Source organism: Equus quagga, chromosome 13 (assembly GCF_021613505.1).
Source record: "Equus quagga isolate Etosha38 chromosome 13, UCLA_HA_Equagga_1.0, whole genome shotgun sequence".
Lineage (NCBI taxonomy): Eukaryota > Metazoa > Chordata > Mammalia > Perissodactyla > Equidae > Equus > Equus quagga.
In genome coordinates this window covers 86,821,848-87,109,630 of record NC_060279.1, presented here as the reverse complement: position 1 = coordinate 87,109,630, position 287,783 = coordinate 86,821,848, and the positions used below count along the sequence as shown (strand labels likewise).

Here is a 287,783-nt window from a genome sequence, read left to right as displayed (position 1 = left end):
AACATAAATAAAAAAAAAAAAAAAAAACCCATCTTCAAGGATTACAGAATCTTGAGGCAGTTATATAGGAAAAAGGGGCCGTAACGAGGGGGTTTGGAAATGTTCGTGATGGACTCCAGGATCTCTTGTTCTTTTCTTCTGTCAACGATGATGAATATCCTACAAGTAGTCTTTCTTCCTGGAGGCCTTCTTATTCTCTGGGAAAATTCATTAAAATTGTTAAGAACAAAACTGTTAGGTTACCTCAGCAAGTGTATGTGCAGAGGATCAGGGCCAGAAAATCATGATAGCCTGCAGCAATTTACAACGATCATATGCTAGATGATTTCAACTAAGAAAGGGTTATTCAGTGTAACAAGATGGCCTCACTTATGTTCACTTACAAGATGGCCGTACTTATGTTCACTTATATAACCTCATGGATTATTTGCTGATTGCAAAAGGAAAAACACATCTTTTTAACTGATAGAATTGCCAGTCACCACTCTAAGCAAGGGAGCAAATTTAGCTTAACCAATTAAAGTACAAATTGATATGTACATCCTAACATGATATAATATGAAATAAACAGCATCATATATGAGGAATACAGGTCAAAGTGTTTAATCTGAATATAATCAGGGCACAAAACTAACTTCAAATGCATGATAAATCCTAGGATAAATGAACAAGTTAAAAACACCGAAAGGAAACAATCAGATAAATCCAAAATGGGGAATATTTTGCAAAACCAAGGCCAGGTCTTTTCAAAAAACTGAATGTCATTTAAAAATAAGTGGGAAGGCTGCACTAGGTGAAAAGCTATCAGTCACGTTCAGTAGGTAAATTTATTAGACCTAGGATTTTTTTAAAAGATCTAAAAGTAGGTTGAGAAATTGTTGATATGGATGCTGAGGTTAAAATATAGAAAGACATTAAATAATATTAGAGAACTGTTTCATTTCTTAGGTGTGGTAATGATATTATGATTATGTAGGGGATGTATGATAATATATTTATAAGTAAAATGTCATAATAACTTTAAATTAATTTCAAATGATTCCAGAAAGATAAATATGTAGATAACTAAATGGAAAATAGGCAGATAGCGAAGTGGTGACAATTGCTGAATCTATTTTGTAGGTACAAAGGTCATTATTATTTAGACTTTCAACCTTTTTATTCTTAAAAGTCAGAATGTAGGATTGGAAAAATAATTTTAGTCATTTCTTCTTTGACCCATGGGACATTTAGAATTTATTTCCTACTTTCCAAAATTATAGGGGTTTCTAGCTAATTTTTGTCATTGAGTTGTAAGTGTATGTGAGCTTACAGAACATGATAGTACATTACTTTCATCCTTTGAAATTTGTTGAGATTTGGTTTATAGCCCAGAACATGATAAATATGGTAAACTTTGAAAGATAAGTGCTTGAAAAGTCTGTGAATTTTGTGGATGTTGTATACAATATGTCCATTATATTGATTTTTTGTTAACTATGTTGTTCGAAACATACACTTTTATAAACATTTTGTTGGCGTATTTTTGGGACACTTCTACCTGGTCTAACAGGCTAATCTAGCAAGGACACTGCATAGGCTTTAGGTAAGTACAATGAAATCCAGGCTGTGCTGTGAAGCAGCCGTGCGGGCCAGCTTCAGCGTGTGCCAAATGACCTTGCAACCCCACATCTCATGACTGAAGATGCCAGCCGGACAGATGCACAACAGGAAAAGAGAAAGGGGTACCTCGCTCTCACATTTCCCAGCCGCATGTCTTAGAGATGGAGGGAATAATTAACGACGCTGGTCCCTGCCTCCCTCCACACACAGACAACGTCAGCCTCTGAATTTGTCTGATGTATAACCAAGAAATTCTTATGTTGCCTTCAATGTATAATGTAGAGAAAAGCGCACATGTACTCTATCCCTTTTTTGACATATATGAAATCTAGTCATAAAGATTTTTCTTTTCCTCTTCCCTGCATGTGCACCGTTTTGTGAAAGTGGTGTAAGCTGTGTGCTTAAACTCACACGCCTCAGAGCAGTTCCATCAGAGCGCTCTGCTGAACTCTTTTCCCGGGGTTCAAACTCCTCACACTCATCATCGAATGAACTCCTTCACTAATATCACTTAGACTCTTTATTTCAGTTGACAGTTTTTAGCAGCTTATTCTGTAATATATTGGTAGAAAGGGATTAAAATCTCCCTCTGTGATTGTAAATTTGTCTATCTCTTTTTATAATACTTCCATTTTTACATCAGGTAATTTGAGTTGTGACTTGAGCATTCCTTCCCATTATTAGTGACTCTCTTCCTTAAAGATTATTTTTTCTAATAATAATTTAGCTGCACTAGTTTAGTATGGTCATGTTTAGTATTTGCATGAGATATTTTTTCATACAAAAAAATCCATTCCCTATCCTATGTTTTATGTGTTTATCTCATAAACAAAATAAGATGGTACTTTCGTTTTATTTATCAAGTCTGACAAACTTTATCTATAAGCTGGAGCATTTAGTTCATGTACATTTAACTTATTAACTGATAAATTTGTGTTTGAACCTACCTCTTTCTACTTGGGGTAATTATTCAATGTTTATTATACTCTGCTTATTAGCCTTCCTTTGGGCTTATGGTAATTTTTTTAAATCGTTCTATTTTTTGCTCTTTACTTTTGCCCTTGACTAGTTTGGAACATATATATCCTGCTTCTATTCCCTTAATGATTACTTTAAACTTGCATTTTTAACCATAACATGTATTCTTAGCAACACTCAAAATTATTCAATAACTTTATACTTCTTCAGAAAAATAGAAATGCTTTAGAACTTTATTCAAGGATACTTCTTGTGGTTTATATGCTATTGTTGTCATGTAGTTCAATTACATGCAATTTTTAAAACAACACAATATGATTATATTTGCTTTGTGTATGTCAATCTTCACTCAGGTTTACATACGCATTTACTACAATGATAGAGTAAATTAATGTGAAAATAGAGTAAATTAATTGAATTAATTAATTGCTGTGTTGCCCTACCAAATTACATATCCTTTCCCACAGGCATGGCCATGTGACTTTTTCCAGACAATGAATTGTGAGGGGAAGTGGGATATATCACTCCCAGTCTTTAAGAGCCTCCAAATGGCTCACCTTGTTCTCTTTTCCTTTTGCACTAAGATAAGAAAGTTTCAAATGAACACTGCTCCTTCAGTTTGGGCTGTGAAGAAGACAAGAAGCAGGCATCGGCAAACCAGTAGTAATTGTGTGGCATGGGCTAAAAATACTACATTCTTGTAAACCACTGCAATTGTTAGGTCATTGATACCAGAGCATGGCTGAGCCTATACTGACTGATACAGAAATTGGTACCTAGAAGTGAGGTGCCACTATAACAGAAGGTGCACTGGTTTTGAAGACAGGAAGAAGGAGGTGAGCTGTTACTAGAAGCTGAAAAGATGGAGCCCATCTCATCCAGTGATAGAACATTTTGTAAAACTGTCACCTTCAACAACTTGGGTGGCAAATTATTCTAAATCACCTTGTGGGCTTTGAGCAAACAGGATGGAAAACAAATATTAGTTCTTTGCCTTGATTGCTATTTTCTGTGGTTGACATGGAATTTCTAAAAAATATATGAGTTCAGAAAAGAATTAGCCAGTTAGAAAGAATGGAAAGAAACATACCAGAAATTCCAGGATTTTCAGAGTGAGCAGATAGAACATTAGGTTACATCTATATCTGGTAAAAGATAAAACTAAGAAAATCTTTAAGTGCAAGAAAATCCAGTTAAAATTCCCTTGGCAATTTGAGATTAAGGTCCCTCATGAACATAAATGTAAAATTCATGAACAAATTATGAGCAATCAAATCCATCAATTTGCACGAAAAGAATCAACTTCATGGTCAAGTACCCAAGAATACAAGGATGGTTTAGCACCTGAAAATAAATGTATGTGACATTTGGTGCCAGACATGCTTGAGTAAGCCCACTATGGTTTATCACCCCCACTGATTACAACTAAAAACTTTGAAATAACAAAAAAGCAACTACCTGAAGGCTCTGAAAATGCATAATTGCAAGGAGATTAGAGAATAAATGTGGAGTTGAAAAACAAAAAAAAGTACAACAGTGAGTTTCCTCATTTTTTTCCTTCATCTCCAACCTTTGACCTGAGGGCAGGTCAAATTGGGGAACTGTGCAGGTGGAGTAAAAAGCAAAGATACTAGGAGAAACCAGTCTTAATGGCCAGAGAACAAAGAAGAGCAATCCCCATAAGCCAGAAAGTGTGTGGTGGGGATCTGTATTTTTTTTCTAGCTTGGTTTCGCCTTAAGGCTAGCTCTAGTCTCAAAACTGCACAGAACAGGAGGCAATGGCATGGACACCTAAAGCTCTGAGAGAAAATCTATCTCTATGGGAACTGGCTCAGTGGCATAGAGGGTAAGTTCATATGCTCTGCTTCAGTGGCCAGGGTCCACAGGTTCAGACTCCAGTCATGGATCTACACACCACTCATTAAGCCATGCTGTGGTGGCATCCTACATACCAAAAAAAAAATACAGGAATATTGGCACAGTTGTTAGTTCAGTGACAATCTTCCTAAAGTAAAAAGAGAAAGATTGGCAACAGATGTTGGCTCAGGACCAACCTTCCTCACTGCCCCCCCCCCCAAAAAAAATCCATCTCTATGGGTAGAAAAATTTGGAAAAGCATTCCCATTTTTGCAAAGAGCATGGAAGAAATCCCATTACTTTTTAAAATCTTTTCTCTAACTACTTTGCTCTTGGGTGGGTCTAGTGCAAAACTGCTTGACACCATGGGGGACTAAAACAGCGAGAGACCTCCATCTTTCTAGCCAGAGTACTGGGTAAAAGGCAGTCCCAGGGAACCAGAGTTTTTGGGGAAAAATCCTGGAAAGAAGAAAGTTGAATCTCCTAATTCTATGTATAAACTGAAATGAATGCCAGACTTCAAGATCACCTCCTGCTGCACATGTGTGAAAAACACATAAAACAGCATAGTAAATTAAAAGTTTTTACTATGATGTAAACCAGTACCTAAGGCCTAGATGAACACTAAGTCGTTCATATGAGGGACACACCCAAAGAGCAAAACAAGGACTTTGAAAACTGCTCTAACACTGGGCCCACTATTCACAGAAGGGTTTATGATCTGAATATAACCAGGTTGATTGCATTCTAAAACAAAAAAATATTAATATTCTCCAGAGGATCGTAAGAGGTCAGACTCTTACAACCTAATAACTAAAATGTCCGGGGTACAACACAAAAGCACTCAACATAAAAAGAACCAGGAAAATCTGGCCAAATTTAAAGGGAAGAGACAATCATCAGATGACAAACCTGTGATGACTGAGACATTGGGGCCATCAGGGGAAAGCCTTTAAAGCAGCTGTAAAAACAACACTTCATGAGGTACACGTGAACGCTCTTGAAATGAACAGAAAGACAAAAGTTCTCAAGTTCTCATTGGAGAAATAAAAGCAACAGAAAAGAACCAAATGAAAATTTTACAATTGAAAAAAAGTATCTGGAATAAAAAATGTATTACAGCTACTAGATTGCAGAATGAAAATACCAGAGGAAAGATGAAGTGAAGTTGAAGATATAGCAACCGAAAATTATTTTTTACTCTGACTATAATTATTAAAAAGAGGAAAGACAATATTTGTGTGCTTTGATGTAGCAAAAATAAATACATGCATACATACCTATGTGGATAGGTGAGGAGAGGAATATTATCCATACAATAGAAGCAGTGCATAGGCTCCTCCCTAATCAAATCTTCCCCTCCCCTCAATGCCTAAACAGTAATAACAGCCCTCATAAACTTTATCTTCTTACTGATTGTTTTTATTTTTGTCTTTATGTGGAAAAATATAGCTTTTTAAAATTTAAAAAATTTTTTTATTGTGGTAACATTGATTTATAATACTGCATAAATTTCAGGTGTACATCATTATATTTCGTTTTCTGTGTAGATTATGTCACATTCACTACCCAAAGACTAATTACAATCCATCACCACACACATGCGCCCAGACACTCCTTTCACCCTCTTCCCTCCCTCCTTCCTCTCTGGAAATCATCCATCCAATCTCTGTCTCTATGTGTTTGTTGTTGTTTTTATCTACTATTTATGAGTGAGATCATAGGGTATTTGACTTTCTCCCTCTGACTTATTTCACTTAGCATAATACCCTCAAGGTCCATTCATGTTGTCACAAATGGCCAGATTTCATAATTCTTATGGCTGAGTAGTTTCCCATTGTGTATATATGCCACATCTTCTTTATCCATTCGTACCTTGATGGGCACCTAGGTTGCTTGCATTTCTTGGCTATTGTGTATAATGCTGCAATGAACACAGGGGTGCATATATCTTTACACATTTGTGTTTTCATGTTCTTTGGATGAATACCCAACAGTGGAATAGCTGGATCATATGGTAGTTCTATTCTTAATTTTTTGAGGAATCTCCATACTGTTTTCCATAGTGGCTGCACAAGTTTGCACTCCCACCAACAGTGTATGAGAGTTCCCTTTTCTCCACATCCTCTCCAATACTTGCTATTTCTTGTCTTGTTAATTATACCCATTCTGAGGGGCCTGAGGTGGCATCTCATTGTAGTTTTGATTTGCATTTCCGTGATAATTAGTGATGTTGAACATCTTTTCATGTGCTTGTTGGCCATCTGTATATCTTCTTTGGAGAAAGGTCTGTTCACATATTTTGCCCATTTTTAAATTGGGTTGTTAGTTTTTCTGTTGTTGAGATGTATGAGTTATTTATATATTTTGGATATTAACTCTTTGTCAGATATATGGTTTGCAAATATCTTCTCCCAATTGTTAGGTTGTCCTTTTGTTTTGCTGATGGTTTCCTTTGATGTGCAGAAGCTTTTTAGTTTAATGCAGTCTCATTTGTTCATTTTTTCTTTTGTTTCACTTGCCCGGTCAGACATGGTACTTGAAATTATACTGCTAAGAGCAGTGTCAAAGAGGGTACTGCCTATGTTTTCTTCTGGAAGTTTCATGGTTTCAGGTCTTACATTCAACTCTTTAATTCTTTTTGAGCTTTTTTTTTCTTTCTAAAGATTGGCACCTAAGCTAACATCTGTTGCCAATCTTGTTTTCCTTTTTTTCCCCCTTTTCTCCCCAAAGCCCTCCAGTACATAGTTGTGTATTCTAGTCGTGAGTGCCTCTGGTTGTGCTTTGTGGGAAACTGCCTCAGCGTGGCCTGAGGAGTGATGCCATGTCTGTGCCTGGGATCTGAACCAGTGAAACCCCAGGCTGCCAAAGCAGAGTGCGTGAACTTAACCATTCAGCCACGGGGCCAGGCCCCATTTTGAGCTAATTTTTGTGTATTGTGTAAGATAATGGTATACTTTCATTATTTTGCGTGTGGCTGTCAAGTTTTCCCAATACCACTTATTGAAGAGAATTTCCGTTCACCGTTGTATGTTCTTGGCTCCCTTGTCGAAAATTAGCTTCCATAGATGTGTGGGTTCATTTCTGGGCTCTTGATTCTGCTCCATTGATCTTGTGTCTGTTTTTGTGCCAGTGCCATGCTGTTTTGATTACTATACCTTTGTAGCACATTTTAGAATCAAGGAATGTGACAGCTCCAGCTTTGTTCTTTTTTCTCAGGATTCCTTTAGCTATTCAGGGTCATTTGTTGTTCCATATAATTTTTAGGATTCTTTGTTCTATTTCTGTGAAAAATGTCATTGAAACTTTGATAGAGGTAGATTGCTTTAGGATGTATGGACAGTTGAACTATGTTAATTCTTCCAATCCAAGATCAAAGAATATCTTTCCATTTCTTTGTGTCTTCAGTTTCTCTCAATGATGTTTTATAGTTTTCAGTGTACAGGTCTTTCACCTCTTTGGTTAAATTTCTTCCTATGTATTTTACTTTTTTCTTGCAGTTATAATGGATTGTATTCATAATTTCTCTTTCTGCTACTTTGTTGTTAATGTATAGAACTGAAACTTATTTTGGTGTGTTGACTTTGAATCCTGCAATTTTACTGTGTTCATTTATTATTTCTAAAAGTTTTTTGGTGGATTCTTTAGGGTTTTCTATATATAAAATCATGTGAAAATAGTGAGTTTCACTTCTTCTTTTCCAATATGGATCCATTTTATTTATTTTTCTTGCCTGATTGCTCTGGCTAGGACTTGTAATACTATGTTAAATAAGAGTGGTGAAAGTGGGCATTCTTGTCTGGTTCCTGTTCTTAAAGGGATAGCTTTCAGTTTTTCTCCATTAAGAATGATATTAGCTGTGGGTTTGTCATATATGGCCTTTATTATGTTGAGGTATTTTCCTTCTATACCCATTTTATTTAGAGTTTTTATCATAAATGGATGCTGTATCTTGTCAAATGCTTTCTCTGCATCTATTGAGATGATCATGTGACTTTTATTCATTTTATTAGTATAGTGCATCGAATTGATTGATTTGTGGATGTCAAACCATTCCTGCATCTTGGAATAAATCCCACTTTATCATGGTGTATGATCTTTTTAATGTATTGTTGTATTTGATTTGCTAGTATTTTGTTGAGGATTTTTGCATGTTCATCAGTGATATTGGCCTGTAATCTTCTTTTTTTGTGTTGTCCTTGTCTGTTTTCGGTATCAGGGTAATGCTGGCTTCATAGAATGAGTTAGGAAGCTTCCCCTCCTCTTCCACTTTTTGGAAGAGTTTGAGAAAGATAGGTATTAAGTCTTCTTTGAATGTTTGTTAGAATTCACCAAGGAAGCCATCTGGTCCTGGACTTTTATTTTAGGGGAGGTTTTTGATTACTGTTTTGATCTCCTTACTGGTGATTGGTCTGTTCAAATTATCTATTCCTTCTGTATTCAGCTTTGGAAGGTCGTATCATTTTAAGAATTTATCCATTTCTTCTAGATTATCCAATTTGTTGGCATAACAACAAATTTTCATAGTATTGTCTTACAATCTTTTGTATTTCTGAGATGTTCATTGTAATTTCTCCTCTTTCATTTCTGATTTTGTTTATTTGAGCCTTCTCTCTCTTGGTGAGTCTAGCTAAAGTTTTGTCAATTTTCTTTATCTTTTCAAAGAACCAGCTCTTTGTTACATTTAATTTTTTCTATTTTTTGACTCTATTTCACTTATTTACGCTCTTTTATTATTTCCTTCCTTCTACTGATTTTGAGCTTTTTTTGTTCTTTTTTCAGTTCCTTTAGGTACACTGTTAGATTGCGTATTTGAGATTTTTCTTGTTTGCTGAGGTAGGCCTGTATTGCTATAAATTTCCCTTTTAGTGCTGCTTTTGCTGCATCCCATAAGTTTTGGCATGTCATATTTTCATTTTGATTTGTCTCCAGGTATTTTTTGATTTCTGCTTTGATTTCTTCTTGACCCAATCGTTGTTCAGTAGCATTTTGTTTAATCTCCACATATTTGTGACTTTTCCAATTTTTTTCCTGTAGTTGATTTATAGTTTCATAACTTTGTGGTTAGAAAAGATGCTTGGTATCATTTCAATATTCTTAAATTTATTGAGCCATGTTTTGTGGCTTAATATGTGACCTATCCCAGAGAATGCTCCATGTGCATTTGAAAATAATGTGTATTCTACGGTTTGGGGATGTAATGTTCTCTATATATCTACTAATTTCATCTAGTCTAATGTGTCACTTAAGGCCAATGTTTCCTTATTGATCTTCTGTTTGGATGATCTATCCATTGGTGTAAGTGGAATGTTAAAGTCCCCTACTATTATTGTGTTGCTAATTCTCCTTTTATGTCTGTTAATAATTGCTTTCTATATTCAGGTGCTTCTATGTTGGGTGCATAGATACTTACAAGTGTTATATCCTCCTGTTGGACTGTTCCCTTTATCATTATGTTGCGCCTTTCTTTGTTTCTTGTTAAAGTTTTTGTTTTAAAGTCTATTTTATCTAAGTATTGCTATCCCAGCTTTCTTTTCATTACCATTTGCATGGAGTATCTTTTTCCATTCCTTCACTTTCAGTTTTTGAGTGTCTTTAGGTCTGAAGCATGTCTCTTGTATGTGGCTCATATATATAGGTCTTGTTTTTTTATCCAATCAGCCACCCTATGCCTTTTGATTGGATGATTTGGTCCATTGATATTTAAAGTACCTATTGATAAGAATATAATTATTCCCATTTTGTTACTTTTTTTCTGTGTGTTTTGGTAGTTCTTCTCTTTTCCTTTCTTCTTCTCTTGCTCTCTTCCCTTGTGGTTTGATCACTTTCTTCAGTATTATGTTTGGGTCACTTTCTCTTAATTCTTTGTGTATTTATTATAGGTTTCAGGTTTGTGATTACCATGAAATTCATATATAATGTATATATATAGCAGTCTATATTAAGTTGATGGTCTCTTTAGTTTGACCTCTTGCTAAAACCTCTACTCTTTTACTCCCCTCCTCCAACACTTTATGTTTTTGATATCATATCTAGCCTCATTGAATGTGTGTGTGTATCCACTACTGCCTTATCATGGAAAAACATAATTTTAGTATTTTTATCTTTTGACCTTTATATTAGGTTCATAGGTGGTTGATCTGCTACCTTTACTGTATATTTGCCTTTACCAGCAATTTTATCCCTTTTTTTTTTTTTTTGATGATTTTCTTATTCCTATTTGTGGTCTTCTTTTCCACTTAAATAAGTCCCTTTAACATTTCTTGTAAGCCTGATTTCTTGATGATAAACTCCTTTTGTTTTTGCTTGTCTAGGAAACTCTTTATCTCTCCTTCCATTGTGAATGATAACCTTCCCAGGTAGAGTATTCTTGGCTGTAGGTTTTTTCCTTTCAGCACTTTAAATATATTGTGTCGCTCCCTTCTAGCCTGTAATGTTTCTGCTGAGCAGTGAGCTGATAGCCTAAGGGGTTTCCTTTGTGTGTCACTTGTTGCCTTTCTCTTGTGGCTTTTAGGATTCTCTCTTTAATTCTTGGCATTTTAATTATAATGTGCCTTAGTGTGGGCCTCTTTGGGTTTATCTTGTTTGGTGCTCTCTGTGATTCCTGTACCTGGATGTCTGTTTCCTTCCTTAGGTTAGGAAAGTTGTCAGCTATTACTTCTTCAAATAGATTTCCTGTCCCTTTGTCTCTCTCTTCTCCTTCTAGGACACCTATAATATGGATGTTAGTGTGCTTGATGTTGTCTCAAAGGTCCCTTAGACTGTCCTACTTCTTTTAAATTCTTTTTTCTTTTATCTGTTCAGCTTGGGTGGTTTCCTCTAGTCTTTCCTCCAGCTCCCTGATCCATTCTTCTGTATTATCTACTCTGCTATTGAGTCCCTCCACTGAATTTTTCATTTTCAGTATTGTATTCTTCATTTCTGATTGGTTCATTACTATATTTTCCAGTTCTTTGCTCAAGGTCTCACTGAGTTCATCCATTCTTTTCCCAAGATTAGTGAGCATCCTTATAACTATTAGTTTGTACTCTTTGTCAGGTAGATTATTTATCTCTGTTTTGTTTAGTTCTTTTTCTGGGGTTTTGTCCTGTTCCCTTACTTGGAACGTATTCCTTTGCCTCCTCATTTTGCCTCTCTCTGTGCTTATATCTATGTATTAAGTAGGTCAGGTATGTCTCCCAATCTTGGAGTGGTGGCTTTATGTAAGAGAGGCCTCACAAGGTCCAGCAGTGTTCTTCCCTCTCATCACCAATTCCAAGTGTTCCAGGGGTGTCCCCTGTGTGAGCTATGTAGGTCCTTCTATTGTGGCAGGGTTGCTCTTGCTGCATGTGCCCAGGGAGGCTAGGCTGTCCTTCTAGTTTGCAAGTCGTAATGCTCAGCTGTGAGTGGCTTCTATGGTCCCTTCAGTGACTTTATCAGGTGTGGGGAGCCACAGCACAGTTGGCTGAAGGTCTAATCACACATTCCTGTTGCAGTTTTTCTGTTAAGTAAGTAGGCCCCCAGTGTGGCTGGTTATAAGCTCAGGGGCTTACAATTTTTTTAGGCCTCTGGACTGAAAGCCTCTTGTCAGCTCTCTCAGGATTGCAGCTAAGTAGGGCCAGCCCCAGGAATGAGAGCACCCAACTGTTTCAGTCTTTGGAAGGTGGGGCCAGTCTCCCATGTGCCTGTTTGAGAAGCATGAGTCTGTTGTAGCTGACAAGCCCCAACACCCACAGGGCTACACACCATGTCAACACACTCCTGCCCTGTGCACATGCCTCAACCCACTGAAGTGGACCCAGTCACCACACTGTAGTGGCCCCACATACTCCACCAATGCAGGCCCACCCCTCATGCATGTCCTACCTTGCAGAGGCACCCCTAACTGCCAAGCTGCAGAGGTTCCAGGCACCCTGCCTATGTGGGCCCACAAGTTGCCTGAGGGCTTCCTGTTGGGTGGGGCCAGTCCCTAGGGTGGGCTGCCTGCACTGGCTGAGCTGGATTAAATAGGTGCTCTAGTGGGTGGGGCAGACCCCTGCACTAACAGGCCAGTGGAAGAACTCCAATGGCATCTCCCAGCATCTGTGTTAGCTCATCTGTACTAGATCACAATAACGGCTGCTGGCAATGTCTCAGCCCTTGGGGAGTTCTCACCTCTCACTGAGATGCACTCAGAGCTTATCAAGTGAGTCTCTTTTCACCAAAGCACTGTGAACGTTTCTTTCTGGTGATTTTAGGTTGCTTTCCAAAATGGGTGAATTTGTGCATGGACCCTTTAAGAGCAGGCTTTTCTCCCCCTTATGTCTGATAGCTTTTCTCGGGGTATGCCCCATGGTAGTTAATAGCCAGTATAGCCAGATATTATGACACATGTCTCAATTGTGCTGAAGCCAAAAGCTGCTTATTGTGGTAATGCTGCCCTGGTCAGTTCCCCCACTCCACCAGGTAAGGCTTTGTACCTTAAGATTGCTCCAAGCCAGCCATGAAGTGCCTTGGCTAGAAGGTGGCTTTTTTCTCTCCAGAAAGGAATTTCTGCCTTTTCCACCCCAGTCAGCACTGTCCCTTATTGTGTGGGTTCTTTTTATCCAGTTTTCAGTTCTCTCTCAGGGGTAACTGTTCCGAGGATGGTTGTAAATTTGTTGTGTCCATGGAAGGAGGTGAGTTCAGAGTCTGCCTAGGCTGTCATCTTGACACAGTCTCCAGTTATTTTGTAAACTTCTCAAATTTAAATATCAGTTAGGGTTCAGCAGGAAGGAGAAATCACATCAGTAATTTGAAGAGTTCTTAACAATTAAAAGGTATTTAATTATTAAAAGGACTTCAAACAATACAGAAATAGCAACGCAAGAAGTAGTCACTACCTCCAGAGCTTGGGGAGACTAAGAAAGGGAGTAATTAAGAACTGGGAACAGGGATCTTCCAATCCTAGTCAGAGATTCACTCTTCATTGGAGAAATGCAGCTGCCACAGGTACGTGCAGTTTGCCAATCGGAAAGTAAGTTGGAGAGACAGCAGCCTACAAGTGGTAGAGAGGCTCACTGAAGGGTGCCAGCAGGGCACATCTGGTCCCCAGAAAGTGGCCCGCTGATGGTGGGGAAGCTCTCTGGAGGGTACAGGAGAGATGAAGGTCATTGGCAAGGGACATTAAGGTGAAGGTCACTGTAATTCCAGCATGCCAGTCTGCCGAAAGCCACACTTGCAGAAAAAAGCACACTGGAACCAGAAAGAGAAGCCCCTTGTCATGGCCACATAATGTCCCTCCTGCACCCTCTATTAATAACCCTAAGACTGCATCAGCCAACAGAGGAGAAATGGTCACAAGTTCCAGCCCCAGCATCACTAAGTGGGGTTAAGAAGGGAAGGTTTGGCCTGAGTCAACTCATTCATACAGGCAATAACTAGTAAATATATACTAGGTGTATTCTTATGCAACTAGCTTGTGCACCTGGTTTGTGACATTCATCCGTTTGATGTAGAGGACCCTAAGCTACTTATTTTCTGTTTTTAGTATTCTTTTGTATGAAGGTATTTGTTTCATGAGCTTGCACAATGTAATTTGCATGCCTTCACCTCCTTTGTGAATATGCTGAAACATTTTCTCTATCTTTTGACATTTATAACTAGACTTATTAAATAAACTTCCACCATGTCCACTATACTGGGAAGAACATTTTCCTGTGCCCTCACCTTCTCTCCAAAGGAGAAGGGGTAAAGTATCACATCTGTGAGTTATCAAAATAGTGTCAGTATATATAGCCTATCCTCACTTTCCTTTTCTGTGTGTTAGCCTCTTGGTAGGACATTTCCTCTCATATCTGCCATCACAGAGGTAAAGATGATTGGTATGAGATGCAGGGTGTGCCTCACAGAGGCATATATGCAGACTATTTCCTCAGTCTCCACTGTGGAGGCATGAAGAGTGTGAATACCTGCCTTCATAAATGTGTCTGATGTGAAACTGGGACTATCTCTGTAGCTATCTAGGTGTTATGGAGGAATCATGTCCCTCCCTCCAAAAGGTATGTTGACGTCCTAAGCTCCAGTGCTTCAGAACGTGACTGTATTTGGAAATAGAGTAGCTACAGATGTAATTAGTTAAGATGAAGTCACACTGGAGTAGGGTGGGCCCCTAATCCAATATGACTGATGTTTATAAGACGGCCATGTGAAGACACTGAGGCACACAGGGAGAATGCCATGATGACGAAGGCAGAGATTGGAGTTATGCAGCTGCAAGGTAAGAAATGTAAAAAATTGCCAGCAAATCACCAGAAGCTAGAAGAGGCAAGGAAGGATTCCCTAATCAATTCTGGGGGGTGCATGGCTCCAATGACAACTTAATTTTAGACTTCTAGCCTCTAGAATTGAGACAATAACAAATTCTGTTGTTTAAAGCTGAGCAGTTTATAGTATTTGTGGCAGCTCTAGGAAACAAATAAACTAGATTTTATGGGGAAAAGTAGTGGGAAACACATCTGGTCATAGGTCTAAGCCACATCCCCCATTTGAGCAATACCACTAACAAAGATGGCATTTTAATCTTTATTTCTTTAAAAATAGTAGCTACTTTCAGTTTTCCAGAACTCACTTGGGATTTCAGAATTCAGAAGAGTTGTAACTACTCATCACTCTTAAATCTCAATATTTTTAATGGGTATTTTTTTCTGAGTGGCAACCAGAAGATAATTTGTTTTAAAAAATTTATTCATTTCAAAGAGCTGAGAAGAACTATCAGATCTATTTACATATACCAGTAAATAGTAAAAACAAAACAAAAACAAAAAGGTAAATGGTGTTATATTACAGTCTTCTTTAATCTTAAGCCTAGTTACTTCCTCTGCAGTTTATATGATATACAAAAATTAACAATGTTGGCATTTTTTGGTGACTACTACACAGACAAACTGGAACTAGAACTTTGTGGTACACAACTTCCATTATCTTGTGAAATTTGAAAATCATTATACGTGTTCTACAAAAATACTCAGACACAAAGAAAATACATACATCTGGGACCTTCCTTACTTTACTGCTTTGACTATATAATATATTCAAACATGAAACAAAGTGTTTTTTGGCATGCTAAAGTTATCTGCACTTCATAATTGACTACTTTGTGTTACAATTTCTATAAATACGTGGTAATGTGAAAGGATCAGAATTTTTATTATAAAGTTGTTTATATGTAAACAACCTTTCCCACCATCATTACACTATACCAATTCTCCTTAGTAAATATCATCTGAAGCACAGTAAGTGTGGGCTTCATGCCACAGACATCCCTTATCACAAGTCTGAGTCATCTGCATTCTTTGGTATGAAAACTCACTTGTTTGGAAGGTATTCCAGGATTCACAACATTTATGAGATTTTTCCTCAGTGAAAACTATTTTGTGATGACCTAAAACATTTGTGCGTTCAAATGGTTTCATTTGTGTGTGACATATAATAGGATTTTGCTTCTCAAGAAAAGATTTCAACTTTCCACCTCATTCATATTGCCTTTCTCTAATGAAATATGACACTATATATTTTCCCATATTCAATGCATTTAAAAGATTTCTCTCCTGGATAACTTTTCAAAAACTTACAAAGGCCAAAATTAATGGAAAAGTATCCTAACTTTCACTGCATTCAAAGGGTCTCTCTTGTGTGAATTCTTTTGTATTCAGTGAGATGTGGCATCTCACTAAAGTCTTTCCAGCACTCACTGTGTTCCTGAGATTTCTTTGCTCTATGAATTTCCTCATGTGAAGTAAGAAAGAACTTGACAGAGAAAGTTTTCCCACACTGACTGCATTCATAAGGTTTCTGTCCTGCATGACTTCTCTGATGGACATTGAGGTATGATTTCTCAAAAAAGGCTTTCCCACATTGAGTGCACTGATACGGTTTCTCTCCTGTGTGACGTCTCTGATGTCTAATGAGCTGTGACTTCTGGTTGAAGATTTGACCACATGGAATGCATCCATAGGGTTTCTCTCCAGTATGGCATCGTTGATGGATAATAAGATGGCTTTTTTGCCGGAAAGTTTTTCCACATTCATTGCATCCATGGGGTTTCTCTCCTGTATGAATCAACTGATGTCTACTGAGCATTGCCATACTGCTAAAAGCTTTCTGGCATTCAAGACACGCAAAGGGTTTCTCTCCTGTATGTGTCCTCTGATGTACAATGAGCATTGCCTTTCGTATGAAAGCTTTTCCACATTCACTGCATTCATAGGGTTTCTCTCCTGTATGAGTTCTCTGATGGACAATGAGATGTGACTTGTCTATAAAAGCCTTTCCACATTCACTGCATTCATAAGGCTTCTCTCCTGTATGAATTCTCTGATGTGTTATGAGAGATGACCTCTTATTAAAGGCTTTCCTACATTCCTTGCATTCATAAGGTTTCTCTCCTGTATGAGTTCTTCGATGAACAATAAGCTGTGAGTTGTCTATGAAAGCTTTTCCACATTCACTGCATTCATATGGCTTCTCTCCCGTATGAATTCTCTCGTGTGTTACAAAGTGTGACTTTTTATTAAAAGCTTTCCCACATTCCTTGCATTCATACGGTTTTCTTCCAGTATGATTTCTCTGATGTACAATGAGCTGTGATGTGTGGACAAAAGCTTTTCCACATTCACTACATTCATAAGGTTTCTCTCCTATATGAATTCTCCGATGTGTCATGAGGTGCGAGTTTTTATTGAAGGCTTTCCCACATTCCCTGCATTCATAAGATTTTTCTCCTGTATGAATTCGCTGGTGAACAACAAGCTGAGATTTACTACAGAAGGCCTTTTCACAGTCTCCACATCCATAGGGTTTATCTCCCGTATGAATTCTTCGATGGATAATCAGGTTTGACTTCTGCATAAAACCTTTCCCACAATCACTACACTCAAAAGGTTTCTCTCCTGTGTGTGTTCTGTAATGTAATCTGAGCTTCGTCTTCTCCCTGTAAGCTTTCCCACATTCTTTGCATTCATAGGGTTTCTCTCCTGTATGAGTCCTATGGTGTAGAATGAGATGATACTTTGTTCTGAAAGATTTCTGACACTCAGTACATCCATACGGTTTCTCTCCTGTATGAGTTCTCTGGTGCAGAGTGAGATGACATTTGGTACTGAAAGCTTTCTGACATTCATCACATCTGTACGGCTTTTCTCCTGTGTGAGTTCTCTGGTGTATTATGAGTTTTGACCTATACCTGAAGGATTTTGGACATTCACTACATTCATAAGGTTTCCCTTCTATGTGAATTCTGCGACATCTCTTAAGATTTGTCACCATGCTGAAAGCCTTTGCACATAAATTATGTTCATAGTACTGGGCTCGAGTATGGGAGGCTTCACGTAGAGTATAGAAAAATAATTTCCTATGACCATTTAACTCATCACAATTCATTTCTGAATAGTTTTTACTCTGAAAATTTGCATTTTGTTTCAAACTTATTCCTCTTGAGATACATTTATGGGGTCTTTCTACACATGGAACAAAGTTTTGGCTGAGAGAAAATATTTTTCCCAATGCATTATTTTCATGATCTCTCTCCACAGGTTCATCCTTCTCAGGATCTTCCTGATACCAATCATAAACTTGCCACATTACTTCTAGAAAAGAAAAAATCAATCTTATCATTATCATAAAATGGAGAGGGATGGAATCTCAAGTCAATATCTCAACAGAATGAAGAAAGTGACTGAGCAGGTGCACAACGTTAAGTCTGAGCCATCCAATAACAGAAATAGAGGGGCCGGCCCTGTGGCTGAGTGGTTAAGTTTGCACGCTCCACTTCAGTGGCCCACGGTGTCACCAGTTCGGATCCCAGGTGTGGACCTAGCACTGCTCATCAAGCCATGCTGAGGCAGCGTCCCACATAGCATAATTAGAAGGACCTACATCTAGAATATACAACTATGTACTGGGGTCTTTGGGGAGAAGGAAAAAAAAGAGAAAGACTGGCAACAGATGTTAGCTCAGGGCCAATCTTTTTTTTTTTTTTTTTAAAGAAATAATAAGTAATAAACTGAAGGACATGGGTGTCATCAAACTTTGGAAGAAATCTTCAAATATCTGAAAGAATAGAAAAGGTATGGAGAAGAAGTGGAGGAGGCCAGTTGTGTCTAACAAGCTGCAATAGAAGAACAACTACGCAAAACAGGAAAGACCAAATGAAAGAAGCAAAGACGTGACCCAGGGTAGATAACAGGAGGTACTCGTCTCCTAGGTAGCTGGCAAAAGAGAATCACATACAGAAGAGCGGTAAGAAGCAGACATCATCCATACTGAAGACCTCTTTTCACTCACTCTAAGTCACGTCTAAAGGTTCAGAGACTATGAGAAGAAAAATTAAAATAACCTTAACGGGGTCTCAAGCCACCAGTGACCAACTGTTACTTTGCTTGTACTAACTCTCATTGCATTGGTTTCGCTCACCTGGAATACACTGACTTGGGAACTCCCCCTCTCCCCTTCCTTGTTCTTCTCCTTTCTCCAAGTCGACCACTGCTTCTGGCTTGGCAGCTTGAGAACCTGTCAAGGAGGAATCACAGAGAACCTGAGCAGCATTAAGGCCTATAAGGAAAAGTTCTGCTCCAGGAAAGGTATAGCCTGAATCTCAGCTAAATAGGAACTTTTCATTTGGAAAATGAAAGTTAGTACATTCACTGTCTGTTCATAAAGAAAATAAGTCCTATGACCTATACAAGTCCAAATCCAAAATCATTTAGGATATTGGGGTACCCATAAATTGTAGCAATGGAAAAAAGACAGGCAATTAATGGGTTTACAGTGAGATACTTAAGAAAGCTATCTTTACCCAATGACATTAGGTTGCTATAATTTTCCAGCATCACATCCCGGTAGAGGTTCTTCTGAACAGTGTCTAGTAGCTGCCATTCTTCCCAGGAGAAATCCACAGCCACATCACTGAATGACAATAAGCCCTGTAACAACATAATCCTTTTTAATCTGAAGTTAATATAATGGAATAAAATATAAAAGATCTACAGGATGTTATTCTGCTTATTTTTGCTATGAGAATTTATAAACAAATATTTCTTTGTATCTAGTTTTGATTTATACTTGGCAGGCTAAATTCACTAAAATTATCCTTTTTCTGTCCATTCTTCATTCACTTCTCCACTTATTCATTCACTTGATGTAAAACATCACTAAAACCTTACCTAAAAACCCTCTGCAACCCGCCTTAGGAGCATTTAATGTTACCTACTATACATTTTGCAATAAAAAAGGAAATAAAGCATAGTCCCGCCTTCAAATAGCTTCTGATCTATTTGGGTTCAAGGAACTGTGAATAGTTCAGTGACACAGGAGAAGAGGCTGAACAGAAAAGATGCCCAGGCGGCAGGCAGGAACAAGTCTTGGAGGAAGTGTTCACATTTCCTACAGATTCCTAGTGGTCACTGCAGTGTTTTCCACATACAAAAGTATGTTATGCTCAGAACTGCCTTCTAGAAATGGATGGTGCTACATATTAAATCACGATACTCATGAAAGCAAATGCAGAGCTCTTACTACATGCTACAGATCATTCTAAACATTTTATACACATTAACACAATGATCTGCACAATAACCCTCATGCAAGCACTATTATCTTTTTTTACAGATAAGAAGAGATTTTAAACATCTTCTAGGCTTTTACATCCCCCACACTTCCTAGGAAGATGACTGTTCAAGGGTTCATACTCTGGACGAGAAAGAAGAGAAAGATTCATGAAAATCATTTCTCCACACTTAGTGTTCAGGAAATATTTACTGATCTCAAGGAATTCATGTGCTTCCTCTTTATCTACAAAGCAAATCTTGCAACGTGTTTGTATTCTTTTGTGATGGTTTCCAGTATTACCATAGAAATGTTAACGACTCCGTTCTGGATCCCATTGCTTATGTGGCAACATTCTAATTATTAGTACCTTGCAGGATCCAAGGAAATGTAGATGGAGCTCCCTTCCTGATTGGCTACTCTGTCTCCCAGTCTAAGCACATCCCTCCCAGCTGCAATGTATCTACACGTGTTGTTCTGTCTGACTGTATACATTTTTATAAACATCCAGAAATCTACTGGAAAACAAATTGGCAATAAACAGCTCACCTGGGACTTGGTCATTTTCAGTAGCTTTCAGGAAATGGCTAGCACTTTTAGTATCTGTCCTGAAATTCCAATATGGTGTCTCATCAAGACTATCCTCAGCAAGGATGAATTTCTAGATTTGCCATCTACTTTTTTTCCTTTATAGGAGCGGCCTCATTCTAGGAAGCCAGCATCTATGGATTCAAAGAAAGATTTGTTTGGCATAGAAATAATAATAAGAGCAAATTCCTATACATGCAAGGAACTGTTTTAAGCACGTTCTTTTCTCCTTTAGTCCTCACAGCAACCCTATGAGGTATAGATGATAATTATTCCATTTTAGAGAAAACCAAGAAGGAAAGGTCAAGCACCTAGCTAAAACCCATGCAGCTAGTAACTAGTGGACTAAGGATTAAAACATGAACATCAGAATCAATAAGTCTCTGATTTCAGGGAGAATTAAATTATCCTTTCATCTTAACCAACTAAAAACAAATGAAAAAATATCTAGAACAACTATTTTCAGACAAAGAAGTCACAGAAGAAGGGAAACAAATAAGGTGAGACCCTTGTGTGCTGCAGCTTACTGCCTGGAAAGATTTTCCAGGCTTCAGCACAGTGAGAAAGAACCCAAAAAGAGTCTAGCAGTCTTGCTGAGTTAATGATACAGAAGTCAAAGTTTGAGGAAAAGAAGATGGCTAGAATTTGCCAGGCAGTACATTAGAAGAGAGAGAGAGAGATGAGAAAACTCACTCTATAGATGTGCAGAGGCTTCCTTTGAGTCTCTGGCTAAGGACTGATGAACTGTGAGGAAATTACCAAGGCTGTGGAAAGAGCCACTGGAAAGGAGCAGGTGGAACAATTCCTAGAGCTCACACAACATCAGGGATAGCTAGTGTTCCTACTAGCCAGGGTGGACAGGACTAACACACAGGAACTTCAAATAGAGTCCTCAGTCAGAAGCATATTGTCTCAGTAAGGGTGACAGAGTCATCCTAGACAAAAGACTATTTTGGACCCACCTAACAAAACTCAAAAGCAAGCCTCTACGGAATCTAACTGTTTCAAAGTACCATGACTACATCCCAGAGCAAACCTCAAAAGCAGTTAAAGGAATAAAAGAAATCCTGCAAACAACAATGTAAAACTGACAATATCTGACATCCAATCAAAAATGACCAGACATGGAAAGAAGCAGGAAAATATGATCCATAGCCAGGGGGAAAATCAAGCTAGAGAGAAAAAAATAGCGAAAGGGACAGAGTTGGTAGACCAGTACATTAATATATATATTTTTTTCATTCCATATATTCAACACATTAGAGAAAAGCATGAGCGTGTTGATAAAAAAAATAATAAAATGTTTAATAAATGCTACTGAAACAATAAGCTATTCAGGTTTGCCTCATACCAAACTTAACTCAAAATGGATTAGGGATGTAAGAGTCAAAATTATAAAATGTCTAGAAGAAAGCATAGAAAAATTTTAACTGACCTTGGATTAGGCAAAGATTTCTTAAATAGGACACAAAAAGCATGATAAAAGAAAAAATTGGTAAACATATGAAAAATTTTTGATATTCAAAAGACTGTTAAAAAACAAAGAAGAATCAAGCCATAGGGTGGGACAAAATATTAACAAAGAATATACCAGACTAAAAGATTTCTATCCAAAAAATATAAAAACCTTTTCCAACTTAATAAAAGAAGAGCCAATCCAATAAAAAAAGAAACAAAAGATTTAAACAGGCACTTTGCCAAAAGAAATAGACATGGCAAATAAGCATATGAAAAGTTCCTTTAAGTTGCACAATGAAAGCAAATTAAAACCAAGATAAAATACTGCTACACACCTTGTAGAACGGCTATAATTAAAAAGACTGATAATACTAAGCCCTGACAATGATATGAAGTAAAAGGGATATGCTCTCATGCATTGCTGGTGAAATTACAAAATGGTACAGCCACTTTGACTTGCACATGAATGTACAGTCAGCTTTATTCATTAATACCCAAAACCTACTCCCCAAAATCCGAAATATCTATCAACTGGGGAATAGATCAACATTGTGATATACCCGTAGCAATGAATATTACTCAGCAGCAGAAAGAAACGAATTAATGATACATGCAAAATCATCTTTGAATCTCAAAGGCATTATCCTAAGTGAAAGAAGACAGACACCAAAGACAACGTTCTGAATAATTCAATTTGTATGAAGTATTAGAATACACGAACTATAGAAAGCACATAAGTGATTGTGAGGGAAGGGGGATGGAGGGATGGTCTCAAATGTAAGGGGACACAAGCAAACTTTTTGGGTTGATGAAAAGGTTCTATATATTGATTCAAGTGATGGTTATACATTAGTATACCTTTGTGAAACTCATTGAATTGTACATGAAGGAAGAATTGGTGAACGTTACGGTATATAATTTTACCTCAATGAAGCTAACCTTTTGCCTATGAAAAACAAAAATATAGGCTGTCTGCCTCTGAAGACAAAGTCTGTGTCCTTAAACTCTGCAATGAAGTCTCAACTGGAATCTCAAATCCACGTCTCTCTTTTTGAGACTTCATCTTCACACACAACCAGAGCTGGATCTCCCATATCCTCCAACCAGTGCTGATGGTTAACAAATTAATTCTGATTACGAAAAATTAATTTAACACTGTGACTAATATAGAGATGAAAAGGACACCCTAGAAATACATTAACACAGCTTAAATGCTCTCAATATCACATCGCAAACTCATTGAGAACTCTGAAGTAAAATGAAACTCCGTCTTAGGCAGAGTATATGAGAACTGAAGAAAATAGATCTGGATCTCAAGGACAATAGGAGAAAGAAATTTATAGGAATCTCATCTCATTCACAAACTTAGCTATAAAACCCCTAAGTAAAATATTAGGAAACTATATCCACTGATATATTGGCAAAATATTGGAGACTACTGAATATGGGAAGAACTGTATTATGCACAAGTTGACTTTATTCCAGGAATGTAAGGATAGTTTAATAAGAACCATTTCTTTATCTCAGTAGATGAAGAAAAGACATTTAATAAAATATCATAGCCACTCACATTTTTTGAAAAAAATTTTAGTAAACTAGAAATAGATAAGAACTTTGTTAACTTGATAAAGAGTATCTACAAAAAACTCCACAGGATTTCTTTAAACTTAGGCACATGACAAGGATAACCACTTTACTCAAAAATGTACCATAGATGAAACCCTGACCAGTAAAAGATGAGAAAAATAAATTCAAGGCATGAAGATTGGAAACAAAGAAACAAAACTGTCATTATGTAACTACTTTAAGACCAATACAAACATTAATTTCAATTTCATATTCAAACAACAATAAAATTTACAGGAAAAAAAGCCACTGTTTACAATACCAACAAAACCTATAAGATATCTGGGGGGAAAAATATACAAGATTACAGTTTTATTACAGCAGAAGGATACATATCAGTCAAATGGAGAGACACAATAGGGTGAGGTTTGGGAGGGTCCCAAACCAGAAGTTTCCACTCTCCTTTCCCTTTGGAGTCAGGACACTCATCCAGTCTATCTACGTGTGACAATATACAGGGTACTGCCAACCACAGCAGCTCACCTGAGCTTCACTGTCTCTAGTTTTTATTAGAGTTTCATTAAATAAGCATGAGTGATCAAATCATTGGCCAGGTGACTCAAACACCAGCACCCTACCCTCCTGGAGGTTGGACTGATATCACCTGGCTCAAAGCCCCAACCTTCTAATTACATGGTTGATCTTTGTGGCACAAACAGCCCCCATTCTGAGTCACCTCACCAGCATTAACTATCTACAGAACCCCCAGCAGTCATCTTGTTAGCACAAACTATCAGGTTACACCACGAATAACACAGACACTCATCACCCAGGAGACTCAACAATTTGGAGGCTACCTCCCAGGCACCGGGGACAAAGGCCAGCCAAACGGTTTATTACTCAATAACTGCCAAAAGACTAGCATTCCAAACATGTGCTACTTTGTTGGCTGGGATATAATTATCTGGGTCTCCCAAAAGGAGTAAGGAAATGACAAACTTCTCAGGTTTAAAATTGGCCAATGAACATATAAAAAGATGATCAACTATGTTAGTAAGGAGAAAAGTGCATATGGAGACCTCAATAAGATGCCTTTTAAACCCACAAGATGGTCAAAAAGCAAGAAGGAAAATACTTAGTGTTGGAAAGCCTATGGATCAAGAGACACTCATACATTTCCGGTGATAGACTTGGGTGGTTCAAAAGCAATTTGGCTTTTTCCTTCTAGGTAAAAATTCATCTACCTTATGTCACAAAAATTCCACTACTAGGTCTACATTCTAGACTAGACAACTTTAGCAAGAATTTAACAATTCATGGATCCCGGTGGTTGGCATACAGGTGATCATTTTGCTCTTCTTTCGACTTTTCCCTATGTTTAAAATTCTTCAGTATAAAACGCTGGGAAATATAACACCTCAATGCCTAGTACAGCACCCAAATGTCGGTCCACCTGAGGCTTCCTTACGTTCCAACCCCACAAACCTCTCCCACGGGTACCCATACTGCTCCCACCCCGCACTTCGCTCTCGCCCCCATTCAGAGCTCCCCAGACATCTATTTTCACAGGCATCACAACACGGGCAATTCGCATGCTCAAACTCCACCCACAGGAAGCCCAGAGGACTAGCCCCCAATCCCGATCCTCACCGACCACCCCCAGGAGGGCCCCTCGGCCCGTGCCTCTCCCAGTGCCTCTCTCCACCGCCTAGGGCGCCTTCCGGAGCCGACCTGTCACCACCAATAGGAATGGTCTCTCGTTTCTCCCTCAACCCACTCGCCTAACACTGATGCCGGCCCAAGTCGCCCCCAACACCCGCAGCAACTACGAAGCCGTCTTAACAACCACCTCAACCACTACCCACCACAAACCACATCCCAAATCACGAATTCCCACGGAGCAGGACGCTTAACGCCGCTAACAGAAATCTAACGTAACCTCAAACGCAAACCCTGTGCCCTTACGCCCGGAGAAGTCAAGCGTAGCTATGCCACTTCCGCTTCCGCTCACCTGGCTGGGGATCCCGTGTCCCCGGCTACTACGTAGAGATAGTAGCAGTTTGGAGGTGAGCGATCTATGTACGGACACGGATTCTGGTGCCCCGAGAAATTATCGCTGGGCAATATGGCCGCGCCAATTTCGTTACGTTGTGCTGGGGGCGGCCATTTTGGACCGTGCGCCGCCATCTTGGATTGCGCACCGTACGGAGAGCGAGATGGCCTCTCTAGCCGACCGATTCGGCCGATGAGGACGAAAATGTGCACATTCAACAGATCGTTTCCTTTCTTTCCAAGGTTTCTCATCTCCAGTTCTTCCACCTCGGCAGCGGCGGTCAGCACCATCGCGCATGCTTAGTAGCGTTTCAGCCCTCGCGCCTGCAATCGGCCCACCTGTCCCCAGAGCTAAACCAATCACAGGCCAGGCCTGAGCAGAAAATGGCCGCGCCCAGTCTGTCCCATAGCTCTTTGGAAGCCGCATGAAAGACGCGGCCATATCAGAAAGGTTTGAGGTTTGGGTCCGTACAGTAAAGAACAGGCTTCCGGGACAGAGAATTGGGGAGCGTTTATCGTAAGGATGGCGGTAATATGTTGGAGAAAATGGGCAGTAGGACCTTAGAGGTGGATCCGGAGGAACAGAGGTGGTACGAGGAGAGCGCTCTGGATGTGCGCTTGGTGATGAGACACCGTGAGGGGCTAAGGACCGCGGCAGAAACGGTTGTGGAGGAGACACTGGCAACCACAGTCCACGCCAAAAGAATATTATTTGTATCTGGTGTCACAAGATAAGCAGATGCATTAAAGAAGGACCTTGTGCATCTTGAATAGTCACAACCCACCCAGTCATTTGTTTTTGTGAATACCGTGTACAGGGGTCAACTTTCTTTTTTCCCCTTATAGATAATTACCCCAGCAGCATTATTTATAGTCAATCTCTTCCCCACTGCTTGGTAGTGACATCTCTATCATAAATCACGTGTCCATGTCTGGATGGCTCTGCTTTAGGATGTTGTTCTGTTCCACGGGTCTGTTTATCCCTGAGTCAACACTACTCTGTTTTAACTATGGGAGCTTTCGAAGTCATAAGATCTGATAAAGCAAAGCCTTCTGCCATATTCCTTTTCTACAAGAGTGTCTTTGTTCTTTTGGCTCTATTTTCAAATAAAATTTTAATTCAACTTGTCAGCTTTCACCAAAAAAAAAAAAAGTGGCTGGAATTCGTACTGGAACTGCATTCAATCTATAAATCATCTGAGTGAGTAATGACATCATTACAATATGAAGTCTTAAAATCCATGAACACCATGTATCACTCCATTTATTTAGGTCTCCTTTTATGTCTCTGAAAAAAGTTTATGTTTCCTGTAGAAGTCTTGTAGATTTTAATTAGATTCATTTCGTGATACTTGAAATTTTTAATGCTCTTACAAATGGTATTTTATGATTTCATTGTTTAACTCTTGGTTTATGGCGTAGAAAAAAAATAATTGACTTGTGTATTGATATACCAAGCAAACTTGATAACCTGTCTTATTAATTCTAATGGTTTTTGTGTAGATTATTGTATTGTAAATTTTTAAAACTTCATATTTTCCTGATGGCTCAGCATCCCCATAAACAGGCTCTACATATACCCACCAGGCAACCAGGTGCACCAGTGTAATAAGGTTGGCCCCTGCCACAAGTTCCTCTTCCTACCTCCCCCTTATTGTGACCTGGTGTCATTCAAACACACCAATGAATTCTCCTTGAGTCTTTTCTTGTGTACTCCACTCTGACTCCTAAGTAAGGGCACTTGCTCATGAGGGCTTACTCTCACCCCACCTACTTGGCTGAGTCTGATCTCTTGGCATTCTATCCCATGTGACCTCCTCTGGGATGCAGTGGCTGTCTCTCAGGACCTGTGATTATAATAAACTTTTTTTTCCTTCACCTCTCTTGTGTCCCTTCTTGTGGCCACACCTGGCTGACCATCACCTAAAAGAACACAAAACAATTATTCTAGATATTTACATAAAAAGTCGTATCATCCTTAAATAGTGAATTTTCCCCATCCTTTTCAATTTTTAAACCTCTTTCTATCTATTGCACTGGGTGAGACCTCCAGTCCAGTGTTGAAAGGAAGTGATGATGTGACATTCTTGTCTTCTTCCCGATTTCAAAGTTTCTCCTTTAAGTATGATATTTACCAAAGATTTTTGTTAATTCCCTTTATCAAATTAACTCATGCCTATATGATTAAGCCTCCATGAAAAATCCATAAGCTACAGAGAGCTTCTGGGTTGGTGAACACATCCGTATGCCAGGAGGTGCACTCCAGCTCCACACGGACAGAAGCTTCTGCATTCAGGATTTTTGGGGACCTCACCCTTAGGCCAGACCTAAGCTGATGATGACACATTCATTTAGCCTCATTGCTCTTTTGAGAAAGCAGAGAAGTCTGGCTATTTTAGAGGAGTTTTGAGGTCCATACAGCAAAGAATATATTCCCTGGGCAAGGAAAAAGTGACCCAGCGGACCAGACTCCAAGGATACCTCTGACGAAGGGGGAATACAGAGAATTGAAATTGGCCCGGGGAAAGTGCTCCAGGGCTGTCTCTGTGTAGGGTTCTTCACCACAGAAGGGGAGTGGATGGGTGTATACTAGAAAGGGATAAATAGGGCTTCTGGGATGTTCCATTGCTTGATCTGAGTGGTATTACGTAGTTGTTCACACATAGGTGTGGCCACTTTATGTTAAAATACTATACATGCATGTGTGTGTGTGTGATTGTGTTTAACATACTTTTCTGCATGGTATAGTTTACAATATGAATGTTTTAATAATTGCACATACTCTGTCTTTACACAACTGACAATCATGCAGAATGAATGACTTTTTAGTTACAGGCGCCTATTGCCTTTTGCTCCTCTCCTACTCCCTACCCCTTACTCCCTTTCTCTTTTTCGCCAGTACTGTTTGGGTCTTCCCTGGTCAGTTCAGCAGTTAGTGCTTTTATGAATACTTCATGGAACCCAGTAACTTAAACATCCCAAAAGAGGATTGTGCTGAACCAGGCCTAAGTGCCTGGTCCAGGAGCGAAGAAACTCACATGAAAAGGGCACTATCCCAGATCTACCATTTTCCCTCCTCCTTTTTTATCTGCTGGGTCTTGAGTATGAGCTCAATTGTTTTAGTCTTTTTCCAGAGGCATTAGAGGACTTCAGCCTTCAATTTGACCAACCTAAATGACTGTGGTTGTCCAACCCCAAGATCTGGTAACCATGTGGAAGCTTATGTAGTAGGACCTGATTGAAGAACATGCTCATATGATTTTTAAATAAAATGAAGGCTCTGTTGCTGCCTTATGTGCTATCTTTGGCTTTGCGGGCTTCCTGGATTCAGGAAGTTTCACTGTAGCTTTCTTGCATTCTTGCCTGAAACTTTCATTAAAGTCAGGTTTCTCTTTTTTAGCTTGCCGGCGTTCTTCGGTATCTGGGCCTCATTCTTTTCCAAATACTATACTCTCAAAGAATTGGCATCATCAAGATGTTGTGGCTTATAGGAGAATGTCTTTTATTATTAGGAGATTCAAACTGAGGTATTTGGGGGTGAAGGATCATGATGTCTGAAATTTAATTTCAAATAGTTCAGTCAAAAGAAGTAAATTGGATAGAAGATAGAAGGAGATGGATGGCTACATGATAGGTAGAAGATATATACATAGATAAAGCAAATGTGGCAAAATTTAACATTTATTGAATGTATGTGGATGTATATAAGGGTGTCCACTGTACTATTCTTTGAGTTTTTATATATATCTGAAATTTTTTACAATAAAAAACTTAAGAAAAGCTACTAGTGACTGATTCTGAATAATATGTAACTGATTCTTAGGTTGCTTGTTTGCTGTATGGCAGGAAGTTGGAGAATAAAGTAGAGGTTCTCTTCATCATATCTCAGATCACTGGCAGAAATCTTCTTAGCTCTCATCTAACAGGAACCCATTGTGTACCCATCTCTGGGAGGAACCAGGGTTTCTGTTTAGTTTCCTGGGATTGAAGCTTTTGGGAAGGTAATGAGTTGATGCTGTTTGGAGTTTGTTGAGCTTCTTGGATGTGTAGATTAATTACTCATCAAATTTGGAAGTTTTGGGTCATTATTTCTTCCAATATTCTTTCTGCCTCTATTCTCTCTCCTCTCCTTCGAGGACTTCCTGTATGCATTTGTCAGTATGCTTGAGGGCATATCATAGATCTCTGAGGCTCTGTTCACTTTTTCTTATCCACTTTTTACTGCTTCACTTTTTCCTGTTTCTCACATGAAATAATCTTTATTGACCTATCTTCATGTTTGTTTATTCTGTCTTCTGCCAGCTCAAATCTGCTGTTGATCCACTCTAGTAAGTTCTTTTTTACCATTTCTGTCTCTTTGTTGATATCTTCTACTTGGTGAAACATTATCATCATACCTTCCTTTAGTTCTTTAGAGATGGTTTCTTTTAGTTCCTCGAACATACTTGTAATAGCTGATTTAATGTCTTGTAGTAAGTCTGACATATGAGACTCCCCAGGGGCAGTTTCTAGGGACTGCTTTTCTCCCTGCGTATGGGCTATACTTTTCTGATTCTTTGTATCACAAATTTTTGCAGAAGCTACACATTTTAGATAATATAATGTTGCTACCTTGGGTATCAGATTCCCCCTTCCCTCAGGGTTTGTTGTTGTTGCTATTGTTGTTGCAGTTTGTTTCTTTAGTGACATTCCTGGGCTAATTCTGTAAAGTCTTGTTTTCCCTGTAATGTGCAGTCACTGAAGTCTCTTCCTGGTTAGCTAATGATTGATGAGAGATTTCCTTAGTTGCCTTGAGTCAGTAGGTCTTTCACCCTTTGCCAAGGGTCCTTTGTATGTGTTGTGGCACTACATCCACACTCAGGCAGCTTACGAGTGTGCTTTAGCCTTCTCTTCCTGCTGCCGAGTTTCAAGGTCAGTCAGTGGTGAATTATTGGTGCTCTTCAGGTCTTTCTGGGCACATACATATCCCTGTGTAAGTATGTGGCCTTGTAGATCCTCAAGAATATGTCAGAGTGTTTAATAGCTCCTTGTGAACATCTTATTCTTCAGATATTCTTTCAAAAAATTTTGGCTAGGCTATTGTTTACCTCAATTCATATTGCAGCCTTAAGCTACTACAGTGTTAAACAATTGAAACTGATCGTTTTTGACAAATGGTTTTCATGGCTACTGTAAGTGTGAGACTGCTGTTTTTCCAAGGCTAGTGCAGAGCTGGGGAGAGGGGGATGGGAGTAAACAAAGTTAAAACTCCACAAACCCCACTATTTTTACTGAGGTTCAAAAGATTTTCTTAATTTAAGGCTCATTAGATTATTATAGGCCCCTGGTTAAATTCTGGAGTTGTAAAACAGTTGAGTTTAATAATTTTGCTAGTATTTATGTTGCTTTTATGGAAGAGTGGATTTACAGATACCCCCACACTGCTATTTGGGAAGTCCTGCCTCATCACCTCATTTACTTTTGCACAATAATCTAATAGGATACAATTTATTAATTTTATAGGTAAATACCCTAAGTCTTATAATGATTAAACTGCTTTCCATGGGTTATAATTGTCCTTGGCACACAGAGCCACCACTGCTTATCAATATAAAATACTATATCCAATTTAATGATTGCCCCTAATAAACCATTAAAAATTCTATGTCCCAAAATTATTTCTGTCCAATTTCACTTCCATGCTTCCAACAATTTTTTCAAAGAGAAAAACAGTCACAAAGCATCAAGAGAATACTGACACTTATGCAGTATTGTACATATTTGTTTGTCTGCCTTCTGACTGAGCTGAAAGCCTCTAATTGCTAAGTCAATATCATACAAATCTTTTCATCATCAGTTTCTTGGGTGTATGTCTGCCATGTTCTAGACATATATCCTTGCTTCTCTGAAGAAAAGAGAAACTGTTGTGAATGGGCCACTAGTAATTTGGGATTTTCCCCCCATTTAAGAGCAGAATCTTGGTGCTTGGGGGGATCTCGAAGCAACAGTATCAGGGGGCTGAGGGTGGGATAACATGCTGCCAGAAAGGTGGTAGTGTGCTGCAGCCAAAGGTGAGATTTGAAAAAAACAGTATGATAAATTGTAAGGATAGAATTGGTGAAGTAAAACAAAGCGAAGGTGCTTGCTAGAAGCAGGATGGTTTGAATGGCTTTCGCCTCAGGGGAGAATCTATGGGAGTTTCTGAGCTGTGAATATGCCTCACTCTCTGGTGGTGTCTACGCAGGAGAAGTACCATGTGAACACTGGCCCCAATCAGGAGTCCCATGAACACAACATCTGGGAAAGTCATTAGAATTGTGTATTTTGCAGCACTAGAGATTTCAGGATTTTTAGAAGAACACAGTCCGTAATCCCGTATCTTGGTAGAATTGGGAATGTGCTGAAGAGCCTCTAAATGTCTAGGAACAAAGATGTTTATCAGCAGGTTGGAGATCCAGCATAGAAAGCAGGAAGAACTAACGTTCTTCCAAGCTCTGTCTTTGAGCCCCACCCACCCACCAGTTCTGCGGCTGATGGTGAGTGCCTGAAAAGTGCTCAAGAGGCAAGTGGCGCAGAGAGAAGGGCCTCGGGCCATTCTGTGGATATAATAGACAAGTTTACACTCAGTGTTGCCCAGGATGTGTGTCACTCCCCAGATAAATATCATCTGGGGGATCCCCTTGAAGAGAAGAACCAAGAAGTTGGCCACAGCCATGTTGGTGAGAATCAAGTGTGTGGGCCTCAGCGCGTGGCCAGTGCATGATGCTGAAGCATAGGTTGACAGAAGAAAGGTATTCCCCAGGACCCCGATCCCAGTCTGGACCAGGAAAAGTAGCCTCAGGATCAAGTCACCAAAAGTCATTCTCATGGGATCATGGGAAGAAGCAGTTCAGGAAAGAGCCTGAGGGTCACAATATTAGAACTCACTGTGACAGCACTAGTCACAGATTTGCTCCAACATCCCAGTTCAGATAGGGACTCTTGGGCCCTCAGTAACTCCCCTTTCTGAGGACAGTACTTACATTTCTGGCAGGGGGGGAATCCATACCAGTGAGTTCATAACTGTCACTCAGAGTAGCCATCCTGGCATGTTTCTCTTTAGGCTCATACAGCCATGTAACAGATGGTTCATTATTTAGTCTATTTCCCAAATCCTTTGGTGTACATGTCCAGGACATAATCTCCAAGGTAAAGCTTTATCTTTCATTTCAAAAAGTTTTCTTAAACATCTACTATATGCCAGAACAGGTTGTCAGTCCTCAGATTTACAAAGATTAAATGGCCTGCATCATTGTTCCTAAGGACTCCGAGCCTAGTGTGGGAGACACATATATAAAGTATGATATGAATAAAATATAAATCATGCCATGCATTAGTATATAAATGGTACTGTGGAAACATGCATCAAGGATCCCAAAACTTAGTGATTCTGTGAAAATATACAGAAATTTTTATTTTTATTAATTTAGTAAATTGCTCTCGCAAATCAAATTAATATGTGTATACCACAAAAAATAAACTAACACATAGAGGAAAAAACTTCATCTGTGTCCCCTCTCTCATTTCTAGTCTTACTCCTCCTTCCTGAGATAGCCATATATCTCAGGTGTGCATTCTTCCACAATTTTCTTCCTACTCTTACAAAGTGTGTATATGTGTGTTTTAGCAATCAGTAATAAATACAGGATTGTTTTAGCAACAAGCAATAAATATAGAATTAAATGTGCTCCTTATGTTTAGAAATATAAAGCATTCTTCCTCATAAAACAGGGGCCAAATAAAAAAAATCACACAGCAAACATGGCATTAAGAAAATAATATACTATGGCCCTATGAGACATATACCAGGAATTCAAGGATGGGAATTTTATTAATAAAATTCACCATATGTATCTCGATACTGTAAAATTCACTTGATATATCTAAAAGGAAAATGACTATCACTACTGATGCTAAAAAAAAGCCTTTGACAAAAATCAACATGAGTTTTTTACAAACCACTCAAGCATACAGGAGTTTATGGATACTTCCTTAGCATGACTATGTATTTTCATACTAGCGCTTTACTTAAGGGGAAATATTGCAGGAACAAGCCAGAAGGACCACTATTTCAATTAAAATATTGTCCTCTAAGTATGAGTCTATGTAATTATACAAGAGAAAATAAATAAACGTGAAATTTGAAAAGAAGTAAAATTATATTTGCAGATGATATGATGATATAGCAAAAAACCCCTAGAGAATCCATTTTAACTCAACTAATAAAAAATTTACAAAGGTAGGAAGCTATAAAATTAATATACAAAATCATATACATAACTAAATTCAGAATATCTAATGGAAGAGAAAATCCTATTTACAAAACCAACCAGAAGTTAGAAGTTTTAGGAATGAACTTAAGAAAAAGATAGAGAAGTGTGATGAGGAAAAATTGTAAATACTTCAGTAGGATATCAAAGTAGACCTGGTCAAGTGGAAGGACATTCCTTGCTCTTGGTAGGCTATCCAAACATTATAAAGACATAGTTTTCCAAAAGATAATTGAAAAATTCAATGGACCAAGTAAAAATAACAACAAGCTTTTTTCTGGAACCAGAGGAGTTGACTCTAAAAATTACATGGAAAGTAACATGCAAGATTAGGTAGGAAAAGCATACAAGTGCTATGAACGGGCCGGCCCAGTGGTGCAGCGGTTAAGTGCGCACATTCTGCTTCAGCGGCCTGGGGTTCCCCTGTTCAGATCCCAGGCGCGGACGAGGCATCACTTGGAAAGCCATGCTGTGGTAGGCGTCCCACATATAAAGTAGAGGAAGATGGGCACGGATGTTAGCTCGGGGCTAATCTTCCTCAAAAAAAAAAAAAGCAGCCGTGCAGGCCATCTTCAGCCTGTGTCAAATGACCTTGCAACCCCCACACCTCATGACTGAAGATGCCAGCTGGACAGATCCACAACAGAAAGAGATAAAGGAGTACCTCACTCTCACATTTTCCAGCTGCGTTTCTTAGAGAGTGAGGGGCTAATTAACTACCCTAGTCCTTGCCTCCCTCCGCACACAGATAACGTCAGCATCTCTGAACATGTTTGATGCATAACGAAGGAAATCTTGTTTATGTTACCTTCAATGTATAATCTAGAGAAAAACCCACATGTACTCTATCCCCCTTTTTTTTTGACATATATGAAATCTAGTTGTAAGTTTTTTCTCTTTTCCTCTTCCCCGCATGTGCACTGTTTTGTGAAAGAGATATAAGCTGTACTTAAAGTCACACGCCTCGGAGCAGTTCCATCAGAGCCCTCTGCTGAACTGTTTTCCTGGGGTTTGAACTTCCTACGCTGATTATTGAATGAACTCCTTCACTCATATCACCCAGGCTCTTTATTCCAGTGGACATATCTAAAGAATGAGTTCACTAAAGAGGGAACAACAGCAGGTAGATCCTGAATGGGGGTTGACAACTGGAAGAAGTGTGGATTTTCCGGTTTTTTTAATGACTGTTTCTGAGGTCAAGCTGTAGTTGGCACCATGCAAAATGCCCAAAGCCCAGATAGATCCCCACAGTCCTATTGGTCTAAAGAACCAAAGCACAAAGTTCAGGATAACCACAGAGACGGCAAAGTAAGAGGAAATCTGGGGGAAAAAAGAGCCACAAAGATGGTACCACAAATTTTAGATATAACCTCTATCCAAGTGTCTGACTGAGCCCTGAATATGCATGTATGATGCAGATGCCAAGCAGTCCACTGAAACCTAAAATAACAACTGAGATTTCAGAATATGGAGTTTGAATTTAGGCAAATTAACTGCTGAAGGAAAAATAATCTATACTCTTTGGGAAAACATAACAAAATCCAGTCTCTGGATGTATCAGGATACGATCCAAAATTACTAAACATACAAAGAAAGAAGAAAATGTAATCCAGGGGCCGGCCGAGTGGCATAGCAGTTAAGTTCACACGCTCTGCTTCAGCAGCCCAGGGTTCGCTGGTTTGGAAGCCGGGTGCAGACCTATGCACCGCTTATCAAGCCATGCTGTGGCAGGCTTCCCACGTATAAAACGGAGGAAGATGGGCACAGATGTTAGCTCAGTGCTAATCTTCCTCAATAAAAAAGGAAAAGAAAATGTAATCCATATTCAAGAAAAAAAGTTATCAATGGGGAGACTAAACCCACGATAACCCAGATGTTAGAAGTAGCAACGATTTTGAAGCAGATTTTATAACTATGGTCAAGATGACAAAGAAAAATATGTGAAGAGAAATAGTAACTATATAAGGAACCAAATGAAAATTGTAGAAGTGAGTAATACAACATGCAAAATATAAAGATCACCGAATATGAGAGAAGAGTCACTTGACTTGAAAATAGATCAATAGAAATTAACCATTTGAAAGAGAGAGAAAAGACTAGGAGGAGGGAATAGAGTGGTAGGTACCTGTGAGGAAATATTTTTAAAGTATAAACAACACAAATAAATGGATTCTCCCACAGATAAAAAATTATAAAAACCAGATAAAATATTTTAAAACCACTATCTAGAGGAACCAGAAAGCACCCCGAAACACGCAGACACTGGAGGAACGTTTCCACTTGATAACCTTGCAAGGATACATGGCCTGAAACTATGGCACCAGATCCAGGATTGACGGCAGTGGAACCTATGCCGACGGCAGTGGGAAACAGCAGCCCTTACCATCTCACGGTGCCAGAGAACAGAATTCAGGGATAGGAAAAAAGCCGGTGATTTAAAGGGAAAATTCTGAAAGTGGGAGAATCAGAGCGGGAATAAACATCCAAATCTAAATATGAGTTCCTCCCCAATCTCTGACTAACACGAAAACGACCCAGGTGCCAAGGGGATCCCCGAGGGCCTGAGGAACCTCTCTGCACGTTCTAAATTATCTCTAAATAAAAAGTTTTTTAAAAATGCTTAAAGTTCAATGATATTGAAAATCCTACATTTCTAAGCCTTAGAGTTTCCATTAGAGCTATCTGTAGAGGTAAATTTATATCCTAAATGTTGGTATAAGAAAAAACTAAGACTGAACATAAAATACCAAACATTTAGTAAAACAAATAGTAGCTCCCCCACAGAAAAAAACAGCAGAAAGAAAAATGTCACTTTAAATGACGACATCTGTGACATAGGATAGGCACATCTGGCAGGTCTCTTGTAAGTATGGTTTTCTTCTCAAATTGTTTCTCATTTTTCCACATTTTCTCCTCTAAATGAATTATAGGATCAGTTTAAGTTTTGGGTGAAATTTCTCTAAATTCACAGGTTAATACAAGAAGAATATCTTTAGAATGTGAGATAGACCTCCTAATCATTTCCTTTTCTTTACCGCTCTTCAGGAAACGATTTTTACTTACTTTCAGCTTGCACATTTCTTTTCAACTTATTCCATTTTTTCTCCATGTCGATTTGTCTCTGGTTTTCTAATTTTTCTTCCTTGTATATAAGAAAGTTAACGATTTATCTCTCCAACTGAACAATCATATTAGTATTCACATGCTTTCCACTGATTCTCTTGGATCACCCAGCAATGCTGTTACATTATCAGTAAATGATGACGGTTTTGGGTCTTTTCTCCCATTGGTACCTGACTGTATCCTTGCTTTCTCCAATGCCTTCTCCAAGGCAGGCAGACTGATACATTTCAAACCTGGATTGTAGCACAGCACGTCACGTCACGTCACGTCACATCACATCCACACTCCTGGATAAGCTTTCACTGGCTTCCCTTTGTATTTAGGATAAAAGACAAAATCCTGCCATCGTCCCAGCTTCATCACCTCTCCTTACCCAGTACGCTCCAACGACACAGTGTCCGTTCGATGACTTGAGTTTTCAAGCTCGCTCCTACTTCAAAGCCATCTCACACTCTCTTCTTTTTGTCTGCAAAATTTTCCATTATCCATATGCCAGCATCACTCTTAGCCATCATTTTGGTCTCAGCTAAGGTCACTCTATCTGAGAGGCCATCTCTAATCCTTCATTCTAAATTAGGTACCACTGGTTATTTTCTCTTGGAGCAAATATCTGTTAGCTTTCGTTCAGGTTTCTTGCTGCCATTTATATAGGATTTTGTAGTTAATTTGTGTTTCACCCCCTTGAGCTTAAATTCAGCATCAGCAGGAGGCATATTTGTTGTGTTATCTCTACCTACCCAGCACCCAGCAGACTACCTGGTCCACAGAACGTGGTCAGCAAATATTTTTGAAATGATATGAATTGGTTGAATTTCATCTGCACCTTTCTCAATATTCGACCATGTGATTGTCAATCACATTTCTGGAGTCATCACAGTTATGCTTGGCCCCATAGGAGGCAAGATGTATGACTGTGAATTTCTGATCTACCTGCCAATCAGTTTGATTACCACCAATATCTATGCATTTTGTGATCTATTTATGCCTTCCTTCTAATGTTTCTCTTTCAGTAAAAATTGTAGCAAGACCCACTTGCTTGCCCTCATGAAGAGACTTTTCTGTAGAGTAACAGTGTTGGCTCCATAAAGAGCTGTGAGACCTAAAGACAGTATTACTGCGTTCCCACAGAAAACCCTCTCACGCAGACCTTAGTCAACATGACCACCTTCCTTTTCTCCAACAATGAGGGTACTGCCAGAGTCAGAGACTCTAGAACCAGAAAGAGAATAACACAACTGGTCACAGATCGAACCGGGGCTGGGTGAATCAGTGTTTCCTTCTGGAAAGGTGACACCTGGCTCTGATCCATCAAATCGCAGCTCTGCTCCAGGCTCACAAAGAAACGTGCACTATAACCTGTGCTTTGGGAGGCCAGAAAAATAAAGATACAAACAGTGAAAAAGTAGAGAGTATTGACTCTGTGCCAGGCACTGCTCTCGGGGCTTTAAATATATTGATTCATTTAATCCCCAGATAACCCAAAAAACTAAATACAGTAATTATTATTCTCATTTGGCAGATGATAACAATGAAACAGAGAGTTCAGGCGTCCTGCCCAAAGCTACACAGCTAGTTAGTGATATATGTGGCAGTTGACCCCCACAGTCCACATCCTAGGGATCCTGTCTTATCCACTTTGTTTTGCTATAGATTGAAAATTTCTGCAACAAAACCCAAGACGTCTGCTGGGTTTGCTTTTTCCCCCGAGGGGGTTGGTGCTTCATGGGTTTCTCTGTATGAAAAAAAATTTTTACACTGACAGCAGAGATGAGAGAAAAAACACTTGAGTATTGCAAGTGCCATAAAGGCAAGCATCAGTTAGAAATAAACACAAAAATTAAAATAAAATGGAATTGTGAAGGACAAGACAAATACTGGTAAGTCAGGCACAATCAGACTTGCTACTTGGAGCCAGAGGCAGCAATGTTTGAGAGAGCTCCCTGCTTCAAGAGTGCTGGAAATAATCCCTGTATCTTAAAAGGGACTGACTTAAAGATGATAAAAGACCAAGAAGCAAGGACTTGGAAGGATACTCACATAAGGGGGAAACATAATAAGAGATATGAGAGGTAAAAGTGATTAGAAACATAGAAATACACACAAAGAAAGAGTGAGATCAGAACAGAGCTACCAATTCTGTATTTCTAACCCATTTCTCAAGAAGTGGCTCACAGTCCATTCAGAGAAAATACCAGTAGATAAAATGTATTGATGATTCTCCACTGTTGGCCTTTAGGACTGGATACAGGAACTTCATGTAAGTTAATACTGAATGTTCAGTGTCAGAGAATATTCTTATCCTATTTTACAAGGATAGCAAATGAGGGACAGAAAATTTTTTAACTTTCCCAAGGTCACTCAATTCTAGTAAATGGAAGGCCAGTTCTGATCTGACCAGAAGTATGTATTGTCTCATTATTCATAAATATCTTGGAGAGGACAAATTCATTGGTATACTGGTAAATATGGGTGTGGTCTAGGTATAGTCTGTCTCTGTGCTACTCTCTCTGTGCTTCTCTCTCTCTCACACACACACATACACACACACATACAGAAGAGTCATTCAAATCCATTCCACAAAACCTCCCAAACAACACAAGGTAGAATTGGGAAATCAACAAAGAGAGTCGCACAGAGACGGGGTGAAATTTGATAACAGCTGCTGCTAGCTGCATGTCTATCTTGCTGCAAAGTATGGAATCCTCTAGAATCCTGCAGAAGAGACTGACATGAGTACTATTTGCTAGAGCCTTGATAGAAGCTGGCACTGTCACCCTCTTTAATATTCAGCCACTCTATTTAGTATTCAGAGTGATGCTGTGTTCCTACTCCTGGCTCATAGGTTGGGAAGCTGAGACACACTGTCAGGAGCTCCCAATCCCCCAGCTTGTAGGAGGCAGAGTAAGGAATTGAAAAAAAGCTGTTCCTGGCTCCCAAGGCTGGACTCTTACTCTGTGCTGCTTTTAAATGGTGCCTTTCAGTGGTGAAGAAAAGCAAACAATATGACAACCCCACTAGGACCCATGCCCATCCATTTCTCCAGTTCCATTCAAATTCTGAAATCTGTCTGCGAGGGCAACGCTGGAGCAGTGTAATTCTGAGTGCACATGTGTGTGCAGCGAATAGGGACCACAACTAAAGAATCTGAACATTGACCCTGAACTCTCGACACCAAAATTTATCAACTGCCTTGAGTCCGGTTCTTAGCAATTTAAGCCAATGGAAAACCTCAACCTCATTCTTAAAGAGAAAGAGGAGAGAGAAGAGCAACCCTTTCCCCTCAGGCTGGCCTCAGCCTCGGCAATGTTGAGCCCCCTTCAGGCTGAGTACCCATGGCAGTCCCCTGCCTACTGTGAGGTCTCCACTGTTACACTCTCCTGTCACCATCAGCCCAGAAATGAGTCCAGAGCTTTGGCAAAGCTGTCCTGAGACCCAAGGGACCACCTCTGTCCTGTCCAGTTCTTCACCTTTCCTCTCTTTTTAGACACTCTCTCCCAAACCTTATTTGAGTCTGAGCCATAATGCAATACTCACCAGGGTTGATCTCTGTTCCTGGATTTGGCAGCAGAACTGTGGCCATCAGTAAATATGTGGCATGTAGAGCCAAAGCAGTTGTGTCTTGAGATTCTCCGAGTTCATCTCCCCCCCCCGAGCTGCAATTACCTTGTCACCTGCAAGGCACTGACCCTTTCTACAAAGGGACTGTGATGCATCTGCAGAGAAGCTGTAAATCTTAGTCCCAAGACAAGTCAGCATCAGTAGTATCTGGGGATTATTAGGACATGAACTAATTAACAGCAAGTGCAGCTGAGAGCAAAACTTTCCTGAGCCCAGAGCAGTGAACTCTGCGTTTCTAAGGGAGTGTGGAATGCACAGGGCATTCTCAGTGCTGTGCTGGGATAGTCCCACCAGGGTCTGCAAAGTGGATACTCATCTCCAAGTCCTGTTCCCACTCAGGGTCACAGTGATGAGAGCTGTCATGTTCGTGCTAGACTCTGAGCCCTGGTGTTTTGTTGTTGAGGACACGACCTCTGCTTGGGGTGCTGGGTCATCTAAATATCGGGAAAGCTCAGACACAACACTACACTCAGATTCTTGCAGGACTCCTTGGGCATTCCCACCAGTCCCACTCACCTCAGGCCATTCTTAAATTTGTCTTCTGCAACAGTCCTGGGGCAGCATGGTCAACAAAAGTGACTCCATTTGCCATTTCTGAAGGTGCTTCTACCCTAATTCTTGAGTCCCTACTATGAATAATGACGCATTCGTATAGTTCCACTTCCTCTTTCTTTCCTTCCACTGCCCAGGGTTAACCATAGATTTATCTTGATGTTTCTTTTTATACTTTATGTATCCTTATTCTTCTATTTTTTGATAAGTCAATTTAGATATTTACCTCCCTCCCTAGACTAAAATGATGAGATCAATATAACCTTTTTTCCCCATTTCTCTCCCAATTTTTTCAGTTTTATCATTTCTGGAGTGTCACTGTTTTTAGCACTTACATTAGGCTCTGTAACTAAAATTACCACAATCTACTAAAGGCTTATATCTATGGTTAAGTGGATTCATTGCCTACTCTCAGTTCTTTGGCCATTGTTCATCAGTTTATCTTTCACGGGTAAAATTCCTGTTTCAGTAATTCCTTCAAGAAGTTCGGAGAATTATAGTCCCTCAGTTCTTGCATGTTCAGTAATTTTTGTCTGCCTCTTGGTACTTAAAAGACTTATTTATTGGAGGTGAATGGTTATTTTTGTGATTCTGAGCCTTCACACTTAATAACCAATCTACCTTTTCCTTTATTTTGGCCATCTCAAAGATATTTCAATAAAGTGTTTTAAATCTTTCAAATTCTCTTATAATTTTTATTGTGAACAGAGCACTTTTCAAAAATATTCTGATTATTGCTGGTGCCTGACACTCAACTGAAGTTGCATATTGACCAAGTTTCTGGAAATCCTACTGGACTCTCTTACTATTCTACACGGTTGTCTGTGGATTCTCCTGTCTTTCCACATGGCAATCACATCATCTGCAAATAATGACAATTTAGTTTCTTCATTTCCAATTTTTCAACCTTTTACTTTTTATTATTGCCATACTATGCTGGTTAAGACCTCCAGCAGAGTGTTTAGCAGAAACAGGGACAACATACACTTGTCCCTCATTGCCAAGCAACTAGGAAACATCCTTTAAAGTTACATCATTAAGTATGATGTTAGCTGTAAAGTTTTGGTAGCTAATACCTTTTTAAACTTTATTTTTTATTGAGGTAACATTGGTTTATAACATTATATAAATTTTAGGTATACATCATTGCATTTTGATTTCTGTGTAGACTACATCATGTTCACCACCCAGACACTAATTATCATCCATCACCATACACACGTGCCCAGTCATTGCTTTGGCCCTCCTCCCTCCCCAATTCCCCTCTAGTAACCACCAATCTAACCTCTGTATCCATGTGTTTGTTTGTTGTTGTTGGCTTCTATTTATGAGTGAGATCATATGGTATTTGACTTTCTCCCTCTGACTTATTTTGCTTAGCATACTACCCTCAAGGTCCACCCATGTTGTCACAAATGGCCAGATTTCATCTTTTTTATGGCTGAGTAGTATTCCATTGTGTATACATACCTCATCTGCTTTATCCATTCCTTCTTTGATAGGCACTTAGGTTGTTTCCAAGTCTTGGATATTGCGAATGGTAGCTAATATCTATTAAAGTAAAGAAGATGTATTTACACCTGTTTTGCTAAGCAGCTATTTTTTTCATAAATAATGTTGATTTTTTTTAAAAGATTGGCACCTGAGCTAACAACTGTTGCCAATCTTCTTCTTGTTCTTTTTTTTATTCTTCTCCCCAAATCCCCCCAATACATAGTTGTAGATTCTAGTTGTGAGTGCCTCTGGTTGTGCTATGTAGGACGCTGCCTCAGCATGGCCTGATGAGCAGTGCCATGTCCGTGCCCAGGATCCAAACCAGTGAAACCCTGGAGCTGCCAAAGTGGAGTGTGAACTTAACCACTTGACCACAGGGCCGGCCCCAATAATGTTGATTTTTATCTGCATTTTGAGTGCCAGGGTTCCTGCAACATTATTCTTTTTAAATCTATTTTTACTGATGTAAAAATTCACAAAATATAAAATTAACCATTTCAAAGTAAACAATTCAGTGACATTCACTACATTCGCAATGTTATGCAACCACCAACTCTATCCAGTTCCAGAACATTCTCACCATTCTAAAAGAAAACTCCATGTCCATTAATCAGTTGGTTTCTACTCCCTCTTCCCCCCAGGCCCTGATCACCACTATGTTGCTTTACATCTCTAGAGATTTACCTATTCTACACATTTATTATAAAAAGAAATATAGTATGTGGTCTTTTGTGTCTTGCTTCTTTCACTTAGCATGATGTTTTTGAGGCTTACTCATGTTATAACATATATCAATACTTCACTTGTATATACTTCCCTTATATATACGTGTGTGTGTGTATGTATGTGTATATACACATACCACATTTTGTTTATCCATTCATCCCGATGGGCGTTTGGATTGTTTTGACCTTTTGGTGATTGTGAATAGTGCTGCTATAAACACTAATGTATAAGTATTTAAGTACCTGTTTTCAATTTTGTTGGGTATATACCCAAGAGTGGAATTCCTCGGTCATAAGGTAATTCGATGTTCAACTCTTTAGAGGGATTGCCAAATAGTTTTCCACGGCAACTGAACCATTTCACATTTCAGCAATGCTCAAGAGCTCAAATTTCTACAATGTTATTCTTAATATTAGTAAAATACCAAGCATTTTAGGAAATGCTAAGGAGAGAAGAAATGTTTGTAGGGCCCAAGGACATGTTGTCATCATAAATTCAAAGTTCCTCCATGACACAACACTTGAAATAGACACACGAAAACTCACCACATGTAACCTCGAGTCTTTTTCCCCCTTCAGTCTCACGTGTTGCCTGTTTTCTACTTATTTCATGTAAATCTTTTATCTGTATATTTAAGAAATAAGGCTCTAGAAAAAAGTAGGCTTCAAATAGTGCTGGATCATCACAGCTGGCAGAAATATTACAAAAGACAGTAAAAATAAGGAGAGCAAACATAGATGGTATAATTCTTTAGACTTCTTATTAATGAGTCAAATTACATATTACGAGACATTTTTATTTAAAAGGAAATAGAAGATTTCTATTTATATTAGGTTATATTACTCAATATTTTATAACTATGCTGAGAACTTATTAAACCCTAAAAATTATGTTCCTTCGTGTAATTCCAGAAACATAATAAAGTTAAATACATAAAGTCCATGTTACGTAGTAGAGGCCACAACATAACCCCTACAAACCTTTGTCACTATTCAATAACTGATCCTTGTCATGTTCTGATTTTTTCATATATTCAAATGGCATTGTATTTGCAGTGAAAATGTCTAATATTTGTAGCAGAATATTCTCTGGAATCCTTTCTAAAACAATTATGTTAAACCCTCATAAAATTATTTCATTCTATATATAGCTTCCAAGTCTACTTAATTACCCAAATCTAAAATGCCATCAAACAGAGAAAAGCCCTGACAATTAAATTATGACATTCGATCAACTGTAACATGAATCTTAATTTAAGATATGGTCAGATACGAAGAAACAAATCCATGAAATACAAAAATAAAAATAAAATATAATTTATCACTGATACTCTTGCCACACTCATTGCATTCATAAAATCTCTGCATGCAGCAAATTCTGTTACTATTTTTAAGAACTTATGATGCTTAATGATATCCAGTCCTTCGCAGAAAGCATTTTCAGTGACTATAATCACAGTATTTCTGTAATGTATGAGTTTGCTGGTGTAGAATAGAGATATGATTCCTTAAAGATTGCATACCTTCAATGAATCTAGAAATTATTGCCTTGTCTGAGAATACGGTCTCTCTGCTATTTGAGTTGGTGGGCAATGAAGGAGCTCTGAACTGTAAATAAAGCATTTTAGACAATCACTCTAATTCATGGTATTTCTTTCTCGCTGTGCAACAAGTTTTGTGGCCAAAGGCAGACTTTAACTGTATCCATTTGATTCTCTCCTGAATTAAGAACATATATTAATATGTCACTTTCAAAGGCTGTCCACATTCCCTGTTTCTAAGGGGTCTATTATGAGTTTACAGATGATTAGTGAGCTCTGACCTCTACATAAAGGCTTTGTGACGTTTACTACATTAATAGGGTGTCCCTCCTAAATGAATTTGCTGATGTAAGGGAGATATGCATTAATTGGCAAGACTTTACCACATTCACTGCATCTATCTCTCTCATACAAGATGTTCAAAGAGTTTTGACTTTCTAGATGCTCTCATTATCACAACATTCCTGAAATTTTTTTTTGTACAATGAGATATGATTTTTCTGGGCTTTCTTGCCTTTGCTGCAACAATGGGGTCCCTCTGCTGAATGAATGCCCCAACATATAACAAATATGATTTGAAAAAGAATGATTTTCCACTTGCACTGCATCCACAGTGCCTCCTAAATGCACTGCCTCTGACTTTCAAATGAAGTCTTTTGACAATCACTGCATTTATAATGTTTCTCTTGCGGGGAGATCCCTATGGTATAATGAGGGGATGTCTTCACGTGGAAGGCTTACAACTTTCATTGCATCTGGAAGGTTTCTTTCCTGTGGGAGTTCCAGAAGGGTGCACTATAATCATAGCATTTCTATTCTGTATGAGTTCTCTGAGTAGATATGACTAGTAAAAAAAGCTTTCTCAATTCCCACAGTCATTGCATAGCAGAGCTTCTTCTATGCTGAGTTTGCTGATGATTTATAAGAGCTGACTTCCAAAAGAAGGCTTTTTGACATTCATTGCATCCATAGGGCCTCTCTTCTGTGTCAGTTCTCCGGCGACCAATGAGAGTTGACAAAGTAGCAAATGCTTTCTTACAATCGTAGCATTCATACGGTTTCTCTCCTGTATGAACTCTTTGATGTACACTGAGATAGGATTTGGCTGTGAAAGCTTTATCACATACACTACATTTGAAAGGCTTCTCACCCATATGTGTTCTCTGATGTATAATGAGAGTTGACTTACAGGACAAAACCTTCCCACATTCACTGCACTCATGAGATTTCACTCTTGTGTGACAACTTTGCAGATGGTTAGTGAGACCTGACTTCCAGATGAAAGCTTGTTGGCATTCATTGCATCCATAAGGTCTCTCTCCCACGTGAGTTCGCTGATGAATCATGAGATGTGCCTTGGTGGAGAAGTCTTTCTCACAATCCCAGCATTCATAGGGTTTCTCTCCTGAGTGAATTCTCTGATGCACAATGAGATGTGCCTTTGATGTGAAGGCTTTATCACATACACTGCATTTGAAGGGTTCCTCACCTGTATGGGTTCTCTGATCGATGGTGAGAGTTGACTTATAGGACAAAACCTTCCCACATTCACTGCATTCATGAGATTTCCCTACTGCATGATGAGTTTTCTTATGATTAGTGAGATCTGACTTCTGGATAAAAGCTTGTGGACATTCACTGCATCCATATGGTCTCTCTCCTGTGTGAATTCACTGATGAATCATGAGCTGAGCCTTTTTTGAGAAGGCTCTCTCACAATGTGAGCATTCATAAGGCTTCTCTCCCATGTGAATTCTCTGATGTACCATGAGATGTGTCCTAACCATGAAGGCTTTGTCACATACACTGCATCTGAAAGGTCTCTCTCTTGAATGAGTTCTCTGATGTAAAATGAGTTTTGACTTCCAGGGGAAAGCTTTTGCACATTTACTGCATCCATAGCATTCTCCTTCCCTATGATGAGTTTTCTGATGATAGATGAGTGCTGACTTTGTCAGGAAGGCTTTTTGACACTGATTCCATCCATGTGGTCCCTCTCCTGTGTGAACTCGCTGATGAACCATGAGCTGAGCCTTTTTTGAGAAGGCTCTCTCACAATCTGAGCATCCGCATGGTTTCTCTCCTGTGTGAGTTCTCTGATGTACAGTGAGATGCGTCCTAACCATGAAAGCTGTCTCACATACACTGCATCTGAAAGGTCTCTCTCCTGAATGAGTTCTCTGATGTAAAATGAGTTTTGATTTCCAAGGAAAACCTTTCCCACATTTACTGCATCCACAGGATGTCCCTTCTTTATGATGAGTTTTCTGATGACAGATGAGTGCTGACTTTGTAATGAAGACCTTTTGACACTGATTGCATTCAAATGGTCTCTCTCCTGTGCAAGTTTGTGGATGAGTAATTAGCTTTAACTTACTGGGAAAGGCTCTCCTACAATCACAGTATTCATGGGATTTCTTTCCTGCATGAGTTCTCTGAGGCATGGTCATGAGTGGTTTATAAGCCTTCACTGTACATTCCTTGCATCCATATGGTTTCCTGCCTAAAGGAGTTGAGTCATAGTTAGTGAGCTCTGATTCTGGATGAAAGCCAGTGTACCCACAACAGAATGAGCAAGATAACAAGGAGAGGCCCAAAAAAAGTTCTTGTTTTTTCATTTACTATAAAAAACATTAGTGAGACAACCAGTAACGTTTGAGTAAGCTCTGTAGATTAGATAATAATTCTGTATGAACAGCAATATTCTGATTTTGATAACTGTATTCTGGCTATTTTAAAAAATGACATTTCTAGGAAATACACATATTTGTAGTTAGGGATAAAGAGTTCAGAAAAACAATATAACCTGTGTGTGTGTGTGTGTGTGTGTGTGTGTGTGCAATGACAGACAGACAATGACAAAGCAAATTTGGTAAAATATTACCACTTAGGGAAATTTGTAAAAAGAATGTGCAACAAATTTGTGTATAATTTTGAGATTGCTCATTAAGTCTAAACTATTTAGAAATAAACACTTTCAAAGGAAGAAAAACAAAAAATAAAAGAAGACATTTATGTAAAGGTATGCAGGAGCATTACGCATGGTGGCCTGACTGCAGAATGGATAAATTGTAGTATATTCACATAGTGGCATCCCAAGCAATACTCCAGAACTCTTGGTCTAGTTGCTGGTTACACAGAATGTTGATTGTAAAAATTAACTGAGCTCTACACTTATATTTGTATACTTTTCTCTGTGTGTTGTACTTCAAAAAAATTTACATAAAGAAGTAAAGAAAATTTTAGGCAGGAGTCAGGAAATGCTCACATGCAGGAGGATCCTGGAAGGAATCTGGATATTATGCTAATAGTAACTGGATGGAATTCAGGATGTAACAGTGGATGACAGATGACATGTCCTGATTTTTACTTTAAAAATGTCATCCTGTAAAGAAGATGTGGTACATATATACAACGGAATACTACTCAGCTGCAAAACAGAACAAAATCATTCCATTTGCAATAACATGGATGGACCTTGAGAGAATTATGTTAAGTGAAATAAGCCAGCGAGAGAAAGATAATCTGTGTATGACTCCACTCATATGAGGAATTTAAAATTATAGAATAAGAACAGTTTAGTGGATACCAGGGGAAAGGTGGGGTGGATACTCTGGGCACAAAGGGTGAAGTGGTGCACCTACAACATACTGACAAACATTAATGTACAATTGAAATTTCACAAGATTGTAACCTATCAATAACTCAATAAAAAAAAAATGTCATCCTGTGTGTATGTGCATCAGTTATCACACGGACAAAGATTTAAATATTGTGACATAAATACTATCTTTAGGCTTACGGACTGTGGTTGTGAAAACTGGTAAAGATCTGCATGTCATACAGCAGTTTTCAGATTATACTTTAGATCTTTCCCTCCATCCTCCAACTCAGAAGACTGTTCTTTCTATATGATGGTTTCATTATCTTCCACACCTGTTTTCTTCTACCCAGGTAACGACTGAAACCTGAGGTCTTTAAAAATCCATATGTTTTGAAGTTTATTTTTATGTTCATGAATTTTGAGGTAAGGGGTTGGAAACAGTGACTTCCATTATGTGCTTTTTATAAATATATAAAAACAGTAAAATAAAACAAAAAATTCCAGCTGTTATGTGGAGAATAGAGAGAAACAAGAGGAAGAAGTGAGAGTACTTTCATGAAAATTATAAAAATTTTGGCAAGAGATAATGGACATTGAGGCTTGGGCGAAAACAATAGTTACAGAGAGGAGTGGAGGACCTCAGGATATCATAAGGAGAAAGTAAAGACTAGACTTGCTCATGGGTTGGATTTGTGGTGTGAACGAAAAGAGGAACCAAGAGTGATATGAGGTTTGAGGGAGCTATTAGATCTCCAAGTGTAGAAATGAAATATGTGGGGATAAGGGAAGGTCTGGCCTGTAGACAGAAGTTTGGGAGTTGCCAGTACATTAATTGTATTGTTAAGGCCATGAAATTGAATGAAATCACACAAGAAACAAATGACAGAAATAGGCAAGGATGATGCTTTATGGTCTCCAACTCTAAAGACTTTACAAGATGCCCAGAGAATGGAGAAAATCCATCTAGGAGGCACAAACAATAACTACCAAGGAAAATGCCAACTTAAGTCTTAAATATCATGGGGAAGTGGGTTAGAATGAAGGATCCTCAGCTTCTCACCTAAAGATAAGCATAGTTATCGTCTCTTACTGATTCTTTATTCTCTAACTAATTCTTGATGTAACAATGACCTTCTTAAAGCTCTAATATCATATTTAGAGAACATCACTGTGGTCAACATTCCCACCTTCTGGCTTGTTTTGATACATTCTCACATGGTCCACAGAAGTCCACCTGAAATATAGAAACTGGACAGTGGGTCAAATATCCTTACCCCAGGATAAAAGGTGCTGCTGTATTAACTGGAAGAATTGCTGCATTATTTGATCAGGTAAAAGGGTTGAAAACAAGAGATGTGGGGAAAACAGGAAGTGATACAGCCAAAGAGGAAGTAGAAGAAAAGGAGGAAGTCCGGATGCTGCTGCGAAGAAAACAACATTCTACCGAACACTGAATCAATCCAAAAGAAAGAAAAAGAGGTGTATCCTCATTGAAACACCAAGCAAAAGAGATCCTCACCAATATTTAGGTATTTGTAATGATTTTCAAAGTTTTAGCCTTGTTAAACAAATTTGGAAGTGGTCACCCCTACATGGTCAACTATTTTACTTTCAAGGTCTCCCATCTCAATGGCTCACAGTTACTCACTCACCTGAACATTGACATTGCATTTCATCTTCTATTAACCATATCTCTTCTCCATGCTCAAAATTAAGGGTATCTGGTTTGGTAGCTTGATAGCCTGTTTACAGGAAATGACAAAGACTTGGACACTTATAATTAGACTTGGTGAAGGATGTCAGGAAGGGCACAAAATGTTTCAGGAACTGACAAGCTTTCACCTTGGCAGATTCACCTTGTGCTCTCACTATCGAAGGTGAAAGCACATTAAGTTCTATCTGGGAACAGAAGAGGGACTAAGAATCTATTGCCTATCAACTCAAGTCCAGTATCTTGAAGCTCTTTGAAAGCCAGGACAAATGAAAAAGGAAACACTATTGGCCGTGCACACTCTGAACGACACACGGCAATCATTTTTAACTAGCTGTAATTCTCCAACATCACATCCTGGTACAGGTTCTTCTGAGCTGAACCTAGTAGCTGCCACTCCTCCCAGGTGAAGTCCATAGATAGATCCTCAGATGAGATTAATCCCTACAATAACACATTTTCTTCAATTTGTGGTGATCATTACTAATGTGAAAAAGACTTAAAAGTTTATGCTCTGGTTGTTTTCACCATAAGCTACAAACGTTATATCTCTGTGTAATAGTTTTCATTATTCATTATGGAAAGAGGTAAAATCTATCTTACAAGTGAACACTTAATTCTCAATGAATCCAATAAATTAGAAGTTTTTGAAAGGCATATTCATTAAATCCTACAGGTAAAATATCCCTAAAATATTAATTTCTCAAAAACATTTTAAACATCTATTTAAAAGGTAGAGAACTAAGTGCTAATGTATAAACACAGCAAACATCTTCACAGAGCTTTTATCTTGAGCATGTTTCAACAGAAAGAACAAACTATAGAATCAGACATGAAATGACTACACATGCAGGAATTATCAGCACAGAATATTAATAAGAACGTTTAACATATTGAAAAATAAGATATCTAAAACATAGGGAAGGAATAAGATATTATTAAAATGACCATTTAGATGTATATGAACCAGCAGAAAGTTTAGAAACAAAGTACAGTCAATTCTCATTATTCACAGATTTCTTGTTTGTGAATTCACCTACCTGCTAAAATTTCTTTGTAACCCCAAAATCAATAATCATAGCACTTTCATGATCATTTTCAGTCATGCACAGAATAATTTAAGGAGCAAATAGTTTGAGTTGTCCAATGTGTATGTTCCCAGCTGAGTTTGAACAAAATGACATTCTGCATTCTCGTTTGAGTTCTCCTAGACTGTGTTCTTTTTGTGGTTTACTTAGTGCCACGTATTTTTTCACATTTTTATGCTTTTTGTTGGTGATTTTGCTACTTAAAATGGTCTCGAAGCACAGTGCTCAAGTGTTGCCTAGTGTTCTTAAGCGCAAGAAGGCAGTGATGTTGCTTATATGGTATCTGACAAATATTAATGCACAATTGAAACTTCACAATGTTATAAACTATTATGACCACAATTTTAAAAAAAGGAGTAGTGAGATCAGGAATGATCCAAGAGAATGCCCATACTAGGAAGAGCTAATCTGGTGAGCAAACAAAATGCTCCAGATGAGGTGGGCAGGTATGGGCTATGACTGAATTGCAATCTAAAGTGGTTAAGAGCACAGACTTTAGGGTCAAACCTTTGTGGATTTGAATCTGAAGTCTGCCACCTTACTGTGTGACCTTGGGTAAATCACATAACTTCTGTAAGCCTCACTTTCCTCATTTTAAAATAAAGATAATAATCCTACTCTAATTAAAAAAAAAAAAGGCAGTGATGTGCCTTACAGAAAAAACATATGTATTAGACAAGCTTTGTTCAGGCATGAGTTACAGTGCTGTTGGCCATGAGTTCAATGTTAATAAATCAATGGTATATATTAAATAAGGTGTCTTTAAACAGAAACACACATAAAACTATGTTATGCATTGATTGACGAAAATATTGTAACCAGGGGATCCCAGGAACCTAGCCCGTACTTCTCCTAGGAGCAATGGTTCAATACTTTCTAATTCAGTGTTCATAGTGACTTTATGGAATGTAAGTACTGTGAATAACAAGAATGGATTGTATACAGTAACTAAAATTAGAGACCCAATTGACAAATTAATAGCTGTATAGATACAGCTGAAGAATTCACATACTGGAATTGAGATCTTCAAAAATCCCAAAGAATGCAAAGAGATAGACTATATGAAGCAGCGGGTAAGAAATACAGAAGTGAGTTATAAAATTTATATGGATGGGGGCCACCCCATGGCCGAGTGGTTAAGTTCATGCACTCCGCTTTGGTAGACCAGGGTTTTGCCTGGTTCGGATGCTGGGCATGGACATGGCAGCACTCATCAAGCCATGCTGAGGCGGCATCCCACATAGCAGAACCAGAGGGACCTACAACTAGAATATACAACTATGTACTGGGGGACTGTGAGGAGAAGAAGAAGAAGGAAAAAAAAAGAAAATTGGCAACAGATGTTAGCTCAGGTGCCAATCTTCAAAAAAAATTTTTTTTAATTTATATAGATGTACAAAAGACTTGGAACAGCCAAGACAACCTTGAAGAAGAAAAAAACTGGAAGATATAACCCTACCAGAGTTTAAAGACTTATTACGTAAAAACCCACTTTAAGTAAGACAGTGTTGTATTATTAGTACAAGGATGGTACATACAACAATGGAACAAAATACACAGATCCCAGAAAAGGACTCAGTATACATAACCACCTATTTTACAAGATGCCAATATAATTCAGTGGGGAAAAAGGATGGCGTTTTCAACAAACTGTACTAGTTCAATTGGATAACCAGGGGGAAAAGAGGGAGCTTTCACCAGCTGCCTCACATTCAGAAAAGTAAATTCAAAATGAATCATAGGCCTAAATATAAACAGTAAAATATTAAACTTTCTAGGAGAAAACTTACAAGACTACTTGATTATCAAGGGATATGCAAAGACTTCATAAACAAGATGCAAAAAGCACTAACTAGAAAGGAAAATAGTGACAAACTGGGTTAGTATTGGGCATGACAGATCTTTACAAATTCTCACAACCATGTCCACTTTAAAAACATCATTCTGTGTGTGCTTGTCAGCTATCATACTGATAAGTCTTATGTAACATAAACACAGTCTACCAGTGGTTATAGGTAAAGCTACCACTTTAATTGCTTGAATTAGAACTAGATAAAGGTGTAAAATCAGTGATCAATTCTCACTTTATGAAGCTGGGGGGGAAAACAGTAAATTGAACCTAAAGTAGAGGAAAAAGACTAAAAATGCTATAAGTAAATCAATAGTGAACTGAAAAACAAAAGAGAAAACTGAAAAGATTACTAAAATTGGTAATCCATAGCAAGACTGATTAAGAAAAAGAGACGACAAATTAAAACGAAGTGATGAAAAATTAATCAACACTACAAATCCTAGTCATTAAAAAGGACAATATATCTACTCTTTTTTTTTTTTTTTTTTTGAGGAAGATTAGCCCTGAGCTAACATCTGCCGCCAATCCTCCTCTTTTTTGCAAAGGAAGACTGGCCCTGAGCTAGCATCCATGCCCATCTTCCTCTGCTTTATATGTGGGATGCCTGCCATAGCACGGCTTGCCAAGTGGAGCCATGTCCGTACCCAGGATTCGAACCAGTGAACCCCAGGCAGCTGAAGCACAATGTGCGAACTTAACCACTACGCCACCAGGCCGGCCCCCCGCACCTTTATTTTGATTTATTTATTCTTTTAATTTTTTTTAATTGAGGTAACACTGGTTTATAACATTATGTAAATTTCCAGTGTACATAATTATATTTTGATTTCGGTATAGAATCACACCTTTAAAGTGATGAAAGAAAAGCACTGCCAACCCAGAACCCAGAATATCACCAGGGGAAATATTATTTAAAAATAAGTGTGAAATAAAGACATTCTTAAATAAATAAAATCTGAGAGAATTCACTGCCAAAAGACCTGCACAGAAGAAATGTTAAAGCATGTTTCAGCCTAAAGGAAAATGACACTAATGGAAAACTCAGGTCAACAGAAAGAAATGAACAACACTAGAGATGATAAATAATGGGATATTTATAAGACTATGTTTTTATTCTTCTCATTTTCCTTAAGAGACAAATTGTTCAGAACAGAGCTTGGTAAGCCCAGCCTACTGCCTATTTTTGTAAATTAAGTTTTATTGGGAGATAGCCACGGCCATTTGTTTACATGTCTGTGGATGCTTTCACTATAGAACTGAGCACTGAACAGTTGTGATGGAGACTGTAATTGGCTTGCAAAGCTGAATATATTTACTATCTGGCCCTTTATTGCTTTAGAACAAAATAAATAACACTGTAAAGTGAGCTTATAACAATAAAAACTAAAATGTAGGACAACAATAGCTCAAAGTACAGGGAGTGAACCTAAATGGAATTATACTGCCATAAGGTTATTAAATTTTTTGAAGTGCGAAATGGAATGTGTCAATTAGAAGTGTGAAGGGGGAGGGGCTGGCCCCGTGGCCGAGTGGTTAAGTCCGTGCACTCCGCTGCAGGCGGCCCAGTGTTTCGTTGGTTCGAATCCTGGGCACGGACATGGCACTGCTCATCAAACCACACTGAGGCAGCATCCCACATGCTACAACTAGAAGGACCCACAACGAAGAATATACAACTATGTACTGGGGGGCTTTGGGGAGAAAAAGGAAAAAATAAAAAAAAAATCTTTAAAAAAAAAAAAGTGTGAAGGGGGAAAGGTAAGGTGTCACGTGTGAAATGAGTAGTATAAAATGGCACAATATCAATTTAAAGTCAACCTTGATAAATTAAAGATGCCATATGGTTAGCCCTATAGCAACCACCAAAACAATAATAAAATCAATAATAATAATAAAAACAAGGGACATTATTCTACCCAGTACAGTCTGACCTTGTGGCACCAAAATTCACGACCACTCCATGTGCAAAACACACTCTTTCATTCTGATTGAGAATGAGACAAAGATGTTCACTCTCATACTAGAGGAGCTCACCAGTGCAATAAAACAAAAATAATAGGGTTAAAGATAAGAAAAGAAGTAATATTGTTATTTGCAGACAACATAATCATGTATAAAGAAAACCCTAGAAAGCCTACAGAAAACTACTCTTTATAAAATTAAAATGATACCAGTTACTATAGCAAAAAAACTCCTAAAATATTGAAGAATAAATCTAATAAAAAACGTGCAAGATTGCTACAACGCAAACTACAATTCATTGCTGAAAAAAGAATATCCAAATAAAAGGAAAGTTATACCATGTTCATAGATTGAAAGACTGTACACTGTTTAACTGTTCTACCTAAACAGCTTTATTGCAATCACTATCAAAATTACAGAAGGCACTTTTAAAACAAGATGATTCTCACATTTATATGGACAAGCAAAGGATACACAAAAGCCAAAACAATATTGAAATAGAAAGAAGTTGTTGCAACACTTGATTATCTGATTTCAAGGCTTACTTGAAAACTAGAAGAAGCAAGACAAGTGCAGTACTGATGTAAGGAGAGACACACAGGTAAATGGAAGAGATAAGTGTGTCCAAAACTAAATCCACACTAATATACTCAATTGATCTTTAGATCAAAATGACAAGTGAGTCCACCAGGTAAAATCTTTTTTATGTTGCTGGAACAACAACATATCCATATAGGAAAACAGAAACTGTGATCCCTATCTCACTCCATATACTTAAGTGACAGGAAAAGAATTATTTCCTCTGAGAAGCTGGTCTGATTTCTCCTTATGAACAATACCCATCATATAACTTCTAGTGTTTCTCATGCTATTATTTACATTATAAATCTAAAGATGACCCCTTAAGATTCCTGCTCCTTGAATGTTCAATCAAATATTAATTTAGGTACTGCTGTGAAGGGAGTTTGGAGATGTAATTAAGATTACTAGTCACCTGACTGTAAGAGAGGGAGATTAACCTGAATTATTTGGGTGGGCCCAATGTAATCACATAAGCAGTTAAAAGCACAAGAGGAAGGCAGAAAACTCAATCAGAGTGATGTGTCAGAAAGAGAAGTTGGAGAGATCTGAAGCATGAGGGGAAATCAATCAGTTGCTGGAGGGGTACCACCTGGAAAGCATCAGAAGGCATGTAGGCAGTCTCTAGGAATAAAGATCGACTCTCCCTGACATCCAGTGAAGAAACAGGGATCTCAGGCTCACAGTCGCAAGGAAAGGATTCTACCAACAACCTGCTTAAGCTTGGAAACAGATACTCCCAGAGCCTTCCACTAAGAGCCCCACTGGCCCACATCTTGACTTCAGTCTAATGAAAAGTAGAGCAGAGACACCAGCCGAGCCAACCCAGACTTCTGACTTAAAGAACTGTGAAATAATAAATTTGCCTTGTTTAAAACTGCTAAAAGCTGTTTGGGCACCAACAGAAAACCAACACATTACTGATACCGGAAACATTAGAAACAATTTGTAATTCAGCTTAATTACACCATACATTGCTACATATTTATTCACCAGCATTCCTTTATATGGACCTGATGGCCTACATTTTCCCATTCAAATGATTTTAAAGTTTATTTTCCCTCAAATTCTGAACTTAGGAAAGTGTACATTTCCATTTAATACTTATTTTTATAATCCTTTGCAAATTCACAAGGATGAAAGGCAAAACGGAGAAACAAACAGAAACCCCCCAGGGCCTTGGTCATTTTCTTCTGTTCTTAGTTAACGGCCAGTGATTTTAGGGTCTGGTCTGGTCTGTTGTCCTTTCTGGTTCTGAACATGACAAGAGATCTCTGATCAAGGGTAAAGGAGACATTTCAGAGAGGGGCCTAGCTTTTAGAATTTGTGCAATTACTCTTCTCTTGTGATGGAGGATGAATTCTTAAAAGCATAAGGCTGGGGTTGGAAAAAGGAGCCCTCAGAGATCAGACTAATCAGCCTACACACCACCTAGGAATTTCTAGTCCTCACTGCCACCGCTAAACATAGATAGAGAAAGCCAGTGGGAATCTGGAGTAACTGCTCCCCTGGACAAGATCAGCACCAGGCAACTTGTGGTGGTGTGCCTGACTCTGGACTTCTCTGAGGTCTGGCAGGTTCTAGTATCTAGAGACCCAAGTTCTAGACTGGAAATCAAGACAAAGTGGGTAGAATCTGTAAATCTTTACAGCAGTGTGGTAGGTTCTAAAGTGTGTAAATCAGATTTCTTTCTGCCTAAATCATCTTCCCATTCACAACGATACTGTTTAAAAGTTGCTCACTTATTCCTCAAGGCACTACATGGCAGACTGTTCTGTAAGCTTTCTGTTCATGGTAACAGGGCTGGGAAGAAGAGGCCAGGACTGGACACCCCATAGGACACACAGGACACACTCAAATTCCCGTCCCAGGCCCCCAACACAGATCCATCTGGCCCCCTAGAGCAGGAGGAATGAGAGCAAACACATCCCATGCAATGAAGGAGTTCCCTGGAGCCATTTTCCATCTGGGCCACACAGCAGGACAGACCCACCAAGATCCAACCAGGTCCCAGCCGAGCCACTGGATGGGCTTGGAACTGAACCACACAAGGCCAATTCCTTCTCATGCTGCTTACAGAAGCCCCAGTAGCGTTTGATTGGGGTTCTAGCACGTACCCTCTTCGACCACCGCTTGCACTCAGGTAGAATTCACTCACGTGGAGAAAAATGGCCGAAGGCAAATGAACTGCGTATCCCAGAAATCCCCGCGGTAGCCACACAGCGAAGACGCACCAGCCCCTAACCAGGAAGATAATGTACCCAAAACTGTCCCTCCCAGAAACTTCAGTGGCCCAGCACAGGTGCCTGTTCCCAGAAAAAGCACAGAGGAACTAGCCACAGGCTGAACTATATTCCTCAAATTCAGTCGGGCTTGGTTCTCCTCATAGGACCTGGTCCTCACTGATAGCGATTGCTTCCTTCTGGCCCCTTCCTGGGAAGCTGAACATCCTGGGAATAGGGGCTCTAGCACCTAGAGTGGGCCTTATTTGCCCTTTTGCTCTTGTGGAGGGAACCCCCCGGTAAATTATAAGTTTTATAATCCACCTGGCGCAACCTTCCTGAGCATATAGAATATCTATAACAGCTGTTTTTAACATCATTTTCTGCCACTTCTCTAACCTGTGCCACTTCTGGGTCTCTATCGATTTTCTTCACGTTTGTAGCTCCTATTTTCCTGCTTCTTTGCATACCTGGTAGGTTTTGATTAGATGCCAGATGTTGTGAATTTTACATTACTGGCTGATGGATTGCTTTCTAATCCTTTACTATTGGGCTTTGTTCTAGGAAACAAATTACTTGGAAACAGTTTGGTCCTTTAGGGGCTTGCATTTATACTTTGTTAGAAGGGTTCAGAGCAGCCTTTAGTCTAGATCCAAAGAGCCACCCACTGAGGCAAGACTCTTCTGAACTTCCACTGTGATTCTCCAAATGTTAGGAGGCACTCCCATTCCAGCTGGTGGAAATAAATTATTCCCAACTTTGGGCAACCTCCAAGGATGGTTCTGCCTGTTCATTTCCAGTGATTCTTTCTCCAGCCTAGGGAGCTTCCTCACATATATGTGCTGATGACAACTTAAAAACTTGTGGGGGAACTCTCTAGAACTCTGTAACTCTCACTCTCTGGGTGCAGATCTCGCCTCTCCTGTAATCTGCGCCACGAATCTGAGCCACCTTGAATTCTCCAAACTCTAAACTCTGTCTCAATTCAGGCAGACTGCTGGGATCTCTTTAGGTTCCTCCTCCCTACACTGCAGAATGGAAACTCCCTCCAAGCAGTAAGCTGGGGCAATCGTAAGGCTCACTTCATTTGTTGCCTTTCTCCCAGAGATAGCTGTCCTGAGCTCCCATCATCCAATATCTTGAAAAGTCCATTCACGTATTCCATTCTTTTTAGTTATTTAAGATGGGAGGGTATACAAATCAAACATTTATTGTTAAGGAAAAGGAGGTTATTGGGATTGGATGTGAAAAACACGGGTCAGTATTTAGGTGCTTCATGGTATATGCAGATATGTTAATTTACACAATTTTAGAATAGATACAAAGATGTTTGGCAGCATTTCCCGCAGCATAAATCTCATGTTCCTTTAGGACATTTAAGAGTTATTTTCCAGTGCTGATAATTTGATTTATACATTTCAAGAGCATTCCATGGTATTCATATCTAACAATCACAGCATAAGATTCAGACTATAGAAAAAAATGTTAGTTAGATCATAATTACCATGAATACTTCTCTGGGAACAAACTTTTTCAAATTTATTTAATGGCGAGGTAGGAACTTATTGCAGTGTAAATTCTCTGAAATCTAATGTTTTTTGGTAGGCAGAATAATGGCCTCCTAAAGATGTCCATGTCCTATTCCCAGAACCTGTAAATATGTTACATTACATGGTAAAGGCGAATTAAGGTAAGAAGATGGAATTTAGTATTTTAGGACCATATAAGTTGTTTCTAGAGTTTTACAGGTTCACAGCCAGGAAATGTGCCTCTGGAATTGTCCACAGGATGGATAGTACCCAGAGCCTCATCAATACTCGATTTAGACGATGAGATTTGGCACTTTAGAGCTGATAAATTTTAGGTGAGATTTTGGACTTTGAGTTAGTGCTGTGATGGGTTGAAACGTTTGGAGATGTTAGGATAGGGTAAATGCATATTGTATGCGGGATGGACATGAATCATTGGGTACCAAAGCGTGGTCTGTAGTAGGCAGAATAATGGCCTCCCAAAGATGTCCACATCCTAATCTCCAGGACCTCTGAATATGTTAGATTATAAGGCAAAGGGGACTCAAAGTAGCAGAGTTAAAGATGCTAATTAGCTGACTTTAAGTGGGGAAATTATCGTGGATTATCTGGCTGAGCCCAATAGAATCACAAGGGTCCTTAAACACGGACAAGGGAGGCAGAAGAATCAGTGTTACAGTGATGAAAGAGTTGACCAGCCATTGCTGGCTTTGAGGGTGGAAGGGGGTCATGAGCCACAGAATTTGGGCAGCTTCTAGAAGCCGGAAAAGCAAAGAAACAGATTCTCCCCTAGAGCCTCCAAAATGAAATGCGGCCCTGCCCACACCTTGCTCTTAGCCCAGGAAGATGCATTTTGACTTCAGGCCTCCAGCACTGTAAGATAATAAATTGGTGTTGTTTTGAGACCCAAAATTTGTGGCAATTTGTTAGAGCAGCCATAAGAAACTAATACAGCTGTACAAATTCAATGTATTTGCATGCTTTCATTACATAATGCAATTCCTGGTGTCCAGAAGGTTTCATTTATTAAAGAAGTTTTTCCAAGATTCCCAAGGTGTAAAATTGTGACTCATGAGTTAGTTTGGTGTTAGAATTTCCATCTTTTATTGCTTTCAGGGGTTTCTCTTCTCTATGAGTTCTTCTACATTTTACTAAAAATGTTTTCCACATTCAGTGTCTCTAGAGTTGTCTCTCTTTGCTTCTCTGGCATGTGATGCGGTACAATTTATCATTGAAAACCATCACATTCTTTCCAAAGGTTTTAGTCCTGTGGGAATTCTTTGATACCAACTGTGATATCACCTCCGGGAAAAGGCTTCCCCACAGTAGCTGCATTTCTGCGCAATATGCTTTCACCAATATTTAATAAGTCTAACTTCTCACGGAAGTGTTCTCCACAACCACTGCATCCACAGCATTTCTGTCCTAAGTGAGCTCTGACATTTAACTCGTGGAGGATTCTTGCTAAAGGCTTTTCCACATTTCTGGTTTCAGGGGATTTTTTTTCCTACACAATATCCGTAACATATAAGACATAATTTATTACTGAAGGTGTTGTCACATTCACTGCATTTGCAAGGCTTATTCCCTGTGCAAATTCCTGATTATCTACTGAGGGCTGACTTCTTGGAAATGGCTGTTCCACAATCACTACATTTCTACCCCCTAGGAGCTCACTGAGGTTTAATAAGGTCTGAGTCCCTGAAGAAGACATTTCTACAGGCACTGTGTTCATAGCATTTTGCTCCTGTGCGAGTTCATTCATGTATAAAGATCTACGACTGCCTGAACTAGCTTTCTCCATCTTCAGTGGATTTATAGCTTTCTCTCTTGTATGAGTTTTCTTATGTTTAATGAGAACTGACATGTGGGCAAAGGCTTTGCCACATTCACTGCATGCATATGGTCTCTCTCCTGTATGAGTTCGCTGATGCTGAATGAGCTTTGACTTGCTTCTGAAAGCTTTTTCGCACTCACTGCATTCATAAGGTTTCTCTCCCGTATGAATTCTCTGATGCTTGGTCAGGTCTGACTTAAAAAAGAAGGTTCTTCCACATTCACTGCATTCGTAAGGCTTCTCTCCTGTGTGAAGTCTCTGATGTGCAATGAGGTACGCCTTCTGGGAAAAGGCTTTCCCACACACACTGCATCCGTAAAGTTTCTCTCCAGTATGAGATCGCTGATGTCTGTTGAGCCGGCACTTCCGGCTGAAGGCTTTCCCACATTCACTGCATCCATAGGGTTTCTCTCCTGTGTGAGTTCTCTGATGTACCATAAGCTGTGACTTTCTGGAAAAGGCTTTTCCACATTCATTACACTCGTGGGGTTTCTCTCCTGTATGAGTCCTCTGATGTTCGGTGAGCTGAATCTTCCTCATGAATGTTTTCCCACATTCGTCACATCCATGGGGTTTCTCTCCTCTTTCAGTTCTCTGATGTCTAACGAGCTGTGCCTTCCTGGAGAAGGCCTTCCCACACTCACTGCATTCATGTGGTTTCTCTCCTGGATAAGTTTTCTGATGGTCACTGAGCTGTGATTTAGTGCTACTGGGTTTAACACATCCATGGTATTTAATTCCAGTGAGAGTTTTATCATGCTGGATGTAGAGAGACGATTTCCCATATCCATTAAATTCGTCAGAATCCTTTCCTGCATATCTTCTATGCTGGATTACAAAACCTAAATGTGATTTCAAACTTTTACAATGTGAGCCAAACTTATTGTGCCTTTGTGTTAAAGGAACAAGACTTTTGCATACATCAAAATTATTTGCAAGTGCATAACTCTGCTGACATCTTTGCAAAGTTTTAATCTCGTTTTGGTTTTCTGGGTGCCACTGCGTATGGTCAATCTCCCATATTTCTTCTAGGAAAAAGAACAATGAAAACATCCATGATAATTTTAGGAGGAAAAAAGGTAAAAAAAAATGCCATGGTTTGAGCTAGCTCTTATAAGATCCCAGTCTAAAAGAAATGTACCCTATGGAAATGTATCCTATGCCCTGTGAAAAAAGAGAATATTATAAAACAGTAAAAGAAAAGACAGCTACTTTAGAAATAATGATGTATAATCTACAATGAATAAATATAACTTGGACTTAATTCCAAATAGGACCTTGCAAAATTGGCAGAAGAGCAGAAACAGAACCACACTGGGATTGGAATAGAACAAAGAAGATGGAGAGGATGGATCCATTCATCCAATAAACATTGAATGGGCTGGTGTTTGTGAATAAATCAGAATGTCAGAATTAGAATATACTACTCATAAAGTGACTAATATATTCTGTCTCCAAGGAGCTGTCATTCTAGTAACAAGAGAGAAAGAGAGAGCGCGAAAGACTGAGAATCAACAGGTAAGCAAAGAAGTAAGAAAATTACAGGATGCAAAAAATGGTGTATGACATGGTGGTAGAGTAGTGGTAGGCCAATCTTAGGTAAGGTAGTCATCTCCAAAAGAAAAGCTGAGCTGGCATCATAGGATAAGAATGAGCAATGTTATGCAAATAACTAGATGAAGAACCTTCCAAGAAGAGGGAATGGCCAGTGCAAAAACCTAGAGGCAGAAAAGACTTAGGCATGATCAAGAAATATAAGAGAGTGGTGTACCTGGACCATCCTAAGACTGAGTGAAATAGAAATAGGTAAGTTTGGAAAGGCAGGTAGAATTGAGAACATATAGATCATGTAGAAAGACTTTGTTAGAAATTTGGATTTTATGTTAAGAGCAATGGCAATAAGCCACCGAGCACTGTTTTTCAAAATTTTTATTGAGATTATAATAGTTTACAACCTTGTGAAATTTCAGTTGTACATTATTGTTTGTCAGTCGTGTTGCAGGTGCACCCCTTCACCCTTTGTGCTCACCCCCCAGCCCCCTTTCCCCTGGAAGCCACTCATCTGTTCTCTTTGTCCACGTGTTTAACTCCCACATGTGAGTGGAGTTATACAGAGATTGTCTTTCTCTATCTAAGCCACTGAGCATTTTTTGGCAGGAATACACCACTTTCTGAATTGATATTTCTAAAAGTTCACATGACTGTTGTATGGAGAATGAACTGGAGAGATGAAATTGTTGAGAGAATACACAGGAGGCTATTCTCAGAGTTCAGGCAAGACCTAACAGAAGCCTCAGCATGAATGAGTACCATGGAGATGGAGAAATGTACAACAACAAAGGACACAGTATAGAGGTGGAAAAGACAAGATCCACTGTCAGAACTAATGTTGGAGGTAGAAAAGGAAAGAATCAAGGATAGCTCCTCGATATGTGGTTTAAGCAACTATGTAGGTGCTGTGTCATTTAATAAGATAAGGAAGGTCTGGGAGACAGGTTTGACATTTGGGGGGAATCAAATGCTCCATTTTGAGACACACATCATGTCTGAGAAGACTAATTCAAGAGAGAATATGAAGTACTCAGTTAGATCTATGAGGTGGAGAGGAGTCTAGACTTAAGATAACAATTTTAAGTCATGAGTATATAATCGTTACTTAAATATTTTGACTGCCTGGGACTAGGTAAGATAATTTAGGAAGAAGAGATAGAGAAAGAGGAAGGCCCAAGACAATAGCTTCATGCACTCCAAGTTTCAGAACTTTGGGAGAGGGATATGCAGAGAATATGATGAGCCCATCCACAGATAAACCATATCTATGCAGATCAAACAAATAAGCACCATGGGTTTGAGTAACAAATGGTTGGAATTGGGAAATCAGAATGTAGGATCCACAGCATCTCATTCCAAGATCACTGGTAAAATATTCAATAATCACCTTGTTACTAAATCTTTTCCTTCTCATTCCAACTGCATACCAAAATTAAACTTTCCCACATCACTAATCACCTACTTAGACTAATACCGTATATAGTCAATACTCCAACTTTCTATGTAGGTATGATACAACCTCACCTGGTCCAATATATCCAGACAGGTATACGTCCATATGGAATTTAAAAATAGGTCCCTGGGCCATCTGCCCATATCCCAGAGAAGAGTTACAGTTGTACTCGTAGGTGGAAATATCACTTTCTCCAATCAGTTTAATCATATGGTAACTGTGTATAGCACTGTTCAATAAAACTTTCTGTAATGATGGAAATGTTCTATATCTGTGTTGGCTATTGGGCACTTGAATGTAGCTAGAGTGACTGCAGAACTGAATTTGTAATTTTACTTAATGTTGATTAACTTCAAATTTAAGTAGCCACAAATGGCCAGTGGCCAGCACACTGGACAGCACAGGTATAGACCATCATACTCTATATTTGCCATTATAGTCTCCTTGATACAGTCATCTCCAAATTTACTTCTTTCAACTAATGCCACAATCTTCCTTAACCTCTGTTCCTACATCATCTCTGGAACCCATCAATTAAGACATTCTGAAGAATCATTCTCCATTCAGGAATAAAACATTCATCTGCCTTATCTTCCATTTATCCTAGAACTCCAAGCTATACCTTCCTATTGTTACAATGCTACTATCCAGCTATCAAGCAAGACTCTCTAGAACTAGCAAAAAAAGGTAAAACAAAACCAAATTCACACTTTCTAAGCCAATAATAAACATAAAATCCAGAGTAATCAGCCATTTCCTTTCACATAATCTCCTACAGGCCAATCTGTTCACACTGACCCACATCGCCTTCCTCATTTCCATCTGCAAAGTCTTCTTTTTATATTGTTACTGATGCACAAGGTCTTTCATCATCATTTTTATTCAAAATCCAGATACCTTTAATGCAGAAATTATTTTATCATGCTTCCCCAAAAAAGCACTTATTTGTCTCTGTAACACTATCAAAGCTCAATTTTCTATAATTTTGGAAAACAGTCCCTGTCTGGCCTTCATAACCAAATGCTAAAAATTTTAGACTTTTATGCACTTATGCCAACCCTTTCCAACTGGGACTTCTAAACTTGGAAGGTATTTCTGTCCTCCATTACATAGGAATCTCTCTCAGAGCATATTAGAGTGGTGGTTCTTCAACTACAGGGATCAAAGCAGAAGTGCCTGGCAAGCCTTTCAAACTTCACATGCTCAGGTCATTCCCTGGATCTAGTAAATCAGAAGCCGAATTTCAAGAGACAAAGCCTGCAGCTTGAACAAGCTCCCACATGGTTTACACACATCTCTGATTAAAAAACAAAATTCAGGGCCAGCCTTGGTGGCCGAGTGGTTAAATTTGGCGTGCTCTGCTTTGGTGACTTGGGTCTGGCTCCTGGGTGCAGACCTAGACCACTTCTCTGTCAGTGGCCACGCTATGGCGGCGACATACATACGAAATAGAAGAAGGCTGGCAACAGATGTTAGCACAGGGTAAGTCTTCCTCAGCAAAAGAAAAAGAAACGAAAACAAAATTAAAGCCAAAATGAAACAAAACTAAACCTGCCTTTAAGAAAGATATAAGGAGTGGACTCAAGTGACGGTGTCAGTGAAGGATTATGTAGTCTACACTAAGTAAGGAAGAATCAGATACAGAAGCCTCACACCAATCAATAGAACAATACAAAAAAAATAGATGATCATCATCAGGGAAATGCAAATCAAAACTACACTAAGATATCACCTTACACCTGTTAGAATGACAAAAATATCTAAAACTAATAGCAACAAATGTTGGAGAGGTTGCGGAGAAAAAGGAACCCTCATACACTGCTGGTAGGAATGCAAACTGGTGCAGCCACTATGGAAAACAGTATGGAGATTCCTCAAAAAACTAAAAATAGAACTACCATATGATCCAGCCATTCCACTACTGGGTATTTATCCAAAGAGGTTGAAGTCAGCAATCCCAAAAGTCCTATGCACTCCAATGTTTATTGCAGCACTGTTTACAATAGCCAAGACGTGGAAGCAACCTAAGTGTCCAGCAACAGACGAATGGATAAAGAAGATGTGGTACATATATACAATGGAATACTACTCAGCTGTAAAACAGAACAAAATCATTCCATTTTCAATAACATGGATGGACCTTGAGAGAATTATGTTAAGTGAAATAAGCCAGCGAGAGAAGGACAATCTGTGTATGACTCCACTCATATGAGGAACTTAAAATTATGGACTAAGAACAGTTTTAGTGGATACCAGGGGAAAGGTGGTGTGGGGGGTGGGCACAGAGAGTGAAGTGGTGCACCTACAACATGACTGACAAACATTAATGTACAACTGAAATTTCACAAGATTGTAACCTATCAATAACAATAAAAAAAAATAGATGATCATGACTGAGTTAGTGTGGTGTAGACAGGAAGTCAGGAAAAAGGGTGTTCCAAGTGTGCACTGGAACTTCATGGAAAGAAAAAGAGCTCAGAGTGAAAGAACGCAGTACCGGGATGGAAAAATGCACACAGTCAAATGCAGAGATGCCAGTCTTCAAATTATCTGACATTATCTCTGACATTCAACAAAACCTATCACTTTCTCCTCCTGGGAATAAGTATGTCACTTGTTTCTGGGACATCTTCTGACTCTCCTCCTCTCATAGCTCTGATATTTCTCATTCTATTTGGCTGGGTCTTTTCAATGTCTAAATATATGTAGATCTCTTGTTTTTCCAACCAACTCTCACTCTTCATGTTTTCTCATCAAGTTCCACTGCTTTCCCTACCCACAGAGGAATGCAGCCTAATATCAAAAGGGACTAAGAAAAACACTAAAGAGGTTGGCCAGTGGCGTAGTGGTTAAGTTCGCGCACTCTGCTTAGGTGGCCTGGGGTTCGCAGGTTCAGATCCCAGGCGCAAACCTAACAGCACTTACCAAGCCACACTGTGGTGGCATCCCACATAAAACAGAGGCAGATTGGCACAGATGTTAGCTCAGGGACAATCTTCCTCAAGCAAAAAGAGAAAGATTGGCAACAGACGTTAGCTCAGGGACAATCTTCCTCACAAAAAAATAAAAACAAAAAAAAAAGGACGAAGAGAAACAGTGAAACCAGCTAAAGTATGTAGCAATTGGGGCAGTGCGAGTTGAAATTATCACAGCCTACTTTGAGGTGGGAATTGAGAGTATGGAATTTCCAAATGGCCTTTTCAAACCAATGACAGTTAATAGGAACAGCAGAGACCTTCAGAAATAATACAGCAGACCAAATAGGGAAGACTCAAGGCAACTCAAAGGTGGCCAGGTGCCACGGCACAGAGCAGAACAGCGGAACATAAATAAAATGCACAGGAGGAAAAGGATCCATCAGGAGGAAAAACAGTCTCAGGTTCTGACACTGAGGCTGAAGGAGAAAGGATTTCACAGGATAATTATCCTGGGTCCAGGCAAAATACAGAATTAAAAGGCAGATTAGACCATAGCTAGGTAAATGTCAACTCAGGAGTATCTGTCAGAGTACAGAGCTTAAATCTTCGGTATATATGATACACTCTAGGGTGGTGAAGACATCACTGAGAGAAAGGAGGAACCGGCTTCACATATAGGAAGTAGGACATCATGGACAGCTGCCTTGGTGGCTTGCAACATGCAGGGGCTTGGAGTACAGATTAGGTCAATTTGGGGCTCTCCGGCAGGGAACAGAGAGCTTAGGCCTTGAGAATGAATTAAAATTGTAATATGAGAATCAAGCAGAAGATTTAAAAAGACAGAACCTGGCAGCTGGGAAAGCAGTGGGTGAAGAAGTAGAGAGAGGTGCCCTGAGAGACAAGGTGTGTGTGGTTTTCAGATGAACCAAGGTGAGGCGGATTGTCAGGGAGGGCCATCAGCCCTTTTAAAAGGGGCAGAGACATTGGGGAAGTAGACAGCAGTGCTAAGTGCAAAGCGATCTGTATGGGTAGTGAGAGGAATTTTATCGCAAGTAAGGTGGAGAAGAGGAAGTGAGACTGCTGCAGACAAAGAAAAGGAGAAGACAGGTGCATACCAGGAAGACTAGAACCAGGTTAAGAGATCAAGGTCCTAGGTGAGAAAGACTGTCATCAGATCTAGAAACCTAAAAAAAGGAAGTCATCATCCTTAAACAGCAGGGAAAGAAGAACAACCGTGATAAACAACAGAGACGCAGAGAGGCGTTAGGTCAGGGTTGCCAAGTAGTGTAAGAAAAGCTCTCCGAACATTTCAACAGCGTCACCCCTTCACTGACCCGCCGGAATTTTAGAGTCATCTCTCCCCATTTTCTTGGTTTTCACTCACTCACCTGGACAGGTTTGACTATGGGCTGCTCCCTCTGCTATCCATGGTGGTTCTCCTTGCTCCAAACGGAAGAGAGAATCTGGCTTCATAGCTTGATATCCTGTAAACAGGAAGTCATTGAACACTTAGCACCAAGTATTTAAGATTGGGGGATCTATGAAAACTGGAAAAAGTTATATTTCAGGGACCACATCATTTGTGCTTCAGTAAAGTAAAAGCTTTTTACTGGGGAAGGGAGAGCATACACTCTACGATCAAAGAGGAGAATAAAAGTCTACCACCTACAATGCTTTAGCCCAAACCATGAAATACTTCAGGAATCCTACAGGTTGCACTGAATGAGAAAGAAAAGGCAGCTGATGGTGATGCTGTCCCTACCTACTGACAGTAGGTTGTTGTAGTTCTCCAACATCACGTCCCTGTACAGGTCCTTCTGAGACGGATCCAGTAACTGCCACTCCTCCCAGGTGAAGCCCACAGCCACATCCTCGAATGATAACGCTCCCTGTAATAACAAATTCCAGTGCAATCTGAGGTGGAATAGATGATGTGGAAAGAGGGGCGGTAACATGTTCAGCTCATATTCCCCATGATAAACGATGCACACTGTGACCATTTCACATACCATAGGACCATGTGTCTCAGTGCACTTGGGTTGCTATAACAAGATACCACAGACAAAGCAGCTAATATAAACAAAAATTTATTTCTCATAGTTGCAGAGGCTGGGAAGTCCAAGATCAAGGTGACAGCATGGCCACACTCTGGTCACGGCCACTTTCTGGCTCATACAAGTTTCATAGTGCCTTCTCACTGTGTCCTCACCTGGTGGAAGGGTGAGGGATCTCTGTGGATTCTCTTTTATAAGAGTACTAGTCCCATTCATGAAAGCCTCACCCTCACGACCCACATACCTCCCAAACGCCGCACACCTCCTAAAACCATCATCTTTGGGGGTTAAGATTTCAACATATGAATTTTGGGGGCATGCAAACATTCAGATCACAGCACTGCAGAATTCTACTAATTAATTTTCCCAGCTTAAAAAAGTACTAAAATAATATTTGCATAGACATCAAACAATGTGCAGTAAGAATGTTCATTATTTCTTTGTTTACAATAGTGAAAACCTATCAATAATCTAAATGTCCATCGAAAGCAGACAGGGTTAGATGTGATAAAATACCTCGTAAACATTTAAATCAATCAGGAAGATGAAAAAATACTGATAGCAATGATCTTCAAGGCATTCTCTTAAGTGAAAAAAACCAAGTTCCCAAAGAGTGTATATAATATGATCCCAAACATCCTAACATACACAATTACACATGTATAAGTAACACATGTATGGATATAGAAATGTACATAAATATAGACATATTCCACCACACATCAACTATAGAAAGGGACTGGATGGAGACCCACATTATTAACATTTGTTATCCTTCGGGTGGGGACTGGGCAGGAAAAAGGTGTGAGGGGATATTCTCTTTTGGTGCAAATACTTCTGTTTGCTTGAATCTCTTGCATGCAAATGTAGCCAGGTATCATTTGCATAATTAAAAATATGAAGACCAAAACAAGAATAATTGGCTCTGACTTCATTTTTTGAACCTGAGGTTAAGAAGGTATAAAGGGAGCATTGTCCACGTCTGTAATCCAAGCTGTTCTCCAAGAATGGAACCTGCAGCTGTCTCTTGCCAAATCAGTAACACAAATCTGGTTGAGAGAACTCTCCTTCCTGGAGGACCACTCAAAGATCACACAACCCACTTAGTCTATGGACAATCCAGACTTCACTCCTGGGTAAAGTCGGACCACCCGAAGGCTCTGTTGTTGAGGTGTGCTGCTTCTGAAGAATTTTGTCCACTGGAGTTCTGCTCTGGCATCTCCTCCTTAGCCTACTCGGAGGAACACAAGAAGAAAGAGCCAAAGGAAACACCATATGCCTTTATGACACGACTGTTACTGAGGACACTGTCTACCAAAAAAATCTCTCTGAAGAGCTAAGGAAAGAAATTTCTTAAGACCGAAGAACAATGAAATGTTTACTTCCTCTGAAGAACTGGTTTGCCTTCTCCTCACACACACTGCAAATCATGTAACTTTTCACATTTTTCTTGTTATTACGGCTGCCGAGAAAAGCAGACATAAGTTCAAAGCTAAGGCAACCCACAGGGTCTTACACAGTAACTTACCTAAGTTCCAACGTTAAGAATTTTGTACAAACCCTATGACCTACACATCTTGCTTCCTAATTTGCCCTGATTTTAAGATTATAGCCTAAACTTATTTTCTGACAGGTCCTGATTTTTATCAACATATACTGTCTCATTTCATCAGACTTTTAGAAGCTTCCACATGTCCATTGCGAAATCAAGGATAAAACAGGTAAAACAAACCTCACCTGGGCCTTGGTCATTCCTCCTGTTCTTAAGAAAGGACCAGCAACTCTAGGGCGTGCTCTGTCTTCTGTCTACTCTGGGCCTGCCTGGAAATTGTGGTTGAATATCTCAGGTCAGGCTGCTGCCAGAAATGACGATCTCCCAAGCCTGGAACCTCCTTCTGCTTCTATTACTGAAAACGTCTCATTCCTGTAGATTAGAACCTGTGGATTGAGGAGCAAATTCAATTACAAGAGGACATGTGCCTGGGGCCTCAGCTCTCTCTTACCATGTGGACTCATTCTAACAGAAGGCCCCAATATTTCATCCATCTCTTTAACACCCTGGAAGTTTTTACATCCTGGGGCCGTGCTCCACAGGAAGATATGGAATGGTCAAGAGGAATGTCTTTTTTTTCCAAAGGTGGAATGGAGTGGATGTGGAAGAGGAGATGGGAAACAAAAACCAGTTCATGGTCCTGTCCACCGCCAAGTTCTCACACAGATCAAGTTTAGGGAAGACAACATATAGAAGTAGTGGTTCTGGAAAGTGGCTTAAACCTGTGTCCACATACTCCTAAATTTTTTGTTTATTGCACCGAGGCAATTATCCCAGTTTGAAGACTAATGTACTTAACAAATCATAAGCAGTGTCTTATGTATTCCTTAACATTACTCTGTAAGGTACTCATTATTATCACCATTTTTTTTTTTTGAGGAAGATTAGCCCTGAGCTAACATCTACCGTGCAACCCTCTTCCTTTTGCTGAAGAAGACTGGAACTGAGCTAATATCCACGCTCATCTTCCTCTACTTTATATTTGGGATGCCTGACACAGCATGGCTTGACAAGCAGTGCATAGGTCTGCACCCAGGATCTGAACTGGTGAACCCCAGGCTGCCAAAGCAGAATGTGCGAACTTAACCACTGCACCACCGGGCCAGCCCGTATTATCTCCATTTTTAACACAAGTAAGCTAAGGTTTGGTGAGGCGAAGTGTGTTGCCCAGGCTAACAACCTTCCTAAGTAGCAATGTGGGAATTAGAATCCATATATGCCTTTCTCCATTATAATATCTCTCTCTTCCAACAGCCTCACAATACAAATTTGTTCTCTTTCTCATGCACTTTAAGAACTTCACTTCCTGGTGCATCATCCTGTGAGGTGGCCATATAGTCACATTTGCCAAAATACGGCCCTTGGAATTGGCTCTTGTAATGTTCACTGTGCACACCCAGCCAGCTCCTTCCACACAAGCAGGAATGCACAGGCAGCCCCACCCTTGCCTCAGAAGCAGCAGATCAGAGATCAGTCTCCCCAAGAGCCAAGCTCTGGAGCCATGCTAGAAACTCACTCTAAGGAGACCAACAGCATGAGGTCAACTTGAATTTAGTTTTCACTTCTTGAGGCAGCAAATTATTATTCTCAGCCTCTTTCTCTAGCTCTCCTGAATCTTCCACACCTAGAGACCTCATTTCTGACTCATTCTCTGACCGACTGGTAAACATAGCAGTGAGCAAGCATACCACCACCATCTCTAATTCTGACACTGCTTTGTCCCAGTCTTGGCCCATGAGTCTAGACTCCTTGCAGGGCCAGCCCAAAAAGGATGGCACACAACTCATATGTAGAGCTCCTTACGGGCAGGAGGGAGGTAGGAAAAGGTGTTTATACAGGAATGGTTAGAACTGAGATCTCTAGGGTTGGAGGCTCAAGGACCCAACCATTCCCCAGAAGCTCCTTGGCAGACTTTCCCTCACACCTAACAGATCAGAGCTGCACCAAATGCTCATGCCTGGAATACAGCAATGAAACAGAGAATGGCAATGGAACCCCCCTGAGTTGTAAGACTAATCTGCATTTCCTACTGAACTGAAGTTAAGGTCAAGTTGCTAGATGGATGGCTACCTAAATAAAATAGGGATTTTCTTAAAAAGTGGGGCATGGACGTCAGGTTGGCAGCCTAAGTAGCTAATAAAATAAATTAATAGGTTAGAGGAGAAAAGCCTAAATTGATATTAAAAAACAGTTCATAAAACTCAGTATTGCTTTTGTTACAAACCCATAATAGCCTAGCAATGGAGCGGCTACTTCCTTAGACTTGTGGTACAATAGGAAATAGATATTTGGTCTTTGTCCCAGGTTCCTGGACACGGCTCCTAAAACCCTTGGCATCTCCAGAGTGATGAGTATCTTTTAGATGCCAATGAGGTTACTGGTGGCTGGGGACCCCTAGATAGCTTCAGGATGGGGGCTGGTCCCCAGAAAGACCAAGGCATGATTAGAGGGCTCGAACTTTCAGCCCCACCCTTAGGCTTATGGGGAGGACAGAGGGGCTGGAGATAGAGTTTAATCACCAGTGGACAATGATTTAATCAATCATGCCTACGTAATGGACCCTCCATAAAAACTCCTAACCGTGGGGTTTGGAGAGCTTCTGAGTTGGTGAACACTTTGAGGTACTGGGCAAGTGGTACACCTCAACTCCACGGAGACAGAAGCTCCTGTGCTCAGGACCCTTCTAGATCTTGCCCTATGCAGCTCTTCATCTGGCTGTTCATTTGTATCCTTTAAATAAACTGGTGACAGTAAGTAAAGTATCTTCCTGAGTCCTATGAGCCATTCTAGCAAGTTACTGAACCTGAGAAGGGAGGCAGGGAAACCTCTGATTTATAGCCAACTGGTCAGAAGTACAGGTGGCAACCTGGGACTTGCAAGTGGCATCTGAAGTGGGAGCAGTCCTGTGCGACTGAGCTCTTATCCTGTGGGGTCTCTGCAGGCTCCTGGTAGTTAGTGTCAGAACTGAGCTGAATTTTAGGACACCCAATTGGTGTCCAGGGAGTTGGAGAATTTGTTGGCATGGGGTAAAACTCCCATATATTTGGTATCAGGAGTGTTAAAAAAAAAAAAAAAAAAAGCTCACTGATTAACAATAACAAAACTAAACCCTATATATCTCGGTAGAAGGATATATAAAGTATAATACAATTTTTATAAACTTTTAAAACGTACATAAAATATTATATAGTGTTTGTAGATACATACATATTTAAAAGTCCAAAAAGGATTATAAGGTAAACTTTCAAGTTAGTGATTACATATGGGGGAGGAGGAAGGAACGGGGTAGAGAAGTGGCGCTGACACTTGAGTTGTGTACGTAACACTTTCTTTCCAAAAGAAAAGAAAAAAAGGGAAAAAATCTAAAGCAAAGCATAAATCAAACACCGTATATGCTCAGTTGAGAGCCAGTGACTCTCTGTAAGCATTCCCACGCAGAATGGGAAGGGTGCAAGAATTACCATTCTCATTTGTCACTGGTTGGTCCATGCTTCCAAATGCAATTAGAGAAAAGAATCAAACAGCAATTACCAATCTCAGAGAAAAGGAGGCAAACTATCGTCTGCACAATATTACTGTAGATGCATAAAACCCAAGTAACAGAAATGGACAATCGTAAAAAATAAGTTTAGTCAGTGCTTGAAACTGACATGAAAACGACACATGAAATATGATAACATTCCTTTACTGTCAGTATTATATGGTAGAACATTACTGGGTATATTCTCAATTATGTACTGAATATTTTCAAAATAGGCATCGCTTCTGACTCAGCTTTCTGTTTTGGGGAATTTATGCAAAGAAAATAGCAGCAAAGTGAGCAGAGACTTATGTAAAGTACACTAAACATATGTTTAGGTCCACTAACAGAAGATTAGTTGAATGAATAATTACAATCCATCTAATGGAATACTACATAGTAATTTAATATTTTAACATACTTACTGAAATTAAAAATGTCCATAATATACAACTCAATGAACAAAGCACATTTCTATTCATTGTGTGTAGTATGATCCTGTATTTCTGCAAAAGTAAAGCAATACATCGATATCTCTCTGTGTGTGTGTACACACATTTACAAAAGAAAACTTAATAATGTTAATAATTATTATGGCTGGTCCAAGAGACTAGAAAAGTGAATTTTACCTTTTTTTCAATAAGCACAAGATTCTTTTAAATTAAAATTAAACATTTTTAAATTTAAAAATTTTAAGTACAAAAATATTCCCACTTGAAATAAAATTAAAGATGTTGGCAAGTCATTAGAAATCAATAACCATATGTGCTTTGGGAAGGAATGGGAGGAGGGAGGAAGGGAATAAGTCATTTGTCCCACCGGATGTACTGCCTTCTGGATTTGGCTGATTGCTTCATCATGGTATATTTAATTTATTCTTCCTCACCTCCTCCACTCTCAATTTTTCCTGTAAACTGGGTAGCTGAATTTAGAGATTTGAGCATGTCCACATTTAACTATTTAGGCAAGAATCCTTCATTAATGTTGCTGTACACTTCTTATCGTAATATGTTAAGAGGCGTGAGGACAAAAGAAAGACTAGAAGAGGAACTGTCACAGCATAAAAGAGACCTAAGAGATGTAAGAAGCAAATAGAATGCAGGCACGTTATCTGGATCACGATTCAAACAATCCAATGTTCAAAGACAACTTTGAGACGATCAGAAAAAAAACTTGAACATGGACTGGGGATTGGATGAAATAAAAGAATTATTATTAACTTTGATACATTTGAAAATGAGCTGCTGCTTACAAAGTTTTAAACGACCTTACCAGTTAGAGATGCATACTAGAATATTTACAAGTTTAAGGACATGAAATCTTGAATTTGCTGTGAAACTCTCCAAGGGAAAAACAAAAGCGGAGGAGGCACAGATGAACAAGATCAGCCGTGAGTTGATAATCACTGAAGCCGAGTGACGGGCAGATATTATCCTATCCTCTCTACTCTGAATTTCCATGAAAAAAAGTTAAGAACAAAAAAGTCATCAGGGCCTGATGAGTTTCACCTAATCTTCACAGTACAGATGATTCCAAGGTTATGCAAACTCTTGTAGGTCACAGAAAAAGAGGAAAAGTTTCTCTACTAATGTACGAAGCCAGTATTTCAAAATACTAATCAATAGTTTAGAAAAAAGAGAACTAGAGAGATACTTATAAACACTTATTCACTGATTTTCATCCGTCCTTCTTTTCTAACATATGTATTCAAGGCTATAAATTCCCTCCACTGGCCACTTTAGTTGAATTCAACAAGGGTTGATATGAAGGATTATTATTAAAATGTAATTCAAAACATTTCCACTGTAATTTTCCTTGATTCATGGATCCATGGGTTATTTAGACGTGTACAGCATACTTGTCAAACAAATGGGCACTTTCTAGTCATCATATTGGTATTACTTTATAGCTAATTCCACTGTAGTTAGAGAAAACAGTCTGTATGATTTCAATCCTTTGAAATTTGTTTACACTTGCTTTAGGGTCCACCATATGGTAACTGTTTATAAATGTTCTATGTGCATTTGGGGAAACCGTTGGGCAGAATGTTTTATATTGCTCAAGTTTGTTAATCATGTTATTCTAATCTTTTGGGGGTTGGCACTATGGTGGGTTGGTGACCTGTTTTTGTAAATAATCTATTGGAACACAGCCACACCCATCTGTTTGCATATTCTCTATGGATGCTTTCACATTACAATGGCAGAGCTGAGTAGGTGTAGACAAATATTCGATCTGCAGAGCCTAAAATATTTACTATCTGTCCCTTTACAGAAAAAGTTTACTAATCCCATTAATCTATAGCCTTCTAGCTTTTTGTCTCTGTGTTCTGTTACCGAGAGAGGCATGTTAAGAATCTCCCATTATGACTGGGCAGTTGTCATTTCTCCTTGTATCTAGGATACCCTACACTTCAGGAATTCTACCAGGTTTATAGCCCACAGAAGTCCAATGAACCAAAATGCATGGGAAAAAATTTTCATATTAACATCATTCATAATAGTCACAAGCCAGTAACAAGCCAAATGTCTATCACTAGCAGAACGGATAGATAAATTGGGGTATAATCATACAATGTAACACTACACAGCAATGAGGAGAAATGAACTACTGCTATATGCAACAACTCAGATGAATTTCACAACAAAATATTGAGCCAAAGAAGCCAGGGACAAAAGAACATGTACTATATGATCCCATTTATATAAAGTTAACGATCAGACAAATTCAATATGATGGTTTTAGATAACAATTACCTCCGGAGAGGAAGGAAGAGATTAAGATGAGATGGCGCCTTCTGGGGTGCTGTAATATTCTATGTTTTCATTTTTAGTATTATACTTGAAAAAACTTCTAAAGAAAAGTACAGACCAGTTTCACTTATAAATGTAGAAGCAAAAATTTTTTTAATTTTTTATTATGAAAAATTTCAAGCAAAAGAAGAAGGAACAGTTTAATTAAAACCCATGTACAAAAAAAGAAAAGAATAGGATAAACTCCACATATCCACCATGTGACTTCAATAATTATCAACGCAAACCTAACTTTGTTTTATCTACACCACTGCTCTCTCCTCTTCCATCACTGGATTATTTTGAAGCAAATCCAAGACATCTTTTTATTTCTAGATGCAAAAATATAAAATATTAGCAAATAGAATCCAGTCCCATATTAAAAGAACAGATCATTACGGATAAACACGGTTTCTTCCAGGAATAGGAGATATTGGGAAATCTAGTAACATAAATCAAAGAAAATTTTAAAGAGGAAGAAATTATAAATGAAAATAATTTTAAAGATAAAAAGCCTTTGAGGGGATCTAATGTACAGCATAGTGATGACGGGTAATAATACTGTATTATAAACTTGAAAGTTGCAAAGAGAGTACATATTAAAGGTTCTCATCGCAAAAAAGAAATGGTAATTATATGATGCAACACAGGTGTTAGCTAAAGTTATGGCGGCAAACATTTCGCAATATATACATGTACCAAATCGTCAGATTATACACTTTAAACTTACAGGATGTCACATGTCAATTATACCTCAATAAAACTGGGGGGAAAAGTCTTTAGAGGAATAAAAACTTGATAAGTCACAGCTACCAGTTATTCAGACTCTACTATGTGCCAGGTACCCCACCTTGTACTTAAAAAACATTTACCCATTTAATCTTCATATTGCCTCTATGAAGTAGGAATTATGAGAATTAAGACAGCTTTTTTCACAAATGAAGAAGGTGACTCAGGCATTAACCTACCCAAATCATGGGCAGAAGTAGGTTCTTCTTAGTCCTCAGTCCATACACTCACCACCTGGCCAAAGTTATTTGCAGGCGACGAAAGTGCTCAACTAGAAAACATAAAGGAATCAATTTAGAAGCTGTTAGTAATAATCTGAGTAGAAGGACATGATATAATAAGTATATCTTTTTAATTTCTGCTCTTGTGCGTTACCTAAAATTGGAAGAAATAAGAGAGCAGGGTCTTACGGAAAAAAAAAGCCCACCATTGACAATTATAATAATTATTTAGGAATAAGCATAAACCAGATATGTCCAAGACACATATGGAAAAACACCATATCTGGTCAAAGAAACAAAAAACGGGTTAAAGGAAATCTATCAGACGTTCCTGCGAGTATTGTACCTGGGTCTTCATCAGTCCCCCCCAAATTAAAGCTCCCACTCGATAGAACACAACTGCAGGAGTTTAAAAAAAAAAAAAGAAAAGAAAGAAGAAAACTTCCTAAGAGTGTGCAGTATGGAAATGGTTAGGCTGGGATGTTAGACTAAGAATGTATAAAATTATACCAATACCTACACACCTGATCCCCACATTAAAAGCGAAATATACTAAATTTTAACAAGAGTCCTCTTTCGGAAGAGTATTTAGGAGGATGGGGATGTCATTACTTGGGTTGGGATGAACCTGAAAACAGATTTTCAGCAGAAATATACAGCAAACGTGGACGCAAGAGAACGAGGCACCCCATCTCTAAAATTAAGCGTTCCATAAGCAATAAACACGGATTCCCCAAACGCTGTCCAGAAACGGACCCGACTCCCCCTCCACCCAACCACGGACACCCCAAACGCTACTCTCCAACAAAGACCTCCCCGTCCTCGTCCCAACTCGGAACCCCACGGGCTCCCCCTCCGCGGGGAACCCCAACACCGAACCCCCAGCGACGATTGCCACCCGCTTCCCCCAACACCGACCCCTACGCGCTCCGGAACAAAAAGAAAACCTAACGCGCTCTCCCCTGGCCCCGAAACACGCTCAGAACCCGACACCGACCTGACCGGTGACGTCCGTGTTCACCGCTGGAGACAAGCCGCGGAGCCACTTCTCTGAACGCTTTGCCTCAGTGTCTGCGGCCCCGCGGCCCCCCCCCCCCGGCCGACAGGCCCCCCCCCCCCCGGAGCTGAAAGGACGGCGGTCGACGAGGGCCATCCAGCGTCGTTCCAGACACCTAGAGTCTGGCTCTCGGACGCCTCTCTGTGACGTAAAATATCCGCGCCTGACTCGAGGATATTTACTGGGAGCAGCCATTTTCCCACTTACTGCAGTACAGCGAGCGAAGGCTCTTTATTCCGCCTTTCGTGGGAAGGCACAAGATGAGAAGGTATTGAAAACGATCCTTTTCATCCCATTTCCAGGCGGCTTCAACCGCTGGGCCCCGACTTTGCAACATCCGCCAGGGGCGGTACACAAACCGCTCACCTTCCTAGAAGCTCATGCCTGCCCAGATCTCTCTGCGGGATGGGGAAGAAAGGGTCGCGTACATTAAGGCACTTTGATCCTAAGGCTAAAGAGAGGCTAAGTGGGCGCGGCCATGTTAGAGTAAGTTCAACCGGGAGGGAATCTGAGCCGAACGCGAGCAACAGTTGGAGGGGAACCGGCTCATATCCCGGGGATGCTGGCTGAAAGGGAGCTTTATGGAGGAAGCCGCATTTGAGGCCAGTCTAGGGTTAAGAGAACGGCTGAAGAAGGCATTGCTCAGAGAGTGGGTAAAACGGCAGGATTATAAAGCCCTTGTTATGATTGGTGTGGAGGAAAGTGGGAAACACGGTTGACCAGCGGCCGGCAAAAGGGGCGGTGACAACGCAGAGGCGTGGCTCTTCCTTCCACGAGGGAGGAGCCAAAGGCGGGGCAAGGTTTTCCTTCCACAAAAATGGGAACTTCCTTGAATGAAAAGCTCTGAGAAAGGGAGGTGATTCTCTTCAATATTGCAGCCCAACAGATTGAAGTGACAAGTTCCCGACGCAAGACCCACTACTCATAATTATACAGCCAGGCTCAGAGCGCCTTCAAACCAAGGGGATTGAGCATTCATTCATTTATCCAGCAGATGTTTATAAAATGCCAACTGTGTGTCAGACACTGTTCTGCATGCTGGGGATACAAACGCTATAAACACAGACAAAAATACCCTTCTTTATGGAGTTTTACATTCTACTGGAGATATCACATGAAGTTATGGTTTGACTTCCTCATTACAGCAAGTGTTATGATTGCCATCTACAATGTGACCTACAATGCAACCTGGTTGTGTTGACCTACAATACGACCTGGAAGGCAGAGCATTGAACCAAAGATGATTATTCTCAAGTCTTAAGATCTAATGGAATTTGCTTTGCTGGGTTTTGGATTTGTTTGGGACCTATCACCCCTTTCTTCCTTCCACTTTCTCTCCTTTAGAATGCGAATGTCTGCCCTATTCCTGTCCCACCACTGTATTTTGGAAGCATGTGAATTTTCTGGTTTTAAAGGTTCACAGCTGGAGAGGAATTTTGCCTCAGGGTAAATTGTACCTCAAGTCTCACCCATGTCTGATTTAGATGAGACTTTGGACTCTAGACTTTAGAGTTGATGTTGGAATGAGTTAAGATTTTGGGGACTGTTGGAGTGGAATGCATGTATTTTGTATGCAAGGACATGAATTTGGGAGGGTGCTAGGGGTGGGATGTTATAGACAATGTTTGAGTCATGTCATATTCATATGTTGAAGCCCTAACACCCAGTGTGGTTATATTTGGGGATGAGGCCCCTAAGAAAGTAATTAAGGTTAAATGAGGTCATAAGAGTGGGGGCTCTGATCCAATAAGTTTAGTTATCTTGTAAGAAGAGACACCAGAGAACTCTCAGTGCAAACTGAGGAAAGGCCATGTGAGAACGTAAGAAAGCAGCTGTCTGCAAGCCAGGAGGAGGATCCTCACTAGAAACCAAATCTGCTGGAACGTTGATCTTGGACTTCTAGCTTCTAGAATTGTGAGAAAATAAATTTCTGTTGTTTAAGCCATCCACTCTGTGATATTTTGTTTTGGCAGCCAGAGCAGTCTTAATACAGTGGTGAATTACATTGTTTAGAAAATTAGACAAATTTTAACCTACTTTGCATTCTTTGGATAAAACCAATGTAGTCACGAAGTGTTTACCTTTTTTCTATATTGCCTATGTGTTCAATAGAAACCTGGGAAACACTTGCAGGATCATGGTGGAAAGAATATAACTTTGGATCAGGCAAATTTAATAATATGGGGTTACCATATTGTTACCATTACCTTAATGGATTTTGGCTTTAATGTGAGCTCAATTAGAATGCTTCTAACAGTTTACATGGTTGGTTGACTGAAACCTGACTTATAGATGGCCTATACTAAAGTTTAAATGCCAGAAATTCCTTCATATTCTGTAGAGTATCCAAAGGCATATGGAGTTGGCAATGCTGATGTGGCTTTATCATGTAAAACCAGCTTACCCATCCCCTAATTATGTATCCCAGGAGCATCCAGAAGTCAGTCTCTTCAATGAAGCTTATCTGGCTACAGAAATACTATCATAGAAATCTGTTACTATACATGAAAAGGTACAATAACACTTGAACTTATAGGGATAAGTTTATGGTGCATGCTGTAAACTCATGGAAGCACTTAAATAAGAAAGTTACAGCTAAAAGCCAACAAAGGAGAAATAATCTAAAACATACTCGGTTACTCCAAAAGAAGGTAGAAAAAGAAGAAAAGGGGAGTAAATAGATGGGATAAATGGCACAGTGCACATTATTAATTTAAACCTAGATACATTAATTCTCACATTAAATATAAATGATCTAAACACCCCAATAAAAAGAAAGATTGTCAACTAGATTAAAAAAAAGCAAGAGTCCCAGCTATATGCTGCCTACTAGAAACCCACTTTAAATATTAAGTCACAAATAGGTTAAATGTAAACCATGTTAATAGAGATATGAAAGATAAAAAGAAAGTCCTGTCAAATTTATAGGGATAAAAACTACAATTTCCGGAGTGATGGCAGATTAGATATTGCAGAAGAAAAGATCAGTGAACTTGAAGATATAACATTAAAAACTATCCAAAATTAAACACAGGGGGGAAAAAGACCTTAAAAGTATGAACAGTATTATAACCTACTTGTGTATGCAAAAGAAAAGATCAGTGAACTTGATGACAAGGCAAAAGAAACTATCCGAACTCCAGAACAAAGGAAATAAAAGCTTAAAAAAGGCTTTTATTACAAAAAGAAAATCTTTGAGTACTTGGCCAATGGGTAAGAGGTATCATTGTGAGGAATGCCAAGTGGAAACCTCTCAATTTGCCCTCCACTCTCTGATCAATACAGTGAATGAAAAACAATATTATGGGAGAGTTTATATGATAGAAAGAAGTAAAACGTATTGCATATCTTATAAACTCCACAGTACATTGTTATTATTAACATGTTAATCATTCTTCTACCTTTTTGATCTAATGGAATACAGCTGTAACTGTTTATCCAGTTATAGTGATGTCATTTGCTCAATCTAGCACTTACGTCAGTTTTGATTGGCTTTTCTCCTCAACATTGGTCTCACTTTCCTTCTTTTATGCATGCCTGGCAATCTTCTAGATATCTGGTATACAGGGGTTAACAGAAGTTCCCTACCCTCATGAAGCTTAAAATCTAACTTAGCCTATTTACACTCAAGACCTTATACTTGAGCATGAACTCAGAAATTTGCTATTTGTTGTAAGATGCTTTGTATTGAATCTGATTCAGTAAGGTTTATACATGACCCAAGGTCTTTATATACTCCATGTTAAAATCTTTAAGAAAACAATTGAGATAGTCTCTCCAAATGATTCTAATGGTTTTTACATTTTGCATTGATTTTTAAAAATCACCTTGTTTACAATGCCATTAAGATACCACATCTGACAGGCCTCCACCCTTAGTTTCTCCCTGAGAAACCTGACCTCATGCCCTTCCTCGAATCCGTTTTCCAGCAGTAGACTCGGTCTGAACCTCATCTTCCATCAGTTTTATGCCAGCCTCTACTGACATTACCCCTGACTACAGTTCTCTAATTACACAGATCAGTTTCTGAAAATATTTGCCAGGTTGGTCAAAGGCCTGTAGTATTCCAGCCCAAAACTAGGTTCAGCCCAATCTTCCAGAGCTCCTTTGCCTACTCCTGATCCTGTTCAGTGCCTTCAGCTCTGTGGAGTATAAGATAGCAAGGCAAGGTTAATTCTCCTATGAGGATCTACTTTTCTCTACCTCATATGACAACAGAATATGTAAGACTGAGTTCCTTCGACTTGAGAGGAAATGGGAATACATGTCAGGAAGAATGTGGGAGTGGTTCCATCAATGAGGCAAAGGGTAGGGTTTACACAGGGAACTACCTCCACAGGGCACAGTGCAGTGATTAGTTATCCAGGAGTTTAGGACTTCATTTTCCCAGGATTCTGAGAAGAATAATTTGAATAAACAGGGAAGGGGGAGAGCTAGGATGGGAAGCAAGTAGAGTCATTTTTTTTTTTTTAAGAAGAAGATGATTAGCCCTAAGCTAACTACTGCCAGTCCTCTTTTTGCTGAGGAAGCCTGGCCGAGTTAACATCCATGCCCATCTTCCTCTACTTTATATGTGGGATGCCTACCACAGCATGGTGTGCCAAGTAGTGCCATATCTGCACGCGGGATCTGAACCGGCGAACCCCAGGCTGCCGAGAAGCAGAACGTGTGCACTTCACCGCTGCGCCACCGGGCCAGCCCCTAGAGTCATCTTAATTTGTGTTCAAATTGCCTATCTTAACTTTTTCTTTTCATGGTTTCAAAAAAATTACCCAGTGGAATGTATTTTATTTAATTTATAGGTTTGAATAACTAATTGTCCTTGGGCTTTAAGTTCATTTTACAAATCTGATTTGTCTACCTTTTCAAATCTAGGAAACTTTTTAAATCACGCTATGGTAACATTGTATTATGCCTGGTCTTATTTATAAATTGAAGTTAAACTCATCCAAGGATGTTAAGTTACATTTATGAATTTAATATATTCATTTCTTTTTTGAAGGACTTCAGTTGTCTGAAATAATTAAATAAATTTAGAGCCAAAGAAATGCAACAGCTAGCCATCTTCTGATATTGGGTGGGCACTGAAGATAATTAAAAAAGAAAAGAAAGAAAAAGAATCTACAAATGGGAGAAGTGAAAATAATGTGAAAACCTTAACCAGTGATGTGGGTCAGAGACTATCTCCCTTAAATTATGGAATCATTAACGTAATAACTAGGAATATGGCCCAAGGTATCCTATCCCAAAATGTACATCAGGACACAAATGTCTTATGTGATGTATCATGCACGTGGAAATGGTACATAAAGTTCTCAAACATTCCTCATTTCCACAGGCCTTCTTTGCTTCACAAGAAGTTTAATATTTTGTTAAAGGTATTGCACGATTAGTGTGTTCACAGTGTTTTATTTCTATAGGATTTCATCTGCTAATGGATGAGGCAGAATGTACGTACCACTGGAAACCCTGCCACATTCACTGCCTTCCAACCTTCTCTCTCCATTATGTACTGGCACATATTGAGGCCAAAGACTTTCACACTGTCATTATATTTCTACACACTAGGAGCTTGTTGATTATTTATAGTGATCACTAATGATGGATAGGGTCTATCTTCAAAAAAAAATGGCTTTCCTAGCCTCTGCATTCATAGGCTTTCTGTTTATACAAAACCATACACTCAGCTAGACATTATTGCACAAGGCTTTTCCAAATTGAATGTATCAGTTTTTTCCTATGTGTTTTTTGTGACATAAAATAAGACATAATTGACCACTGAAGGTACAACCACATTCACTGCATTCATAAGGTTTCTCTCCTGTGCAAATCCTCTGTCATTTCCTGAGGGTACACATCTGGCCAAAGGCTGTCCCACTATGACTACATGTCTATTTGCTAGGAGCCTACTGATGTTCAATGATGTCTGAGGGGTCACAGAAGGCATCTGCACAGTCACTGTATTAACAGGGTTTTTCCCCTGCACGAGTTCACTAGTATTTAATAAGCTGTGACCCTTTGTGGAAGGATATTCCACCTTCACTAAATCTACATGTTTCTCTCTTGTGTGTACCCTCTTATGTTTAACAAGGCACGACATATGGGAGAAAGCTTTCCCACACTCATTGCATCCATAGGGTCTCTCTCCTGTATGGGTTCTTTGATGTACAATGAGCATTGTCTTTGTAGTGAAGGCTTTCCCACAGTCACTGCATTCATAGGGTTTCTCTCCTGTGTGAATTCTCTGATGTTTAATGAGTCCTGATTTCTGTGAACAAGATTTTCCACATTCAGTACATACAAAGGGAGTCTTTCCTGTATGAAATCGCTGATGTGCTATGAGGCATGCCTTCTGACTGAAGGCCTTACCACATTCAGAGCATCCATAGGGCTTCTCTCCAGTATGAGTTCGTTGATGTATAAGGAGATTGCCCTTCTGGATGAAACCTTTTCCACATTCACTGCATATATAAGGTTTCTCTCCTGTATGAGTTTTCTGATGTAGAATGAGCTGTGATTTTCTGGAGAAACATTTCCCACATTCAGTGCATCCATGCGGTTTTTCCCCTCTTTCGTTTCTCTGATGTATAATGAGCTCTGCCTTCCTGCAAAAGGCTTTGCCACATTCAGTGCATTCATAAGGTTTCTCTCCTGTATGAGTTCTCTGGTGTTCAGTTAACTTGAACTTTCTGGAGAATGCCTTCCCACATATACTGCATACATGGGGTTTATTTCCTGTATGAGTCTTCTGATGTTCAGTGAGCTGAAACCTCCTCAGGAAGGCTTTCCCACACTCACCGCACTCATGGGGTTTCTCTCCTTCATGAGTGCGCTGATGTTCAGTGAGCTTAAACTTCTTGAAGAAAGTTTTTCTACATATATTACATCCATGGGGTTTCTTTCCTGTATGAATTCTCTTATGTTCAGTGAGCCGAGATTTCTTGAGAAAGGCTTTCCCACATTCAGTACATTCATGGGCTTTCTCTATTTTGTGTGTTGGCTGATGTGTAAGGAATTGTGACTTAGTACTGATGGGTTTTCTACTTTCATGGAATTTAATTTCAGTATGAGTTTGCTCATGATTAGAATGGAGAAGGGATTTCCCATCTCCATTAAACTCAGCAGGCTCCTTTATGTCACAGCTTCTACTCTGGTTGATTAAATCTAAGTATGATTTCAAAGTTTTTCCATGTAAACCAAACATATCATTATTTGGCTTTAAAGGAAAACTACTTTTGCTCTGATGAACAATATTTCCAAATGCATTCTGTTCATAACACTGTTCCATCCTCTTTGGCATTTTTTGGTTTTGCCAGTGTTGCTGCAGATGACCATCAACTTTCTCAATTTCTAGGAAAGAACAGAACAATGAATTCTTCCATGAGCATCACACAGAATAAAACTGCTTCAAAAATACCTTGGGGTGGGCTGGCTCTTTAGTGGAAAACCTATGGTATCAACACAAAAGAAATTCCAAGTATAAATGTCTTATCTCTTTATGTTAAACTTTTTATTGTAGTTAAATATGCATAAGATAAAATTTACTGTATTAGCCATCTTTAAGCATGCAGTTCTGTGGCCTCAAGTACATTCACACTGTTGTGCAACTATCCCCACCATCCATCTCTAGAACATTTTCATCTTCCCCAACTGAAAAACTCTGTACCTATTAAACACTAACTCCATATCTCTTGGAAATGGTTAAAAACACAATAATATGGGGCTGGCCCCGTGGCTGAGTGGTTAAGTTCACCTGCTCCGCTGCAGGTGGCCCAGTGTTTCGTTGGTTCGAATCCTGGGCGTGGACATGGCACTGCTCATCAAACCACGCTGAGGCAGCGTCCCACATAGCACAACTAGAAGGACCCACAATGAAGAATATACAACTATGTACCAGGGGCTTTGGGGAGAAAAAGGAAAAAATAAAATCTGTAAAACAACAACAACAACAAAAGAAAAACCACAATAATATAAAACACCAAATAAACCAAAAGATGACAGCCATCAGTGTAAAATAGGGTAAATTCACAATGAATAAATATATATTTGTCTGTTTTATAAACAGGGTCCTGGAGACAATAAAATACAAGGAAGTCTGTGTTAACATCAGATCACAGAGATTCAAAATGGTGTGGGACACATCCATTCATTAAACACATCCTTCTTTTTGTTTTTGAGGAAGATTAGCCCTGAGCTAACAGCTGCCACCAATCTTCCTCTTTTTGCTGAGGAAGACTGGCCCTAAGCTAACATCTGTGCCCATCTTCCTCTTTATATATGGGACGTCTGCCACAGCATGGCTTGACAAACAGTGCATAGGTCTGCACCCAGGATCCGAACCAGCAAACAGCAAACCCCGGGCTGCTGAAGTGGAATGTGTAAACACATCTTCTTAAATGGCTACCATATACCAGGCATGGCACTGGTGCTAGAGAAACACAAAAATATTCTTTATTTTCACTGAAGTCATATTCTAGGGGTGGAAAGGGAAACAGAATAAACAAGTGAGAAAAAGAATAAAGGAGGCAGTTGCAAATGTGACCGTGGTTTGAAGAAGCAAAGGAAACAAAGAGAAGTGGAAGAAATCAGGATTTATTTGGAAAGAAACATAAACAAGATTCACTAATGGATTTGATGTGGGGAGAGGTAACAAGTGGAATCGAAGGGTACTCCTCAGTATTTGGCTTGAGCCAATGGGTAGGTGGGTAGGGCCTTTTAACAAGATGAGGAATATTGCTGAAGTTCAGGATGTGAAGGAAAACAAGTGTATTTTGAAGCATATCAACTTTGAGAGAATTATTAGCTATCCAGGTACAGACATGGAAATCCAAGTCAGATATACAAAACTTGAGAAAGGTCTTGACTGGACATAGAAATGTGGAAATCATCAGTATGTAAGTATTATTTAAGGTCAGCAGAATATTGAATGAGGTCACACTCTGAGAACGTGAAGACTGAATGAGGACGAAGGGAGAAGACCAAGGCTTTAGTCATTTCAACATACACAGCTTTGGGATTCGTAGAGCCCAATGAAGAGACCTCAACATTAACCACAAGGTAGAGAAATAAGCAGATGCAGGTGTTAGAATAAATATCCCAAAGAAGCCAGCCAGAACGCTGGATGCACAGCACCTGATTTCAAGATAATTCTAACAGACTCTTGGGTGCTCCTCCTGTTGCTAAAATACGCCATTCTTCTTCATTATGGAGACTATCATCAAACTAACTTCCCCAAAGCACCAGTGACACAGTTTTGCAGTCAACAGCTTGTATCTAGCTATAACACATTCCTGTGTTCCCACAGGGAGAGGGACATGATGATCCTTATGAACTCTGACAACATGCTGGTGGGGCACACGGTCTTCTCTAGCAGACCTGCTGCTGCGCCAGCTGTGGGAGCCCTCACCTTCTTCATCATGCTGAGCTTTTATAGACGTCAGATTGGAATCATTCCCATCTCACTAATCTCTCATCTTCCTCTTGCCACTAACAGCATCTTCTTCCTCAAGTCTTCAGTTATGTCTCTGCTGGCAGCCATCAAGGGGTCCTAAAGGACCACCTTCCTCCTGAATCCAGGACTCATGGCAGCTTTCCCTTTTGTTTTTCTTAGAACATCTGGCTAAACTTTACTATTACTACAATGCTGTCACCAAGGTGAAAGGTCAGCCTACCTAGAGCTAGAAAAATACAAAACCTAACCTTCATCATGCCCGCTGTATTACTAACACACACAATTCACAACAGTAAGCCTGGTGACAGAAGTTTACATTACCATAAGGTGACCAGTTTATCTGAGTTTCCACTCCACTACTTCCCAGATAGATATCTTCTAACATGGATCTCTGTGCGGCTAGTTTCATGCCAATCTTTCGACAGTCCCCACATGGCCTTGCACATTTCCAATTTCATGCCTTCTTACTGTGTTTCCTCCTCATTATCTTAATTCAAAACCTAGCTATATCTCTGAGATAAGATACTTTCTGATACTGTCATTCTCCATTCTCTCTATACCACTTTAGGCTACTCGTCTCTTAAATATCTAAAGTAGTCCCTATATTTATTATTCACTTCTATTTTGTACAGCCTTGAACTGTAGCAACAACGTTTCACATATTCAAAAGCTTCATTTGTAAATACTACATGAAGATTTGTCTGACCTTTGCTTGTCAAATCTTTACTCCAGAAATATACTTCTTTGTTTCCCACTAAATTCACTCTCTCCTACTATGTATTAGTGCTGCAGTTTGTCAGCTGGGGTCACAACAGTACCCTTAGAGAGCTTTGCATAAAGACATACACGGGCCATCAACCCAATTTTAACAAAACCAGATTTTCTGAGAAAGAGGTCTTGGTCCAGGTATTATAAAAACCCCTTCAATAAAGAGCAGGCATTTAAGAAATGCTTGATAGATAGATGGAAAAGAATAGTCTTTCTCCAGCCTGGCTAATCAGTTACTCGAGGAAGAAATAAGTGAACAAACAAGATGTATTTCATTCTTGCACAAGAAGAATGAAAAAGAGGCCCTTGATTCGAGAGTGGTGAAGAAGCCTCAGGCAGCACCAAACCACACTGAGACAGTATCTTTAGGAGTGGCTTGTGTGATGGGGCACAAAGTACAATGAGAATTCAGAGAAGATATTGTTATATTTTGGTGTTGTACAAACCATTTCATGAAAAGAGAATTCAAAGTGAGAAACCTATATTGTCTGAAAGGGAAGAACAAATAAAAATCACATACTCATGTCTTAGTTTTTATCTTACTTGATGAATCAGCAACTCTATTTTTTTTTTTTTTTTGAGGAAGATTAGCTCTGAGCTAACTACTGCCAGTCCTCCTCTTTTTGCTGAGGAAGCCTGGCCCTGAGCTAACATTCGTGCCCATCTTCCTCTACTTTATATGTGGGATGCCTACCACAGCATGGCGTGCCAAGTGGTGCCATGTCCGCACCTGGGATCCGAACCAGCGAACCCTGGGCCGCCAAGAAGCGGAACATGTGAACTTAACCACTGCGCCACCAGGCCGGCCCCTGAATCAGCAACTCTAGACCATGTTGATGGCTCTACCTTTCATGAAACACTTGCCTACCACCTGCTCTCCCCCAACCATGTTTACTACACTCATCTGTCAAATCTCTAATTGTCCAAGGCGCTCGTTTTCTTCACCTGGACTCACTCTCTAGATCTTCTCTGGTCCAAGTTTCTATCTCCAGACCTACCTCTTCTGAAGTCTCTGGATGCATCCAACCACAGCACAGACCTCCACCTGGATTTTAACAAGGACCTCTAACTTACCATCTCCGTTTTGAACTCCTGACTTCCCAACCTAAGCCTCCTCCTCCACACATCTTCTCCATCACAGTAAATGGCAATTCTGCTCTTCTCATTACTCGTGCCAAAAATCCTTAACATCATCCTCCATTTGTTTTTTTTCTCTCACGCTCCATGTGTTGAGTTGAATTGTGTCTCCCCAGAGAGATATGTTTAAATCCTAACCCTTAGTGCCTGTGAATGTGACCTTATGTGGAAACAGAGTCTCTGCAGATGTAATCATGTTAAGATGAGGTCATAATAGATTAGGGTTGGGCTCTAACCCAATGACTTAGAAGGAGAGGGAGATTTGGCTGCAGTCACACAGAGACATGCAGGGAGAAGGCCATGTAATGACAGAGGCTAAGATTGGAATGATGTGTCTACAATCTAAGGAAAGTCAAAGATTTCTGGGAACCACTGTAAGTGAAGAAGGGGCAAGAAAGGATTCTTTCCTAGACCATTGAGAGGGAGCATGACCCTACCAACACCTTGATTTCCAAATTCTAGTATCTAAAACTGTGACAGAATAAATTTCTGTGGTTTTTAAGTGACCCAGTGTGGGTAATTTGTCACAGCAGCTCTAGGAAACTAACATACCCAATACCTACTTCAATGGCAAATTCAATTGGCCTTCTTAGATACATCCAGAATCTTCCCATACTCGTCCCTGAAGCCTAGCTGAAGTTGCCAACAACCAAGTCTCCCACCTGGCTTTCTGTTTCAACATCTGCCTATTCCAGTCTGTTTTCTACCCATAGCCAAAGTGATACTTCTAAAGCATAAATTATATCATGTCACCGCTATATTCTAAACCTTCTCAAGTTTTCTCAATTCATTAGGAGTAAAGTCAAGTCCTTGAAATAGATTACAATGTCCAACATGACCAACCCCCAAACCCCACTGAACTCATCTCTAGTCATTTTTCTTCTTGCTCACTCCATTCTATCCACATGGGCTTCCCTGATGATCCTCAAACACACTCCTGCCTCTGCTGTGAATTTTCCATTCTCTCCACTCTTCACCTAGGGAACCTACTCATGTCATTCATCTCTCTGCTCAAAAGAACCTTCTTCTGGAGGTGATCCTATTCCTAAAAGAGACCCCATGACCCACTGTTCCACTATGCCCATGGATTGACATTCACAGCCCTTTTCACCACCAGACACAGTGTCTACGCACTTTTTCCCATTTTTTCTTATTGCGATAAAATACACATAGCACAAAATTTACCATCTTAATCATTTTTGAGTGTACAGTTCAGTAATGTTAAGTACATTCACAATGTTGTCTAACCATCACCACTATCCACTAACCTTCATCACTCTTTTCATCTTGTAAAACTGAAACTCTATACCTATATACTTATTTTTGTTATATTTGTGTCTCCTCCTTTTCAAGAGTGAGGCCCTAGGTCTTTGATAGAAGAGAAATTTCTGTGTCATAGTAATATAATCAATGGGGATATAATATCATCAGACTATGAGGAGGAAAAGGAAAGCTTTAGGGAGAAGAACCCAGCAACAAAATCTAAGTTGAACTAACGGAAAGATTATAGTTAACAAATATACAAAGGAATTACAGTAAAGTAGGCATGAGGCTTCAGGCTAGGAATTAAGAATGAGAAATTTTATAAAGGTCTTTCCTAATCAAGCAAAGAACAGGAAGAGCAGGGACCTGAAATATGGGAAGCCCAGAAGGTAGAGAAGGTTCCAGGGAAGGCCGGGATGGGCAGGATTTAAGACGTAGAGAAGTAGGAGAGAATCTCAATTTTAAAAAGGGTGATGGAAAGAGATTTTCTTGGAAGGAAGAAGGTTCTAGTTCATAGTCAGTTGGCATGGAGACACGTAAAATATACGGCAGTATTGTACAGATTAGCCATGTTAAGAGAGATGTCATCTTGGGAGTCTCCACAGAGAGGAAGAGCTTACATATTTGAATAATGTACAGCTTTAAGGCCTATGAAAAAGAGCAGAGGTTGACAAACAGAACCTTTGAAGAAGCTCAGAGTGGGGAAAAAGAAAAGTTAAGGAAGCAGATAAATGCACACTAAGAGACCAAGTTACCATGGGGATAAAGCATCCAAGGTAAAATGGATGTTATGAAGGGAAATAAATATTTCCCAATGGGGCAGGAAGGTGTATCAGCCAAAAGACCGGATGAATTTAAAGTTTTCTCTCAGAACAGAGACATGGAAGGAGGAATTTCATAGCAAGAGAGGTGAAAAGAACACAAAATCATACTCTCGACAAGTGATGGAGAATGGGAAGATTTGAAAGTCCAAGCAAGAATAATTCCAGGGGACAAAAAGATGACATCTAAGAAGTAATAAATAGGGCTGATCTCGTGGTGTAGTGGTTAAGTTTGGTGCACTCCACTTCAGCGGCCCAGGGTTCATGGGTTCGGATCCCAGGCATGGACTTATACCACTCATCAGCCATGCTGTGGCAGCAACTCGCACACGAAATAGAGCAAGATTGGCACAGATGTTAGCTCAGGGCGAATCTTCCTCACCAAAATGAAAAAAAAAAAAAAACAAAGAAGAAACAAATACAGATTAGTTCTAAGAAGAGATAAAGGGGTGGGGCCGGCCCAGTGGCATAGCAGTTAAGTCCGCATGCTCCGCTTCAGCAGCCTGAGGTTCAGATTCAGGTTGCAGACCTATGCACCACTCATCAAGCCATGCTGTAGCAGGCGTTCCCACACATAAAACAAATAGAGGAAGATGGGCACAGATGTTAGCTCAGGGTTAATCTTCCTCAGAAAAAAAAAAGGAGGAAGATTGGCAGTGGATATTTACTCAGGGCTAATCTTCCTTAAGAAAAAAAAGAAGAAAAAAAAAAAAGAAGAGCTAAAGGGGCATATTTACCTCTAAATTCCCACACAGAAAAAAGAGCTCTCGTATGGGGAGAGGGATCCATGGAGGCTGTTTCTGAATCCTCAGACACTGTCACCACTGTGATGCCATCTCTCAACAATGAGGATGTGATTTCCACAGCCTTCCCCCTCCTGCTGGTGCTCTCTCACTTACCTGGATGAGGTTGACTGTGAATTTCATCTTCTAAAGTCCATGGTGGTTCTATTTGTTCCAATTTGGAGAGTGCATCTGCTTTGCTGACTTGATACCCTGTTCATGGGAAATGACAGAAGACATAGTTAGGCTCATCAAATGGCACAAGGAATCTGTGACAATAGGAGAATGGTACATTTTAGGGACTGCACAATATGCATGTTTGCAAATTAAAGGCTTGTCTCTAAGGTGAGGAGAGACTATATCTTCTCATCTGGGGCCAGGGAGGAGACTGAGAAGCTACCATTCAGAGCACCAGACACAAGGTTTTCAGAAGCTGAGAATGGAAAGGCCAATGACTGGGGACCCTCTGAGCGACACAGGGGAGCGGTCCTCACCCACGGACACCAGGTTGCTATAGTTCTCCAACATCACATCCCGGTACAGGTTCCTCTGAGCAGGGGCCAGGAGCTGCCACTCCTCCCAGGTGAACTCCACAGCCACATCCTCCAGGGTCAGAGATTCCTGTAATAACACGGTCCTGTTTAATGTGAGTGTTTCTCTAGTTACTGAAATGGAAGCTGTGAGATAAGAGAAAAACATATGTATTGGTCTCTGCCTCTGGTTCCTGACCTAGAACTCCTAAAACCTGTGTAATTTCCTAAATGATAAGAGCATTAGGAGCATCTTTTGTTCTAATAGTTGGTCTTTGATCCTGGTTCCTAACACAGGACTCCTGAAACCCTTGTAAATTCCTAAGTAATAAGTATGGGGTTCAGAGGGCTTTTGGGCTGCTGAACATGCGGAGGTGCTGGGAGAGTGGCTTGCCCAGAGAGGGCGTGGAAGCTCCAAGCCCCTCCCCACATAGCTTGCCCTCTGCATCTCTTCCATCTGGATGGTCACTGCATCCTTTATCATACCCTTTTATAATAATCTGGTAAATTTAAGTGTTTCCCTGAATTCTGTCGGCCACTCTAGCCAATTAATTGAACCTGAGGAGGGAGTCATGGGAACTTCTGATTTGTAGCCAAGTCAGACAGAAGTTGTGGGTTACCTGGGGTCCCACTCTTTTCTATTGGCATCTGAAATAGGGGCAGCCTCACGGGACTGAGCCCTTAATCTGTGGGATCTGACGCTCACTCCAGGAAGATAGTGTTAGAACCGAGTTAAATTGTAAGACACCCAGCTGGTGGCAGAGAATTGCCTGTTGTGGGGAAAACCCCGCCACGTCTGGCGTCAGAAGTGCTGTGAGTGTGGTAGCAGGGTGAGAATAAAGGAGACAGACAGAGGAAGGACGGGGTCTTACCCTATTCAAAAGGAATGTGGAAGAAGTTGTTCTGCTCATTCTCACCATGTAGGCGACATTTGTATTCCTATTTTTTTTAATACATTGTGAAAGAAGCAAAGTCATATTAAAATATTCAGTCATCCATTCATTCAACAAATCACAAATTTCTGTAACATGCAGCCATTAAATCCTCCTGCTCCCCTAAGATCATTTGCAATTTATGTGTTTCAGCACCTACTTGTCAATCAATGAATGATATGCTAGTGACATCAGAACGACATACTATGATTCCACTCGTAAAAAATGGCATAAGAGATGTAAGCATTTATGTACATAGATTTACACATATGTACGCCCTCATGCGCACGCATACACACGGACACATCTAAATACATATATAAAGCATTTGCTAATGATGAGCTCGAGAATCAGGAAAAAAATATATGGAGGGGGAAATTCGTGTGATAACTACGGGTACTAGATACTTTGCAATTTGCGTCTTTTCACTAAATATGTGGTGTCTTTTCCAATGCTAATTTTCCAATAATCTGATTCTCAGACAGCAACTGGGTGTCCTACAACCCAATCCTATTCTGATGCTAACGACTCAGAGTTAGCATAAGGCTCCACAGGTTTAAAAGGGCTCAGTCCCACAAGACTGCCTTCACTTCAGACACCAGGAGGAAACACCAGGTCCCCAGGGAACCCACAACTTCTGTCCAACTTGGCTACAAATTCCGGGGTTCCCACAACCTCCTCCCTCAGGCTTGAGAATTTGCTAGGACAACTCAGAGAACTCAGGAAAATGTTATACTTACTATTGCAGGTTATTATGAAGGATATAAATGAACGGCCACATGAAGAAATACATAGGGTGAGTTCGAAAGGGGGTCCTGAGTGCAGGAGCCTCTGTCCCGGTGGAGGTGGGCAGCACCACTCCCCAGCAGGTGGATGTGTTTGCCCCCTTGGAAGCTCTCTGAACCAAGTCGGGGTTTTTATGGAGGTTCCATTACACAGACATGATTGGTTACATCATTGACTACTAAGGAGAGAACTCAGTCTCCATCCCCACTCCCAACCCAGACCTCGGAGGGTGGAGCTAAAATTCCAACCCTCCAATCAACACTTGGTCTTCCTGGGGACCAGGGTCCCATCCTGAAGTTATCCAGGGGCCCACCCTGAGTCACCTCATTAGCATAAACTCAGATAAGACTCAAAGGGGCTTGTCATGAACAACAAAAGACACTCCTACCACTCAGGAAATTGCCAGGGTTTTAGGAGCTCTGCGTCAGGAACCGGAGACAAAGACGAAATATACATATTTTGCATTACGACACGATGAGTCATTTGTGTAATTAAAATAAAGGCAATAAAGAGGTGGGAGGTGATAACTAGATTCTGAACACAGGGAAGGGCTCTGCATTTTCTGAGAGAAGGTGAAGTTCTAAAGCAAACCCTGTGCATCTCAACAACCCAAGCCATCACCAGACAGCAGAACTTATAACTCCCTATGGCCAAATCCGCACTCAAGCCTGTTCACAGAGGACCGCTGAAAGCCCTGCAAACCTTCCATTTTCCTGGGCACTTTAGGTTTTATTCAAGGATAAACCCCGACAGCAACGCGGCTAAGTACATAAGTACTTAAGTCACCAGGCTGTGGTCTCCTGAACTGTGTTCACTGAATTCTACTTAGTCTATTCCTACAGGGACTCAGAATAATCGTGTAAGAAACTGCATACACAACCTGCTTGTACATCTTTTACAGGAATGCTGCCAAGAACACATAGTCCACCATGTCACCATCAAAGAAATCTCCCAAGACTTAAGTGCCATAAAGAGTAATACCTCCTGAGGAACTGATCTTATTTCTCCTCAGAGTCAGCACATATCCTGTAACTTACCATGATCCCCTGGTTGTGACAGCTGTCAGAAATACCAGCTACAAGTTGACAGTTGACATAAGCACCCAGGTCCTGCAGAATCATATATTATATTCCAACATTGGTCATGTAGTACGAACCCTAGGAACAATATATTCCTGATTCCATTTTGTCCGGATTTTAAAGGTCCAGTCTATGTGTATTTCTCCCCAGAGCCCATTTTCCCCCAAATTTATCCTTTTCATTTAATTGAAATGATTCTTTCAGGCCTCCATAAATCCACAAGGGAATCAAGTTAAGAATAAAACAAACCAATAGTCACCTGGGCCTTCATCATTTTCTTCTGTTTTGGGAAATGCCCAGTAACTGGGGCGTTCTGTGTTCAGTCTCTTCTGGATCTGCCCTAAATTTCTATTCAGAAATCTCAGTCTCAAGTCAAAGATGTCTCATGAAATGACCACATGCAACTCCAGGAAGCTCCTCTTCATCCTCTCCTTCATCTCTCTTTCTCTTGGGAAGCCAGGACCTACGGGGTGAAGAGCAAGTTCATTTCGGGTGATACATTTCCTCTGGGCCCAGATGCTGTCCCTGTTGCTGTGCACTCACCTTACATCAAGGCCAATATTTCTAACTGTCTTTATTTAGTGCCTCTGATATTGTGATTTATAAGAAATATGTATATTCACTTATTCAGATGCCCAAAATATATTTCTCCAATATATTTGGTTTTAATCCACAGTTCCTGGCTCACAGCTCCCAAAACCTTGGAATTTCCTAAGTGTTACGAATGGATATGTGGATTTTGGGGCCCAGGACAGTGGCAGGTGAAAGCGTTTTGGTTCCTCAACATGGAACCTCTCCAAAAAAAGGGGCCCGACTAGCTGTCCCTTTGCATTTTTATGGAGGCTTCATTACATAGCCATGATTGACTAAGCCATTAGCCATTGGTGATTGATTCAACCTCCAGCCCCCTCCTCCCCTCCCTGGAAGTTTCGGGGTGGGACTGAAAGTTCCGACCCTCTAATCACATGGTTGGCTATACTGGCAACCAACCCCCATCCTGAGGTGCTTTCCAAAAGTCACCTCATTAACGTAATAAAGGACAGCTTTATCCCTCTCATCACTTAGGAAATTCCAAGGGTTTTAGGAGCTCTGTGTCAGAAACAGGGACAAAGACCAAATATTTATTTCTCATTACAAATCACAATATGACCAGAACTCACCCAAGTCATCTAGTAAGAGCAAGAATCCAGATTAAAAAACCAGATTCAGGGGCCGGCCCTGTGGTGTAGCGGTTAAGTTTGGCATGCTCTGCTTTGGCGGCCTGGGTTCGCAGGTTTGGATCCCAGGCGCAGACCTGCATCACTTGTCAGCCATGCTGTGGCGGCAACCCACATACAAAATAGAGGAAGACTGGCACAGATGTTAGCTCAGGCTAATCTTCCTCAAGCAAAAAAAGAGGAAGATTGGCAAACAGATGTAAGCTTAGGGAGAATCTTCCTCAGCAAAAAAAAAAAAAACAAAAAAACCCCAGATTCATTTCATCCCAGAATCCACACACTTGTCACTGGGCCAATATTATTTGGAGATGCTCAGATCATTCACTTAGAAAATATAAAGGAATCAATTAAAAAGCTACTGTAGAACTCTAGTTGAAAGGAATGAGACAGGAATCAGCCTAATGAGATAGTGTTGTCTGCAAGATAAGGCCCCTAACCAATCAGCAAGCTAAGAGAATTGATAGAGACCACCAAGATCCACATTCCATAGCCTCCAGACTTTCCCAGGCTTATGCATGTGCCCTAGCACCCAGGAGTTGACTGAAGGTGACCCTAGCCCCATTACCATAGTAAAAATCACACCAGGGGTGGAGAGCTAGCATGCTAATGATAGATGCAACACATGTGGTGGCATGTCAAATAACAGGGCAAGTGCAAGAAAAACCGCACCTCTACATGCCACGACAAGGCACTCCTCTCCAGCCTTTGCCTAATAAAAAGCCCCACAATACTGCTCCCTAAAGAGTCAGTCACCTGCCCTTTTCCCTTCTGCACCGGCTACCTTGTGCCTCCCTTGTGCACAAGCTAATAGACTTTTACTTTTCTACTCCCATTTGTTATCTCTCTTGATTTCTATTCTGGGGGACAACAGGAACGCTGAAGTATTTCGGGGAAATCATGATGTCTGCAATTTACTTGGGAATGCACTAAAAGTTCTTTCAAAAAGAAGGAAAATAAGATGAATTAATGAATGGAGGGATGGATAGATAACTGATAGAACAAGTACAGTAAAACGTTAGTGGTACAATCTAGGTGGTAGGTATATGTTCACTGTAAAATTCATTCAGCTTTGCTGTGTGTTTGGAATTTTTCATAACTAAACGTTGACTTGGAAAAAGCTATTAGTAATAAAAAAAAGTTCAGTAAAGTGACCAAAACAAAATAAATATTTAATAATATTTTTAAATTGCTTCACTGTGTTAAAGAAAATTAGAAGAATGTGAGATTAAAAAGTTAGAAAAAAAGACCCTGTTTACAATTGCAACAGGCAAAAAACCAGGAAGGAGATAAGCATCAGTGAAACACACCCTTGGATAAATCGTCAAATCCTAATACAACCCCAAAAGCAATAACTAAATATTTTAAATATTCCAGTGCAATCCAAATAGCATGTATTTAATCAGATTCTAGTCACAATGTCACTGGTTGTCTCTCCCGTTTATCTATTAATGTCATCATTTAAAAAATTCTTAATAAGAGAATTTGCATGATGGAAATGTTCAGAATATGAAATTAGCTTAAAAAAAATGACACCAATGTGTCCACAGTTTATCTGAATTACGACAATTCAGCAGAGAAAATACAAGCCCAAAATTGAAATATACGAACACTTGAATAAGAGCTATCTTTGGGAAATAAAATTTAGGGGTCTAGAAATGTCATTTTAACTGATGGTAGAAAGAATCTGAAGGGAAGTATCCAACTAAACTTGAAGGAGGAAGGAAAGAAAGCTCATCTTTAATAGAAAGTTTACCAGTTGAGATTTGCTTAATCATGACCTCCCTAAACTTCACATCTGGAGGACGAAAGGAGACAGTGATTTAGGGGCCTAAGGAGATTTGCAAATAGTCCATGGAGAGGGAACCGTACTTTAAGGTCCGAGGGGGAATGTAACGTTCATCAGGTGTGTCTAACCCCTGGCTCCTCCATCCCTGAGCCTCTTAACTATATCCAGACACCGCTTTCGTTGACAAACACCAACTCCCCTCCAGTTCTCAATCGCTGAGCCCCACCCACAGAGGGACCTGCAAAGACCCCAAACTCTGATCTCAGGGATCTCAGTCCTTGCTCGATAGACCTGTAATGCCTGACCACCCGAGCTCCCCCATGCCTGACAGCAAAGACATCCCAACTTCAGACCACGGTCCCGGAGCAGCAGCTCTTCCCACGGACCCTGCGGGCCTCCGACAAGGACGGCCACAGATCCCCCCTCCCTCCTTAACCTAATCCACAAGAGACTCACACACTGACCTGCTTTTCCCTTGATCCCACTGCAACCTCCTAGCGGCTACACTTAACTTTTACGGATTCTTTCATTCCAGCACCGTCAACCCAGCACCCGCCCCGACCTACGGCGGCCGAAGAGGGAGCGAGAGGTTTTTACGCAGCGCGGCAATTGGACTTCCGGCTCCTCCTTCGAGGGTAATATGTCCGCGCCCTCTGCGCCACGCCTCCCTGGGGGCAGCCATCTTTGAATATTTGCGGTACGGAACGGAAATGGCTGTTTTTGCGCCGCTCACCAGGATGGCTAGATACAGTGAAAAGGCAATGAACCGTTACCTCACTCCACCCTTCAACCCGTGGGCGGCGAGGCTGGAAGGGTTGCAAACAACGCTGCGCAAACTGCGTAGATTTTCAGAGGCTCGAGCTTACTTACACAATATGGCTACGTCCAGCTCAGCGGACAAGAAATTATGAGAAATGGCTCAACGAGCCCGGCCATCTTAGAGGAATTTCAGGTGTCGGTACAGCAAGAAATACGCCCCCGAGAAGGGGAGAAGGAGAATAGATCATTAAGCTTGGAAATGAAAGGGTCGATGACAAGTCCTTGCATCTCAGCTGGTGAGGTCAGACTTAGAAGGTGTGAGTGAGGGTGAAAACATAAATTCATAGCCCAGGTCGCCTTTGGGTCAGGCCTGTTTGGAAAACACCAAATGTTGAAATTTGAAATTGGGGTCTATGAAATAATTGGATACAAAAGCTACTAGGACGCTGTCGTAGCGTCAGCAGTGTGGCGTCAATGAGTTTTGAAGAACTCACACACAGCCATTCTTTCCGGGACAGTATCTTCACGGCCTTGTGCTTGCAACTAAGATTACTGGACGAAGATTCTGGAGCATCTATGTGCTGTTTTGTCACTTTCTTATGTCCTACCCAACTCTGCTCCCATCTTACCCTCTCTCTGTCCCTTAGTCCAAGTTCTCTCCAGCTGTAGCAGTAGTAAGCTATGGCAGAGAGAAATCAAATATTGCATACAAACTTGTAAGATAATATAAATCGATCAACTATAAGGACAGAAGTGTCCAAAAGCTATTAAAACTATCCCATCCAACAGGAGTTGCTATAATTTTTTTTTAAAGATAAAAGAAATAAAATCTGAGAATTGGCCCATCCACAAATCGGGCTGCTTCCCATTAAGAATGATGTTTAATATCTTTTCATGTTAATTGGCTATTCAGAGTCGCCTCTTCTGTGAATCTTTTCCCATAGATTTTTACTCTGTTGTCATTTTCTTATTGATTCATAAGAATTTTCCATGTAGTCTAAGTTTTCATCCTTTTTGAGTTGTGTTGCAAATGTATTCTCCCAGTCTGTTTTTGACGTCTAGTATATGAAATTATCTAATTTTAATGTAGCTGAAATTTAAAGCTCTCTCCTTTTGTGAACAGATTTTTGGGACCCCTCTTCCTGGTCTAACAGGTAAATCTAGCAAGCGAACTGCATCAGCTTTAAGGTAATATAATAAAAATCCAGGCTGTGCTGTGAAGCAGCCGTGCAGGCAATCTTCAGCCTGTGTCAAAATGACTTTGCAACCCCACACCTCATGACTGAAGACACCAGCTGGAGAAATCAACAACAGGAAAAGATAAAGGGTGCCTCCCTCCTACATCTGCAGCTGCATTTCTTAGAGATTGAGGGAATAATTAATGACCCTGGTCCTTGCCTCCCTCCACACATAGATAACATTAGCATCCCTGAACTTGTTTGATGTATAACCAAGAAATTCTTGTTCATGTTATCTTTAATGTGTAATCTAAAGAAAAACCAGATATATCCTATCCCTTTTGATGTATATGATTCTTAGATGCATAAGCAATAAGCCTTTCTGCATGTACACTGCTAAGAAAAAAGGGTATATAAACTGTGCTTCGATCTGTAGACCTCAGAGCAGTTCCATCAGAGTACTCTGTTGAACTGTTTCCTGGGACTAAAATTCCTCACTTTGATTATTGAATAAACTCCTTCACTAATATTTACCTGGACTCTTTATTTCAGTTGACACGATTATAGTCTGTGCTTTGTAAATCTCTTTAAAGAAATCCTTCCCCACATTAAGATCATAAAGACATTCTCTTGTATTTTCTTCTAAAACTTTTAGAGTTTTCCTCTTCATATTTAGGGTCCCAGGGGTCAGCAACTGCACCCCATGGGTGAAATGCAGCCCACAGCCTGTTTGGCTTTGCCCTTAAGATTGGCTTTTAAATTTTTAAAAGGTTAAATAAATAGAGATCATATGTGGCCTGCAAAGCCTAAAATACTTACTATCTGGCTCTGCAAATAAGTGCTGATTTTTAATCTAATACAGAGAGTGCTGATTTGTGTAGGGTGTCAGGTAGACACCTAATTTTATTTACTTTTTCCATAGGATAACTAATTATCTTGGACCCTTTTAAAAATAACTCCACTGAAGAGTTTGGCTAGCCTTGGTTCCTAAGAAAAAGGTAACCTCTAAACCCTTAGAATTTTATGAGTAATAAGTGTGTCTTTGTTATTCATGGAACGGCCCTCAAACTGAAAGATAGTTTCTGCTAAGAAGATGACTCAGGATAGGAGCTGGCCAGCCAGAAAGACCAACCATGTGATTAGAAGGTTGCATATGATATCCATACACATATCAGTCTAACCTCCAGGGAGTGGAGGAGGCTGGAGATTGAGTTCAACCCCAAATCAATCATGTGTATGTAATAAAAAACAAATAAAAACTCAGTATAAGACGCTCAGGTGAAATTCCCTGGTTGGCAATACTCTTTTGAGTATTGTCATACCTCAATGCTGGGAGGGTCATGCATCCCTGAGGATGACAGAAGATTCAGGTACAGAACCTTCCCAGAGTTTTCTATGTGTCTCTTCTTTTGGTTCATTCTAATTTGTATCCTTATGCTATAATAAAACTGTAATTATATGACTAGGACTTCCAGCGAGTTCTGTGAGTTTTTCTCACCTGAGGAAGAGGTCTATCAGACCTGACAGTGGACATGGGAACTCCTAAATTTGTAGCCAGTTGGTCAGAAGTGAGGGTGGCCGTGGTAACCCCTGAACTTGCAGCTGGTGCCTGAATTGAGGACTGTGCCCTTAACCTCAAATTTGGCTAACTCCATATAATAACCCTTTTTTCACTGACTTGTAATGTCATCTCAGTTAGATATCTGATTTCCATATGTGTAGATCAGCTTCTGAGTTCTCTTTTACAATTTGGAATATGTATCTATCCATGTACCTAATACCACAATATATTAATTACTATAGATTTATAGTAAATCTTGTTTATTATCAAGTAGAGCAAAATCTCTATTGTATTTCTCTGTTAAAATTGCTTGAGATGTTCTTGACTATCTGTCCCTTATGAGAATTTTAGGACTGGCCTAGCCAGGATTACAAAAAACCCTGTTGAGATGTTTTTTGGTTACACGGCAATAGATAATTAATGCAAAGTTCTTGCATACCATACTAAGGAGGTTAGACCTTTGTGTTAAAGCCCATAGAGAGTTGCAGATCAATTTATGAGCAGCATTTCCAGACTGAGATGCACCTGTTACATTAGGTTATGTTATAATAAAACCAACACCAAAATATCTCTGGCTTAAAACAACAAAGATTTACTTATCACTCATGTTGCATGTCTGGGAGTTCTGCTCTGCATCATCCTTGCCATCACTCAGGACCCAGGTGGAAGGAGTAATCTCTACCTGTAATATTACTGGTTACTAGGAGAGACGGAATCAGAACATAGAAGACTACGCTCTGGCTTCTATGGCTTCTATTTAGAAGTCACAATCTCTTTCCCTCTCATTTCATTGACCAAAGCAAATCATATGGTGAGATGTAACTTCAAATGGATAGAGAAATACAATCCTTCCAAGTACCCAGAAGGAGAAAGATCTGGAATATTTATGAACAGCCCTAATGACTATCACAGCACTTTACAAAGACTGAACTATTCCAAGTGTGGAAATGGAAATGGCAGCAGGAATGAGATACAATTGTGCGTATGGCTGCAGGTTATAGAATGTTTATTAGTATTTAAATCAGAGGGTCTGGCAGGTGTTGGAAACACATCTGTAGTTACTGACAAAACCAGGGACATCATGGTTAAATTGCTGGATTAAAGGACAAGTCACTGATTTTAACACAATATTTTGTAACATCTTCTGAACCCACATATGTTGGGGTAGCCTCACACTGGTGAGCCAACCTGGATATCTGGCTCAAGGGATAAAGGGTTACTCAGCAAAGTCAAATGTGTACCTTTGCCTTCTGTCTTCTACCAGTGTTTTTACAGCTTTCTAGAGGACTGTGGGTTCCTTGTTTTTATTTTTCATTATAAAAACTCGAGTCATATAAAAAATGGAATTCTTAATTCCTGTGTCCCCACCACCTAGCATCAATATCATGCCTTCCATTCATCAAGATTATTTTTGCAATTGAGGGATTTTGAGATAAACCACTAATCTTTGGGTTTATGTAATCTGATGCTGAGTGTAGGACAAGTCTTGAAGGCAAAATGCCAAAAGCACCTGAATCCACTCGATGATAATAAAGGGCCACAAGGAGACCACCACCAGATAAATCCTCTGCAGATACATCTTCAAGATGCCAGTTCTCCTGAAAACCCACTGCCACTTTCAGGGTTGTTGCCTGTTATGATAGGATGGGGAGGTAAACTTGGAGGGGCCTGTACCATGTAATGAGAAGAAATGATGAGAAACGTTTAAAGATTTATTCTTTTTGACATGGCCTTGAGATGTTTTCCCACCAGCTCCCACTCTGCTGATAACCAGCACAAGCTGAAAAAAAGATTAAGATTCTGTAACTCAAAATAGTCTTTCTCACTGTTATATTTTCCTTGCACCCCAGACAGGCTGTAAGGAGAGAACTGATGGGGTCAGCAATAAGATCATTAGCTACCAGTCTCACATCACAGTGAAACAGGATTCAGTTATAAATGACAGAATGCCAATCAGTTTGCCAAGCAAGAGGGAGTTTATTTAATTCCCAACTGCACAGGATCAAGATTAGGTTTAGAATTAAAATGCAACCTGGAGAAAGTAGGCTTTACTAACTCTTGGTTGTTATCCTATAGCAGTTACTTCCTTGAAAACAAGGTTTAAGGGTGAGTGTCAGAGACTGAGAGAATGAGCAAGAATGAGAAAAGATGAGTCAGGTATTTACCACCTTTCCAGAGGAAACGTTCTTCCTACTGAGACCCACTTCAGTATTTTGAACATGTCAAGAAGCAGGGAAGTGCTTATCTCACCATAGGTACAGTGACTTTCTTGTTGGAAAGTGGTTGGGGTGGGAGCTGGTGAGGGACAAGGTGTGCGAAGACTCCCGATTCACTAAAATGATTTTGCTGCTTACAGGCAAGAATCTTCGTCTTCAACAGAACAGTGCCCTAGTCAACTTTCTGGGCTTCACACTCAAGACAATGGAGAGCTCTCAGTCACTCCTGAACAAATCCTTTGGAAATGCACACAGTAGGACAGTAGTATTTGTTTTGCTAACCAATATGTCACATTGTACTTGAGATTTCATTATCACCCGTCACATTCTGAAGATTCTCAAATCTTCCCCATGAGCAAGACTGTCAGTTCCTGGGTTTGGAATAGAAAGTCTGTCAGTGCCCCTGGGATTAATGTTAGCCCTTCTTATTTATGTTTTTTTTCCCTTCATGCTATTTTGTATTGCCTAAGATGCATACAGCAGCATGTCTACATTGCTTATTGAAAATACGGAGACGGATGACTCACATGTTTTTACAAAGGCTAGTTTTGGCTATGTAACCAGCGAGTATAAAAGACCTCTCAGCAAACTTGTGCCTCGGTTCCCCCTGAAACTGAGAACTTCATATATATTTTGGTGGCTTGTGATTTGGAGATGAATAGTGTTCTATGTGACTGAAGAAGGTCCCTGGACTCTGCCTGCGTGTTGCAGAACATTTTGATGTTTACCTGTGTTTTATTTTCTTGTTTTTTGCCTCTCATGCTATATTGTAGCTTTTGACTTTCTTAGAGTCTATGTAAGTGTAACTTGCTGAGTCTTGGGAGTCCAGTCAACCACCTTAAACTGGTGACTGCTGTAGTTGCAGTTCCCCCATCTTAATGTAAAGCGTTGTACTCAAAAAGGAAATACAGTTTTGTAAAACTGAAATCAAGCTCATTGTATCTTAGGGCTTAATCCTCACTTAAGAAAAGAATTTATGAGACTTTCCAGCTACACGGTAGAAAGGGATTAATAAAAATATCTCTAAAGTTTGGCATAAGCTCTTTCAAAGGGAAGCACATCTTGTGCAGTATGAGAGAAACAGAAGCCTATTTTATTTGACCATAGGAACAAGCCACATTGCCCAATCAAGCAATACCAGGACTAAAGCTAATATTGAATTTCCATCTTCTGATATCAGGGACTATCAAACTGTTTAGAAGTCAAAGGGGTATAATACCCGTGAAGAGTTACCATCTTCAAACCCTAAATATCTGGCTGGTTTAGAAGAAACAAAATTCTGTATAAAGACGATGACTTCTACTGTATTTCATCCAATCTAAGGTACCTTTGGTTGTACGATGCACCACTATTTTAGGTACCACGTTCTCCATGTAAATACATCAGGCCCTCAACTTTATGCGGCATTTTAACAGCATTGTTAATATGCGGGGAAAATTTCCTCTTAGAATCGATGAAAAAAAGGAAGGCTCAAAATCTTCCAGGCCCATTTACTAATACCAGCAAATAGTGGAGTAACGGTGGTGGTGGGGATGCTATTCAGTATTTTATTAAGATTTCCTACTAAAATAATGAATCACGTAGTTCAACTACAACTTACGTAGCATTGTAATGATAGAAACACTCAATGCAGATATTCTAAGGAAAAGGTTTATGGACATTTAAGCACATGGACCAGGGAGTCACAATTGTTATATTAACACATGCAATTCCCAAATATGAACAATCTTTATAATAAAAATAGGTACAAAACACATCTCTTCACATCGTTCTGATATAATTTTTTCTGTTTTCTGACAAGCGTATTTATTTACATATTTAATACTTTCTATAATGCTTATTATGTCACAATTGCAGAAAATGATTTCCCTCATAAAATGATGCCCATGAAAGCATGATTCCCCAGTTCTTTAAAGCATGGAATTATTTCCTCAGTGGCAATTCTCTGATACTGATGTAGCTGAATATCATGCCAACAACATCCCCACAATCACTACATACAGAGATGTTCCTTCCTATTTATTTCCTCTGGGCTACATTTGATTGATACTTATTGGGAATGGTACTTCCTCCTGCCTGGCATTCTAGCCAGTACCATTCTCTAACAAGTAATGAGCTGTGAGTTTGAAAAGAAAGTGTGTCCACATCTGCTGCATTCTCAAGGTTTCGCTCCTATGTAAACTCTGGTGTAATGAGCTATTTACTCTCAACAACTTTTGAATATTTCCTCCATTCATGATTTCTCTCCTCTATGAGTTTTCTGATGTAAAATGAGGCTGAATTTGTGGGAGAAAGTTTTCCAACACTGACCGCATCCATAAGGTTTCTCACCTGTGTGAGTTCTTTGATGTATAATAAGATGTGACTTCTGGGCAAAAGATTTCTGACATTCGCTGCATTCATGGGGTTTCTCTCCTGTGTGTGTTTTCTGATGTAAAATGAGGCTAAATTTGATAGGAAAAGTTTTCCCACATTCACTGCATCCATAGGGTTTCTCTCCTGTATGGATTCTCTGATGAATAATGAGGCTAAACTTGTGAGAGAAAGTTTTCCCACATTCGAGGCATTCATAAGGTTTCTCTCCCGAGTGAATTCTCTGATGAATAAGGAGATATGACTTCCGGCTGAAGGCTTTGTGGCATTCACTGCATTCATAAGGTTTCTCTCCGGTGTGAGACCTCTGATGAATAGTGAGGTGTGACTTTTGGGTGAAAGCTTTCTGACACTGACTGCATTCATAGGGTTTCTCACCTGTATGTGTTCTTTGGTGTAGGATGAGACTAAACTTGATGGAGAACATTTTTCCACATTCACCGCATGCATAGGGTTTCTCTCCTGTATGAGTTCTCCAGTGAGTATTGAGGAGTGACTTTACACTAAAGCCTTTCCCACATTCACTGCAATTATAAGGTTTCTCTCCTGTGTGAGTTCTCTGATGTCTGATGAGTTCAGATCTCTGGATAAAGGCTTTCCCACATTCATTGCATCCATAGGGTTTTTCTCCTGTATGAGTTTTTTGGTGTAAAATGAGGCTAAACTTAAGGGGGAAGGTTTTCCCACATTCATCGCAACCATAGGGTTTCTCTCCTGTGTGAGATCTCTGATGAATAATGAGCTGTGACTTGTTGCTGAAGCTTTTCTGACATTCGCCACATCTGTAGGGTTTCTCTCCCATATGAGTTCTTTGATGTAAAGTGAGTTGTGACTTATCGCTGAAGCCTTTCTGACATACGTGACATGCAAACCATTTCTCTCCTGTGTGAGTTCTCTGATGCTTATTAAGGCATGACTTATCAGTAAAGGCTTTCCCACATTTATTACATACATAAGGTTTCTCTCCTGTATGGGTTCTCTGGTGTAAAATTAGATGGGACTTCCGGCTAAAGGCTTTCTGACATCTACTGCAACCGCAGGGCTTCTCTCCTGTGTGTGTTCTCTGATGCTGAATGTGGTCCGACTTCTGGGAAAAGGCTTTCCTGCAGAAACTGCAGTTATAGTGTTTCTCTCCTGTCTGAGTTTTCCAATGTTTGAAAAGCTGTGACTTACGGTGGAAAGCCTTTACACATTCATTATATTCACTGTATTTTTCTCTGGTATAAACTTTCTCATGCTTAGTATAAAGACATAAATTGTCACATCCATTAAATTCAACATCATTTCTTTCATAGCTTTTATTCTGAATAATGTACTCTAGATTAAGTTTCAAATGTTTCCCAAGTATGTCAAAGGTAGGAGATCTTTGTGCTAAAGGCACATCTAGGTTTAAGCTTGGAGAAGATGTTTTTCCAAATGCATTATTTTTGTGGTGACTCTCCAGAGTTTCAAGGTTGCCTTGGCTTTTTTGGTGCCAGTCTGTCTGATTATCAGCTTTCCAGGTGTTGTCTAGAAAGGAGACCAATGAATCCAAAATGACCATGTAACAGAAGGAGTAGAATCTCATAGCAAAGGCCAAGGAGAGAAGAGGAAATAAGACTGTGGGTATACAACGAAAGTCTGAGACATTTGTAAGTAGAAGAAGGAAAAAAAAAATGGGCTACGAGAAGTATGGGAGACATACAAAATGAGGAGAAGAGAGAATTTATGAATGCCTGAGTATATAAGCAAAGAGAGCTATAACCATGGTCCAGGGAGATGGAAAGAAGAAGACAGGTAAACTGAGGATGCAGGGAGAAAGATTAACTAAAAGAGCAAGTTCCAAGAACTAGGGAGGGATTTGACCAGAATACATAAAAGAAGGAAATGTATTCTTTCAAAAAGCAAGCAAAAGAGCACTAATAAATAGAGAGATCAAAAAGTGGAATCAGTATTAATGGATGTGGGAGCTCACGTAAGCTGTTCTGAGTCACATTCAGAGCTTAAAAACTTCAAGAAGATTACTCCAAACGACCTTTCAGAGGTGCCTCCCTATTTCTGATCGACTTAGATTTTCCCTCCATTTATCCCACAGGGCTGGTCTTTCACTCACCTGGATGAGTCTGACTCTGGATTTCTTCCTCTATTCTCCATGGTGTTCCTTGCTCCAGCTGGTAGACTGCATCTGCTTTGGTAACTTGATACCCTACCCAAGGAAAATTATAGAGGACCCATAGACCCAAAAACTTGGGCTACAAGGTCTCTGAGAAATGGGGAAGATTACACTTAAGGGGCTGAACACTGCATCTTGGCCAAGTAAAGGGCTTTTACTTTGGAAGTTAGAGAAAAACACTCTGTCAGAGGCCAGAGACACACTAAAATCTATGATGTATGGAACACAAGTCTAAAAAGTATGGCTCTTGTAAGGTTCCACTCTTTCATCACCGAGAAAGGAAAGGCAATCGACTGCCTATGTTATCCAGGAAAAGCTCTGCTTACCCACTGATACTAGGTTACTATAAGTTTCCAACATCACATCTTGATACAAGTTCTTCTGAACGGGGTCCAGGAGCTGCCACTCCTCCCAGGTGAAAACCACAGCCACATCCTTGAACGACAGTGAGCCCTGTAATAGAACATTCCTATTCATTCTAAAGGGATTATCACTGGTTAATATTATGAAGATAGATAAGAATTTCTTATGATAATTTTTCACATGGTAAGTATGTGACTGCTTTCCATATAACTAGTTTTGCATTATACTTTGTAGGAAAAACCAATTTTTTATTTAAAATATCCTCTCTCTGTTCTTCCAATCGTTCACTGACTCACATGTTCATTCATTCACAAAAGAGAAATAGAATAGAGCGTGCTTAAATCCTTTAATCTAGAAACTATTTACAACCCATGTGTATGCAACTATATGTCAGGCACTGTATTAGGCACTCCTTTATAACTAAGACTCACTCCTACCTTGAAGGAGCATACTAGCTTGCCAAGAGAGAAATGTAAGTGTATGAGAGTACAATACATTTATATGGTGCAAGTAAGAAATATAAACCACGGGCCATGGTTAAGTTCGCATGCTCCACTTCGGCAGCTCAGGGTTCACCAGTTCGGATCCCAGGTGCGGACCTATGCACTGCTTTTCAAGCCATGCTCTGACAGGCATCCCACATATAAAATAGAGGGCGGTTGGCATAGATGTTAGCTCAGGGCCAATCTTCCTCAGCAAAAAGAGGAGGATTGGTGGTGGACGTTAGCTCAAGGTTAATCTTCCTCCAAAAAAAAGAAAAAGAAAAAGAAAGATATATGAACCATGCAGGCACCAACGGGGAGGAGAAAAATCATGAGGGTTAAACTTCACAAAGGTGAATCTGGAACCAATTCTCACGAAATCAACTGTATGCTTTACAATGAGCTGCAGAGAAGAGAAGTGGCATGGCACTCCAGAAAGAAGTAACCCAAACGACAGCACAGTGAAACCAGGAGCCTTCAGAACACTGCAAATACATTTCTTCCTAAGTTGTTGTGAGATTAAATGACTGAATGTGGAGCAAACAGAGCACACTGTAGGAACTCCAAAAAATTTTCACTTACTCCTATTTGTTATTTATATGCTGATATGGAGAGAATTCCAAGGTATGGGATTAAGAGCACATAATAAATTACAGAAAAGTACATAAACTGCAAGCTCAATTATGACAATGTGGGTATTTAGGTTCTGTGCAATAAAGGGTTAATCCAGAAGCCGTGGGTTGCCCATGCCCTGTACATTCCAAAGAAAGACCTGTTGCCAAGAGGACTAGCCCTTGACTTGCTGCTGGGAGAGAACCTCTGAACCCCTGGAATATCCAGCCTGATAAATGTGTTTTCATATTCCGGAGGCCCTGGGCTATGCTGTATCAGTTCGACTTCTGGGGGCCTGGAGACTGAGTGGCTAAGGTCAGTCCTGTATGCTGAATGCCTATGTTGACAGACTCCCAATAAAACTCCTGGACACTAAGGCTCAGGAGAGCTTCTCTGGTTGGCAACATTTTGCACCTGTTGTCACACATCATTGCTGGGAGAAGGAAGTGCTGTTCATGCTACTCCACTGGGCAAGGACAACTGGAAGCTGATGCCTGGTGTCTCCTGGACTCTATGTATCCTTGCCTTCGTTGATTTTAATCTGTATCTTTTCACTGTAATAATCCATAACTGTGAGCATAACAGCTTTTTTGAGGCCTGTGAGTTGAGTCTTATAGACTGATTGAAACTCACAATGGGCCCGGGACCCCCAACTCAAATTCATACAAATTCACATATGTAAATGCTGACAAGGGAAGTCAGAAGATAACACATAAAAGGTTTTAGGTTATTTACCTTGAGGGTGGTGAAAAAGGATGATGGGGGACTTTCAGGTTTTGCTTTATAAACTTTTGTACTATTTGAAATTGTGACATTGAGAATATTTTAAGCTTCGCTAATGCAATCGGAAATTTTTTAAATAGAAGAAATAGTAAGTATTGACTGTGAACTGAGAGTTGATGCTGCATTTTGGGATGTGAAGAGACTATGAAGGGAATATTCTAAGACTTCACTAGTAAATGTAACTTGGAAATGTTTGCTAGTCAATATAAAGTGGAATTTCTCAACCTCAGCACGACAGACATTTTGGGCTGGATAATTCTTTGTGGTGGAGGCCTGTGACATACACTGTAGGATGTTTAGCAGCATTCCTGGCCTTTGTTCAATAGATCCCATTAGCATCCCTCCCCAGTTGTGACAATCAAAAATGTCTCCAGAAATTGTCAAATATCCCCTGGGGGACAAAATCATCCCCAATTGAAAACCACTGATTTAAATAAAAAAATGAATTTTGAGTGCTGTTTCTGGAAGACCCTTTGATGGGCTGTTTGAAGACGTCACCACGGAATCCATCCATTCTTCTTGATAATCTAGGTTTTATCCCTGGATAAAGTCAGACCACCAGGAAGCTGTGATTTGGGCTGTACTGTTTTGAAACCCTGAAGCACTGAGTGTGGCTTTGGTATGACACCACTGGTTTATCTGAGAACTGCTGAGAAATAACCAAAGGAAATTTACCACTTTATCAGTGGTTTGCTATTGAGGGCACTGAGCACTACATAATCTAAATAATAATGACACATCACAGAAATTTCTTCCTACTTAAGTGACATGAACAATTTACTTTTCTAGAGGAGCTTTCTCCTTAAGGAAAGGCAAATCACTGATTTTTTATTATGGCCATGTGGTAGATTATATTTCCCAAAGACAGCAACAATAGCATCTCACATTCCAAAACACCTGAAAACCTTCTGCCACTCCCCCACGAAGAGGTGCAGCCTATTCCCCTCCCTGTGAATCTAGCTGGTCTTAGTGACTTGCTCATAAGCAACAAAATGCTGTAAAAGTGGCAGTGCACAACTTCCGAGGCTAAGGCAGAAGAGGCCGTGCACCTTCAGTGTGGTTCTCTCAGAATCCAGCCTCGTGCTGTGAGAAGCCCATGCTACACGGAAGGCCATGCCTAAGTACTCCGGTCAATAGCCTCAGTTTAGCCTAGATTTTGAGTCATGTCATCCTGAATAGCAGACACGGGAATGAGGAAGCCTCCAGAAGATTCCAGTCCCCAACCTTTTGTGTCTTCCCAGCTGACATTCCAGACATCATGGTGTGGAGGCAAGCCGGCAGTAAAGGATTAACACAGCGAGTCTGGGTTGTCCACATCTCGCACGTGACAAATAAAGGTTGGGCTCTGTCTGTGGGAAGCAACCTCTAAGCCCTTGAAATATCTGTTTACTGGGAGCCTTGGGCCGCACCAGATAGTCTACGCTATCAGTGTGATTTATGGTGGGGGCCTTGGGCCACACTGTAGCAGCTTGGCTTCTGACAGGGCTGGAGACTAAGACCAGCCATTCATGTAGTCAGCTATGCCTGTGTGACTGACCATAAATAAAAACCCTGGACACTAAGGCTTGAGTGAGCTTCCCTGACTGGCAATACTCAATGTGTGTTGTTACACCTCATTGCTTGGAAAATTAAACACTGTCCACATGACTCTACTGAGAGAGAACAACTGGAAGCTTTCGCCTGGTATTTCCTAGACCTGGCCTTATGCACCTTTCTCTGCTGCTGATTTTAATCTGAATTATTTTGCTGTAATAAACTATAATCAAGAGTATAACAGTGTTGCTGCGTACTGTGAGTTCTTTCTAGCAAATCGTTGATCTTGGGAACCCAAGAACATTCAAGCCATCACCGTGGGGCCCTGACTCACTTCCTGACCCACTGAATCCATGAGGATGACGAAAATAAATGTACACCACTAGGTTTTGGGGTGGCTTGTTATGCAGCAATAGCTAATTGGAACAAGGAATACTAGAGACAAGTTTGCAGGTCAATTTTATTAACTATTTAGAACCTCATGGGCTATAATCTATGTTCTAACTTTAAACAATTATATAAACATAAGATTTTCATAGTCTCATTGCAACGTGGCTGTGAAGTTGATCTTTTGCCTCAGTATTTTTCCTGAATTGTGACATCTATCCTTTCATGCTGTATCTAGTATAGAGTAGTCTTCATAAATATTAGATAAATATATTCTTTCAATATGTTGTATTATTAAACTTCCTCAAATCCACTGGAAAGACAAATGGAAAATAAATATATAAAGAAACAACTCACTTGGGACTTGAACATTTTCTGGAGCCCTTTGACACAGCCAGCAACTCTAATATCTGCTCTGTTGTTGATTCTGGGCTCTTCTCTGAAGCTCTAACTGGTCTCTGGTCAAGCATGTAGTGCTGATCTTGGTACCTTCACTTCTTTCCCTCATAGGAACTACATAATCCCGGGAAGCCAGGACCTGGCGATTACAGAAATTCACTGCTATAATAAACTGCAACTATGAGTAAAAAAGGTTTTTCAGAGTTGTGTGAGTCCTTATTTGTAGGTATGTACGTATTTTAGATACACACACATTTATGAATATCTAAAATTTAACTGTATTTTCTTCAGCTGGTAGGTTAATAGGGTAGTCTAAAGAAAAAAAAGTAATACACATTACCCAATGGTTTATTTTACAACAAACACATAATTATTTTATAATAAAGAAACACAAACAAAGCTATCTTCATTAAATTATGTAATTTTACCAAAACTGTACTCAAAACTAAACCGACATTTAGAGAAAGACTGTTATAAAGACATAGGGTGAAAACAAAGTCAAATGAGAACATTTTAAAAGCCTAAAAAATCCAGAGAAACAGGTACAAACACCAGAATAACGCTTGCTAACCTGTCTTGGGTACCTATTATGTGCTAGGTACTTTAATTGTCTGAGTAGTTGGTAGTGATTTTTTTTTAAATGAATGGGAAAAAAATCTCAGAGAGGTTGAAAAACTTGCCCAAGTTCACACAGTAAGTGGCAGAATATAGATAAAAACCTATGTCAGCCCAAATCCAAATTCTATATTCTTTTCTCTGAGCTAAACTTACCTGCAGGTGTTCTGACCGCTTATCTGGAAAACCTACAAGAATGAACTGAAACACATTAGTAAAATAAGAGTTCAGTGAGGAAAAGAAAGAGAAAATATTTTTTTAAATTAGCTGCTTTTATATCTACCAGAAAATAAAAAATAATAAAAGTACAAGGGAAAGAGAAGCTATTTGCAGCAAACATAGATATAGTCTAAGGAATAAACTTAACAAGTAATGTCCAGATCCATATGAATAGTTCAATACGTCAAGTCTATGCAAATTATTGCAAAGATTTGAAGTAACTTCAGTCAACATTGCAAGAAGATCCACAACATAGGATACCATGCAGCTATCAACAAGACTTTGTACCAAAAGTCAGTAATACTGGAACAATTTTATCACACAAGGCTATGTTTCTTTTAAGAAGCAAATTACAAACTACATATGCAGTGTTATCACAGCCTTGTAATAAAATGAGTCATAGAAAAGTATGGAAAAGGAAATATACCAAAATTTTAACACTGTGTATCTCTGGCTATCAGGATTTTGGATGTAGGAATGTCCTCTCACGTATGTGGAGGACCAAGAAGGGAAGATCCCAGAGAAATATGCAGCAAATTTGGAGGCCAGAGGGCCAGACACCACATCTTTTCATAATAAGCATTTTACTTTAGATTTGTTTAGACCTTGATCATTTCAAAGCATTGTTCATTGTTGTGGAGACAGTGAGAGGTGGGTTTGGGTTAAGTTAGAAAGCAAGTTTTGAAGAAGGCACTAATACAACCTATGAGAAGTCAATGAGCTTTAAAACCCTCCAAAACGCAGAGACCTCTCAAGCTCCAACTCCCATAAATCTCTTGCGTGTCAATGCCTAACGGCATCATACCCAAAATATGGACCACACAGCTACTTCAGTTCATAGTTGATGAGTTCTGTCAGATTGTCACTGGTCTGTCCAGACCCAGACCCAAACACTCAGACCCCCATGACTCTCAATGACCATTGGAGACCCTCAAACACAAGAAACAAAGTTGCCCCAAGCAGCTGTCAACATGCACAAGGCCACTCCATTTACTGACCACCCCCAATGATGACCCAGTCACTGACCTCCTCCCCTAAGTCTGTCCCAAACATGGACCTAAGCCAAAAACATCAAAAACACTGAACTACCTACCAAGGATATCTCATCCACTGACGTCCCTTCACGGACACTCCCATTAGTAAGCACTCCCAAGGACGTCCCAATCACTGACCCGGTCAACTGATCTTCTTCCAGGGATGCTCCAGTCGCTGACATCCCCCTCCAAGGCCGTCTTAACAACTGATCTTCCCCCAGAAAACTTTTCAGGCACTGACACATCCTCAAGGACACCCCAATTCCTGACATTCTTGAAAGACACCCCAATCACCGACCTATCCCCCAAGTGCATCCCAATCACAGAACCACCCCCTACGTCACGCCAATCACTGCTTTGCCTCCAAGACTGCCCCAGACACTCACCCCCTCCACAGAGGCTAACCCCGAGCCTCTCCAATCTTCCTCCAGGCCACTCGAATCCCCGACCATCCCGTTCCCTCAATCACGGAATGCATCCCCCGCCCCACAGCGGCTGGCTCCTCTCAAGGACTCCCCACAGCTCTCCCCATCACAAACCACAAATCTCCACAAACCCAGCTCAACCTGACTCCGCTCCCAAAACAAGAAAATGAGACCCCTCAAGAGAGTCTTTGCGCACCAGCTGGGTGGGTAGAAAAAGCCACGGTCCACCAATTCGGCTTCAGACTCAAGAAACCCTGCTGTTCCACCTCACTGGTCAAGTTTAACCTCTGTGGCACCCGAGTCTGCAGGCTGCCAACCACCACCCCGGGACGTCCTTCCACGGACAAACATTCCGTTCAGCTTTCAGGTCTTTCAGACAAAGACATTATGAGAGAGTATGGCGGCGCCCTGTTAGCGGATTTACATGGGGCCCGCCATCTTGAAAGACCGTCCGTACAACCACTTTCCTGCCCACGAAAACGTTACTTGTCCACGTTACGTCAATCACCAGCATCGCCAAGGGCGATGTGCGTGCTCGAGCCTGTCTATGGGGGACCAGGGGTCCATCCCCTTCAGCAAGGCTCACCAAGCCCAACAATGTCCGCCTCCCCTCTTTGCCGCTGGTACGTGAGCAGCAGCCCAGCACTACAGTGGGCGCGGCCATCTTGAAAAAGGTGCGAATATCCGTACAGGAAAGGAAGTCGTCCTTTAGAGGGCTGGAAGCAGGTGGAGAGAACTCTGGGAATGCTTCTGGAGGACAGAATAGGGTTTGGATAAGCCAAGGTGGTACAAGGAAGGCAGCTTGACTCACTGTGGACAAAGAGTAAACAAATTGAGTTGAAGGAAAAGATCTTCTCCAACCAGGATTGGTGGTGGGTGCTAGATGACATGTCCTGGTGAACGGTGAAGAGAAAGGGCTCCTGGAAGGATAGAGCCAAGAGAGAGGCCGGGGCTATGCTTTTAACCAAGGTGAGGGGTGGTGAAATGGGGAAGAATAGAAGCCCAGAAATAGTTGGTAGAAATTTTTGTGCAGGCTTTATCTCAACTCAAATGTTTTCACATATAATTTCTAGTGAAGAAGTGATTAGAACTGGAATTGTCGAGTCAAAGAGAATGAAAATTTTTAATTGGGTAGATAATTCTACATGGTTGTCCGAAAATGTTCTATTAATGAATGCTTTACTGGCTGCTACCCTTCCTTTCTCAAGAACTCCAACTTGAAACTAATAGCTGTTGACTGAAATAGAGTCCAGGTAGATATTAGTGGGGTTTATTCAGAAATCAAAGTGAGGAGTTTGAACCTGGGCAAACATATGTTGTTGCATACATCTGTATTCCGTTGTATGATATACCACAGTTTGCTTACCCGTTCATATATTGATGGACACCTGGATTGCTTTTTGTTTGGGGCTATTACGAATAAAGGTGCTATGAATATTCTTGTGTAAGTCTTTGTGAGGACATATCATTTCAGTCTTCTTGAGTAAATATCTAGGAGTGGAATTCCTGCCTCATAGGATTCTCAGTTTCATTTTGCAATTCTCTTAAGTTTAGGAGTTAGTTTTGTAAAGCTTTTTACCCTTTCAAAGCTTTGCATATTGTAAGTAACTTGGATATACTGATAATGGATTTTTCATTTGGGGACATTTTCTATAGGTTTATCATGAAGGAAGCTTGAAAACAACTCTCCTACAAACACACTCCTCCACGCCCAAGCATTTCCTTTCCCCCATTCTTCCAATATAGTTATTTGTTAATTTTGGTTGGATCAGATTTAGTGTTTACGTTATGATGACTCTGTAAATACTATTTATAGCTCAGCCATGTAGTATATGTAATCTAAACTGGGACCCCTCTCCCTGGTCTATCAGGCGAATCTAGCAAGCAAGCTGCATGGGCTTAAAGTGAGTACATAAATCCATGCTGTATTGTGAAGCAGCCATGCAGGCCATTCTAAGCCTGTTAGAATGACCTTGAAACCCCACATCCCATGATAAAGACATCAGCTGGAGACATCCACAACAGGAAAACATAAAGGGTACCTCGATTTCACGTTTCCCAGCTGCATTTCTTAGAGATTGCAGGAAAAAGTAACCACCCTGGCCCTTGCCTCCTTCCACACATAGATAACAATAATACTCCAAGCCCTGTTTGATGCATAACTGAAAAGCTCATTTATGGTGTCTTTGAAGTATGTGAATATTAGATGTGTAAGCCCTTTTCTGCACATACACTGCTTTGTTAAAAAAAAGTATACAAACTACAGTCATATCTATGGACCTTGGAGCAGTTCCTCAGAATACCCTGTTGGACTGTTTCCTGAGATTCGAATTCCTCACTTTGACTATCAAATAGACTCCTTTAATTAACCTTTCCCAAGACTCTTTATTTCAGTCGACAAATACTATGTTCACTTTTCCTCTCTTGCACAACTTTTTACTCTCCCTAGAGTTGACTTACTTATTCCTTCCAGAAACTCTGGCCTTCAGTTCTGACAAAGCCCCGCCCTTGATACTGGCTCCACCCCTGGCACTAGGGAAGCCGGGGACTACAGGTGGAAAAACTCCCGCCTCTCATCGGATTCCCTCTCCCCATTGGCTCCGGACCGCTCTCCTCACCTTTAATGGTTGGTAACCATGTCCTGCCCGCAACGTTAAGCTAGCTTTCTGTGAATCACAGTTCTTCACTTCCTTTGATGGCGTTATCAGTATCTCCCTATAGTGAGTGCTTCTCCAGACTCTTTTCCATCCTTATAATAATATTCCTCCTGCCCTCCGCTTTCAGCCAGAAGCGTTCCTGAGGAATTTGCCTTTTGGCCTATACGATTGCTCTTTTTCCTGTGCTAAAAAGACATTTTGTACGGACACTAACTTCTAAGACGGCTGCGCCCCCTGTGTCGTGCCCAAATCTTTCTTTGTGCAACGTGGATTACTTCTCTCCACAGCTCTTGTGGTGGACGCAGCCCACCGCATGTTTGTCTTGTGTAACCTCGAGCCTCTGAAAATCAACGCAGTTTGCGGCGCAGGGTGTAAAGTGCCGAGAAATGGGGTTGTTTCAGTGGCTTTTCATCGTTCCGAGCCTTCCCTGTGTACTCTGGCCGGCAGGGCCGCTTCGCCTTCTGTACGTCAAATATTGAAAGATGGCCGCTCCCTGGATCCGCGGCTACTTGGGCGCGGACATATTACTTCCCAGGGTAAAGCCGGAAATCCAAGTGTCCGTGCTCCGTACAAACGTCTCAGACCCTCGTCGGCCGCCGTAGGCGGGCGCGGAGGGTGGGCGAGGCTCGCAGCAGAATAAAGATTCACGGAAGGGCAGCTTCTAGGAGGTCGCGTTTGGGGTCACGAGGAAATCGGGGGTGTGTGTGGCTGTCTCGGTGGAGGAGGATGAGAGGGTCGAGGTGTCTGTGGGTGTCTGAATGGAGTGGAGTCCGTGGGCGGAGAAGAAGCAGGTGGGAGTCGGTGACTGGGGTGTCTGGTTGGGGTGCTTTTGGCGTCAGTCCTGAAGGATTCTGGTGGTCAGTGATTAAAGGCCTGTGGAGATCAACGATTTTAAGTCCGGGGTCAGAGTTTGGTCTCTTTAGTGCTCGGTGATCGAGGACTGGGGTGGGGAGTAGTTTTGTCAGTAAAAGCTGTGTGTGGTCCGGATTCGGGATTTAAGGTGCGGTTCAGTGACTGAGGAGCGGGGGTTCATGGTCAGTGCATCCGGGTGTCTGGTCCAGGTTTCGGGATTATACCAAGGGAGTGTGACTGCTGCTTGGGGGGGTCCAGGTGTGTCAGTCACTGAGAGGGCTGAAGCTGGTTGGTGCTGGTTTGAGGTTCCAACGTTCGTTTCCCCCTCGGTCCTTCAGGTCCTTCACCGCCTAGATGGCAAATCGCCGTTGGCTTCCCACGTCTCTTCCTCTCGGCCCTGTAAATATGAAAGCTTCGTTGGAGATCGAGGATTAAGCACGTCTAAAGTGGTAAGGTTTCTGCTAAAGATGAGGGTTTTGTCTTTCCTGCAAGTTGACTGTGTGTATGCGTACACACACACTCGTGTACATATTTGAGCATCATTCTAACGCAAGTAAAATAACATCTGTTACCCCTTTTCTGTTCCCCAGTGTAACGTTTGTTAAAGTTTTTCATGTATTTTCCTTTTAGTTTTCATTGTTCTATGCTTGATTTTCATAATTGCATTAAACTGCTGAAATATTGGTAAAATTCGCCTCGTCGTTTAATTTCATATCATAAAAATTGGTATAATAAAATTTTTTCTTTAAAAAATTTTTTAAAAAATTTCAGTAAAAGGCAAACCCGTGCCGTTATGACTGAAATCACTCAATGTGTGCATTCATTTAGATACAATTTAAATGCTCAAAGATTCAGTTATCACTACTGGGAACAGGTTATGATTCTGCATTTACCCAAGGGTGTGGTTCCTTCTTTCTCATCTCCACCTTGATTTTTAATTTTTTTGCCATTATGAATGGTGTCTTTTTATTTTTGACCTTTTTGTTCTCTTCTTTCAGTTTACCATTACATAGAAGAGCAATTACTTAAAAATATTTTTGTTTCTGCTCATCTCATTGAACTCTTATTATTATGAGCTTCCCAGTTCCCATGATTTTATTCTGAAAATTTTCAACGTATAGCAAAATTTGAAGAATTTTACATTTGAATACTTGTATGCCTATCACCTAGATTTTACTGTCATGATTTTATTGTTTCCTTATCACATTACCTATCCATACTTCGCTCCTCGAGTCGTCATTAATCCATCTTTTTACATTTTTGTGTATTTCAGCATAAGTTGCAAACATTTATACATTTCCCCTAAATACTTCAGTAAGCGTGTAATTAGAGGTCTACTCATAGCCTTTTTTTTTTTCTAATAATAGCTTTATTATTCACTTTTGGTACAATTCATCTGTTTAAAGTGTACAATTCTGCGGTTTTTAGTATATTCACGGTTATGTGCAACCGTCACCAGAGTCAATTTTAGAAGATTTTCGTCACTTTGAAAGGAAACCCTCTAGTTACCACCCCTTATCCTTCCATTCTCCCCACCTCCAAGCAACCACATATCTCCTTTCTGTCTCTATGGATTTGCCTATTCTGCATGTTTCGTATAACATGTGGTCTTTTGTGACCGGCTTCTTGTTTTGGAGGTTTCTCCTTGTGGTAGCATGTATGCGTACTTCATTTCCTTTTTATTCCTGAATAATTTTCCATTATGTGGCGATAACACATTGTGCTTTCCTTTCATAAGCTGATGGATCTTTGGCTTGATTCCACGTTTGGGCTGATATAAATAATGCTGCCACAAACTTTTGTGTGGACATGTTTTTACTTCTCTTGGATATAAACCTAGAGTGGAACTGCCGTGTCATATGGTAAATATGTTTAACTGTTGGAGGATCTGCCAGACTGTTTTCCAAAGTGGCTGCACCATTTTACCTTCCCACCAGCAGTGTGTGAGGGTTCCACTTCCTCCAAATGGTCACCAAGACTTGTTATTTTCATGTTTTTATTATGCCATCCTAGTGGGTACGAAGTGATATCTCAGTTGTGGTTTTGATTTGTATTTCTCTGAAGACCAGTGATGTTGAGCATCTTTTTATGTGCTTATGCTATACATAACTTTGAGGTATGTGTCTTTTCACTAAATATATATTGTTAGCATTTTTAATAGCTGCATAGTATTTCACTGGTTGTGTCTACTTTTACTCACTCAATTAATTCTCTATTAATAGAGGTAAATAATACTTTCATATCAACTTTGCATGTATGTGCCGTTGTTTCCTTTGCAAAAATTCCTACAAGTGGATTTTTGCATTCTAATAATAACTCCTGAAAGTAGTCAATACAAAGTGTTAAACTATTTCCCAAAAATATTCCATCATGTAACGCTGCTATAAGTGTGTGTTTTGGAATGCTATCAATTTTTAGATATAAATTCTGTAATCAGCCATCTAAAAAGTCATTTTTGATAGATGTCCACTGAAATCACTGAAACTCTTGACTTTTGCTTAATCATATTGGTTTGCTTCCTGTTCTCTAGTATTGATTAATCTTACTTTATTCTTTGTCAAATTAACTGGATAGCATTTCCAGAATAGTTATAGATAATGGTGGCAATCCTGCTCATCCAAGCCATGCTCTTGCTTTTAGACAAAGTACTTATTGTTTCACTGGTCATTTGTAGGATGTGTTTGATTTTTTTTTTTTAATTAAGGTGAAATCCACAAACGTAAAATTATCCATTTTAAAGTCTGCTTTTAGTAAATTCACAGTGGTGTGCAACCACCAATTCTCTCTAGTTCCAGAACATTGTTATCACCCCAAAAGGAAATCCTGTTCCCATTAAGCAGTCGCTCTGCATTTCCCCCTTCCCCAGACCTTGGCAACTGCCAATCTGCTTTCCGTCTCTATGGATTTACCTATTCTGGATATTGCATATACACGGAATCGTACAATATGTGACCTTTGCGTCTGGCTTGTTTCACTCACTCAGTACAGTGTTTCCATGGTGTGTGTTATGTCCTGGGGTACTTCTTCACTGCTTAGCTAGGCCATTTACAACCCTGCCTTAGCCTTCATTTCCTGCTTGCACTGAGCATAGAGATCAGCCAGAGGGAAAGCTTAGGGTCTTCTCATGTCTTTTCTGAACAGGTTTCTTGCCCTGTGAATGTACGTGGCTTTATAAATTCCCCACTATACACTGGTGCTTTTGAATGGCCTAATTTCCCAAAGAAACTCTCTTCCTAGCTTTTCCTCCCAACCTTTCAGCTATGCCTCCGCTGTAATCTTTTGCTCCAGGCAGCTGCAGGTTGTCTGTCTGCCTTGCGGTGTTTTTGAGAAATGCCCGCTGCTTATCCTCCCTGAGTGAGTTCCAAATTAGGAAAAACAGGGATGGGCACGTTGCATCCGTCCTTCAGGTAGGCCCCAGACAGGTTAGAACAGACAAACACGATTCTTTTCGAATAAGGTCTGCTCTGCTCCTTCCAGGACCAAGATCCAGGGTCCCGCTCTGGCAATGCCGGCTGCCGTCTCCAAGACCGTCACCAAACTGGGGAGGGAGTGAAGGAAGGGCAAATAAAAATGGCACAGAGCTTTCCTACCATTTTTAAGATGCCTTTTTCTTGATTCAGCGTTCTCTCTGTTGCTGTGAACCTCTGACTGTTTGTCAGGGTTCTGACAGTTTTTACTTGATACTTTGATGTTTCAGTGGAGGGATGAGCCCTTGGAACTTCCTACTCTGCCATTTTCACTCAGTGAGATTTTCCTCCGTGATGTACGTGATTTTTTTTGTTATTGGCACTTTTTTGAAGAAATAAGTTGATGCAAATGCATCTTGTTATATCCTGTAGTCCATGCCCCTCTTCCTTGCCCAAAACTAACTGCTTTCTTGAACTTATTTTATATAATGCATGGTTGTATACTTTTACTAAATGTATATATATCCACAAATCATAGTTTTTCCTTTTTTTTTTTAAAGATGGGCACCTGAGCTAACATCTGTTGCCAATCTTCTTTTTTTTCCCTCTCTTCTTCTTCTCCCCAAACCCCCCAGTACATAGCTGTATTTTCTAGTTGTAGGTCCTTCTGATCGTGCTGTCAGGGACACCGTCTCAGCATGGCTTGATGAGCAGTGCCATGTCCGCGCCCAGGGTCCAAACTGGTGAAACTCTGGGCCGCCCACGCAGAGTGTGCGAACTTAACCACTCGGCCACGGGGCCGGCCCCCATAGTTTTGTTCTGTATGTTTACATTTTTTTCTATTGGTTTTCCTTTGTTTGTTTCTTTCACAGAATGATTAGTGAAGATGGTCTGTTAGGTAATGCTTTGCTTCGTAAATTTGACACTGAGGTGTGTCTACACATTAGGTGTATACAGACTTCTGAATAGGTACATGAGCACACCTGGTTCTAAAGGAATAGATGTCCAGATCCTCACCTTTTGTATATTTTCTTTCCAAAAACCACTCTGTATGAGAATTCCCTTGCTGTGGGGGCATCGTATCGTGCTTGTTCTCCTTTCCCATCTCCCCTCTCACAGTCACCCCACTTCCACTTCACACAAGGAAGACATGCTACCCACACAGTCAGAATCTTTCGTTTTATTCCTCCAGAGTGTAATAGTCTCTGGGGCTCCAAATAAAGGGACAGTGGCAGTGATGACATCTGGGCGCAGAGGAAATTTATACTCAAAGTGAATTTACTTTTCAGCCCAAAGGTCTTGGCTCCAGGAGCAAGATACATCAAGTGAAGTGAGGAGGAGGTTTCAGGACCTGGCTGTCATCATTTGTGGGGACATCGTTGACCAGAGACTAAGCTTTCTAACCGGAAATTTAGGGCAGTTCAAGAAGAGACTAAAGACACAGCATCCCGGTTACTGGCCATTATTTCCCAATAACAGAAGAAAATGATCAAGGATCAGGTGACTTTTGATTTGCTTTATTCTTTCCTTCATTCTATGATTGATTTCTGGAAGACTTTAAAAGTCAGTTGAGTTAAATGGAAGAGTGTAAGTTGGTAAAGTAGGATTTGTGCAGAAATAAATTTAGACTCTAACTTCGACATCAAGGCAAAGTAGGATCAGGGATAGTTCATAGGATCTACACTAAATGACTAATGTTCTAATGTTATGTGTGACAAGAGCATCGTACGGGTTACATTAGCTGTCAGCTTATATCTCATATCTCTGACAGCCATCACAAGCTGAGAATCATGATTACAGGATATGCACTGACCCTGAGGAGAAAGCAGACCAGTTCCTCAGAGGGTGTCACATATATTCCATGGCACTTATGTCTCAGGGCTTTTTTTTTTAATGGTTCTTCGTAGAGGTAATATGGTAGACAGTGTCCTTAATCTCAGCCTTCTCATAAATGCAAAAGCTGGGTTCCTCAGAGACCACCTTTGAGAACAGACCAAGAGAATTCAGTAGGCACAGTTCTTCACGGGACCATAATAAGGTGACCCGTGGACCTGGCCTTGCAGCAGTCAGGTTAATCTGAGAATAAAACCTAGATGACCTAAGAAAATGAAGAATTATATGACTTTCAAAGGTCCTGTATGAACAGATGGCTGAACTGGTGTTTGAGTTCAGATTTGGCAGTGGGGCATTAAAAGTACTGTTACCTGATCAAATTCTGGGGATCCCAGAGGGTTTGCTTTAGAACTTCTCCCAATCTAAGATAGTACGCGCTCCTTCCCTGTGTTCAGAGCTAGTCCCTCCTGCCTCATCTTTTATTGCCTTTTTAAAATTTAATCATACAAATGTGCCTGTGTACATTTTTAAAACTCCAGTGATACAAAGTACATAGAGCAAAAAAGTAAGATTCCTCCTTATGCACTTCTTTCCTAGTCCCCTCGTGTGGCTGAACAAATGGGCAGTAGTTGTGTACGTCCTGTCGCTGCACCTGTGTGTCCATCTGTGTCTGTATAGATATATACAGATGCGTCTATCTCAGCCCTTAGATCTTCGGATAGTGCCTTCATAAACTTTCGTAAACTTTCATGAATTGGGAGATGTTAGACCTCACTCTGTCCTTTATATTTATTATTCTGTCTTTTCTATATCCTGTTATTTTGTCCTTGTGTTGCATTTTGAGTAATTTCAGATTTACCTTCCAGTTCATTATCTCCTCAGTGTATCTAATATGCTGTGTACCTGCCTGGTAGTGTAAATATAAATTATATGTATATATCTGTTTTTTGAAGGATGCTGTTTATTTTCTTGGCCTGCTTAATGTTCTTCAGTAGTCTGGTTCTTTGAATAAGTTTTGGAAAGAAGCTTTTATTCCTCCTGACATATAAAACATACTTATTTAATATATAGTATCTTATAATTGTATCTTTTGGAGTTTCTTCATGGTTGATTCTGATAATGGTTATGAAGATTCATGGTGAATATAGGAATGTGTTTATTCATCCTGATATCTTAGAATAAATTTAATGCCTAGCAAATATTTGCTTGCTTCAAAAATATATATATATGTAGCAAATGCTTCAAATATATATATTGCGAATGTTTCTAGTTTAGCAAGAGGATTTAATGACTACTTATTACAGAAATTTCTGATTTGTTGAATGATGGTTGACTGCACAATTACAGAATATTTTTCTAGACATAGGTTTGAACATGGATAAATTTGGCTTCTTTAACAGTGTAGCTTAAAAAATTCAAAACACCTGAGTATATAGATGCAGCCTATATGGTGAAAATGAGCAGGATAACTTCCTTCACGTTCCTTCTATTTCAATAACTAGAGAAACACTCACGTTAAACAGGACCGTGTAATTACAGGAATTGCTGACACTGGAGGACGTGGCTGTGGAGTTCACCTGGGAGGAGTGGCAGCTCCTGGCCCCTGCTCAGAGGAACCTGTACCGGGATGTGATGTTGGAGAACTATAGCAACCTGGTGTCCGTGGGTGAGGACCGCTCCCCTGTGTCGCTCAGAGGGTTCCTAGTCAGTGGTGTTTCCATTCTCAGCTTCTGGAAACTTCTGGAGTGTATGGGGTGCTCTGAAGTGGTAGATTTTCAGTTCCCTCTCTGGTTCCAGATTAGAGAGTATAATGTGCCCTTTCCTGAGAGAAAAGCCTTTACTTTGCCAACCTGCAAATTGCATAGTTCCCAAAAGATAACACTGTTCTGCGTTGGCAGGCCACAGCCCAATTCAAAGAGCCTGCCTCTTCTGTCATTTCCCATGAACAGGGTATCAAGCCAGCAAGCCAGATGCACTCTCCAGATTGGAACAAGGAGAACTGTGGACAACAGAAGATGGCATCCACAGACGAACTTGTCCAGGTGAGAGAGAACCAACAAGGAGGGCAGCCAAGGAAGTCATATTCTAGTCATTCAGAGTTGTCACAGCTGTGAGGGTGTCTGAGGACATATAAACATAGCCTCCACGAATCTCCCATGGAAGAGCTTTTTCTTTTAGGCGTTTAGAGGAACATACCTCTTTTTGGATTCGATCCCTATTTATTTTGTCTATGTCTTGATTGTTTTCCCCCTGTAGGTTTCTTCTTAGAATTCTCAAATCTTGCCATGCTTCTTCCCCCGTCTTCACTGTATCAACACCTGTTCCTTCTACTTTTCTTGCTATGAAATTCCCGCTTCCGTGCCTCTCTCCAAAGAGAGATGTTTGATTTTAGCACTGTCTTCTGGCTGCTGCACCTTCCTGCGCCTTTGGACAATGTTGATTTCCCTTCCTAACATCTACCCGCATCTTTGATTGGGGCTTAGGATTTCAACGTATAAATTTGGGGTGGTGCATAAACATTTGGTCTGTAGTACCTTCTGTTACTTACATCATATATCCTGACTGTGTAGTAAACCTCGGTCCTCCTCCTGTGTGTCTCCTTTACTCTCACCTCACTACCACACTCACAACACTTGTCACACCAGATGCTTTGGGGGTTTTCCCCACAATAAGCAATTCTTTGCGACACCAGCTGGGTGTCCTACAGTTTCACTCAGTTCTGACACTGTCTGCCTGTAGATAGCGTCAGACTCACAGGTTAAGGGTTCAGTACTGCAAGACTGCCGGTGCCTCCACTTCAAACGCCAGTCAAAAGTCCAGGTGGTCACCTGTGCTTCTGACTGACCAGCTCTAGACAGAGGTTCCCATGACCCCCTCCTTGGATTTGATTCGTTTGCTGGAGTGGTTCACAGAACGCAGAGAAACATTTTACTTACTTGGTTACTGGGGTATTATAAAAGCATATTATAACTCAGGAACAGCCAGATGGAAGAGATGCATAGGGGGAGGTATGAGGGAAGGGGTTTGGAGCGTCGATGCTCTCTGAGCATGCCGCTCTCCACGAATCTCCACGTGCTCATCAACCCAGAAGCTTTCTGAGCCCTGTACTTTGGGATTTTATGGAGGCTGCACCATATAGGCACAATGGATCATTAACTTCTTTCCAGCCCCTGACCCCTCTCCAGAGAAGGGGGGTTGGCTGAAAAGTCCAGGCTTCTCATCATGACTTGGTCTTTCTGGTGACTGGCCCCATCCAGGAGTCATCCAGAGTCGCCTCATTAGAACAAAAGACACTCCTGTCACCTAGGAAATTCCAAGGGATTTAGGGGCAGGCAAAGTGTGATTTTTCCTGGACATTTCCCTCCATCCTCAGTTTGTATTACTTAAAGTCTTTGCTATTCCTGTTGATTTCTTAAAATTTCTCGTTCGCTATTCTCCACCGAAATCACAGCACTAAACCTCATGTCTGCTATGCTTTAACTTGCTCTTGTAGTTTATTCTGGTCATTATTTTAGTTATTCTTACACGATACTGGTGGGCTGGATATATTACCTTGAATCTTTCCTTTTCCTTATGATAGTCTGAGGACATTGAGGCCCAATTAATCATGTTACTAGTCATTCAAGATGGAAATCTCTCTTCTGTCAACGACCTCTGTGATATGGTATCATCTTGCTCATACAGAGTTCGCTTTCCTTTTTGTAAACTCAAAGTCAACTATATTTAGTTGTGTTCCCATTGTGCTCCCTACATGAGAATCTTTCCTTGGTTCATTGCTTTAAATACTTTCTGATTACCTTAAATGTTTTTTGATAGCCTATTACACACTGGCACTGACAGCTGTGAACAACAACAACAAAATTCTTCTTAGAGATTACATGTTAAAAGGAGGAGACACACAATCCATCACAGCAAATATATAAATATGATGTCTTGTGAAAGTGTCAGGAAGATTAATAAAACTGCAAAATGGAATATTGTGTGAGGGGGCCCAGGAGCGGCTCTTAGCAGCTAGGAATGTAGCGTAGGCACTGTAATCTTAGGTCCTCTAGGAATGGGAATGCCTCTCTGGTGAGATGCCTTTAAGCAGCTATATGAGGGATATGAGGAGGTGCTTTGGGTGAATTGCATTCCAAAGTAGACAAAATAGCAAGTTCAAAGGCCCATGGCAGAAATATGTTTGAGGAACCTCAAGGAAGCCTGTGTGAATACAGCGGAGGGAGCAAGAGGGACAGTGGATGGGAGATAAGGTCAGTGTGGTAGGTGGACAGGTCATGTAGGACCTTTCAAGGGCATTTAAAGGACTTGATTTTTTTTTTTTGGAGCAAGATTAGCCCTGAGGTAACATCTACTGCCAATCGTCCTCTTTTTGCTGAGGAAGACGGGCCATGAGCTAACACCCGTGCCCATCTTCCTCTAGTTTTTACATGTGGGACACCTGCCACAGCATGGCTTGACAAGTGGTGCGTAGGTCCACACTTGGGATCCAAACTGGCGAACCCTGGACCGCCGAAGCGGAAGGTGTGAACTTAACTGCTGTGCCACCAGACTGGCTCCTAGGACTTGACTTTTTAAAATAATGAGATGAGAAAACACTAGGTAGTTTTCAGTAGAGGAGTGACATGAAATAATTTATATTTAAAACAATCACTTTGGCTACTTTGTAGAAAGGAGACAGTAATGATCAGAGGTTGAAGCCTGAAATCCAGTTGGGAGCTTCTTGCTGGAGTACAGACAGAATGCTTGTCTTTGACCTGGGTAGAAGGGGTGAGGGCTGGTTAGCTTCTGAATGTGTATATAAAGGAGGACAGAAAGAGTTTTCTATTGAAGTAGGTAACAGGTGTGAATGAAAAATACAAATGAAGGATGATGGTAAGGTTTTTGGCATGAGTCCCAGGAGGAGTGGCGTTGCCATTTCCTGAGGTGGAGAAGGAGATGTTGGGTTGAGAAATCAAGTTCTGTTTTGGACATTGTAATTTAGGTGGGTTTGTTCACATCCGAGTGGAGCGTTCTGCTGCATTTGGATATACCCCAGGAGTTCAGGGAGAGTTTAGGACTAGAGATAGAAATATGGACTAAGTGAGATCTCCTATGATATGAGTACAGATTGAGAAGAGCCTTGGATGACTAGCAATCAGAAAGACAAGAATTGCTTAAATGCATGGTTTCCTAACGCTTGAATCTAGACCTCTGCTTTTGAGAGTGTGTTCTTGATAGATTTGGGGTCACAGCCTGGGCTGGACTATATATAATGCTGTAAGCAGGCTCTCTTGAGCCTCGTTCATGAACCACAAGCTTAATATGTGCTAGAAGAGATTGAATTTAGTGAGAAATAAAGCAATACAGCCTAGGATAAGATTTTAGTAGCAAATAGAGGACAAATCTGCATATAAGATGTAGAAGTTTAGCTTTCAAATGAGGCATCTTTTGCTATAGTTCAGGGCTATGGGAAGTTAATTGTCCAAATGAACAGTAAAGTTGGGGAATACTTTAGAAATTTAGGGGAAACAGAGCTTACAGTGACATAGAATGGGAGGATGATAGAGAGGAGGCACATCTAGGATTTGAATAAAGATGATGAAGGGCAAAGAATGAAGGTGTGAAGTTGGAAATATGCAAGGCCATGTGGGGACTGTTGGAAAAAAGATTGGCCTGAAGCCAGCCACGTGAAGGCCAATGTTAGGAGGTATTTGTTGAAGAACTAGTGGAGTGTGAATGTGGATAAATGGGATGATCTTTGGCAACGTGCATTTTATTTCCAGGCTTTTGTGGACCTTGTCAGTAAGTGAGGTAGAATGATGGGGTTGTAAGTTGGACTTGTTTATCCTTGGATATGTAGTCTTTCCTTCTCACTGAATAGCAGCAGTGTCACAATAGTAAAGTACATTCTGGAGTTCTAAGAAAAATGAAAAGCAAAACTACCAAGCATCCTGGTCCAGGATCAGAAGTGTGATCTTTTAGGACCCTTTAAATGATGGAAAGCAAGATATCTATGTAGAATTTTGAAAGAAGATGCTGTTAGTGGCAAGATGTGGGTTTGGGAATCATTACATTGAAATGGGAACGATTTAAATATCACATGTGTACAGGTACAAAATGTGACTGAAAAAGGTGACAGTTCCCTAGTGTGATATTGTCATAAAAGAAATACATATTCAGTCTTTGGCCCTGGTTCCTGGCACAGAGCTCCTAAAACACTTGTACAGTCATGTACCGCATAATGACGTTTTGGTCCACAACAGACCAGATACGCATATAGAATGGTGGTCCCATTAGATTAGTTCCGTATAACCTAGGTGTGTAGTAGGATATACCATCTAGGTTTGTGTAAGTGCACTCTATCATGTTCACACAACGATACAATCACCTAAGGATACATTTCTCAGGAAGTACCCCTGTTGTTAAGCGAGGCATGACTGTAGTTTTCTTAGTATAGAAATGTTTATTTCCCTTGTCAGTATAGACAGTGTTTGGTACTCCTCACTGGGCTTTTTTAATACCCAAACTCTTAATGCTACAGTAACTATAAACTTGGTCCCATGCCTTCATCTTGTTTCAGTTTTCACGTTTTTTCAAACATGATCTCATCCAGTCCTCTGTCTTTGTATACTAATGATTTCCACATTCTTATCTCCAGTTAAGACCTTTCTCAAGATTTGTACATCCAATTGAGTTCTTCATGTCTGTGTTGGATATCTAAAACTCATCTGAAGGTTGATATGCTTTGAAATACATACTTGATTTCCCCAAATTCCAAACCTCGGTAATATTTCCCATCGCATTAAAAGGCACAACCCACCTATCCAGTGGCCATGGTCAAATAATTAGGAATAATACTTGATTCCTCATGTTTGTTAACTGCCCCATGTTGAAACCATGAGTGAGCCGTGTCTTTTCTCTCTCCAGATTATATCATGATTTCCTGCACCTTGTTCTCCATTGCTCCCTCAAACCACTTTTCACAATTGGTATCTGCCTCCTTGATCCCTGCTTTCTTGTTCAGTTTTCCCTAACTAGAAAGTATGCTCAGTGAAAATAAGGAATATGTTTCTATATCCTCATCATCAGCACAGTACATCAGCACAGTACATAGTCATAATTTAATAAGGATTTGTGGATATATGAATGTGTCCCACGTAATTTTGAAACAAATATCCCTCTTTCTTCTGTGGTCTAGGGCTAATAGTAACTTGGTTTTATTTTGTTATCTCCATGCTTTATAAGGTGACATTTAGAAAGCAGCCAAATTTATATTTACTCATTTTTTTTTTTTTTTATTAATGTTATGATGGATTACAAGCTTGTGAAATTTCAGTTGTACATTTTTGTTAGTCATGTTGTGGGTACACCACTTCCCCCTCCGTACCCTCCCCCCACCCCCCCTTTTCCCTGGTAACCACCTATCAGATCTCCTTCTCAATATACTAATTTCCACCTATGAGTGGAGTCATATAGAGTTCGTCTTTCTCTGACTGACTTATTTCGCTTAACATAATGCCCTCGAGGTCCATCCACATTGTTGTGAATGGGCCAATTTCGTCTTTTTTTTTTTTTTTTTTATGGCTGAGTAGTATTCCATTGTGTATATATACCACATCTTCTTTATCCAATCATCAGTTTCTGGGCATGTAGGCTGGTTCCACATCTTGGCTATTGTAAATAATGCTGCGATGAACATAGGGGTGCAACGGACTCTTGAGATATCTGATATCAGGTTCTTAGGATAGATACCCAGTAATGGGATGGCTGGGTCATAGGGTATTTCTATTTTTAACTTTTTGAGAAATCTCCATACTGTTTTCCATAGTGGCTGTACCAGTTTGCATTCCCACCAACAGTGTATGAGGGTTCCTCTTTCTCCACAACCTCTCCAACATTTGTCGTTCTTGGTTTTGGATGTTTTTGCCAATCTAACGGGGGTAAGGTGATATCTTAGTGTAGTTTTGATTTGCATTTCCCTGATGATTAGCGATGATGAACATCTTTTCATGTGTCTATTGGCCATATTCATATCTTCTTTTGAGAAATGTCTGTTCATGTCCTCTGCCCATTTTTTGATCGGGTTGTTTGTTTTTTTGTTGTTAAGCAGTGTGAGTTCTTTGTATATTATGGAGATTAACCCTTTGTCGGATAAGTGGCTTGTAAATATTTTTTCCCAATTAGTGAGCTGGTTTTTTTTCTGTTTTCCCTTGCCTTGAAGAAGCTCTTTAGTCTGATGAAGTCCCATTTGTTTATTCTTTCTATTGTTTCATTTTGAATGAGCTAACCCTGTGTATACACTGACTGTTTTTACCTTTTATTTTCTTTGTTTGTATTATTTTTTGTTTCTAGCATTCTTTGTTTAGATTATAGTGTTTTACTCTTGTCCAGGTGATAACAAACATATTTATTTGGAGTTTCTTTAAACTGAGGTCATAGTGTTGTCAATAAAGTCAGTCTACCCAAAGCTGTTTGTGAAATAATTTTATTCTATACCAAGCTCAAAGGAAGATTCATTCTTCTCTTCTTTCCTAGAAATCAAGAAAGATGCTGGTCATCAACTGGGGCACTTGCAAAATCAAAGATGTCTAAAGAGGATGGAACAATACCATAAACATAATGCATTTGGAAACGTTCATCGGAGTAAAAGTAATTTTCCTTTACGGCAGAAAGATACATCTGACTTACATGGGAAAACTTTGAAATCAAATTTAAGTTTAGTCAACAGGAACAGAAGCTATGAAGTAAAGAACCTTGTTGAAGTTAATAGAAATGCAAAATCCTTCCTCCACACAAAGCATGAGCACTTTCATACTGAAATTAAATTTTCTGAATGTGTAAATTCTACAAACACAAATTTACAATTCATTAAGCATCAAAGAACTCAAAAGACAGATAAACCCCATGTATGCACTGAATGTGGGAAAGCCTTCATCAAGAAGTCTCGCCTCATTGATCATCAGAGAGTCCATACAGGAGAGAAACCTCATGGATGTCCTATATGTGGGAAAGCCTTCTCCAGAAAGTCCAGGCTCACTGAGCATCAGAAGACTCATGTAGGAGAGAAGCGGTATGAATGCACTGAATGTGACAAAGCCTTCCCCAAGAAATCGCGGCTGCTTATTCATCAGAAAATTCATACAGGAGAGAAACCCTATGTATGCAACGACTGTGGAAAAGGCTTCATCAAGAAGTCTCGGCTCATTAATCATCAGAGAGTTCACACAGGAGAGAAGCCTCATGCATGCAGTCTGTGTGACAAGGCATTCTCCAGAAAGTCCAGGCTTACTGAGCATCAGAGAACTCATACAGGAGAAAAACCGTATGAATGCACTGAATGTGACAAAACATTCCGCTGGAAATCACAGCTCAATGCACATCAGAAAACTCATACGGGAGAGAAATCATATATATGCAGTGAGTGTGGAAAAGGCTTCATTCAGAAGGGCAATCTCATTGTACATCAGCGAACTCACACTGGAGAGAAACCTTATATATGCAGTGAATGTGGGAAAGGTTTCATTCAGAAGGGCAATCTCCTTATACATCAACGAACTCACACTGGAGAGAAGCCCTATGTATGCACTGAATGTGGGAAAGGCTTCAGCCAGAAGACATGCCTCATCTCACATCAGAGATTCCACACAGGAAAGACTCCCTTTGTATGTACTGAATGTGGAAAATCCTGTTCACACAAGTCTGGTCTCATTAACCATCAGAGAATTCATACAGGAGAGAAACCCTATACATGCAGTGACTGTGGGAAGGCTTTTAGAGATAAGTCATGCCTCAATAGACATCGGAGAACTCATACAGGAGAGAGACCATATGGGTGTTCTGACTGTGGGAAAGCCTTCTCCCACTTGTCATGCCTTGTTTATCATAAGGGAATGCTTCATGCAAGAGAGAAACGTGTAGGTTCAGTCAAGTTGGAGAATCCTTTCTCAAAGACTCACAGCTCTTCACATGCAAATGAACTCTTACAGGAGAAAAACCCTGTTAATATGGTGACCATGCAAATACCTGCTGTGGCAGCTCAGACTTCCTTCCACATCAGTGGGCTTCTAGCAGATAGGAAGGTAGCCATTGTGGGACAGCCGGGTGCCAGATGTCCACCCTCAGCAGATAATAGAATTTGCACAGAGAAACCTTATGAATGCAGTGAATGTGGTAGTGCCTTCCGTGATCAGTTACGTCATATTTTATGTCACAAGAAACATACAGGAATAAACTGTGGTACAGTCATGGTGGAGAAAACCCTTGAATAAAACCTTCTAGCTTATTATATGGCTGATAAGTGTATACTGTGAGACATAGTATGAATACAGAGACTGGGAAAGCCTTTTGGGGAAAGATAAACCCTACCACTGCTTCTTAGGTCACGTACCATCAGTGAGCTCATATCTGGTAGAACTGTAATGACTGTGGAAAAGTCCTTCCCCAGAAATAAGACTTCAGTAGGTGTCAGAGAGTTCACACAGGATAGAAACTCTTGGACCTTTGAAGACAGTGAATTTGGCAGTGCTGCCCTTGGTACATTCTGCCTCATCAGTTGGCAGAGAAAATCATATAGAAATAAAACTGAACACACCACCTGTGGAACTTCTTCAGCAAAATGTCAGAAAAAAATGCATAAAGGAAATAAGCCCTGTGAAAATGAATACTATTTTAGAGATTTCTGTCAATTCTAACATAATTATACATCTGATAATATACATAGTGTACATTTTAGGACAATATACCTTGAATCAAACTCCTAGTTGATATGTCAGTGACTCAATTCAAACGAGGTTGTGTATGTTACACATCATCAACTAAGGTTGTAACACAATGCATCCCCCTCCCTTTTTGAAGGGCGAGTGTCTTTTTCCACTCAGGGTCATTATATGGTTTTGCATTTCTTCATTTCTAAGTTTATTCAGTTTATTTCAGACTACTGAAATAGTAGTGATTAACTTTATAAATATCACCCCGGAACAAAGCTCAAAACTCTTGAGTAACCTATTAGCCAAGCTCTTACCATAGAAGACAGTTCCCATCCTGTGCACACACCACTCAGGAAAACTTTAACAACTATTTCCTTTACCTAGTACTGTCTAGGACCTATAGATGATGACAGTAATGAACTAAACAAAAAGTCCTTGCTACCTTTGAGCTAGCAATTTTTTTAAAACTACATTTCATGCATATAGCAATGTTACCCTCCAGCAAATGTGATCAAAGGCTGTGTACACGTACATTAGTTGAAAGGGACATACAGTATAAGGAACAAAGTGTCCTGATAATTTCTCGTTCAAGGGGCATATTGTTATTATTTGGAGGGGGAGGGGAAGGGATTCACTTAATTTTACGTACATAAAATGGGACATGGATACTTTTAAAAAATGTTCGTGTCTTGGCTCTCTACCTAGATTAAAACTTCTTTGATAGTTTATAGATAATTGTATATTCCCCAGCACATTGGAAAGTAGAAACGAATTATACATAGATTTGAAAGATGAATGAATGACCTAATTGAGTAATCAAAATTATTTTTGCCACTGAAGGAAAGAAGCTACTGGAAGGAAAGTCTAAGGATCAGTGTTATTCCAAGAAACAATTTTTTAAAATCCTGAATAGAAGCTACTGTCAGAATGTAAAAGGGGCAGATCAGAGAAGGAATAGGACCCATAGAATACATCCAATTAGTGAAGAAAATAGCTTCAAAAATGGAGGGTAGCCTGTGAAATAGGTGAAGGTGAGATCCCTTTGGATGTCTTGGAGAAGAACCCTTGCATTCATCCACAGGTCTGTCACCTAATTTTAGAGTTGCCACCATTTCAAAGATCTTGGCTCCTCTGTGACATGAATCGAGATGTGATTTAGCCTTGTCATTCATTCTCACTCTCTTGGGAATGGGGCCCTTGTCGTCTCTTCTATACTCAGGGTTCTTTCCCTTGATCCAATAAAGATTATTCCGCTTAAAAACAGTGAGTCCTGCTTATAAGGAAAAATAAAGTAGAAATTTGCCATGAAGTAGCTGTCTCATAATTGAATTCCAAACTGGGTTTTTGAGTAATTCACAAGAAGTATTTTTTTGAGCATCTGTGCTGTGCCAGGCACTGTTGTAGACACGGGATACACCAGTGAACAAAACACGCAAAGTAATGGCCTCTAACGGCATGGATTCAAGATAGATGCTCTTCAGCAGAGAATCAGAAAGGAGTTCTTCCACTCGGACTTCAGATCCTCTCCACTTTGTCTTACGAATCTGCACGTCTTATCACGGCAGTCATTGCGTCTTTCTCACTGAAACTGTCAGGGTCCCCAATTGGAGTGCCAAGGCCTGCCCTAATCCCTGAGGACCAGGCGCTGAACTCACCTTTCAGAGGTTGATATCCCAGGTAAATAAAAAATGTTAATGGGGTTGACAGTTCCAGATCGCCCTCTTTAAGCAGGCTATATCAACTTAATATCCTCTATGGCTTCACTCCTCCTTCTTAACAACTATAGCTAACATTTATTACATATGCTGTTTGCCAAATGTCAACTGCATTATTTAGTTATTTAATGCTCTCAAGTGCTCCATTTCCATCTCCATGTATTTTAGGGAAACATTTGAAGCCTTACGCCTTTCTCCTTAGTACAGGTAACCACATACTGTGTGCGGTTGTATGTGGCCAACAACTGAGAGTACCGAGATCAGGGATGCTGCCTTATATGGCTAGTGATGGGGAACTGGAGTTGAGGGTGGTTGTGTTCATTTTCTAGGGCTGTCATTACAAAGTACCACAGACTGGGTGACTTAACAGACATTATCTTTCTCACAATTCTGGAGGCTAGAAGTCTGAGATCAAAGTGTCAGCATGGTTAGTTTCTTCTGAGGTCTCTCTCCTTGGCTTGTAGATGGCCTTCCTCCTGTGTCTTCACATAGTCTTCCCTCTGTGTCTATCGGTGTCCAAATTTCCTCCTTTTATAAGGGTACCAGTTACATTACCTCTTTAAAGCTCTTATCTCCAAATACAGTCATGTTCTGAGGTACTGAAGGTTATGACTTGAACATATGGATTTGGGGGAACACAATTCAGCCCATAACAGTAGTATTTGTCAACAAATGCCATTCAAGTTTGGAATTTATATTGGGCTACCTGATGGAACTGGCAGGTTGTAAACAGTGTATTTCCCAGGTTTGACAATTGACAGGGTCCTATGGTCAGTATCTGGGGAGGCTCATGTGTGTCTGTAGTTGAGAGGCTAATGCTTTGGAGGCCCAGTCCTGTTCAGTGTTACTTTCCCTTCAGTCCTTCAAATAAGTCTAAATCCCTCTTCAAGGACTAGTTATGTATCTGTGTGGTATATATATATTTTTCTCTTTTTTTCTGGAAAAGCAGTTGGGCCCTTTGGGGACAACGTTAAGACATAGCCACTATAGGTAAGAGGAGAGATTCCATTGTATTCAAAGTGCTTTAGGCTGAAAAATGAAGTGGAAGCTCTTCAAGGGTTCCTCAGTGGAGGACCATGGATGCTTGTGGGGAAAGGAGAGTTGACTTTTGAAAGAATTATACCCTGGATGCCTCTAAGTTGCATTCACTGATTCTTCCCTTGACTACCATTGCATTGGGGCTGTGCACCTTTTCCTCTGATGGTGTTACAGAGTCAAATGAGGTTCAGTGGTCTCAACCAAATTGTCCTGATATTTGAGATACAGGATAGGGGCCGGCCCGGTGGCACAGTGGTTAAGTGCGCACGTTCTGCTTCGGCGGCCTGGGGTTCACCGGTTCGGATCCCAGGTGCGGACATGGCGCTGCTTGGCAAGCCATGCTGTGGTAGGCGTCCCACATATAAAGTAAAGGGAGATGGGCACAGATGTTAGCTCAGGGCCAGTCTTCCTCAGCCAAACGAGGAGGATTGGCAGCAGTTAGCTCCGGGCTAATCTTCCTCAAAAAACAAAAATCTGGAGATACAGGATGGGAGGTGAGGGGCCCTGTGAGTTTAGGGGGTGCAGGAAAGTCACAGAGAGCTCATCAGAGAATGATTTGTGGCCATGTATGGTGGAAGATGAGATCAAGATGATCCAAGAAGTGGGCGATTTATCCCGGGAGCCTTTCACCCAAGCTCGAGTCTGGACTGTAGAAAGCCATATGAGTGTTGACCTCGGATCTGCTGCTTTGGGGGCAGACATGGAGCCTGCAGTTTGTGTGTTTCTATGTTTATGGGAGAAAGTGGTTTCATGTGCCGCTGAATGTTGTAAGAGATGATTTCAGAGGCTCAGGTCTTGCGTCTCTGACTATATGGCCATCCTCCAAGGGGGCTCTGGGTAGTAAACTCCTTGAAGATAGCAACAGAGCTAAGTTTTATGATGAGGGGATGTGGTAAGGGAATACAGCTGTTGTTAAGGTCATGTGCTTGGAGACGGGCAGAGCTGGGTTCAAATTGTAGCTCTAACACACAGAGTGTTCTTGAGCAAGATATTTAATCCCAAAGCCTTATCATGACATAGTGAAAAATATATATTTGGTCTCTGCTCCTGGTTCCTGACACAGAGCTCCTAAAGCCTTTGTAATCTCCTGAGTGATAGGAGCTTCTTTTGTTCTAATAAGGTGACTCTGGGTGGGCTCCTGGATAGCAGCTGGTCACCAGAAAAACCAAGCCATGATTAGAAGCTTGGAACTTTCAACCCCATCCCCTATACTCTGGGGAAGGGAGAGGGTTTAGAGATTGAGTCAATAATTGATTATTTATTTAAATATATATATGTAATCATTTGAATCTTTTATCTTATATATAATATATATGAAATACATATAGTCATTTGACTCCTTTATCTTTAAAATGTATCCATGAATCCAGGAAAAGTAACATATATATACACCAAATGAGGACTTTCCCTTTTGTGTTGGGGGTCCCCAAGACCATCCTCAGGTTTGATAATTTGCTGGGAGGACTCACAGTACTCAGAAAGCTTGTTATACTCAGTGTTACATTTATTATAGAAAGGATAGTGATTAAAATCAGCAAAGGAAAAAGGAAAAGCCACACCCACAGTGTGGTTTACTCTGGGGGCCTTGGGCCGGGCTAGATATCAACAATGTGTCTAGAGTGGGGCCTTTAGACCATACCCACAGTATGATTTAGGGTGGGAGCTATGGATCACTTGGTGTCAGTGGACCTCTGGAGGGGCTGGAGACTGAAGTCAGATACCTGGGTGTCCTACCAGACTGACACGATTGAGCCCCAGGAAAGGCTCTGGACGTCAGTACTCAGGTGAGCTTCTCTGGTTGGCAGCACTCCCTACCTACTGTCACAGGTTTATACCCAGAAAGTAACTGCACTGCAGGAGGACAACTGGAAGCTCCACCTTTGGAACTTTCCTGGACTCTGCCCTTTGCGCCTCTTCTCTTGGTTGATGTTAATCTTGATCCTTTAACTGTAATGAACTCTAACTGTGAGCTTTTGGTGGGTTGTGAGTCCCTCTAGCGAATTATCATGGCTTTATGGAACATTCTCCCTATCTGCAGTAGCTCTGTGCTGCATTTTGGGTAATTTCTAGTTCACTAATGATCCCTTCAAAGCCTCTAATATGCTTTTAACGTATGCACGCATCCGTGTGTGTGCTCGCACGCCACGTGTATCTCTTTTTTCAGAAATACTTTTTTTCTCAAATCTGCCTGTCTCTTTATCGTTTTCTGTTCTTTAGACATTTTAAAAGACTTTGTTCCTTACAACATTTTAAACACACTATTAAACATGTCATATCTTATAATTTTTGCATCTGTTGTCTTTACATGGTTAATTCGGATCCACCAAATCTGGGAAGGCCCTTGATGAATGTAGTAGTATGTTTTATTAAGCTTGATATCACCCAAATGTGTATCATGTTTGGCAAATAAGTGCTCATATATATATATATGTGACTCTTGGTTAGCAAGAGGATTTAATGGCTACACATTATAGAAATGTCTACCTTGTTGAATAAATGGAATACTGAATATATAATTGCAGAATATTCCAATAGTATTTTCCTTCTACTACAAAGTTTAAAAAAAAAAAAAACGCTTGTATTGATGTAGTCTATATGGTAAAAATAAGCAGTTCCTTCTTTATCCTTTACGTTCCATCTGTATCAATAAAAGGGAAATACTTCATGTTAAATAGGACCACATTATTAGAGGAATCGCTGATGTTGGAGGATGTGGCTGTGGAGTTCACCTGGGAGGAGTGGCAGCTCCTGGCCCCTGCTCAGAAGGACCTGTACCAGGATGTGATGTTGGAGTACTATAGCAACCTGGTGTCCGTGGGTGAGGACAGCTCTCCGCTGTCACTCAGAGGGTGCCCCATCAGTGGCCTTTCCTCTCAGCTGCTTAGTGCTTCAGAGTCTCTGCAGTGCTTTCAAGTGGTAGATTCCCAGACCCTTCTCTGGCTCCAGGCAACAGTGCATATATGTAGTTCCCTCTCCTGAGGGAAAAACCACCACTTTGCAGAGGTGAAACTGTATAGTCCCTAAAATGGAACAATCTCCCATCTTGACGTCCCAGCCCAATTCAGGGTCTGACTCTTCTGTCATTTCCCATGAACAGGGTATCAAGCCAGCAAACCAGATGCACTCTCCAAGTTGGAGCAGGGGGAAGAACCATGGACAATGGAAGACGAAATCCACAGTCAAACCTGTCCAGGTGAGTGGGTGAGAACCAGCAAGGGAGGAAGCCGAGAAAATCATGTTGTAATCAGTCAGAGAAGGTGCCACGGCTGTGAGAGAGTCTGAGGCTATCTATACAGCTGCTCCCTGTAGCTTCTTCCCATATGAGAGCTTTGTCTTTGTAGGAGTTTACGGGAAAATACACCCCTTTTTCTTTTTCTGAGATCTGATCCCTGTTTATGTACATTTTGATTTTTTTTTTCTTCTTTGCCTAGTTCTCTATTGTGAGATAATAGAAAATATATATCTTGGTCTCTGCCCCCAGTTCCTGGCACAGAGCTCCTGAAAACCTTGTAATTTCCTGGGTGATAGGACTGTCTTTTGTTCTAATGAGGCAACTCTGGGTGGGCTCCTGCCTGGCTCCTGGATAGGGACTGGTTCCTGGAAAGACCAAGCTGTGATTAGAAGCTTGGAATTTTCAGCCCCACCCCCCATTCGCTTGAGAAGGGCTGAAAATGGAGTTAATGATGGATCATGCCCACATGATGAAGCCTCCATAAAATCAAAAGCTTGGGGTTCAGGGAGCTCCCAGGTTGGTGAGCATATTCACACTGGGAGGGGGACACACCTTAACTTCCCTGGGACAGAACCTTCTGTGCTCAGGACCTCCCAGACCTCTCCCTATGTATCTCCTCATCTGGTTGTTCATCTGTATCCTTTATTACATAATAAACTGATGAACGTTAAGTGTTTCACTGAATTCTGTGAGCTGCTCTAGCAAATTAATAGAACCCAAGGTGGGGGTCTTTGGAACTTCTACTCTATAGTGGTTGGTCAGAAGCCCAGGTAATAACCTGGGCTTATGACTGGCATCTGAAATGTTTGTGTGTGTGTGTGTGTGTGGCTGTCTATGTAGGGGGGCAGTCTTGTAGGAATGAATCCTTAACCTGTGGGATCTGATGCTATCTCTAAGTAGATAGAATCAGAACTGAGTTGAATTGCAGGACACCCAGCTGGTGTGTGGAGAATTGCTTGTTGTGGGGAAAAACCTCCACACATTTGGTGACCAGAGGTGTCAGAAGTAAAATGTTCTGTGTGAATAGTAAAGGAGACTCACAGGAAAGAAACACATAGGAAGGAAAAAACTGTAGGTTTTTCCTTTAATCTTCTTCCTAGGTTTCTCAGATCTCCTCCTTTTTTGTCCATTGCCACAGTGTCTCTGTCTATTTCTTCCACCTCCCTTGCTATGAAATTCCACCTTCCAGGCCTCACTCCAAACAGAGATCTTTGAATTCATAGTCCTCTATCTAGAGAGAGAGACTGCCAAAAGATTGGCCTGAAGACAGCCATGTGAAGGCTAATAATAGATAGTATTTGTGGGGGAAGTAGTGGAATGGAAATATGGGTAAATGGAGTAATTGAGGCAGTATTAACTTCATTGTCGGGCTGACTGCTTGGAATTTACATATTAGTAACTGACAGGGCATGGTGGATGGGTGGGAAGAGGGTTGGATTTTTCTAGCTCTATGTAGATCAGGTTTCCCTTCCACCTCTCTTTCTCTTCTAACAGTGACTATCTTGTTTTTTCCTATCTCTGCGTGTTTTGCAAGGTGCAATTTAGAAAGCAGCCAAATCTATATGTATTCATTGTGAATTATCTAAGCTTGTTTGTGTACTTACTGCTTTTGTCACTTGATATTTGTATATTGTGTTTTTACCAATGTCCAAGAAATAAGGAACATTATTAAAGTCTTTTATACTGAGATCATGCAGTCAACACGAAAGAGCCAATGCACACCTAGGCATTCATTGTTCTCTTCTTTCCTAGAAGTTGAAAATGTTGATGATCACTTGTGGGGACACTTGCATAACCAAAGATGTCTAAAGAGAATGGAACAATGCTATGAGCATAAGGCCTGTGAAAACATTGTTCATCCAGACCAACATCATTTTCCTTTAAGGCCAAATCATGGAAAAACTCTGAAATCAAATTTAAGTTTAGTCAATGAGAACACAAGCTGTGAAATAAAGAAGCGTGTTGAGTGTAATGGAGATAGGAAATCCTTTCTCCTTACAAAGCATGAGCAAATTCATACTAAAATTGCCTGAAATTGCAAAACCCATCAGCACTAAGGCTCAGTTTATTAAGCCTCAGAGAGCTCACAAAATTGAGAAACCCCACATAGTCACTGAATGTGGGGAATTCTTCATCAGGAAGTCTCAGTTCACTAAACATCAGAGAATTCACCTGGGAGAGAAACCCCATGGATGCAATAGATGTGAGAAATCATATACCGCAAAGTTCAGGCTCACTGAACACCAGAAAACTCATACAGGAGAGAAACCTTATGTATGTGCTGAATGTGGCAAGACCTTTCTCATTGACTCATGTCCCATTTTACATCAGAAAATTCATACTGGAGAGGAACCCTATATATGGAATAATTGTGGACAGGGCTTCACCCAGAAGGTCAGTTTCATTGTACATCAGTGAACTCCGACTGGAGAGAAACATTATATATGCAGTGAATGCGGACAAGGCTTCATCCAGAAGACAGGTTTCATATCACAACAGGGAGTTCATACAGGCAAGACTCCCTTTGTATGTAGTGACTGGAAAATCCTATTCTCAGAAGTCAGGATCTCATCAAACATCAGAAAATTCACACAGGAGGGAAAGCCTCATAAAGGTAGGAATGTGGGACGCCTTCATCACAAAGCAACAGCTCATTGTCCATCAAAGACCTCGTACAGGAGAGAGATCCTTTGAATGCACTGAGTGTGGGAAAGCTTTTGCCTGTAGTCTTGCCTTATTAAACATAAGAAGATACACACATGGGAGAAACCTGTAGATACAGTGAAGGTGGAAAATCCTTCTGCAGAGTCGCAGCTCCTTACATGCAAGTGAAACCCTGTTAACTCGGTGATTATGCAAATGCCTTCTGTAACCCCTCAGACATCATTAAATATCTGTGAGTTCCTAACAAATAGAAACATATTCCTTTCAGAACAGCCTCTTGCTGGATGTGCACCCTTAGGAGATAGCAGGGAATCTGCATGGAGGAAAAAATGCCCTTATAAATGTAGCAAATGTGGTTGTCTTCAGTGATCAATTCCAACACATTTTATGTCTTAACTCATAGGAAAGAAAGTCAGTTACAATTAACGTAGAATCAGATTGAGCAAAAACATTCTAGCTCATTACACAGCTGATAAGTATGTACTGAGAGAAATCATATGAATGCAGACACAGGAAAAGCCTGATAAACTCATCCTATGTTAAATATGTGTTGATATAGAGACATAATCTGTTAACCCCAGGACCAATACATACCGATCGCTCAATTTTGTCAGCTAATCTCTGGAATGCCTGAGATAATTTAAGTGAAGAAAAACATTACTGAGATTATTGAAAGAGGTAAGTCATTTGGATCTGGATGTTGCTAGAAATGGAAAACTTTAGGAGAAGACATTGGTCCAAAAAAGCAGTATCTGATTAACGGAACGTGGGGCACATAAATAATACCAGTTCAGTTTTCCAAGGACAGTGTGAAGTATTAATTGAAAACCAGTACCTCTATCATTAATTGTCAGGACTTGATACTATTCAGAGGAACCTAAGAAACAATAGCCTTACACTGAATCTATTTGTTCATTCAACGAATTTTTATCAAGTATGTACTTCCTTTGTACCTGTTACTAATCTACCAGCTGAGCACACAGTGGTGAAAGAAAGAGAAATGTCACTGCCCTTGTGGAATGAGCACTGAGTTAGGTGAATTACATGTCAGTGGTACCTTCATACTCTGTCTAACGTACTCAGAGTATGTAAACTCTGCATGAGGTGAAATGGACATGGAGTAATTGGATCAAGGAATTTGTATTTAGAATCAGGTAAAGTTAAAAAAATCCTAAAATAAAGTTTTCCCTAAAGAGACTATTATTTATTTGAAAGGGAGAGGTGGGGAGGACTCCTATTAACAATGTGTAAGTTATCCAGGATACAAATGCTTTAAAAAAAAGTCCATGTCTTATCTTCCCACATTGATTACACGTTCCCCGATAGTTTTGCACTAATTCTGTAGCCACTAGCCACATGTGGCTAGGCTAGTCAAATGTAAATTAATTAAAATTAAATTAAAAATTTAGTTCCTCAGTATCAATGGCCACATTTCAAGAGCTCAGTAGTTGTTTGTGGCTAGTGACTATGTTATTGGACAGTACAGATGTAGAACATTTCTGTCATCACAGAACAGACTGTTGAACGGTGCTGGTTTATAGAAGCATATATTCCTCATGACATAAAAAAATTAAAACAACTATATATTGATATGGAAGATGAATGTGAATGGACTAAAAGAAAAAGTCTTTTGTCATTGTAGAGAATGAGCAATCGGAAGGCAGTTTCTAAAGAATGGAATTGGTCAAAAAGTTTTGTATGTCTGTGTTATTAGACTCAATGTCTGTCTGAATATAAATGGAGGCGAGCAGAAAAGGAATAGGATTGTCAGGATAAGTAAAATAAAAATCTTGAAACCCTTGGATAAGATGGTGGAAAGTATAGAGAGAGGAGGTAAGGTCCCCTGGGGATGTCTTAGAGAAGAAACCTATTTATTTGTTCACAGATGTGTCATCTTCGACAGCCGCTATCATTTCAGAGATGCCATCTCCTCTGTGACCTGCTTAATCGGACATGTGATTTTCCTTCTTTTTCATTCCTTCTTACTCTTATGAGTGGGGCTCTTGTCCTCTCTCCAGAGTCGTTCCCTTGGTCCAATCAAGATATCCTGCCAAAATTTGAGTCCTGCGTAGAGAACAAGAAATGGAAATTTGCTGTGCAGTAGCTGTCTTACATTTCCCTCACAAATCCTGCATTATCAGGTAAATTCACTCCAACATATATTTTTAAGCAGCTAAGCTTGGCCATCTCAGTACTCAAGATTTTATTCCGTAATGCAATCATTAGATAATTGAGAATGGGAAAATTTCATGATTGATTTGTTTTACCAGGATCGCCTTGCCTGCTCTATGAAGACGAGATAGTACAGGCCGAGGGTGCAAACAGGGACAATTCTAGTTTCTCAGGTGAGAGACTGGGCTAGCACCGTAATGATGGAGAAGCGAGGAAGGATGGAACTGACTTCCTGCTTTGACCTGCGGTCACATGACTGTATCAGGTGTGTTCTGAGAATTATAATGGCCTGTGGGGTTGAACATAATGCAGGCAAGTAGGTGAACCTGGCATCTGTGTCACAGCCTGTGTTCTCAAGATCTCTGGTTCCTCAGGGGGAGTGAGCCTTCTAGCTCAGGGGTGGGTGGAGGAGGAAAACATGAGCGGGAGCAGGGCTGGAAGTGGGTAGTAGGCCTGCAGATGGCTGGCAAAGACCTCTTGGTGAGGTGTGCAGAACTGCAGGAAGTACAGTTCTTTGAGGTGATTTTATTTTTTGCACATGAACGATCATAGCAGTTCAATATCCCAAACACTGGAAATAACCCGAAGGTCCACCAACTGGTAAATGATTCAACACGTTTTCTAACACCCATACAATGGAATACTAAGCAACAAAAGGGAGCGAACTACTGATATTAAAAACAGTAATGAATTTCAAAACAATTATGCTGTGTGGAAGAAGCCAGATAAAAAGAGTACGTACACTAAGGTTCTATTCGTAAAATGCAGACTATAGTGACAGAAGGCAGTTCTAATCCTGTCTAGGATGTAGCATGTTCTGTACTTGGGCCAGGCAAGTGGCGTGGTTGGGCTGAGGCTGGGAAGAGGCTCACAACGACCATTGTTCCCACTTTGGGATCGCTGCATGCCCCATATCATCTCGCTTTTCCAAACCTTGTTAGTCTTCGAAAGGCACTGCCACCTGCCAGTCCCACGCTGAGCTCCCCGGAACGCGCTTGTTCCGTACGGACGCCGAACCTCCTCAAAGATGGCCGCGCCCATGGGGCCCTCGCCTAACGGCGCAAGCGCCACAGGGCTAAAGCGTGCTGAAGTTTTTATTCGACTTCTAAATCTTTTCGCAATTAGACTAGTGATCGACGTGTTCAGAAGTTAATTTCCCACCGAGCTGAGACGTCACAGCTTTAAAAGCCGCTGGGAATGTACGCTGCGCCCTTTGGGTCCTAATGGGCTCTGGCCTTCGAAAACTTTGAGCCGTTCACGGTCCCCTACAACGAGGCCCTGACCGTTCGCAGGTTACCTCCACGTCATGTCTGCCTTGCGTGAGCTCGAGCCTCTAAAACCTCTTCATTTCCCTTTAAAGACTGAGGTGCGGGAAAATGGGACAGTTTCAGTAGCGGTCTCTCACCGTCACGTCACTGACGCAAAAGCGGCCGCCAAGCTGTACGTTAGGGTCCCAAAGATGGCGGCCTCCAGAGCGCCGAGGCCATGGCGGCGCGAGTATATTACCTCATAAGGAAAAGCTGGAAGCCCGTATTCCGTTGTCCATAGAAACGCGGCAGAAACGTAGCAGCCCCTCGTCGGACGCTTTCCGGAGAGAGGGCTGAGCGAGAAGAGCAGAACTGAAAGAAGTTTAGGGAAGTAAGTTAGGGTGAGAAGAGGCCGCTGCAGGTCCAGGAGGGAATCAGGTCAGTGTGTGCCTCTCTCTGTAGGAAAGGCGGGGAGAGGAGGCGATCTGTCGGCACCTGCGTAGCTTATGGCTCCTGTGAGTCGATGAAGGTAGCGCAGGGCAGGTTTTGTATTTGGAGGAGAGCAGAGAGGAGTCTGTACTGGGTGTTTGTGATCGGGGTGTCTTTGGGGTCAACCATGGGGGGTTCTGGTGGTCAGTAATTAAAGGTCTGAATAGATCAACCACCTGGAGTCCCGAGGTCAGGGTTTAGGGTCTTCGCGGGTCACTCCTCTTGTAGGTGATTGACAACTGGTGGGGTGGTGTTTGTCATTGCATATGGCATCTGGTTCGGGCTCTGGAATAATTTGGAGCTCAGTATTCGAGGAACCGTTAACGGAGGGCAGTGTCCGTGTGTTTCTGGTCTGGTTTCGGTGTTAATCAGGCAGGGTGGTGGCCTTTGTCTTTTGTTCGGAGATGTGTGGCCGCAGAAGGCTCGGAGGCTCAGGAGTCCTGGCTGGGACGTGTGTTGAGCTCAGACTTCGGCTACTGGAACAGACTTGCTGAACGTTAACATTCCCCGAAAGTTTCAGGTGCAAATCCCTCCTTCACGACTAATTTTCTGATTCCTTTTGGCTCCCCACATCATCTCATCCTTTTGAACCCGCAGGAAGGAAAGTTTTGGGGAAGATGAACGATTCAGCATGTTTACAATTCATAAGCTTTTAATTTAAGATTCTGTTTTTATCTTTCCTCCTGCAAGTTTACTGCGTATTTTCTTTCAGGTTCTATATGTGAGTATAAAAGGCTGCTGTTTTCCCAGCATTTATATTTTTGAAATTTATATTTATAGCTTATATTCCTTCTGTCTCTCTTCTTTTTTCGGTGTGCTCATTGTTTCTCATATTGAAGTGTGTGTATAAACAGGGTATATAAAGACTTTTAATAAGGTATGAGGGTAACAGAGTTTAAAGAAAAAATCTGTTCCTCACCATCCATATGGCCTCATTTCTATAATTGTTCTAAAAATTACCTGCCCCTGAGGCACAGTGCGCTGCTATTCTCCTTTCCCACTTTCCCTTTCACATTCAGGCTACTTTCACTCGTTTGGGGTCTGATGTTTCATTAGCCTGATGTATGACCCTCTGGGGAACCAAATAAAGAGACAGAAATACTGCAGACCACGTGTTCAAGTGAGTGCACAGCGAGAGAGAATGTAACCCTGCAAGTAATTTTGCTCTTCAGCCCACAGGTCCTGGCAGGAGACAAGAAATGAATGAAGAAAGAGGAGGATCCAGGACCTTGATATTGTCATTTCTGGGCACACTTTTCACTGGTGACTGAAATTTCTAACTAGAAATTTACAGTGTGTGCCGAAGAGACAGAGCATCTCAGTTGCTGGCCATTCCCCAAAACAGAAGACAATGATCAGTGCCCAGGTGACTTTTGTCTTGTTTTATTCATTTCTTTATTCCCTAATGGATTTGTAGAGGCTTGTGAAAAATCGGTTCATATCCAGAGAGAAATAAGCTTTGATTCTAACTTCCGCATCATGCCAAAGAAGGGTCAAGAATATAGAGCTTATATGCTTTCTAGCAGATGACTAATGTTGGAACACAATGTGTGACTGAAGGATCCTCTGGGTTATGTTAGCTGTCAGCTTGTGTCTAATATCTTTGACAGCTAACACAACAAGAGAATCATGCAAAGTTATATGATATGCAATGACTGTGAGGGGGAAGCAGACAGGTTCATTGGACAATGTCAGGATTTCATGGCACTTGGGTCTTGTCAGTAATTTTATTTTCTTCCTAGAGGTGATGGGGTAGACAGTGTTTTGAACAGCAGGCTAATGAAGGCAGAAGCTGATTTCCTAGTGCTACTTTTTATAGGGTTTCTCAGAGACCCGTCTCGGGATGGACCAACAAACTCAGTGGACACGGTTTTTCAGGGGACCGATGCAAGGTCACTCAAAGGACTCAGCTTTGTGTCTGTCTGAGTTTAGCCAGGAATAAAACCTAAATGGTCTAGGTAAATGGAAGGTTGCATGGCTTTCAAATGGTCCTTCATGAACAGCTGGCTGAACTGGCATTAATGTATAGATTGGCATTAGACAGTTGCAAGAGATTTTGTCTGGTAAGGGCTTGAGTTATTGGGTTCTGGGGTGTTTGCTTTATAACTTCACACCATCTCAGAAAATGCAGAATCCTTTCCCATTTTCAAAGCCAGTTCTTACCTGCTCTTTTATTGCTTTTATTTTCTGTAATTACACAAATTACTCCTGGATACATTTTAAAGAAAAAATTTCCGATGATAGAGTGCACATGGGCAAAAAGTAAATTCCTTCTTCATGACGTTCTTCCTCATCCGCTCATACTGCTTTAACAAATGTTTGGTAGTGTGTCCTTGCTGTCACTGAACCTGTGTGTGCATGTGTATATGAGTTTACAATGTCTTTGGATTTATGTACACATCTGTGTACGTAAACACATCTATTAGGACATCTTCTGTATCAATGGAATCGTATTCCAAAGAGCATAACCTGTTGGCCTAAAATGGTATAATTTAAGCATCTAAAGGAATAATGACTGTAATTGATTGATGAATGGTAACTAAATAGAATTCCATTTATCTATAGGCGTAGTCAAAAAAATGCGTTAAACTATATAAAGCATTTAGGTGAGTGCCTGCTACATAGTAAGTGATGTGTGGGATCATCCATGCCTTAAATCTTTGCCAATACTTAATAACAGGATATTATCAAACTGCATAATTTTAAACAATCTGAATGGTCCAATATTCTTTTGCCTTATTTTCCATTTTCCTCATCGTGGGTGAGGTTGAAATCCTTCTTATAGATTTGTTGGCCAGCTAGATTTTTTTCTCATGCAAAATGCCTGTTCTTATCATTTTTACATTAAAAAAACTAATTTTTTAATGATTAATAGGAGTTGTTTATATCTACTATATTTGATCCTTTCTTTTATTTATAAAAAATATTTTCCCCTCTTGTTACTTTTCTCTTAGGTTGTCCATATCTTTTTCAATGCAGATGCTTTAATTTTTCCTCTCATAAAATCTTTTTTTTTTTTATGGTTTTTGTCTTGTGACATGAATATACTTCACATTTGCCTGTATTGCTCTTATAGATTCTTTGTTTTATGGTTAGGACTTGAAACAGGAAAAGATATTTTTGAGCGTGAAATTAGATAGGAACCTACGTTTTTGTTTTTCCAAAGGATCTACATCTCACATGAAATAATTCAGAATGTGATAAAATCACTGGTGTTAAGAATTTGCAGCCTCTGCCACGTCTGCTCTCTTCTTTATGTAGTAATCTGTACAGGAACATGGGGAGAGGTTGTCTCATAACTTTTTCCCTGATCTGGTGGTTCAGTTACAAGCAGGTCTCAATTCATTCCATGGTGTCATTCGGGCCACAAGATCAGGACATTGAAGATACTCCATACTTCTGACCTGTTTTTATTCATAGCATCTCTGACACTAGATGTGTGGGTATTTTCCTCACACCTACCAATCCTCAGCTCTCCGGACACCAACTGGGTGTCCTACAACTCAACTCAATTCTGTCCTGCTGTTCAACTCAATAACTACCAGGAGGCAGCAGAGACTCCACAGGTTAAGGACTTGGTCCACAAGATGGCCCCCACTCTTGGTGCCACTCGAAAGTCCCAAGTTGTCACCTGTACTTCTTATGACCAGCTCTAAATTTGGAGCTTCCTGCAACCCACTTCTCTGGTTTGGTAATTTGCCAGATGACTCATATTCTCACAGCACTCAGGAAAGCGATTTATTTCCATTTACTGGTTTATTATGAAGGCTACAACTCAGCAATAGCCAAATGGGAGAGATGAATAGGGCACGGTATGGGGGAGGGGGTGTGGAAGTTCTCTCAAGGAACACCGCCCTGCCAGCACCTCAGTGTGTTCACCAAACTGGAAGTTTCCCAGACCTGTTGTTTAAGAGTTTTTATGGTGATTTTACTATGTAGATTGAGTAAATCACTGGCCCTTGGGGATTGAACTCAACCTGCAGTCCCTCTTCCCTCCCTGGAGGTTGGGGTCTTTCTGGCCACCAGCCCCCATCCTGAAGCTCCCTAGGGACCCCCAGCCACCAGTCCTCTCATTAGCTCACAGAAGACTCTTATCACTGTGGAGATTCCAGGGGTTTTAGGAACCGTGTGCCAGGAACCAGGGACGAAGACTAAATATATATTTATCATAATATTTGGGGGCTTCTGTTTATTTCAGTAAATTTGGTCTTTCTGTTGATGGGAATGTGTCTTTTCTTTCTGGTTGTTTTTATCATCCGACTTTTGCAATTGCTGTTCCACAGTTGCAGTCTGACGTGTCCAGATGCAGAGTTCCTGCCTGGCTTTGCTGACTTTCTCAATCTGAGTTATAGGAGGTTGATTCAGTTCTGATATTTTCTCCTCCTGAGATTTTCGTTTTGCTTCTCTGCTTTTCTATAATCTCTTTCAAAAACTATGTACAGGCATATGTTAGACCTCACTCTATCCTCCATATTTATTGAACTCTCCTTTAGATTTTTGATCTCTTTGTGTATTTGCTTCATTTTTTGGTTATTTTTTAAAATGCATATTCCAGTTCACTAATTTTCTCTTCAGTGTATCTAAGATACACTTTCACTTTTTGTGAAATAATAAGAAATATATACATTGGTTTCTGCCTGAAGTTCCTGTCATAGGGCTCCTAAAACCCTTGTAAATAGGGGTCTTTGACCCCAGTTCCTGGCGGAGAGCCCCTAAAACTCTCATAATTTCCTACGTGAAAGCACTAGGAGCATCTTTTATTCTAGTATTTGATCTTTGACCCTGGTTCCTGACAGTGAGCCCCTAAATCCCTTGGGATTTCCTGGGTGACAGGACAGTCTTCTGTTCTGTTGAGGTGACTCTTGGTGGGCTCCTGGTTGGGGGCTGGTCACCAGAAAGACCAAGCCATGAACAGAAGCTTGGAATTTTCAGCCCTATCCCCCATTATCCAAAGAGAGGAGAGGAGCTAGAAAGAGAGATAATGGTCAATCATGCCTGTGTGATGAAGCCTCCATAAAAATCCCAACGATCTGGAGTTTAGAGAGCTTTCTGGGTTGGTGAACATGTGCAGGTGCTGGGAGAGTGGCACACCCCTTCCCACATACCTTACCCTATGCATGTCCTCTCTGGATGAAATCTGTATCCTTTATCATATCCTTTTGTAATAAACTGGTTAACAATAAGTAAACTGTTTTCCTGAGTTCTCTGAGCTGCTTTGGCAAATTAATCAAACCCAAGGAGCGGGTTGTTGGAACTCCAATCTGTAGCTGGTTAGAAGCACAGGTGACAACCTGGACTTGCATTTGGAGTCTGAAGTAGGGGTAGGGGACAGTCTTGTGGGACTGAGCCCTTAACTTGTGGGATCTCATGCTATCTCCAAGTAGATAGTGTTAGAATTGAGTTGAATTGTAGGACACCCACCTGATTTCAGAGAATTGCTTGGTGGTTTGTTGAAAACACACGCACACGTCGGAATTGGTGTCAGAGTTGTGGTTAATATGAGCAGGACAACTTCCTTTATGTTCCTTATGAATCAACAAAAGAGAAACACTCATATTAAACAGGACTCTGTTACTACAGGAAACCCTGACATTCAGTGATGTGGCTGTGGACTTCACCTGGGAGGAGTGGCAGCTCCTGGCCCCTGCTCAGAAGAACCTGTACCGGGACGTGATGTTGGAGAACTATAGCAACCTGGTGTCAGTGGGTAAGGACAGCTCCCCTGTGTCACCCAGAGTGTCCCCAGTCAGTGGCCTTTCCTTTCTCAGCTGCTTACACTTCGAAGTCACTACAGTGCTCTGAATGGCAGAGTCTCTTCCTCTGGCTCCTGATAAAAGAGTATAATGTGCTATGAACTGTTTTTACTACCAACACAACTGGCACCAAACGTGTGGGTTTTTTCTACACCAACACCCAGTTCTCCAGTTCTCCAGGTTCCAACTGGGTGGCCTCCAATTAAATTCAATTCTGACACTAGCTACCCAGAATTAGCATCAGATTCCACAGGTTTAAGGGCTCAGTGCCACAGGACGGCCCTCACTTCAGAGGCCAGTCGCAAGTCTTGGGTGCCCACGGTACCCACACTTCTATCTGACATGGCTATAAATCAGGTGTTCCCACTACTTCCCCTCAGGTTTGATAATTTGCTAGAATGGCTCACAGAACTCAGAAAGCCCTTTACTTACCGTTACCAGTTTATTATAAAGGATAAAACTCAGGAAGAGCCACAGGGGAAAGATGCACAGGGCAAGGTATGGAGGAAGGAACATGGAGCTTCCATGCCCTCTTCAGGCGTGTCCCAGCCTCTTGACTTGTTCACCAACCTGGGAGCTCTCTCAACCGGGTTGTTGGAGGGGTTTTGATGGAGATTTCCTTAGGTAGGCATGATTGCTTAAATCAGTGGCCATTGGTGATTAACTCAATCTCCAGTCCCCTCCCTCCCTGCGGGGGACGGGGAGTTAGAGCTAAAGGTTCCAACCTTCTGATCACGCCCTGGTCTTTCTGTTGAATGACCCCCATCCTCAAGTTACCTAGGAGCGCCCAGCCACCAGTCATCTCATTAGCACGCAGAAGACACTCAGCACTCTGAGAGTCCAAGGGTGTTAGAAGTTCTTGTGTGAGGAATTGGGACTTAGACAAAATACTTTAACAAAAGATACTCCTATCCTGCCTTTGATTTAGGAAATTACAAGGGTTGTAGGAGCTCTGTGCCAGGAACTGGGGGCAAAAACTGAATATATATCACCCTGTCACATGTGTCCTCCCCTGAGAGAGAAGCCTCCTCTTTGCCAATGTGAAAACTGTCTGGTCCTTTAAACATAACATTCTCCCATCCTGACATGTCCCAGCCCAAACTGTTGTGTCTAAATGTTCCGTCATTTCCCACAAGCAGGGTATCAAGCCAGCAAACCAGAGGCACTCTCCAGGTTGGAACGAGGGGAAGAACCGTGGACAACAGAAGATGAAATCCACAGTCGAACCTGTCCAGGTGAGTAAGAGAACCAGCAAGGTGGGCGCCCAGGAAGTGGTATTCTAGTCAGAGAAGGCTGGGAGGGGGTTTGAAGATACAGAGACAGAACTTTTCCTGTAGGTCTTTGGAGGGAAATAGACCCCTTTTTTCTCTCCTGAGATCTGATCTTTGCTTATTTTATTTTACATCTTGATTTTTGTTTATGTGCCTAGTTTTCTCCTTCCTGGGGTTCTATCACCTTCCCCTTCTTTGTACCCTGTCATAATGTCTGTCCCTCTTCCTTCCACCTCCCTGGCTATGAAATTCCACTTCCCAGGCTTCGCTCCAAAGAGACATCTCTAAATTCATCACTGTTTTCTGACTGTTGCACTTTCCTGCTCCATTGAGAAATACTGATTTCCCTTCCTAACATCCGTGTCATCCTTGAATATTGTAACCTAGTCTTGTACTGTGCATCAATCCGGTTCCTTAGTGTCTCTTTCTCCCTGACTCTGAGGTTCTTCAGTGATTTTGTTTTCCATTTTCTCTCCTCTATTCCTAATCCTTAAAATTTTCCTTCAGTCTCATGAATTAAGCTCTTTCTGTTCTCTGGCTGGGACTCCCAATCGATATCTTCCTTCATATTGTCTAGCATACACTTTTCGTTGTAGATATTTTACTGGCCTGGATTTCCAAGTTCCTGCGTAATGAATAGGAATCATTGTCCCTCCACAAAAAACCTTTCCCACCATCCATTTTAATGTTAGATTCTCCTTTGGTACTGTGTATCTTATCCTGTCCACGCGGGTGTTATCTTGAATGTTCTCTCCCTATGGAGTGCTCCTCTTGAAGTCTCTCCTGTCTCTGTTGACTGTTGAACTAGAAAAGACTGTTGTGCGTCCTTCATCATTTCCAGCCTAAATCACAGCTATGTCTGCTTCAGTTTACTGCCTTCATACATTTGATATTTCTCATTTTCCTTTGGTTCATCTTAGGTGTTAGCATTGTATTCATTCCCCTAAATCATTTGTTTTTCCCATTCTTGTTTTTTTAACAGCTTTATTGAGATAATTCACATACCTTACAATTTGCCAACTTAAAGCGTACAATTCAGTGCTCTGTAGTATATTAACAGAGTTAGGTAACCATCACCGCAAGCAATTTTGAAAGATTTTCATCACTTAAAAAAGATGTTTCTTCCCAAGCCCTCAGCCATAGACAGCCACTCATGTACTTCCTACCTCTGTAGATTTGCCTGTTCTGGACATTTCATATAAACAGAATCATAAAATACGTCATCTTTTGTGTCTGGCTTCTTTCGTTTAGCATAATGTTTTTGAAGTTTTTCCATGTTGTAGCATGTATCAGTATTTCATTCCTTTTTATTGCCAAATGATAGTCCATTGTATGAAGAGAGCACATTTTATTTACCCATTCATCTAATGATGGACATTTGGATTGTTTCCGCTTTTTGGCTTTTATGAACTATGCTACTATAAACATTCATGTATAACTTTTTTTGTGAACATATGTTTTCATTTTTCTTGGGTATATACCTAGGAGTGGAATTCATGGGTCATATAGAGTCCACGAAGGGTCCCAACATGGTGCTTCTAGACTCAGTGTCAGCATTACCTCCTCCCAGCCATGATGTGTGACAACACACAGACAGTATGGCCAACCAGGGAAGCTCACTTGAGTCTTTGGTGTCCAGAGTTTTTATTGGGGCTCAATCACATATTGCCCATATGGCTGAGCTTTAGTTTCTAGCCCCTCCTGAAGTCGGGCTAATACCTGTAGTCTCCAGTCCTCTGAAGGTCCAGAGGTTGGAAGTGATATGGCAGCACCCAGAGCCTCCATCATAAATCACATTGTTAGACTGTCTGGTGGCCAAAGATCTCAGGCAAACAAAGACACTCCCACCAGGCAAGACATTCCAGGGGCCTAGAGAACACCTCCCAGTGGCTGAGGGCAAGAGCCACACCTCTGCTTGGGTGAGATTAAATCCTCACTGAAGGTGATTGTACAAATGAACAATAAAGGGATTAACTTAGAAATATGGAGGAAATAGAGTGCATGGTTGTACAGTCAGAATGGGAATGACAGCATGATATGTAAGAGGTATATCTACATTTGAGTTAGGAAGATGACACCATGAATTAGAAACGAAGGCGTGAAACAGGAAATGTGCCAGGCCATGGGGCTGACTATCAAGAGTGGCCTGAAGTCTGCCAAATAAAATCCAGTGTGAGACGGTACCTACAGGAGAGCAGTGGAGTGGAAACACAGATCAGTGGAATAGTCACAGTGAGGTCCACTTGTGTTGCTAGGCCGACTGTTTGGATTTGACATGTGAGTAATTGAGGTAGCATGGGGGAGGGCTGGTTGGTTGTGTATTTTTGTAGCTCTAGGTTGCCCTACGTTTCACCTGGGTGGCAGTAGTATAGTAATAATAAGGAACGGCCAGATGTTCCAAGAAAAACTGAAGGTAAAGGTGACACTGCCTTGGTCTTAAAGGAGGAAGTCTGTCCTTTTGTACAACCTAACTGTTGCCAGCCGGGACATAAATGTAGAATTCCCAAGGTAGATGCTGCTGGTGGCAGGTGAGGGAACAGTATATCAGGGACATTGAAATGGGAAAAATTTGGATATGACTTCTCTACTGAATGCAGAATGTGATTGAAATGGGTGACAGTTTCATATCCCATCGAGCAGCACATTAGCACTAGCTTGTGAAGATGACTGCAGGGTACACTGGCCAGCTGCAAGATTTGCTGACAATCATTGTTGCCCTATTTCATTATGAATGGAACATACGATACCATGACACAGCTAGAGTAAAGGTTGGAGTGTTGATTATACGAGTTGTCCACTAAATATGACTGATGTTTTGGGGAAGTTGGTGTGATGTTGGTCTACAGAGGGCAAAGTTAGGAACAGTGTTATGATGCAAGAGTCTGTCTCAGCTCACTTTAATCCAAGTTCTGAAGACCTTACATTCTTGCTTGCTAGGTAGCAGATGTATTTATTCTCTACACCTCAGTATGCGTATTACCCTGATCTCTATAGTCAGAATTTGGTTCTTCTAAATGGACTCAGAGAATCCCAAAACTCTAAATGTTGGACGGTCTAAAACCTTGGTTCTGTACCGTCATCATCTTTCACTCTACATGTTCTCCCGACAACATATCGCCCCATCCTCTTCTTGAATATTAGGTATATATTGATTATTTCCACATTTTATCTCCATTTATACCTCCAAGCAGATCTTGATGTCTGTACTCTATATGTAATAATCATCTCCAAGTTTATGTTTCACAATACGTACTTGTTTCTGCACATTCTGCTTTCAGTAATATTCTTCATCTCAATTGGAGATACTTCTGCCCAGTGGCTCAAGTCATAGTTAGCAGAGCAACCCTTGATTTTCCTCACTTTCATTAACTACTCCTCCCGTTGAACCCATTATCCAACCTTGTCTTTTTTTTATGGAAATAGATCCTGATTCCCTCCACTTTCCACCATCTCCATTGCTCCTTCAAACCACATTGAACAATCTCCAACTCCCTTCTTTTTTTCTTTCTTCTTTCTTCTGTTTTCCCTAAGTAGATTTAAGAGCAGCGAAAGTAAGGCATATTTTATATATTCCAGACACTAGCATAGTGTCCGATACAAGGGAGCCATTCAGTAAATAGTTTTGGAGTGAACAAACGCAACCCTCATCATCTTGGATCAGCTGTCTCTTCCACCTCTGTGATCTGCTCTTTTTCTAAATGCTGTGGAATGGTTTCCTCCAAACCCTGTCATTTGCTGCTAACAATGACTTGTTTATATTTTACTGTCCCTGAGTTTTTGCAAGTTCCTACTTAGAAAGCAGCCAAATCTACATAGATTGTCACCTGTATAACCTTATTGGTACTGTCTTTTCCTTTTGGTTTGTTTATGTTACTGTGTTTTTACCAATGTGTAAGAAATAAGGAGCATTTATACATGGCGTTTCTGTTATACTGTTAATAAAGTTGTCACTAAAGTACCATTTTGTTTAAAACAGCAAGGAATTTTTTGTGTGTGTGTGAGGAAGATTGTTGCTGAGCTAACATCTGGGTGAATCTTCCTCTATTTTATGTGGGATGCCGCCACAGCGTGGCTTGATGAGTGGCACTACATCTGTGCCTGGGATCCAAACCTGTGAACCCCAGGCTGCTGAAGTGGAGCACACAAACTTAACCACTATGTCACCAGGCCAACCCCCCAAGGAACTTTTTTTTTTTTTTAAGATTTTTTTTTTTTTCCTTTTTTTCCCCAAATCCCCACCGGTACATAGTTGTATATTCTTCGCTGTGGGTCCTTCTAGTTGTGGCATGTGGGACGCCGCCCCAGCGTGGTTTGATGAGCAGTGCCATGTCCGTGCCCAGGACTCGAACCAACGAAACACCGGGCCGCCTGCAGCGGAGCACATGAACTTAACCACTCGGCCACGGGGCCAGCCCCCCCCAAGGAACTTTTTAAATGGTTTTATTCTAAACAAGATAATGAAAGGATTCTTTGTTCTTTTCTTTCCTAGAAACTGGCAAAGTTGCTAATCATCTGCAGGGTCACTGGGAAAGTCAAAGAATGCTGAAAGGTGGGGAACAACGCCACGAAGACAATGCATTTGGAAGTATTGTTCCTCAAAGCAAAAGTCATTTTTCTTCCAGGCAAAATCATGACATGTTCGAGTTCTATATAAAAACTTTGAAATCAAATTTAAGTTTAGTCAACCAGAGCAAAAGCTATGAAATTAAGAACTCAACTAAATTTAATGGAGATGGGGAATCATTTCTGCATGGTAAGCATGAAGATTTTCATTCTGCAGTTAGATTCCCTGTAAGTACAAAACCCATTAGCAGTAAGTCCCAAGTTATTAAGCATCAGAGAACTCATGAAACAGAGAAAGCTAATGTATGCAGTGAATGCGGGAAAGCCTTCTTAAAGAAGTCTCAGCTCACTGATCACGAGAGAGTTCACACAGGAGAGAAACCTTACGGATGCAGTATATGTGCAAAAGTATTTTCCAGAAAATCCAGGCTCAACGAACATCAGAGAATTCATAAAGGAGAGAAATCCCTTGTATGCAGTGATTGTGGAAAAGTCTTCACCATGAAGAGCCGCCTGATTGAACACCAGCGAACTCACACTGGAGAGAAACCTTATGTGTGCAGTGAATGTGGAAAAGGCTTCCCAGGGAAGCGTAATCTCATTGTACACCAGCGAAATCATACGGGAGAGAAATGCTATGTATGCAGTGAATGTGGAAAAGGCTTCACTGGGAAGAGCATGCTGATCATACATCAGCGAACTCACACAGGAGAGAAACCCTACCTCTGCAGTGAATGTGGGAAAGGCTTCACCACAAAGCACTACGTCATCATACATCAACGCAATCATACAGGAGAGAAACCGTATATATGCAATGAATGTGGGAAAGGTTTCACCATGAAGAGTCGTCTGACTGAACATCAGCGAACTCATACAGGAGAGAAACCCTATGTATGCAATGAGTGTGGAAAAGGCTTCCCCAGGAAGAGCAATCTCATTGTACATCAGAGAAATCATACAGTAGAGAAATCCTACGTATGTAGCGAATGTGGAAAAGGCTTCACTGTGAAAAGCATGCTCATCATACATCAGCGAACTCATACTGGAGAGAAACCCTACATTTGCAGTGAATGTGGAAAAGGCTTCCCCTTGAAGAGTCGGCTGGTTGTACATCAGCGAACGCATACTGGAGAGAAACCTTACAGATGCAGTGAATGTGGGAAAGGTTTCATTGTGAATAGTGGACTGATGTTACATCAGCGAACTCATACTGGAGAGAAACCCTATATATGCAATAAATGTGGAAAAGGTTTTGCCTTTAAGAGCAATCTTGTGGTACATCAGCGAACTCATACTGGAGAAAAGCCCTTTATGTGCGATGAATGTGGAAAAGGTTTCACCATGAAACGCTATCTCATTGTACATCAGCAAATTCATACAGAAGAGAAATCCTATATATGCAGCGAATGTGGAAAAGGCTTTGCCACAGAAACTGAGCTCATTTTACATCAGCAGATTCATACTGGAGAGAAACCTTATGCATGCAACGAATGTGGTAAGGGCTTCACTGTGAAAAGCCGTCTAATCGTTCATCAGCGAACTCATACAGGAGAGAAACCTTTTATATGCAGCGAATGTGGAAAAGGTTTCTCCTCAAAGAGAAATCTCCTTGTACATCAGAAAACTCATAATGGAAACAAACCCTAACAATGTAATGAATGTGGCCACACCTTCAGGAAGAAAACATGCCTTGTACAACATCAGAGATTTCACACAGGATAGACTTCCTTTATATGTACTGACTGTGGAAAGTCCTACTCATACAGTATCAGTCTCCTTACCCAGCAGGGAATTTACACAGGACACAAACTGTATGTATGCAATTGTTGTGAGAAAGCCTTCAACACGAATTCAGTACCCATTCTACATCAAAGAACTTAGCAAAGAGACCCTATGGATTCAGCGATTGGAGGTAACCTTTCATTTGTCAAGCCTTGTTACAAATACAACAATACATATGAGAAATGTATAAGTCAAGGTACTTAATCCTTTGCAGAGAATCTGAACTCATTCCATGCAAGTGAACTTGTGCAGGGGACAAACCATGATAGTTTGGTGAGCTCATTAAACATCACTGTGCTCCTAGCCTACTCGAATATAGTCAGTGTAGATTAGCCTGTTGCTAGATTTTCACCCTTGGGAAATTGTGGAATTTGCATCAGAGTGAAGTTTAATTAATGCAGACAATGTGCTAGTGCCTTCATGATCAATTACCTCACTTTGTATGTCAAAATTAACATGTGGGAAAAAAATTCTGATACATTCAATGCAGAAAAGGCTTGAAGAAACATTTCTAGGTAATTCTATGTCTGAAAAGTATATACTAAGATAAATCTTATGAAGGGAGTGACTAGGAAAGCTGTCTACGGGAATAAAGAGCCTGTTTCATCATTGTTCCTGAGACATCATCAGGGAGCTCATACATATTAGGAGCAGTATGATGATCATGGAAAACCCTTTGCCTAGAAATAAAATCTCAATAGTTGTCTGATACTCATGCTGGAGAAATATTTTCAGATGGCAGTGAATATGGCAGGGTTTCAGCAATACATTCTGCCTCATCATTTCTCATGAATTCATACAGAAATAAAACTGTTATGAACACACTCAGTGTGGCATAGCATTAGCAAAACATCGGAGAATTCTGAAGCAAAGAAGCCTCATGAAAATGATGTATTCTTGAGTTTTCCATCATGAGTCTAAACTTATTATACACCTGATGTCCATTTTCGGACAGGCTACCTTGAGCCATCTTCTCAATGATTCCATAGTTTTAAAGTAGGCTCTTCTCAAGATCGATTAAATTTTAATGTTATATATGACACAGGGATTTTCTGTGCCCACCTCATATCTGTGATTAGCTCTTGCATTTCTTAGGCTCTAAATTCATCTCTTTCAGTCCACTATGCACTTCAAAAGAAAAAGGAATATATTCATAAATGTAATTCAGCATATTTGGGTGTATTTATCCAAGTTTATAAGTAGCATTACATGGTTTATAAAAACACCTTAAATAGGATTTTCCTAAAATTTGTTTTGAAATAATTTTAGACTCACATATAAAATATACCAAGATCGTGAGTACTTTTGCTCAGCTTCTTCAATGATATTATCTTACATAACCATACTACATAATCAAAACGAATAAAATGACATGGGTACAATGCTGTTAAGTAAACTGTAGACCTTATTTGGATCTCACTAGTTTCTGCATGCACTAATTTGTGTGAGGTTTTGTTTTGTTTTGTTTTTTGTTGTAGAGTTCTAAAAAATTTTTTATCACATATATAGGTTTCTGTAAATCCCCCCACAATCAGTATGCAGAATTGTTGTGCCAACACAAAGAAACATCCTTGTGCCACCCCTTTATGGTCACATTCTCCTCCCAACCCTGATTCATGGTGACCACTGATAGTACTCTACCGCTCTAATTTTGTCATTTCAAGAACGCTATTAAAATGGAATCATACAGTATGTCACCTTTGAGGTAGACTTTTTTTCACTCAGCAAATTCAGCAAATGCCCTTAAGATTCATCCAATTTAGGGGGTGTATAAATAGCTTTACTTTTTGTTACTGAGTGGTGTTCTTTGGTATGGAAGTCCCATGGTTGGTTTGTCTGTTCACTGTTGACGGACATTTGGGTCGTTTCCAGTGTTTCACGAAATGAATAAAGATGCTATGAACATTTGTGTACCCAATTTTATGTGAACATAAGTTTTTGTTCCTGTAGGATAGATACCCAGGAATCATGTTGAGTTTGTGTTTAACTTCATAAGAAACTGCCAGACTTTTCCAGAAAGTCTGTACTAATTTACATTCCCACCAGCAGTCTCTGAACGCTCCAGCATTCCATGTCGTTTCTAGCACTTGGCACTGTCATATTTGAATCTGGCCATCCTGTCAGGTATGTGGGGGTATATAATGATGGCCTTAGCTTACATTTCCCTAACAGCGAATGACAGTCAACACCTATACAGACATTGAGAACCCCATCAGGTAAACCTGTCATTTTTGCTCTCAACCATTAAACATAATTTTTTTTAAGATTTTATTTTTCCTTTTTCTCCCCAAAGCCCCCCTGTACATAGTTGTGTATTTTTAGTTGTGGGTCCCTCTAGTTGTGGCATGTGGGACGCTGCCTCAGCACGGCTTGATGAATGGTGCCATGTCCGCGCCCAGGATTTGAACCATCAAAACCCTGGTCCGCTGAAGCGGAACTCGGGAACTTAACCACTCGGCCATGGGGCCGGTCCCTAAACATAATTTTTAAAATTCAAATGGAGAATAGCCTATTATATTTGGTGATATATTTGTTTATTTATTTTAAAACTTTTTTTTTTCCCTGAGGAAGATTTGCCCTGAGCTAACATCTGTTGCCAATCTTCCTCTTTTTTTGCTTGATGAAGATTAACCCTGAGCTAATATCTGTGCCATTCTTCCTCTATTTTATATGTGGGAGACTGCCACAGCATGGCTGGTGAGCGGAGTAGGTTCACACCTGGGATCTGAACCTGGGCCACCAAAGAAGAGCCAGTGGAACATTAACCACTCAGCCACGGGGCCAGGCCCTTGGTGATATATTTACCCTTTCTATTCCTTTTTTAAAATTCCTGATGTTACATGTTTCCTTCTGTTATTTCCTTTTTGTCAAAACTTTTATCAATTCTCTTTGAGTAGGTTTGCTGGCAACAAATTCTTAGTTTCCTAGCAACAGAGCCCTTGTTTTCTCTTTTCTGTTGAATTACTTCTCTTGATATAATAAGTATATTCAATCCAGTTTACAAAGGGTGAGTCCTGCTTTTGGCAAAAAAAAAAAAAAAGGGGGACATTTATCTTACAGTATTGTGGCAGAATTCAATCCCCAACTCCATGTTGAGTAATCCATTCCTTTAAAAATATTTTTGAGTATCTACACTGTGCCAGGCACGAGGACACAGCAATAAACAAAACAGGCAAAGTCATGGCCTTTAAGGAGCATGCAGTCTAGTGCAGGAGATTGAGTAAAATAAATACACAATAGAAGGTCAGTTTTGATAAATGCTATGAAGAAATATCAAGCCTAGGACACAGGTTGTTCTGGAGGAGCTGTTTTAGTAAGGTCTTTCAAGGAAAGCTGTTCTGGGCAGATGTAATTTGAACCAACACCTAAGTGTACTGAGGGAAGCCAGCCGGCATAATATTTGTAAGCCAGGAACACTGCAGATCTGTGTCGACGAAAATAATCCATAACCAATCTATAAATGAAAATTTGGGTGAGTTTATTCTGAGCTTAAATCTGAGGATTATAACCCGGGGCCTTTCTTCCCGAAGAAAGGGCACCAAAGAAGTGAGGTGCACAGACTGGTTATATACCCCCAGAGAGGATGTTTCACATAGGATTGAAGTGTCCCTTTTACAATAGTGGCGAGACTGCTCTGTCCGCACGGGGATTGATGGAAACAGCAGGTAGGTCTTCTGTCTCAGTGAACACAGCAGGGTGGCAGTCTGTTGTCTCCAGCTGACTGGTCACAGGTGAGCTGGGTGGTCAAAGGTGAGTGCAGCAATCAGTTCCTAGCCTAAGGAAAAATGCTTATCCCTAAGGAAATACCAATGTGGGGGGAATTTGCACCTTTATCTCAAGGGCCTTTGTTCTGGCCATAGGAAATGTCTAAGCAGATATGCAATGCGTGCTCAATAGCCACAGTCAGGCCCTTTTGGAAAAAACAAAGTCAGGCCGAAGTAGGTTTATACCAAATGGCTTCCTCATATGCTCCAATATATCCTATTGCTTGCCATTTTTATTTGTCATCTGTTTCTAAGTGTTTTCTCGGGGCTTCCTGCCTCAGGATCGTCTGAGAAAGGATTGTCTTGTAAAAGATGTAAATTCTTGAGTCACTCTCCAGACCTCCTAAACCAGAACCTCTGGAACTGGGGCCCAGGACTCTGGGTTTACAAAATGAGCTTTCTGATCTCTATTTAAATTCGAACATCTCTGCCCTAAATCCTGGACTAGTGCTCCTATCACCACCCCCACACTGTAACCGGATGGACTCGAGGCAGATCTTCTATGGGAAAGAATCAGAAATGAGCACTCCACCAGTCTGGCCCTCTGATCCTTTCTACTTCTCGTCCTGTGAACCTACACATGCTGTCATGGCAAGATCAGATCAGCTCGCTCCTGAAACTGATCAGTCAGGATCCCAGGACGGGCTGCCCAGGCTGCTCTGAGCTCTGCCGCCCACCAGATGCTGAGCTTACTTTTCAGAGCTTGACATGCCAAGTGAATGGGGCTGAAATTTAATCCCTGAAGAGAATATAATACTCTATTAAGAAATTATGAAAACAAATTCTTAATGTATAGGAATTAGAAAACATATAAGCAAATGAAATTTTAAATCGTCCATAATTGTACCTGAGTCAAGCATTGTTCACAGTATATTCTCCCATTTTCAAATGTATGCAAGTATATTTATTTTATTAAAAAATGAGACTAGTCTATGTTACATTTACTATATTATGAAGTCTACATCATCAAATATTCTAAAACTTTAAAAAAATTGACATCTTTTAATACTAAAATAATACATAATTATGATACAAAACTGTATTAATGGAGAAGTGCAAAAATTTGGAATGTGAAAAGTTCTGTCATTCTCTACCAGTTAGCACAAAACCTAAAGTAATCCAAACTAAATGTGGTATTTAGCCAATTTTACTTATTTTTTTATTAACAATTTTCAAAATGACAAATGTTTATGACACCCCTCTCCCCCATAATGGGGTCATAATATATATTGATGTGGATTAAGGCTGCCCCAGCTAGAGAAGCCCAAGGTGACCTGGCCTACATGCCAAACTATACGACCCAGTGGACTTTTTTTATGGTATGAATTAGGGCCGCCCCAGGGAGAGAAGCCCGGGGCATCCTCACCTACATGCCGATCTATATGGCCAGATTCGTATCTAAAGTTATATGACCGCACAATAACCAGACCCCATCTGCACTGAAATCATTTAATGACTTTTTACATCATCTTTTCTTTTTTCCAGTAAAAATAAGTCATGTACCCATGCCTTATAAAATTAGCCCTAACCCTCAACTCGGGGCAGCAGCAGGAGCTCTGACTGCCCATGGGTCCTGTCCCCATGCAGCAGCAGCAGCAGGAGCTCTGACTGCCCGTGGGTCTTGTCCCCACACACCAGCTCTGCCTGCCCATGGGCTCTGTCCCCATGCCAGCGGGGGCAGCAGAAGCGGCGGCAGCAGAAGCTCTGACTGCCCATGGGTCCTGTCCCCATGCTATTCCACACTATTCTCTAAATAAAAGAGCACTACTGCCAGATCTTAAGAGTCTAAGAAATCTTTCTTTCGACTCCTCGGCTCACCGACCCCGCATCATATATTATCCTGCAGATGTGTTTTTTCTCCTCTGAGAATATAGTTATCTTTCTTTTTTTATACTGAAAATTGTAGTATTCTTTTTAATTGCTATATACTGTTACTGCTGAGTGGATGTTCTATAATTTACCAAAATATTCATCTACCAATGTACATTTAAGCTTTTCATTTTTTCTAAATTACAAAAACCGCTGTGGTTAATATTAGGAAAACTTTTCACCAAATTAACTGTTGGAATTAGAACTGCTGGGTCAAAGAGAATGAAAAATTTAAATTGGATCCAGGTTCTCTTCTAAAAAGGGAGTATCTACTTAAATACAATTACGCCTCCCACGCCTGCATAAAATAACTAACATTTTAAAATGTGATCTTTCTTTAATTTGGGAACTATACAAAGCGTAATTACATTATCTCATAATTTCATATTCTCAAATGCCCCAGCCCGTCATTTATTTTGGGGAAAAACCATGTACATATATTTGTACCTTCATTACCTTTCCCCACTAGAGGTCGCTGTGGATCCACTCTCATGTGGGTACATATTAGCATTTTTGTGGAGCTCCGCCCTATTGCCTTATCTACTCCACACACAACCGCTCTCTCCCCAAACAGACTTTACATAACCACTGCTTCTGTCGACCCTTTGACCGCCGCCTCTCCAGTGACATCTCGGCTTCTACAAATCCTATCTTCCCAAGTCGTGCGGGGCGTGGGGCCCTCTGCCGTACGGACGAACGCTTTCCTCTAAGATGGCCGCGCCCACGGCGCTGCGGCCTAACGTCTCAGACGTAAAGTGCACAACGGGCGCCGCCATCTTTCTTCGTTCCGCGCGCCGGCTGAACGCGCCATGCTGGCCTTGAATAGGCACCGGCCTCTGAAATGTTACGCAGTTAGCACAGCATTGTTGTCCGTTCCTCGCAACGACGAGGTAGAAGCATTGAGGTGGCCGGGAATGATTTGGATTTCTCCCCACAGCCGTTATGGCCCCTCCCGTCAGAAACGTCGAAGTAGGCGTGGCCTTGTTACGTCATAGAGCGGGGCGGCAGCCGGAACTCGGAAATCCGGCAGCGCGCCAGGGTCCTCGGCGGACTGTTGGGTCCCAGCCCGTCAGCGTCTTCAGGGATCGCGAAGCAGGGCGTCCGAGTAGGAAGTGGTTTCGGACGTGGGCTCAGCCTTTAGTCGCTGCCACGGATGTGTAGACAGCTTCGGGATCAGGTGAGTCGGGTTCCGGACTTGCACTGCCGGCCTTGGGGGGACGGTGACACGCGAGCCTGTGTGAAGGACTGTAGCTGGGATTTGGTTTGGATTCACTCCCTGAGAGATCTGGGCGTTAAGTGATGGGGCCTGTGGCGCTCAGTGATTGAGAGTCTGAAGAAATCATCCTTCGAGAGGCCGACTCGGTCAGGGTTGAGGTCCACGTGGAGCCCTCGGCTTGTGGGACTCAGTGGTTGAGAACTGGGGTGGAAAGTTTGTGTCAGTGAACTTGGGTCTCTTCAAGGTTCGCGACTTAATCTGGGGCTCCGTGTTAGAGAAGCCTGGGTTACGGGGAGGTCCCTGTTGGTTTCTTGGGCATGTTTGGGGTTTAATACGCCATTGACTATAGGACTCGGTCGTAGAGACGCCTGGTGGGGGCTGTCGGTGTTCGAGGAGGTCCAGGGCCCCCGGAGAATCGGTAGGTTCAGGCTCCAACCTCGAATTCCGGAAACAGACTTGAAGACTGCATTTCCCCAGTTAACCCAGAGCCGTTCCCTCCTTCAAGTCCAAGTCCGCCCTCGCGGACCTTCCTAAAACCTTTTTGTCTCTTCGCATGACCGCTCTTCTCACTGTCCCCTCAAAATTCAGTGTGATTCCGAGTGATCTAGTGATATGTTTACTATTAAAGATGTAGTTTTTATCCTTGCGTCCAAATTTATTATACTTCTTTTGGATGTTTTCTTTTAGGGTCATACTAACTCAAGTAAAAGCATCTCCTTTACCCTATATTCTATTTCGCAGTTAGACCTTTTTTTTAATGTTACTTTTTTTTACATTTATGATTATCTGTATAAACATGAGGACAATTGTGTCTCTTAATTTCTCATCCTCAACATATGAGATGATATTTTATACATTTTTTAATAGTTGCCATGACATTTTTAATAGTGTCAGCATAGGTTGTTGAACCGGTGGCATGGTGCCTGGAGTCAAATGCATTCGTTAATGTGAGTAGTATTGACATAAAAATATTCAAAAGTATTCAATGATAATTTCAGTAATCCATTTTGACTTTCTGATTACACAGATTTTCCCACTCCGTTTAAACTTTTCTCGTGCCCTTTTTTTGGTCCCAGAGATTTCTGGCTATGTTTAGTCCAGGGTAAACTTTTCCTTGAGACTTTTTTGCAATTACAGTTCCTGTTTTTTCATTCCCTCTTGGTGCTGCAGAAAAGGAAGTCTTTTTTGTTGTTGTTAGTCTTACTGAGGTTTCGTTCACATATCATAAAATTCCCCCAGTGTAAGTATACACTTCAATGATTTTAGCTGAGTTTCTCGAGTTCTGCAACCATCAGCACAATCTAATTTTAAAAAGTTTCCGTTACCCCAAAAAAGTGTTCTTGGTCTTCCATGGCCTCGGTCTCCACTCCTACCCCCAGCCAAGCACAACCGCTGATCATCTTCCTGCCTCTATTAATTTGCAATTTCTGGACATTTCATATAAACAGAATCATTAAATCTGTAGTCTTTTGTGGCTACCTTTTTTTCATCTAGCATAATATTTTTGAGCTCTGTCTATATTATAATTACCATTAAGTTTCCCCCTTTTTTCCCAAGTGATTTATTGAGGCAAAATTGACATACAATAAACTGCACATATTCGAATCGTACAGATTGATAAATTTGACGTATATGCTCTTGAAACTATCACCACAATGAAGATAGTGAACATACCCATCACCTCCAGAAATTTCTTTGTGTCCCTTTGTAATCCATCCCTTTCATGTTTCCCCACCCCTCCCCGAGCAACCACTGCTCTATTTTTCATTACTATAAGTTAATTTCTATTTTTTAAAGTTTTATTTAAATGCAGTCATACACTATGACTTGTTTTTATTCTGATTTGTTTCACTCAGTATTAATATTCTGAGATTCATCCTTCTGTATCTCAATAGTCCCTTTTTGTTGCTTTGTATTCCATTGTAGGGATATCAATTCATTCTGGAGGATTTACTAATTCACCTGTTGATGGGCATTTGTGTAGTTTGCAATTTTTAGCTGTTACAGATAAAGCTTCTGTGAACACTCATGTTCAAGTCTATATTTGCATAGGTTTTCCTTTCCGATAAATCTCGAGGAGATGAATGGCTAGATCGTGTGGTAGATGTATGCTTAACTTATTAAGAAACTGCTAAACTCTTTCCCAGTGTGCTTGTACTTTGTGTTCCCACCAGAAGTGTATGGTTGTTCTTGTCTCCACATCCTTGCCAGTGCTTGGTATCATCATTCTTTGTAATTTTAGACATTATAATAGGTGTGGAGCAGTAGCTTGTGGTTTTAATTCGTCTTTACCTAATGATGGCTAATGATGTTGAGCATCTTTTCATGTGCTTATTTGCCATCCATATCTTCCTTGGTTCAGTATCTGTGCAAGTCTTTTGCAATTTTCTGTTGTGTTTTCTTACTGTTGATTTTTAGAATTCTCTCTGTGGTCCGGATACAAGTCCTTTATCAGATATATGAATGGCAAATATTTTCTTTCCATCTATAGATTACCTTTTCCTTTTTCTTTAGAGTGTCTTTTGATGTGCAAAATTTAATACAAGTTAAGTTTATCAGTTTTCTTCTTTTATGGCTCTCTGGTTTGGTGACATGTCTGAGAATTCTCTGTCTAACCAAGGCCAAGAGAAATGTGTCCTGTGTTTCCTGCAAGATAGTGTGTGTTTATGTGTGTGTGTGTTAGATAGATTATACATATGGGTAGGGTTTTATTTTTTAGAGCAGTTTTAGATTCATAGCAAAATTGAGTAGGAAGTACATAGAGTTCCCATGTACCACCTGTTCCCACACATGCACAACCTTCCCCAGTGGCAACATCCTGCACCAGACTGGTATATTTGTTAAAATCAATTAACGTATATTAACACATCATTATCACCTAAAGTGCATAGTTTGCGTTTGGGTTCACTCTTGATGTTGTGCGTTCTGTGGGTTTGGACAAATGTGTAAAGACCTGTATCCATCATTTAGTGTCATACAGAATAGTTTTACTACCCTAAAAATCCTCTATGTTCTGCCTCTTCATCTTTCCCCTCCCCCAGCTGCTGGCAACCAGTGATCTGTCTACTGTCTCTGTAGTTTTGTCTTTTCCAGAATATGATGTAGTTGGAATCATGCAGAATGTAGCCTTTTTAGTTTGGCTTCTTTCACTTAATAACATGCATTTACATTTCCTCCTTGTGTCTTCATGGCTTGATAGCTCATTTATTTTTAGTGCTGAATAATATTTTGCTGTCTGGATGGATAAGCTGCTGTAAATATCCATAAACAGGTTTCTGTGTCGATGTAAGTTTTCGACTCATTTTGCATGTGACTGTTGGATCATATGAGTATGTTTAGTTTTATGAGAAACTGTCAAACCGTCTTCCAAAGTGGCTGTACCATTTTGCATTCCTACCAGCAGTGAATGAGAGTTCCTGTTGCTCTGTACCCTCTCCAGCATTTGGTGGTGTCAGTGTTTTGAATTTTGGCTATTTAAATAGGTCTGTAGTGGTATCTCATTGTTTTAATTTGTAATTGCCTTATTACATATGGTGTTGAGCATCTTTTCATATGCTTATTTGCTATCTCTGTATCTTCTTTGATGAGGTGTCAGTTCAGGTCTTTCGCCCATTTTTTCATCGATTTGTATTTTCTTATTGTTGAGTTTTAGGAGTTCTTTGTTTATTTTGGATAATATTCTTTTATCAGATATGTCTTTTGCAGATATTTTCTCCCAGTCTGTGGCTTGTCTTCTCATTCTCTTGAGATAGTTTATATTTTTAGCTGTTACATTTAAATTTATTATCTATTTAAATTTAATTATTTAATATATGGTGTGAGGTAAAGGTCTAGGCTCATGTCTTAGGAAATGGATATCCAGTTGTCCCAGTACAATTTGTTGCAAAGACCATCGTTTCCCACATTGTATTGTCTTGCATTTTTGTTGAGAATCAGTTGACTGTACATGTATTTATTTCTCAACTCTAATTCTGTTGCACTGAATTATATATCTATCATCACGTCAGTACAATGCTTATCTTTATTACTGTGGCTTTATAGTAAATTTTGAAATAGGCTAGTATAAGCACTCCAACGTTATAATTCTATTTTACAATTTGTTTGGCTATTCTAGGTTCTTTGCTTTTTAATGTAAGTTTTTGAATCAGCTTCTTGATATTTATAAAATTCCTGATGTACTTTTGATAGTAATTTCATTGACTCTCTATCAGTTTGGGGAGAATTGCCATCATAACCATATTGAATTTTCCACTCCATGGGCTTGGGATGTCCATTTATTTATATCTCTTTAAATTTGTCTCAGAAATGTTTTATAGTTTTAAGTATACAAGTCTTGCTTTGGTTTTAATTTCTTCTTAAGTATTTTTTTTTTCTTTTTGATGCTGTTGTACGTGGAATTGCTTCTTAAGTTTCCATTTTGGCTGATCGTTGCTAGTATAGCGATATACAATTTACTTTAGTATATTGATACTGTACCCTGCAACCTGGCTAAACTTGCTAATTGTTTTTAATAGGGATTTTTTGCATGTATTTCTTAGGATTTTCTATATTGTTGTCTATGAATAACAACAGTGGTGCTCTGCGTTTCCAATCTGGATGCTTGTAATTTTTATTTATGTATTTACTTATTTGTTACCTATTGAACTTATTACAACAGCTAGTATAGTAAGGGATAGAATTCTAGGAGAAAAACATTCAGAATTTTACCATTAAGGTAGATATTAGTTTTGGTTTTTGTAGATGCCCTTTATCAGTTCATCTCCTTCCATTCCTAATTTTTTGAGAGTTTTAATCATGAATGGGTATTAGTTGTAGTCCCATACTTTTTTGGTATCTATTGAGAAGAACATGTGGGTTTTGTCCTTTATTGTATTACTTTGGACTCTTTGGAAAATAAATGATATATTTTCACACAATAAACCAACCTGGTATTCTTGGAATAAGTCCACCTTAATTGTTGTCTCTAATTTTTTTTATATTATGCTGCATTTGTTTTGCTAATCTGTTGTTAACGATTTTTCACCTATTTTCATGGAAGAAATTGGTCTGTAGTTTTCTTTTTCTGTGCTTTCTTGTCAGGCTTTGATTTCTTGGTAATACTTGCTTCACACAATGAAGCCATCTGGGCCTAGGCTTTTCTTTGTGAGATGACTTTGAATTACTAATTCAGTTTCTTTACTTATTATATTTGTATTCAAGTTTTTAGAAACTCTCCTTCTGTCAGTTTTGTTATTTGTCTCCTTCTAGGCATTTGTCCATTTCATCTAAGTAATATATATATATATATATTACTTTTTCACCTATGGTTATTCAAAAGCATGCTGTTTAATTTCCAAATGTTTGAGTATTTCCTAAATTTCATGCTGAAGTTGATATCTAATTCAATTCTGTTGTGGTTAGAAATATATTTTTAATTTATTGACATTTGCTTTATATCCTAACATATGATCTTTCCTGGTGAGTGTTCCATACGCCTTTGAAAAGAATGGATATTTTGTTGCTGTTGAGGGTAGTGTTAAATAAATGTCAGTTAAGTTGATTATGTTGTTCAAGTTGTCTTTATTCTTGCTGATTTTCTGTGTGTGTTGTAGTTATTGAGAGTGGGGTATTGAAGCTTTCTGTCAGTTTTTGCTTCATGTGTTTTGTAGCTCTGTCATTAGGTGTGCATAGATTTGTAATCATATCTTCCTCATATGTATACACCTCTTTATCATTATTGCCCACCAGGGAAATCTCACATAAGCCTTAGTGTCCAGAGTTTTTATTGGGGCTCATTGAACATACACCTGATTGACTGCCTGTGTTGCTGACCTTAGTCTCAGCCCCTCCAGACGTTGAGCTGATGCCATGTGGTACAAGGCCCTTCACTGTAAATCACATCATTAGCATAGGCTATCTTGCATAGCCCAAGCCTCCCAAGTAAGCAAAGACACTCTTATCAGGCAGGACATTCTAAGGGCTTAGAGAAGCTGAGAGCAAAAGCCCAACATCTCTTTGGCCAGGTTAATCCTTTAGTGCACAGAGTGAGATAAGACAGTGTTTATGATTTGCTTAGTACATTGGTCTTCACACTGAGATGGGTGTGCCCATGGACCACATAAGGTACTTTGGAAGCAGTACATGGGCACACATGCTTTCTAAGGACACAATGTGTAGATCTTTGACATCTTCCATATGTCCTCTTTCCTGCAATTATTCTGCCTGATAATTCACCTGTGTATGAGGCAAGTGCTCTGCTGCTTCTGCTGTCCTGCCTCCCCTTTGTAGTCTGCCACGTCCCCTTCACAAAGAAAGGCATACCTTTCACACATTTAGAACCTTGTTGTATTGCCCAAGGATGCGAATGCCTGTGGGGCCCCAAACAAAGGAACAGTTGCAATATTGGGGTCCTTTATTTAAGGTAAGTGCACAGTAGCAGTGACAACACCTGGGCCCAGAGGGAATGTATGCTCAAAGTCAGTTTGCTCTTCAGCCCACAGGTCCTGGCTCCCCAGGAGCAAGAGAGACCAAGTGAAGGAATGAGAGAAGAGAGAGGAGATTCTTGGACTTGGATATCTTCATTTCTGGGGACAACTTTAACTGGACACCAAGATTTCTGCCTATAAGAACCTCATGACAGATGCAGGAGAGACAAAAGACTTAGAATCCGTGTCACTCACTATTTCCAGAGCACAGAGGAAAATGATCGAGGCCCAGGTGATTTGTTTTGTTATGTCTTTCCTTTGTTTTCTGATGAATTTATGGTGACCTGAGAAAAATCAATTCAAGTAAAAGAAGTATAAATTGTGATAATTGGTTCTGGGGAGAAATTAACGTAGACTCTAAATTTAAAATCAGGACGAAGTGGGATCAGGAATATATTGTTCATAGGGGTCATACTAAATGACTAATGTTGGAATATAGTGTGACTGTGGTGGATCCTCTGGGTTATGTTAGTTGTCTCTCTGCGTCTTGTGTCTCTAACAGACATCACAGCCAGAGAGCCATGAAAAGCTATATGATGTTCACTGACTGAGGAGAAAGCAGACTTGTTCCTTAGGGGTTCAATAGTTTATGTCACTTAGGTCTCAGGAAATTTCCTTGATGGATTTCCCTAGAGGGGTCAGTGGACCATATCCTTAACCACAGCCTTCTGATAAGTGGAAAAGCAGATTTCCTACAGCTGTTTCTTAGAGAGGGCCTCAGAGTCTCCTCTGGGAATGTATTAAGCAGAGCTAGGTGGATTCAGTTCTTCAGAGAACCATAGCCTGGTGACCCAGGGACCCAACTTTGTGGCAGTCTGCTTTTATCCAGGAATAAAACCAAAATGGCCTAGAAAAGTGAAAAGGTTGCATGACTCTCAAATGGTGCTCCATGAACAAGTAGCTGAAGTAGAGTTTGAGTAGAAATTCAGCAGTAGTGGGTTGAAAGTAATTTTCTCTAGTAAGGGCTTGGGTTGTTGGCATCTACAGGGTTTGCTTGATAACTTGCACTCCATCTCAGAGTGGAGTGAAAGTGGAGTCTTTCTCTGTGTTTAAATCCAGTTCTTGGGGCCGGCCTGGTGGCACAGCAGTTGGGTGCACACATTCTGCTTTGGTGGCCTGGGGTTCGCCATTTCGGATCCCAGATGTGGACATGGTACTGCTTGGCAAGCCATGCTCTCGTAGGTGTCCCACATATAAAGTAGAGGAAGATGGGCACAGATGTTAGCTCAGGGCCACTCTTCCTCAGAAAAGAGGAGGATTGGCAGCAGTTAGCTCAGGGATAATCTTCCTCAAGAAAAAAAAAAATCCAATTCTTAGCTCCCTTTTTTTTTTTTACCTTTTTTTTTTTTAAAGATTGGCACCTGGGCTAACAACTGTTGCCAATCTTTTTTGTTTTCCTACTTTATCTCCCCAAACCCCCCCTGTACACAGCTGTATATATCTTAGTTGCATGTCCTTCTAGTTGTGGGATGTGGGACGCTGCCTCAACGTGGCCTGACTAGCGGTGCCATGTCTGCACCCAGGATCCAAACCCTGGGCCGCCGCAGCGGAGCTCTCGAACTTAACCACTCGGCCACGGAGCCGGCCCCCCAAACTCTTAATGCTACAATAACTATAAACTTGGTCCCATGCCTTCATCTTCCTTGTTAATGACTTTTTGTGAAATTCTATCCGTATTTCTTCAGAGTGGCTAGAAAGAAATCAATTAGTGGGTGTGGTCATTTTACATTTTAATGTATCCTTCCAGTTGCTGTCCAAATGGCTGTTCCAGGTTATGGTCAATTTAGTGTTATGGTTAAAAGTGTTGGCTCTGGAGCCAATTGCCAGCTGTGTGACTGCCGACTTCATTTAGCCATTACACACCTGGGTTTTCTCTTCTGTAAAATAGGAATAATGATAATGGCATCTAATGATAATGTAGGGTATAAAATGAGTTAATCTACAAAGAATTTAGAAGAGTGCCTGGTGTGTAAAAAGTGGTATGTAAGAACATCCAGTGCCCCAAATCTTGCCAACACTTGTTATTTTCTAATCAAATTGCATATTTTCCACAATCTGTATGATCCAATATTCTTTTGCCTTATTTTATTTTGCATTTTCCTAATCACCAGTGGGGTTCAGATTCTTCTCATCTCTGTTGCTCCTTTGGATTATTTCTTTTGGTGTATGTGGTCCTCATTCTTTGCTCATTTTAAAAATTGTTTTTTTGTCTTGCTGATGTATAGTTGTTTATCTTGACTGCATGTTGATCCTTTTGTTTGTTACAGATATTTTTCTAGACTCTTACTTGTCTTTTAGCTTTTGTTCTTAATATGTTTTCCCATGCAAAAGTTTTATCTTTGATTTAAATTAAAATTTGTCAGTCTTTTTCTTTATGGCTTTTTACTTGTGTTGTAGGCAGTCTATATTTTCTTCTCTTCTTTTGTAAGTTCTTTCTGGAAAAGTTTGTGTCCTATTCATTATCTATTGGTGCTGTGAAATAATAAAAAATACATATATTGGTCTGTGCCCTTGGTTCCTGCTAATATTTAGTATTTTATCCTGGTTCCTGACACAGAGCTCCTAAAACCCTTGTAATTTCCTGAGTGGCGGGGGTGATAGGAGCATCTTACATAGAGCTGCTAAATCCCTTGTAGTTTCCTGGGTGATAGGACTGTGTTTTGTTCTAATAAGGTGACTGGGTGGGCTCCTGGATGGCTCCTGGATGGGGGCTGGTCACCAGAAAGACCAAGCTTGGAAGCTTGGAACTTTCAGCCCCATCCCCATCCTCCAGAGAGGGGAGAGGAGCTGGATAATGAGTTAATCAGTTATTAGTTCATGCCTATGTGATGAGGTTTCCATACAAGTACAGGGTTCAGAGAGCTTCTGGATTGGTGCACCCACAGAGGGTGGTGCACTCCAGCTCCACAGGGGCAGAAGCTTCTGGGCTTGGGACCCTTCCAAACCTTACCCTATGTACCTCTTCATCTGACTGTTCATCCATATCCTTTATAATATCATATGATGAACCAGTAAACATAAGGAGTGTTTCCTTGAGTTCTGTGAGCTGTTCTAGCAAATGATCGAACCCAAAGAGAAAGTTATGGGAACCTCTGATTTGTAGCCAACTCAGTGAGTTACCCGAAGACCCTTACTTGGGATTGGTGTCTGAAATGAGGGGCAGTCTTGTGGGACCGAGCCCTTAACCTGTGGGGTCTGCTCTAACTTCAGGCAGTTAGTGCCAGAATTTCTTGGTCTGGAAAACCCACGCTAAGATCATAGAAGTCTGGTCACAGAAGTGTTCTCTGTGAGTGTTGAAAGGAAAATAGAAGTGAATTTTTCCCTGACAGGTGCCTAACAAATTACTGCAAAACTTAGCAGCTTCAAACAACACATTTTTTATTTCTCCCTTTCTGTGGGTCAGTAATATTGGTTGGCATGGCTTAGCTGGTCTGTATTGTTTTTACTCACACTTCTGACAGCAAGTGATAAGGTTTTTTCCTCCTGACACCAAATAGGTGGTCTCTTTTCCAACACCACTTCTCCAGTTCTCTGCCACTAGGTACCTGGAATTAGCGTCTGATTACACAGATTTTAGGGTCCAGACCTGCAATAGTGACCCCCACTTCACATGCTAGTCACAAGTCCTGGGCCTCCTGTACTTCTGACTGACTGGTTATAAATCAGGGATTTCCACAGTCCCCTCTTCAGGTTGGATAATTTGTTAGAACAACTCACAGAACTCAAGAAAGTGCTTTACTTAGATTTACAGGTTTATTATGAAGGATACAAATCAGGAACAGGTAAATGGAAGAGATGCGTAGGGAAAGATGTGGGGGTGTGTCATCCTTTCAGTACCTAAATGTGTTTACCAACTTGGAAGCTTGCCAACCTGTAGTTTTGGGGGTTTTATGGAGATCTCATTACTTGGGCAAGATAGATTAAATCATTGGCTATTGGTAATTGAGCTCAATCTCCAGCCCCACACTCCGGAGAGTGGGGCTGAAATTTCCAACCCTTTAATCACGTGGTTTGTTCTGGCAACCAGCCCTCATCCTGAAGCTATCTAGGGGCGCTGGCTTCCGGTCATCTCATTAGCATACAAAAAACACTTGTTACTGGAGATTCTAAGCATTGTAGGAGCTGTGTACCAGGAACCAGGGACAAGATCAAATATTTATATATCATATCACTGCTGGGTACTTTTTTTCACAGTCTCTCATGAGGCTGCAGTCAATATGTCAGCCAGGATGGAGTCTGATTTGAAGGCTCAAATGGGGCAGGATGCATTTCTGAGCTTACTTATGTGGTTGTTGGCAGGATTCATTTCCAGAAGGGCTGATCAAATGAGGTCCTCAGTTTCTACCTGTCTGCTCATGTAAGAACACTCTTAGTTCCTTGCCACATGGGCCTCCCCAACGTGCCAACTTGTTTCGTCAAAGTCATCAGAGGACAGATTCTGTTAGTAGGATGGAAGTCATATGTGGCCTAATTGTAAAAAAAGTGGCATCTCGTCACTTGTACTGTATTCTTTTCTTTAGAAACAGTTCACTAGGCCAGCCCATTATCAAGGAAAGGGTACTACACAGGGCCATAAATACCTAGTGTATAGTAAGGAATTTGACTGACCTTTATCTCTGATTCCTGAGAGGTAACCTCTAAACCCTTGGTATTACCCATGTGATAGGAGTATCTTTGTTATTCATCCTGGGCCACTGGGCCCACACTTTAGAGTTTATGGTAATGAGGTGATTCATATGGGCCCTAGATAATTTGTGCTAATGAGAGAACTCAAAATGGGAGCTGTCCAGGTTAGAAAAACTACCATGTGACTAGAGGGTCATGGCTTTGACCATGTGATATCAATCCGACCTCCAGGAAGGGGAAGGACCTGAAGATTGAGTTCAGCCACGTGGTCAGTGATTCAGTAAATCATGCATATATAATGAAGCCTCAGTAAAAACTGGACACAGATTTAGGTGGACTTCCTTGATTGGCCATACTGTTGAGTATTATCATACATTGTAGCTGGGAGGAGATGATGCTGTTGAGGACTCCACGAGGAGAGTCGTATGTTTCAATACCAAATGGCCTTCATGTCTGGCCTTTTTTGGCACAAAAATCAGGACTTTGAAGATGGTATGCCATTTTTTTCTGAATTTCATCATTTGTTGTAAGTCATCTGTCATTTGTCTCTGGATGCTTTTATAGTTTCCCCTTACATTTGTGTATTATTATTTTAGTCAGATGTGTCTAGGTATAGACTTCCTGTTTGGAATTTGTTGAGATTCCTGAATCTGAGGTTTGGCGTGCTTAATCAGTCTTGAAATTTTTCAGCTTTTAGACCTTTGGATGCTCCTTCTGCGTTACTCTCTTTTCTCCTTCAGAAACTATAAGTAGGCGTACATTAGATCTTTTGACACTACACTTTGTATTTATCAACCTCCTCCTTACATTGTTCTCTTCTCTCTGTACTGCATTTCCTGTAATTTCTTCAGTTATATATTCCAGTTCACTACAGTATATCTAATAATGCTGTTAATCTGTCCATTAATATATGTATTTGTAAATATGTTTGTCTATTAAAGTTTTTTTTCCCAAATCTTTCTAATCAACTTTAATAATCTTTTTGGCATTAGACATATCTTGTATAGTTTCTTTTATTCTTTTATGTTTATTAAAAACACTGCCTTGAAAAGAAAAAAAAAAGGGGCAAGCCCAGTGACACAGTGGTTAAGTTCGCACATTCTGCTTCAGTGGCCCAGGCTTCGCCGATTCAGATCCTGGGTGTGGACCTATTCACCACCTGTCAAGCTTGTCAAGCTGTGCTGTGGCAGCATCCCACATATGAAATAGAGGAAGATGGGCACGGATGTTAGCTCAGGGCCAGTCTTCCTCAGTAAAAAGAGGAGGATTGGCTACAGATGTTAGCTCAGGGCTAATCTTCCTCAAAAAAAAAAAACCCCACTGTCTTGTAAATTCTGGATATGGAGTCTGATCATGGTTGATTCTCATATTGGCTGTGAAGTTTCATTATAATGGAGGAATATTTTATTTATGCTGATGTTATTTGCATGTTTTTAGGATTTGGAAATAGGTGGTAAAATATATAGATAGTAAGATAGGATTTTGCTTCTACTAAAATGTGTTTGAGGAAAGGATATAGATACAGGCTATGTGGTAAAAATTAGAACAACTTCCCTCATGCCTCTTCCATATTAATAAAAGGAATTCACATCATATTAAGCAGGACTGTGTTATTACAGGAATTGGTGACATTGGAGGATGTGGCTGTGAAGTTCAGTTGGGAGGAGTGGCAGCTCCTGGACCCTGCTCAAAAAGACCTGTACCGAGACGTGATGTTGGAGAACTATCACAATCTGGTGTCGCTGGGTGAGGACAGCTCCCTGTGTCACTTAGAGGTGCCCTGTCACTGGTCTTTCGTCTATCACTTGATGAGAGCTCTGCAGTCACTGTGGTCTTCTGAAGAGAGAGATTTTCAGTCCTTTCTCTGGCCTCAGATGAAGGGGTATAATCTCCTCTATCCTGAAAGAGAACTTTTATTTTGCATAGGAGAAGTTGTTTTGTCTCTAAAATGTGGTATTTTCCCATCTTGACATACTATACCCCAAATCACTGTATCTGAGTCTTCTGTCATTTCTCATGAACAGGGTATCAAGCTACCAAACCAGATGTGCTCTTCAAGTTGGAACACAGAGATGAACTGTGGAGAATAGAGGAGGAAATCCAGACTAAAACCTGTCCAGGTGAGTGAGTGAGAACCAGCAAGGGGAGTGGCTGTAGAAGTCGCTTTGTAGTCATTCAGAGAAAGTCTCACGGCTGTAAGGATGTCTTAGGATGCCTAAACAGCTCCTCCACATGTTCATCTCCCGACCTGAGAACTCTTGTTCTTTGTGGGTATTTACCTTTAAATATAGTCCTTGTCTCTTCTTGGATCTGATACTTATTTATTTCGTCTTACATCTTTGTAATTTTCTTTTATACCAGGATCATATGGTAGACAATAAAGAGCCAGCCCCCATCACATCATCTTTTAAGCACTTTTGTTCCATACCATTCTCACAAGAGAATTTGTTATTCTCTTTTTTCCTAGGAATTGGGAAAGTTGACAGGCATCTGCAAGAGCACTTTCAAAACCAAAGATATCTGAAGAGCGTGCCACAATGCAGTGAACAGAATGCATTTAGAAATATTGTTCATCTGAGCAAAACACATTTTGCCCTAATGCAAAGTCGTATGTTTGACTTATGTAGAAAAGCTTTGAAGTCAAGTCTAAGTTTAGTTGACCAGAAGAGAAGATATGAAATAAAGAACCTTATTGCATTTAATAGAGATGAGAAATCCTTTCTACATGATAATCATGAACAGTTGTGTTCTGGAATTAAATACCCTGAAAGTGCAAAACAAGCCAGCACTAAATTCCACATCTTTAAGCATCACGGGATTCACAAAATAGAGAAACCCCCGGCAGGCATTGAAGGTGAGAAAACCTGCATGAGGAAGTCTCAGCTCAATGACAGTGAGAGCCTTCCTACAGGTGAGAAACCCCAAGGATGTGATCCGTGTGGGAAATCTTCCTCCAGAAATGCCACATTCACGAAACATCAGAAAACTCATACAAGAGACAAACCGTCTGCAACCAATGAATGCTTAAAGGGCTCCACTGGGAAAAGCAGTCTCATGGTACATCAGCAAATCCATACAGGAGAGAAATCCTATATATGCAGTGAGTGTGGAAAAGGCTTTACAATGAAGCGCTATCTAATTGCACATCAGCGAACTCATAGTGGCGAGAAACCTTATGTATGCAATGAATGTGGAAAAGGCTTCACTGTGAAGAGCAATCTCATTGTGCATCAGCGAACTCATACAGGGGAGAAACCCTATACATGCAGTGAGTGTGGAAAAGGCTTTACCATGAAGCGCTATCTTGTTGTACATCAGCGAACTCACACTGGAGAGAAACCCTATATATGTGATGAATGTGGAAAGGGCTTCACGGTGAAAAGTAATCTCATTGTCCATCAGCGATCTCATACAGGGGAAAAATCTTACATATGCAGTGAATGTGGCAAAGGCTTCACTGTGAAGCGCACTCTCATTATACATCAGCGAACCCATACAGGAGAGAAATCTTACATATGTAATGAATGTGGCAAAGGCTTCACCACCAAGCGCACTCTCATTATACATCAGCGAACCCATACAGGAGAGAAGCCCTATGAATGCAATGAATGTGGGAAAGCCTTCAGCCAGAAGATATGCCTCATACAACACGAGAGGTGTCATACAGGAAAGACGCCCTTTGTATGTACTGAGTGTGGAAAGTCCTATTCGCACAAATATGGTCTCATTACCCATCAGAGAATTCACACAGGAGAGAAACCCTATGAGTGCAGTGACTGTGGGAAAGCCTTCACTACAAAGTCGGTACTCAATGTACATCAAAGAACTCATACAGGGGAGAGACCTTATGGGTGCAGTGATTGTGAGAAAACCTTCTCCCACTTGTCAAACCTTGTTAAACATAAAAAAATGCACATAAGAGAAATGGGTAGATTCAGTCAAGTTGGAAATTCCTTTAAGAGAGAACCAGAGTTCATTACTTTATGAGGGAAGTCACACAGAACAAAAACCCTGTTAATGCAGTAACCATGGAAATGCCTTCTGTGACATCTAAGACTTCATTAAACATCTGTCTTTCAGACGGATCGGGATATAGCCGTGGTACTGCCTGTTGTGGGATGTGTGCTCTGAGGAGATTAAAGGGTTTGCCCTGGAGATAAACCTGGTGAATACAGTGAATATGGTAGTGCCTTTAGTGATCCTTACCTCACATTTTCTGTCAGTGAAAACATGTTGGAAAAACTGATACATTCAAGGTTGAGATGCCTTGAGCAAAACTTTTAACTTCGTTCTATGTCTGAAAAGTATATACTGAGACAAATTCTGTGAATGCAGAGACTAGGAAAGCCTTCTGTGGAGAGACATTGTTATCAGGGATCATCATAGATCATCAGTGAGCTCATCATTGATAGAAATATGATTAAGAATATATATATATGATGATCATGGGAAAACCATACCCAGAAAGAAGACCTCAGTGAGTGTCAAGAGTTTACACTGGAGAAAAATTTTAAGAGGACAGTATATATGGCAAGATTTCAGTGATCCATTCTTCCTCCTCATTTGTGAGGAAACCATATAGAAGTTAAAACTTGATGAACATGCTAACTGTGGAGCACCTTTAGTCAGGTATCAGAGAGCTCATGAAGTCCTGTGAAAATGATAAATGTTTGAGTGCTTGTTAGAAGTCTAACCTCATACATCAGATAATTCACCTGATGTGCATGTTCAGACAGTACTTTGAACCTCCTTTCTAGTTGCCTTGTCAATTCCATTGTTTTCAAAAGTAGTCTGCTTTCCTCATCACTGACTCCTTGTGATTGCTGAACACCATCGAGGAGTGTTTGTTCTCTGGAGAGTTCTATGCCTACCTCCATAATGTGTGATTAGCTCTTTCTTTGGCTCTGAATTTGCTTGTAAATTTAGCATACTGAATGACTTTAAAAGGAAACTGAAGATGAAGACGTATTTGCACTTGCTTAACTAAATTTATAAATACAACCAAATACTTTACAGAACCATCTTCATTGTTATTTTTATAAAAGGTATAATTGGATGTCATTTTACCTTTGAGAAAATGCAAACATCGTCCAGAGACTTCCTTAGTGTCCTTTCCCTAGCTTCTCCCAGTAAAAACATTTTATGTAACCATATTTTATTATCGAATTCAGGAAAATGATGTTGGTAGTAGACTGTGAACTAAACAACTCATCTTATTTGGATTTCACATGATTTTTTTTTTTTTTTTTTAGTTTGTAATTCTAAGAAGCTTTATCATGTATACAGATTCATGTCACCACCACCACAAACAGGATGTAAGACTGTTTAACACAAACTTGCTCCTGCTGTCCTTTTTATGTTCACACACTCTATCCACACCTACCCCTTGTGACCACTTATCTGCTTCCCCCCATATATTTTTGCCATTTCATGAATGTTATAAAAATCCTTTTTATAACTGGATTTTATACATTTTATATAAGTTGTATTTATACAAATTTATAATTTCTTATTAATAGGGAGCATGTAAGCTTTTCATGTTTTTGTCACTTGGCAGATTGCTCTTGAGACTTATTTGTGTTGGTGAAGAGTAGTTTTATTTTTATTAGTGAGTAGCATACATACTGGGTGTCCCAGTTTGTTTACCCCTTCAGTCTTGAAAGAGACTTGTATTGTTACCTGGTTTCAACTGTTAGAAATAAAGATGCGCTGAAATCTGCATACAGGGTTTTGTGCAACATAAGTTTTCATTTCTCTATAATAAATATTCAGGTGTGTGATTACATATGGTAAGTTGTGTTTAGCTTTATAAGAAACTACCAAACTTTCTTCCAGAGTGGCTATACTATTTTACATTCTCACGAGCAGTGTATGAAATGTAGTTGTTCCACATCCTCGTCAGCACTTGGTACTTTCAGTATATTTTATTTTAGCCATTCTACCGACAACATATGAGAGTCAGTTGCTCTTCATCCTCACTTGGTGTTGTCATTCTATTTTACATTAACCATTTTATTGGGTACGTAGTAGTATCTGATCTTGAGCTTAACTTGCATTTTCCTGATGTCTAATGATGTTCAACACTTTATTATTATGGTGGTTACTTTTGGACTTGCTTATCTTATAACTGGAAGTTTGGACCTTTTGAGCACCTTCACTCATTTTGCCCACCTCCCCACCCCCCTAACTCTGGCAACCACCAATCTGTTCTCAGTATCTATGAGTTCGGCCTTTTTTTTTTTTTTTTTTTAGAGTTCAGCTTTTTCACATATGACTTCAGTTTTTTCACATATAAGTGAGATATGCTGTTTGTCTTTCTCTGACTTATTTCACTTAGCAAACTGCCCTCAAGGTCCAGCCATGAGTCACAAATGGCAGGATTTCCCTTTTTGTGACTGAATAATATTCCATTGTGTGTGTGTGTGTGTGTGTATACAAACCACATTTTATTTATTCATCCACCAGTGGACACTCAGGTTGTTTCCATGTCATAGCTATTGTAAATAATGCTGCAGTGAACATAGTTCATAATATCCCTGGTCATGTTCTCACAAAGATAATTTCTACTGAATCCTCAAAATTGATTGGCATCTCAAACAGAAGGAAAAGTTTAAATTGGGGAATTGCAGATTGCACTCCAAAAACATTGTACTAATTTATATAGTCTAGACTCAATCCTGTCCCCGGAAAAAAGACCAAATGTAATGCCGAGTATTTATTAAAAGTAGTGTGCATTTTTTTAACTTAAAATCATATTAAGCTTGATGATAACATCTTCATTCAAAGCTCTATGTGGTGGACAACACTGCTATCTACTGCACAGATGAGAAAAATAAGACTTAGGCGTAGATAGAATGCCTTTCTCCCATGGCCTTACCACTCTGAATATTATCCATCATTTAATCTTTATGAATCTCAAGGGTTAAAACATTCTTGTTTCATATTTACTTTGCACTTATTTTAAAAAATGAGTATTTGCTATTTAAAACAATAAGTGGCCTGTTTATTAATTATTTAGCTACTAAAAATTAGGTTGTTTTTCTTATTCCTTTTAAAATCTCTGTAATGCTAGAGAGAATGCAGGGAAAGTGGATCTCTCATATTATTGATGCCAGGAATGGAAAATGGTACATTGATTCTTTAAAACAGTTTGGCGGTTTCTCTTTCTCTATGCACATATCTATATCGATATCGCACACAAAGACATTTCCTCTCCTTCCAATATATTTGACAGGTTGAGTTGGATCCATATTTATAGTTTACATACCTAAGACTTTTTGAAGCTATTCGCAACTGACACAGGTAGTATAACACGATTACTTTCTCTTTTTACACAATCTTTTGTTCTCCTGGAAAGTGTCATATTTCCCTAATTTCTGGCCACGGGTCTGCAGAGCCCTGCCTGCCTTTTTGGACCCACGTGGGTCCAAAGGGAAAGCTCCGCCTCCGTCATAGGTTCCGCCCTTTGCACTGGGCAATGACCTGTTTGGGCCTTTACTGGCCTCTACTGGCCTTTTCCCCACGACTCGCCCCAAACATAACTTTGAGGCCTTTCAGCTGTTTTTATTTCCTAGTCTATGACCGCGATCCCTGTACGGTCAGAGCTTCTCCAAACCCTGTTCTCTGTTCAAAAGTCGCTTAGAGCCAATTTCTGCTAGAAACTCGACCAAGGCAGGAATCTTCGCTTCGCACTTTCCCAAGAGCGGGTTCTGTGCTGTACGGAGACCTCCACTTCCTGTAAGATGGGTGCGCCCACTGGGCCGTTTCCTGACTTGCGTACAAAGTGGGTAAATGTCGCTGCCATTTTAATTTTGCAGTCAGTTCGCTGAAAGGGATTTGACCCGCACCGTTTTTGTTTTGTGTAAGCTCGAGCTTATGCACATTATGTCCGTTTTCATCAAGGGTGCAGTTGACAAGAAATGGGACAGTTTCGGTGACCTCCCATCGTCCCAGCCATCCCTGCTCAGGAGCGCAAAACCGGCCTCTTTGCCCCCGTACGGCCGAGATTCAAAGATGGCCGCCCCCAGGGGCCGCTGCGAGGGCGCGGCCATGTTACCTCTGAGGACAACTCTGAAATCCAGAGGTGTCTTCTCTGCAGACGTGCCTCAGACCCTCGTGGGCCACCGTACGGCGATGGTGAGCGAAGCGGACCAAGTTCAGCTAAGTGAGTTCACCGCCCGCGGGTCGCGAGGGTGCGTAGAGGAAATCAGGTCGGTGGCCGGTGTCTGCGTGGACAGTGGTGAGGGAGGGTCTGCCGGCGTCCGCGGCGGGTGGTGCATGAGGAGTTCCAGCGGGAGGTTAAGGTGCATGGGGTGTTCTTTTGCAGGGAGCCCTAAGGGGTGCGTAATAGGGTGTGTGTGATTGGGGTTCCTCCGGCCTCAGTCAGGAGGTGCTCCTGTGCTTAGTGCTTAAAGATCTCCAGAGATCAACGACTTAGTCCCGAGAGCACATTTTGGGGTCCTTACCGTTTACTGTCTGTAGGGCTCAGTGATCTGGAAGGTGGATCTGGAGAGTGGTGTTTGTCATTGGAACGCTGTGTATGGTTCGGCTTTTGTTTGGGGCTAAATGATGGAGAAACTGTTTGGGAGTTAATGTCCGGCGGTCTGTGGGATTAACCCGGGTGGTGGTAGTAGGCATCTGGGGTACCGATGTGTGTGTGGGCGGATACCTTGGGAGCCCGGGTACCTTGGCTGCTGGAATAGACTTGATGTACCTTAACGTTCCTCTTCTGCCTTTTAGGTTCACGTCTCTCCTTCACCGCTAGTTTTTAAATCTTCTTTGCCACCCAACATCACCACTTACTCTTGAACTCTCAGAAATGAACGTTTTTTGACGAGGTGAGTGATCCAGCATATCTAGTATTAGTATGTTTTATATTTAAGATGGAGCTTTTATCCTTTGCCTACAAGATTCCCGCACATTCCTCTCGGATGTTTCTTTTCAGGTTCTGTCTGACACAAGTAAAATGACGTCTGTGTCACTGTAAGTTCTGTTCCCAAGGGACAGTCCTTGTCAAAGTTTTAGTATACTTCAATGTTAGGCTTTTATTTTATGTGCTGAATATTCATAATTCAGATAAACGGTACTATGATTTTCTCTTTTACTTTATTTCATGTAGTAAACAATTACAAATTATTTTTAATAAGTGCATTCATATTAAGTGTATGCATTTATATAGAGATGAAATGTTTAAAATATTTAGCTATCATTTTTAGGAACATTTTATGATTATGCACTTGTCCATGGATTTTTTCCCCCTACCTTTCACCTCCAGTCTAGACTATTTATTTTTATTGTAATTATAAACCTGTTAATTTCTAACTCCCTTTTCCTTATAATTTCCTATAACATAAAAAAGCAATTAACTTTTGATATTTGTTTTATATTTGATCACTTTACGAATTTTTTTTTTTTGAGGAAGATTAACTCTGAGCTAACATCTGCTGCCAATCCTCCTCTTTTTGCTGAGGAAGACTGGACCTGAGCTATCATCCGTGCCCATCTTCCTCTACTTTATATGTGGGATACCTACCACAGCATGGCTTGTCAAGCGGTGCTGTGTCGGAACCCTGGGCTGCCAAAGCGGAATGTGCAAACTTAACCACTGCACCACTGGGCCGGCCCCTTTACTAAATTTATAATGCTATATTTTTCTCTTCACCTCAGATTTTGTTGCATTTATTGAAAATTTTCAAAACTACAAAAATAATAAAAGAATTTTAGAGTAAATACCCATATACCTAGCACCTAGATTTTACCATTAAGATAGTACTAAACCGTCTCTACTGCTGATCTCTCTCTCTCTCTGTATCCCTCTGTTTGTATGTAAATTAGTCTTTTGTTGTTGTTGGTTTTGGTGCATTTCAAAGTAAGTTGCAGACCTCTCTATCATTTCTTTATTTCTGCGATCCTGTAAAGTTCTACTCATAGCTTCTTACTTGTTTCCTTTGTTTACTTCAAGAACAAAGACCTTATTTACAAATAATTTTGGCCTGGTGTAAAGTAGAAAGAAACGAATTTGGTTTTTCAATCCAGATTCCGCCCGTTGCTCATAATGCCATTTGTGTGACCTGTGTCTGTTTCCTTGTTAGCAAAAAGAGAAGTTGAAAATCTCTCCCTCAGGGTTATTTTGAAGCTTAAGTGAAGTAAAATACCGAAAATAGTGAAATGGATGGCAGGGACGTGATGTATCTGAGTGGAAAGGGCTGCTTGTTTTGCTCCATGTTTCTGGTTTTGTGTTTAGACAGTTTGTGGCTGTAACTTGTTTTCTCTCTCCCTGCCTTTCTCCATGTTTCCCTCTCTCTCCTTTTTTAGTAATGAAAATTTTTAAAATCGTGAACTTACATTAATGACCTAGCAAGAGCAATTTTATTTTAAATGTAGAATGCTGACACTTTTCTGATTTAAAACTTAAGTGCACTTAGATAAAAGACAATGCAGAAAGTTAAAATGACCTGTCAAATATCACTCTTTTGCCAATATTTCCTTTTCAGAAATTCCTAGAAATGGAGTTTGAAGTTACCCGTGATTCTTTCACTGGCTGTTTTCCATCAAATGTTAAATTATTCGCATGGAATGTTCTGCTCTTTAACACTGACACTGGATCTGTGTGTCCTTTAGGATATGATAAGAGTTTTCTACTTAAACTTTGTCACCAGCCACCTGATGGAAGAGGTACACGGACATATTAGGCAAATACTGATAATTTGCCTCTTCGTATATTCAAAAGTTGTCTTTGATTCTTTTTCCAAACCGCATTGCACTGAGTAATGTTTCCAGACCCGAATTCTCACAAGATGAGAGGGGCACCTTGTGTTGTAGTATGCAAACAACCTGCGACAGTAGTCACAGAAGGGATCTGGCTGTGTTGCCATTAAACTTTGTTTACAAAAATGGGTGGTCCAGGCCCTGGACACTCTCTTACTGACCCTTGATTTAGATGATCATATGGCTTTTCTGCTCTAATTCAGAGTTGGGCAACCAGATCGCATGGACTCAATCTGGCCCAGTCCAGGTGTTGTTAATAAAGTTTTATTGGAACCTAGGCAACCCTGTTTGGTTTGGTTTTGTTTTTTTAATTTGGCTGCTTTTAAGCTACAGTGATAAAGTTGAGTAATTGCCACAGAAACCATATGCACTACATTTTCCCTATCTTAACATGGAAATTATGTTTATTTTTAAAAACTATTAGTTTTACTCTTAACATAGGGATTACAAATAACATAACAACCTTTATTTGTCAAAGTATTATGGTAATTAGTACTTTTTTAATCTTCTCTATCTATACAAATATCTTAGAACACTTTTTCATTTACCGGCCTCCTAATTTGTGTGCTATCGTGGTATATTTTAACTCTTTTATGTTTTTAAAACCTCCTGATGTGATCGTTATTATTTTTCACGTGGGTACTAATTTAGACTTAACTCTTATTCACCAGTTTTGTTCCTCTCACTCCTCCTTGCTCCTCTGCTGACATTGGAGGATCCTCTCCTTTTGCCTGAAGAACAGTCGCATTTGCTGTCATACAGGTCTTCTGATGAAGAATTCTCTCAGGTTTTTAAATAATAATAATAACATGTCTTTATTTCAGTTTTATTCCTAAAGGACATTTTTTGCGGAGTATCCTTTATGGTTTTGGACTAACAATACTCTCCAGAGGATCGAGTGGATGGTAGTAAGAAATTAAATAAGACAGTGCCTATTATTTGCTTAGTGTGATATTCCTCATATTGAAGTGTAGGCATCCTGGGATGCACAAAGACTTTGGAAGAGGCACATGGACACACATGGTATAAAAGAAAAACTATGTCCGTCTTAACTCCCTGTATGTCCTCTTTTGTAAAATTGATCCACGTGAGGATTCCCTGCCGCCGGGGCATCATGCTCTGCTGGTTCTCCTTCCGTGTTCCCTTTCACAGTCAAGTAACTTCCACTTTGCAGAAGAAATGTGTACCTCCCACATTCTGAATGTTATGTTTTATTGGCCCAGATGGAAGAGCTTCTGGAGTACTTAATAAAAGGACAGATAGCTCTTTGGGGGCCCTCTTTTAAGGTGAGTGCACAGCAAAAGTGACAACAGCTGGGCGTGAAGAGAATGTGCCACTCGAGTAATTTGCTCTTCAGCCCACAGGTGCCACTCCCTAGGAACAAGAGGGATCAAGGGAAAGAAGGAGGAGGAGATTCCAAGACCTCAGTGTCATCATTTCTGGGGACACCCTTGACTGGAGACTGAGATTTTTGAACAGAAATTCAGAGCTGATCCAGCAGAGCTGAACACAGAGCTTCCCAGTTAGCAGCCATTTCGCAAAATCGGAAGAAAATGATCCAGTCCCAGGTGACTTTTGGTTTCTTTTCATCTTTCCTTTATTCCCCAATGGATTTGTAGAGCCGGTAAAAATCAGTGTAATTAAATAGAAAAGTTTAAATTGAAACTAGCAGGATCTGGAAGAGTCTGAGCAAAGTAGGATCAAAAATATATCATTCATGGGATTCATACTACGTGATTCCTCTTGGAATATAATATGTGACTGTGCAAGACCCTGTGGGTGACATTAGCTGTCAGTGTGCATCAGATATCTCGGACAGACGTCACAAGAGAATCGTAAGTTACATGATAGGCGTTACTATGATCTGTTTCTACTTCCAACACTTCTGACACCAAATGTGTGGGGTTTATTCCACACCAACAACCAGTTGTCCAACCCTCCAGATACCAACTGAATGTCTACAATTTGATTCAATTTTGACAGTAACCACCCGGAGTTACTCCATAAATGGAAGTGCTCAGTCCCGCACGACTGCCTTCATTTCAGATGCCAAGTATTGAGTGCCCAAGGTACCCATACTTGTGACATGGCTACAAATCTGAGGTTCCCACAATCCCTTCCTCAGGTTTGGTAATTTACTATAATGGCTCACATAACTCAGGAAAACACTTTACTTAAATTTACCTGTTTATTATAAAGGACACAACTTAGGAAAGCCAAATGGAAGAGATGTGTAGGGCAGGGTGTGGGAGAAGGGGCACAGACCTTCCATGCCCTCTCCAGGCAAACCACCCTTCCAGCACCTAGATTTGTTAACCAACCTGGAAGCTCTCTGAGCCCCGTGGCTTAGAGTTTTTTATGGAGGTTTGATTACGTAGGTGTGATTGATTAAATCCTTGGTCAGTGTTGATTAACTCAATCTCCAGTCCTTCTCCCATCCTGAGAGGGCTGGAGTGGGGCTGAAAGTTCCAACCCTGTAATCACAAGGTTGGTTCCCTAGCAACCAGCCCTCAGACTTGGGAATCTAGGGGCCCACCCCAGAGTCATGCGTTAATAGAAACTCAGATATGGTTGAAAGGCTGTTATGAATAACACAAGATGCCACTCGCACCGTTATCGATTAGGAAATTACAAAGACTTTAGGAGCTCTTGTGCCAGGAACCAAGGATGAAGACTAAATATACGTTTATTATTGTATCATAATATAGACATCAGCCATGAGGAGAAAGCAGACCGGTTCTTCGAGGGATGTTAATGTGTCACGGCACATAGGGCTGAAGTTCACATAGGTCTTTGATGGTTCTTCATAGAGGTGATGTGGTGGGTGGTGTCCTTAACTGACCTTACTTCTCCTAAATGTAAAAACATGTTTCCTACAGCTGTTTCTTCATTGTGTCTAATGTGGTGTTAACCCCGCCTCATGATCTACACACATACATATGCATTTGTCTATGTACATATGTTTCCATAAATATATTCTTTAAAGAATAATTTCTTTTACAAATTTCCTTAATCATCTAATAATTTTTTGTGCTTCATACATATTTTATAGTTTCTTTTATTTTGTTTAGTATATTAACCATTGAAAATAGTGTGTCTTGTCTTGTGATTCTAGCATCTGGAGTCTCTCTGTTACTGGTTTTGGTACTGGCTCGAATGCTCACAGTGAATTTAGGAATTTGTATTATTCATCCACCTATAAGTAACTTATAGTTCAGTATTGGTGGATAGATGCTCAAATTTATACAGATTGCAGATGTTCTTACATTAGCAAGAGGATTTAATGGTACATATTACAGAAACTTCTTGAATTTTCAGCTGTGTTGAATGAATGGAAGACTGCGCAGTGACATTTTACTAGAATTCTTATTCTATCACAATGTGTTAAGAAAAAAGCCCCACCAATTTCCTCTGTGTCGAAAATAAGCAGAATAATTTCCTTTATGTTTTTTCCACATCACCAAAAGAACATCACTTCATTAAACACGACCGTGTCGTGACAGGAATCCCTGACATTTGACGATGTGGCTGTGGAGTTCACCTGGGAGGAGTGGCAGCTCCTGGCCCCTGCTCAGAAGGACCTGTACCGGGAGGTGATGTTGGAGAGCTACAGAAACCTGGTGTCACTGGGTGAGGACCGCTCCCCTGTGTCATTCAGAGGGTCCCCAGTCGGTGGCTTTTTCTTTTTCATTTGTTTAACTCTTTAGAATAACTGCACTACTCTGAAATGGCAGGTTCTCAGATCCTTCTCTTGTCCTAGACAAGAGGATCTAATGTCCTCTCTCCTAAGAGAAAAACTTTGATGTTGCAGACGTGAAACCTGGTTATTCCCTAAAATGTAACAATTAGCCCTTCTTGACATGTCCCAGCCCAATTCGATAAGTCTAAATCTTCTATCATTTTTCATGAGCAGGGTATCAAGCCAGCAAACCAGATGCGCTCTTCAAGTTGGAACGAGGAGAAGAACTGTGGACAGGAGAAGATGAAACCCCCAGTCAAACCTGTCCAGGTGAGTGGGTGAGAACCAGCAAGATGGGCAGCTGTGGAAGTCATAAGCTAGTCAGAGAAGATGTCAGAACTGTGACAGTCTCTGGGGAAATGTCAGCAGCCCCTCCATGTATCTTTCCATATGGGAACTCTTTTTCTTTGTAGACGTTTAGTGGAAAATATACCCCTTTTTTCTCTTCTGAGATCTAAGCCCTGTTTATTTTATATACATCTTGGTTTTGTTTGCATAACTATCTTCTTCCTAGGATTTTCAACCCTTCCTCTTTTTTGTCCACTGTCACGGTGTCTCTGCCTCTCTTGCTATGAAGTTCTGCTTTCCAGGTGTCTCTGGAAAGAGAACTCTGAATTCATCACTTTTTTTTTCCTACTGTACCTTCTTCCTGCCCTGTTAGGAAATAATGATTTCACTCCTTAACATCCAGCCCCACCTTGGATGCCGTGTCCCCGCGATGACCTGGTTTTCTCGGTGCATTCATGTGAAATTCATTGGTCCCCTCTTCCTCCCCCTGCCTACCTCCCAGTTCTCCATACTTTTCGTTTTCTTCTTGGTTCTCATGTCTTAAAAGTTTCCTCCATTCTCATGAGTTAACCTCTTTCTGTTCCCTGAAAGATACTGCCAAATTGACTTCTCCCTTTGTATTGTCTAATGTACACTGTATTTCTGTTTGTTTTACTCTTCTTCATGGTGGCTGGCCTCTGACTTCCCATTTTGTGAGAACAGGAGTCATCTTCCCTCCATCATTTTTGAAATTTAGATTCTCTCTCAGCATACACGTATTTGATTCTAGCCATCCTGGCGTTACCTTGATCGTTCCCTGGGTGCTGAGCTGTCTTCTGGTCTCTACTGTTTCGTTTGATTGACTAGAAAAGATCTTATTAACATGCCGCATGCTAAAACTAGGTCGTAACTCATGTTTGTTTCAAATTACTTCCTTCATAGTTTTGCTAATTCAGATTTTCCTTTAGTTCTTAGATTTCATCACTGTGTTTATTTTCTTAATGCTTTTGTTTTCACATCATATTGTTTACTGATTTTATTTAGATTTAATTCACATACCGTACAATTTCCCGTTTCAAGTATATAATTCACTGATTTTTAGTGTATTCACATAGTTGTGCAACCATCACCACAGTCTATTTTGGAACGTTTTATATGTATGTTTCCTCATTTCATTCTCAGTGGAAGTACTATATGATCAATAATAAACGTATGTAAATAACACATCTTAGGGCAAAAGCTGCGGTAAGGAAAATTAAAGCAGCCGCTGGAACAGTGGGTGTTGAGTCCCGGAACTGTGCTTTTAGGAATGGGGATGGCTCTTTGATAAGGTGCCTCCGAGCATGTGGATGAGGGATGTGAGTAAGCTCCTTGGAATTCTCCAAATGTGAGATGACGGGAAGTTCAAAGACCTGAATCTGGAATGTGTTTGAGGAACTTCTAGGAAGCTTGTGTGGAGAGAGTGTAATGAGCAAGAGGGAACATGACTGGAGATAAGGACAATGGGGTCGTAGCTGGAGATTCTGGTACATAGGTCACATATTGCCTGTCAAGGGCATTCAAGACCTTGATTTCATTCCAGATGAGTTGAGAAACCAGTAGGGAGTTTTAAGTAGAGGAGTGGCGTTATATAACTAATTTTTAATGGATCACTTTGCCTACTATATAGAAGGTAGACATTATCAGGCAGGGGCGTGTACTTCTTTTGGGTTCCTGGACCCAATTCCAACGTGTTTGTGTGGAGGCTTCCTCCACACCAAGAAGCAGGTCTTGGACACCACCAGTGTGTCTGAGAATTCAACTCAATTGACAGTGTCTACCCAGAGACAGAATCGGATTCCACAGGTAAAGGGCTCAGTCCCACAAGACTGCTGTCGACTGAAATAAAGAGTCTAGGTGATATTAGTGACGGAGTTTATTCAATAATTAGCATGAGGAGTTCACACCCCAGGAAAACAGTTCAGCACAGGGCTCCGATGGAACTGCTCTGAGACGTGTGACTTTAAGAGCAGCTTATGTCTCTTTCACAAAACAGCGCACATGCGGGGAAGAGGAAAAGAGAAAACCTTTACGACTAGATTTCATATCTGTTACGAAAGGATAGGGTACATCTGGTTCTTCTCTAGATTATACATTAAAAGTAACATAAACAAGAATTCCTTAGTTATATGTCAAAGAAGTTCGGAGAAGCTGATATTATCTATGTGTGGAGGGAGGCAAGGACAGGGTCGTTATTTATTCCCTAAATCTCTAAGAAATGCAGCTGTGGATGTAGGAGGGAGGTACGCTTTCTCTTTTCCTGTTGTTGATTTCTCCAGCTCACGTCTTCAGTCATGAGGTGTGGGGTTGCAAGGTCATTTTAGTGTGGGCTGAAGATGGCCTGCACAGCTGCTCCACAGTCCTGTGTGGATGTTACTGTCCTGACTTAAAGCCTGTGCAGTTTGCTTGCTAGATTCACCTGTTACAAGAGGAAGAGGGGTCCCAAAAATCTGTCCACACTGCCTTCCATTTCTGATGCCCATTGTAAGGCCAGGTTGTTACCTATGTTTCTGACCAACTGGATACAAACTGAGGGTTCCCATGAGCCACTCCTCGGGTTCAATTAATTTGCTAGAACGATTCACAGAACTCAAGACCACCCGTTTACTCACTAAATTACCAATTTATTACAAAAGATATTAAAACATACAAATCAACAGCCAGATGAACAGATACATAGGACTGGGTCCTGAACAAAGGAGCTTCTGTCCTCGTGGAGCTTGGGACCTGGCACAGTGGCACATGGAAGTGTTCTGGTTCCCCAACATGGAGGTTCTTTGAAAAATGGGCCAACAAGCTGTCCTTTTGGGTTTTTATGGAGGCTTCATTACATAGTCATGATTGACCAAGTCATTGGCCATTGGCAATTGATTCAACCTCAAGCCCCACTCCCAACCCCTCCCTGGAAATTGGGGTGGGACTGAAAGTTCCAACCTTCTGATCACATGGCAACAAGTCTCTGCCCTTGGGTGGGGTCCAAAAGTCACCTTCATCAACATAAACTAGAAACTCCAAGGGTTTGGAGAGCTGTGAGCTGGGAACTGTGGCTGAAGACCACATATATATGAGAAATATGTTTTGGTCATCTGAATGACCAAATATGTATTTTTATAAATCACAATATTGTAGTACTGTTATAGTCAGGGTTATAATTTATGATAGTAAAACAATAGAGATTAAAATTATCAAAGCTAAAAAATGCATAGGAAAGAATCCAAGAGAAACTAGACACAAACTTCCAGTCATCCTCCACTGGCAGAGTCACGTGAACAGGGCTGAATTTTCCTAGCCACAATGTTTGACAAGTGTGAAGTATTGCCAACCAGGGAAGCTCACCTAAACCTGGTCCCTCTAGCCCCTTAGAGTCAAAATGTTAGTGTTCTCCAAAGCCCCAGGCGTACAAAAACAGGTATCTACCATAAATGACATTGTTAGTGTAAACTGTATGATATGGCCTAAGACATCAGGTATAAAAAGACACTCTTTTCAGACAGGATATTCCAAGGACTCAGAGGTTATCTCCCAGTGATCTGTCAGAACCAGTCCTTTCTGTGGAATGTGGAGGGATGGAGTAACCCAAGCCGCTGAGTTAACATGTTATTGTGTATCGCCATTCCCTCTGTATGTGGGAACACAGGAGAGTATGTTTCAACTAGACTATTGGTTGGAGTCTTGATTCCAGAAGGTTTTGTCTAGCTTTGAGATTAGTGCTTTGGAAGAGTTAGGTTCATGATGGTCTGCGGAATGCAGAAGAATGGCCAGTTTTTGGAATATGATAATTCTCAATAGTCTGTCACACTTATCTTGAAATCAGATGCTGAGGATCCACTTGCTTACTCACCACAGTATTTGTTCTCTACACCTGGGTCTGATCACAATACTCAATGTTTGGTTTTCTTCTGTGGGCTTCTTGAATTCCAAAACTCCACATGTTGGAATGACTGGAGTCTTGGCCCTTGTGCCTTCACCTTTTCTTATACGTGTGTCCAAACACAGTCTCATCCAGTACTCTTTCTTTGAATAATTTATATAGGTTGATGATATCCAACATTGCTGTTTTCAGATAAGACCTTTTCTAAGATTTATATGTTCAACCAGTTTCTTCATGTTTGTACTTGGATATGTAATAATCATCTTAAACTTTGTTTCACAGTGCACGCTAGCTTTCCCCCTCATTCTGGACTTCAGTAATCTTCATTTCATTAAGAGGCATTCCACCCTCCCAGTGGCTCAAGCCATATACTTCCTGGAGTAATCCTTGAGTCCTCACTTTCATTAACTTCTTCCTGCTTCTCCCATTGAGCCCATCAGTGACTTGTCTTTTCCTTACATATATCCTGATTTCCTTCACCTCTTATGTCTCCGTTGCTCCTTTAACTATGTTTTATACACTGCAATTGCCTACTTTATTTCTCTGCTTTGGTTGTCTATAACTGCAACAAAACCTGGGGTTCCTACACGTTTAGCTCACTTCTGACACTAGCTACCTGGAAATATGTCAGATACTACAAGTTTCGGGTTTGGTGCCATAAGATTGCCGCTACTTCAGATGTCAGTCCCAAGTCCAGATTATTACCTGTGCTTCTGACCAGCTGGTTGTAAATCAGAGGTTCCCACGACCCCGTCCTTGGGTTCAATTAATTTGCTAGAGTGGCTCAGAGAACTCAGAGAAACATTTACTTATGTTTATCAGTTTATTATAAAGAATATTATATAGGATATAGAGGAATAATCAGATGAAGAGTTACATAGGGCAAGGTCTGAAGGATTCCTGAATGCAAGAGCTTTGATCCCCATAGAACTGGGGTGTACCATCCTGCCAGCACATGGATGTGTTCACCAACCCAGAAGCTGATCAAATGGTTGAGAGTTTTTATAGAGCTTTAATCTCTAGGACCTCCCTCCTTTCCCAGAGGTTGGTAGGTAGGGCTGAAATTTCCAACCTTCTAATCACTTGGCCTTTCTGGTGACTGGCCCCCTCCTGAGGCTATGTAGGAGCCCTATGCTAAGTCACCTCATTAGCATAAATTCAGGTGTGATTGGAAGGGCTTGCTATGAATGACAAAAGATACTCCTATCACTTAGGAAATTACACGGGTTTTAGGAACTCTGCCAAGACCAAATATATATATAGTTTTTTTTTTCGGTGAGGAAGATTGGCCCTGAGCCAACATCTGTTGCTAATCCTCCTCTTTTTGCTTGAGGAAGGTTGTCCCTGCACTAACGTCTGTGCCAGTCTTCCTCTATTTTGTTTGTGGGTCACCCCACAGCATAGCTTGATGAGTGGTGTAGGTCCATGCCTGGGATCTGAACCTTTGAATCCCAGGCTGGTGAAGCAGAGCACACAAACTTAACTACTGTGCCACTGGGCTAGCCCCCAAATATATTTCTTACACCACACATAAGATTGCCACTAATTAGTTACTTCACATGAAAGCATTTTTTTGAGACAGTTTTTTTCCAGAATAAGATTACGAGAGATTACAGATTGATTCATTGTTCTCTTCTTTTCTAGAAATCAGGAAAGTTGATGATCCTCTGCAGCATCACTTGCAAAATCGAAGCATTCAGAAGAGTGTGGAACAATGCTGCGAACATAATATGTTTGCAGATATTGTTAATTGGAGTGAAAGTCCTTTCGTGTTAAAGCAAAAACGTGCTGTGTTTGACTTACATGAAAAAACTTTAAAATCAAATTTAAGTTTTGAAAACCAGAACAGAAGCTGTAACTTAAAGAACTCTGTTGAGTGTAATGGAGATGGGAAATCTCTTCTCCATGCTAACCGTGAACAATTTTGTACAGAAATTAAATTCCCTGTAAGTGCAAAACCTATCAAGAATAAGTCCCAGGTCATTAAGCAGCAGAGAGCTCACAACATAGAGAAAGCCCATGTATGCAATGAATGTGGGAAAGCCTTCCTCAAGATGTCTCAGCTCATTGATCATCAGCGAGTTCACACTAGAGAGAAACCTCATGGGTGTAGTATGTGTGGGAAAGCATTCTCCAGAAAATCCAGGCTAGCTGAACATCAGAGAATTCATACAGGACTGAAATATTATGAATGCACTGAATGTGACAAAACCTTCCTCAAGAAATCACAGTTCAATACACATCAGAAAAGTCACATGGGAGAGAAGCCTTATACATGTAGTGAATGTGGGAAAGCATTCATCAAAAAGTGTCGGCTCATTTATCATCAGCGAACTCATACAGGAGAGAAACCCCATGGATGCAGTCTATGTGGGAAAGCCTTCTCTACAAAGTTTAGTCTCACTACACATCAGAAAACTCATACAGGAGAGAAACCTTATATATGCAGTGAATGTGGAAAAGGCTTCATTGAGAAGAGGCGTCTTATTGCACATCATCGAACTCATACTGGTGAGAAACCCTTTATATGCAGTGAATGTGGGAAAGGTTTCACCTTGAAGAACAGTCTTATTACACATCAGCAAACTCATACAGAAGAGAAACTGTATACATGCAGTGAATGTGGAAAAGCCTTTTCAATGAAGCACTGTCTCATCGTACATCAGCGAACTCATACTGGAGAGAAACCCTACATATGCAATGAATGTGGAAAAGGCTTCACCTTGAAGAGCCCTCTCATCAGACATCAACGAACACATACAGGAGAGAAACCCTATGTATGTAGTGTTTGTGGAAAAGGCTTCACCATGAAGAGTGATCTCATTGTCCATCAGCGAACTCATACTGCAGAGAAACCATATATATGCAGTGATTGTGGGAAAGGCTTCACGGTAAAGAGCCGCCTGATTGTCCATCAACGAACTCATACAGGAGAGAAACCCTATGTATGTAGTGAATGTGGGAAAGGCTTTCCAGCAAAGATTCGGTTGATTGGACATCAACGAACTCATACAGGAGAGAAACCCTATATATGCAGTGAATGTGGAAAAGGCTTCACAGAGAAGAGTCATCTTAATGTACATCGGCGCACCCATACGGGAGAGAAACCCTATGTATGCAATGAATGTGGGAAAGGCTTAACTGGGAAAAGCATGCTCATTGCACATCTGCGAACTCATACTGGAGAGAAACCGTATATATGCAATGAGTGTGGAAAGGGCTTCACCATGAAGAGTACTCTAGGTGTACATCAGCAAACTCATACTGGAGAGAAACCGTACAAATGCAATGACTGTGGTAAAGCCTTTAGGAAGAAGACTTGCCTAATTCAACATCAGAGATTTCACACAGGAAAGACTTCCTTTGCATGTACTGAATGTGGGAAATTCTCTTTGCGCAAAAATGACCTCATTACCCATCAGAGAATTCACACGGGAGAGAAACCATATGAGTGCAGTGACTGTGGGAAAGCCTTCACTACAAAGTCAGGGCTCAATGTTCATCAAAGGAAACATACTGGAGAGAGGCCCTATCGATGCAGTGATTGTGGGAAAGCTTTTGCCCACTTGTCAATCCTTGTTAAACATAAGAGAATTCACAGGTAGTCACTTTGGGAAAGCCTGTTGCCAGTTGTAGGCCCTCAAGATAACAGTATGCAATGAAGAATAACAATGCAAAGAATGTGGTCTTGTCTTTAGTGATCAGTTACCTCATATTTTATGTTGAAAAAACTTAGAAAACAACTCAGATACAATCAGCCTTGATGAAAATATTTTAGGACCTATGTCTAAAAAGTGTATGCTGAGATAAATCCTATGAAAGTGATAGACTAGGAATGCCTTCAGGAGAAGTAGACCCTATCATCTGTGATCATCAATCAATCATGAATGAATATTTCTAATTTGTAGAGATATAATTGTGGGAAAGCCTTTGCCTAGAAGTGACACCTCAATAGATGTGGGTTCACAGTAGAGAAATACATTCCTTTGGCAATGAATATGGCAGAGTTTACAGTAATATATATTGCCTCATCATTTTCCAGGAAATCCATATAGAAATATCTTATGAACACATTCAATGTGGTGGAGTTTAGGAAAATATCAGACAACGAAGGAAAGAAATCTTGGAGAAATGGTGAATGACAGCATTTTGTCACAAGTCTAAACTTAGATAATACACCTCACAAGCAATTGGGGACAAGATACCTTCAGCCGTATTTATAGTGGCCTTGTCATTGGTTTTATAAATTTTCAATAGTGGCAGTTACTCTCATCATGGATTAAATTTTAATGTATACAATGCAGGAGTGTTCTGTGTCTATTTCATTATAAAATTAACTTGTGTTTCTTTGGTTTGAAGTTTGTGTTATTTCAGAATACTTAAAGTACTTCAAAATGAAACTGAATATATTCATTTCATAAGCGTAACTCCACATATTTGGATGTGTATAACAAAGTTTAGAATAGCATCAACTGGCTTATAAAATTAATATAACTTTAAATTTTGAAGTAAGTTTAGAATCACAGAAACTGAAATATTCCAGAGATTTCCTAATTTCCTTCAGTCAGCTACTCCCAAAGGTAAAACCTCACATAACCATAGTTCATTATCAAATAAAATAAAGTGAAATTATTTCAGTGCTGTAAAGTACAGGATTTATTTGGATTGTACCAGTTTTAACATGTACTCACTTTTGTTTGGTTTTTATATATAGTTTTAGGAAACTATCACATATATAGGTTCACGTAACTAAAACCACCATAAAAATTCAGAACACAAATTCCCTCATGCTCCCCCTTCATGGTCACATCTTTTTCCCTGACCCTAACCCTTGGCATCACAGATCTTTATGTATCTACAATTTTGTCATTTGTGGAATATTAGAAAAATGGAATCATTTAGCATGTACCTTTTTGAGATTGGGTGTTTGACCTTGTGAGATGAGTAGAAAATATATATGTTAGTCTCTGCCTCTAGTTCCTTGCACAGAGCTCCTGACACCCTTGTAATTTCCTAAGTAATAAGAGCACTAGGAGCATCTTTTGTCCTATTGAGGTGACTCTGGTTGGGCTCTGGGTGGCTTCTGGATGAGGCTGGCCACCAGAAAGATCAAGCTGTGATTAGAAGCTTGCAATTTTCAGCCCCATCTGCCACTCTACAGAGAGGGAAGAGGGGCTGGAAATGGAGTTAATAATTGATCATTCCTATGTGAAGGTGCCTCCATAAAATCTCAATAGTACGGAGTTCAGAGAGCTTCCAGGTGGATGAACACACTCACGTATGGGGAGGGTAATACACCCCAACTCCACAGGCACAGAAACTCCTGTGCTTTGAGACCCTTCCAGACCTCACCCTATGTATCTCTTCATCTGGCTAATCATCTGTATCCTTTATCCTTTAATAAACTGGTAAAAGTAAGTGTTTCACTGAGTTCTGTGAGCTGGGCTAGCAAATGAATTAAACCCAAGGACGGGGTCATGGGAACCTCCTACTTGTAGCCAAGTAGGACAGAAGTTTTAGGTAACCTGGGGACCTAACACTTGTAATTGGCATCTGAAGTCGGGTGGGAGCAGTTTATGGGACTGAGACCTTAACTTGTGGGGTCTGACTATCTCTAGAAAGATAGTGTTAAAATTGAGTTAAATTGTAGGACATCCAGCTGATGTCTGGAGAATTGCTTAGTGTAGGGAACCTTCCACACCCCACCACATTGGGTGACCAGAAGTGTCAGAAGTGTTGTGAGTGTGTTACTGAACTAGGCTTGTTTTGCCTGCTGCACAGTATACCAGTCACCAAAATGAGTTTGCAGCAGAGAAAAGGTTTATTCACAAGGCAGGCAAGCGAGAAGACAGGAGGACAAGTCTCAAATCCACCTCCCCAAAAATGGAGATTAGGGATATTTATAGGGTGAAGGGGCAGGGTGGTCTGAAGTGTGGAGAAAGATGATTGGAGGTAGGGAGAAGTGAGGTAATAGATGATCTATGCAGGTATAGTCAAGCTTCATGGCTCTTCATAGGATGCATATTCACAAAATGGTGGTATTAGCATGACTGAGGGTCAAGTTTTCAGCTCCTTGACATCAAAGGCTCAGCTGTTGAACATTTGTACAGACCCAGTTAATGGGTCAGTGGTCTTAACTGGCCTCAACTGGACAAAGAGTTGACTCTCGGTTCCTAACAAATAACTTAAGCACCCGTACCATGGTGACCCAAGTATCAGAGATATCTATAAGCAACCTAGTGGGCGTCTGATAATATATTGCTTATCTACATGACTTTTAAGAAGAATCGTTAATGGCTATCTGGCCACCAGTTTCAAGTGTGGCAGTAGCATGAGAGTAAAGGAGAAATACAGGAAGAAGACTGAACTATAGATGTTTGCAATACAGACCTCAAGTAAATTCAACCTAAGATCCAGCCAGAAGCTCTCTGAGGTCTTCTCTGCATATGGACATCAGACTTCATGCAAACTGGCCACATCCAAGGTGTTCCTGCCTAAGACTCAAGAGCACCGTTGACTTTCCATTTTGCCCAAATCGATGATTAGAATGCATCCCACACCATATTGGCCTCGGATGGGTTCTAGCCTCTGAAAAATAGTAAGCTCTGTGCCTGTGACCATCTCTTCCAGAGAGGAACGCACTGGGGTGCCCACAAGACATTTCCATTTCTTCAAGGGGCAGAGTCCTCGCAGCCGTTATGGCCACTCCCGTCAGAAACATCAGAATACTGCTCAATGAGGTAATGGTGCTGTGTGACCTCATAGAACCCCTGCAAGGCCAGAACTCAGACTCCTGGGAATGACCCCAGCCCTCACCAGACACACTGCTCCCATCCCCTCAGCATCCCTAGTGACAGGCAAGGAGGGACTGGTGGGAGAGCACCGGAATTGGAAGTGGCTGGACCTGGGTTCAGCCTTTGGCAGCTGCCAGTGGCGTCTTCAGAGGCTGAAGATCTGGTGAGTCTGATTCTGGGTCCGGATTCCAAGTGAGGGGCCTGTGGGGTTGGTGATGCAGGAATGCATGTGAACATTTTGTTTGGGGATTTATTTGGGTTCAGTCCCTGAGGAATCTGGGCATTAGTGTAGGGACCTTGGTTAAAACTTAGTCTGAAGAGATTAAGGACTTAAGGTCCCATGGCCAGGCCTTAGGGTCTAAATATTAACTCTACAACACTTGGTGATTGAAAACTGAGTGGAAGGTGTGTACCAGTGAACACTGCTTCTTGTCTAGGTTAGCGATTTAACGGGGCTCATGACAAGGAGAAACCTGGGGTAGGAGGAGGAGTGTCACTGGACGAGAGTTTCTGTGGTAAATTTCAGATTGAATTTGAAGTCGGTGTTCTTTGGTGCATGTAGTGTTTGTCTGTGCTTGAGAGCAAAGGAATCTGGAAGTTTTGAGACCCACAGCCCCAGGCTAGTGGGTGATTTGAGGCTTGACCTTTGGATGCTGGAAACATTTCTTTTCAGTCTTTCAAGTAAAAGTCTTTTCTCAAGGTTCCTATTAAAAATGTGTCTCCTACATCCACTCTTCTCATCATCTCCACAAAAATCATAGTAGTTCATCATGACCAAGTGGTGTGTCTGTGAATATAGAATTTTTGTGCATCTCACAACAAAATTTACTCTTGGATATTTCCTTTCAGGTTTGTTTGACAGAAGTAAAAACAACCATTTTCCTAAATTCTAATCCTCAGTGAAAACCATTTCATTAAAAAATTTTTTTAGACTATCTTCCTAAAAATTGGTATCATCTGTATAAAGATACATCCAAGAACCCGCCTATCTTCTAACATGGCTGTACTTTTCTGCATTGTCTCTTGCAAATAATAAGAGTTCCTGTTACTCCACCTTATCCCCAGGATTTCACGTTTTCAGTTTTTTTTGTGTTTCAGTATTTCTAATATCTGGGTACTTGTATCACATTGCAGTTTTAATTTGCAATTCCCCAATAACAAATAATGTTGATCTTTTTTTCATATGATTATTTGCCACTGTTTAAGTTTCTGTTCAAGGGCTTTGCCCATTTTTAAAATTGGGTTTTCTTATTGTTGACTTTTAAGAATTCTTTCTATGTTCTCTATCGGATATGTGATTTGTGTGATGAATCTGTTGAGATTCCTTTTTTTTTTTTTTTTTTGCCTGTGGACCTCTGTGTTCCATCATCACTTGTTGAAAAGTCTATCCTTTCTTCATTGAATAACCTTTATACCTTTAGCACACAGTTGAATATATTTGATTTGTATGGGTGTTTTTCTGGGATCTCTATTCTGTTCCATTGACCTATGGTTTATCCTTTCGCCAATACTAACAATACCAATACTCCTACAGGCTTATGAGTCTTGAAATCTGTTGATGTGAGCCCTGTAGGATTGCTCTCTTTGGTCAGACTTGTTTTTGCTGTTTTCAGTGGAGAAACCTGGCAAACATTACCTTTACTAGGAGATCAATCTTAAATCATTTTGATATTTTGTACCCCTAGATATGACGTGATGAGAAAAGGACTTCAATTCTGATGTATCTTTTCCAAACTACATAACCCCTATTTAACAAGGCAAACTTAGACCAACCCAAAAGATGGACAATATACAAAATACCTGATCAGTCCTCCTCAAAATAATTGAGGACATGAAAAAAAGAAAAGACTGAGGAATGGTCACGCAGTGGAGAAACTGAAGGAAACGTGATGTCTAAATGTAATATTGTATCCTGGGACAGAACAAGGACAGTAGTGGAAAAACTTGTGAAATCCAAATAGAATCTGTAGTTTGAGTATTGTACCAATGTTAATTTCTCACTTTGACAAACATACCATGGTTTTGTAAAATGTTCACACGCGGGGAAGTCTAATGAAGGATATGTGAACTCTTTGTAGTACCTTGTGACTCTTGTGTATATCTAAAATTTCCCCCCAATAAAAAGTTTATTAAAAATAGGCATAATCTATGTCAATTACATCTCAATAAAAGTGGGGAAAAAAGGTGTAGTCTAATTTTGTCACTTAATTTATCATTATAAACATATTTCCATATTACAAAACTTTATGTATATCTATATATAATTAAGTGGCTATAATAATATCATGGGTGAACTAGTAGGATGGTAACTAGAGTCATAAAAGGTATGCAGTAAAGTGGGGTTTACTTGGAAAACCTAAAATCTTGAATTATGTTCAGTTTATATTATGATCCTCTCATTTACCAAATTCTTAATTCTCACTCCAAGATTTGCTGCACCTTTTTTCTTGTATGTCCCAGACATCTCCATTTACTTTTTTTTTTTAAAGATTTTATTTTTCCTTTTTCTCCCCAAAGCCCCCCAGTACATAGTTGTATATCCTTCATTGTGGGTCCTTCTAGTTGTGGCATGTGGGATGCTGCCTCAGCGTGGCCTGATGAGCAGTGCCATGTCCGCGCCCAGGATTCGAACCAACGAAACACTGGGCCATCTGCAGCGGAGCGCGCGAACTTAACCACTCGGCCACGGGGCCAGCCCCTCCATTTACTTTTAATCTATGTAGTTTATGATTTTGCAGTTATACTTGGTGCCTTTAAAAAAAATCAATACCTCATAAATTTTGTAGTATAGAAGAACAATGAATTTTAACAGCTTTATCGTCATAAATTACACAGAACATTTAAGAGTAGTTAGTGTACAACTCAATGACATTTAGTAAGTTTATAGAGTTGCACCACCATCACCTCAATCCAATTTTTAGAAATTTCCATGACCCCAAAAAGTAATTAGACGGTTATTTTACTACTGTTGAGTTTTGAGAATTCTTTATATATTCTGAATATAAGTCCTTTATCAGATGTATAATGTGGAAATATTTTCTCCCAATTTCCGGCTCCACTCTTCACTTTCTTAAATGTTGTGCTTGTGATGCGGGGTCGGTGAGCCGAGGAGTCGAAAGGAAGATTTCTTGGACTCTCAAGATCTGGCAGTAGTGCTCTTTTTATTTAGAGAATACTGTGGAATAGCATGGGGACGGGACCCATGGGCAGTCAGAGCTGCTGCTGCTGCTGCATGGGGACAGGACCCATGGGCAGTCAGAGCTCCTGCTGCTGCCCTGAGTTGAGGATTAGGGCTAATTTTATAAGGCATGGGTACGTGACTTATTTTTACTGGAAAAAGAAAAGACGACGTAAAAAGTCATTAAATGATTTCAGTGCAGATGGGGTCTGGTTATTGTGCGGTCATATAACTTTAGATACGAATCTGGCCATATAGATTGGCATGTAGGTGAGGATGCCCTGGGCTTCTCTCCCCGGGGCAACCCTAATTTATACCATAAAAATCCACCAGGTCATATAGTTTGGCATGTAGGCCAGGTCACCTTGGGCTTCTCTAGCTGGGGCAGCCTTAGTCCACATCACTTGGAAGTACAAAAGTCTTGAATTTTAACTAAGTCCAATTTATTCTTTTTTCTTTTATGGCTCTTCCTTTACTGTCTTGTCTCAGAACTCTTTGGTTAACTTAGGTTCAGGAAGATTATCTCCCGTTTGCTTCTCTAACGTTTATACTTTTACAAACTCTTATATTTAGGCCTGTGATCTATTTTGAGTTAATTTTTGTATATGGTTAGAGTTAAGGGTCTTTATTTTTCTGCAAATAGATATACAATGATCCCAGCATCATTTGTTGAAAAGACTAACCCCATTGAATTATCAAGGTACCTTGGTCAAAAAGCTATTGACCTTAATAATATTTTTGGACTCAATTCCGGTGGTGCATTTCTCATTGGCTCCAGACCTTCACTGGCCTCACTTTAGCGACACTCTCCCCGAGGCCCGGATCCCAATGAAAACTTAGGCTCATCCCAGTCGCTCTTTTCCCCTTAAACCAGCCTCCCACTGTGCCAGTTTCTCGAAATCTTCTTCTGTTCTTAAAAACAGCTTCCCGCAAGAAATTTTCTGCCAGAAGCTTTCCGTGGGTGTCCGTTCACCGCATGTGTTACCTTTTCTCTTTCCAGGAGTTCGTTCTCTGCTATTTTACCGACACCCGACTCCTACTTGTCCGTTTTGAAATCGGTTTTTGCTTGTTTCACACACAGTGTAAAACACAGGCGGCCGCAATATTGCTTTTCTTCCTACCCCGCCGAACGCAATTTAGCTGGCTCCATATTTGCCCGGGGAAGCTCAAGTCTCTAAAAATCCACCCATTTTCCGTAAGAATCGAAAGACCAGGAAACCACATAACTTCAGCGCCTTCTCACCTGTCGGCCACCCCTGGCTACCGGCCCCAAACGCGCCCCTCAGCCTTCTGTACGTCAGGTCTCCCAACATGGCTGCGCCCGAGAGATGGCGAGCTGGGCGCGGCCATATTGCCTCCGAAGGACCTGCCGGAAATCCACTTGTCCTTGCTCGTTCAAATGTGTCGGACCCTCTTCGGCCGCCGTAGGCGAACGAAAAATCTGAGCGACGGGTCCAGAAGTGGAAGCCGTTCGCGGAAGTGTTCCGTTGAGGCTCTCCCTGTGGTTCGGGATAAAGCAGGTCAGTGTGTTGTTTTGTCCCTTGAAGTTTTTTGTGTGTGTGTCCTGGGAGGTTTGTCTCTCACAGAGTGAAGTGATGTCCACAGAGTGAAAGTGGTGTGGGGTGGACCGATGGAATTATTGGCGGGGTCGGGCGCAGGGAGCGGAACCAGGTGGGAATCTATGACGCGCTTGTGTATGGTTGGGGTATGGGAGGGGGCTCATTAGAACAGTTAAGGGTCTGTAGAGATGAACGACCGTGTCCCGACCGGCAGAGTATGGGGTCTTTCTGGATCTTTGTGCTTGTAAATGATGCAGGTGGTGTTTACGATGATCCCAGTGTCTGGTTCAGGTTGGGGATTTAATATGGGCGTAGTGATGCTGGGTGGATGGTCCAGGTTTCGGATTAATAAGGGGGTGTGTGCTCAGTGTCTGTGGTGCAGAGACTGTGGGGGCTGAAGCTGTGGACGCGTGGGACCCCCCGCTGTTGATTGGCTTGAGGTTCTGACCTCGGAGGCTGGGGCAGAATGCGGTACAGCCCAGGGCAGTTCGTTCGAAACCGTCTGTTTTTTGGCCTTTTGTCCAGGGGTTGACTAATTGCAGACGGAGGGACTAATCCAGCCACGCCCATCTGTTACATAGTATCGTAGTTCCGTGTATGGCTCCCTTTGCCCTGCAAAGGCAGGATTGAGTTCTTGTGACGGAGACCTGAACCCTCAAAGTTGAAAATGTATGTTTATCCCTTTGCTGGAAATGTTTGCCAACACCTGCCCTCGCCTCTTAATTTGCTTACTTGCCTGACATACATTCACACTTTCTTTTTTGTTAACAGAGTTTTCTTTTTGTTAAGTATTCATCCCTCTGGCAAGGTGTCCAATATCCCGGTTTATTTGTAAGTCCTGGTTGGTCTTAAGTCAGTCGTGGTGGGTACGGTTCCCGTTGCTAGTGATTGAATTTCTGTGAAATGAAATCACTACGCCCATATTACTATTTGGTGCAGTTCTAGCCGGCTGTATGTGTGAAAATCCGCTTAGAGGTGTCAGCCTACAAAAACAGAAACCAGTTGAAGAGGCAAAGCATTTATTTGGGGTCAAAGCATTGCAATTCGGGGAGCCACAGATTCAAGTAGAAACCCAAATAGTGTCCCAGTTACAGGAGAGGGGCTCAGGGGTTTTATGGGAAAATGGGAGGATGAGGTAAGTTGTATTAAAGAAGAGTTGATTGGTGCTGGATGAGGCGAGGCTAGGTTTCTAGTTCACAGATTGACTTGAAATTTGGTTATCAGCAAAGTTCAATTTCATCAGTCCTTACAAACAGGATATTCTGTCCTTACTGACTTCTTGGACTGTTGGTGGTTTGGCCCAGTTTGGCAGAAAAAGAAAACAAGGCAGTTCCTCCGAAATGGCTTCTCCGGCTCTATTTGTGTGGCTCCACTCATGTCATCTTTCACATTGGTTTCTGGGGGAGCATTTGCTCTTTTAAGTAATTCATTCCTTGGATTTCTTTTCCCATGTTGATGATGATATTGTTTGAATATAACCTTAATTTTCTGTCCTACTTTCTTTCTTTCTTTTTTTTAATACTCTTTATTTCATCATTACTTTTGTGTGTGTTTGAGAGGGAGATGCGCCCTGAGCTAACATCTGTTGCCAATCCTCTTTTTTTTTGCTTGAGGAAGACTAACCTTGAGCTAACATCTGCGCCAGTCTTCATCTACTTTGTTTGTGGGATGCCTCCACAGCATGGTGATGACTGGAGTCCACACTCGGGATCTGCCTAGTATGGGAACTTGAACCACTCGGCAGCAGGGCTGGCTCCTGTCCTACTTTCTGATGTTTATAACTTATTCTTGTCTTAGTGCATTGCCTCAACCCTGCAACAGAAAGTTGAACAGAGGGGTGATGTGTGGACATCTTTGTCTTGTTGCCTACTGGTAACATTCACCTGCTCTATTGGCTGGAGTTAACAGGAGGGTAGGGTCATAAAATTATGAATTCATCTAGGATTTCAAATTTAATAACATAAAAATGTTCATAATCTTCTTTCAAGACTAAAAAAAAGTCTACTTTATCTGAATTACATCTCCCATTAATTTCTTATATTTTTCATTTGCACCAGGTCTCTTTCTGTCTATCTCATTACAAATGCATATATTTTATTGATCTTTTTAAAGAACAAGCTTTTGGTATTGTTGAGCTCTTTCATTTATTTGTTAATTTAAAAGGTCTGCAAGTTCATCAGTATAAAAGCAATATATCTATGAATAGTCATTGCTCAGGTCAAGAAACGGAACATTGCCAGCACCCCAGGGGTACTCTGTCTCTTCCCGATTATATTACGTCCTCACACCCAAAGGTAATTACCATCCTGCTCTCCATACCAAGCACTTTAAGGGTTTTATTTATAGTTTTATCATATAATTAATCATTTCTTTTCATTATATTTTATTTAGTTGTGCCTATTTTTAACTGTGTATCAGTGTAGTTATACATCGTGCTTTTTTTGGTCACCATGTATTTTATTATTTTTCCTACACATTCTATACTGTCATCATTCATGTTTTTATGTCAAGCTGCTTTTGCTCAATATTTCTAAGAATCATTGATGTTTTTTCACTTAGGTGTCTTTTTTTTTGCTCTGTAACAGGGGTCAGGCAAACCTATAATGTTTACACAGTAAATATTTGAGGAGTTGCAGGCCACAGAGGGCTTCTCACATAGACCTCTTTGTTTTTGTTTTATCATCCTTTAACAAATTCTTATCTTGCAAGCTGGGCAGAGGTTGTAGTTTCGCCATAGCGTTCCTCTGTTTGAGCATATGGCAGTTTTTCCTACTATTAATTAAATTTGTATTGTTTGCAGTTTGGATTGTTATGAATAACGCTTCTATGAAAATTGTTGTCCATATCTTCTGTTCAAAGGTGCCCTTATTTTTTTGGGAGCAGAGGATAAATAGCTTAGATGTATACCTCAGAGTGAAATTGCTGTGTCTTAAGGTGTGTACAACTTCAATTTAAATAGATGATGCCAGATGTTTTCCAGTGTGGTTGTACCATTTACCCTTCCTCCAGCAGAATATAATTTGCTTCATGTGGCCTCTTTAAAATATCTTCTTAGACCCTAATATCATTGAGAGATTCTCCTAGGTTATTTTCTTAATGTTTTATTGATCTGCCTCTCCCAGTGAAATTGACGGTTATCCCCCAGCATGATTTTTTTGTGTTAAGAGGTGGGTTCAACCTTCTCCCTGCCCTCCCACCCCCAGCTTGGATATCTGACTGTCCCCGCACCATTTGTTAAAAAGGCACCCTTACCCTCTTCTCTGCAGTGCTGCCTTCGTCATCAAGTCTAGATATGCGTGAGTCTGTTTAGAGGCATTTTATTTTCTTCCTTTGTCCTATTTGCCGATTATTGTACTAATATTGTACTGTCATCATTAGTGTAACTTTAAGTTTAGGATTTTGATTGGGATTTCATTACATCTCTCTATATATTTGGGAGACATAACATCTTTGAAATTCTTCATTTTCTGAGTCATCTTCATAGTCCATCTTTCCAGTTATTTAAATCTGTTAAAATTTCTCTCAATATTTTTTCCTACTTATCAGATATTTTTGATCCTCAGAATCGTATTGTTTATAAGTTTGATTTTGTTTGTCGACGGCCTTTTTGTTCTGTCAGTTTCTGGGAGAAGTGTGTTGAAGTCTTCTGCTGTTAGTCTGGATATGTTTATTTCTTCTTGTTTTGTGGTCCGTTTTTGCTGTATCCATTTCAAGGCTATATTGTTAGGTGCATAGAAATTGCAAATTTTTATAAGGTGGTGACTTGAACTTCATACCAGTTAGCATTGTTTCTCTTTCTCTGTAGGAATTTTTGGGCTTTCTGGTCCATTTATCTGAGAATATAGTTACAGTATATTATCTATGGTTGCTCTTTCCATGGTATGTCTTTTTCTAACTTTTTATCCTCAAGCCTTCTGTATCATTATATTTCAGACACGTCATTTATAATAGCATGTTATTACGTTTTAAATTTTAATCCAGTCTTACAGTTTAGAAGCATTTGTGTTTAATGTAATCAGCTGGAATCCTCGTTGTTTATACTTAATATAGTTCTTAGTATGTATTGTTTTAAAATAGTCATCTAAGTGCATTGTTTTTGCCCTCCTTATTCTCTTCTTTTGCCTTGTTTTGGGTGAATTTCTTCTTATTATATTTCCCCCTTCCGTTAGCCTGGAAATTATGTACCTTAGGACAATTGTTAGTTTTCATCATGGCACTAGAGATTACATACACCATGGAATCTTAACTTTGTCAAATTCTTGTGTTAATTAGTAACATTACACTCTTCTCGGACAATACAGGGGATCTTAGAGCACTTCGACTTCATGTATCACCTTCCATTTTAGCTACAATATTGTGTACTCTTGTTTTTTATGTATTTTAAATGTCCGAAGATATCATTACTGCTTATAAGACAGTGCTCTGATTTGCCCAGTTCCTTGGTTTTCGGACTGAGATGTGTGAACTCACGAGGCGTACAGAAACGTTTGAAGAGGCTCCTGAGCACACGTGGTTTAAAGGAAACAGTGCCCAGATCCTCTCCTTCCAGATGGTGTGTTTTGTATAATTGACGTGCCTGAGATTCACCTGCTGCTGAGGCATGGCGCTGGGGTGGATCTCATTTCCCTCATCTGCCTTCAGTCACCCCAGTTAAACTTCACAGATAAAGGCTACCTCCACCACATTCAGAACCTTAGGCTTTATTGCTCAGGAGTATAAAATCTCCTGGGTACCAAATAAAGGGACACTTAGCAGTACTGTGGTTGTTGTGTGAAGGTGCGTGCTCAGGAGCAGTGAGGCGTCCGGGCTCAGAGGAAATGCCCCACTCAGACTGAATTTTCTCCTCAGCCCACAGGTCCTGACTCCCCAGGAGGAAGAGAATCATGTGAAGGAGGAAGAAGTTACAGGATTTGGTATCCGTATTTCTGGGGACACACTTGATTGAGGACTGAAATCTCTGAACAAGAATTCAGAGCAGGTCCAGAAGACACAAAGACAGAACCTCTGCACTGCCAGCTCTTTTCAGAGAAGAGGAGAAAATGATGGAGGCCCAGGTGACTTTTGGTTTGTTTTATTCTTTCCTTTGTTCCGTAGTGGATTTGTAGAGCCCTGTCACAGATCACTTCCATTAATCTGAAAAGTATAAATTTCAAAAAGCAGGATCTGGGGAGAAATCAAGTTTGTTTTTAAACTCAGGCAAAGTGGGAAAAGGAATATAGTTCATAGGATGGACACTAATTGTTAATATTGGGACATATGTATGACTGGAGGGTCCTGTGGGTTCTATTAGCTGTCCACTTGCATCTAATCTCTCTGACAGCCAGCACCACAAGAGAATCATTATCATTTACATGGTACGGACTGGTTTTGAGGAGAAAGCTGATTATTTCCTAGGGAATGTTTTTCCTGCTTATTCCTAGAGGTGATGTGGTGGACGGTGTCCTGACCAGCAGCCTCCTTATAAATGCAGAAGCAGATTCCCTGTGGCTGTTCCGTAAGGGATCACTCATAGACGCCTGTAGGAATAGACTGATGGAACTCAGTGAGAGCGGGACCAATGCAAGTGAATTTCAGCCTTGTGGTGGTCTGGATTCTCCAGGACTAAAACCAACCACCCGAGGAAAGCGGAAGGATTGCAGGGCTTTCAGACGGTCCTCAGTGAACAGGTGGCTGGGCTGGTGTGTGAATAGAGACTTGGAAGTAGACAGCTGAAGCTGCTGTTGTCTGGTAAGGACTTAGCCTGGTGGAATCTGCTTTAGGCCTTCTCCTTGTCTTAGAAAATGCAGAGTCCTTCCTCGTCGTGTAGTGAAGAAGGGACCTTATGTAGAGAGAGGTCTGGCCTTTGCCCTCGGCTACTGGGGGGAGATCTCTAGGTCCCTGGAATGTCCTGCCTGATAGAAGTGTCTTTGTTTGCCTGGGGGCTTGGACCACTGGACAGTCTAAAATGTGATTTATGATGGGGACTTTGGGCCGTGCTGTGTCACTTCCGACTTTAAGTGGCGGCCAGAGGTACTAACTCAACTTCCAGGAGGGGCTGAAGACTGAAGGTCAGTCACGCAGGCAATAGGTGATCAAGCCCCAAGAAAAACTGCACAACAAAGGCTTGGGTTAGCTTCCCTGGTTGACAATACTCTGCATATTGTCACATGTCATGGCTGGGAGGAGGTAACACTGTCTAGGACTCTGTGGGGAGAAGGTGACCGGAAGCCTTATGCTTGGACCCTCCTAGACCCTGCCATATGCGTCTCTCCCATTGGCTGATGTTAATTTGTATCCTTTCTCGTTAATAAAGTTTTAATTGTAAGTGTAGCACTTTCCTTAGTTGTGTGAGTCATTCTAATTAATTGCCGCACCTGAGGGTGTCATGGGACCCTGGATTTTGTACCTGCTTTTCTGAAGTGAGGGTGATCCTGGGGACCCCTGAGCTTGCAGCTTGTATCTCAAGCGAGAGCAGTTCTATGGGGACTGTTTCCTCACACTTCGCAGTATGACTGACTCTTGGTCCCCATGTTTAAATCCAAAATCTCATCTACCTTTTCTTAAATTGCCTTTATTTTTGTTAGTTACACAGCTGACTCAAAGATCTATTTAAAGACTGAAATCATAAAGTACACATATTAAAAACTAAGTTTCTTCTTCATACACTTTCTTCTTAATCCTCTTTTATAAATAGTTGGTAATATTTATTTCCCGTCATGGTATCTGTGTGTGGCTCTGCGTCTGTGTATGTATTGACAAAAGTATGAGTATATATGTATCTATTTGTAGATGTAAATATACACATCTATTATGATATTTTTTACATGAATGGAATCATATTCCAAAAACATAGCAGCCAACTTGCAGGGACTCTCCTTCGGCCTACGATGGTTCATTTTGAGCATCCAAAGATGGTTCATTTTGAGGATCCAAAGATCAGTGACTGCAGTTGATTGAAAAACATTAACTATATAAAATTGCATCAGTTCATAGTGATGCTTGAAAAACTACAATGTGTGTCACCACTGAAGGTTGGGAGAGATGCAAGTATTTAATCTGAAAAATGGTGAAGGAACGTAGTCAGACATGTTATTTTATGTGAGGGGGCTGCTGTCTGTAACTGTAAAAACTATGTTCTCTATCTATAAATTTGTCATCTCAAGAATGTTGTGTAAATGGAATCATTCTGTTTGTAACCTTTTGAAATTTAAGTGAATTGTTGGCTGCCAGGGGCTGAATGTGAGGGTAGAAGAATATGGCTGTGGCTGTAAAAGGGTGCCATGAGGGGTCTGTGTAAGGGAGCTGTGCTGTGTCTTGATGATGGCGATGACCACGTGAACCTACACGTGTGATAAGATTGCGTAGAGCTGAGTAAACAGAGCCCCGCAGAAGTGAGTGCATGTAATCTGGTAGATATGGCTAAGGTTTGTATCTGTGTCAGTTTCCTGACTGTGCTATTGTACTATAGTTATGCAAGAGCTTACTGTTCTGGGAAACTGTGTGAAGGGGCTAGTGTTCTCTCTGCATTATTTCTTACAACTGCATATGATAATCTATAATTATCTGAAATGAAGTGTAAAAAAACATTTTAAAAAAGGATAAATATATTCACTGTGGAAAAACCTAAGCATCAGTGATAAAGTCCAAGGCTCTTTGCCCAGTACCCTGAGATGTGATCCTTCCTCCTCAAGGAACGAGGGTCATCGGTTTAATCTGTATCCTCCAGACTGTCTTCAGTGTCGAGATAATTATTGTTGTTGGTGTTTTTGTTTTTATTTTAAGAAGAATCATACTGATGGTATTTGTTGTTTTTTCCCTTTTCAGTGTGTTTGCATTGGTTACGTGTTAGTACATACCAATCTCCCTTCTTTTTGACCCGCTGTCCTGTCCTCCACGTGATGTGTGCAATGCTTTAGCTGTTCTCCTATTAAGGAGCATTTAGGTAATTTCGTTATTACAAACTATGAAACATACAAGTCCTTGTTAAGGCCTGTTTAGGAATTGGTGTGAGTATTTTTGACTGTGGCTACAGAGAAGTCAGTTGCTGGGTGTACTTATCTCACATTTTAATGGATATGTCTGATTGCTGTCCAGAGTGACCGTGCCACTTTGTGGGCGTTGTAACACAATGTTTAAAAGTCTTGGCTCTGAGCCACTTGCTAGCTCTGTGACCTTGCACACATCATTTTGCTGTTCTACACCTGAATTTTCTCATCTGTAAAATGGAATGATGGTAATGGGACCTACCTCATAAAGTCTTATGTGGATAAAATGAGTTAATCTGTATAAAGCATCTAGAAGAGTATCTGGCTCATAGTACATACGATGTAAGAGGGTTCAGTGTTGCTGATCTTTCTAATACTTGTTATGATGATGATAGTAACTTTCATGACTGTCAGCAATATAAATGGCCGAATATTCTTTTTTTCTTTGTTTTTGAGGAAGATTAGCCCTGAGCTAACATCTGTTGCCAGTCCTCCTCTTTTTGCTGAGGAAGCCTGGCCCTGAGCTAACATCCATGCCCATCTTCCTCCACTTTATATGTGGGATGCCTGCCACAGTGTGGCTTGACAAGCGGTGACACTTCTGCACCCGGGATCCAAACCAGCGAACCCAGGCTGCCGAAGCAGAACATGCGAACTTGACCACTGCGCCACTGGGCCTGCCCCGAATATTCTTCTTTTTATTGAGATATAATTGATATATTGATTTCTGGTGGTCAAATATTCTTTTGTCTTGCTTTCTTTTGCATCCTTCTAATTACTGGTGCTACTAATTTGAGATATTTCCTGGTCAGTTAGGTTATTTGTTCTCTGAAATACTTGTCTGTATCCTTTGCTCATTTAAAAAATCTGTTGTGTCTTACTGATTTATAGGATTGTGTATGTCCGCTGTATATCGATCCTTTCTTCTATATGTTGCAAATATTTTTCTCCAGACTTTCAGTTGTTTCTTTCCATATGGAAGTTTTAGTTTTTGATTAAAACTTTTGTCACAAAATTATTAACATTTTCATTTCTGGCATTTAATGTATGTCATAAATATATTCTATAGGGCTTTTTAAAATTTAGCATTTAGGTCTTCTATCGGTTTCTGTGAAATAATAGAAAATGTATATATTGGTCTCTGCCTCTGGTTCCTGGCACAGAGCTCCTAAAACCCTTGTAATTTCTTCAGTGATAAGAGCATTAGGAGTGCTTTTTGTTCTAATATTTGGTTTTTGACCTCAGCCTTGACACTGAGCTCCCAAATTCCTTGGAATTTCCTGGGTGATAGGAGTGTCTTTTGTTCTAATGAGGTGACTCTTGGTGGGCTCCTGGATGGGGGCTGGTCACCAAAAAGACCAAGGCATGATTAGAAGCTTGGAACTTCCAGCCCTACTACCCGTTCTTCGGAGAGGGAAGAGGGGCTGGACATGGAGTTAATGATCGATCACGCCTATGTGATGAAGCCTCCATAAAATCCCAATCGTGTGGGGTTTGGTGATCACATCCACGTACCGGGAGAATGATGCACCCCAAGTCCATGGGGACAAACGCTCCTGTGCTCGGGACCCTCCGAGACCTTGCCCTGTGTATTTCTTCATCTGGCTGTTCATCTGTACCCTTTATCATATCCTTTAATAAACGGGTAGACATAGGTAAATGTTTCTCTGAGTTCTGTGAGCTAGCAAATTAATCGAACCTGAGGAGGGCATCGTGGGAACCTCTGATTTATGGCCAGTCGGTCATAGGTCACAAGCAGGGTCACAGTCTGGACTTGGAATTGGCACCTGAATTGGGGGCAGTCGTGTGGGACAGAGCCCTTAACCTATGGGGTCTGTGTCCAGGCAGTTAATGTCAGAGTTGAGTTACGTTGTGGGATATCTAGTCAGTCCACCAAAAGTTGCTTGGAATGGAAAAGTCCAGACATCTGGTGTCGGAAGTGTTGTGAGTAGTACTATAGAAACAAGTTGTTCCTTTTATGTATCTAATATGCTGTTAACCTGTCTGCTAATATGTGTGTGTGTGTATGTATACATCTTTCATATTTTTTGTAGATTTTTCTCAAATCTACCTGTCATTATTTACAGTCTCCTGTTCTTTGAGCATTTTTGATAGTTTCTTTTATTCCTTTCGATATGTTAAACATGTTATTAAACACGTAGTTTCTTATAATTCTGGTATCTTGAGTCTCTTCACAGAAGATTCTTCTGATTGATTGACTGTGAAGATTCAGTCATCCTGATGTCATTAGCATATATGTCCATCTCATATATATATATATGAATGTGTTTCTAGATTAACAAGAAGACTTAACTTCTACACATTATGGAAACTTCTAATTGGATGAGTGGATGGATGACTGACTACACAATTATAATTAGTTGTATCCTAATATTTTATTAGGCTTTTGCTTCTTCCATGGTACATTAAAAACCAATAAACAACCCACTAGATATGTGGAAATGATCAGAATAACATTTCTTCCATATCATCAAAAGGACATCACTTCATTAAACAATGCTGTTATTACAGGAATCCCTGACATTTGATGATGTGGCTGTGGAGTTCACCTGGGAGGAGTGGCAGCTCCTGGCCCCTGCTCAGAAGGACCTGTACCGGGACGTGATGTTGGAGAACTATAGCAACCTGGTGTCAGTGGGTAAGGACAGCTCCCCTGTGTCACTCAGAGGGTCCCCAGTCAGTGGTGTTTCCATTCTCAGCTTCTGAAAGCTCTGGAGTGTCTTTGGTGCTCTGAAGTGGTAGATAGTAGTGGTAGTCTTCTCTCTAGCCCCAGAGAAATGGATTTATTCTCCCTTCTCCTGATAGAAAAGCATTTACCTGGTAGATGTGTGTGATATCGTGATTTATATTAAGAAATATAGGGGCCGGCTCTGTGGCACAGCGGTTAACTTCGCACGTTCCGCTTCTCAGCAGCCCAGGGTTCGCCAGTTTGGATCCCGGGTGTGGACATGGCACCACCCCTGGTGTGGTAAAAAGCCATGCGTGGTAGGCGTCCCACATATAAAGTAGAGGAAGATGGGCATGGATGTTAGCTCAGGGCCAGTCTTCCTCAGCAAAAAAAGAGGAGGGTTGACAGTAGTTAGCTCCGGGCTAATCTTCCTAAAAAAAAGAAAAAGGAAATATATATATTTGGTCTTCATCCCCAGTTCTGGTACAGAGCTCCTAAAACCCTTGCAATTTCCAAAGTTATTAGAGGATAAGGGTGAAATGTGTGTATTTTGTTATTCACGTAAGAAGACACTTTAAACCACATCTGAGTTTATGTTACTGAGGTGATTTTTGGATAGCTACTGGATAACCTAAGGATAAGGGCTGGTTGCCAGGGGAACCAACCATGCTTAGAGGGTTGGAACTTTCATTCCCAACCCCACTCCTGGGGAAGAGAGATGGGGCTGGAGGCTGAATCAGTCACCAAAGGCTTATGATTTAATGTATCATGCTTGCTTAATGAAGCCTCCATAGAAAACCCAAAAGGACAAGTTCAGAGAGCTTTCGGATTGGTGAACATGTCGGGGTGCTGGGAGAATGGTATACTTAGAGAGAGCATGGAAACCCTCTGCCCCTTCCCACATACCTTATACTATGTATCTCTTCCATCCGGCTATTCCTGAGTTGTATCCTTTTATAGTAGACTGGTATTCTAGTAAGTAAACTGTTTTCCAAAGTTCTGTGAGTAGCTCTAGCAAATAAATTGAACCCGAGAAAGGTAGTCATGGGAACCTCTGATCTACATATGGTTGAACAGAAACCCAGGAAACAACCTGGACTTGTGATGGGTTTCTGAAGTGGGCAGGGAGGCAGTCCTATGGGAAGGAACCCCTAACCTGTGATATCTGACTCTAGTGCCAGGTAGAGAGAGAGTGAGAGTTGAGTTCAATTGTAGTACACCCAGTCAGTGTCCACTGGTGTCGCAGAATTCCTTGATGCGTCAGAAGTAGTGTAGTAGTGTAGTAGAGTGTTGACAATAGAGGAGACACAGAGGAGTGTGTTTCTCCTTTATAATGTGAAAATTGTTTTGTCCTCAAATACAACATTCTGCAGTCTTCAGACCCCAATCCCAGTTCAGTGTGTGTCAGTCTTCCATCATTTCCCACCAACAGGTTATCAAGCCAGCAAACCAGACTCACTCTCCAAGTTGGTGCAAGGAGAACCACCATGGACAATGGAAGATGAAATCCACTGTCGAACCCATTCAGGTGAGTGAGAGAACCCGCAAGGGGCAGGCTGTGGACATCACATTCTGGTGGTTCAGAGAAGAGTCACAGCGGGGAAGGGGGTTTAAGGATAGGTCACCAGTCCTCCCCCTGTGTCTCTCCTGTGTGAGTCCTCTTTTTCTTTGTAGGAGTTTAGCGAAAAATATATCCTATAAAGATAAACTCTTCTGGGATTTGATCTCTCTTTATCTACATCTTGATTTTTTGTTTACATACTTGTCTTCTTCCTAGGATTCTCAAATCTTTCCCTTCTTCTTCATAGTCTTTCACCTCCTTGCTATGAAATTCTGCCTTCCAAGGCCTTTCTCCAGAGAGAAAACTTTGAATTCCTCACTGTCTTCTGACTACTGCATGTTTCTGCCCCATTGGTAATGTTGATTTCCCTTCCTAACATCCACCTCATCTTAGATGCTATTCCCCCAAAGCAAACTGGTCTTCACTGTGCCTTTGTCTGCTTCTCTTTTTCTCTTAGCTTCTCTGTTCCCCTCTCTGAGGTTCTCCAAAGTTTCTCTTTTCCATTTCGTCATCTGATCCCCGAACCCTTCAGAGTTTTCTTCATTCTAATAAGCTGAGCTCCTTTTGTTCACTGGGGAAGACTCCCAAATGGCTATCTCCTTCATGTGATCCCACCACAGCTTTTAGTTCTATATAATTTACTCATCTCGATGGCGACTCTCCTGAATTCCCAATAACTCAAAGAACTCGACTCATCGTCCTCCCTAGAAAACCCCTCTAGGTTTAGGTTCTGCTTTACTCCTGTGCATCTCACATCCTGGCCATCCAGGCATTACCTTAAATGTTCCTACCTGCAGAGCTTCCTTCTTTAAAGGAGCCTGCTGTTCATGAAGAATTTTTAACTAGAAAAGATATTTTAACATTCTACATTCTCACTTCTCGCCTAAACCAGATCATAACTCATGCCTACTTCCATTTACTTCCTTTATCTACTAATTTTGAACCTTTCTTCTCATTCATTGTAGACATTACCATTGTCTTCATTTCCCTAAAAGGTTCGTTTTTCTTCCCATCGTACTCTGATGACATTAAGTCCCAGTTAACTCCGTTACCTGTCATATGTCATTAAAATTCTTCTTTCCATGATCTCCGTGATATATCATCTTGCTCACAAAGAATAGATTTCCATCTTCTCTCCTAAACTCCCCCCAGTTTGTTCCATACATGTGATTGCTTCCTTGATTCCTTCCTTTAAAAATTATTTTTTGATAGCCTAGTGTATACTGGAAGGTAAGAGCAGTGAGACAAAGCATACAAATAGACCAAGAGCTTTCATTCTAAGAGAAGGAGTCAAAAAATAATCAAAGTAAACAAATAAATACTGTATCTAAGGAGTAAAAAAACTGAGTCAGCATAATGGAACAGTAGCTGCTGGGGCTGCTCCTGCCACTGCTAGAGGAAGGGAAGACCTCTCTGATAAGGTACGTTTGATCCAAAGAGGAGGGATGTTAGTTGGCTGCTGAGTTAGGAGTGCTCCAGGTAGAGAGGGTAGCAGGTTTCAAAGCCCGAGGCAGGAACGTGTTTGAGAAACATTAAGGAGCCCGTGTGGACAGAGCTGAGTGTGCTGTCAGGAACATAATAGATCTAAGACCAAAGACGCAGTAGCGGCACGGGGAGGGGAGAGTAAGACGGTCATGCAATCCATTTCAAGGAATCAGGCTTTTACTCCTAATGAGATGAGAAAACATGAGGCCTGGAGTACTGGAATGACATGAAATAATTTACATTTTCAAAGAATCCCTTTGGCTGCTGTGTAGAAAGTAGACAGAAGGGGGTAGGGATGCAAGCGGGAAAGCCACAGAGGAGGCTATTGCAAAACCTGACGATAGAGAGAATGGTTGGCTTCATCTTGGGTGGAGAGGTGGGGTTGGTCCAGTTCTAGGATTGGTGCGAGTTCCAGGTTTATCTGTAAGGAGGGCAGGAAGGATTTATTATTGAGGAAGATATCGTTTGTAAGCGAGAGCAACAGATGACGAGTAATGCTCAGAAGTTTGTCCTGGTTACTGAAGAGAGTGGAGTTGTCATTTACTGTGATGGAGATGATATGTGGAGAAGGAGGTTTGGGTTGAGAAGTCAGGAGCTCTGTTTTGAACACTGTAAGTTAGATGTGCAGGGAGCTCTCTGCTGTGTCACTATCTTTACTCGCCCAATGCTGACGACAACACAATCCACCAGCGAGGCCTAGCTTCCTCCAAAATGTAACTTGATTTCCTCTCTCTCTGCCCATCTCTGTTGCTCCTTCCCGTCAGTTTTCACAGCCTGTTTTCCTTCTGCTCTCTTTGTCTTTAAGTGTTTTTGCCAAACTGCAATGCAGGAATGCAATGAGGAATACACTTGTGTATCCCCAACACTAGCATCATGACTGGTACACATACTCATCAGTAAGGATGTGTGGAATGAATGAGTGTGTCCCCCACCAGTTTGGATGGGCTGGCCCTCCAACCTGTGGTCTGCTGCTCACAGAAATTGCTTCTATTTTACAGGCTCTGCATGTTTTGCAAGACCTTGTTTAGAAAGCAGCCAAATCTCTATTTATTCATGGTGATTTATGTAACTTTGTTTTTACACTAACTACTTTTACCTTTTGGTTTGTTTATATTATTGTTTTTTTCCAATGTGCAAGGAACATTAAACATGAAGTTTTAGTTACACTCATTTCACAGAGTCATCACTAAAAAGACACCTCACATCAAGGTATTTTTTTAATTACCTTTCTTCCAGATGAAGATGATGGATGAATTCATTGTTTTTTTTTTCATTCCTAGAAATCTGGGAAGTTGATGATCTTGTGCCAGAACACTTACAAAATGAAAGCCTGGAGAATAGACTGGAACAATGGCATGAATATAATGCATTTGAAAACTCTGTTCATCAGAACAGAACACATTTTGTGTTAAGGCAAAATCATGACCTATTTGACGTACATGGAAAAAGTATGAAATCAGATTTAACTTTACTTAACCAGAGCAGAAGCTGTGAAATAAAGAGCCCTGCAGAGCTTACTGGAGATGGGAAATCCTTTCTCCATGCTAACAATGAAGAATTTCATACTGACACTAAATTCCCTGAGAGCCAAAAACTCATCAGCACTAAGTCCCAATTCATCAGACATCAGAAAACTCAAAAAATAGAGAAGCCTCATGTATGCAGTGAATGTGGGAAAGCTTTTATCAAGAAGTCCTGGCTCACTGATCATCAGATCGTTCATACAGGAGAGAAGCCTCATCGATGTAACCTATGTGGGAAAGCATTCTCCAGAAAGTTCATGCTCACTGAACACCAGAGAACGCATACAGGAGAAAAACCTTATGAATGCGCTGAATGTGGCAAAGCCTTTCTCAAGAAATCACGGCTCAATATACATCAGAAAACACATACAGGAGAGAAACCGTATATATGTAGTGAATGTGGGAAAGGATTCATCCAGAAGGGAAATCTCATTGTACATCAGCGAATTCATACAGGTGAGAAACCTTATATATGCAACGAATGTGGAAAAGGCTTCATCCAGAAGACATGCCTCATAGCACATCAGAGATTTCACACAGGAAAGACTCCCTTTGTGTGCAGTGAATGTGGAAAATCCTGTTCCCAGAAGTCAGGTCTCATTAAACATCAAAGAATTCACACAGGGGAGAAACCCTTTGAATGCAGTGACTGTAGGAAAGCCTTCACCACGAAGCAAAAGCTCATTGTCCATCAAAGAACTCATACTGGAGAGAGACCCTATATTTGCAATGAGTGTGGGAAAGCTTTTGCCTACATGTCTTGTCTTGTTAAACATAAGAGAATACACACAAGAGAGAAACGTGGAGATTCAGTCAAGGTGGAGAACCCTCCCTCAGAGAGTCACAGCTCATCACAGACCAGTGTTGTCCTGCAGGAGAAAAACCTTGTTAATTCAGTGACTATGCAGGTGCCTTCTCTGCCTCCTCAGACATCCTTAAACATCAGTGGGCTTCTAGCAGACAGGAATGTGGTCATTGTGGGACAGCCTGTGGCCAGATGTGCACCCTCTGGAGGGTTTGCACAGGAGAGAAACCATATGAATGCAGTGAATGTGGTTGTGCCTTCAGTGGTCAATTATGTCTTATTTTATGTCACAGAAAACCAGTAGGAAAAAACTCAGGAGACATTCTGTGTGGAAAGGGGGTTGAGCAAAAATTTCTAGTTCATCTTATGTCTGAAAAGTACATACTGAGAGAAATTGTGTAAATGCTGAGACTGGGAACGCCTAATATCCTCATCCTCTTCAATAATTGCACTGATGCAGAGGCATAATGTGATGATAACCCAAACACATATCCATCAGTTGCTCTATTGTGTCAATTAAACGAATAAAGGAATCCTGAGTTCAACTAAGAGGTGGAAATATTAGGTGAATTTTTAAAAGGTATAATTTGTGTCTGGAATGTTGCTATGAATGAAAAACCAGGAATGGGCTAATATTGGATTGGTGGGATTTAAGGCATGTATATATCAATTCAGTTTCCCCAGGCCAGGGTGAAGCATTAATTGAAAACTGGGATGGCTACCATAACTCTTAGAAGTTCATGTTATGCAGAGGGACTTACAAAACAACAGCCTTAGATTGAATCCATTCATTCATTTCCTAAGTATTTGTCAAATACTTCCTTGTACTGGGTCCTGTTCCAGGAGCTGAGGATACAGTGGTGACCAAAACAGAGAAAGCCAATGGTTTCTTGAGGACAGCGTTGAGGTAGTCGGACTATCTTTAAGTGATACCTGTACACACCAGCTAACCTAGTGAGAGGATGTAAATATCTACACTAGGTAAAACAGACATTGTCTTAGTCTTTTCTTGTTGCTGTAAGAGAATACCATGGGTGGTGTATAAAGGCAGAAATTTGCTTCTCACAGTTCTGGAAGCTGTGAAGTCCAAGATCAAGGTGCCAGCAGATTCGGTCTATTGAGGGCCTGTGTCTTGGTTCATAGAGGATAGTCATCTTGCTGTGTCCTCACATAGGGGAAGGGGCAAGGGAGCTCTCTGGGACATCTTTTATAAGGGCACTAATCCTATTCACGAGGGCTCCACTCTCGTGACCTAATTACCTCTCACGTGTCCCACTTCTTAATACAATCTCATTTGGGATTAGGCTTCAGCGTATGAATTTTGGGGGGACATATTCAGTCCATAGCAGATAGGGAGTAACTGGTTCAGGGGGCTGTGATAATTTCTTGTTCAAGGGGTATATTATTTTGAGGGTGGGCAAGGACTCCTCTTAATGGACTTTAAGCACCTTTGTATACATGTAAGTTATTTTTTTAATGCCCATGTCTTATCTTTCCAAGTAGATTAAAAATTCTTTGATAATTTTTTGCTATTTAAATTTTAAAGTTTTTACAACAAAATAAAAAATCAGTTCCTCAGTTGCACTAAACCCCATGCCAAGTCCTCATTAGTAATATGTGACTAGTGGCTACCTCATTAGACAGCAGACGATGAGCAAACTTAGCTAACTATATGGCCGAAAGGTATGTATGCAGTGAGAGAAATTTGTCCTCATTTCCATCAGCCCAGAAAGTTACACTGGAAAGCACTGATTTACATGGTTTTCTATTTCTCAGCACAGAAAAATAAAAACAAATTAGATACTGATTTGAAAAGTGAATGAAGGAGCTATTGGACTCTGAGAGTAACTTGTCATTGAAGGGAACGAGCCATTGGAAGGCAGTTCTAAAGAACACAGTTGTTTCCCTCCCAATTGTGTGTAATTAGAGACTCAGTGACTGCATGCAGGCTGGGCAGAGCAGAAAAGAAAAAGGATCCTCAGAGTAAATAGAATAAAAGGAAGACAAGAATCTTAGTCTCTAGGAATGGAGGCGAGTATAGAGATGGGAGTTGAGATCCTAAGGGATGTCGTGGAGAAGAATCTTTGTATTTGTCCATAGGACTGTCACCCTTACCGGCTGTCGCCATTTCAAAGATTGCAACTCCAGTTAGCTGTTGAATTGAGACGTGCTTTCTCTTCATTATTCCCTCCCTCTCCTGGGAGTGGGGCTCTTGACTTTTCTCTATCCACAGTTCTTGCGCTTAATCTCCTAACTATCTCATAGTTATCCCCCTATCCAAGTTTCAAACAGTGAATCTTACTCATAGGAAGAGAATTGGAAATTTGCCATTCTGTAGCTGTCTCAGAATTCAACCTGAAATGCTGGGTTATTGGACAACTCATTCCTTTAGATGTATTTTAAAGCACCATCACCGTGCAAGGCAGTGCGTTACACGCTGAGGATACGTCAGTGAACAAAACGGGCCAAGGGACGGTCTATGGAGTTTACACTCTAGTGAGGGAGAGAGACAGTACATGGATTACGCAATGTCAGGAAGTGATAAGTCCTATGAAGAAAAATAAGGCCTAGTAATAGTAATTTATGTGTAGTAATGGGGGAGGCTTTATTTCCATTCCCCTCTCCCCTTCATAGGCTTTTCAGGATATAGTTTGAACCAAGACCGAAGTACTAAGGGGAGGCACCCATCATATTTGTAATCAGAGAATATTCCAGGATTGTTTCTAAAGATTGTCTGGGACAGACTTCTTGCCTCCGATTCTCTGAGAAACTTAAAAGAATGCAAATTCCGGAGTCACACCTGTCGACTGAAATAGTCTAGATGATAAAAGTGAAGGAGTTTATTCAATAATCAGCGTGAGGAATTTGAACCCCAGGAGAACAGTTCAACAGAGGGCTCTGATGGAACTGCTCCGAGGTGTGTGAGTTTTAAGTGCAGCTTATGTCTCTTGCACAAAACAGTGCACGTGAGGGGAAGAGGAAAAGAGAAAAAGCATTAAACTAGATATCATATATGTAAAAAAAAAAGGATAGAGTACATTTAGGCTTTCCTCTACGTTATACATTGAAGGCAACATAAACAAGAATTTCTTGGTTATACATCAAACAAGTTCAGAGGCTGACATTATGTGTGTGGAGGGAGGCAGGGACCAGGGTCATTAATTTGTCCCTCCATCTCTAAGACATGCGGTTGGGAAATGTGAGAGTGAGGTACCCCTTTCTCTCTTCCTGTTGTGCATCTGTCCAGCTGACATCTTCAGTCGTGAGGTGTGGGGGTTGCAAGGTCATTTGACACAGGCTGAAGCTGGCCCGCACGGCTGCTTCACAGCACAGCCTGGATTTTATTGTACTGATTAAAAGCTTCTGCAGTTTCTTGCTACATTCGCCTGTTAGATCAGGGAGAGGGGTCCCCAAATCTGTCCACACATCTCACACCTCCTAAACCAGAACCTCTGGAGCTGGAAAAGAGGACTCTGCATTTTTTATTTTATTTTTTTTATTTTATTAATGTTATGATAGATTACAACCTTGTGAGATTTCAGTTGTACATTATTGTTAGTCATGTTGTGGGTACACCTCTTCCCCCTTTGTGCCCTCCCCCCACCGCCCCTTTTCCCTGGTAACCACCGATCAGATCTCCTTGTCAATATGTTAACTTCCACCTATGAGTGGAGTCATATAGAGCTCGTCTTTCTCTGACTGGCTTATTTCGCTTAACATAATACCCTCGAGGTCCATCCACGTTGCTGTGAATGGGCCAATTTTGTCTTTTTTTATGGCTGAGTAGTATTCCATTGTGTATATATACACCATATCTTCTTTATCCAATCATCTGTTTCTGGGCATGTAGGTTGGTTCCACGTCTTGGGTATTGTAAATAATGCTGCGATGAACATAGGGGTGCAAGGGACTCTTGGGATTTCTGATTTCAGGTTCTTAGGATAGATACCCAGTAATGGGATGGCTGGGTCATAGGGTATTTCTATTCTTAACTTTTTGAGAAATCTCCATACTGTTTTCCATAGTGGCTGTACCAGTTTGCATTCCCACCAACAGTGTATGAGGGTTCCTTTTTCTCCACAACCTCTCCAACATTTGTCGCTCTTGGTTTTGGATGTTTTTGCCAATCTAACGGGTGAGGACTCTGCATTTTTAACGGCCTGATGCACACCTATTTTTGAGCATATTTGCCATAAACCCTGGATTACTGTCCCCATCACCACCTCCATATAATAATGGGATGGGTTGTAGCTGTGCCCTTCCCATTGACTCCAGACTTTTACTGAGCTCACTTTTAGTGGCCTTTTCCTGAGTCCCCACCCCAGTCACAACTTAGGCTCGTCCCAGCCGCTCTTTTCCCCTAGTTGGCGACGGCCAGCCTCACACCATACCAGCTTCTGGAAATCTTTTTCTGTTGTTAAAAACAGCTTCCTGCAAACTAGTTTCCACCCAGAAGGCTTCTCATGGCTGTCCGTTTAAGGGATGTATTATCTTTTCCCTTTTAGGAGTGTGTTCTCAGCTGCTACACCAGCAACTGCACTCCTACTTGTCCGTTTGAAAACTTTTTCTTCTGTCTGCAGAGTGGATAATATGCGCCACGGCCATATTACTTCTCCGCCGAGCCCGCTCAAAGGAACTTAGCCCGCTTCATATTCGCCTTGTAAAGCTCGAGACTCTGAAAATGTAGCCATTTCTGCAAAAGTCCAACTCCCAGAAAATGAGACAATTCTAGCGACTTCTCACCTTCCGGCCAACCCCGGCTACTGGCGGCAAATCCAGCCGCTTGCCTCCTGTACGTCAGGTGTCCCAACATGGCCGCCCCCATGTGACGGCGAGCTGGGCGCGGACATATTGCCTCCGAGGGACAAGAGGGAAATCCACTAGTCCGCGTTACTTCAAATACTTAAGACCCACATCGGCTGCCGTAGACGGAGCCGACAGGGGCGACCGGTCCAGAAGTCCGAGCAGTTTACGGAAGTACAACGCTTAGACTCTCCTACTGGGTCTGGGGAAACAGGTCAGTGTGTGGTTTTGTGGCTGGAAGTTTGTTGTCACAGTGGGGCTTTGTTTCTCACAGATTGACGTTTGGGCTTGGTGTAGTATGGTCCCATGGACTTATTGCCGGGCACGGGGGGAGGGTGGAGGCGCCGAGTTGGAGGCATTTCAGGGGACCCGATGGGAACTTGAGGTATTTGAGGAGAACCGGACGCGTCTGTGTGTGGTCGGCGTGCCCTGGGCGTCCGTACAACGATTAAGATTCTCTGGAGATCAACGCCCTTGTCCCGACGGTCAGGCTGTGGGGTTCTGCGATCACCCCGCTTGTAGGGAATGCGGGTGGTGTTCACAATGATCGCAGTGTCTGGTGCAGGTTGGGGATTTAATATGGGGCTCAGTGATGCTGGGGTCGGGGTGTCTGGTCCACGTTTCGGATTGATACAGGGTGTGTGGTCAGTGTCTGCGGCACAGAGAGGTTGTGAGGGCTAAAGCTGTGCAAGCGTAGGACCCCCGGCTGGTGGTTGGGTTGAAGTTCCAACTTCGGCGGCGGAGACAGGAGGAGGTACCTCCCAGGGCAGTAGTTCGAAAGCATCTCTTTTTCAGCCTTTAATTCAGGAGTTGACTGACTACAGATCGAGGGACTAAAGGAGCAACGCACGTCCGTTATGTATCGTCTATGGCTGCTTTCGCCCTTCAAAGGCAGAACTGAATCTTTGGCCCGCAAAGTGGAAAATGTGTACCTGTCTCTTTGCAGAAAATGCTTGCCAACGCCTGCGCGCACCTCTTAATATATGGCAGTGGGCTCTGTTGCTTATTTGTCTGACATCCAACACGCCTTCTTCTTTGTTAGCAGAATTTCCATTTTGTTAAGTATTCATCCCTCCGGCAGTGACCCATATCCTAGTTTGTGAGTGAGTCCGAGTTGGTCGTAGTCATTCCTGCTGGTTCCAGTTCCCGCTGCTAGTGACTGACTTGCTGTGGAATGAGCTTAGGTATATGGTGCAGTCCTAGCCAGTTATGTATGTGAAAGTCTGCTTGGCGGTTTCTGGAGGAGCATTTTCTCTTTTAAATAAGAAATTCCCTGAATCATTTTTTCCATGTCGATGATGATACTGTTTGAATATAACCTTAATTTTCTGTTTCATTTTCTAACGTTTATAACTTATTCTTGTCTCAATGCATTGGCTCACCTCTGCAAGAGAGTTGAAAAGGTGTGGTAGTGCACACCTTTGTCTTGTTGCCTACGTGTAAAATTCACCTGCTTTATTGTCTGGAGTTAACATGTTTTCAGGAGTGTTAATCCAGGATTTCAAATTTAACGATGTAAAGTTATTCATACTATTCTTTCAGAGAAGAAAAAGTCAGTATTTTTATCTGAGTCGTATCCCCCATTAATTCTTTATATTATTTATTTGCACTTTCTCTTTTGCCTTTCTACATATTTATCTCACTATAAATATGTATGTATTACTGGTCTTTTCAAATAACAGGGTTTTGGTATTGTTGAGCTCTTTCATTTATTAATTTAAAAGGTCTGCAAGTTCATCAGTATAAAAGCAATATATCTATGAATAGTCATTGCTCAGGTCAAGAAATGGAACATTGCCAGCGCACCAGTGGTGCTCTGTCTCTTCCCAATTATATTACGTCCTCACACCCAAAGGTAATTACCATCCTGCTCTCCATACCAATCACTTTAAGGCTTTTCTTTATAGTTTTATCGTATAATTAATTTCTCATCATTATATTTTATTTAGTTGTGCCTATTTTTAACTGTGTATCAATGTCATTATACATCATGCATTTTTTTTGGTCACCGTGTATTTTATTATTTCTCCTATGCATTCTACACTGTCATCATGCATGTTTTTATCTCAAGCTTCTTTTGCTCAATAATTCTAAGAATCATTGATGTTTTTGCACACAGGTGTCTTTTTTTTTTGCTCTGTAACATGGGTCAGGCAAACCTATTCTATAATGTTTACACAGTAAATATTTTAGGAGTTGTAGGCCACAGGAGGTTTCTCACATATGCCTCTTTGTTTTTGTTTTACAATCCTTTAAAAATGTAAAAAGCATTCTTAGCCTGCAAGCTGGGCAGAGGGTGTAGTTTTTTCATAGCGTTCCATTTCAATATATGGCAGTTTTTCCTACTATTTGTTAAATGTGTGGTGTTTGTACTTTGGCTTATTATGAGTAATGCTGCTGTGAAAATTATTGTCCATGTGTTCTGGTTCAAATGTGCCCTATATTTGGAGGGATATATATCTTAGCTGTGTGTTTCACAGTGAAATTGCTTCCGAGTTGGTGAACGTGTGGCGATGTAGTCAGAGTGGCCTGCCTGGAGAGGGCATGGAAGCTCCCCGCCCTTTCTGCATGCCTTGCCCTATGGATCTCTTCCATCTGGCTGTTCCTGAGTTATATCCTTTTATAATAAGTAAATACATTGAGTAAAATGTTTCTCTGAGTCCCGTGAGGTGCTCTAGCTAATCAGTCAACTCAAGGAGGGGGTTGTTGGAACCTCCATTCTGTAGCTGGTTGGTTCAGAAGCACAGGTGACAACCTGGGCTTGTGTTTGTGTCTGAGGTAGGAGGTGGGGGGCAGTCTTGTAGGACTGAGCCCTTACCCTGTGGGAGCCGACCCTACCTCAAGGTAGATAGTGTCCGAAATGAGTTGAATTGTAGGATACCCAGCTGGTGTTGCAGAATTGCTTGGTGGTTTGTTAAAAAAACACACATTTTAATTGATAGCAGAATGGTACCTTCTTGTGGATGAGTTTCTTATTATTACATTTCCTTCTTCTGCTAGCACTGTAAATTAATACTTCAAGAAAATTAGTAGTTTTCATCATGACAATAGGGATGACGTATAGCATGGAATCTTACTTTGTCAAGTTCTTATGTTAATTAGTACTTTTACATTCTTCTCTGACAATACAGGGATCTTGGAGCACTTCAGCTTCATTCACCATCTACTTCTAATTTATATACTATTATTGTGTATTTTAGTTTTTTATGTACTTAAAACCTCCTAAGATATTATCATTATTGCTTATAAGATTTGCCCAGTTCCTTGGTTTTCAAACTGAAATGCGTGAACTCACGAGGTGTACAAAAATGTTTGAAGAGGCCCCTGAGCACACGTGGTTTATTTTTTTAATTTATTTTTAATTTATTTATTTTTATTTTTTTTTCTGCTTTTTTTTTTCTCCTCCCCAAAGCCCCCCAGTACATAGTTGTATACTTTAGTTGTGGGTCCTTCCGGCCGCAGCATGTAGGACACCGCCCCAACGTGGCCTAATGAGCAGTGCCACGACAGCGCCCAGGATCCGAACCGGCGAAACCCTGGGCCGCCGCAGCAGACTGCTCAAACTCAACCACTCGGCCATGGGGCTGGCCTGCACACGTGGTTTAAAGGAAACAGTGCCCAGATCCTCTCCTTCCAGAGGGTGTGTTTTGTATAATTGATGTGCCTGAGATTCACCTGCTCCTGAGGCATGGTGCTGGGGTGGATCTCATTTCCCTTGTCTGCCTTCAGTCACCCCACTTAAACTTCACAGATAAAGGCTACCTCCGCCACATTCAGAACCTTAGGCTTTATTGGTCAGAAGTATAAAATCTCCTGGGTACCAAATAAAGGGACACTTAGCAGTACTGTGGTTGTTGTGTGAAGGTGCGTGCTCAGGAGCAGTGAGGCGTCTGGGCCCAGAGGAAATGCCCCACTCAGACTGAATTTTCTCCTCAGCCCACAGGTCCTGACTCCCCAGGAGGAAGAGAATCATGTGAAGGAGGAAGAAGTTACAGGATTTGGTATCAGTATTTCTGGGGACACACTTGACTGAGGACTGAGATTTCTGAACAGGAATTCAGAGCAGATCCGGAAGACAAAGACAGAGCCTCTGCACTGCCAGCTGTTTTCAGAGAAGAGGAGAAAATGATCGAGGCCCAGGTGACTTTTGGTTTATTTTATTCTTTCCTTTGTTCCGTAGTGGATTTTTAGAGCCCTGTCACAAAGCACTTCCATTAATCTGAAAAGTCTGCATAAATAGATCTTTTGTCTGTCATATGTATATGAATGCGGTGTTTCTAGGTTAACAAGATTTAACTTCTACACATTGTAGAAACTTCTCATTGATGAATGGATGGATGACTGCACAATTACAGAATATTTTATTAGGCATTTGCTTCTTCAATGATATATTAAGATAAAAACCCCACTGGATATCTAGATGCAACCTATAAAGTGGAAATAAGCAGAAAACTTTAACATTTCTTCCATATCATCAAAAGGACATCACTTCATTAAGAAGCACTGTTATTACAGGAACCCCTGACATTTGACGATGTGGCTGTGGACTTCACCAGGGAGGAGTGGCAGCTCCTGGCCCCTGCTCAGAAGGACCTGTACCGGGACGTGATGTTGGAGAACTATAGCAACCTGGTGTCAGTGGGTAAGGACAGCTCCCCTGTGTCACTCAGAGGGTCCCCAGTCAGTGGTGTTTCCATTCTCAGCTTCTGAAAGCTCTGGAGTGTCTGTGGTGCTCTGAAGTGGTAGATTCTTAGTCCCCTCCCTGGCCCTGAGAAGTGGGTACATTCTCCTTTCTCCTGAGAGAAAGCCTTTACTTTGTAGGTGTGAAAATTATTTTGTCTTCAAATACAACATTCTGCAGCATTCACAGAACCTGGTCCCAATTCATTGTGTCTAATTCTTCTGGTATTTCCCACCAACAGGTTATCAAGCCAGCAAACCAAACGCACTCTCCAGGTTGGTGCAAGGAGAACCACCATGGACAATGGAAGATGAAATCCACTGTCGAACCCATTCAGGTGAGTGAGAGAACCTGCAAGGGACAGGCTGTGGACATCACATTCTGGTGGTTCAGAGAAGAGTCACAGCGGGGAAGGGGGTTTAAGGATAGGTCACCAGTCCTCCCCGTGTCTCTCCTGTGTGAGTCCTCTCTTTCTTTGTAGGAGTTTATCCCTTTATCTCTTCTGGGATCTGTTCCTTCTTTATTTTATCTACATCTTGATTTTTTGTTTGTTTGCATACTTTCTTCTTCCTAGGATTCTAGAATGTTTCCCTTCTTCCTCATACTCTCCCACCTCCTTGCTATGAAATTCCACCTTCCAAGGCCTTTCTCCAGAGAAAACTTTGAATTCCTCACTGTCTTCTGACTACTGCACCTTTCTGCCTCATTGCTAATGTTGATTTCCCTTCCTAACATCCACTCCATCTTGGATGCTGTACCCCCAAAGTAAACTGATCTTCACTGTGCCTTTGTCCTAACTGAGGTTCTCCAAAGGTTCTGTTTTCCATTTCCTCATCAATTTCCTAACCCTTCAGAGTTTTCTTCATTCTATTAAGCTAAGCTCCTTCTCTTCACTGGAGAAGACTCCCAAATGGCCATCTCCCCAACATCATCCACCACAGACTTTAGGTCTATGTAATTTACTCATCTTGATGGCAACTCTCCTGAGTTCCCAGTAACTGCAAGGATCTAGAATCATCTTTCTTCTTGGAAAACCCTCGTTAAGTTTAGGTTCTCCTTTACTCCTGTGTATCTTACATCTTGGCCGTCCAGTCATTATCTCAAATGTTCCCCACCTGCAGAGCTTCCTTCTTTAAAGGGCTCTGCTGTTCATGATGTATTTTAACCAGAAAAGAGATTTTAACATCCTACATTCTCAGTTCCAGCCTAAACCAGATCGTCACTCTTGCCTACTTTGAATTAATTCCTTTGTGTATTTAAGGAATTGTGTAGTAATCTCAGTAAGCTGATCTTTCCTCTAGTTTCTCGTAGATGTTACCATTGTGTTCGTTTCCTGAGAGCTTTCATTTTTATCCCATCATCATCTGATGACATTAAGTCCCAGTTAACCACATTGCTGTTATATAACATGAAATTGTTTTAGTGATCTCTGTGATAGAGTATTATCTTGTTCACACAGATGTTCATCCTCTCTCCTAAATTCCCCAACTTGTTCCATACATGTGATTGCTTACTTGATTCATTCCTTTATAAATTATTTTTTGACAGCCTAGTGTATGCTAGAGGGCAAGAGCAGGGAGAAAAAGCATGGACCAAGAGCTTTCATTCTAAGAGGAGACATAAAATTAATAAAAAGTAATCTATGCGGGTGAAAAGTACTGTGATGAAATTAAGTCAGTGTAATTGTAACAGTAGGGGCTGGGGCTGGGGCTGCTCTTTATGGAAAGGGAACACCTCTCTGAGTGTAGGTTGTAAGTCTAGGCTGTAGATGTGCCTGGAGCTCTCTGCTGTGTCACTATCTTCACTCTCCCCATGCTGATCACAACACTGGATCCACCAGTGATGCCTCGCGTCCTCCAAAATGTTACTTATTTCCTCCTCCTCTCCCCATTTCCATTGCTCCTTCCCAGCAATTTTCACAACCTGTTTTCCTTGTGCTCTCTTTGCCCTTTGAGTATTTTTACCAAACTGCAGTGCAGGCTCTGTAAACGTGAGGAATAGGCTTGTGTATCCCCAACGCCGGCAGTATGCCTGGTACATGCAGTCATCAGTAAGGATGTGTGCAATGAATGAGTGTGTCCCTCACCAGTTTGGATGAGGTGGCCCTCCAACCTGTGGTGTGCCACTCACAGTGAACTGCTTGTATTTTACAGGCTCTGCATGTTTTGCAAGGCCTTGTTTGGAAAGCAGCCCAATTTGTATTTATTCATTATTACTGCTTTTTCCAATGTACAAGGAACATTAAACAGGAAGTTTTATTTACACTCATAGGGTCATCACTATAAAGACACTTCACATCAAGGTATTTTTAAAAATACCTTTATTCAAGAATAATTCATTGTTTTCTTTCCTAGAAATCTGGAAACTTGACGATCATGTGCCAGAACACTTACAAAAAGAAAGTATGGAGGATAGACTGGAACAATGGCATGATCGTGACACATTTGAAAATTCTCTTCATAAGAGCAGAACTCATTTGGTGTTAAGGCAAAATCATGACCTAGTTGACGTACATGGAAAAAGTATGAAATCAAATTTAACTTTACTTAACCAGAGCAGAAGCTATGAAACAAAGAGCTCTGCGGAGCTTACTGGAGATGGGAAATCCTTTCTCCATGCTAACAATGAACAATTTCATACTGACACTAAATTCCCTGAGAGCCAAAAACTCGTCAGCACTAAGTCCCAATTCATTAAGCATCAGAAAACTCAAAAAATAAAGAAACCTCATGTATGCAGTGAATGTGGGAAAGCTTTTATCAAGAAGTCTTGGCTTACTGATCACCAGAATCTTCATACAGGAGAGAAACCCCATCAATGTAGTCTGTGTGGGAAAGCATTCTCCAGAAGGTTCATGCTCACTGAACACCAGAGAACGCATACAGGAGAAAAACCTTATGAATGCACTGAATGTGGCAAAGCCTTTCTCAAGAAATCACGGCTCAATATACATCAGAAAACTCACACAGGAGAGAAACCCTTTATATGCAGTGAATGTGGGAAAGGATTTATCCAGAAGGGAAATCTCATGGTACATCTCCGGATTCATACAGGTGAGAAACCTTATAAATGCAATGAATGTGGAAAAGGATTCAGCCAGAAGACATGCCTCATAGCACATCAGAGATTTCACACAGGAAAGACTCCCTTTGTGTGCAGTGAATGTGGAAAATCCTGTTCCCAGAAGACAGGTCTCATTAAACATCAAAGAATTCACACAGGGGAGAAACCCTTTGAATGCAGTGACTGTGGGAAAGCCTTTATCGGGAAGTCACAGCTTGTTATACATCAGAGAACTCATACAGGAGAGAAGCCCTATGGATGCGGTGAATGTGGGAAATCATTCAGAGGGAAGTCAGTCCTCAATAAACATCAGAAAATTCATTCAGTCAAGGTGGAGAATCCTTCCTCTGAGAGTCACAGGGTATCACAGACCAGTGTTGTCCTGCAGGAGAAAAACTTTGTTAATATGGTGACTATGCAAGTGCCTTCTGTGGTCCCTCAGACATCATTAAACATCAGTGGGCTCCTAGCAGACAGGAATGTAGTCATAATGGGACACCCTGTGGCCAGATGTGCACCGTCAGGAGGGTTTGCACAGGAGAGAGCCCTTATGAATGCAGTGAATGTGCTTGTGCCTTCAGTGATCAATTACGTCTTATTTTATGTCATGGAAAACCAGTAGGAAAAAACTCAGAGACATCTGGTGTAGAAAAAGGTTGAGCAAAAATTTCTAGCTCATATTATGGCTAAAACATATCTACTGAGAGAAACTGTATAAATGCTGAGACTAAGAACACCTGACATCCTCATCCTCTCCAATAAATGCATTCATACAGAGGCATAATCTGATGCTAACCCAAACACATATCCATCAATCGCTCTATTGTGTCAGTTCAACTAAGTGGAGGAAATAAGTGAATTCTTAAAACATATAATTTATATCTAGAATGTTGCTATGAATGAAAAACCAGCAAAGGGCTAATATTGGATGGTGGGATATAAGGCATGTATATATTAATTCATTTTCCCCAGGCAAAAGTGAAGCATTAATTGAAAACTAGGCTGGCCACCATAAACTCTTAGAAGTTTATATTATGCAGAGGGACTTATGAAACAACAGCCTTAGATTGACTCAATCATTCATTTACCGAGTTTTTGTCAATTACTTCCTTTGTACCTGGTTGTGTGCTGGGAGCTAAGGATAGAGTGGTGATCAAAACAGAAAAAGCCTATGGTCTCCTAGAGAGAGCACTGAGGTAGTCAGATTATCATTGAGTGCTATCACTACACTGCAACTAATCTAGTGAGAGGATAGTAATATCTGTATTAAGTGAAATGGACATGGAGTAATTGGTTCAAAGGAATATGACAGTTTATTATTGAAGGAGCATATTATTTGGGACGATTCGAGAAGGACTCTTCCTAATGGTAGTTAATCACCATAGAACACAAGTTATTTTTTTTTTAAAGATTTTATTTTTTCCTTTTTCTCCCCAAAGCCCCCCCAGTACATAGTTGTATATTCTTTGTTGTGGGTCCTTCTGGTTGTGGCATGTGGGACGCTGCCTCAGTGTGGTTTAATGAACAGTGCCATGTCTGCACCCAGGATTTGAACCAACGAAACACTGGGCCGCCTGCAGCGGAACGCGCGAACTTAACCACTCGGCCACGGGGCCAGCCCCAACACAAGTTATTTTTTAAATGTACATTTCTTATCTCCACAAGGAGATTATAAAATCCTTAATTATATCACTTTACTTAACTTTTAATGTTTAAAAAAATTGAAAAGCAGCAAGATGACAAATCAGTCTCTCCTCAGTGGCACCGGCCGTATTTCAAGTGCTCAACAGTCATGTATGACTAGTGGCTACAGAATTGGACAGCGCAATGAGCCAAACAGTGGGACAATGAGAGAGAGCTCTATCATCATTTTCATTATACCAGGAAGTTATATTGGAGAGTGCTGGTTTCCATGATTTTCTATTTTCCATCACATAGGAAAAATCCTAGTTATATAGAGATTTGGAAAGTGAATGAATGAACTAATGGGCTAATCAAAGTGTATCTTGTCATTGAAGGGAAAGATGGTTCTAAAGAACAGAATTGTCATCCGAAAAGGTTTTTGTTTGGGATCAGATAGACTTAATAACTGATTATAAAGGGACAAGGCAGAAAAGGAAACTGATTCCTAGAGTAAACAGAACAAAAAGCAACATGAGAAGCTCTGGAGAGTACAGGAAGTGGGAGGAGGTGAGATCTTTTTGGAATGTCTTAGAGTTGAATTCTTTTTGTTTTTTTTGAGGAAAATTAGCCCCAAGCTAACTGCTGCCAATCTTTTTTTTTTTTTTTTTTTTGCTGAGGAAGACTGGCCCTGAGCTAACATCCGTGCCCATCTTCCTCTACTTTATATGTGGGACGCCTACTATAGCATGGCCTGTCAAGCGGTGCCATGTCTGCACCAGGGATCTGAACTGGTGAACCCCGGGCCACCAAAGCGGAACATGTGCATTTAACCACTGCACCACCAGGCTTGCCCCGGAGTTGAATTCTTAAATTTGTCCACAGGCCTGTCACCTGTGAGAGTGGCTGTTTAAAGATCCCGGATTCTCTGTGACTTGCTGAGTTGAGACATACAACTTCTGTCTCCCTCATTCCTTCCCACTGTCCTAGGAGTGGCGTCTTCGCCTTCTCCTTTATCTAGAGTTTTTTCCCATGATCCCATGAAGATATGATACCCCAGTTACAAACAGTGAGTCCTACTCATAGGAATAGAAATGGAAATTTGCCATGTTGTGGCTGTCTCAGAATTCACTTGCAATCCTGGGTTTGGGTAATTTACTCCTCCAGAAATATTTTAAAGCACCATCACTATGCGAGGCACTTTATTACTCACTGAGGATACACCGGTGAACAAAACAGCGAAGGAAGAGCATTTACGGAGTTTACAGTCTAGAGAGGGAGAGAGACAGTAAATGGATTACATAGTATCAGGAAGTGGTGAGTCTTATGAAGAAAAATAAGGCCTAGTAATAGATAGTAATTTATAGTAATCTGTAGGTAGTAATGGGAGATTACCCCCTCCCCAAGGGAAGGCTTTTCTGGATATAATTTGAGCCAAGAACAAAGTACAGAGGGGAGTCACCCATCATAATCGTAATCAGAGAACATTCCAGGACTGTTCCTAATGATTTTCTATGATATGTTTCCTGCCTCAGGTTCTCTGGGAAACTTAGAAGAATGCAAATTCCTGAGTCATACCTCACACCTCCTAAACCAGAACCTCTGGGACGAGTCTAGGACTGTGCATTTTTAACAATGGCCTGATGCACCCCTAATTTTGAACCTATTCACCCTAAATCCTGGAATATGTCCCCATCACCACTCTCACATTATAATGATATGGATTCAAGACAGATACTCTCCAGCAAAGAATCAGCCATGAGTGCTCCAGTAACCAGACCCTCTGATGTCCACTTCTGGCCACGGCAAGGTCAGGTTGGCTCACTGGTGGAACTGCTCAGTCAGGGCCCCAGGATGGGTTGGCCAGGCTGCCCTGAACCTTGAGGGCCGAGTGCTGAGCTCCCTTTTCAGAGCCTGACATGCCCAGGTGAACAAGGCCTCGTGTACACCTAAGCCTGCTACCACACTCAGGTTCCTTATGGTTCCAATAAAGATCACCCTTCGCCTTGAATAGTGGGTCCTCATGTCACACTGCCTGATTTGAATCCTGCCCTGCTGGCCCAAGCTATGTGCCTTTGAGCAAGCTACTTAACTCACCTATGTCTCGGTTTATCTGTAAAATCATATCTGCCTCACAGGTTCGTCGTGGGAAGTAGATGTAGTTAAAACAGTGCCTGCGAAACAGGCAGTTAAGACAAGTATTATCAGTCCTGGTAAGGAAGGAGTCCCTCTTTCCTCCCATCTTCTGGGTCTCTCCATCCTTCATCGTCAATGAACACTTCTTCAGTGAAGCTTTCCCTCACTAGGCCAAATTGCCCAATTTCTGGCCCTCCACAGAACCATGTTCCTCTCCTTTTAATCACTTTATTGACTTGCAGTTTTATATTTCCTATATTTAGATGTGTATTCCCCATCTGGATTTGACTGAAATTGTTTGAATTGGTCACAACAATAGGTCAACCTATTGTTGAATAGGTCACATAGGCATGTGGTTCAAAACTTAAAACTGTATAAAAAGGTGCATTTCTGAGTCTTACTCTTAGCCTGTTCTCAGTCCTCAGCCCCAGTTTTCCCTTGACCATCTGCCTCCTACAGGTAAACTTGTTGATTGTGAGTCCTTCCAGTATTTCTTTTGTCAATACAAGCAAGTAGATATTTTTTTCTCCCTTTTCTTTTCAAAAAGCAGCACACTATATCCACTCTCTTGCACCTCTGCTGTATTTAATTATCGCCGAGCAGCAGCATAGCACCTAGCAGGGAACTGAGGAAGAGAAGACTATCCTGAAAGCCAAATTCAGGTACTCATTTAATAGTCCATTATTGAAGCCTTCTGTGCAAGTTTTTGTTCTGAGCACTGGGGATACAAAAATATGGCAGAGTTTCTGTCTGAGGAACTCATAGTCCATTTTGGAGGGCACTCAAGTCAGCAGAGAATGATGGTCTAGAAAGACAAATGATCTTCAGTCATCCCTGTACAGAGATGCTTCTCTATATCCTCTATTGGATGCTTTCTATACTTCCTATCCTTAGCACCACTTATTATAGTTGCAATTTTATATTTAAGAATTATATTACTGTAATTGAGACCGACCTGGAAGGTATTCTGGAATGCTATCTGAAAAAGTGGCCTCTAAAATGACTCATGAAAGAACGGTTAGAGTATCTAATATTCTCTCATTGCTTCCTTGTGCCAGGCAGTTCAAGGAAGGGAAAGTATTTGCAAATTCCTGGGAGCATGTGACACTGCAGGCATTTGGAGAGGACAGAATAATGGAAGATGATAAGGGAGAATCTGTTTTGTGTTTGCTTGTGTACAGCCTTAAAAGCATTCTCTTGAGATCTGGTTCTAGTCTGTAATTAATAAACGAATTCAGGGTTTGATGGAGGGTATAAAAAATAAAGATGGTTGTGGTATAGAAAAAAAGGAGGTGGTTGGTGAGCCACCTACTTGTAGGGGCCAGTGAAGTGGCATATTCAGTAGTAATTCAAATAAATGGACTAAAGCAATGAGGATGGGTAGAGGGGCTGGTTCAGGAATTATTTTTACAGGAATGGCTGGCCAGTGTGACTGTGACACATAGGTTATGTTTTGGGTTGATCCTCTGACCTGTTCACATCAACCTCCAGTAACCTACAATCCAGATAACTTTCACATCTCCATTCTTGATTTATTGTGTAATAGTGACTGCTAGGTGAGAAACAGAATAAAGGGAACGTCAGTCTGGAGGGGAAAAGGACTTCTATTTTTAGAGTTGCTGAGTTTGAGGAGCTGTGGGAGTGGAGAAGGCACTACATTTTGGTGCTATGTTAATAAAATCTTTTCATTAGAATTTAGTGGATACAAACTTAGTGAAGATTCTCTCCATCTCCACGCCCAAATCCCAAATATGGCTTACTTAAGCCATTCAAAATTTTGAAATGCATATGTTTATGAATTTTTGCCATAAGAGGATCATATTACAAATACTGTTCTGGAGATCAATATTTCATCCTTTCAAGAAGTCACTTTTCAAAAATACTGGTGATTCTATAATTAGCTTTGTAATGGCTACAGACTGTTCTATTGAAGAGATGTGTTCAACTTACCAAACTCTTCACCTCCTGATGCACATTCAGGATATTCCTAGTTTTTAAAATATTTAACAAATTTCTATGGTTAATATATAGAGTTTCTAACAAAGATTCTTAACAGGAATTTCTAGATCAATGAGAATGAAAAATTTAAATTGTTTCGATAATTCTAAATTGCCCTCTAAAAAGAATGTACAGATTATATTCTCTACTACCCCAGCTCCTTTGCCTGCATAAAACAATAGCTAATATTTCTTATTGTTTACAGTCACGCACCGCATAACATTTTGGTCAAGGATGGACACTATGTATGACAGTGGTCCCATAAGATTAGTACCAGAGAGCCTAGGTGAGTAGTAGGTTTGTGTAAGTACACTCTACGATGTTCACTCGACGACAAAATCACCCAACAACGGGCCCTGTTGTTAAGCGATGCATGACTATATTTTATTTGAGAATGATGCCAAACAAGATAATAGCATATCTCATCATTTAATCATTCTCAGATGCCTGTTGACTGAAAAAAAGTTTGGGTAAATACTAATGAAGGAGTTTATTCAATAATCAAAGTGAGGAACTCCGGCTCTTGGAAACTTCAGCAGAATGCTCTCGTGGAACTGCTCCGAGGTCTACAGATCTGCATGCAGTTTACATACCTTTTCTCTTAGCAGTGTACATGCAGACAGGCTTATGGCTTATGCATCTAATGATCAAATATGTCAAAAGGGAGAGGGTACAGCTGATTTTTGTCTAGATTACACAGTGAAGTTAAGAATTTCTTGGTTACACATCAAACACGTTCTGGGATACCAACGTTATCTATGTGTGGACCGAGGCAAGGACTAGGGTCCTTAGTTTTCCTTCAGTCTCTAAGATGCGGCTGGGGATGTAGGCGCGAGTTACCGTTTATCTCTTCATGTGGCTGACTTCTCCAGCTGGCATCTTCAGTCCTGAGGTGTGGGGTTGCAAAGTCATTTTGACACAGGCTCAAGATGGCCTGCACGGCTGGTTCACAGCACAGCAGGATTTTTATTACACTGACTTGAAGCCTATGTAGTTTGCTGGCAAGATTCAGCTGTGAGACCAGGGAGAGGGGTCCCAAAAGTTTGCTCATATGCCCTTTTTTCTTTTTAGAAATACTGTATATGTTTGAAGCCTCACCCGTCTTCCTTCACTACCAGAGGTAGCCACATTCCCAGGCCCCCGTGGGCATCATTTTCACAGAGCCCCGCCCTCACTCCAAGAGGCTAAACAGAATACAGCCCGGGCCGCGTCGGCCTTGGCTAGGCTCCGGCCGCTGAAAACTTACTCAGCTCAGTGCTGTCGATCAACAGCGAGGAGGGAAAGGCAAGGAGGTGCCCAAAGGCGATTTCAATTTCTTGTCATTGCGGTGAGTCGTAGCGGCTGGGGTCCGATCGCCGAGATGGGCGTGGCCGCGTGACGTCACAGAGCTGGCCCGTGGCCAGAACTCAAACTTTGATGAAGGCGCCGGGGTCCAAGTCGGACGAGAAGCGTCCCTAGCGACAGCCAGAGACGGGGCTTCGGGGTCACCGCACCCGAATGCGAATCGTTTTGGAAATGAATTCAGCCGTTGGTAGCTGCCAGTGGAGACTTGAGGCGCTCAGCATCCGATGGGTCGAGGTCTGTGCGTGGCTGCGGAGGGAGGGGCCTGTGAGGCCACTGAAGGGCGGTTCTGGGAGTTTCTTTGGGTTCAGTCTCTGGGGAGTCTTGGCTTGGATAATCTGCCGTTTGGCGGTCAGATTAAGCACGTGAAGAGATTAACGACTGAGGGTCCGACTGTCGGCATTTGTTGTTGGTGTGGGTGATTCTGCTTGTGGGGTCAGTAATTAACAACTGGAGGGGTCGATGGGTATCGGTAAACGCAGTGTCTTGTTCAGGTTCGCGACTCGCTGTGGGGCTCAGACATGGAGAAGCCTGAGGAATAGGGTGTTAATGAACAAGTTTTCCTAGTGCAGATTTTTTTTTTTAGTGAGGAAGATTGGCCCTGAACTATCTGTTGCCAATATTCCTCTTTTTTTTCCTCCCCAAAGCCCCAATGCATAGTTGTATCTCCCAGTTGTAGGTCATTGTAGTTCTACGTGGGACGCACCCACAGCATGGCTTCATGAGCCGTGTGTAGGTTCTCACCAAGGATCCAAATTGGCAAACCCTGGGTTGCTGAAGAAGAGGGCATGAACTTAACCACTTGCCCTGGGCCGGTCCCTCTAGTGCAGATTTCGCATTTAATTTGAAGTCATTTTTTTTTTTTAATTTTTATTTGTTTTAGGGGGAGGCCAGTGTATGTCTGTGGAGAGGCATGAGGCTGAAGGTTTGGAGAACGTGTGTCCCTGGAGAGTAGGTAGGTTGCGTCTCAGATGTTGACTGCTGGGAACAGACGATGATACCTTCATCCAGCTGATCCGAATTCACTTCACTCCTTCAAGCCCGTGTCTTCCTCAAGGTACTAATTAAAAACACTTGTCACATACAGTCTAGTCATTATCTTCTTAAAGTAGTTAGCTATGGTCTATGTTATAAAAGATGTGTTTTGTTTTTCTTGCCTCCAGGTTGACTCCATGTTTTCTTGGCTATTTCCTTTTGTGTTTATTCTGCAGAAGTAAAAACATCTCCATTGCCCTAAGCTCTGATCAGTGAAAACCATTGCATGTGTGTGTGTTTTAAATCTTTTTGTGCTACTTTCTTATTTGGAGTGATCTGTATAACATAGGTATCAGTTGATTTTATCACTTAATTTCTAATTATAAATATATGTCCGTGGTATAAAATGATTACACATTTCCTTAATGGTGGCAATAGTGTCACATCAGGTGCGTGAACTAGTGACAAGGTGACTAGAGTCACATTAAATGTGTACATTAATTCGGATAACTTGACATATATTCAGATATAGTTTTTTGCAACACCTAGGGATTCTCTGCTTATTCGGGTTTTCCCACCCAAGGCCAGGATTTGTTGTGTCTTTTCGTGTATGTCTCAGACATTTCTGGTTATACTTATTCGTAGGTAGTTTATACTTCTTTGCAATTATAAGTAGTGCCTTTTAGAAAAATTCCCTACTTCTAAACTTTGCACTCTAATGGAGCAATTGAATTGCTCTTGGTATTACTGAAAGTGAAAGTTTCAGTGGATTTCTTTACATTTTCTAGGTGAGCAGTTTTAGTATCTGCCAATAATTTTGGCTCAAGAGTGAGTGGCATGAACAAAGCTGTCTTTTTAAGTGTTTTCCCCCCTCAGCCATGTGCCTTGAACAAGTCTTTCCAGGGGATGTTGTGAAATTAAGAGAACTAATATGTCTAAACATGTATAGCATCTACCAGGATACAAATTTCTATGAACTGCTTTATCTGCTTCTCACTGGTTTTGCTATTTAAAATTTTGTATATTATTCAGTGTATTAGTTTTCTATTGCTGTGTGATAAATTACCACAAAGTTAGTGGTTTAGAACAGCACACATTTGTCATCTCACAGTTTGTATAGGTCAGAGGTCCAGGCGCATTTCACCAGGGACTTCTGCTCTCAGTGTCACAAGGCTGTAATCGTGATGTCAGCCAGACTGCGTTCTCATTTGGAGGCTCAGCTGGGGAAGAATTTGCTTCCAAAGTCACTCAGGTTGTTGCGAGAGTTCCTTGCTGCTGTATGACTGCAGGCCCTGGCTTTTTGATGGCCGTCAGCTGGTAGGCCAACCTCAGGTCCTGGAGGCCTCCTATATTCCTCCTCACATGGCCACCTCTGTGGGCAGTTCAGAACATAGCTGTTTGCTTCTGCGATACCAGCAAGACAGAATCACATTCCACTCTGCTAAGACACGGTCTTCTATAATGTAACATAATCATGGGAGTGATGTCACATCACCTTTGGTGTATTCTGTTGGCTAGAAGGAAGTCACAAATCCCGCCCACACTCAAGGGGAGAGGATTATACAGGTGTGACAACTGGAAACCAGAAATCATGGGGCCATCTTAAAATTCTGCCTACATGTTAAGTTTAAAGTTTTTTCTAATTTCCACTTTCTTCTTTGACTCGTATGAGTTTAATAATTTTCAAATATATGAGGATTTTGCAGTTTTGTTTCTGTTATTGATTTTTAGCTTAATTGCATGACATTTGGAGCACATGCTTTGTATTATTTCAGTCCTTTGAAATGAATGGAGACTTGTCTTCTGACCAAATGTATGATTGACTTTTGTAAAAGTTTCATATGTACTAGAAAAGTGTGTGTGTGTATCTTCTTGAGTGCCGGCTCTGCTCATGACCCTTAAGTCATGTTTGCTCTTCACATTGCTAACATTCTTCATTCTTCTTAATTTTTGGTCTGCTTTTAGTCTTTCAGTGAGGAAGAGAGATATATTAAAGTTTCTTACCTAAATGTGAATTTTCAATTTCTCCTTCTAGTTTTGTTGATTTTTGTTTTATGTATTTTAAATTGTTAGATGGTCCTGGTGAGAACATTTTAGCATTAAGAAATACTCCTCTATTCTATTAATTATTTTTTTCTCTTGAAGTCCTCTCTGTCCATTAATGTTTTCATATTATATGTTTTACAATCCTTTCAATCTTTCTTTATTCTTATGTATTAGATGTAGAAATGTTGAGAGGTTAAAAATGGTTTTATCTTCCCACAGAGATTTTTTTCCTCTGCTTCTCCCAGGTGCTAATGGTTCCTAGCAATCCAAATTCATATTTCTTTAAGGGGTTGAGAATTTTCTGGCTCACTCACTAATTTGAGATTGCACTACAGTCCACCTTTATTTTTAGGGCACTGTCTTCAGGATCTCAAGTCAAAGAGCTAGAGTTTCCAGGGCCCTGAGCTTGGTAGATCCTGGACTCTTAGCTTGTGTTCCTCTAACCCTGTTTTGGTGTCACAAGCACAGCCCAGTATCTAAACCACCTCCTCTGTTATTGACAGGGACCCTTTGGGGAAAGTGGCCCCAAGTGGAAGAGTCACTTCTCTGGATTTGAGGTTTTCCCAGATCTCAGCCCAGTACTTTCAAAGGTGAATACTTGGTTCATTTATTTTTAATATCACTTCTAATAAATATTTAAAAGCTATATTTCCTTCCAATACTCCAGTTTAACATAGGTTTACATATATTGTGCTTTCCTTGCCATTTAATACTAAATAATTCAGAGTTTTCATTTATATTGCTTTTTTAATTTGAAGGTTTTTAATGTGATTTTTTTTTTTCTAGATATGCAGGTTTTTGTTTCTGTTCCAATTAATTTGTTGAGTTTCTCATTCCTGTTGATTTCTAGTTCTGGTGCATCGTGGTCAAGGAGTAAGCTTCTTTGATATTAATTTTTGAAATTTGTGAAAATGTCTTTCTGTGGCCTACTTTGCTCTATAAAGATTTACATTTTTATGTTTGCATGTGTGTATATTCTGGAAAGGCAGATGCCCTTTCTAGGGCAACAGGAGTTTTTCCATTGAAGTGAATGTGCATAATGCCAAGAAATCATCAGGAAATTCTACCCATTGCTTGTAGGAGGGACATGAGGGCTCATGGATAGGGAGCACTGAAATTTGGATACGGCCAAGATGTTGCATCCCTGTCATCCTTCCCATGAATAGTCCTTAAATAATTGTATAGTTACAGTTTTATAGTCTTTAATAGTCCTATCAATAGTTTTACACCTTTTTTCTTGGTTTGGCGCTATAAGGAGGCAGATCTGATAGCCCTGGTGCTTAGAGGAAAGTGATTCTAGGTTGGAGATCAAGGGGGAATGCATGTACCCAGAAATCAAAGAACAGTTGCTGCAGAGTTCTATGGGTTTGAGGATTTAGAAAAGATATGGCCAGAAGGAGTGGAAGCAAAAACTCAAGGTAATTCGGCAGAGTTAATGACCTTATCACGTGAGCCTTTCTGACTCCTTGTTTTTCTTTGATTTTCTGCTTTGGAGTGAGTGTTGGGGCATGCTCCTTTTCCATTTCTCTGTTTGTGGAAGAAGGTTGCTCCATGTGTGCACGCGCACACACACACATGCATTGAGTTCTAAGGGCTGTTTCCAGAAGTCCCGTTATTGTGTATGCTAGCTTCTGGTGTGATATTGTGGATAGTAAACTTTTCAGGCAGTTCTACAGAGGACTGAACTTTGATTGTGATGTTATCTGGTTAAGAAAGTACAATAGTGGTTAAAGTGGTGAGCTTTGGAGAGAAAAAGGCCTTGGTTTGAATTCCAGCTCTGCCTCTTAGAAAGTGTGTGACTCTGGACAGGATGCTTTATCTCCAGGTGTTAAGTCTTGACTTTCCATTGTTTAAAAATGGGTCTAGTGATTTTGTAGTTCTAGGTTGGTGGTGAGGGTTAAATAAGAAAATGTTTATGAAAAGTGATTTATTTAGCATGTTAATCTTCGTACTGTTTGCACTGCCTTGAGATCTAAACATTGTGGTTTTCTAAAGGAAACTTTTAAGTATTGGGGTTTTATGTTAGAGGACACCTATATTGGTTTTCTATTGGTTCTGTAATAAATTAACATAAACTTAATGGCCTAAAACATCACCAGCTTATTATATTACAGTTCCACAGGGTAGAAGTTCAACACGGGTCTCACTGGGCTAAAATCAAGGCATCTGCAGGAGTGTCCTCTTTTCTGGATGTTCCAGAGGAAAGTCTGTTTCTTTGCCTTTTCGGGCTTCTAGAGGCCATCCACACTCCTAAGCTCCAGGCTCCCTTTCCCCCCATCTTCAAAGCCAGCAATGGTGTGTGGAGTTCTTGTCACATCCCAACTCTTTGGTATCTTCTGCCTCCGTTTTCTGGTTGTAAGGACCCTGCGATTACCTTGGGTCCACCTGAATAATCCAGGAAATCTCCCTGTTTTTAGGTCAGCTGATGAACAGCTGTCATTTCATCAGCAATCATAATTCCCCTTTCTGTGTGATGTAACATACTCACAGGCTCCTGGGATTAGAATGTGGGTATCTTTGATTCTGCCTACCACAGCCCCTATAGCAACACTGACAAAATGTGTGGCCCAAGGGAATGTACCACTTAAAGTGAATTTGCTTTTGAGTCCTTAGAGTCAAATGAAGTAAGGAGAAGACAGTTCCAGGACCAGGAGAGCATCATTTTTGGGGATACTGTTAACTTGAATTGTAAGATCTATGACCAGAATTTCAGCGACAATCTAGAAGGGTAAAATCACAGAGATCCCAGTTACTGGCCGTTTTCTCAGAATGGAATAAAATGACCAAGGTCCAGGTGAGTTTTACATATTTAATTATCCCCCCTCTCTTTTATGATGTGTTGATGGAGCCTTATAAAAATGGATTTGATTAATTGGAAAAGTACACATTGATAAAGGCCTGAATCTGGAGAAAAATAAATCAACCGTAAAGTCAATATCAGGGCATACTTGGAATGGTGGAAAGGCAGGTCATAGAATCTGCTTAGAATTTTAAAAGTCAGAATACTAATACAAAACTGTAAGACCTGATGGGTTATTTATATTGAGCTACCAGATTATCTCCAACATTTTTGGCAGGCAGTTCCAGCAGGAGAAACACAAAATGTTAAATGATTTGCATTTTTGTACAGAGAAAGTGAATCATTTCCCTGGGAAAGTAAGATTGGCACTGAGCTAACATCTGTTGCCAATCTTCCTCTTCTTTTTTTTCCCTCTCCAAAGCCCCAGGACACAGTTGTAGATCCAAGTTGTAGGTCATTCTAGTTCTATGTGGGATGCTGCCTCTGCATGGCTTGATGAGTGGTGTGTAGGTCAGCGCCCAGGATCTGAACCAGTGAATCCCAGGCCACCGAAGTGGAGTGCACAAACTTAACCACTCAGCCGTGGGGCCAGCCCCTAATACATTTCTTGATGGCCCTTCCTACAGTGGGCAGTGGCTTCAATAGCAGCTTTCTGGTGTATGTAAGAAGAGGTTTCCTGTAGCTGTTTCTCTATTTCCCATATGTGTGTGTGTGTGTGTGTGTGTGCAGTATGTTCATACTTTCTTATTGGGGCATAACATACATATAGTATGTGAATTTTTATAGATTTGTACACCCGTGTAATTACCATGCATGCCAAGATCAACATTTATTGAACCTAAGTTGTTTCTTTTTAAAAAAATTTTATTGGGGTCATATTGGCTTCAAGATTGTGTAAATTTCAGGTGTACATCACTATATTTGAGTTTCTGTGTAGACTGCGTTGTATTTACCACAAAAAGTCCAGTTATTTTTGAAGAAGAAGATTAGCCCTGAGCTAACATCTGTGCCCATCCTCTATTTTATGTGGGACGCCTGCCACAGCATGGCTTGACAAGCAGTGTGTAGGTCTGCACCTGGGATCTGAACCGCCAAACCCAGGGCCGCTGAAGCAGAACGTGTGAACTTAACCGCTGCGCCACCAGGCCAGTCCCCCAAAAGTCCAGTTTTTATCTGTCACCATACATATGTGCCCCTTTACCCCTTTCACCTTTCCCCATCCCCTTCCCTTTTGGTAACCACCAATCTGTTCATATTGTGTTTGTCTTTCTCTGTGTGACTTACTGTGCTGAGCGTAATACTATGGTTATTGCTATAGAGTTTCTTCAATACCCTTCTGGTATTGTGGCTTTTTTTCAGATGTAAAACCTAAGTTAGGGACAAATGGATGGTTTCAATGACCTCTCAGACCATTTTGCTGAATTGGATTTTGAGTACACACCTACCAGTAGAGTTTAAAGTCACATTCTCTGCTCAAGACTCGGGATGTAGGGACCCGCGATATCTTTTTAACTGCATCCTGGTCTTAGGTAATGCAGTATTCTTCCCAAATTATCCAAAGTCAATTTTTGTCTGCCTTCCTGTATTAGTTTCCTGTGGGCACCATAATAAATTACCACAAACTAGGTGGTTACAACAACAGCAATGTATTTCCCTCACAGTTCTGAAGCCCAGAGGTCTGAAATCTAGTTGTCAGTAGGGCTGTGCTCCCTGCAGAGCTCTAGGGGAAATTCCCTCCCTTGCCTCTTCCAGCTTCTGGTGGCTGTCTGCATCCTTTAGCTTGTGGCCCCATCACTCCAGGCTTTGCCTCTGTCTTCACGTTACCTTCTCTGCTTCTGTTTATCTATCTCCTTTTGCCTGTCTCTTATAAGAATACTTGTCATTGGATTTAGAGCCTGCCCAGACTATCCAGGATTATTGTCTCATTTTAAGATCCTTAACTTAATTACATCTGCAAAGACGCTTTATCCAAATGAGGTATCAATCACAGATTCTGGGGATCAGGAAGAGGACATATCTTTTAGGGGGCCACCATTCTAACCTACTACATTCTCTTTTTCTCATCTTTTGTTGTTAAATGAGTAATATACAAATCATTTGTTTGTGAAATATACAGAACAATATGGAAATGAATAGAACAAATAAAGTTGCCCTTTCAAATCCTTCTCTACTCATCGCTTAAGAGAGAAAATAATTCTTAATGGTTTACTCTGTTTTTAGTAACATCTATATTCACATATGTACATGTACACATTTGTGTACATATACACACATATTTATTGTGAAAATCTTTTTCCATTACTGAGATCATAGTAAACAGATTGTTACTTGTTTTATTCCAATAGTAACCTGTCCTGGAGAGCTTTCCATTCAAATATATATGGATCTACCTTATCGCATTTAAGGATTGCGTGATATTTTCTAGCATGGATATGCCTTAATTATGTACTCTGTTCATGTAAAAGTACATTTTAATGGTTCCCATTTCTTTTTTACTATTATAAACAATGAAGCCATAAAACTTCTTTAAAACCCATCATTCTGGATATATGTAAAAGCTTTTTAAGTTAGATTCTTAAAGGTAAAATCTATGAGTCAAATGGTACCTGGAGTTAAATTTTTTGTGGTTGCTCCAAAATTGCCATTCTAAAAGTCTTCAACACTCCTTCACAGAGTTTATGAAAGTCCCTGTTTTTCCCACATCCTTGCCATTATTTAATATCATAGTTTTTAAATCTCACAAATCTGAGAAATAAAAGCAATGTCATTCTTTAAGGTTATAGAGTCTAGTGTTTCATTTAAGAACACAAACTCTCTCTCCAGGTTTACTCATTCATATTTTGCATTGGTCTTTAATTGCTTTCTGTGATCTTATTCTGATTATTTAATCTCTCTGCAGTCCTGTCCTTATCTGAAAAATGGGAACTATAATGGAATTGATGTGAAAGGATTATTGTGAAGATTAATATATATCAGAGTTTTTCAACCTCAACACTGTTGACTTTTTTGACTAAATAATTCTTTGTTGTGGGATGGGTGTCCTGTGCATCATAGAATGTCTAGCAATGTCTCTGGCCACTACTCGTTAGATTTCAGTAGCATCCCCCTCCCCCAGTTATGACAACCTAAAATGTCTACAGACATTGCCATGTGTCCACTGTTCCAAAATAATCACCCCTAGTTGAGAACCACTGATATATGTATATACTTACATAAGATATATCTATCTTAGAACAGTGCACATCATTTAATAAGTGCTGTCAGAATTAGTTTTACTATTATTGTTATTTGCATTATTACTGGTGATTTTGAACATATTTTAATGTATTTATTAGCCATTTGTATTCTGTGAATTGCCCAATCAAATCCTTTGTGCCGATTTTTTTTTTTCTGATCTCTAGGAAAAAAATAGTGTCAGGGATATTAATCTTCATCTTTGTTTTGCAAGACATTTTCTACTTGGTTATTGTCAGTGTCATTTTTGCATGTTGATATTTATCCAGACACAACATATTTCCAAAGATAGACCATGTTTCTGAGCCATAAAACAAATCTCAAGAAATGTAAAAGGATTCAGATCTACCAGCTTGATAATTGGCTATTTTTCCAAGCTATTCTTCATTTCCTTTTTTCCCTTCTTCTGCCTTCTTTTGTATTAATTAATTTGATTACCTTTTATCTTCATCATTGGCCTATTAACTACACGTTTGTTTTCTTTTGTGGTTGATATAAGGTGTATAGTTAACATCACAGTCTGTCTTCAAGTAATATTATATCACGTCATTCATATTATAAGAACCTTACAACAGCATGCTTCCATTTCTTCTGTCCCAGCCTTTGTGCTATTGTTGTCATATATTTTACTTCTTTTTATTTTAGAAATCCCACAATACATTTTTATTATTGCTTTAAACAATCAATTACCTTCTAAAGGTATATAGGAAGATAAACATTTTATATTTACTCACATTTTTCATTTCTGCAGCCTTTCATTCGAGTAGGTCTAGATTTCCCTTTGAAGGATGTCCTTTAACGTTTTTGCTAGTACATGCCTGCTGCTGATGAATTCCTTTAGCTTTTGCACATCTGAAGAAGATTCTATTTTGCCTTCATTTTTGAAAGGTATTTTCACTGGGTATGGAATTCTAGGTTGGCACTTTTCTTCTTTCAATACTGTAAAGATGTTTTTCCACTGCCTTCTGATTTGTATCGCTTACAGGAAAAGTCTCCAGTCATCCGATTTGTTCTTGTGTATGTAGTAAATTTATTTTCTCTGGCTGTTTAAAAATTTTCCTCTTTTTTCAGTTTCCTATTGAATAGTTCCTATTGCTATATCTTCAAGTTCACTAATCTTTTCTTCTTCAGTGTCTAATCTTCTGTTAATCACATCCAGTGAGTATATTGCTCATCTTAGACTTCTTTTTCATTTCTAGAGTTGGAATTGGGTCTATTTTATACCTTCCATATTACTCCTTATCTTGTCTTGCTTTCCTCTACCTTCTTAAATGTATGTATGTATAACATTTGTTTTAATATTCTTGTCTACTAATTCTAGTATATCTGTCATTTCTGGTTTTGTTTCTGTTGATCCTTGCTCTTCATATGGGTCATATTTTCTCTCTTTTCATATCTAGTAATTTTTGATTGGGTACCAGGCCTTATAACTTTTTTATTATTGAGTAATGGCCTTTTTTAAATTCCTTCAAATATTTTGGAGTTTTGTTTTTGAATGCAATATAATTTGCTGTACCAACATTTCTCAGTAGGAGGGTATGGGTACTACTGGCATTTTGAGCTTGACAATTCTTCCTGTTGTGACTGTCGTGTGCTTTACAGGATATATAGCATTCTTGGTCCACAACTATTAAATACCATAGGGCCCCAGTCAGTATGACAATCTGAAATATCCTCACAAATTTCCATATCCTCCTTGACAGACCACCTAAAGTCTGAATTCCCACTTGTTTATTTTTTCTTTTGTTTCCCTTGTCCGTGTAGACATGGTATTCAAAAAGATCCTAAGACCCATGTCAGTATACTGCTGATGTTTTCTTCTAGTTTTATGGTTTCATGTCTTACTTTCAAGTCTTTAATCTATTTTGAGTTAATTTTTGTGTATGTCTCTGGCCTAATTTTATTTTTTAAAATTATTTTATTATTTTCCTTTAAGATTGGCACCTTAGCTAATGACCGTTGCCAATCTATCTTGTTTTTTTTCCCTCCTTTTTCTTCCCAAAGCCCCCCAGTACATAGTTGTATATTCTAGTTGTGAGTGCCTCTGGCTGTGCTATGTGGGATGCTGCCTCATCATGGCTTGATGAGCAGTGCCATGTCTGTGCCCAAGATCTGAACTGGAGAAACCCTGGGCCACTGAAACAGAGTGCACAAACTTAACCACTTGGCCACGGGGCAGCCCCCCTGGCCTAATTTTAAAATCTACGTGGATGATCCTATTTCTTGTTTTTATTTGAGAATAATTTCAGCTACATAGAAACCCTCCTGAAGAGATTCTATCTAGTCATTTCTCTCTAGGTAATATTTTTATACAGATGACCCCCAAATTTGTCCTCTTGATCAACACTTTGGCGTTTTATACAGTTGAAAACTTCCACTGAGAGAACCCTAATAAATGTGATAATGGAAAGATATACCTCATTAAATATTGGTGGCTCTTAGTAGGTTGAATTGTGGTGAGCTTGACTTCAAAATCATCAATAAGTTCACATAGGAAATAAATTTTAGGAAGGCAGTTAAGTCAGGTCCCTAAGACCACCCTCACATTTGCTTATTCTCTAAAAGGACTCATAAAACTCTTAAAAGCTGCTATACTTATGGTTACAGTTTATTATAGTGAAAAGCTATAGGTTGAAATTAGCAAATGTAAAGGGTGCATAGGACAGCGTCCAGAAGAAAATGGCACATACTTCCAGTTTCCCTTTCTCAAGGGGCTTGTATGGACAGTGCTTAATTCTTCCAGCAATCATGTGACAACACATATGGAGTACTGGCAGCTAGGGAAGCTCACCTGAGCCTTTTTGCCCAGGGTTTTTACTGGGGGTTAGTTATGTGGGCCTGGAGTAATCACATGACTCAACTGAACTTCTGACACTCCAGCCTCCTAAAGGTCAGAGTGATACAGCACGGCCCAGAGCCCCAGGCAGACGAAAGCAGGTGTTCACCAAGAGTCACATTGCTACCTTAAACTATATGGCATGGCCCCAACCCCAGGTATACAAAAATGCTCTTATAAGAGGCTAGAGGTTACCTCCCAGGTACCAGTCAAGGGTCAATCCTTTCTTTGGAACGTGCAGGGTTTGAACACCCCAAACCTGGTAAGTCAACCCTTTATTACACAGCAGTGAATAAAGCAAGGTTTTCAGCAACATTCTGCCTCATAATTTTTCAGAAGTAAGAAATGTGTATGGGTACACTAAATGCCAAAGCTGGCATGGCAGAGTTTCTCTGACAAGCATACCCTGGGAGATAGTGATGATGAGAGCTGAGCATTAGGCTGGTTTTACAGTAGCCATGGGGGCGACTTCTTTGGTCATCATGGTAGTGCATGCATTTTGGGTTTACCTTGACCTTTTCCATACATTGTACTAAAGCATCCACTTAAGTTTTTTCATTTGTACCAGTCCTTCAAATTTGTACTCAGAAAAAAAAAGATGGAAAGATCCAAAGTTATACTAGGATACTAACACCATTGACAATACGCAATCTTGTGGGAAGAGGGCCCTGGGTGATAAGAAAAATCTCACAAATGTCACCCTATTTTTTATGTAGGAGTAATTAGGTTACAAGTCACTGCTCCCCAGTCATTCATTTGAAACTTTGTGCTTGCTTGAAGAGGACAAATGACTGATGCAAGTTCCTCAGGAGCCTGGAGGAGGAACCCCCATGGAACTTTGTTTCCAGTCTCTGAGGAGAGCACATGGCTGGCTGATGGTAGAATCCTTGAGGGTGTGTGATGAAGATGATTCTGAGACTGTGGGCAGAAACTGAAAACTGCAGCCAAATGTTTCCTTTGCAGCAAGAAGAGAAAGACAGGAAAAAGCAAGTCCCTTCTCCATATTCCTTCTGCCTGCCCATTCTCTCTAGTGCTCCATATTGGGAAAACCTAACATGAAGGCAGCCAGCAAAAGATAATGTGGTTTGCAATACCAGCCCCAGAATTACAAAGCAGACAATGGAAGAGTAGGTTGAGACATGGGAGACAATAGCTGTAGTAACTAGCACAGCAACCTTCTTTAACTGTGAGTAGCTATGATGCGTGCCTCCCCCAATTTACAAATGTTACAGTCTACTTATAGATGAGTGCAGAATGAAAATATATTTGTGAATAGGATGATGCTTATTCAAACAATCCTTGAATATTTGTTGTGTATAAGAAAATATGTTAGTAAAGTTATTAGTCATGATGTGTGTGTGTGTGTGTGTTCTTCAGTAACTTTAATGGGACATATGACACGAAACATCACTATGGTTTATGACCCTAGAATCTACCACTCTAACCGTTTTTGTATGTTTTTATGTAGTCTAAATAGCATCATGTGTTATTTTAGGGGCAAATATACAGTCTAAAATCATGTGAATAAGTGGTATTTCAGATCACTGGGGAAAGGGAAGATCCTTAAAGGGTGCTGGGATTATTGATTATTGATCTGGAAAAAAAATTAGATCCCTACCTCATGTCATATATCAGGATCCATTCTCAATAGATCAAAGACCTAAATTTGAAAGGTAAAACTTAAAGATCACAATTTTGGGGAGATGACTGGATTCTGATCATTTCAAAAGGCCTCTTCCCACTGGCTTCCAACCCTGACTTCCTCATATTTCCAGTAATTGACCCGTGGAAGTGCCCCAGTAACTGACCACAAGGACTTTCCCCTCACTGGCCTCCACGGATCATTCTTGACTGATCCTCAAAAGCCTGCCGATCCTAGACTACCAGGGACCTCCATCCCATTGATTCCTACAGCCAGCCACCCTGATGGGTGAATATAACAGGAATTTCAATCCTCAGGCTGGCAATTGCTGTCCCTTTGTTTTCTCAGTCTCCTCACTGGTGAGCTGGAGGTGAGTGTAGGTAAGAGATGCACTAACCTAGCAGCAGGTGAGAGGTTGGGTAGTAGTGGTGTGAAGGCATGGAGGGAGGAGTCAGCATGAGAGGGTACCTGGCTGGATTCTGAAGAAGGGGTAGGATCACCAGGTTAAGGTGCTTCCTAGCCCAGGGCTGCAGTCTATCAGTGGCTGAGGAAATTAAATCAGCTTCTTGTCAGGAAACTGCCCACAGGCAAGCAGGAGGCTCTTAGCTGAAGTGTCATTTTCATTTTTGTCTCATTGTGTGATGTAGGCAAGTCCCTTACCTCTTTGAACCTTGCTTTCATGGGTGGTGTAAACAAAGGGAACAGGCTTGTCTTAGGGTGCTTGTTAGTTTGATATGTGGGCATCACAGGATGAAACACAGCGTCAATAAAAATTATCTGGAACACAAGAATTTAGTTAGGAAAGCTTTGTTGCTCATACAGTTTGCAAACTGGGGAGACACAGCCTTCTGAACAAATTGAAAGTACGCTCCAAGGACGGGAAGGCACAGTGAGGGTTTTAAAGACTAAAACCGCAGAGGCCACAGGAATGTTTTAGCAGTTCCTCTCTTAGCCTGTCCTCACATAAAAACCAGCGTCTTCTGCTGATTGGTTGCTGGGTTAGGGTGAGGCTATACTGAGCTTGGTGACCTAGATACAGAAGGAAACACCTGGTTTTGGGTGCAACTTGAGGTTTTTCTGAGAACAGAGTATGTGACTGCACCTCCATCCTGGTATGGCTGCTTGACTGTGTTTTGTTTTAGGTCCCAGTTAGCCACACAGAGTCCATTTTGTCTTTCTCTTTTAGGGGGTCCTCTGTCTTTTGTTTTAATTCCACCATAGGAAAAACATCTCCCAACTTCCATTCTTCCTCTTTGGGCTTCTGATGTCACTGTTTCCCAATTTTGTAGGCAGGAAAGCCCTGCCTCTGCCACAGGCCCCGCCCATGTAGATGGGAAGGCCCCGCCTCCACATTGACTTGGTCCCTCCCACAGTCCCAGGGGCATTCCTGTTTCCTCATCTTTCTTGGCCCAGTTCCCACCACTACCTCTACACAGCCCATGCCACCTCACTTCTCCCATTCCCCACCTCTGTACCGCCTGGGCTCTTCCAAAGCCGGTACAATTCACTAAAGCTTTCTCTAGCCAAAAACATTCCTGAGGTCCTTTCTGATGAGGATCAGTGCTGCCGCAGGGAGAGAAGTCCGAGGTGTCCTGCCCTACATACTGATCTATATCATCCTCCAGGAAGCATAGGATGTCCTGACCTGATCCACCCTGATTCCTAACCAAAGTTATAGGACCACCCAATAACCAGACCCCAGCTGCACTGATACCATTTTAATGACTTTTTAACATGGTCCTTCCTTTGTCTTGTAAATGAATAACTCACATACCTGTGCCTTACAAATTTAGCCCTAACCCTCAACCCATTGCAGCTCTTTACTGCCCATGGGTCCTGTTCCCATGCCTGCAGCTCTTTGCTGCCCATGGGTCCTGTCCCCATGCTACTTCATGCTATTCTCTGAATAAAAGAGCACTACTGCGAGACCTTGAGAGTCCAAGAAACCTTTCTTTCAACTCCTCGGCTTGCCAAGCCCACATCACTTCCCTTGATGGTCCTCCTCTCCGCCAAGGATTAAAGTTCTCAGCTGTATGGACACTTACACCTCCTTCAAGATGGTGGTGCCCATAGGCAACGAGAGACTCTGTGGAGGCAGGCCTCTTAAGTCTTGGTGCCCTGTGCTGACAGGAAGGGGACGGCCCTATGTTCTTGGAGTTGGCACGTATGCCACGCTATCGATGGCAGTTAGGGAGATGGCGGCTTCAGAGCTGAGCTATCCAGAGGAAGAGGCTACCTTCTTTGTATGTACACCTTCAAAAATGGCTACTCCACAGGTGCCAGCATGTTTCCTCCTTTAAGGGCCTCAAAAGTTCAGAATCTGAGTTCCTGGAGGTTCATCATGTGATCCGCAGCATCTTCTGCTCAAAGGTGTTACCGAGTGTGCCCAGCAGGGGGGCTGTGGGGTTGCCTAGGTGACCAACTTCAGGGAAGTACTCTGTGGAAGTCTGTTGCTCAAGTGAGGTGATGAGAGGACCTGGAGGGAGGGGAGTCTTCTGTGGGGTTCCTTGTTGTGTATCAGTGATGAGAGTCTGTGGAGGTCGGTGATATGGGTCTTGGGGGCGAATGAAAGAGGTGTGTTGTGTTGATTGGTGGTTTGTGTAGTCAATAGTTGGGGTGTCTGTGGAGATTAGTGGTCAGGGGAATCTGTGAAGTTAATCGGGCAAATCTATAATTCAGTGATGGAGAGATTGTGGTGGCATGGTGAACCTGTGTGTTCAAAATGGTGTAAGAAAGTTTCACATATTGAGGTATATGGGGAAGGTATTCTGGTTTAAACCTGGTTTGGCCTGAACTGTATGAGGTGAACTAAAGAAGCCTGCCTTATGGCCTGTCAAACATACATTGTACTTCTGCTTTTTAAATGTATTTATTTTTTATTGCTGTAATTTTGATTTATAACATTATATAAATTTCAGGTGTACATAAAGAGGTTTTTTTTGTTTGTTTGTTTTTATAGATTGGCACCTGAGCTGACATCTGTGGTCAACCTTCTTCTTTTGTTTTCTTCTTCTCCCCAAAGCCCCCCAGTGCATAGTTGTATATTGTAGTTGTAGGTCCTTCTGATTGCGCTATGTGGGACACCACCTCTGCATGGCCTGATGAGCAGTGCCATGTCTGCCCAGGATCCGAACTGGCGAAACCCTGAGCCACTGAAGCGGAGTGCATGAACTTAACCACTTGGCCATGGGGCTGGCCCGTGAGCTAACATCTGTGCCAGTCTTCCTCTGCTTTTTGTATGTGGGACACTGCTGAAGCATGGCTTGATGAGCAATGCGTAGGTCTGCACCTAGGATCCAAACTCATGAACCCCAGGCCACTGAAGCGGAGTGCATGAACTTAACCACTGCACCACCAGGTGTCCCTTGTACATCAGCTTTAATTATTAAAGTAAAGAATGCATTAAACATTATCCCAAAGTAAAGAGTGCACTCTTTGAAGATGCGGATGAATGCCTTCCTTCCTATCTTGCCAAAACCAGTACTCCTTTGAAGATGGGTTTCACTTCCCAGACGTCAGGGTCGCGTTGACTTGTTGCATATGTGCTAATCTGTAATTAAGTGATTAAGTAATTTGAAGCGTTGAGAAATATGTATCTTTGACATGTTTGATGTATATTCTTTGTTCTGGAAAGATATAAAAACTGTGCTGAAAACCCTTCTTCTCTGGAGTCCTTTGTTCCTTTGTGAGACTGCTAGTCCTCAGCTTGGCTCAAGTAAAACTCACCTTGTATTTTTTATCTATTGATTGGTTAGTGGTAATTTGTGTTGACAAAAACTAGGATCTTGGGAGAACAGTAATGAAGGTTTGTGAGTTCACTGATTGGGAAGCCTGTGTGGTCGTTGATAGGATGTTGGGCTAGTAACTGGGGAGTCTTGGGATCAGTGATGGGAGAGTCTGTGGGGTATTTATAACCTGGAGGTTTGTTGAAAGTGTCTGAAGTGCTTGTTAATTTTGGACTTCAGTTTTATAGGTCATAGATTCTTAATCACTTCTCTCAACCCAGACAGAATATACGTGCCCTCCTTCCCAAGTGAAAGGTCTGTATTTTGCCAGGGTGCAAGTTCGCAGCTCCTTTGGTGGAAGTCTCTCCTTTCTTCAGACACACTCCTCCCCCAAGCCCAAGAAATTAGATCCAAGTTCTCTGGTTTCTCCTTCACAGAGTATGAAGCTAACAAATGAGAAGCGCTCTTCAGGTCGCAGAGGGAGAAATCTACAATCAACCACATCCAGGTGAGTGAGTGAGAACCAGCCAGATGCAACAGAGTTGAAGTAAAATTCCAGCTAGTCGTTGAAGGGTTGACACCTTTGAAATGTCTTGAGACCTGTCCTTAAATTTCTTAAATCTTTGGAGGTGATTCAGAACAGTGGATAAAATTTGTTCTCATATCTCTTAAAGCTGCATCCAGTTACAACTCTACCTCAGTGAGGTCTTTCTTTTGGTTATCTTTTAAAGATTTGTCTTCCTTACCTGTCCTGAATGTGATTCCTGTCTCACCTGGGACATTGATTTCTTGCTTGGTGTCCTTCTTACCGGTACCCTCGGCTCACTTAACTCTTCCTCCTCTCCCTCTGCCACAGCTGAGGTCCTGCTCTCCGTCATCCTTAGGATAAAATTTCATTTCTTCCATGCCTCTGCCCAGGCTGATAACTTCATTCTCTCTCAGCTCTATGGATGAGAGCAGCTTCCTGCCTGTTAACAGTGTCCCTTTTCCTTCCTGACATCCAGTCCTGTCTGGGTCCAGGTAACACCACACTAACTCTCCTACATCCGTCTGTGCTAATTCACTTTTTACTTCCCAGGTTTCTGGGTCTTTGTGCTCCAAGAACCTCCCAGAGTTTCTGTTCTTGATTTTTATCATAACTCCCTCAGTAATTTCATCCCTCTGAAAGCTTAAGCTATTGGTTCTATGCTGGTGTTTCCCAAATTGGCAAGTGTTATCACATTTGACCTCAGGCTCTATATTTTCTTGCCTCCAGAGCACCTCTCCTGTGATGTTCTTCTTTCAGTATAAATATCAGAAATGGAAATTATCTTCTCTCCCAAATAACTCCTTATTTTCTTCCTCTTTTATGCTACCTGCTCTTATACTATTTATCCTGTAGCCTGGCTATGGTTAATTTTTTTCCCCTAAACTATATTTTTCAGAACAGTTTTAGATTTACAGAAAAATTGAAAAGACGCTGTAAAGAATTCCCATTTATTCCACATCCTGTTCCCCTGTTGTTAACGTATAACGTTGCTGTGGTACATTTGTTATAATGAATGTACCAATGTTGATACATTATCATTTAAGTCCATACTATAATTTTTACCATTTTTACTTAATATCTCTTTTCTTTTCTAGGATTCCATCCAGGAGACCACATTACATTTTGTTGTCATGTCTCTTTAGTCTTCTCTTGGCTATGACAGTTTCTCAGACATTCCTTGCTTTTAATGACCTTGACTTTGAGAAGTACTTATCATGTATTTTGTAAAATGTCCCTCTATTGGGGTTTGTCTGATTTTCTCTTTTTCCTGGTTAGACTGGGGTTATATTTTTTCAGGGAGGAAGACCACAGAAATAAAGTGTCATATCATGCCAAGGTTACACACCATCAACATCCTTGATCTCCCAGATGAGGTGTATTATGCCCCACCTTATTGAAGGCAGAGTATCTATGAAAATTATTTTGAATTCTGCATGGGAGATTTATCTGTTCTTCCTCATTTATTTATTTATTCAATCATTTATTTATATCAGTATGGACTCATAGATATTTATATTTTGGATTATAATCCAATACTAGTTAATTTTGTTCCTTAGATTCTTCCGACTTTGGCCATTGGGATAATTTTCAGTTGATTCCCATGTTCCTTAAACATACTCCCATCATTATGGTTTTTATTGTTTTTCTTGAACACTTCCTTATTTTCTGGCACTACAAGATTCCCTCTTCTCATCTTAGATATTTCCTGAGTCCTAGAATCAGCTGTTTCTTCAAGGAGCCCAGGTTCATTTTATTGGTGAATTGTATGAGAAACCAAGATCTGGGTGCTAGTTGCCATCTGGTTATTTTTAATTTTCTATAAACAAACAAAAAACTCTCCCTCTTCAAAGCCTCTTCAGATCTCTTTCTGACTCTGACTTCCACTTCCATTGTCACATCTCCTTCTCTGATTTTTCATTCTCTTGCCTTGCTCTTATAAAGACCCTAACAATTACATTGGGCCCGCCAGATAATCCACCAGATCCACAAGGATCATGTCCCCATCTTGGGATCCTTAATCACATTTGCAAAGTCCCTTTTGTCATGTAGGTAACATGTTCACAGGTTCTGAAGATTAGGACAAGGATATCTTTGGGGGCCGTTGTTTAGTCTGCCCCAACTTCTTTACTCAGCATAAGGTTTTTGAAATACACCCATTTGCCACATTTACCAGCAGTTTATTCCGTTATATGGCTGAGTATTCCATTATGTGAATATGCAACAGTTTGCTTATCCCTTCTCTTATTAATGGACTCTTGGATCATTGTCAGTTGTATGGGGAGTAAAGCTGCTATGAAAATTCACTTACAAGTCTTTTGTGGACATATGTTTTCCTTTTTCTTGGGTAAATATATAGAAGTGGAATTTCTGGGTTGCAGGTAAGTGTATGCCTACATATTTCCTCTTAATTTACTCACCTACTGTCTCAGTCCATTCTGGCTGCCATAACAAAATACCTCATGCTGCATAGCTTAAACAACAGAAATTTATTTCTCACAGTTCTGGAGGGTGGGAAGTTCAAGATCAAGGTACCAGTAGGTCTGTTTCATTCTGAGCCTTCTTCTCTTGGCTTGTAGATGGCTGCCATCTTGGTGTGTGATCACATGACCTCCTCTTTGTACACCTGCAGGGAGAGAGACAGAAAATGAACTCTCTGAGGTCTCTCATAAGGACACTAATCCTGTCAGATCAGGGCTCTATCCTTATGACCTTATTTAGTCTTAATTACTTCTTTAGAGGCCCCATCTCCGAATACAGCCACTCTGGGGGTTAGGGCTTCAACATGAGTTTTGGAGGGACACAAACATTCAGTCCATGACACCTGCTTATTCCCCCATTCAGCAGGATCCCCATTCTCTAGGCATCTCCTCCCAAACCTATAAAATATCGGTGTATCTAAATGCTTGGTTCTAGGTCTTCTGTTTTTTTCTCTATCTTCTCATATCAAGAAAAATCATCAGATTGAACTGGCTTTAAATAATGTTATAGGCTACTGACCCCCAAGTGTTCATTTCCAACTTAGAACTTTGTGCTCATCTCTAGTCTTATTTGAAAGACTGTCCTCTTTAGATCTTCACTTGAATATCTAACAGACATCTCAGTCTTGAAAGGTGCAAAGTTAAGCTCTTGATTCCTCTGACCCCGGGTTTGGAAACAGTGTCATACTCTGCCCAGTTGCTTAAGGCAACCTCCAGCCTCTTTTCTACCCCTCCATTCCTACAAGTATTCTTTCTATTTCTCATTATGCGAAATCCATTCCTGACTCAGGGCCTTTGCATTCACTGTTCTTTTGCTGGGAATTTCCTTCGCCAAGGTTTTACATTGTTGGCCCCTCCCTTTCTTTAATGGATCTTAGCTCAAATGTTTCTCTTTCAAAGATGACCAGTTTATCTAAAGTTGATTTCCCTCAGCTTCTCTCTATCCCTTCTCCTTGTTATTTCTTCCGTATCATTCATCGTCATCTGTAATTATCTTGGCATTTGTTTTTGTTTTTAATATTTGTCTACTCTCTTTGTCCTTCACAAGAATATAAACTCCACAGGGCAAGAAACATGTTCTTCTTATTCCTCGGGTTCTCTCCAATGCCAGCTAAGTGCTTGACATGGCACATAAAATATGTTCAATACATTTTGTTGAAGGAATGGATTCATTCCCCCAATGCTTGTTGAGGTTGTTCCTACCTTCTTTTTGTCTCACTGTAATGTACTTTGTATCCCTTTCACCTTCTCTCTCCATTTTGCAGATAATTGTTGTAAATATCAAAGTCTATTTTGTTGTCATTATCCTACCATCACTTCAGTGAACTAGTTTTATTCACAACACTTCTGACACTAAATAAGTGTTTTTTTCCCCATACCAATAACCAGTTGTCCAACCCTCCGGGTACCAACTGGATGTCCTAAAATTCAGTTCAGTTCTGACACTAACTACCTGGAGTTAGCATCAGACTCCACAGGTCTAAGGGTTCAGTCCCACAACACTGCCCTCACTTCAGACACCCGTCATAAGTTCTGGGTGCCCAGGGACACTTCTGTCCAATTTGGCTGTACCATCAGGGCTTCCAACATTTCCTCACCTCCTTTTAGGTTTGACAGTTTGCTAGAATGCTTACAAAACTCTGGAAAACATTTTACTTACCATCACCAGTTTATTATAAAGGATACAAATGAACAGGCAGGTGAAGTACATGGAGCACGTTCTGGAAGGGTCCCAAGCACAGGAGCTTCTGTCATGGAGTTGGGTTACACCACCCTCCCAGCATGTGGATGTGTTCTCCAAGTCTGAAGCTCTCTGAACCCTGTTCCTCAGGGATTTTTATGGAGGCTTCATTACATAGGTATATTGATTAAATCATTGGACATTGATGATTAAACTTAATCTTCAGCCGCTCTTTCCTCCCTGGAGGTAGGGGGTACAGCTGAAAGTTCCAACCCTCTAATCACATGGTTTCTGTTCATTCATTTATTTTGGTGTGTATGTGTGTTGTGTGTGTTTAGTACCAACCTCAGACTTGAGTAAGCAGAGCTCTACTCTAGGACCTGGGCCTCAAACTTTTAACTCCTCCTCCCCTCTCTTGTATCTTGGAGTGCCTTTCTTGAAACCATCAATACTGTGGGGAGAGGATGCTCTGAGCCCAGACCAGGTCCCTTGTAGTTCTTAGTCATTGGAAACACCAACCTCAAAATTTTTTTATGTCCCTATCTGAGAGCTGGGACAGCCAAGTCCGGCAATTGTGTTCAGGTAATGGTGTCCAAGTTTCCATTTCTCCCCTTTTGGACACTTGCTGACTCTTTATTTGTCTGTTCCCCTTTGTGCATGAGCTCAATCGTATGTCCAAAGGGGCTCCAGCAGGGCCCCATAGCTAGGCCTGGTTCTGTTAGGGTAGCCTGACAAACGGATCCTTCCCACTGACTTGTTCAGTACCTATTTCTCAGTCACATGAAATTGGTGCTGACCAATTTCACATGCAGAATGGTGCCGACACACTGAGTTTGTGTCTTAAATTGTTTATATAAACAAGGGCCCTATAGAAAGGTATGTCAAGGGTCCTGTATACCCTTAATGTAGCCATGAGTGTGTGTGTATTTTAAGCCCTCACGATCTAGAATACGTTCACTGTTGGATTTCTTTAGCCTGGGATGCTAGACTTGTTAATGGAGCTCGTTGCTACAAGATGACATTTCTAAAAATGTTTTATTCTCTCACATGATTGGGTCAGGGGTCTGCAAGGCCACCTTCAGGCTTTATGATTCATAGAAGGACTCCCAGGACTCAGAAACTGTTAGACTCATGGTTATAATTTATTCCAGTGAAATAGGATACAGAATAGAATAAGCAAAAGGAAAAGGCACATTAGGTGAAGTCCATAAGAAAACAGGCATAAGTTTCCAGATGTCCCTTTCCAGTAGAGTCACATGGAGATTGCTTAATTCTCCCTGAAACAATACGTGAATGATACACGTGAAGTGTTACCAACCAAAGAAGCTCACCTGAGCCTTGGTACAGAATTATATTGGGGTCATTCATGTAGCCATGCAGCATCCATGTGACTGACTTCAGCTGCTCAAACCCCAGCCCCCTTGAGCAAAAACAGGTACACACCATAAATCACACTGTGAGGATAAATTTATCTGGTCACATTGGTAAAGTGTGGCCCAATGCATCAAGTATAAAAAAACACTCTTGTCAAGCAGAATATTCCCAAGGCTCAGAGGTTATCTCCCAAGAGGCAGCCAAAGGCCAGTCTTGAAGATAGACCTTTCTTTAGAAATTACAGGGTTTGAGCAACCAAGGCTTGCTGAGTTAACCCTTTCCTGCACAATCATAATGGATGGTTTCCTTGTTCTATTTTTCTGGGTGATGTCTGCCAATTTGCTGATCATGTAGAGTAGCACCAAGGTACCAAGATAAGCTGGACAGTATGGAAAAGTGCTATGAAGATGATGATTTTGGAAAAAATATTTTGTCTAAACATAAAGCTTGCTTCCTTGAGACAAAGACCACACAAATTTGACTCACATGGGAAAAATTTGAAACCCAGTTAAGATTTAGGTTTACTTTTTCAAAATAGGTACTCTGCAAGAAAGAAGCCTGAGGAGTTTAATGAATATAGCAAGTCAATTCTTCATGCCGGGCATGAGAAAAGTCAACCTAGAATTAAATACTATGAATGTAACGAATGTGGAAAATCCTTCATCAAATAGTCAAAGCTCCTTATACTTCACAGAACTCACTCAGGAAAGAAACCTTATGAATGCAGTGAATTTAGGAAAGACTTAAGTGAGAAGTCAGACCTTACTAAATATCAAAGAATTCACACAGGAGAAAAACCTTTTCTATGTAGGAAATGTGGGAAGTGTTCTCCCAGAAGGCTTATTTCATTATACACAAGAAATGTCACACAGGTAAAAAGCCCTATGGATGCAACCAGTATGGGAAAGCCTTCACTCAGAAGTCATATCTCATTAGACATCAGTGAAGTCACTTTCGGGTAAAACTCTTCAAATGCAGCGAGTGTGGGAAAGCCTTCTCCCAGGAAGCTTACCTCACTAAACATCAGACATTTCACACAGGTGAGAAGTCCTATGAATGCAGAGACTGGAAAATCCTTTGCTCAGAAACCAAACCAAAGGTGAATGAACTCATCTTTCAGAGAGAATGTGGGAAAACCTTTGCCCAGAAGACATATCTCATTAGATATCAAAGAATTCACACAGGTGAGAGACGCTATGAATGTAACAAATGTCACAGAGTCTTCAGTAGAAATCAGACCTCATTAAACATCAGAGAATGCATACTGGAGAAAAACCCTATGGATGCAGTGAATGCATGGAAGCCTCTCACTCATCAGATGTCATTAAACATCAGTTAATTGACAAAGGAGAAAAACTTTATGATTGCCATGAATGTGAGAAAGCCTTCAGCCATACATCATACCTCATTTTCCATCAGAAAACTCATACAGGAGAAAAACCCAATGACTAGTGAATGTGAAAAAGACTTCAGTAAGAAATCACATCTTATAATACATTAAAGAATGCACATGGGTGATAAACCCTTTGGATGCAGTAGCTGTGGAAAAGCCTTCAGTCAGAAATCAATGCTTTTTAACCATCAGAGAATTCACACAGGGGAAAAATCCTATGTATGCAGTGAATGTGGGAAAGCCTTTGTCAGAAAGTCACAGCTCATTCTACATCAGAGAACTCATACAGGAGAGAAACCCTATGGATGCAACAAGTGTGGGAAATTGTTCAGTGAGAAGTCAGTCCTCAATGAGCATCAGAATATTCACTCAGGGGAGAAACCCTATGAATGCTGTGAATGAGAAAAAGTCTTCTGCCATAAATTTAACCTCGTTACACATCAGAAAACTCATCTTGGGTGGAAACTCTACAAATGCAATGAATGTGGAAAAGCATTCTCACAGAAGGCTTATCTCTTTATACATCAGAGATTTCACAAAAGAAGAGAAACCATTGGGGTATCAGGAATGTGGGAAAGCATTTTCTCTAAAGGCATACCTCATTACTCATCAGAAAATTCACTTTCGGAAAAAAGCCTCTGAATTCAAGGACTCTGTAAATGTCTACTAAGGAATGCATTTTGGAATGAACCTCTATGAATTTACTGAATGTGGGAATGCCTTCACCAAGAAGGCCAACTTCACTGAATTGTAGAGGCTTCACAATGAGGAGAAACCTTATGAAGTATTTTTATAATCTCATAAACCTGGAGAAATGTATTCCCATTAAAAAATTAGAGGGAAAATCCTATTACAGATATGGTATGTTACTTTTGAAAAGATGACATAAAATATTTGACTACAAAGGGTAGACATGTTCACAGAGGATTGTGATGCTTTAAAAATGTCATAAATGTGCTAATAGTCCCTCAATTATATGTGGTTTGCTTTCCTGGATGTGTTACAGAACACGAATTTTATGTATTTGCAAAATAAATCTATGAAAATAACAGAGTATGAAATATGCACATACCACCTGAGGCATAGACAATTTTTCACAATATACCAGAATACAAGCAATGTTTAAAGAATAACGTGACATTCTATAATAATAAGTCAAAACATATGTTTTATTTTCTAATGTTAGCTGGTTTGGTTTACTTAAATAGGCCACCAGCTGTTACTAAGCTTCTTCAGATCTGTTCATTTGAAATACACAAGGCAAAAGAAAACGTGAGATGGAATACAAAAAATTAAAGTGTGTGTTCCTTCTTAAGCCATGGCAGACACTGCTAGTCGCTTACCCAATATCTATTCTCTCCTTCTGCCTAAGTATAAGAAACTCCAGTTCTATTTAAGGTAGCAGTGTGACTGGTAAAAAATTTAAATATGCATTTCCCAGGCACCTTTTTAGCTGGAAGTGGTCATGTGACCCAGTTCTGGCCAAGGAGGTTTAAAATCAGAAGTCCAATACGTATGGCTTCAGGGAAAACCTTTTTTTTTTTTTTTTTTACGCTGATATAGGGTACATCTGAATTGCACGAACCTTTTGCACTTTGTCTTCTTTCTTCTTCCTGACAAGAATGTGGTCACAATACCTGGATAAGCAGAAGCCATCTTGCTACTATGAGTTTGAAAGTTACAAGAAGATGACAAAGCAGAAAGGAAAGAGTCTGGGCTGTTAATGACCTCAGAGTCCTTGCACCAGTCTTAGACAATTGACCTCCAGGCTTCTTGTTACTGGAGAGAAATAAAAACCCTTATGTGTTCAAGCCAGTTATTTGGATTTGTCTTTTATATACAGCTGAGCAATCTGTAACTGACATGTAAGCATACGCCCTCAACGGGTTTGAAAAAGAGTTCCTTATAAGTAAAATATCTAGAGATGTCATCCTTCAGATCTCTTTTCAGTGGAATTAAATACATACTTAAATATGCTTAGCTCACGTGCTTTGAAAAACAGGAACCAACTATAATAGAATTTGATATAATACATCATAGGTACAGTGCCACTGTTCCCATTACCTTAGCATTTTTTGAAATACCTAGAAACATATTAATAGGACTTTTATCATGACCATATAGGACAGGAATGTGGAAATACTGAGTAACAAATTATATTTTGTGATGGGTTCAGATATGGCTGTTTTATTTTCCTATGAATCTTCGTTTCTACAGGGAAGTCATTAGAAGTTACATGTAGCAGGATGGAGAGGGAGAGTACTGAAGGAACCGAGGCCTAGGTTAGCCTAAGGCTGCTTCTGGAAACTGTGTCTTATCTTAAATATTTTATGTAGCACCCACTGGAAGCTATACTGAGTGGAATATAGAATAGTGGATAAAAGCACAGACTTGGGAGGCCGACCCGGTGGCAGAGCAGTTAAGTTCACACATTCTGCGTCAGCAGCCCAGCGTTCACTGGTTTGGATCCCAGGTGTGGACCTACTTGTTAGGCCATGCTGTGCCAGCCATCCCACATATAAAGTAGAGGAAGATGGGCATGGATGTTATGTCAGGGCAAGTCTTCCTCAGCAAAAAGAGGATTGGTGGCAGATGTTATCTCAGGGCTAATCTTCCTCAAAAAAACCCCAAAAAACACAGATTTGGGTAACATACTGCCTAGATTCAATCCTAGTTTTACTACTTAATAAATATGGCCCTGGGCAAGTTCCATGTCCTCTCTGTGCCTCAGTTTACTCAACTGTGTATTGAGATAATTAAGTCCCTTATCTCATGGGTTCTTGTGAGGATGAAATAACTTGGTGTTTGTAAAGCATTTAGAATTATGCCTGGAGCATTGTATGAGTGGTAGATTGAATTATCATCCTTTGTGCTGAGGTGACTTATGGTGGTCTGAAGCAACTTTCTTGGAATCTGTTCTTCTGAAATCAGAAGTAGTTCATGGCAATTAGCAAAATCAATTTGGTGACTTAGGAGTGTCCACTCATTTCCCTCCCAAGTTTTTTTTTTAATTTAATTTTTATTGAGTTAATGATAGGTTACAATCTTGTGAAATTTCAGTTGTACATTATTGTTTGTCAGTCATGTTTTAGGTACACCCCTTCACCCTTTGTGCCCACCCCCAACCCCGCCTTTCCCCTGGTAGCCACTAATCTGTTCTCTTTGTCTACATTTTTAAGTGCCTCATATGAATGGAGTCATACAGAGATTGTCCTTCTCTATCTGGCTTATTTCACTTAACATAATTCCCTCAAGGTCCATCCATGTTGTTGCAAATGGGATGATTTTGTTCTTTTTTACAGCTGAGTAGTATTCCATTGTATATATATATACACTATATCTTCTTTACGCAATCATCTGTTGATGGGCACTTAGGTTGCTTCCACATCTTGGCGATTGTACATAATGCTGCAATGAACATTGGGGTGCGTGGGACTTTTGGAATTGCTGACTTCACCTCTTTGGATAGATACCCAGTAATGGGATAGTTGGATTGTATGGTAATTCTATTTTTAATTTTTTGAGGAATCTCCATACTGTTTTCCGTAGTGGCTGCACCAGTTTGCATTCCCACCAGCAGTGTATGAGGGTTGCTTTTTCTCCACAACCTCTCCAAGATTTGTTACTATTTGTTTTAGTTATTTTTGTCATTCTAATGGGTGAAAGGTGATATCTTAGTGTAGTTTTGATTTGCATTTCCATGATGATCAGCAACGATGAACATCTTTTCATGTGCCTATTGACCATCCCTATATGTTCTTTGGAGAAATGTCTGTTCATGTCTCCCGCCCATTTTTTGATCGGGTGATTTGATTTTCTGTTGTTGAGTTGTGTGTGTTCTTTATATATTATGGATATTAACCCTTTGTCGGATGTATGACTTGCAAATATTTTTTCCCAGTTAGTGGGTTGTTTTTATTGTTTCAATCCTGTTTTCCTTTGCCTTGAAGAAGCTCTTTAGTCTGGTGAAGTCCCATTTGTTTATTCTTTCTATTGTTTCCCTGTCTGAGAAGACATGGTGTCTGAAATGATCCTTTTAATACTCATGTCAAAGAGTGTACTGCCTACATTTTCTTCTAGAAGCCTTATGGTTTCAGGTCTCAGCTTTAGATCTTTGCTCCATTTTGAGTTTATTTTGGTGAATGGTGAAAAAGAATGGTAAATTTTCATTCTTTTACATGTGGCTTTCCAGTTTTCCCAGACTATTTGTTGAAAAGACTTTCTTTTCTCCATTGTATGCCCTCAGCTCCTTTGTTGAAGATTTGCTGTCCATAGATGTGCGGTTTTATTTCTGGGCTTTCAATTCTGTTCCATTGATCTGTGCACCTGTTTTTGTACCAGTACCATGCTGTTTTGATTACTGTAGCTTTGTAGTATGTTTTGAAATCAGGGATTGTGATGCCTCCAGCTTTGTTCTTTTTTCTCAGGATTGCTTTAGCAATTCGGGGTCTTTTGTTGCCCTATATGAATTTTAGGATTCTTTGTTCTATTTCTGTAAAGAATGTCATTGGGATTCTGGTTGGGATTGTGTTGAATCTATAGATTGCTTTAGGTAGAATAGACATTTTAACTATGTTTACTCTTCCAATCCATGTGCATGGAATGTCTTTCCATCTCTTTATGTCGTCATCCATTTCTTTCAGAAAAACCTTGTAATTTTCATTGTATAGGTCTTTCACTTCCTTAGTTAAGTTCACCCCGAGGTATTTTATTCTTTTTGTTGTGATTGTGAATGGTATTGTGTTCTTGAGTTCTTTTTCTATTAGTTCGTTATTAGAGTACAGAAATGCTATTGATTTATGTAAATTGATTTTATACCCCGCAACTTTGCTGTAGTTGTTGATTACTTCAATGAATTCTTTGGGGTTTTCTATATATAAGATCATGTCGTCTGCAAAAAGCGAGAGTTTCACTTCTTCCCTCCCTATTTGGGTTCCTTTTATTCCTTTTTCTTGCCTAATTGCTCTGGCCAAAACTATGTCAAATAAGAGTACTATGTTAAATACAGTACTATGTTAAATAAGAGTGGTGATAGAGGGCATCCTTGTCTTGTTCCTGTTTTCAGGGGGATGGCGCTCAGTTTTTGCCCATTGAGTATGATGTCAGCTGTGGGTCTGTCATATATGGCCTTTATTATGTTGAGGTAGTTCCCTTCTATGCCCATTTTGTTCAGAGTTTTTATCATAAATGGCTGTTGGATCTTGTCAAATGCCTTCTCTGCATCTATTGAGATGACCATGTGGTTTTTATTCCTCAGTTTGTTGATGTGGTGTATCACGTTGATTGATTTACAGATGTTGAACCATCCCTGTGTCCCTGGTATGAATCCCACTTGATCAAGATGTATGATCTTTTTGATGAATTGCTGAGTTCTGGTTGCCAAAATTTTGTTGAGAATTTTTGCATCTATGTTCATCAGCGATATTGGCCTGTAGTTCTCCTTTTTTGTGCTGTCCTTGTCAAGCTTTGGTATCAGCGTGATGTTGGCCTTGTAGAATGTGTTAGGAAGTGTTCCATCCTCCCTAATTTTTTGGAATGGCTTGAAAAGGATAGGTATTAAATCCTCTCTGAAAGTTTGGTAGAATTCCCCAGGAAAGCCATCTGGTCCTGAGGTTTTATTCTTTGGGATGCTTTTGATGGCTGTTTCAATCTCTTTCCTTGTGGTTGGTCTGTTCAAATTGTCTGCTGCTTCTTGAGTGAGCTTTGGGAGATTGTAGGAGTCCAAGAATTTATCCATTTCCTCTAGGTTATCCATTTTGTTGGCATATAGTTTTTTGTAGTGTTCTCTTATAATCCGTCGTATTTCTGCAGAGTCTGTTGTTATTTCTCCTCTTTCATTTCTGATTTTGTTTATTTGAGCTTTCTCTCTTTTTTTCTTTGTAAGTCTGGCTAGGGGTTTGTCAATTTTATTTATCCTCTCAAAGAACCAGCTCTTTGTTTCATTGATCCTTTCTACTGCCATTTTTTGTTTCAATAGCATTTATTTCTGCTCTGATTTTTATTATTTCTCTCCTTCTGCTGACTTTGGGCTTTGTTTGTTCTTCTTTCTCTAATTCAGTTAGATGTAGTTTAAAATTGCTTATTTGGGATTTTTCTTCTTTGTTAGGATGTGCCTGTATTGTGATGAATTTTCCTCTTAATACAGCTTTTGCTGTATCCCATATGAGTTGGTATGTCATGTTATCATTTTTATTTGTCTCCAGGTATTTTTTGATTTCTTCTTTAATTTCTTCAATGATCCATTGCTTGTTCAATAGCATATTGTTTAGTCTCCACATCTTTATGCCTTATCAGCATTTTTCTTGTAATTAATTGCTAGCTTCATAGCATTATGATTGGAGAAGATGCTTATTATTATTTCAAGTTTTCTAAACATGTAGTGCCTTGCCTTGTTTCCCAACATATGGTCTATCCTTTGAGAATGTTCTATGCATGCTTGAGAAGAATGTGTATTCTGCTGTTTTTGGATGAAGTCTTCTATATATGTGTATTAAGTCCAACTGTTTTAGCTTTTCGTTTAGCTCCACTGTTTCCTTGTTGATTTTCTGTCTGGATGATCTGTCCATTGATGTGAGTGGGGTGTTGAGGTCCCCTACTATTATTGTGTTATTTTTGATATATTCTTTTAGGTTTGTTAATAGTTGCTTTATGAACTTTGGTGCTCCTGTGTTGGGTGCATAGATACTTATAAGCATTATTTCTTCTTGATGAAGTGTCCCTTTGATCATTATATATTGACCCTCTATGTCTCTCTTTCCCTGCCTTATCTTGAAATCTCTTTTGTCTGATATAAGTATTGCAACACCTGCTTTCTTTTGTTTGCTATTAGCCTGGAGTATTGTCTTCCACCCCTTCACTCTGAGCCTGTGTTTGTCCTTGGAGCTGAGGTGTATTTCCTGGAGGCAACAAATTGTTGGATCTTGTTCTTTAATCCATTTTGCCACTCTGTGTCTTTTTATTGGAGAATTCAATCCATTTACATGGAGGGTGATTATTGATGTGTGAGGGCTTAATGCTGTCATTCTTTTGCTCGTTTTCCAGTTTTCCTGTGTTTCCTTTGTTTCTCGTCCTGTGTGTTTTAGCCTACCCATTGACTTCTGCAATTTCTTATGCTGGGGTTTCTTAGATTTTTCCTTATTTATGTTTTGTGTCTCTGTTCTGTTTTTTAGTTTGGTGGCTACCCTGAAGTTTGTATTCAGAATCTCGTGCATAACACAGTCCATTTACTGGTTGTGTCTTACTTCCTTAGCCTAAACTGATTCAGTCCCTTTCCTCCTCCCCTCCTAAATTATTATTTTCATCTCTTATTCCAACTTATGTTGTGAGTTTTTGGTTAGAGTGATAGGATTGTCTTTGCTTCAGTGATTTCCTTCCCTTTATCCTAATTCTATAGTTGAATATTTGCTATCCTATTCTGATTCTATTTGTCTCCCTATTCTGTGTTTTGTGACCCCTTTCTCCCCTTTTGTTTTTTCCAGGTATGAGGGCCTTCTTGAGGATTTCTTGTAGTGGAAGTCTTGTGGCTACAAATTCCCTTAGCTTTTGTTTGGGAAAGATTTAATTTCTCCTTCATATGTGAAGGATATTTTTACTGGATAGAGTATTGTTGGCTGAAGATTTTTATCCTTTAAGGTTTTGAATATGTCATTCCAATCTCTCCTAGCTTGTAAGGTTTCTGTAGAGAAATCCGCTGAAAGTCTGATAGGAGTTCCTTTGTAGGTTATTTTCTTCTGCCTTGCTGCCCTGAGTATTCTTTCTTTGTAATTCATTTTTGCCATTTTTACTACTATATGCCTTGCAGTAGGTCTTTTTACTTTGACAAATCTAGGAGATCTGAAAGCTTCCTCCACACACATTTCTCTCTCAATCACTAGATTTTGGAAGTTCTCTGCTGTTATGTCATTAAGCACACTTTCTGCTCCATTTTCCTTTTCCATGCCCTCAGGAATTCTGAGATTCTTAAGTTGTATTTTCTCATTGAATCTGCTATTTCTTTGAGATTTTCTTCAGTTTTTTAAATTCTTAGTTCTCTTTCTTCCTCTGTCTGGAGCCATTCAACCTGTCTATCTTTGATTATGCTAATTTTCTCCTCTATGGTGTCTACACGGGCATTCAGGGAATCCATATTCTGTTTTATGTTATCCATTGTATTTTTCATCTCTAGTATTTTTGATTGATTCTTTTTTATAGTTTCAATCTCTTTTGTGAAGTAACTCCAGAACTCATTGACTTGTTTCTCTATATTTCCCTTTACCTCATTGAGTTTTTTGATGATAGCTACTCTGAATTCATTGTCACTCACTTTACCTCTTTCCAAGTCCTCAGGACATACTTCTGTGTTTTTATTGTTTTCCTTTTTGTCTGGAGCTTTTATAAATTGTTGGATGGTAGAGGAGCGGTTTTTGCGCATGATGCTATTATTCGGTTGCAGTTACAGCCTGTCGCCACTAGATGTGGGTCGAGAGCCATGCATTTTGAGCCCTCCACCTTCAGCCAGGATGGCGGGGCACAGTTTGGGTTGGGGGAGGAGGGGCACTTTCTCTCGGATGCAGACCTGGATTCTGATCAGCTCTCCCTCTCTGGTTTCCCAGGGCCCTGGCTTGATGGGGTCCCCCACGTGAAAGCTTTCCCCCTTTAGAGGGTTTCTGCTGCATGGGCAGTGGTAGTCCTGGATGATCCCACGGATGTGAAGCCCCTCCCTTGCTCCTTCCCTTACCCGCGCAGTGATCCCAGTCTCTAGGGGAGGGAGTGAAGCTCTCTCTTACCCCGTTCCAGCTCCTCTGAGGTTGGCTCCTGCCTCTCCACTCTCCGTCATTTGGCTGCTGTGGGTCTCTGATGATCTCTGTGTTATTAGGACTTTTTGGTTGAAATTCAGTTGTTCCTTTGGTTGTAGTTTGGAAGGGAGCGAGTCCCAGGTGAGCTCACTCCACCGTGTCACTGATGTAATTCTGGACTGCAGTGTTTTATTGTAGTCATCCAAATTCTGGAGTCTACATCTCAGTTATTCCACACACATAAAGAAATGATAACTAGGTGATGTGATAGAAGTGCTATTGCTACAACGGTACTCATATTACAATATGTAAATGTGTCAAATCTACATGATGTACACCTCGAATTTACATAAAGTTATATGTCAAATATTTTTCAATAAAAAAAGAAATGAAACATGACTGCTCTGTTTTGACTGTAAGTGAGGGAATGGATAAATGAGGGAATCAGTTAAGGCCTCCATTCTCCCCTCTGCCACCTCCATCACCCCTAGACTCATCCAACATCTCACTCTACCTCTATGCCCCCTTGTACGTCTTCATTTGTCCCCCTGTGACCTTTAGACATCCAATAAAACTCCACATGCTCTCTGACTCCCATTGAACACTTTTGACTCACTATTGCCCTCTCCACCTTCACCTTGTGACCTTTGTCCCCTCCAACCCTCTATGACCAGTGTTCTAGGGACTTCAGTCTAACTCTCCTCAGACTTTGTCATCTCTGCAAAGTCTGTCATACATGACATCCTTCCTCTTGCCCTTCTATTTACACCCAATTCCAATATCTTATCCTATCCTCTGTGACCTCTATGCCCCAGCACTTTCATTCATCCCAGCCCTGAAGTCATAGGCATCATCAGTTCCCCCAGGAACCCAATCCACACCCTGCACTCATTACATCTAACCCTATAATTCCTGACACTTTCTCCTGGGCTCTTTAGTTCACATATTCCCACTGTCCTTTCCAACTGCCTCACTGTCCTCTGCCCATTTGGCCTTCATGCCCATGCCCACAGTTTCCCCTAGTACCATCTCCTTTTCCCACATTCTGCCCAAATTGGACTGTTATCATCTACCAAGATCTGCCTACCCCATCTAAATTCACCTTCTCTCCAAAATATGTAGTTTAAATGCATCCACCTCTGGCATTTCCTCACAGCACTTTTGTTCCTGTGATCCTATCCGCTCTTTACTCCCTCAGATATGAATATCCCCCTACCTTCACTTCCTTGCGTACTTTGCCCACTTGCACTTTTATCCCCATCATTGCACTGTAATACTTCAACAATATTAAAAACCATTGCTTTTTCTCTTTCTGTTCATTCTCTTCCCCTGCACTATGACTCCAAGCCCTCAGGCTCTCTGCACCCCAATATTATGCTTATGTCTCCTTTGTCCTGTGGCCTATTCTTACTCCACTCTATCACATACTCACACACTTTCACTCCCCTAAACAACCCAAGTTTCCCAGCATGTGTCTTGATGTAAGGTGACAATGCTCACAGCACATTTTAAGTGCTGTGTGTTGTAATAAATATGGCCCTTGTGGTTGTTGCAGGGTTATAAACACTATAGAGGGTAGCAGGGCCCCACTTTTCAGGCATCCAGAAGTCTGGAAATACAGCTATTCTTCTGAATAAGATCATGTAATTGAGATACACACATGCTTGCTGACTGTTCTTTTACGAGTGTAATCGTGTTTATGTGTGTATGTATTTATAATTACATATGTGAGTGTAAATTTTTGTGTTCAATACGTGCATTATTGTTTGTGCAATTAAAATTGTGAGAGCATGTGAGTGACTGCGTATGTATCTAAGCGTGTGAATATGTGTGACTATAAGTTTGAATGTGTGAGGAAATGTGCATGCATGTGTGTTTTTGCTTCTGTGTGTAAATGAGGTTGTGTGTTTGTGTAAGATGGGTTGTCCACCATTATGGCTTTGCCAACTGACTTGACAAGTGGGCATGATAGCACAATGGACTTGCATCAAAGAGTTGATTTGTGTGTAGGAAAATCCAAAGAATTAAATTCAACTTGTATTTTATAATTGTTTCTGACCCACCAAAAATATGTTTCTTAAATTAAACAAAACAATCATAGTTCCTTACTGAAAATTTTGTGAAAAAAAAAGGATAGAGGACTGTGTTGACCATTTGATGGTCTTGATTTAAGGAAGTAGCATTGGCTTATCTGATACTTACTAGCATGGTGGAATCTTCCTGTTAAACCATCTGATTCTGGTGTGTTCTTTCTGAAGGACTGGTTTAAAATCTTCTCTCATTCTTTTATGGATATTATTGTGCTTCTACTTCCTGTCACTAGTGAGGGTCAATATTGGTAGAGATTCCTAACAGTTTACATATTCATAAATATTGAGTTGTGCAAATGAGTGCAATGATATCTAACGTAAATTATTGGCATCATGTTCTTCTTGTCACTTGTTTATTTTTTTAAACCCTTATCAGATATTCTGACTCATTCCATTTCTTTGCTTATAACTTAATTGATGATGCAGCTCAGCTGTGTGCAATTAGGAAAGAACTCACTTTTAGGTAGTACTTCTGGGGGAAGTAGAATATCCACTGAGACACACATACCCACTACCAGTTGATCATATATCAGGCCTAAGTATTTCCTGCCCTACTCATGTGAGACACTGTCTGCCTCCAGAGTTAATGGAAAAGTAAGTCCATGCCTCCCACAAACACTCCAACAGTCTCTTAAGGGATGCTGGCTAGAAACTTGCAGTTGTTCTTGGTAATTAGCATCTGGGAAAAAAGTTTTGGAAAAATATTCTCAGCTCCCAAGCCTGTTACTGCCAATGCTGCTACAGGTGAAATGATAATTGGAGTTATGACAGGAGGTGAGGTCACAGAAACACAAACTCATATCTCTGGGTCTAGCTACCTCTGTCACACATGTACTGACTGCATTGACCTCCGTGCTAAGCCCATCATCCAGGCAGCAGGAAAAAGTGGGTGGGTTTTAAATATATTCATCTGAGAGTTAGAATCTGTAAGAGAAAGAGTTGCATCAGGAGTCTGGGTAAGTGAACGTATTTTACAAAGGGAATCTTCTGTGTATAAGCCTGGTTCAGCACCAAAGCCATGTATGAAGATGAAATAAATCTTGAGGATGAGCTGACATATAAAGAGAGTTGTGTTCCTAGATTTTCTACCAATCCAGGATGGCTCCTGATGTCATGTAATAATCACTGAAAATTATTATTTTGTTCTTAATCCAAGTAATGTAAAATTTGATTTTTATGTTCTTAAGGACTGTAGCTCTGGAGTCAATCTGCTGTTCAGCTTGCTTTGCATAGACATAGTTTTCAGGTTTCTAGAGGTGCACCTAGGGTACCTCCATTTTTGTAATAAAACGTAGATTGAACCTACAGGAATCATATGATCCTGTGCAGAAACTGTGTGTCTGATAGCAGTTGCTGGAGTAGAAGTGTTTTCTCTAATTCTGGGTGTATGAAGTGTTTAATAGATTGCATGATAGTGTCTCTCTTGATTATAGAGAGACTTTTCCCACTTAGAGTGAGGGAAGCAGCATTTAAGAAAAATACAACAATAAGTTCAGAAAACATTTTTAGGCTGAAATCTATCTTTTGATATTTCTGATGCTTTTAAATATTATAACACCCAAAAGTATGTCATTTATACAATACACAAGTTTTTTTGCCTTAGCATTGAACTATTGCTTGTATATCTCGTATTTTAATATTTTCCACAAATCTTGCATTACTGTTTATAATTTCATTTAACTTAAATATTAATAAATGGCACATATATGATCTGAAATTAGTAATAATCTGTTTCTACCATACACTGTTTATCAGGCATCAGTATTTCTGTCTCATACTTCCTGTGACTCAGAGCATTGTACTTTTGTTCCTGAGTTAAAAGCAAATGAATCTTTCTTTGCCATCCTAATGTTGAGGGATTCTTGCATTCATTAAACTCAGCTTGTACTGGGACAGGACCCTGAAGTTTTATAGTTCAATTAGGGCATCTATATTTTAATAAGATCTCTAAAGCTTTAGTCAAAGTTTATATTTGTTTATAACTCTTTATAAGTAAGTGGAAACTCATCATTACCAAGTTTTAAGTAAAATTATCACCAGTCTAAATTGAAATGACAAGGTGCAAAAATAAAACTGAATTTAGATCTAGTTTATTTGAAGAACAAACTATTATTTTAGTATATTATGGGTTAAATATACCATTTTTATTTCCCAGTTAAAATCGCCACAGTGCTCCCAACCACTGTGTGAATTTAGAGGAAACACTTAACCTCTCTGTGCCTGTGTTGTCCTCATCTTTATAAGGAATGTAATAGTGCCTCCCTCATGAATTTGTGAGGAATAAAGAAATTACTGTATCTGTGGCCTTCACGACAGTAATTCATACATTGCAAATGTTCTTTAATGGTTATACTTTCAATTCTTGGAAGCTTCTATAGAACAGAAAAATCCTTGAGTAATTATTTCAAAGTAGGAAATGTTGGTAAGTGGAAAATATTGGATTAGAGTTGCCATCACATATGTGGTCCACACCTTCTATTCCCCTGCAGGATCCTCTAGCTCAGAAGATAAATATCAGTCATTGAGAACTGACAGGATGGCTGCCAGGGATTTGGCAGTAGGAACGCTCTTCTTGTTTCAAACTATATTTGGAATCCTGGGGAATCTTTTTCTTCTTGGCCATTATCTCTTCCTTTATTTCACTGGGTGTAGGCTAAGGTCCACAGATTTTGTTGTCAAGAACCTGATTGTAGCCAACTTATTGGTCCTGTTCTCTAGTGGAATGCCTAATGGGATGTCACGTTTGGGATGGTACCATGTCTTCAATGATTTCGTTTGCAGGTTTTTTCCCTATGTCCGTAGAGTGGGCAGGGGTGTGTCCATTGGCACCACCTGCCTCTTGAGTGTAGCCCAGGCCATCATGATCAGCCCCAGCAACTCCAGGTGGGCAGAGCTTAAAGTGAAAACTCGCAAGTGCATTGTCCCTTCAATTTCCCTGTGCTGGATCCTGCAAATGCTGATAAATGTCGTATATCCTATGTTTCTGACTGGCAATGGGAGCCACAAAAATGTCACAAACAGAAAAAGTTTTGGATACTGTTTTGCTGTTCGTCACGACAAAACCAGAGATGACTTATATGTGGCACTGATATCATTCCCTGATGTTTTCTGTTTGGGGCTCATGTACTTGGCCAGTGGCTCCACAGTTTTCATCCTTTACAGGCACAAGCAGAGGGTCCAACACATTCATAGGACCAATATCTCTTCCAGATCCTGCCATGAGTCCAGAGCTACCAAAACCATCCTTCTCCTGGTGAGCACCTTTGTCTTTTTTAACACCCTTTCCTCCACTTGTCACGCAGTTATGGCTGTTGTTAGTAATCCTAACTGGTTCCTCTTGAATGCCACTTTAGTAAGCACTCTGTGTTTCCCAAGTCTCAGTCCCTTTCTGCTCATGAGCCGTGACCCCAGTGTATCCAGGCTGTGCTTTGCCTGGATAAAAAATACAAAATCCCCGAGTCTTGTATGTATTTGTGCAGTATTCATTTGGTAACTCATCCTCCTCAGAGTCCTGAATACAATTATGTCTGGCTGACTAGAGAACGTTAACAGAACATGCTGAGTATCTTCTTCAAAATAAGCAATAGCTTATAAGAGTAATATTTTATAATTGTCATGTATAAACTCATATGATTGATGTGCTACTAATGCTTGTGGTGGAGGACTTGAGAATTCATTCAGCAATGAACGCCAGGTCCTGAAATAACCTGGATATTCTGAAGAAGTCTTTGACTGTGTAACTTAAATCTATTCCAGTAAATTTCCCAGACATAAACTAGGCATAAAATTTGTACAAAAGGTACATGAAAGTAGAACAGCATGTTGCAGGTCCTACCTGAAACTGAAGACAATGATGCTGGAGGGGAAATTCAGTCAATGAGTAAAGCTTTTGGAGCCAGCTCTGAGTTTTGTACATTACATCTTTAGGGAGGAAGTAGTCATTTATTTGAAATGTGATCTTATGGAGGGAGATGAGCACATCTAAACATAGTATTTTCAGGTATAAATGGCAGGACTGATCTCTAGAGTGGCAAAGGAGAGAATAAAATTACATTTTAGGTGACTTTTAATCAACATCAGATGAATGGGTCAAATTTAAAGGAAATGAATTGCATGGAATTGGCATCTGTACAAGGAAGCGTTTTCTCTTCTGTGAAGATCATTTGGGCAAGTTGGCAACATAGAGGTTTGGAGGTGGACACTCCTGTCCCTAAAATGACTAAATAGATGGCCATTAAATTTGGAGCACTGTAGGGAGAACCATTTGAAAGGGAAGGATATGAATCCATTTTGTTTATGTGGAGTTTGTGACTCCTTGATTTTCAAGGAGGAAAGTGAGTATTTCCTTAATTTTAGGAGAGATTTTTAAATAATTTTCTTTGCATTTGCATTTTGAACCTGATGCAATGTTCTGAGAATTCACTAACTTAAATAACAAAAGCATTTTGACCTAAAGGATATATATTGGTTCTTGCATCACAAAGAGAAATCCATATTTTTAGTCCACAGGAGACGCTCAAATATTTAGCACAAATTATAGCACAAAACAAATATTAGAAAAAATCACATGCGTAGACACACACAGACCTACAATTGTGATTACATATATATACGTCTGTGTGTGTATGTGTATATGTGTGTGAAGTTTGTGTTTATCTGTATATATTCATACACATATAAAGACAACTATCTTTGTTATCAATCATTCAATATATTGGACATTTTTACATTAAGAAAAATTTAAAGCAGCTCTAATTACAATAATGACAAATTTTAAACTGTATGTTATTTGATGTTATATTGCTATGTTAGTTTAATTTTTATGCTGATGGATGAAAATTAGACTACTGGGGGTGAGCACGATGAAGTGTGTTCATGAATTGATAAATAATAATGTACACCCAAAATTACACAATGTTATAAACCATTACAATCCCAATAAAATTACTTAATAAAAAATTCCTTAGAATGAATATTTTACTTTCCTACTTTAATTTTATTATTTGGCCATAGCTCTTAAAAAATACAGTGAATATAGTAAAAAATGTTAGACTTTAAAACATGTAATTGGTCTATTTAATTCTGATATGGTAATTGATACAATTCAGTGTCAATAGAGTTTATTTTATTTTATCTATGTTAACTTCTATTGTATTAATTTTTAAATATGTCTACATTATAATTCCTCATTATGATTCACCTCTGTTCTTTTAAAGTTGTATACTCATTATGTGTCAACTTTTGACTAGAAACTCCAGAATAAATTTAAAAGCTAGTCGCAGTGTCACTTTATTTGATACTCTTTTTTTTTTTTTTTTTTTTGAGGAAGATTAGCCCTGAGCTAACATCTGCTGCCAATCCTCCTCTTTTTGCTGAGGAAGACTGGCCCTGAGCTAACATCCATGCCCATCTTCCTCTACTTTATATGTGGGACGCCTGCCACAGCATGGCTTGCCAAGCGATGCCATGTCTGCATCTGGGATCTGAACCCGCGAACCCTCGGCTGCCGAAGTGGAACCTGCGAACCTAACCACTGTGCCACCTGGCTGGCCCCTATTTAATATTCTTAAACTCCACCTTTGCAATATAGGGACGTTACAACACTAATCTATTCACCATATCCCTACCTTTCTGATTGGTGATATATATTTAAAAAATTTAAAGACACATGCATAGGTGGTAAGTGCATAGCTCAATGACAGTTCACAGAGTGAACACATTTCTGTACTCAGTACCTAGATCAATCAAGAGAATATTGTCAAACAGACCCCTAGAAGCCCATTATGCTCCCTCCCTGTCAGTACTCTTCAGAGGAACCACAGCTCTGACCTCTAACAGCACAGGTCACATTAACCTCTTTTGTATTTTACGTGAAAAAAATAATAGAACCTTAAGTCATTTTTTTTTGGCTTTTGTCATTCTTTATGTTGTTTGTGAATTTATTGCTGTATGTTGCTAGTGATCATTCATTCACATTGCTGTATAGGATTAAATTGTGTGAATACAAAGCAATTGCTTTAATCATTCCACTGTTAATAGTCTTATGGGTTGTTTTCAGGTTGATACTATTAGGAAGAGTGCTGGTATGTATATTCAGGACACATTTTGA

General features: G+C 40.5%; 8 protein-coding genes, 2 long non-coding RNA genes and 1 pseudogene across 13 annotated transcripts; 7 read left to right on the top strand and 4 right to left on the bottom strand.

Annotated features, from left to right (window-relative positions):
* Positions 1–15,052: 15,052 nt before the first annotated feature.
* On the bottom strand, positions 15,053–21,971 carry LOC124251178 (zinc finger protein 268-like). The gene is made up of 5 exons (XM_046683736.1): positions 21,259–21,971; positions 20,527–20,699; positions 19,229–19,355; positions 18,847–18,942; positions 15,053–18,020 (listed from the first exon to the last, which is right to left on the bottom strand). The coding sequence occupies exons 2-5, from the start codon at positions 20,539–20,541 to the stop codon at positions 16,051–16,053; spliced, it is 2,208 nt and encodes a 735-aa protein (XP_046539692.1). The 5' UTR covers positions 20,542–20,699; positions 21,259–21,971; the 3' UTR covers positions 15,053–16,050.
* Positions 21,972–58,775: 36,804 nt separating this feature from the next.
* On the bottom strand, positions 58,776–100,413 carry LOC124250313 (uncharacterized). Its single transcript, XM_046682120.1, has 11 exons — positions 100,290–100,413; positions 97,082–97,285; positions 96,781–96,852; positions 93,990–94,116; positions 93,613–93,708; positions 85,014–86,623; positions 79,219–79,414; positions 71,080–71,099; positions 69,051–69,177; positions 68,677–68,772; positions 58,776–62,394 (listed from the first exon to the last, which is right to left on the bottom strand). The coding sequence occupies exons 2-11, from the start codon at positions 97,094–97,096 to the stop codon at positions 61,037–61,039; spliced, it is 3,717 nt and encodes a 1,238-aa protein (XP_046538076.1). The 5' UTR covers positions 97,097–97,285; positions 100,290–100,413; the 3' UTR covers positions 58,776–61,036.
* LOC124251547 (uncharacterized) lies at positions 77,386–79,311 on the bottom strand. The gene is made up of 3 exons (XR_006891774.1): positions 79,214–79,311; positions 78,175–78,266; positions 77,386–77,538 (listed from the first exon to the last, which is right to left on the bottom strand). It is a non-coding gene; the product is annotated as an uncharacterized LOC124251547 (long non-coding RNA).
* A 6,784-nt stretch (positions 100,414–107,197) lies between the features above and the next one.
* On the bottom strand, positions 107,198–117,391 carry LOC124251521 (zinc finger protein 84-like). The gene is made up of 6 exons (XM_046684397.1): positions 117,113–117,391; positions 115,395–115,426; positions 114,582–114,762; positions 110,391–110,517; positions 110,005–110,097; positions 107,198–109,421 (listed from the first exon to the last, which is right to left on the bottom strand). Exons 3-6 carry the CDS (start codon positions 114,594–114,596, stop codon positions 107,773–107,775), a joined length of 1,884 nt encoding a protein of 627 aa, XP_046540353.1. The 5' UTR covers positions 114,597–114,762; positions 115,395–115,426; positions 117,113–117,391; the 3' UTR covers positions 107,198–107,772.
* Positions 117,392–120,185: 2,794 nt separating this feature from the next.
* On the top strand, positions 120,186–137,598 carry ZNF613 (zinc finger protein 613). Of its 4 annotated transcripts, none has more exons than XM_046684393.1 (6): positions 120,186–120,241; positions 120,764–120,874; positions 125,122–125,332; positions 127,205–127,331; positions 127,615–127,707; positions 134,180–137,598. In XM_046684393.1, exons 3-6 carry the CDS (start codon positions 125,318–125,320, stop codon positions 135,910–135,912), a joined length of 1,968 nt encoding a protein of 655 aa, XP_046540349.1. In that variant the 5' UTR covers positions 120,186–120,241; positions 120,764–120,874; positions 125,122–125,317; the 3' UTR covers positions 135,913–137,598. The 4 variants fall into 4 exon arrangements, with proteins under 4 accessions (XP_046540349.1, XP_046540350.1, XP_046540348.1 ...); XM_046684394.1 differs by having other exon boundaries at positions 120,195–120,271; XM_046684392.1 differs by having other exon boundaries at positions 120,238–120,364.
* A 3,170-nt stretch (positions 137,599–140,768) lies between these two features.
* Positions 140,769–147,057, top strand: LOC124250312 (zinc finger protein 350-like; annotated as a pseudogene).
* Positions 147,058–148,661: 1,604 nt separating this feature from the next.
* On the top strand, positions 148,662–163,617 carry LOC124251520 (zinc finger protein 432). Its single transcript, XM_046684396.1, has 5 exons — positions 148,662–148,856; positions 150,080–150,273; positions 154,488–154,614; positions 155,797–155,895; positions 160,421–163,617. Exons 2-5 carry the CDS (start codon positions 150,259–150,261, stop codon positions 162,139–162,141), a joined length of 1,962 nt encoding a protein of 653 aa, XP_046540352.1. The 5' UTR covers positions 148,662–148,856; positions 150,080–150,258; the 3' UTR covers positions 162,142–163,617.
* A 4,987-nt stretch (positions 163,618–168,604) lies between these two features.
* Positions 168,605–203,244, top strand: LOC124250311 (uncharacterized). The gene is given in 13 exon segments (XM_046682119.1): positions 168,605–169,086; positions 175,598–175,821; positions 181,835–181,961; positions 182,240–182,335; positions 182,683–184,199; positions 184,202–184,287; positions 184,289–184,351; positions 184,353–184,458; positions 188,082–188,407; positions 192,484–192,550; positions 194,486–194,612; positions 194,896–194,991; positions 200,543–203,244. Coding segments are annotated over 12 exon segments (4,656 nt in total). The 5' UTR covers positions 168,605–169,086; positions 175,598–175,737; the 3' UTR covers positions 202,504–203,244.
* Positions 203,245–210,325: 7,081 nt separating this feature from the next.
* On the top strand, positions 210,326–240,408 carry LOC124250310 (uncharacterized). Its single transcript, XM_046682118.1, has 10 exons — positions 210,326–210,390; positions 215,278–215,483; positions 220,926–221,052; positions 222,515–222,610; positions 225,409–226,757; positions 234,989–235,053; positions 235,294–235,399; positions 235,775–235,901; positions 236,182–236,277; positions 238,295–240,408. Exons 2-10 carry the CDS (start codon positions 215,469–215,471, stop codon positions 239,623–239,625), a joined length of 3,312 nt encoding a protein of 1,103 aa, XP_046538074.1. The 5' UTR covers positions 210,326–210,390; positions 215,278–215,468; the 3' UTR covers positions 239,626–240,408.
* Positions 240,409–243,309: 2,901 nt separating this feature from the next.
* Positions 243,310–251,907, top strand: LOC124251548 (uncharacterized). The gene is made up of 6 exons (XR_006891775.1): positions 243,310–243,421; positions 244,963–245,043; positions 245,829–246,335; positions 246,982–247,155; positions 249,623–249,709; positions 251,733–251,907. It is a non-coding gene; the product is annotated as an uncharacterized LOC124251548 (long non-coding RNA).
* Positions 251,908–284,165: 32,258 nt separating this feature from the next.
* On the top strand, positions 284,166–285,167 carry LOC124251540 (vomeronasal type-1 receptor 4-like). Its single transcript, XM_046684416.1, has one exon. The coding sequence runs from the start codon at positions 284,211–284,213 to the stop codon at positions 285,165–285,167; it is 957 nt and encodes a 318-aa protein (XP_046540372.1). The 5' UTR covers positions 284,166–284,210.
* Positions 285,168–287,783: the final 2,616 nt, after the last annotated feature.

Bases quoted from the DNA above. Each gene is read 5' to 3' on its own strand.
- LOC124251178 (XM_046683736.1), bottom strand. The intron at 18,943-19,228 runs GTAAAGATAGCT...CCTCCTTGACAG, and splicing joins TAGCAACCTAATGTCATTGG to GTTCTCAAGCTGCCAAGCCA. The intron at 18,021-18,846 runs GTGAGCGAAACC...TTTCTTTTCTAG, and splicing joins CCCAAGTCAGTGTATTCCAG to AAGTAATGTGGCAAGTTTAT.
- LOC124250313 (XM_046682120.1), bottom strand. The intron at 79,415-85,013 runs TAGGAAAAAACT...TTTACGTCACAG, and splicing joins TTTATGTCACAAAAAACACA to AGAGGCGTCCGAGAGCCAGA. The intron at 69,178-71,079 runs GTGAGGTTTGTT...TTGTTATTACAG, and splicing joins GAGGAATGACCAAGGCCCAG to GGAGCGTTATCATTCGAGGA.
- LOC124251521 (XM_046684397.1), bottom strand. The intron at 110,098-110,390 runs GTAAGCAGAGCT...TTCCTTGGGTAG, and splicing joins TAGTAACCTAGTATCAGTGG to GGTATCAAGTTACCAAAGCA. The intron at 109,422-110,004 runs GTGAGTGAAAGA...TCTCCTTTCTAG, and splicing joins CCAGAGTCAGACTCATCCAG to ACAACACCTGGAAAGCTGAT.
- ZNF613 (XM_046684393.1), top strand. The intron at 127,332-127,614 runs GTGAGGACCGCT...TCCCATGAACAG, and splicing joins TAGCAACCTGGTGTCCGTGG to GGTATCAAGCCAGCAAGCCA. The intron at 127,708-134,179 runs GTGAGAGAGAAC...CTTCTTTCCTAG, and splicing joins CCACAGACGAACTTGTCCAG to AAATCAAGAAAGATGCTGGT.
- LOC124251520 (XM_046684396.1), top strand. The intron at 154,615-155,796 runs GTAAGGACAGCT...ATTTCCCACAAG, and splicing joins TAGCAACCTGGTGTCAGTGG to CAGGGTATCAAGCCAGCAAA. The intron at 155,896-160,420 runs GTGAGTAAGAGA...TTTCTTTCCTAG, and splicing joins CCACAGTCGAACCTGTCCAG to AAACTGGCAAAGTTGCTAAT.
- LOC124250310 (XM_046682118.1), top strand. The intron at 226,758-234,988 runs TAGGAAAAAACT...GTCTGCCTTCAG, and splicing joins TTTATGTCACAGAAAACCAG to TCACCCCACTTAAACTTCAC. The intron at 236,278-238,294 runs GTGAGTGAGAGA...TTTCTTTCCTAG, and splicing joins CCACTGTCGAACCCATTCAG to AAATCTGGAAACTTGACGAT.
- LOC124251540 (XM_046684416.1), top strand. From the start codon at position 284,211: ATGGCTGCCAGGGATTTGGCAGTAGGAACGCTCTTCTTGTTTCAAACT.